The sequence below is a fragment of the Hemitrygon akajei genome, chromosome 13 (genome assembly GCF_048418815.1).
Source record: "Hemitrygon akajei chromosome 13, sHemAka1.3, whole genome shotgun sequence".
Lineage (NCBI taxonomy): Eukaryota > Metazoa > Chordata > Chondrichthyes > Myliobatiformes > Dasyatidae > Hemitrygon > Hemitrygon akajei.
In genome coordinates this window covers 97059254-97347611 of record NC_133136.1, presented here as the reverse complement: position 1 = coordinate 97347611, position 288358 = coordinate 97059254, and the positions used below count along the sequence as shown (strand labels likewise).

Genomic DNA, 288358 nt, shown 5'->3' with positions numbered 1-288358 from the left:
GATAAAAACAAATCACAGATTTCACATTGCTGAATGTGAAATGAGCTCTCAATGAAAAACAATGCAAGTGTGTTTCTCTTAATGGAATAAGTGCAAAAATGAGATAGCTGATTTCTTCTGGTATCTATTGAGCTTGGATATATTCCTTTACTGTGCTGATACAATGTATTTATATAAAATACTATAACCCAATTGAAAAAATGCTATTAATTTCAAAAGTTATGCTATAGTCAGAAATGGTCTCAGTATTTATTCCAAAGCAGCAATCTTAGCACCCCATACAAATATTCTCTTTAAATTGCTTTTTTTTTCATATTACTCCTCGCTGATATTTTCCTGCAATCGGTCCCCTCACTCATGAACATTTATAAAGAGATTATTTCAAAAGATTAGAATTCTAAAAGGCCAGTGTTCATTGCAATATATTGTGCTAAATCATTTAAGTTAGCCGTTACAAAATAACACCAGATTTATTTTGAGAATAACATGGACCATTATCAAAAGTAAGACTAGGAAGCTACATATTCTTCATGCATGTAGAATCAAGTAAGTTGTAATATCAATCCAAAAGAGAAAATAGAATCCTTACAACAACACACACAAAATGCTGGAGGAACTCAGCAGGCCCAGCAGCATCTATGGAAAAGAGTAAACATTCGATGTTTCAGGCCAAGACCCTTCATCAGGAGTGTCTGCCCTGCTGAGACCCTCCAGCATTGTGTGTGTGTGTGTGTGTGTGTGTGTGTGTGTGTGTGTGTGTGTGTGTGTGTGTGTGTGTGTGTGTGTGTGTGTGTGTGTGTGTGTGTGTGTGTGTGTGTGTGTGTGTGTGTGTGTGTGTGTGTGTGTGTGTGTGTGTTGCTTGGATTTACAGATCTACAGATTTTCTCATGTTTATGGAATATAAATTACTAAATAGACTGTCTTCCTAATATGATTCTATTCACATGCTATTTTCATTTGTTGTGTTTAGCTAATACTTATCACAAATCTAACAAATTGAGGTTTGGCAATAAGATGGAAGTGCTTTTTGTCTCTGTGCTCTGCAATGCTATTATCTGAGAGTAAGCTCCTGAGAAAAGGCACAACTTTACTTGTTCACAAGTGTGCATCATAATTGTCACACATGACCCTAGTTTGTGTTGGGGTCCAGAATTGACCCTATGAACTGTGCTGCAATTAAGAGAGAGAGGGAGGCATCCAACACAGTGAGAGAGAGAGAGAGAGAGAGAGAGAGAGACAGACAGACAGAGAGAGACAGAGAGAGAGAGTGAGAGAGAGAGAGGATCGATTTGGGGAAATCGATAAATCAGTGGCTCCAGCAGTGTGAAAAGGTGTGACCGGTGGCCACCCTCGCCTGGGTGATAATTCCATCACTGAAGAACGGTCACATGTTATTATAGTCACAGTGGGTGACTTCTACAGGACTTTGAAGAACAACGGGGATTTCAGAAGACAACGGGAAGATCGACGGCATCACCTCTCTCTCTCTCCAATGATACTCAAATAACTACCTCGAACTGAACTGAACTCGCTTTGCCATCGTAAGACCCTATCCATTTACCCCTAGGTCTGAAAGAGCCTAGTTTTGTTCCTATTTCCACACTTATGTATACATATATATGTCAATGCTAACCTGTTTGATATTCAGGTAATCCCCGAGTTACAAACGTCCAACTTATGGACAACTCGTACTTATGAACCGAGGAAGGAGAATGCCATCAACCATTTTAAGTCAGATTGCGACACCGTCCGTCATTTTAAGTCGTTGCCGTTGACAACTTGACGACTTGTGTTGCGTGTTTAACTTTGTATTTGGCTTAAATTTTTCTTAGTAAGATTCACCCTGACCCCCCACCGCCCCCCACCGTTCCGGTCAGCTGGTGGCGCAGTGAGATCAGCGCTGGGCTGGAGAATGGAGTATCCCGAGTTCGATCCAGTGACAGATCGCTCCCGTGCTGGGTTGATGTCGAGCTCGCAACTCGACCTCGTAAAAAAAAAACACTGCCACCTCCAGTTTAAATTCCCATGCGGAATATTGTGGAGATCAAATACCCAAACCCAGCACAGCCCACCATCTCAGTGCGGTGGTCCTTAGGACCCAGTGGACCTCGGGAGCCGGCAAAGCTCAGGACCCGCCACCCGCAGTGTTTCTGTTCCATTGACAGGAGGTGATCTCAATTGAAAATAAAGTGGAAATAATAAAGCGTTTGGAAAGAGGTGAAATGCCATCGGCCATTGGAAAAGCGTTAGGCTACAGTCAGTCAACGATCGGAACAATTTTAAAGGATAACGGATAAAGTGAGAATAATGGAGCACGTGAAAGGTGCTGCTCCGATGAAATCTACAATTATTACTAAGCAACGCAGTGGCTTAATTATTGGAATACATACATTTCTTAAGTGTTTTATATGCATAGAAAAGTAAAATATATTCTATATACTAAAACAAACGTTTGACTAACTGGCGCTAAATAATACCGGATGTACTTGTTCTGACTTATGTACAAATCCAACTTAAAGACAGACTCAGGAATGGAACTCGTATGTAAGCTGGGGACTGTCTGTATCTGCATTTATAGTATTGTATTGCATAGTTACTAATAAACACTATTAGTTTATAGCAATACCAGACTCCAATGTGTTCTCCATTTCTGCTGGTTCTTTAACCCGGTCACAGGCTACGTGACACAATGAACACATGACTATGGTAGCAAGCATTCTAAAGACAGAGAAACATCACACATACCCAAAAATTAGAAGGCATTAATTTGAGGATTAATGTAAAGAGTAAGAAAATAAATGAGGTTGACATCACCAACAAAACATTTCAAGTTTCTCGAGGATAGTAAGGAAGGCAAAGTGCCTGGGAGTTTGCAAAGCTCCAAGGAAAGAACATTGCTCTAACTTCCATAACAAGATATTCTGGTTATTTTTAAGAGGAGTGTCAAATGAGTAAAAAAAAACCAGCACATTATAGCATTTTAAAGAAGATATTAAAGGCAGCGCTTAAATTTCCTCTGAGTTGGAAGGAAGGGGAAGAGGCAGAATAAGAAGGTGGGGTGTGGAGGGGAAGACTGTTGGTGTCCAGAATGAAGTGAATCTTAATCCAGATCACCCTTAACCTCTTGTGAAGGAGCTCTTCTTCACCCTCTTGCTCAACCCTTTGGAGTTAATGAATTGTTTAGCACAGAAATGGGCCTTCAGTCAGCCAAAGATGGACCTGGCTGAATTTGCATCCTCTTCAGCCTCTTGTGGTGATGGGCGTTGCAGACATCCCACCTCTCCCGGAAGTTCCAGAAGTTTCCACATATTGATAGCAGCTCCCTGATGCCTGCAAATTATATACAATACCCTGGAAATCGATTATTTTGAGAGCAAGCAAGCGAGACGGGGAGAGAGAGACAGAGAGAGCGAGTGACAGACACAGCAAGTGAATGACATAGAGAGCATCCTGATTGGTCTCTCTTTGTGCTAAGCAGACCTATCAGTTTTCTCTGTGGGCGGGCTTTACAGTCAACACCCCCCCCCCTCCTCTTTCATTGTCCATCAGTTCGGTTTAGTGTCCAGACTACACTAAAGTGTACCCCTGCCTAATAGGGGTCAAAAATAATGACAGTGTTGCTCGCTGCACTGTTTGCAACAGCGACTTTTCTATTGCCCAGGGTGGTTTAAATGACTGTAAAAGACATGTTGAGGTGAGTTTAACAGGTGTCATTCGTTATTTAAACTAGCTGGCTAGCTGCTAAGGAGCTACTCCATTGGTGTCCTACATGATGAGACCAAACTCCCTGTAGACTTGCTTAAAGTTGTAATAGAATAAAAAAACGACTCCATGATAATATAAGTACATATTTTAATGTCACCTTTTCTGCATAAGACAATATGATAGGGATACACCTCATGCTTTTATTTCTTTTAGGGACCACAACATATTAGGGAGGCTAAGCACAGGAAAGGCTGCTCAAGTATTTCACAGTTCTTTTCAGCAGAAAACCAAAGTCTGACAGAAAAGGTCACTAGAGCTGAGGTGTACTTTACATCTTTCATTGTTGAGCATAACCTGCAATTCCAGGTGTGTAAGCACGGCAAGCTATTCAGGAAAATGTTTCCTGATTCAGAAATAGCAAAGAACTATGCCTGCTCATCAACCAAGACAGCTGTCTCACAAAACACTTGTGAATCTGATGTCTTGCAGAATTAACAAACTCATTGACACAGACTGCTATGAGGTTGAGATTTCCAGCAAAATGTTCAAATCTGCCAAGCAAGCCACATCACAGTACAAGGAAAGTTTGAAAAAGAAATAGGAAAGCTATTTGCATTAGCATTTAGCTATTAGCATTGACACTGCCAACAAAATACTCAACAAGGAATATATATATACTGTATATGTGTGTGTGAATGGTTTCAATATGTGATCAAATAAATTGTTGTGTTCTTTCATAATCAAATGTACTGTATACATTCACCCTGGAGTTCGACCGGGGGTGGGGGTTGCTGGGTGGTCATGCTACCTCCCTGAAATGAGTTTTTGCAGGGTGGGATGTCTGACTTTGCAGGCTCCATGCCAGGCGATGATCCAACAGCCACCATACATCGACAGAAATCTGCAAGAGTTACTGGGGGTTTGCCAAATCTCTCCAAACACTTAATGAAGTAGAGTCCTGAAGAAAAGATCCAATGTCTATTCCTTTATTAATGAATGCAATGGGGTAATATCCATACATTTAACATGGTAATTGCTGCAGACAGATTGCCATATTCCCTGGGAAACACACATGAAATGCTGAAGGAATTTGCAGATCTGGCAGCATCTACGGAGAGAAATAAAGTCGATGTTTCAGGCCTAGGCCCTTTATCAGAGAGAGGAAGACTGAAGGTGGGGGGAGGGAAGGAGGGTGATAGGTGAAGCCAAGTGAGCAGGGAGATTGGTGGGGGGTAGATAGGAAGATGGGAACACATTCTGCTCCCCATTTCACAGCAAGTTATGGTTTACAAACAGCATCTAATTAGATCAATCATCCTGAAGTCTCAAAATATTTCAGAGATAGAGATAGATTTGATACAGCACGGAAACATATTCTTCAGCCCGTTACATCAACCCCTGCCAACACCCAGCAACATTCACTGATCCTAAATTCTTAAATTCCGTCATCAGCTCTGCATTCACAACTCTCTATCAGTTTCTGGGTGAAAATAGTCCCCGTCTGATCCCCTCTACATCTCTTATCACCTACCCTCAATATATGTCCTTTAGTTTAATCTACTTCCGACATGAGGGAAAGTTTCCTGTATTCTAAACTATCTATCCCCCACAAAATTTTACATTTCCCAGTCATGTCCTTCTTGACTTCCTCCATTTCAGGAGAAGCAGCCCTAGCTTCTAGAATCTTTCATCATAACTAAACTGCCCCTCATTAGGCAATATCCCAGTGAATCTCCTTTGTAATTGGCAGGGGTTAAATCAGTAGAGTATAATCCGGAAAATTATGAAAGATATTCTTGAATTTTAACTATTTCCAGCAGGACTGCATTTTACAGTATATATCAGAAATATAAAGATTGTTATTTTTCCGGTGACTAGTGGTGTTCTACAGGGGTCGGTGTTGGGACCACGCTATATACTAGTGATTTAGATGATGAAGTAGATGGCTTTGTTGCCAAGTTTGCAGATACTGTTCATACATTTACCTTCAGTTTGAATTTTTTTGCAGAAGTTTTGAATGATTGGTACAGCATTTAAGGATCCTACGTACTCTGTGTTGCTGGGACATGTCCACCACAGTCTTCGACAGTTTCCACTAACTCCTCCAGTCTCTCCACGTAGCTTCTGCCACCATGTTCGGATTACTGTTCCCATCTCCCACTTCATGACACATTTATCACATGATCCACCTTGACCACAACATTAATAATAACTTTATTTATAGAGCATTTTTCATACAGACGATGTAGTTCAAAGTGCTTTACAATGGGATAAGTGCAAGCATGAAAATAAAAAGCCAAACAGATGGTAGTTAAGAGCAAGGTTAAGTAAATAGGTTTGGTGCTGGCAATTAAGTGCCTGCATCCCTTATAGCTTTAGGTATTGAATTCCACAGTTCAGGATGGTATCTTAAAAAGATTGATCTGCCCATTATCTTTCAAGGGAGATGTTTTAAATTTAAGAGACTGGCAGAAGGATATCTGAGAGCTCAAGCAGGATTATAAAGCGAAAGTGATTCTGTGATCTACTCTGATCCCAGAGTACTGAAAGCTTTAAAAACACGTAAGAGAATTTTAAAATCAATTATAAAAGATACAGGAAACCAATGCAGATTTGCTGGTATGGGAGCATATTGCTGGCACGTTGCCGCATCCTGCTTTCTTTATATAGGAAGATGAGAGCACATGGATTATAAGGAAGTTGGAGGGACGTGGACATGGTGTAGGTAGGAGGGATTAGTGTTTGAGTGTATTTTAGCTGGTCTGACACAACATTGCGGGCTGAGTGGCCTTTTCCTGAGCTGTACTCTTCTACGCTCTGTGTTCTATAAAGGTCCGGCAACAGTTGAAAGATGCCAGCAAAGTCCACATCTACAGGAGGAAAGGCAACCGCCAGTCTTGTGACAATCACCGAGGCATCTCCCTCCTGTCCATAGCTGGGAAGATCTTGACTTGTGTCCTGCTTAATCGCCTTCTCCAACACCTTGAGCAAGGTCTCCTCCCAGAAAGCCAGTGTGGCTTCCCTGCAGAGCGTGGAACTGTCGACATGATATTTGCTGCACGCCAACTCCAGGAAAAATGTCAAGAGCAGCACAGCGACCTCGTTATGACCTTCGTCGATCTGACCAAGGCATTTGATACGGTCAGCAGAGATGGCTTATGGAAGATAATGGAGAAGTTTGGCTGCCCTAGCAGGTTCATCACGATTGTTCGGCAGTTCCACGATGGCATGATGGTGAAAGTTTTGGATGATGGTGACGAGTCAGAAGCCTTCCCAGTGATGAACGGTGTGAAGCAAGGATGCGTTCTCGCCCCTACACTCTTTAGCATGGTCTTCTCTGCTATGTTGAATGATGCCTTCCACGATTGTCAGGATGGTATACACGTCAGATACAGGACCGGCGGTGGGCTATTCAGCCTCCGGCGTCTACAGGCTGTTACAAAGGTAAAGGAGACCATTGTCAGAGACCTCTTATTCACTGATGATTGTGCCCTCAACGCCAGCACAGAGCAGAAGATGCAGCGAGAAATGGACTGCCTCTCACGAGCCTGTGACAACTTCGGACTTACAATCAGCACCAAAAAGACAGAAGTTATGAACCAGCCCGCACCCGGAAAGCCCTACCAGGAACCACACATCACAGTAAAGGGGCAGAAATTACTGACAGTCGACAGCTTTACTTATCTGGGCTGTACTCTATCACGAGCAGTGAACATAGATGTAGAGATCAGCAACAGAATTGCCAAAGCCAGTGCCACCTTTGGGAGACTCCGTGAGAATGTATGGGAGCGGAGAGGACTCAGTCTTACCACCAAGCTGAAGGTCTACCGAGCAGTGGTTCTCACCACCCTCCTCTATGCCAGCGAGACCTGGACTGTCTACAGCAGACACGCTAAACAGCTCAACCACTTCCACTTGAGCTGCCTCCGCAGACTTCTCCACGTACGATGGCAGGACAAAGTCCCAGACACGGAGGTCCTGGAGTGGGCTAGCACCCACAGCGTCTACACCCTCCTACAGAAAGCCCAAGCCAGATGGGCTGGCCATGTCGTCAGGGTGTCTGACAGTCGACTACCAAAACAGCTGCTGTATGGAGAGCTGAGCCAGGGCAAGCGCTCAGTTGGAGGGCAGAAGAAACGTTTCAAAGACTGCCTCAAAGTGTCCCTCAAAGACCTCAACATCAATCCCAGTAGCTGGGAATCGCTTGCTCTGGACCGCCCAACCTGGTGGAGCAGGACCACTAAAGGAGCGTATGCAGCAGAAATCAGACGCACCGCAGAGGCTCAGAGGAAACACGCCGCGCGCAAGGCTCGAGGTACCTCCACTTCCACTGCAGCACCTACCCTCATGTGTCCCACATGTGGGTGAGCTTTCAGGGCCCGGATTGGCCTCACCAGTCACCTCCGGATCCACAGTCACAAACCGTCCACCTGACAGAAGTCGTGGTCATCTTCGACTCCGAAGGATGAACAACAACAACAACAATATAGAACACAATTGTATATAGAATGAGCTGCTAGAGGAAATGGTTGAAGGCAAGTACAAGAAAATATTCTAGCAGACAGTTGGTTGGGTACATCAATAGGGAAGATTAGGTAATGGGCAAATCGGACGTGAATAAGATCGATGATCTCAGAGCCAGGGTGCTGAATCAGAGAGACATTAGGACCTTACTAATTAGGACCTAAGTGTGTCCTTAGTTTCACGGAATCCTTTCCATACTGGATGCAACGTTCTCTGGGGTCATTTTGGTAGCTATATACATTCCACCTCAGGCCAATGTCAATCAAGCTTTAACTGATCTGAGCAATGGGATCAACATGCATGAAACCATCGTTTTGAGAGATTTTAACCAGGCCAGTCTGAGAAAATCACCAAGAAATTAACATCAACAGATCACTTGCAATACTTGAGGAAACAACACACTGGACAATTGCTACACCACCACCAAGAATGCCTACCCTGCTATTCCACGCCTTCACTTCGGGAAGTCTGATCAGCTGGCTGTACTTCGAAATCCTGAGTATAGGCAGAGACTGAAGACGGCAGCACCAGTAGTGAGGACCAAGAAGGTTTGGACAAGGGAAGCACAGAAGACCCAACAGGACTGCTTTGAATTGGTGGACTGGACTGTATTCAGGGATTCATCTTCAAACCTAGATGAGTATGCTTCAGTTGTTACAGTCTTCAATAAAACCTGTGTGGATGAGTGTGTGCCCACAAAGACTTACTGTACATTCCCAAACCAAAAACCATGGATGAACCAGGAGGTACATCGTCTGCTGAAGGCTAGACCTGTGGCATTCAAGTTTGGCGACTCAGGCCTGTACCAGAAAACCAGGTATGATTTGTGAAGGGCTATTTCAAGGGTAAAGAGACAATTTCAAACAAGGTTGGAGGTGACATCAGATGTACGACAACTCTGGCAGGGTTTGCAAGACATTTGTACCTTCCTCTACAATTGGTTCCTCGACTCCGTCAGTTCCTCGGAAGACCACAGTCTGTGTGGATTAGTGATAACATCTCCTCCTCCCTGACTATCAACACTGGTGCACCTCAGGGGTATGTGATAGCCCACTGCTCTACTCTCTATATACACATGACTGTGTGGCTAGGCATAGCTCAAATACCATCTATAAATTTATTGACGATACAGCCATTGTTGGTAGAATCTCAGGTGGTGATGAGAGGGCGTACAGGAGTGAGATATGCCAATTAGTGGAGTGGTGCACAGCAACAACCTGGCACTCAACGTCAGTAAGACGAAAGAGCTGATTTTGGACTTCAGGAAGGGTAAGATGAAGGGACACATACCAATCCTCATAGAGGGATCAGAAGTGGGGAGAGTGAACAGTGTCACATTCCTGGGTGTCAAGATCTCTGAGGATCTAACCTGGTCCTAACAGGTTGATGTATTTATAAAAAAAGGCAAGACAGCAGCTATACTTCATTAGGAGTTTGAAGAGATTTGGCATGTCAGCAAATACACTTAAAAACTTCTATAGTTGTACTGTGGAGAGCATTCTGACAGGCTGCATCACTGTTTGGTATGGGGTGGGGTAGCTACTGCACAGGACTGAAAGAAGCTGCAGAGGGTTGTAAATCTAGTCAGCTCCATCTTGGCTACTAGCCTACAAAGTACCCAGAACATCTTCAGGGAGCAGTTTCTCAGAAAGGCAGCGTCCATTATTAAGGACCTCCAGCACCCAGGGCACGCCCTTCTCTTGCTGTTGCCATCAGGTAGGAGGTACAGAAGCCTGAAGGCACACACTCAGCGATTCAGGAGCAGCTTCTTCCCCTCTGCCATCCGATTCCTAAATGGACATTGAAACATTGGACAATACCTCACTTTTTTAATATACAGTATTTCTGTTTCTTTCACTTTTTTAAATCTATTCAATATATGTATACTGTAATTGATTTATTTATTTATTTATTATTATCTTATTTCATTTTTTTCTACATTATGTATTGCATTGAGCTGCTGCTGCTAAGTTAACAAATTTAGTGTCACATGCCTGATTCTGATTCTGAGTTAGATGAGAGCCTTTGTTGCATTGACCAGTTGGGCTGATGGACCTGTTTGCAAAGCTGTCAATCCATGACGATGACTGATTGATACTCTCAAAGTTCCTGTGAGTACAGGTAAATGAAGTAATCACTGCAGCAGACTCAGCTTCTTTATCCGTGGGGAGCTGTGACACCGATGATGACTAGATCTGTTTGCTTTGAGATGCAGCTGGCCAGCGCTTCAAAAGCTGAATGTGGGTTACTTGAGCAAGTAGTGCATTTGATGGAACGGGAGATCCTGATCCTTTATTAAGTTCAACTTCAAGTTCGAGTTTAATTGTCATTAAGCCATACGTGAATTGCATATCCTTGAATTCTTACTTCAGATGTGAACTTGTGTGGGTATCTCTCCCCTTGTAGATACAGACATATTCCAGACACAGTAAGGCAGAAAACACCTCACTAGCCTTCCAACTTGTCCACCTGGGACTCAGGTTTCCCTTAGTATAACAGTCCTTTATTCCCTGTGGATCATACTTCACCTTCTACAATGTTGTCTAAGGCAACACCACAAAGAGCTTTAATATACAGTCTGTTTCAGAGGAAAGGACTGACTGGTCATTCCCAGAATTTGTTAGCTCCCTTTGGACTGAGGGGCATCTCTCATGGAATCTCAGCAATAATGTGACTGGTGTCAACTGGCTGTTTCAGTAATGAGGATTAGCACTAATTCCCTGTAAGTATCAATTCAAATGATACAGAATTAACTCATTTCTCCTTACAAAGGATTGCACAGTACTATAACATGCCCAAGGGTTTTAAATCCTAAAACAGAACACCATCTGAATAGCAACACACGCAAAATATTGGAGTAACTCAGCAGGCCAGGCAACATCTATGGAAAAAAGTAAACAGTCGCCATTTCAGGTTGAGACCCTTCGTCAGGACTGGGGAAAAAAGATGTTGTCAGGGTAGGAAGATGAGGTGAGGGAAGGAAGATGTACACGGTAGTAGGTGATAGGTGAAATTGGGAGGGGTTTGAATTAAAGAGCGGGGAAGTTGATTTGGTGAAAGAGATAAAGGAAAGAAGGGGAAATCTGATGGGAGAGGGTAGAAAACCATGGAAGAAAGGAAAAGGGGGGAGCACCAGAGGGAGGTGATGGAAAGGTAAGAAGATCAGGTGAAAGAGGGAAATGGGAATGAAAAATGGTGAAGGAGCAGAGAGGTGGCAATTACTGGAAGTTCGAGAAATCAATGTTCATGCATCAGGCTGGAGGCTACCCAGGCAGAATATAAGGTGTTGTTCTTCCAACCTGAGTGTGGCCTCATGATGGCAGCAGAAGAGGCCATGGACTGAGATGCCGGAAGGGGAATGGGACGTGGAATTGAAATGGGTGGCTGCCGAGAGATCCCACTTCTTCTGGTGGACAGAGTGTAGGTGCTCGGTGAAGCAGTCTCCCAATCTACGTTGGGTCTCATCGATATACAGGAGATCTCACCAGGAGAACTGATACAGTATATTACCCCAACAGAATCACAAGTGATGTGTTGCCTCACCTGGAAGGAGTGCTTGGGGCCCTGAATGGTAGTGAGGAAGGAGGTGTAGCACTTGTTCTGCTTGCAAGGATAAGTGCCGGGAGGGAGATCAGTGGGGAGGAGAAGAGAGATCCCTGTGGAAAGCAGAAAGTGGGGGATTGATGTGCTTGGTGGTGGGATCCTGTTGGAGATAGCGGTAGCCATCCATTTCAATTCCACGTCCCATTCCCATTCCGACATGTCAGTCCATGGCCTCCTCTACTGCCACAATGAGGCCACACTCAAGTTGGAGGAACACCACCTTATATTGGTGGTGGAGAATAATGTGCTGAACACAGGGGCTGGTGGGGGTGATAGGTGAGGACAGGAGGAAGCTTATCCCTGGTGGGGTGACAGAAAGATAGGTGAAGGCAGATGTGCACAAAAAGGAAGAGATACGGGTGATGGTGGAGGAGAGAAAGCCACTTTTTTGAAGAAGGAGGATATCTCATTAGTTCTGGAATTAAAAGCCTATCCTGAGAGCGGATGCAGCAAAGACGGAGGAACTAAGAGAAGGGTGGCATTTCTGCAAGTGACAGGGTGGGAAGAGACATTCAATTCCACTTTTCATTTCCATTCCCATTCTAACATCTCAGTCCATAGTCCTCTACTGTCACAATGTGACCACACTCGGGTTAGAGGAGCAATACCTTGTGTTCTGTCTGGGTGGCCTCCAACCCGATGGCATGAACATCGATCTCTCAGACTTCCGGTAATTGTCCTTCCCCCCACCCACCTCTCCATCACCATTCCCCATTCTCATTTCCCCCTTTCACCTCATCTCCTTACCTGCCCATCACCTTCCTCTGGTGCTCCTCGCCCTTCCCTGTCTTCCATGGTCTTCTACCCTGTCTTATCAGATTCCCCCTTGCCCAGCCCTTTATCTTTTTCACCAATCAACTTCCCAGCTCTTTACTTCACTCCTCCCCTTCTCCTGGCTTCACCCATCACCTACCACCTTCCTCCATTCCCCTCATCTACTTGCTCTGACTTATCATCTTTTTTTTTCCAAACCTGATGAAGAGTCTCAGCCCAAAATGTTGACTATTTATTCTTGTCCATGGATGCGGTCTGGTCTGCTGAGTTTCTCCAGCATTTTGAGTGTGCTGGTTTGGATTTCCAGCATCTGTAGATTTTCTCGTGGTTTTGACCATCTGAATAGGAAAGATATGCATTTGGGGCTTATCCAAAATGCTTTAATTTAATATCATTTCACTTTGCAACCTTTTATTATCAATTTCTAGCAGGAGAAGTGGGGCCTGTTACCCTTCCAGCTTATGGTTTGTGGTTTATTGTTATGGTGTATGGTTTAAGCTTTGTCGGTGTGCAGTTTTTCATTGGTTTTATTGAAGTTCTTTGCTCTCCTGTAAATGCCTACAAGAAAATGATTTCAGGGTAGTATACGGTGGCATATACATACTTTGATAATAAATTTACTTCGAACTTTCAACTTTAAACTTATGGTAGAATGATTTGTGTCTTCTTTTACATATGCTGACCCCAAGAAAAGACCATCAGAAATTGTCTGCCTAAAACCCAAAGTCCCCATCTCCCACAACTTACACATGAGCCAGTTATTTCACTTTTTTAAAAATTGTTAAACTAATAGCTTGAATTTTAACCACAGTTTAATCTATTTAATTCCTTCTGTACTTTTTCTGCTGAAAAATTATTTACAATGGAGACCACTCCCAGTTTTTGCCAACTGCAGTATACGTGTGAACATATCGGATGTGTGACTTTGAACAAGGCTCGCTGCTGTCCAGTACACAGCCACTCACCAACATCATGAGGGTGTTGCTCCGAATGCATCCTGAGGGGCTGACAGGTTAAGTCCTCCCACTCAAGTGTACCCACTGATCAGGAAAATCCTGCTTGACAATACTGGCAGGCCTTTAACATCTATCTTATTATGAACTTACTTGGATTCCTTCTGTTGTATGAAATATGTAACTTTTCCCTGTTGCATGGTCCTTGATGCCATGGTAGTGTAGTGGATAGCATGATGCTTTTATAGCTTGGCGTTCCGGAGCTCGGAATTCAGTTCCAGCAATGTTTTGGAAGAAGTCTCTGTACGTTCTCCCTGTGACCACGTGGGTTTTGCCTGGGTGCTCCATATTCCTCCCACAGTCCAAAGGTGTACCATCTTGGAGAAATTAAATGGGGTTGTGGGCTTGCTGGGGCGGTGTGGATTGAAGGGCTGGAAGGATCTACTCTGTTCTATATTGCTAAATTAAAAAAAAAATGCTCCCTAAGGAAGATAACTTGTATTTAGCACTGCTTGTGGCCATTGCATTATTTCAGGCACACTAATATTTTACAGTAGCATGTACTAGCTTTCTAATTATTCACTTGCTCCATTGTACACAGATTGTATGATGCATTGATCATTAATGGTATAATAGAATAGTCACTAAGCACAGAGATATTAATTCAAGGCATTCGGGCACAGCCCTCAAAAGATCACTGAAATGTAAGTCAGTTATTACATGCTGTCTGCCTCTTGAAAACTTACTGGTAAATGCTGTCAGTATTTAGAATGGAATAGATGGACTTGGTAATAAGATCAATACTGTGTGACTTAATTACCTGAAGCAGTCATGATCTGAAGTCAAGATGAGCAATGTTATGCATGAGATTATTGTTTGTCATAACTATAGCACTGACACATATCACTATAGCTCAGCCAGATCAGTAATGAAGTTGTGTTTTATGGGGAAGTAACAATTGTTAAATCTTAACAGAATCACACTAAAGGGCAATGTACTGATATAAGAACTAGACGTTGTGAAATTGAAACACCAGAATGAACATCAAATGATATTTTAATTTTCTTTGTATTTGTACTTCAAAAACTTACAAGAAAAAAAGTAGAGTAGAAAAAAGTAAGAGTATAAATTTTCATTTATTATAATATTTATTGCTGTCATCATCCAAATGTTTATATGCTTCTTTTCCATGAAAATGGAACCCAACATTATCCAGAGCAACATACACAAAATGGTGGAGGATCTCAGCTGGTCAGGCAGCATCTATAGACATGAATGAACAGTCGAAGTTTTGGACTGAGACTCTTCTTCAGGACTAGAAAGGAAGGAGGAAGAAACCAGAATAAGAAGGTAGGGAGAGGGGAAGGAGCACAAGCTAGAAGGTGATAGGTGTAGCCAGGTGGGTAGGGAGGGGGGATGAAGTAAGAAGCTGAGAGGTTATAGGTAGAAAAGGTAAAGGGCTGAAGATAAAGGGATCTGATTGGAGAGTGGACCATGGAACAAAGGGAAGGAGAAATGGCAACAAGGGAGTTGATTGGCAGGTGCAAAGAAGAGGAGAGGTCAGAGAGTAGCCAGCATGGACAATGGAAGGCAAGGGAGAGGGAGAAAAATTACCAGAAGTTAGACAAATTGATGCTTTTTGCTGATGGATCGAAGGTGCTTGACAAAGCAGTTCCTCAATCAGGTCTTGTCAATGCAGAGGAAGTACTGGATGGAGTAGAAGACCCCAATAGCTTCACAGGTGAAGTGTTGCCTCACCTAGAAGGGCTGTTTGGGACCCTAAATAGAAGTGAGGGAAGAGGTGAATGGGCAAGTGTAGCACTTTTTCCATTTGCAGGGTTAAGTGCCAGGAGGGAGATTGTTGAGGAGGGACAAATGGACAAGAGAATCATGGAATGATCTGTCCCTGTGGAAAGTGGAGGGTGGGTGAGAGAGGAGAGGAAAGTTATATTTGGTGATAGGATCCCATTGAAGATGTGGAGGTTGCAGGGAATGATGTGCTGGATATGGAGACTCATGTGGAAGTAGGTGAGGAGAAGGCAGTTGGAAGATGGGGTGAAGGCGAACATCCAAGAAGAGGAGGTGATGCAGGTATGGGCAGTATCAATGGTGATAGAAGGGAAACCCTGTTGTTTGAAAAAAGAGGACATCTCTGAAGTTCTGGAAAAGAAAAGGTTATCCTGGAAACCCTTGTGGTGGTGACAACAGAAATGAAAAAAGAAAATAGCAGCTTTTACAGGGAACAGGGTAAAAAGAGGTACCTGACATCAACAGTGGGGAAGTTATTGGAAGGCATTCTAAGGGACCAGATATATAAATATTTGGATAGACTGAGTAAGCATAGTCAGCACGGCTTTGTACATGGCAGGTCATATCTAACCAATCTTATAGAGTTTTTCGAGGCAATTACCAGGGAAGTGGATGAAGGCCGGGCAATAGATGTTGTCTACGAGGATCCTAGCAGGGCATTTGATAAGGTCCAGCACGGGTGTTGGTCAGGAAAGTTCAGTCACTTAGAATTATGGATGAATAGTAAATTGGATTGGACATTGGAAGAAGCTGGGGAGTAGCAGTTGATGGTTGCCTCTCTGACTGGAGGACTGTGAATAGTGGGGTGCCACAGGGATCAGTGCTATGTCCATTGTGGTTTGTCAACTATATCAACGATCTGGATAATAATGCAGTTAACTGGGTGAGAAAATTTGTGATGACACCAAGACTGGGGCTGTAATGGACAGTGAAGAAGACTATCAGAACTTGCATTAGGATTTGGACCAGCTGGAAATATGGTCTGAAAAATGGCAGATGGAATTTAACGCGAGGTGTTGCATTTCAGTAGATGACAGGTAGGACACAGAGGAGTGCAGTAGAACAAAGTGATCAGGAAATACAGGTTCATAATTCATTGAAAGTGGCTTCACAGGTAGACAGAGCCATAAAGAAAGATTTTGGCACCTTAGCCTCCATAAATCAAAGTTTTGATTACAGGAGATGGAATGTTATGTTGAAGTTAATATGCTTGTTTTTAATAAAGACAAACTTAGTATTGGTTTACACCAGAACCATATATAACCATAAAACCATATAACAATTACAGCACGGAAACAGGCCATCTCAGCCCTTTTAGTCCGTGCCGAACGCTTACTCTCACCTAGTCCCACCTACCCACACTCAACCCATAACCCTCCATTCCTTTCCTGTCCAAATACCTATCCAATTTTTTTTTTTTTAATGACAAAATCGAACCTGTCTCTACCACTTCTACTGGAAGCTCGTTCCACACAGCTACCACTCTCTGAGTAAAGAAGTTCCCCCTCGTGTTACCCCTAAACTTTTGCCCCTAACTCTCAACTCATGTCCTCTTGTTTGAATCTCCCCTACTCTCAATGGAAAAAGCCTATCCACGTCCACTCTATCTAAGCCCTTAATAATTTTAAATACCTCTATCAAGTTCCCCCTCAACCTTCTACACTCCAAAGAATAAAGACCTATCTTGTTCAACCTTTCTCTGTAACTCAGGTGCTGAAACCCAGGTAACATTCTAGTAAATCTCCTCTGTACTCTCTCTATTTTGTTAACATCTTTCCTATAATTCGGTGACCAGAACTGTACACAATACTCCAAATTTGGCCTTACCAATGCTTTGTACAATTTTAACATTACATCCCAACTCCTATACTCAATGCTCTGATTTATAAAGGCTAGCATACCAAAAGCTTTCTTCACCACCCTATCCACATAAGATTCCACCTTCAGGGAACTATGCACCATTATTCCTAGATCACTCTGTTCTACTGCATTCCTCAATGCCCTACCATTTACCATGTATGTCCTATTTTGATTAGTCCTACCAAAATGTAGTACCTCACACTTATCAGCATTAAACTCCATCTGCCATCTTTCAGCCCACTTTTCTAACTGGCCTAAATCTCTCTGCAAGCTTTGAAAACCTACTTCGTTATCCACAACGCCACCTATCTTTGTATCATCTGCATACTTAATAATCCAATTTACCACCCCATCATCCAAATCATTAATGTATATGACAAACTACATTGGACCCAGTACAGATCCCTGAGGCACACCACTAGTCACCGGCCTCCAACCTGACAAGCAATTATCCAGCACTACTCTCTGGCATCTCCCATCCAGCCACTGTTAAATCCATTTTACTACTTCAATATTAATATCTAACGATTGAACCTTCCTAACTAACCTTCCGTGTGGAACCTTGTCAAAGGCCTTACTGAAGTCCACATAGACAACATTCACTGCTTTACCTTCGTCAATTTTCCTAGTAACCTCTTCAAAAAATTCAATAAGATTTGTCAAACATTTGTCACAAATATTCAGTAACTTTTTGTTACTGAACTACTTTCAGCACTGAATGCATGCGACTTGCTAACCACTGTAGCTTCTGGTTCTGGGTGAACTGTACACATTGCCCACTGGGAATTGCAGTTCTTTATTATGCACAGACATAATAACACATCTTCCCCTGGAAAGAAAAACAAATACAATACTCTGTTCTCATAGACCCACAAGGAACAATAAATCCTTTCCTACAAAGATATCTACGTACTGTTGGGGTTAATTAGTATTGGGGTTAATTCGGGACCGCCATTACAGGTCAGGAGTGGCTCACGTAACGCACATCATGTTAGGAAGCTGGAATGCGAGCGAGGGGGAGCGAAACTGGGGACCCCGCTACACCGATACTATTAGTGTCACGCGATTCAGTAAACAAAAGAAACAGGTAACTCGTGAGCATATGGCTGCGGGCCAATAAGATGGACACAAGTGCCCGATATTACCTAATATGTAGCGGGGGGTGTGCTGGGGGGAAAAGGGGTATAAATAAGAGCAGATTGTAAGGGGAAAACAGAACGCCTTCTCCAGCGACTCCGTGGATTCGCTGTGCCAGTTACGAATTCTGCAATAAAGCCACGTTTTGTAATATTCCGGTGTTGGTTGTCTCTCTTCCTAAACGAACACAGGGCAGAATTTCAAGCCCAACATTTGGTGACCCCGACGTGGGGAGGGAGAGACAACACAGGCTGGCGGGTCCGACAGCAGACAACTTGCGGCCGCAACCTCGACTAAGGTCAGGAAGTGCCTGTTATATCTAAGACTTCCACTAGATAGTAAAATTACTGAGTTAGATCTTGTCTGCTGACGGATCCTCACCAACCCCAAATTACCCTGGGAGAGATCATTCCCGGTGCAGAATCGTGACTGGTAAGTACTAACTCTTATCTGTTTTAAGGAAAATTCTCCGCCCGTGGAAAAGTCTTCTGAGTGAGGGTACCCGCCGCCCACGATGGGCATAAAAGTCTCAGGAGTGAGGAGAAAAGTGTTGCGGACACCGTAGTACACAGGGATAATGACGGCGCCTACCTTAGACTGGTTGTTAAGAGGAGAAATCTCCCACGCGAAGGTCAGGTTTTGAAAGGCGACCGTCCCACATTTGATCCTCTCTGTGTACTAGGGAGCCATGGAGCACTTCAATTTCGAGTTACCGAAAACTCAGACATTTGTGTGTTGAGTAACAGAGTATATGAGAGTTTTTAGAAATATGGTAAAATTGATAACTCTGCGAGTTCAATAATCTAACAGTGAGCAGCCGCAGGGGTCGGACACCATCAAGGTAGGAGTGGAAGTGTTCCTCCGAGGCCCGGGGAAGCTCACCTGGAACGGAAAACGGTGGCATGGTCCATACCCTGTCGCCGAGGTCTCCAACAGGGCATTAAAGGTAAGAAGGGAGGGGGACAATAACTGGCATCATTTTCTACTGGCTAAATAAGACCTCTGGCAAGTGGGGAGCGTTTCTGGGACAGTCGGCTCTAGGACTGTCTATTTCAATTGCTATCTTTATCACGTGTGGTTGTTGTTGCATACCCTGTATTAGGACCCTAGTCATCCGGACTATAGATCGAGCCTTGACTGGAAAGAATGGACCTCCACCGGCGTACCAGGCACCCTTGTTCCCGGTGGAAGGGGAGGACACGGCCCTCCCGGAAAGCGGACGCGCTATGTGAGGACACGGACTGAAATGGACCATGGCAAGGGGGGGATTGTGAATTTGTTATTGATTAAGTTTTCTGAAATGTTGCATGCTACTTGTAAAAATTGCGAATGTTTAGGGAACCCCTACCCATATTTTGTGACCCTAGGTCGGACAAATCAGGATGTGCAAATAGGGAGGACACGCCAAAGAGTGCTGGGGGACGCTCACCTCCCTGCCTGATCCCGGCAGCCGCAGAAAAGATTGTAAGGGATGTGGGGATGTGGCCTCTGGGAGGCCAAGGGAGGGAGTGTTGGGGTTAATTAGTATTGGGGTTAATTCGGGACCGCCATTACAGGTCAGGAGTGGCTCACGTAACGCACATCATGTTAGGAAGCTGGAATGCGAGCGAGGGGGAGCGAAACTGGGGACCCCGCTACACCGATACTATTAGTGTCACGCGATTCAGTAAACAAAAGAAACAGGTAACTCGTGAGCATATGGCTGCGGGCCAATAAGATGGACACAAGTGCCCGATATTACCTAATATGTAGCGGGGGGTGTGCTGGGGGGAAAAGGGGTATAAATAAGAGCAGATTGTAAGGGGAAAACAGAACGCCTTCTCCAGCGACTCCGTGGATTCGCTGTGCCAGTTACGAATTCTGCAATAATAATTTTGTAATATTCCGGTGTTGGTTGTCTCTCTTCCTAAACGAACACAGGGCAGAATTTCAAGCCCAACAGTACTGTAGCTGGTCTCTTCTTTATTCAAATTTTCAACAGTTCAATGTTTTATTTTCAATTGTAATGAGCAGCTGCAGTTGACGTGTGACAGCTGTGGGTTGGGGTTTGTGGTGATGGATCCATACGGTTCCTCCGTCCCTTGCTGTGTCTGGATCTGACAGGAATGTGGAGCTACTTCCTCTTGCACACATCATTGAATGGACTATGTGCCAGAATAGCGATCCTGGAGTAGCACTTGATCTCTAGGCTTCAGGACTGGTAGGTTTTTCGTAGTGTTGGTGTGATACTTTTTCTGTTTTCCTTTCCCTTTCACTTTAGCTAATTTGTCCTTGTGTGCTACTTTAGGTGTCAATGGGTTTTGTGCACTGGAAAGTTAATGTGTATGCTTCGACTCATTAGCAATTGGCCATCCTGCAGTGGCACACTCCTGTATATCATAAGACTTTTGTGGAAATCCTTTCATCCATCTTGTGCTTTCTTCAGGAGGTCCTTCACTGCCTTGATCAAAGTCTCTGCTAGGACATCAGATTTTGGATGATGCAGGTTTGAAGTTATATGTCACAACCCCCCAATCGTTGGCACAGGACTCAAATTCACAGCTTGAAAATTGTGGACCCTTGACTGATACCACTTCACATGGAACTGCACGGCTCGCAAACACAGCTTTCAGGAAGGTGATGACCACCTTGCTGGATATTGATTGCGGTGTTGCACCCTCTGGGTAATTGGAAAAGTAGTCTCTTGCAGCAATATGACTCTTCCCATTACAATCAAACAAATCCACTCCAGCTTTGAAGTAGGGCCTGTCTGGTACAGGATGTGGTGTGAACGGTTCTGCTTGCTGATTTGGTCTTCGGGTAAGGCACATTTCACGTGAAGCAGTGGCGTGGCTGATGTTTTGGTTCTTTCCTGGCCAGTTAATCGCTTCACAAGCTGAACGTCTACATGTTTCCTCACCAACATGCCTTTTGTGTGTCTTCTGGAGCATCTCCTTGTGTAGCAACATTGGAATCACGAACTTGTTCCATTTGAATATCCTTGACTACTGACAGCTCAGTTCTGCATGCCCAGTTATCCAGAATATATGTTGGACAGTCATTCTTGCTGCTGACCATCCTTTCCATAGTGCATCTTTGAGTTCTTCCATTGTTTCATCTGTCCATGCTGCTTTCTTATTCTTCTTTGCTCTATCAGGAGATACTGAAATGGAGGTGACAATCATCTGCATCAATTTCTAGAAGACAGAGCATCGGCAGCAAACATGTATTTTCCCAGTGTGTAGATTATCTTCACATCACCTTTCTGCAGCTTTATCAACATGCGCTAAGTCCTCTTGGGACAGTCATTCAGTGGTTTGGGCACAGTTCAGACCAGTGGTTTAAGGTTTGTCTCCGCTTCAAAAGCTCGACCATAGATGTACAGATGGAACCTTTCACACTCATACGTGCTGGCAAGAAGCTCTTTCTCTATCTGTGCATAGTTGGTTTCCATATTTGTTAAAAGCCTTGAGGCATAGATCAGAGGTCATCATGCTGCTGCAGTAGTACTGCTCCAATGCCGAACCGGGATGCATCAGCCAACATCATAGTACATCGATATGGATCGTACAACTTCAGCATGAGCTCTTTCCAGCAAGTGAAAATACTGTTCTTGCTCATGAGACCAAATCTACTCGTTTTGCTGCTCGAGGAGTGACCTAAGTGGTGCTGACACAGTTAACAGTTGAGGAATGAACTTTGCCAGGTAAGTCGTTATCCCCAGGAAACATCTCACCTCTTCATTGTTTTGGTGTCTCTCCATGTTTTCAATGGCTGACATCTTTCTTGGGTCAGGCTGTACTCCCTCTTCAGATATGACATCTCCTATGAAGGTCAATGTCTTAACAACAAACACGAGGAAATCTGCAAATGCTGGAAATTCAAGCAACACACACAAAATGCTGGTGGAACACAGCAGGCCAGGCAGCATCTATAGGGAGAAGCACTGTCGATGTTTCGGGCTGAGACCCTTCATTAGGACTAACTGAAAGTAAAGATAGTAAGAGATTTGAAAGTAGGAGGGGGAGGGGAAAATGCAAAATGATAGGAGAAGACCGGAGGGAGTGGGGTGAAGCTGAGAGCCAGAAAGATGATTGGCAAAAGGGATACAGAGTTGGAGAAGGGAAAGGATCATGGGACGGGAGGCCTAGGGAGAAAGAAAGGGGGAAGGGAGCACCAGAGGGAGATGGAGAACAGGCAGAGTGATGGGTAAAGAGAGAAAGTAGAAAAAGGGAGGGGGGAAAAAACAAAAAAAAACTAAATAAAATCCCTTTTCTAGCTCTGTATTCCTTTTGCCAATCACCTTTCTGGCTCTCAGCTTCATCCCACCCCCTCCGGTCTTCTCCTATCATTTCACATTTTCCCCTCCCGCCTCCTACTTTCAAATCTCCTACTATCTTTCCTTTCAGTTAGTCCTGACAGAGGGTCTCGGCCCGAAACGTTGACTGTGCTTCTCCCTATAGATGCTGCCTGGCCTGCTGCGTTCCACCAGCACTTTTTGTGTGTCTAACAACAAGCTCACATTTCTCTTTATTTAATTTCAAATTGACATTCCATGTCACGTCAAGCACCTGTCTCAGTCATGCATCATGTTCATCCTTGGTGGACCCCCAGATGATTATATCATTCATCATGGTCTTGACACCAAGTATGCCCTCAAAGATCATGTGGATTGTTTTACAGTAGACTTCCAGTGCGGTCAGGATCCAATACAATAGCGAAGAAAGCAATATCTTCCCTGTGGTGGGCTAAAAGTACGCGGTCTTGAACTTGCCTTATCAAGCTTCATCTGCTAAAACCCAGGCCATGTGTCGAGCTTGCTAAACCACTTGGCACCTGCATACTGGGACATGATCTCCTCTCATGTTGGCAAGTTAAAATGCAATTTCTTGGTGGCTTTATGGAGATCTCATATTCGCAATGCTCCATTTTTTTGCATAATGACCAGCGAGCTCACCCACCCAATCTGTTGGCTCTTAAATTTTCTGTATGATGTTTGTGCTTTCCATGGTTGCCAATTCTTGTTTAAGTTTGTCTCTACGTACAAATGTACGCACATACAACGCGAACCAGTGTCTCATCTACGTGTACATTTGTTCTACACCAGGTAAGCATCTGAGCCCCTCAAAGACATCTGTGTACTTTTCCATGAATGAAGTGTGCTCATCTTTGGTCTGTGAAGCCACTACAAGAGCTCTTTTCTCCAGTATAAGTCTTCACATGCACTCATACCTAATATTGGCTGTACTCTGTTTTCTACATTCAGTAGTTGTGCTTTCAAGTGCTGCCCCTTGTGCTTGAAGTCCCTATACAGCCTCATTTTACTAGAATGTTCTGCCCTGAATAGCCTGTCACTTTTAACTTCACTAGGTAAATCTTGCCCTTTACTTTGAAAGTCTTGTAATCCTCCCTGTATAATGGATTCATCTGGGCAAGTTTGAATGGAATACTGTCTCATTCACAGTCATTAGAACAATCCATAGACACAAAAGGTACTGCAGGGACTGGAAATCTAGAACAATGCACACAACGTTTTGGAGGAGTTCAGCAGGTATAGATGGGAATAAGCAGTTGGTTTTGGATTGAGCCCTTTCAATCCATCCTGTTTTACCAGCATCAGCGTCCGCAGAGAATCCACAAAAACTTCCTCCAATCCCTCATCAACCATGTGCACCTTTCCCTTGGAAGTTCCAGCTTTGCATAACTTTACAACTTCTTCCCACAATTACTGCAGGACGTTACATAAGCAGGACACATCTTTGCAATGTGCCTGCCTCCACATTTGCTGCATTTGCTGTTTGCACCTTCCTTTTTGCTTTGCTGTGGCTTTGCAAAACACCTTGTGTGATGCTCCTGTGGTTTCACAGCATGCACTGTTGTATCTGCCCTAGGCAGCTCCTTAGCTTGTGCTGGTGTGGCTTCTGCTGGCCGACACTTAACCACAGCCTTTTCCAGCATCAAATCTTTTTCACGCAGCAGTGTTTCTCTAAGTCTATCATCTGAAATTCCGCAAACTATTCTGTTTCTAACTAGTGAGTTTCTCAAATCTCCAAATTCACAGGACTTACCGGTACTCAGAATGTGAAGCTTGGCCAAGTATGTGTTGAAGCTAACAGCTTGCTTCTGGTCGCAGGAAAAAAGCTTATATCACTCAAACATTATCTTTTTACTTGGGACAAAATACTCCTCAAATTTTTTCATCCGAATGTCCAATGTAAAAGCCATCTCATCAATCTGAATACTGGTTTAGATGCCCAAAATATCTTCACCAATTATATGCAGAAAAACAGACGCTTTTAATTTTCATTGGACCCTCCCACTTCACTAGCAACTGAATATATATTGAATCACTGTTTGAAGAGTTTCCAATTAATCAGTTAGATTGGCAGTAAAGTACACAGAGAGGACTTAGCTTATCCATAATGGAAACTCTCGATCTCTCCCGGTGATTCTGAGGCTGTCTCACCTCACTGGCCAGCTTCTCTCCATCGTAACTAGCATCTCTTTCTCAGCTACGCACAGTATTCATTTACTCTCCATGTTTAGACCTCACGCTGACTTCTGACAGCATGTTGTGTTTGTTCTTAATAAAGACGAACTTGGTGTAGGTTTATGCTGAAACCTTTTATTACTGAACTGCTCTTCAACACTGAGCATGTGCGACCTGCTAACTATCTTAGCTTCTGATTCCAGGTGAACCATAATCATTGCCCCCTGGGAAATTAAGTTCTTTATTATGCACACATAATAATGCAGAAGTTGTATAAGACATTGGTGAGGCCTAATTTGGAGTATTGTGTGCAGTTTTAGTCACCTGCCTATTGGAAAGATGTAAATAAGATTAAAAGAGTACAGAGAAAATTTGCAAGGATGTTGCTGTGTCAGGAGGACCTGAATTATAAGGAAGGATTGAATAGGTCAGGACTTTGTTCCTTGGAACATAAAAGATTGATGGAAGTTTTGATAGAGGCATGCAATATTATGAGGGGTATAGATAGGGTAAATGCAAGCAGGTTTTTTCCACTGAGACTGGGTGTGACTACAACTTGAGAGCATAGGTTAAGGATGAAAGGTGAAATGTTTATGGGGAATATGAGGGGAAACATCTTCTCTCATAGGGTCGTGAGAGATTGGAATGTGCTGCTAGTGCAAGGGGTGCACTAGCTCAATTTCAAAGCTTAAGAGAAATTTGGATATGTACACGGATGGTAGGGGCATAGAGGTCTATGGTCCAATTGCAGGTCAATGGGAGTAGGCAATTTCAATGGGTTGGCACAGAGAAAATGGGCCAAAGGGCCTGTTTTTGTGCTATATTTTTCTATGACTGTATGATTCCATGATTCTTTTGACATCATTTGTTGATATTATATCTACTTTCTTTGTCATTACACCTTTAACTCTGTTCCCATGTTGATGGCATGATTTTGAGAGGGATGACTTATAAATAACCGAGAAGACTAAAAGAAAATAAAGTTAATCATTTTTAGCTTTGATTTTTAAACACCCACTCATTGATGAGGCACCTTCTTAGGAACAGGGGTTAACATTACTGCGTGACATTCAGGTAAATCCAGTGCTTAATGACAGTCATTCATCAAGCTCTCAAAATTAGAAATTGAGTTAATTATGGAGTTATTAATCAGTTAAATATTTCCTCTGAGAACACAACAATAAATCATCGCTTCTTTTCCTTCCCCCAAACAGTTATACCTGAGCCTGGAGATTGTAAAGTAAGGATTACAAAATCCACTTTGTGCTATTCCCAATTTATCTTTGTCAGGTCCTTGTATTCCCAGCATGTTAATGTTTTATCTAATGTAAACGTTATCAATAATTTTGCTATTGCCACTTTGTTGTCAGTTTTCTTCCTTCTTCCTGAATTCTTGACTTCTTCTCATAAATGGTCATTTACACTGTTGTTGGTTATCTCCTGCATAACTTGTCCTAACAGGTGTGCCTCTTAAATTTTATATGGCGTAAGGAGCATTATCTTTAATATTGCAGCGTGAAAAATGCAACTTACATCAATTTATCTAAGATTAATAGGTTTAGTTCTTGGAGTACAATAAATAAGTTGTATGGTTTTTCTTAAACATAAAATGCCTCAGCCATTTCTATTTGTGAAAGCCTACATTGGTGACTACAATGCCAGTGATAATAAAACTGATTCTGATTCTGCTCATGGACTGTGTGTCCTACTCCCATCAGGGAGGAGGCTACATAGCATCCTCACCAGGACCACCAGACTCAAAAACAGTTACTTTCCCAAGCAATAAGGCTGATCAACACCTCCACCCACTAACACACCCCAACCACCACTTCTTGATTATTTTCTGTCAATCACTTTGTGTACAGACACTCCTATGCCTAGTGCAACTTTGTGGACATGCAATCAATCAATGTATGCAAGATATCTTATGTATGTACTTTTATTGTGTTTTTATTATTATCATTTTAGTGTTCTTTAAAATATTGTGTTTTTTGTTGTGCTGCATCGGATCCAGAGTAACAACGATTTCATTCTCCTTTACACTTTGGAGAGGGTGCAGAAGATATTTATAGGATGTTACCTGGATTGGAGTGCATATGCTATTATGAGAGGTTGGACAAACTTGGGTTGTTCTCTCTGGAGTGGTGGAGGCTGAGGGGAGATCTGATAAAGGTTTATAAGATTATGTAAGGCAGAGATAGAGTGGAGAGATAATACCTTTCTTCCAGGATTGATATGTCTAGTATCAGAGGGCATGGATTAAAAGCGATAAGGGGTAATTTCAAAGGAGATGTAAAGGGTTTTCTTTTGTTGTTACACAGAGCGTGGTGGATACCTGGGAAGTGCTGCCTGGCTGGTGGTAGAGGCAAAAACACAAGAGATGTTTAGATGGGCAGATGAATATGCGGAAAGTGGAATGATATGGACATTGTGCAGGCAGAAGAGATTAGTATAGATGCCATTTGATGACTAATGTAATTGTTTTGTCACAACATTGTAGACCGAAGTGCCTGATCCTGTGCCTGGTCCTGTTCTATGTTCTATGTTCTTAAGTTACTTAGATCACATTTCCTCCCATTCTGCTGTTTGTTCTGAATAATAATTGAACCCCTTGACCAGGTTTTTATACATTGAGTTGCTGCCACATGATTGGCTGGTTAGATATTTGTATTACTGAGCAGGTGCACAGAACCAAAACACAGAAAGGGAAGAAATGTGATCTAAGTGACTACCTAATGAAGCAATGCAATTATTTAGGAGCTACTGAATATTAAATCCTAGGCTACATTAAAAACACATTTTAAGCCAATCACACAGAGAATTAAACCAATTAACTGTCAATATTAGCTATCGTTACATCTGAATGTTTAGACACACAAGCCTACTGTCACAAGGTTATTACACAGCAGCAGCCAATGTGGTCTTTCCCTTAAAGAATGTCCAGATGTGAATTTGCACTCTGCCAATTTTGCTAAGCGTCTGTTGTTCCTTGATAACTAACAAAGAAAAGAGATAATGAGCAGCTACTCATTTTGGCAGGAAATAGCCAGTGGTGTCCCACAAGGATCTAAGTTGTGTGTCCCAGAACTGTTCATCACATTTACAAATGGAAATGATGATTGACCAGAAAACTGCAAATCTAATTGGGTTAATATTACAAAGACAGGCAGCTCTTTTAGCAGCTAATGACACTCTTATTAAAGTATATTATACATGGTGAGGTAGTAAATTGGGTTAGACATTGGCTCAATGGGAGAAGCCAGAGAGTGGTAGTGGAGGATTGCTTCTCTGAGTGGAGGCCTGTGACTAGTGGTGTGCCACAGGGATCAGTGCTGAGTCTATTGTTATTTGTCATCTATATCAATGATCTGTGGTAAATTGATCATGATAATGTGGTAAATTGGATCAGCAAATTTGCTGATGATACAAAGATTGGAGATGTAGTGGACAGTGAGGAAGGTTTTCAAAGCTTGCAGAGGGATCTGGACCAGCTGGAAAAATAGGCTGAAAAATGGCAGATGGAGTTTAATACAGACCCAGTGTGAGGTATTGCACTTTGGAAGGACAAACCAAGGTAGAACATACAAGGTAAATGGTAGGGCACTGAGAAGTGCAGTAGAACAGAGGGATTTGGGAATACAGATACAAAATTCCCTAGATGGGGTCAGTTGTGCTGTGAGGATTACATTCCTTGACTTCTCTAGTGCCTTTAACACCATCCAGCCCAAGACCTTAAGGCACAAACTAACGGAGATGGGAGTAGACTCTCACATGGTGGATTGGATAGTGGACTACTTGACAGATAGACCTCAGTATGTGCGGTTGGGAGACTGTAGGTCTGACACGGTGGTCAGCAGCACAGGGGCGCCGCAGGGAACCGTACTCTCTCCGGTCTTGTTCACCCTGTACACATCAGACTTCCAATATAACTCGGAGTCCTGCCATGTGCAGAAGTTCGCTGATGACACGGCCATAGTGGGGTGTGTCAGGAATGGACAGGAGGAGGAGTATAGGAAACTGATACAGGACTTTGTGATATGGTGCAACTCAAACTACCTGCGTCTCAATATCACCAAGACCAAGGAGATGGTGGTGGACTTTAGGAGATCTAGGCCTCATATGGAGCCAGTGATCATTAATGGAGAATGTGTGGAGCAGGTTAAGACCTACAAGTATCTGGGAGTACAGTTAGACGAGAAGCTAGACTGGACTGCCAACACAGATGCCTTGTGCAGGAAGGCACAGAGTCGACTGTACTTCCTTAGAAGGTTGGCGTCATTCAATGTCTGTAGTGAGATGCTGAAGATGTTCTATAGGTCAGTTGTGGAGAGCGCCCTCTTCTTTGTGGTGGCGTGTTGGGGAGGAAGCATTAAGAAGAGGGACGCCTCACATCTTAATAAGCTGGTAAGGAAGGCGGGCTCTGTCGTGGGCAAAGTACTGGAGAGTTTAACATCGGTAGCTGAGCGAAGGGCGCTGAGTAGGCTATGGTCAATTATGGATAACTCTGAACATCCTCTACATAGCACCATCCAGAGACAGAGAAGCAGTTTCAGCGACAGGTTACTATCGATGCAATGCTCCTCAGACAGGATGAAGAGGTCAATACTCCCCAATGCCATTAGGCTTTACAATTCTACCGCCAGGACTTAAGAACTTTTTAAAAGCTATTATTAATGCTTTTTGAGATAGTGATTTAGATGCATATCATATTTTTTACTGAGTTAAGTATTGTATGTAATTAGTTTTGCTACAACAAGTGTATGGGACATTGGAAAAAAGTTGAATTTCCCCATGGGGATGAATAAAGTATCTATCTATCTATCTATCTATCTATCTGTCTATCTAAAAGTAGTGTCACAAGTAGATAGGGTCATAAAGAGAGCTTTTGGTACATTGGCCTTTATAAATCAAAGTATTGAATATAAGAGTTAGAATGTTATGGTGAGGTTGTATAAGGCATTGGTGAGGCCGAATTTGGAGTATTGTGTGCAGTTTTGGTCACCTAATTATAGGAAGGATATTAATAAGGTTGAAAGATTGCAGAGAAGGTTTACAAGGATGTTGCTGGGACTTGAGAAACTGAGTTAAAGAGAAAGGTCGAATAGGTTAGGGTTTTATTCCCTGGAGTGTAGAAGAATGAGGGGAAATTTGATAGAGGTGTATAAAATTATGATGGGTATAGACAGAGTGAATGCAAGCAGGCTTTTTCCACTGAGGCAGGGGAGAAAAAAACCAGAGTACATGTGTTAAGGGTGAAGGGGGAAAAGTTTAAAGGGAACATTAGGGGGGGCTTCTTCACACAGAGAGTGGTGGGAGTTGTAGAATGAGCTGCCAGATGAAGTGGTCAATGCAGGCTCATGTTTAACATTTAAGAAAAACTTGGACGGGTACATGGATGAGAGGTGTATGGAGGGATATGGGCCAGAGGGAATAGGCAGAAAAAATGGTTCGGCACAGCCAAGAAGGGACAAAAGACCTGTTTCTGTGTTGTAATGTTCTATGGTTCTATGTTGGGGAAATGGATTTCAGTGAGCAGCACTTCATAATAAAAGGGGAACACAATTAGTGTTAGGTATCATTCCAGAATTATGGCATTAAGGGCAGCCTAATTATGGATTAACTAAAATATAATTTATCTTTAAGCTGGTTAAGGGAAACATGAAGGGAAACTTCTTCACTCAGAGGGCTGTGAGAGTGTGCAGTGAGCAGCCAGCATAAGTGGTGCACACCAGCTTGATTCCAACATTTAAGAGAGTTTGGATAGGTACATGGATAGTACGGATATGGAGGGCTATGGTCCCAGTGCCAGTCGATGGGAGTAGGCAGTTTAAATAGTTTCAGCATGGACTAGATAGGTCAAAAGACCTGTTTCTGTGCTGTACAACTCTAAATAAAACTTGTAGAGAATTTAATGGGACGTTTTGATTCTGTACCATTAAAACTATATAGGGGAAGGCAATAGATGAATGTAGCTGCTATTAGCCTACTGTTAAACGTGAATCCTTGCCTCTTGATGCACAGTGCACGACAGGTATGATTTGTCTCTTAGCCTTACGGTTGGTTGTATATTCATGAAGCCATCCCTCAACACTGTAGCAAAGCGGGTCTATTTTAGGTGTCCGACTTTTGTAACAGACACTAGTATTGAATATTCAAAGGAGCTCTGCTAGTTGGGATGTGCTTTCATTGGAAATATGAAATTATGTAAGTTTACCTAACTATATACAAAATGTTAAAGTGGGTGATTATAGCAACTGAAACTGTAGGTTTCTTTTGATGGAGGGACCAAGCCCAAAATGTCGACTGTTTACTCTTTTCCATTGATGCTGCCTGGCCTGCTGAGTTCCTCCAGCATTTTGTATGTATAGATTTCCAGCATATGCAGATTTTCTCTTGCTTTTAATAATTTACTGTAACCTTTGTGTTGAAGAAGAAAAGAATCATTGTTTCAGGAGAGCAAGATTCGCTTGGAAGGTTTGCTGTGTGAATAAAGACATTCATATTCCTCAGTAGCAGCTTCCATGTTATCTCAGCAACAACAGTTTGTACCTTAATGAAAAGCAAGCAATAAGTGCTAAGCAAGAAAACTTAAATGTCTTTGTAATTAAATTGTTGCTGGTAAAGAAAGTGATGAATTAAAATTAACGGAACGTCGGTTTTTATATCAAGAAGTCTGTTATACAAGGGAGTAAGAATTCCAAGTCCTGGTTAGATCATTCCTTCAGAACTGGACACAGTTCTCAGCATCAACTGTTCAGTGAATTTACCAAAATAGCAAATCTGCTTCATAATTTTAATTAGAAATGGTACAAAGTAAGATTATGCTTCCTGGAATTTGGAAGGTTAAGAGATTATCTGAACAAGATAGTGAAGGGAAGCTTATTAAATAGATTGGAGTAATGATCCAACTAGTTGGAGAATATATGTTTGTGGAGAGAGGCAATAGTAGTGGTTATTAACCTAAGCATCTTCATCCCCGTCCAGGCGGCACAACTCATTCCCACTGCCTGCTGCATGTAGTAATTTACAGGTTAATTGAGGTTTTGAATAATTGATCAGCTCAGCAAAGAACTCAATTTTTTAAGTGGCTACTTTTTTTAATTGAAACCTGCACTGATAAAGTCAACCTACACTTCTTATGGGTCCTCTGGCTGCAACAATCAATGGGATTCGTTGTGAAGGTGATTCAAGACAGCAAAACCCAGATTCAGATTTATTGTCACTAAACACTCAGCATGTCATAAAAGTTGGTGTTTTGTGACATCACTAAAGTGTAAAGATGGAAAAATCTATCAATTACAGAAATAATTCAATAGTGCAATCAAAGGAATACCAAGATAGCATCTATGGGTTCGTGGACCATTCAGAAATCAGATGGTGAAGGGAAAGAAGTGGTTTCTAAATCACCGAGTGTGGGCCTTGAAGCTCCTGTATCTCCCCCCCCCCCAATGAAGTTAACAAGAAGAAAGCATGTCCTGGATGATGAGGGTCCTTAACAATTGATGTCACTACTCATAAGTCTCAAATAATTTGCAGTCTATATCAGTGTGCATGGTGTAGGTAGTCAAGTAGAGGTAGACTCTTACCACAAAGGGCAAAGATACCTTTTAGACACACCTACAAAAAGCAGTGAGAGGAGATATTTATGAAGAACAAAGTCCAGATTCCAGTTAAAAGAAGTTGCAAATACGGAAAAATGAATCAGTGGAATGATTGGTTGAAAGAAGTAGAGTGACCTTATTAAGTAGTCAAGGTCTAAACGGTCAATGCATCTTAAAATGGCATAACCCACTGACTGCACCTAGAGCCACATATGTTCATTAATGAGCAACAGCCTCATCATATCATGTCAACCAGTCTCTGCACAAGTGACATTTGCAGACACTTGGTGCAGTCCCAATCTGAACGTTCCAGGTCCAGAGCATTTCGGGGAGCTCCTTCACATTGAAAGCTGCGGTGCACCATCACCACCATGAAGAAGTCACTGGACAGCATTGTGCAATATAAGAAATCAGTGACTAAGGGAATGTGCAGGGATCTTTTCTTGATATTGGTGTGCTGACAAATAAACTTGGCTTTGGTGCTTTGACCATGTGAATGTTAACAACAGAGGGACCTGTGTTCTGACATCATCATTAAACAGCCGCCCTGTTGTTTATGGTTACCTCAGATATAAGCAACTCAGGGTACTGCTCTGCTGTACGATGAAGTCTGTATGACTGCTGAAACGGTGCTCATCACTGATTTAAATGAGGAAACCCCATGTGGTGGAGGCTGTGGAAACTGTGAATCCATGTGTCCAGCTTTAATTTACTGCCACCAATGTCACAAACTCAGAAGGCCCTTTGACAAGCATTACAAACAGGGTAATTTATGGCATAATATCTAGTAGATCAGAAAGCTCAAACGAATTCTCCCTGAAGGCAAAAATTCAACTATTTGCAGCAAAGAGAAAAAGGCTGCCAGCAAAGATGAAATTTCTGCAAATTCCACAACCAAATTATTGCAGCCAGGAGTAGTTTCTGAGCCAATATTCAGGAGCAATGGCTTACAGCTGAATTCCTTAATTCAACCAGAAGGAATGCTCATTACTCTTCTGAATTTTCAGGACCCATTCTTGATCTAAGACTACAATTGAAGGAACCAATCACATTCCACTGATTGATCTTTTCATATTTTCCATCTCTTTTAACTCATCTTGCCCTTGCTAGACTATCTATAAGTAAAACAATCCCTGTGGATAGATCCTTCTTGCCGCTAATTGAACATCCATCAGTTATGCATACATTACATGGTTGTCTCTGAATCTTGCTTTTCTTAAAAGATGTTCTTGTAAGAGACTCTAAAAATTCTGTAACATATAGAAGCAGAATTAGGCCATTTGGTCCATAAATCTGTTCTGCCATTTCATCATGGCAGAACCATTTTTCCTCTCAGCTCCAATCTCTCATCTTCTCCCCGTATCCCTTCATGCCCTGACTAATCAAGAACGTATCAGCCTCTGCCTTAAATATATCCAATGACATGGGCTCCACAGCCACCTGTGGCAACAAATTCCACAGATTCACCACCCTCTGGCAAAAGAAATTCCTCCTCATCTCCATTCTAAATGAACACCCCTCTATACTAAAGCTGTGCCTCCTGGTCCTAGACACCCCCAACATAGGAAGCATTCTTTCCACATCCACTCTATCAAGGCCATTCAACATTTGATAGGTTTCATTGAGATCCCCCCTCATTCTTCAGAATTCCAGTGAGTACAGGCCCAGCGCCATCAATCTGTCCTCATATGATAACCATTTCATTCCCAGAATCATTCTTCTGAACATCCTCTGAATCTTCTGCAATGCCAGCTCAAACTTTCTTAGATAATAGGCCCAAAATTGCTCACATTTTTCCAAATGAGGCATTTCCAGTACCTTATAGGTTTCACCTTAGTTTTTGTATTCTAGTCTTCTCAAAATGAATGCTAACATTGCATTTGCCTATCTCAGCACCAACTCAACCTGCAAACTAACCTTCAGGGAATCCTGCACAAGGATTCTTAAGTCTCCTTGCACCTTAAATTTTTGAATTTTCTCTCCATTTAGAAAATAGTCTATTGTTTTATATCTTCTACTAAAATGCATGCCTATACACTCCCTGACACTGTAATCCATCTGCCACTTCTTTGCTCATTCTTCTAATCTGTTTTAGTCCTTCTGCAGCCTCTCTGCTTGCTCAACACTACCTGCCCTTCTCCCTATCTTCACATCATCTGCAATCTTGGCCAGAAAGCCATTAATTGTAACATCCAAATCATTGAAATATAACATAAAAAGAAGCAGTCCCAACACAAACACCTGTGAAGCACCTCTAGTCACCAGCAGCCAACCAGAGAAGGCTCCAATCTTTGCTCCTGCCAATCAGCCAATGCTCTATCTGTGTTAGTATCCTTTCTGAAATAACATGAGCTCTTGTCTTGTTAAGCACCTTCATGTGCAACACTTTGTTAGAGGCCTTCTGAAAATCCAAATATACGACGTCCACTGAATCTCCTTTGTCTATCCTGTTTGCTATTTCTTCAAAGACTTCAAAAACAGATTTGTCAAATAAGACTTTTCCTTAAGGAAATCATGCTGTCTTTGGCCTATTTTATCATGTGCCTCCAAGTACTCTGAAGCCTCATCCTCAGCAATCAGCTCCAACATCTTCCCACCACTGAGGTCAGACTAAATGGCCGATAGTTTCCTTTCTTCTGTCTTTCTCCCTTCTTGAAGAGAGGAGTAACATTTGCAATTTTCCAGCCCTTCGAAACCATGCCAGTATCAATTGATTCTTGAAAGATTATTACTTATGTTTCCGCAAGCTCTTCAGCTGCCTCTTACAGTACCCTGAAGTGTACCCTATCTGGTCCAGATGTTTTTTCTACCTATTGTAATGGCAACTTCACTCACTTCTTCCCCTGACACTCTTGATCTTCTGGCCTACTGCTAGAGTCTTCTACAACGAAGACTGATGCAAAATACTTATTCAGTACATCTGCCATTTCCTTGTCTCTCAATACTACCTCTTCAGCATCATTTTCCTGTGTTCCAATATCTACTCTTGCCTTTCCTTCACTCTTTATATAGTCATAAGAAAAGTACAACACAGCAACAGGCTCTTTGGTCCATTAGGTTCACACTGAACCATTTAATCTGCCTATTCCCATCAACCTGAACATAGACCATAGCCCTCCCATCCAAGTACTTATCCAAACTTCTCTTAAACATTGAAAGTGAGCCCATATATACCACTCATGCTGACAGTTCATTCCACACACTCATGACCCTTTGAGTGAAGAAGCTTCCCCTCATAGATGGGACAGGGAGGGGAAAGGGAGGCATTTACATCAAATACAAAAAAGTGTTGCAGGTACTAGGGTAGGTAGTGGATACAGAAGAAAGAAAACTGTGTGGACTAGGTTAAGGCTGGGGCACTGTGCACTAAACAAAACATTAAAAATGATAGGGAAACACAAGACAGAATTGTGTGAGGAATGTCAGGAAGGGGAGTCAGTAGAACATTTAGTTCTGAGTTGCAGGAAGTATGGGATACAGAGAGAGATGATCTAAGGGAATTGGGGGTGCAGGAATTCACATTAAAAGGGTTACTGGGCATGGGTGAGAGAGCACAGATTAGGGCATTTTTAGCTTTCTTAAAGGGTACAGGGGTTTCTTATAGGATATGATGGATAAAGAGGAATAGGGTACTAGGATGGTCAAAGATGGGAGGATAAAGTGTAGGTTAGGGTATGTGTGTGTGTGTGTGTGTGTGTGTGTGTGCAACTGGGTGAAGGAATTTTGAATGTGAGTCTATCGCACACTCCGGAGCAGAAGGTGGCGGAAATGTACCATTAAGCTGGGTGCCAACCGTCGTAAAACAAGACAGAGAGAGAGAGAGACAGAAGCTTTATCATGAAAGTAAACATTTCACCTTTCACCCTTAACTCATGACCTCTGATTGTAGTTCCACCCAACCTCAGAGAATAAAGTCTGCTGCATTTACCCTATCTATATCGCTCAGAGTTTTGTATACCTCTATCAAATCTCCTCTCAATTTTCTACATTCTAAAGAATCTATTCAATCTTTCTCTATATCTTGTTCTGGCAACACTCTTGTAAATTTTCTCTGTACTCTTTCAACCATATTTGCATCTTTAATGTCGGCAGGTGACCAAAACTGCACACAATACTCCAAATTAGGCCTCACCAATGTCTTAATGTAACTTCAATATAACATCCTATCTCCTGTACTCAATACTTTGATTTTTGAAAGCCCAAGTGCCAAAATCATTCATTATGACCCGATCTACCTGTGCCACCTCTTACAATGGATTGTGGACCTGTATTCCCAGATCCCTTTGTTCTACCACACTCCTTAGTGCCCTACTGTTCTCTGTGTAAGACCTATCCTGGTTGGTCCTACCGAAGTATAACACCATGCAATTCTCTGCATTAAGTTCCATCTGCCCTTTTTCTGCCCATCTAACTAGCTGTTCCAGATCCTGTTGCAAGATTTGATAGTCTTCCTTGCTGTCCACTACACCCTCAATCTTGGTGTTATCCACAGATTTGCTGCTCCAGTTAACCATATCATCATCCAGATGACAAACAATAAAGGACCCAGCACCAATCCCTGCACTCCTCTAGTCACAGGCCTCCAGTCAGAGAGGCAACCATCTGCTACCACTCTCTGGCTCCTCCTGTGAAGCCAATGTCTAATCCAATTTACTACCTCATCTTGAATGCCAACCGATTGAAACTTCCTGACTAACCTCCCATGCGGGACTTTGTCAATGCCTTTTTAAAGTGCATGTAGGCAGCATTAACTGCATTGTACTGCCTTCATCAACATTTTTTTCTGGTATCTTCCTCAAAAGATCAATCCCTGTCCATCCAAGTAATCATATATTCATAAATAATAATCATACATAATCAATAATCATATAATCCAGTCCCTTTGAATACCTTGCATTAATTTTCCTCCACTGATGTCAGTATCACCAGCCAATAATTTCCTAATTTATTTTTAGAGCCTTTCATAAACAGCAGAAGAACATTGTCTGTCCTCTAATCCCAGTACCTCACATGTTACTAGGGATGATTTAAATATCTCTGCCAGGGCCCCTACAATTTCTGCGCTTGACTCCTGCAGGGATCAGGGAACACCTTGTCAAGCCCTATGGATTTATCCATGCTAATTTGGCTCAAGACAGTAACACCTCCTCCTGTATAATCTGTACAGGTCCATGAACTCACTACTGTTTGCTTCACTTCTATAGACTCTGTGTTGTCTCCCAAGTAAATAGAGATACAAAAACTCTCCTTAGGATCCCATCCATTACTTTTAGTCCACAGATAGATAACTATTCTGATCTTCCACAGGACTAATTTTGTCCCTTGCAATCCTTTTGCTCTTAACATATCTGTAAATTATCTTAGGATTCTCCTTCATCTTGTCTGCTACGGCAACCTCATGCCTTCCTGATTTCTTTGTTAATTAACCATAGAACAATTACAGGACAGAAATAGGCCATCTTGGCCCTTCTAGTCCATGCCGAACGCTTACACTCACCTCGTCCCACCAACCTGCACTCATCCCATAACCCTCCATTCCTTTCCTGTCCATATACCTATCCAATTTTACTTTAAATGACAATACCGAACCTATCTCTACCACTTCTACCGGAAGCTCATTCCACACAGCTACCACTCTCTGGGTAAAGAAATTCCCCCTCATGTTACCCCTAAATTTTTGCTCCCTAACTTTCAACTCATGTTTGAATCTCCCCTACTCTCAATGGAAAAAGCCTATCCACGTCAACTCTATCTATCCCCCTCATAATTTTAAACACCTCTATCAAGTCCCCCCTCAACCTTCTACGCTACAAAGAATAAAGACCTAACTTGTTCAACCTTTCTCTGTAACTTAAGTGCTGAAACCCAGGTAACATTCTAGTAAATCTTCTCTGTACTCTCTCTATTTTGTTGACATCTTTCCTGTAATTCAGTGACCCAGAAATGTACACAATACTCCAAATTCAGCCTTACCACTGCCTTGTACAATTTTAACATTACATCCCAACTCCTATACTCAATGAGAAAACAGGAGGAAATCTGCAGATGCTGGAAATTCAAACAACACACACAAAATGCTGCTGGAACACAGCAGGCCAGGCAGTATTTATAAGGAGAAGCGCTGTCGACGTTTCGGGCTGAGACCCTTCGTTAGGACTCTGATTTATAAAGGACAACATATCAAAAGCTTTCTTCACCACCCTATCCACATGAGATTCCACCTTCAGGGAACTATGCACCATTATTCCTAGATCACTTGGTTCTACTGCATTCTTCAGTGCCCTACCATTTACCATGTATGTCCTATTTTGAGTATTCCTACCAAAATGTAGCACCTCACACTTATCAGCATTAAACTCCATCTGCCATCTTTCAGCCCACTCTTCTAACTGGCCTAAATCTCTCTGCAAGCTTTGAAAACCTACTTCATTATCCACAACGCCACCTATCTTAGTATCATCTGCATACTTACTAATACAATTTACAATAATGATCATCCAGATCATTAACGTATATGACAAACAACATTGGACCTAGTACACATCCCTGAGACACACCACTAGTCACCGGCCTCCAACCTAACAGTTATCCACTACTACTCTCTGGCATCTCCCATCCAGCCACTGTTGAATCCATTTTACTACTTCAATATTAACACCTAACGATTGAACCTTCCATGTGGAACTTTGTCAAAGGCCTTACTGAAGTCCATATAGACAACATCCACTGCTTTACCCTTGTCAACTTTCCTAGTAACCTCTTCAAAAAATTCAATATGATTTGTCAAACATGACCTTCCACGTACAAATCCATTTTGACTGTTCCTAATCAGACCCTGTCAATCTAGATAATTATATATACCATCTCTAAGAATACTTTCCATTAATTTACCCACCACTGACGTCAAACTTACAGGCCTATAATTGCTAGGTTTACTCTTAGAACCTTTTTTAAATAATGGAACAACATGAGCAATATGCCAATCCTCCAGCACCATCCCCGTTTCTAATGACATTTGAAATATTTCTGTCAGAGCCCCTACTATTACTACACTAACTTCCCTCAAGGTCCTAGGGATATCCTGTCAGGACCTGGAGATTTATCCACTTTTATGTTCCTTAAAAGTGCCAGTACTTCCTCCTCTTTAATCGTCATAGTTTCCATAATTTCCCTACTTGTTTCCCTTACCTTACACAATTCAATATCCTTCTACTTAGTGAATACCGAAGAAAAGAAGTTGTTCAAAATTTCCCCCATCTCTTCTGGCTCTACACATAGCTGTCCACTCTGATTCTCTAAGGGACCAATTTTATCCCTCACTATCCTTTTGCTATTAATATAACTGTAGAAACCCTTCAGATTTATTTTCACCTTACTTGCCAAAGCAACCTCACATCTTCTTTTAGCTTTTCTAATTTTTTTCTTAAGATTCTTTTTACATTCTTTATATTCCTCGAGCACCTCATTTACTCCATGATGCCTATATTTATTGTAGATATCTCTCTTTTTCCTAACCAAGTTTCCAATATCCCTTGAAAACCATGGCTCTCTCAAACTTTTAACCTTTCCTTTCAACCTAACAGGAACATAAAGATTCTGTACCCTCAAAATTTCATCTTTAAATGACCACCATTTCTCTATTACATCCTTCCCATAAAACAAATTGTCCCAATCCACTCCTTCTAAATCCTTTCACATCTCCTCAAAGTTAGCCTTTCTCCAATCAAAAATCTCAACCCTGGGTCCAGTCCTATCCTTCTCCATAATTATATTGAAACTAATGGCATTGTGATCACTGGACCCGAAGTTCTCCCCAACACATACCTCCACCACCTGACCTATCTCATTCCCTAACAGGAGATCCAACACTGCCCCTTCTCTAGTTGGTACCTCAATGTATTGCTGCAAAAAACTATCCTGCACACACTTTACAAACTCCAAACCATCCATCCCTTTTACAGTATGGGCTTCCCTGTCTATGTGTGGAAAATTAAAACCTCCCACAATCACAACCCTGTGCTTACTACAAATATCTGCTATCTCCTTACAAATTTGCTCCTCCAATTCTCGCTCCTCATTAGGTGGACTATAATACACCCTTATAAGTGTTACTACACCTTTCCCATTCCTCAATTCCACCCAAATAGTCTCCCTAGGCAAGCCCTCTAATCTATCCTGCCAAAGCACCACTGTAATAATTTCTCTGACAAGCAATGCAACACCTCTCCCTCTTGTCCCTCTGATTCTATCACACCTGAAGCAACAAAATCCAGGAATATTTAGTTGCCAATCGCACCCCTCCTGTAACCATGTTTCACTAATAGCTAAAACATCATATTTCCAGGTATCAATCCATGCTCTAAGGTCATCCACCTTTCTTACAATGCTCCTAGCATTAAAATAAATGCATTTAAGAAATTCTCCACCTCTTCCTCTCAGTTTATCTCTAACAGTGCAAACAACTTTACTATCTTCTTTTTCTTCCTTCTCCCAAACATCTGTTCCTACACTCTGGCTCCCTCTTATGCATTTCTTATACTCCTCAATTGTTGATACCTAGTATGCATTTCCTTTTTATTCTTAACTAGTGTCTCTTGAAAACCAAGGTTCTCTGACTTCTCATCCTTTTTTTCCCATCCTGAGGAAGGGTCTTGGCCTGAAACTTCGACTGTTTATTCATTTCCATAGATGCTGCCTGACTTGCTGAGTTCTTCCAGCATTTTGTGTGTGTTCCCTAAGCCTGTTATTTATTCTGACAGACGTATACAAGCTTTGTACTCACAACATTTCACTTTTCAAGGCCTTCCACTTACCTTTGCCAGAAGACAGCCTGCCCTATTCCACACTTGCCAAATCATTTCTGATACCATCAAAACTGGCCTTTCTTCAACTTATAATCTCAACCCGTGGACCAGACCTATCCTTTTCAATATTTACTTTGAAATCAATGGCATCATGATCATCAGATGCAAAGTTTTCCCCCACATAAACTTCTATCACCTGTCCTGTCTCATTCCTGAAAGCAGATCAAGTATTGCACACTCTCTTGTTGCCACTTCTAAGTATTGAATAACAGAACTTTCCTGAGCACATTTGACAAATTCTATCCCATCTAGTATAGATGGAAGTCCTAGTCAATATGTGAAAGCTAAAGCACCTCCTATGCAACACCCTGGGAAAGGTTTCACTTCTAATGTAATGGTTTCTCTATAGCAGCAGTGTGTTTGGGTTCAGTCTAGAGATAACGGGAGCTTTGGAATATGCTTTGTCCAATGAGGAGAGTGGTTTTCTTGCTTGTGTGCCCAACAGCGAGGGACTCGTGGGCTTTTGTTCAACGGAAGATGGAGAGAGAAGAGGCCAGGACAGAGAGATCATAGACTGCAGGACTGAGTGGACGTGGAATGAGGTCAGGAGTGGACGGCGCCCAGGGGAAGTCGAAGGAGAATGAACAGACGGGAAAGTCGTGAACTCCAACGTGCACATTAGACTGTTTCATTAAAATAGGCCCTTTTCCTTTTGTTTTCTTTATAGTCAAATTAAGAATTATAAAGCTAGATCGTCTAACTGCATATGATGTACTGTTTGTCATTTTGTGCTACTGATTTGTAACGGGGAAATCATCACGCAGCATCCACCCAAATGAGATTTCACAAGTTTAGCAGGCCATGGAGTGTCTTTCCCTAGACTAACGCTGTCCACCAAACCTCGGGGTTAGACCTATAATAATCTTACATTTCTTGCAACAGTCTGCGATCTCTCTACAAATTTATTCCTCTAATTCCTGCTGACTGTTCAGTGGCCTGTAATATAATCCCATTAACATGGTCATACCTTTATTTCTCAGTTCCACACATCATGCCTCACTAGATGAGTCCTCTCTATCCTGACTGAGAATAGCCATAAGATTTTCCATGACTATTAAAATCACCACTATTGACTATGACTATTGCATTCCTCCCACTCTGTTGTGTCTAAAACAACGTAGTCCCGGAACATTGAGCTCCCAGCCCTGCCCCTCCTGCAACCAAGTCTCAGTAATGGCTATAATATCATAATTCCATGTCTTGATCCATGCCCTGAGCTCACCTGCCTTTCCTATAATACTTCTTGTATTAGTCTCCCAGATACTGTCACCTTGTCGTGGTGCAGAGGCTTGTGTGACCCTGAGAACCTGAGAGAATTCTGAGAGAGTGGAGTTAAGAAACTGCAAAGGTAAAAAATACAAAAAAGTTAAAAAAATCATATCCAGGCCTCCAAATAGTAGCTAAGCTGTGGGGTTGAGATTGAAAAAGGAGATGGAAAAGACATGTAATAAGGGTAATGACACAATTGTAATGGGGGACTTCAATATGCAAAGGGATTGGGAAAATCAGGTTGGTGTCAGATCGCAAGAGAGGGAATTTGTTGAACATCTACAAGATGGCTTATTAGAGCAGCTTGTGCTTGAACCTACTCTGGGAAAGGCTATCTTAGATTAGGTGTTGTGTAATAACCCAGATCTGATTAGGGAGCTTAATGTAAAGGAACCCTTAGGATGCAGTGATCATAATATACATTTTGAGAAGAAAAACCATAACTCGCATATATCAGTATCACAATAAAATAAAGGGTATTGCAGAGACATAAGAGAGGAGCTTGCCCAGGTGGATTGGAGGAGGGTACTGGTGGGGATGACGGCAGAGTAGAGGTAGCCACAGGGCCTGTACTGTGCTGTAGTGCTCCATGTTCTATGTTCTAAATGTAAGGAAGCCATTGATAACCATCAGTCCTGGACAAGAGCAGACTAAAATCAACTCACACTACAGGAACAGGGTTAATGAGCAGTTTTCATAGACTGGAGCCCAGCTTAGGAATTAGATAAGGAAAAACAAAGCCAAAATGCAATCTAGTGTGAGGCAAGATACAAGAAAATGGAGAGTGGTCAGAGGAAACCGAAGTAGAGATAGCTATCAATTAGCTCCTAATATTTTGTTCAGCCAAATCCATATAATTTTATTTGTTGAATTTATTGATGGGAGTTTTTGGACATTTGTGGGAAGGTGATAAACTGATAACTGTCCAAATTATGAAGAAAAGCCACTAGTCAGAGAGACAGCCATCTACTACCATCCTTTGGCTTCTCCTGCTAAGCAAATGTTGGATCCACTTGAATGTTTCATCCGCTGAGTGCAAAGCAACTTCATCGGTACAGCCTTGTTAAAGGCCTTGCTGAAATCCATGGAGACTACTCATTGCCTCAGTTAGTGGTTGGTCATGAAGCATATCAACTCCTGTCTAACACAGAGCATACAACAATACAGCACAGTACAGGCCCTTTGGCCCACAATGTTGTGCCGACCCTTAAACCCTGCCTCCCATATAACCCCCCACTAAGGAATGGACTGGATCCTGTCACACAGATCGAAAGCAGATGCCATTTCATCAGCTTTTCCCTCAGATCTGGAACATCTAGACAATGAAGATATATACATCTGGATGCTTTTCATTGACTAGATCTTAGCATTCAACACTATCATCCCCTCAAAACTCATCACTGAGATCTAAGACGTGGGCCTTGATACCACCCTGAGCAAATGGATCCTCAAAATCCTTACAGACTGCAGTCTGCACAGATTGGCACAACACCTCCTTCACAATCACTCTCAGCACACTTAGTACCCTACAACCATCAGGTTCCTGAACCTTGTGGATAACTTAATTCACCTCGACTCGGAACTGATTCCACAACCTACAGACTCTACAACTCATGTTCTCAGTTTTCTTTTACACAATCTATCAACTCTTGCACACTGGAAGTATATGGTAAAATATACATACTTTGATAATACATTTGCTTTGACTTTGAACTATGCCACTATATCTCCCAAATTTATTTTGAAATTCAGTTTTAATTAACTGGATTAGAACATTTAACTAAGTGTCCAAAGGTGAATCTTGAATCAAATTGCCTAGCCAAAGATCAAGATAACATTATCAAATGGTATACCAAGAGTGAGACTTTATTACTAAAATGGATTTACTCTACATTATCTTCATATTACTTAGCCATTTGTGAACACTTAGTATAGTTTTTGTTGTCTAGTTCATTTTTACATAAACTAGGAATGAATGTCTAACTGAAACTGTGCCTGAAATTTCATGTGACATTTTACAAAATCCACACAATATGTTGCGTGCTCAGGGACAGAAACTAGAACTGCTCATCAACATAAATCTGACTACTGGCTAAATCAGACTGAATCACATAACCTTAAGAATATATTATAATAAACATTTTACTTTTCCATGGCTAAAGGCAAAATTCTTCTGGGTTTAATAAATAAGAATAATGTCTCAGTGGCTTAGTACAAATTGTTAAAATTAATGCCTTTTCCATCCTTCAAGGAAATTATTTCAGGAGCAAAATCATCTGTAGTTCTAACCACAAAAAGAACCCAAACTAGCATAGAAATTATTAAATATTGTCTTTTATAAGCAACACAAACAAAATGCCTGGGGAACTCAGTAGGCCAGGCAGCATCTATGGATAAGAGTAAACAGTCAACGTTTTGGGCCGAGACCCCTCAGCAGGACTGATGAAGGATTTCACCCAAAGCATCAACTGCTTACTGTTTTCCACAGATACTGCCTGAACTGATGAATTTCTTCAGCATTCTGTGTGTGCTGCTTTGGATTTCCAGCATCTGTAGATTTTCCTGTGATTGTCTTTTATAATATTTAGTTTTCTTTCCCTGACCTTCTACAAGATAACTCTGCCTATCCTGATTTCTAGCAGACTTTCAAATTTGATCAAGGCCAGCTGGAAAAAGCTTTCAACGTGGATAACTCAGGAAAATATAAATATGTCCACAAATCTCCAGAGGTTTCAGCCCAACATTTGTACAGGTAAAGCTTACAAACTGACTCTATTTGCAACAGAAAATTGCTGGTGATGGAAACAAAAACAAAATGCTGATGAAAATAATTCTGATGAAGGTTCGTGACCTGAAACAAGGATTTTATTTCTCTCCCTCCTGATGCTGTAAAGCTGATGAATGTTTCCAGCATTCTGAGTATGAAGCTCTTTGTACTAACAGGTCAACTTTTCCCTTAATAGGGCCACTTATACTTACCCACAAGGAGTGCTGGAGTTAATTTCAGGAGAAATGGGGTGTATGACATATATACATAGTTCACACCATTTTATTACATCACAACTGATGCCTACTGCTGAATCCCCAGAATAAGCATTCGAGAGGATATTCAGCATATTTCAAATGCCTTCAAAACATGCTTCATTCAGCAGCAGACAATCTGCTCATAATTAGGATTGTACTTTTTCAATATTTCTTCTCACAGATCAAGATACACACTTAATTGCTTGATTTGTTATTGTTGCTCAGAAGTAACAGCTCACAGGATGTTTGAAACCATTAAGTCCTATCACAATTATATTTGTTGGCTGCTCAGAACTGTGACTGTGGCTTGAGGGCAGTCCCCATAGATAACTTGTGGAAGATGTTGACAAAATGCTGATGACTTACAGTATTCAGGATGGTTCTCTGCCTAACTTGGAGTAAAAGAATATGAAAGATTGCTAACAAAAATCCTTTCTATTTATTATTTCACCAGGACTTTGGATAAAATATAAAGTAGATGTTGTCACTTTCTGTAAGAAATGAATGTGGAAAACTGAAATGGAAAGATCCGTTTTCCAAATTCAGATACCCTCATAATCCGTCAGATCTCTGCCTAGATGTACAATCATGAACTTAAAACACAGTTAGTGCATACGTATCTAATAGTTGCATAAAAAGTTAACTTAAAGGTACTGTTTTCATTGATAATAAAGAATAAAGCTGTGACCTGCTCTTATCACAGGGACAATAGACAATAGACAATAGGTGCAGAAGTAGACCATTTGGCCCTTCGAGCCTGCACCACCATTCTGAGATCATGGCTGATCATCTACTATCAATACCCGGTTCCTGCCTTGTCCCCATATCCCTTGATTCCCCTATCCATAAGATACCTATCTAGCTCCTTCTTGAAAGCATCCAGAGAATTGGCCTTCACTGCCTTCCGAGGCAGTGCATTCCAGACCCCCACAACTCTCTGGGAGAAGAAGTTTTTCCTTAACTCTGTCCTAAATGACCTACCCCTTATTCTCAAACCATGCCCTCTGGTACTGGACTCTCCCAGCATCTGGAACATATTTCCTGCCTCTATCTTGTCCAATCCCTTAATAATCTTATATGCTGCAATCAGATCCCCTCTCAATCTCCTTAATTTTGTGTGTGTCATTACCTTGCTTTCACTAATCCACTTCTGACAAATTGGCACCAAACTTTAAATTTGCCAGAAGTTTTTTTTAAATAAAGCCTATGCACCTCGGAGATGAGATGAGAAAGACATTTGCAGTTGCAAAACAAAAGCAAAACATGAAACACTGCAATTTCTCAAAAGAAAAAAGTGCTGTGAATGGTCAATGTCTGCGGAGAGAGCAAAATCAGGTCAATATCTCAGGTCAGAATCATAGAAAACAGCACAGAACCAGTCACTTCAGCCCATCCAGATCATGCTGGACCATTTAAGCTGCCTTGTCCCACCGACCTGCACCCAAACCTCAGCCTTCATACCATTCCCATTCATGTACCTATACAACCTTCTCTTAATAGGTCAATCAGATATTGGCAGAATCTCAAGTAGTATCAACTTTGGAAGGAAACTATGGATCTGATATTTCGGTCCATGGCCTCTTGTGTCAAGATGAGGTCACCTGCAGGGTGAAGGAGCAACACTTTATATTCCATCTGGGTAGCCTCCAACCTAATGGCATGAAAATTGATTTGTCTTTCTGGTTAAAAAACATTTACCTCCCCTTGCCCTCTTACTTTTCTCATTCTAGCTTTTTATCTCTTCCTACCCTTTTTATCACTTCTTCTTCTCCAATGGTCCACTATCCTCTCCTATCAGACTCCTTCCTTTCCAGCCCTTTACCTTTCCCACCCATCTGGCTTCACCTATCACCTTCTAGCTTGTCCTCCTTCACTTCCTCCCCACCTTTTTATTCTGACATCTTCCTGCTTCCTTGATTTGAAGAGTCCAAAAGGCCAACTGTTTATTCATTTCCACAGATGATGCTTCACCAGCTGAGTTCCATCAAGTCAAGTCAAGTCAACTTTTATTGTCATTTCGAGCATAACTGCTGGTACAGTGCATAGTAAAAATGAGACAATGTTTTTCAGGACCATGGTTCACATGACACAGTACAAAAACTAGACTGAACTACGTAATAAAAAAACACAGAGAAAGCTATACTAGACTACAGACCTACACTGGACTGCATAAAGTGCACAAAAACAGTACCAGCATTACAATAAATAATAAACAGGACAGTAGGGCAAGGTGTCAGTCCAGGCTTCGGGTATTGAGGAGTCTGATACCTTGGGGGAAGAAACTGTTATATAGTCTGGTCGTAAGAGCCCGAATGCTTCGGAGCCTTTTCCCAGATGGCAGGAGGGAGAAGAGATTGTATGACGGGTGCATGGGGTCCTTCATAATGCTTTTTCCTTTGCGGATGCAGCGTGTAGTGTAAATGTCCATGATGGCGGAAAGAGAGACCCCGATGATCTTCTCAGCTGACCTCACTATCCGCTGCAGGGTCTTGCGATCCGAGATGGTACAATTTCCGAACCAGGCAGTGATGCAGCTGCTCAGGATGCTCTCAATACAACCCCTGTAGAATGTGATGAGGATGGGGGGTGGGAGATGGACTTTCCTCAGCCTTCGCAAAAAGTAGAGACGCTGCTGGGCTTTCTTTGCTATGGAGCTGGTGTTGAGGAACCAGGTGAGATTCTCCGTCAGGTGAACACCAAGAAATTTGGTGCTCTTTACGATCTCTACCGAGGAGCTGTCGATGTTCAGCAGGGAGTGGTTGCTCCGTGCCCTCCTGAAGTCAACAACCATCTCTTTTGTTTTGTTCACATTAAGAGACAGGTTGTTGGCTCTGCACCAGTCCGTTAGCCGCTGCACCTCCTCTCTGTAAGCTGACTCGTCGTTCTTTCTGATGAGACCCACCACAGTGGTGTCATCAGCGAACTTGATGATATGGTTCGAGCTGTGTGTTGCAGCACAGTCGTGGGTCAGCAGAGTGAACAGCAGTGGACTGAGCACACAGCCCCGTGCTCAGTGTGATAGTTTTGGAGATGCTGCTCCGGTTCCGGACTGACTGAGATCTCCTAGTCAGGAAGTCTAGGATCCAGTTGCAGAGGGAGTTGTTCAGGCCCAATAGGCTCAGCTTTCCAATCAATTTCTGAGGGATGATTGTGTTGAATGCTGAACTAAAGTCTATAAACAGCATCCGAACGTATGTGTCTTTTTTGTCCAGGTGGAGGGTGGTGGCAATGGCGTCATCTGTTGAGCGGTTGGGACGGTACGCAAACTGCAGGGGGTCCAGTGAGGGGGGCAGTAGGGTCTTGATATGCCTCATGACGAGCCTCTCGAAACACTTCATGATGATGGATGTAAGTGCAACAGGACGGTAGTCATTTAGGCAGGACACTGAAGACTTCTTCGGCACAGGGACGATGGTGGCGGCCTTGAAGCACGTTGGAATGGTGGCGCTGCTCAGGGAGATGTTGAAGATGTCAGTGAGAACATCTGCTAGCTGGTCTGCACATTCTCTGAACACTTTGTGTGAGTAGCTTTGGATTTCCAGCATCTGCAGACTTTCTCATGTTTATGATTTGATGAAAGGTTATTGTTCTGAATTGTTCACTTTTATCGTTTTTCTCCACTGATATCATTAGATCCAAGTGCTCCAAGCATTTTCTAATTTTATTACTAAAAGAAATCAATTTCCTGTGCATTTTCAAGCATTGCAGGTACTATTGTTGGATGTACTTTAATGTCATTATCAATTCCCCACTGAGAGGAAAAGTGCAATTTTGGTGGCATTACTACCCAGCAAGGCTTTTCGATGATGGTAATAGATTAGGAGTAACAAATCAAAGACACTAATTAGACAAATTATTAGAATTCACACCTTATTGAGATAAATAAAGCTTTAGTTTCTTGATCTGAAGTTCAGGTTCAGAATCAAGTTTAATATCACTGGCATTAGTCGTGAAATTTATGTTTTGTAGCAGCAGTTCAGTTGAATACATAATAGTAAAACTATCAATCACAATAAGTGTATATATAAATAGATTAAGTAAGTAGTACAAAAGAGAGCAAGAAAATAGTGAAGAAATGAGGCAAAGCAGCAGTAAGGTTGTAGACCCTATGCAGTCTTGAGGCAAATTAGGGTGGATAAATCTAATACCTGACAGGGTGTTCCCTCAGAACCTGTGGGAGGCTAGTGCTGAAACTGCAGGGGCTCCAGCAGTGATATTTAAAGCTTCCTTGGCCATAGGTAAGGTGCCAGAAGACTGTAGGATAGTTGAACTTGTTCCGTTGTTCAAGAAAGGCTCTAGGAATAAGCCAGGAAATTATAGGCTGGAGAGCCTGATGTCAGGAATGGAGAAGTTATTGAGAGGTATTTTAAGGGACTGTTTATGTAAGTATTTGGATAGATACGGACTGATTAGGGATAGTCATGATGGATTTGTGAATGTTAGGTCATGATTTTTGAGGAAGGTACCAGGGAAATTGATTAAGACAAAGCAGTGAATGTTATCTGCATGAACGTTAGCAAAGCTTTTGAGAAGGACCCACATGGGAGGTTGGTCACTTGGCATTCAAAATGATGTGGTAAACTAGATTAGACATTGGCTTCGCAGGAAAAGACAGAGTAGCAGTAGATGGTTGCTTCTCTAACTGGAAGCCTGTGATTAATGGTGTGCTGCAGGGGTCAGAGTTTATCATCGGGCTGATAATGTGGTTAACTGGATCAGCAGATTTGCAGATAACAACCAGATTGAGGATGTAGTGGACAGTGAGGAAGACTATCATGGGATGCAGCGGGATCTGGACCATCTAGAAAAATGGGGTAAAAAATGGTGGAAGGAATTTAATGCAGTCAGCTGTGAGGTGCTACGCTTCATAGAAACAGAGAAACAAAGAAAACCTACGGCACAATACAGGCCCTTTGGCCCACAATGCTGCGCCAAACATGTACTTCAGAAATTACCTAGGGTTACCCATAACCCTCTATTTTTCTAAGCTCCATGTACCTATCCAGGAGTCTCTTAAAAGACCCTATTGTATCAGCCTCCTATACAGTCACTGGCAGCCCATTCCACACACTCACCACTCTGCATAAAAAAGTTATCCCTGACATCTCCTCTGTACCTACTTCCATGCACCTTAAAACTATGCCCTCTCGTGCTAGCCATTTCAGTCCTGGGAAAAAGCCTCTGACTATCCAATGAACAATGCCTCTCATCACCTTATACACCTCTGTCAGGTCACCTCTCATTCTCTGTCACTTTGAGGAGAAAAGGCCAAGTTCACTCAACCTATTCGCACAAGGTATGCTCCCAATCCAGGCAACATCCTTGTAAATCTCCTCTGCAGCCTTTCTATAGTTTCCACATCCTTTCTGTAGTGAGGTGACCAACGTTGATAGGACCAACCAGTGTAAGTCTTACACAGTGAACAGTAGGGCACGGAGGAGTGTGGTAGAACAGAGGGATCTAGGAATACAGATCCATAATTCCTTGAAAGTGATGTCACAGGTAGATTCGATCGCAAAGAAAGCTTTTGGCAAATTGGCCTTCATAAATCAAAGTTTCGGGTACAGGAGTTGGGATGTTATGTTGAAATTCATGAGGCCTAATTTGGAGTATTCTGTGCTGTTTTGGTCATCTACCTACAGGAAAGATGTAAAGAAGGTCGAAAGAGTGCAGAGAAAGTTTGCAAGGATGTTGCCAGGACTTGAGGACCTGAGTTATTGGGAAAGGTTGAATAGGTTAGGACATTGCTCCCTAGAACACAGAAGATTTGACAAAGTCATGAGGGTTATAGATAGGGTAAATGCAAGCAGGCTTTTTTCTGCTGAGGTTGGGTGAGAATACAACTAGAGGTCATGGGGTAATGGTGAAAGGTGAAATATTTAATGGAAACATCTTCACAGAGGTGGTGTGAGTGTGGAACGAGCAGCCAGCACAAGTGATGGATGTGGGTTCAATTTCAGCATTTAAGAGTAATTTGGATAGGTACACTGATAGGAGCAGTATGCAGGGCTATAGTCCTGGTTCAGATCAATGGGAGTAGGCAGATTAGTGGTTCAGCATAGATTAGATGGCTTGTTTTGTTCTGTAGTGTTCTATGACCCTGTGACTCTAGTGTTTGTGGGATCATTGTCCAATCAGAAATATGATGGTGGGTGAAAGAAGCTGCTCCTGAACCCCTTCTGTCTCCAGTACCTCCTCAATGGTAGCTATTAGAAGAGAGCATATCCTGCATGACAAGTGCCTCCTTTTTGAGGCATCACCTTTTGTAGGGGCCCTCGGTGCTGGGGAAGCCAGAGCGCATAATGGAGATGGCTGAGTTTACAACTTCTGTTGCTTTTTCCAGTCCTGTGCAGTGGCCCCTTCATACCAAACAGCAATGCGACCAGTTAGAATGCACTCCATGTAGACATCTGCTAGTCTTTGGTGGCATACCAAATCTTCTCAAACTCTGAATGAAATACATCCACTGTCCCGCGTCAATATATTGGGCCTAAGATGTTGACACCCAGGAACTTGAAACTGCTCACCCTTTCTACTGCTGATCCCTCAATGAGAACTGGTGTATGTTTCTTCGATTTGTCATTTGTGAAGTCTACAATCAATTTCTTGGTCTTACGGACATTGGAGTGCAATGTTGTTGTTGCAAAACCAATCAACCAGTTGATCTATCTCAATCCTGTATGCCTCACCGTCACCATTTGAAATTATGCCAACAATAGCAGTGTCCTTGGCAAATTTATAATTGGTGTTTGACCGGGGCCTCCCATACAGTTGTGGATGTAGAGAGAATAGAGCATGCATCACTGTTGTTTGTCAGTGAGGAGGTCTCCAGGTGAGGTAGACAAGTATCCAGTTGCACAGGGTGGTATAGAGGCCCAACTTTTGGAGCTTGTTCATTAGAACGGAGAGTACAATTGTGTAAACGCCTAGTTGTTATCAATAAACAGGAGCCTGATGTAGGTGAGTTGAATTGGGTCCAGTACATCACTTAGGCAGGAGTTAATTCTGGCTATTACCAAGCTCTCAAAGCACTTCTAATCAGTTAATCCATTGACCCATAGGAGTTAATTGAACCTCAACAGACTTTGTCCACACATACTAATTTATAAACAACTTTTAACATTGCAAACCACTATCATCTTAGAAGCTCTTCTGAATCTATGAAATATAAATCTTGTAAAAATACTTCAGTGTGCTGTGCAACCAACTTTTTGATATTATTTTATTTTTCAGCATAGTTCTCTGTAGATAATTTATGTAAAACTTTTCTTTAGAGCAGAACTCATATATTATAGTTTGAAAATACAAATGACTTTTATATGAAAATGGACCGGAATTCCTAATGGCACTACTCAGCCACCCATCCACGTAGGGCAAAATCCACTCTGGTCTCTTTTATTTGAAAGACACTACAGTACTGACAGTGTGGCAGTGTTAATTGATTTATAATTCGTCCATTTGTTTTTTCATCTTGGCAGGAAATTGATAAGATGGAGTTATTCCATATGCCCATTAACGTTATCTTCCTGAAATTCTCTGCTTTCTGTTAGATGATTGATTCATTTTTATTCATCCTTGGCTTCTTCATTTCCAATGGCCACTTCACTCCCACACCAGACATGCCATACATGTGCTGTTCATTATTATTGGTCTTTACAGGCCTCCCGTTCAGATACATCAACTAGTTTTCATAAAAGAAAGAAAAAATAAAACTACAATACTTTCTTGATATTAAACAAAATAACAGCAGGTCACTTAAAACCTTCTCTGGAAGACTTTATAACATGAGTTTACATTATAACATGAGTCTCGACATTGTCTCCAAATATGTTTTGATATTTACTCCCCATATTACAATCCCTCATCCTATATTCTGTGCAGTTTTTTCAAACATAACATCTCACTTGCCACCAAGAGGAAACTTATGTGTCTGAAGCTGGCTGACTAAGTGTTACTGACTGACAATTTAATTACAAAGCAGCAGCTTCATGCTCAGTCACAGTAAATGACCAGCACAGACGGGCATATCTAGCTTTCTCCTTGTGATCAAAAGGAACATAAATCTGACCCATTTCTGACCAGAATCAGCCTTAATATTACAGTGTAATGTAATATGGGGAAATGTACATAATTCACAACCACCAACTTTGAGTGGGTTCACTTCCAGAGGCTGGTCTGATGTGATGATATCATTCTGTAAAGATTTTTAGTGCACTTTTATGTCTTTCCTTGAACCTGAAACACATCATTATGTTTTTTTGGTTATGGACTTTATTAATACTATAGAGCTTTTGGAAATATGTCAGACAAACAAAATACGTTTGATTCATTTGGAAGCGTTTGTCTTTGAGGGGACATTCTTCATTACCAAATGTCACATGGTTGTATTTGGCAGGCGTGGGCTCGTTGGGCCGGAAGGCCCTGTTACCACACTGTATTTTGAAACAAATAACTACTTCGTTAAAGCTCATCCCTTAAGGGTGATGTCATTGCTTTACAGCATGCTGGATAAAACAACTTATTATAAAATGAACATGGTTAGTGGTGGCACAGTAGTGTAGTGCTATTATAACACCAGCAATCATACTCAATTCCCACTGCTATCTCTCAGAAATTCGTATGTTCTCCCTGTAGCCACGTTGCTTTCCTCTGGGTGTTCCGGTTTTCTCACACGCTCCACAGACATCTGAGTTAGCAGGTTAGGTGGGCACGTGGTGTAATTAGGTGGCGTGGGCTCACTGGGCCAGAAGTGCCTGTTAACCCACAGTATCTCTAATTAAAAATAAAATACAAACAGCCTGTAGAATTCTGAAGCTGTGAAAGAAATCAAATCTTACTTCTGGTAGAAGGCTGGCAGGTTTTGTCAATATTCCTCCTACATACACAACATTGGGTAATGTAGGTCGCGGAAACTCGAGTGCCACATCAGTGCACAGCATCCATAAACTGGAACCCTGTATTAAGTCGTACATGGAGCTCTCAGGCTCAATTTTGTACTTCAGCATTATTCTCTCATATTTTGGCAAGAACAGAAAATTCACACCAAAGCACGATACTAAGTACACTGCAATATTTGCAATCCGTTGAAACAAATTCATGTTGTCTGTAAGGAGGGAGTTGAATTCTGGTACATAGGCTAGTGGTGTTGGAGCGCCAACCTCTGCTGGATACCAAAGGCCGGTGGAAAAGACAGCATACTTCACTCCCAGAAGGTGTGCAATCACAAAAGCAAGTCAAACTTTTCCTCTTTCAGCTGAGCAATAAAACTCTGGCTGCCGACCATGATGTCACAGTTCTTGGAGTAATGTTCCAGAATGTCAAAGAGCTCTAATGCAGTTAGTCTTTCAGAAAAAATATTCCTCATCTTGGACTGCAAGAAATCATCTGCTGTTGTGCTATTGAAGAACACTGGATACCGTAGCAATCAGAAGTAATCCGATGAAGAGATCTCTCTGCCTTCTGACACTGCAAACACCATCTAGTTTTATTTGTGAAAACCTACATTGGTGACCCTGAAGTTCCAGGACAATTCCAGGGTTACTGAACATGTCAGACAATGCAGTCATTTTGAAACTGCCAGATGGGGGCAAAGTCCCGTCACTTGGTTCGTACAGGCTGAGGCCCAATTCGCTCTGTGAGAAATCACTGTCAATGACACCAAATTCTAATATGTGATAATGTTACTCTTCAATCCCACAGCTGCGAAAGTGCTGAGTCTATTGGAAATCCTGCCTGAATGTGATAATACCAATTGCTGAAAACCCCCTTTTGGACTAACAGAGTCTGTGCACACCAAACAGTTACTCTTCATACCCAGCCTCAGTGATGCTTGGCTGTCGGAGCTGATGGACCACAAGCTGTCTCACCTGGGAAATTACCATCCTTGTTTCATTTTTAAAGAACTACTTATGCACCAAATACCTGATCCAGTTCACTAATGCACCCTTGAAGATCTATAGGGAGCCTGCCAAAGTAGCTGATAGTCTACACTCAGTCAGGCAATCTTACCTCATCCTTCCTCCTTTCTCTACCTCAATACACCTGGTCAGCAAGGTCTCCAACATAAGGATGCCCACAGCTATGAAAAAGACAACACTGGGCCTGTATTTTTAACATGCTCACTTTGGTATGAACACTAGGAAGTGCCGACCACCTTCCAGCTTTGACTGCGCAAGAGTATCAGGACATCGGAAGTCTTCGAACACACTCTTTCAGGGCAACGCTTCCTGTGTGACACGGGTGCTCAAGTGAGTGTGCTGCCAGCACTGCCTATTGATGAATTACAAAACCTTGCTGGAGGTTGGCATTCATGAAGGCTGAGTTTGCCAGCATGGAAAGACTCAGAATTATACATCAGTCGAATGGCCCCTGGGCTTTTCCCCTCCATATGGTCCTCAGTCCCAATGGACAGAAAAATGCAGCACAGACTTTCCAACAGCAGATGGCCTCTGTATTAAAAGACTTAGGTTTTATTTTTGTTTACCTGGATGAGGTACATAAATCACCCGGACCAGATGAACTGCACCCTTGGGTTCTGAAAGAGATAGCATTAGAGATTTTGGTGGCATTAGGAATTATCTTCTAAAAATCTTTGGCATGGTGCTAGAGGACTGGAAAATTCCAAATGTCACTCCACTCTTTAAGAAAGGAGGCAACAGAAAGGAAATTATAGACCAGTTAGTCTGACATCAGTGGTCAGGAAGATTTTAGAGTCAATTGTTAAGGATAATGTGATGGAGTACTTGGTGACACAGGACAAGATAGTACAAAGTCAGCATGGTTTCCTTCAAGGGGAATCCTGCCTGACAAACCTGTTGGAATTCTTTGAGGAGATTAAAAGTAGGATAGGTAAATGGGATGCAGTGGATGTGCTATATTTGGACATTTAGAAGGCCTCTGACAAGGTGCCACACACAAGGCTGCTTACCATGTTAAGAGCTCATGGTATTACAGGAAAGTTATTAACATGGTTAGAGCATTGGCTGATTGGGAGGAGACAAGTGGGAATAAAAGGTTCCTTTTCTGATTGGCTGCCAGTGACTTGTGGTGTTCTGCAGGGGTCGGTGTTGGGACCGCTTCTTTTTATGCTGTATATCAATGATTTAGATGATGGAATAGATGGCTTTGTTGCCAAGTTTGCAGATGATACGAAGATTGGTGGAGGGGCAGGTAGTGTTGAGGAAACAGGTAGGATGCAGAAGGACTAGTAGAAATAAATGTGCGGACTATTTTCTAAACGGGGAGAAAATCCAGGAATCTGAGGTGTACAGGGGATTGGGAGTCCTTGTGCAGAACACCCTAAAGATTAACTTGCAGGTTGAGTCAGTGGTGAGGAAGGCAAATGCCATGTTAATATTCATTTCAAGAGGTCTAGAATACAAGAGCAAGGAAGTGAGGCTGAGGCTTTAGAAGGCACTGGTGAGGCCTCACCTTGAGTATTGCAAACAGTTTTGGGCCCCTCATCTTAGAAAAGGTATGCTGGAATTGGAGAGGGTCCAGAGGAGGTTCACAAGGATAATTCCAGGAATGAAAGGGTTATTATACAAGGAACATTTGAAGGCTCTGGGTCTACACTCTCTGGAATTCAGAAGGATGAGATGAGATCTGATTGAAACATTTCGAATGTTAAGAGGCCTAGTCAGAGTAGATATGGAAAGGATGTTTCCCATAGTGTGAGAGTCTAGGACACGATAGTAGAGCCTCAGGATAGAGGGGCACCCTTTCAAAACAGAGGTGCGGAGAAATTTCTTTAGTGGTGGTGCATTTGTGGTAGCTGTGGAGGCCAGGTTGTTCGGTGTACTTAAGGTCCAGATTGATAGGTTCTTGATTGGACATGGCAATCAAGGTTATGGGGAGAAGATTGGGAACTGGGGTTGAGGAGGAGATTTTTTTAAAAAAGTATCAGCCATGATTGAATGGTGGAGCAGACTTGATGGGCCAGATAGCCTGATTCTGCTATTATGTCTGCACAGTTCTTGATCGTTTAAGCCAATACGGGTTGATTATTATCGTAGCTAAATGCCAGCTTTGGCTGTCAACCAATGACTTCCTCGGCCATCATATCACCGCAGAAGGTGAAAAACTCCTCCCATCAAAAGTAGCCGCTATTATGGATTTCCCACTGCCCCACACTACTAAAGACTACTGGAGTTTTTAGTCATGGTGAACTTCTATCACCGCTTCATTCCAGGAGCTGCTGAACTTATGCTCCCCCTGTATTGTGTTATTAAAGGCAATACCCCTGATCAAGTACTTGACCACTCAGCGGACATGACCAGGGCTTTTGATAATACCAAATGAGATCGTACTTGTGCACCCGCTCCCCAAAGCACCCATAGACATTACTTCAGACACCTCAGACTCTGCTGTGGGTGCTGGGCACAAGTTGGTTGGTGGCAGGTGGCAGCCACTTGCCTCTGCAGTGGGCAGGTTTGTCTTCCTGAAAGGAAGTACAGCATGTTTGACCATGAGCCTCTCAATCTCTATCTGCTGTCCACCATTTTCATTTTCTTCTAGAGGGTCAACATTTCACTGTGTTTGTAGACACCAAACCCCTCGTGCATGCAATTATCAGACCCTTTTTCTGCATGACTGCAACACCACCTGGCCTACATATCAGAGTTCACAACAGATATATCACGGGGAAGGATAACACCATGGCTGAATGCTCTCACAACCAGCTATTGACACCATACACAAAGAGGTTGACTATGTCGGCGTGGCAGCCGGCCAAGTTACTGACCCAGAAGTCTGGGCTTACCGAACAGTACTCATGGGCCTGCTATTGGCTGACATCAAGTTGGAGAAACTATGGTTCCTCTCCTGTGCGACGTCTCAACCAGTCACCCTCCCTCCCCATTGTACTCGCAAACTGGACATGAACTGTTTTAGATTCCATAATGACCTCTCATAACCAGGCTAGAAGGCTTCACAGAAACTGGTGCACTGAAGTTTGTGTGGCACGGTCTCAGAATGGATGTGCGTGATTGGATTGCAGCCAGTGTGGAGTGCCTGCAAGTAAAAATTAACCATCATGTTCAGGCACCACTGGCACCTTTTGAGGTCCATGAGCAATGATTTGACCATGTCAGTGTAGGCTTTGTTGGTCCTCTTCCTCCCTCTCATGGTTCATGCACCTCCTTATCATGGTGACCAGGTGGCCAGAGGTCGTCCCTGCAACATGGATGCCAGCCACAGACTTGGTTCGGAGGTTCCTCAGCACCTGGGTTGCTCGGTTTGTCACTCCATCTGATATTTCCTCCAACCACGGTCTCCAATGGCTCAGAACTTCAACGTTAGGATACATCACACCACGGTGTATTACTCACAGTGCAATGGCCTGCACGGGAAGTTTCACTGCTCCTTGAAGGCAGCTCTGGGGGATTCCCTGCCCAATGAATGATGGCATGATCATCTCCTATCAGGACCATCAGTTGCCCGTGGCTGAGTTGGTTTACGGACGGCCTTTATGTGAGCCAGGTGATTTCACTCCCGACGCCACGACTACCTAATCAGCCTCTTAAAAATGTTCCACCTTCCTCAGTAAACTCAATTCCCTTTCACCTATCTCTACCTCCCATCATGGCATACAGCACTTTTAGGTTCCTGTTGACTGACATTCTACCTCATTCATTTTCATCCACCATGTAGCACACCAACACCCCCTTAGGGCCCTTATGATGGCCCGTTCCACATTTTCGACTTTTATCATAGATAAGAGAGGTAGGCCTGAACATATTTCAGTAGATCACCTTAAAGAGGCCCTCCATGATTTGGAGTATTCTGCTGCCATGGTGTCACACGTGACCATGAGATTGTCAACGCACTTCTGTACGAGCTGGAGGCTTCTGCTGTTCCTCCACCCATGGAAGACAGGACCCGAGCTGGGAAGCTGGTCTGAGCTCCAAACAGGCTCACGATGCTGGTTTTAGTGAATTCTGGGGTGTTGGGTAACGTAATTGGGAGAGAGGTACATAATTCATAACCACCGACATTGAGTTGAGGCTTCAATTTAAGAGTCTGGTCTGACATGATGACATTATTACGTAAAGATTTTTAGTGCACTTTTGTGCGTAGCTTTTGGAGTTCAATAAAATGTATTTTGGGTTTTATTAAACAGAAAGTGCCTCACTGTGTTTTGTTTGCAAAAACCTACAGTTTTTTTCGCGTATGTGGTGAAATGGGTTGACTTTGTGGCAACAGTACAATGCAACACATAATAATAAAGAAAAAACTGATTTACAGTAAGTTTATATGTTAAATATGTTGAATTAAATAAGCAGGGTAAAAATAATTAAATAAAAATGTATTGAAGTAGTGTCCATGGGTTCCATGCCCATTCTGAAATCAGATGGTAGAGTGAAGAATCTGTTTCTGAATTGTTCAATGCGTGCCTTCAAGCTTCTGTACCTCTTTCCTAATGGTAGCAATGCCTTGAAAATTATACTGTACATTGTTCTCCTCTTCTAGCTCTTTCTGCCTCTGAAATGAAACCCTACATCTATGGCTTTGTAAATCAGGATGTTTGATATGCATGGTCCTGTCAGAACACCCAACACCTTATAAAGAAAAAGTCTAGTTATGCAAAGAAATCATCCTAATGATTCTCAAAAAATTAAATACTTCTAATCATTGCTGCAATTTAGAACATAAATTGTGCAATGTATTTACAAACAATAAGATAGTGACAAGATAATTAGATGCTACATTTGAATGCAGGCAGTATACAGATTAAGGTAAATGATCTTGTAGCACCAACAGGTGAAAATCTGCGGATGCAGGAAATCCAAACGACATACTCAAAATGCTGGATGAACTCAGCAGGCCAGGCAGCATCTATGGAAAATAGTATTGTTGATGTTTCGGACCAAAGTGTCAACAATTTTTTTTTCCATAGATGCAGCCGGGCCTGTTGAGTTCCTCCAGCATTTTGTGTGTGATCTTGTAGCACAGAGATTGGCAGATATGATACTGTGGACATCACTGAGTTGTGGCTGAAGGAAAATCATAGTTGAGTGCTTAACATCCAAGGATGCACGTTGTATTGAAAGGGCAGACAGACTGGCAGAGGGTGTGAGGTGGCTCTGTTGGTAAAAAAATGAAATCAAATCGTTCAAAAGAGGTGACATAGGAACAGAAGATGAAGAGTCCTTGTGGGTTGAAACATAGAAACATACAAAACCTACAGCACAACACAGGCCCTTCGGCCCACAAAGTTGTGCCAAGCATGTCCCTACCTTAGAAATTACTAGGCTTACCCATAGCCCTCTGTTTTACTAAGCTCCATGTATCTATCTAAAAGCCTCTTAAAAGACCCTATCGTATCCACCTCCACCACTGTTGTTGGCAGCTCATTCCACGCACTCACCACTCTCTGAGTAAAAACTTACCCCTGACATCTCCTCTGTACCTACTCCCCAGTACCTTAAACCTGCGTCCTCTTGTGACAAGCATTTCAGCCCTGGGAAAAATCCTCTGACTATCCACACGATCAATGCCTCTCATCATCTTGTACACCTCTATCAGTTCACCTCTCATCCTCCTTCACTCCAAAGAGAAAAGGCCAAGTTCACTCAACCTATTCTCATAAGGCATGCTTTCCAATCCAGGCAACATCCTTGTAAATCTCCTCTGCACCCTTTCTATGGCTTCCACATCCTTCCTGTACTGAGGCGACCAGAACTGAGCACAGTACTCCAAGTGAGGTCTGACCAGGGTCCTATATAGCTGCAACATTACCTCTCGGCTCCTAAATTCAATTCCATGATTGATGTAGGCTAACACACCGTACGCCTTCTTAACCACAAAGTCAACCTGCACAGCAACTTTGAGTGTCCTATGACTCGGACTCCAAGATCCCTCTGAACCTCCACACTGCCAAGAGTTTTCCATTAATACTATATTCTGTCATTATACTTGACCTACCAAAATGAACCACCTCACACTTATCTGGGTTGAACTCCATCTGCCACTTCTCAGCCCTGTTTTGCATCAATCAATGTCCCGCTGTAACCTCTGACAGCCTTCCACACTATCCACAACACCCTCAACTTTTGTGTCATTTGAGTTAAGAAATTTCAAGGGTAAAATGATCCTGTTGAGAGTTACATACAGGTCATCAAACAGCAGGCAGAAAGCTGGATATAAATTACAACAAGGGATAGAAAAGGTTTCTTTCTGGTCACCAGACCCAACCAGTTCCCCTCCATAATCACACTCATCCATCTGGTGAAACTGGTCCACACTCTCTATAATTTATTCCATTTCTTGCAAACAAAGAGTGTAGCAGTGAGCACTCACATGGGTCGCAGCTATGCCTGCCTTTTTGTCAGCTATATGGAACAGTCCATGTTTCACACCTACACCAGAATCACTCACCAACAGTTCCTTTTCTACGTTGACGACTGCTTTGGCGCTGCTTCCTGGACCTATGCTGAGCTCATTGACTTCATTAGCTTTGGCTCTAATTTCCACCCTGACCTCAAATTTACCTGGTCCATTTCTGACACCTCCCTCCCCTTTCTTGACCTTTCTGTCTCAATCTCTGGAGAGAGTTTACCAATTGACTCTCACAGCTACCTGGACTATACCTTTTCTCACCCTGTCACTTGTAAAACTGCCTTCGCTTTTTCTCAGTTCCATCGTCTCCACTGCATCTCCTCACAGGATGAGGCTTTTCATTCTAGAACTAATGAGGCGTCCTCCTTGTTCAATGAAAGGGTCTTTCCTTTCTCCACCATCAATGCAACCCTCACCTACATCTCTTCCATTTCACACCCATCTGTCCTCACCCCATCCACTCACTACCCCACCAGGGATAAGGTTCCTCTTTTCCTTTCCTACCACCCTACCAGCACATAATTCTTGGTAACTTCCGCCAACTCCAATGAGATCCCACCATCAAGCACATCTTTCCCTCCCCCACACTTTCAGCTTTCCACAGGGATTGCTCCCTATGCGACTCCCTTGCCCATTTGTCCCTGCCCACTGATCTCTGACTTGGCACTCATCCTTGTAAGTGGAACAAGTGCTATATCGGCTCCTACACCTCCTCTGTCACTACCATTCAGGGCCCTAAACAGTCCTTCCAGGTGAGGCAACACTTCACCTGTGAATCTGTTGGGGTGATATACTACGTTCGGTACTCCTGGTGTGGTCTCCTGTATAATGGTGAGACCCAATGTAGATTGGAAGATGACTTCGCCGAGCATCTAGACTCCATCCACCAGAAAAAGTGGGATCTCCCAGTGGTCACCCATTTTAGTCCAGCTTCCCATTCCCGTTCCAAAATGTCAGTCATGGCCTCCTGTACTGCCATGATGAGGTCACACTCAGGTTGGAGGAACAACACCTTATATTCCATCTGGATAGACTCCAACCTGATGGCATGAACATCAGTTTCTCGGACTTATGGTAATTGCCCCCTCCCCACATCCCCACTCTCCATTCCCATTTTCCTCTCTCACCTTATCTCCTTAACTGCCAATCACCTCCCTCTATTGCTCACTCTTTGCCCTTTCATTTCATCTATGGGTTTCTGTCCTCTCCTGTCAGATTCCCCCTTCTCCAGCCCTGTATCTCTTTCACCAATTGACCTCCCATCTCTTTACTTCACCACTCCCGCTTTCCCAGCTTCACCTATCACCTACTACCTTGTACTTCTGCCTCCCACTCCCCACTTCTTACTTAGACTTCTCATTTTTTTTCTCATGTCTTGAAGAAGGTTTTCAGCCCAAATTATTGATGTTTATTCTTTTCCATAGATGCTACCTGGCCTGTTGAATTCCATCAGCATTCTGTGTGTGCTGCTTGCTATTCCAGCATCTGAAGAATTTCTCTTGTTTGTAGTAGAAAAGGCATGTAGCAAGGGCAATTTTACAACAGTCATTAGGGATTCCAATAGGTTTCAATAGGTTTCAGATCGGAGGGGCGGAGCTTAGGATGATAGCCTCTCATGGTGAATCCTTTGCTTGCTTTATTTCTATCTTTAATATATTTCTTTTCTGTTTCAGGGTTCTTTTGAAGACCCTAACTTGGAGTTACATGCTGACTTCAGTTCTTGGTGGAAATAGGACCCGCTCTCAGGGCCTCATGAGTGGCTGCTTTTCAATATGCCAAGGACACGGTCTTGGGGACACAATTAACAAGTATTTTGCATCAGTCTTTACTGTGGAAAACACGAGCAGTGTGCCAGAAATTTGAGAGTGTCTGGGGCAGTACTGAGTGCAGATGTTACTACTAAGGAGAAGGTGCTTGAGAAGTTGATAGGTCTGAAGGTAAATAAGTCACTTAGATCAAATAGACTACATCAGAGTTCTGAAAGAGATAACTGTAACCTTTAAGATTTGTAACTATCTTTCAAGAATAGCTAGATTCTGGAATGGTCACAGTTCCAGAGAACTGGAAAATTACAATTGCCACTCCATTGTTTACAAGGGACAAGGGGCAGAAGAAACAAAATTATAGGCTGGTTAGTCTGATTTCAGTGTTTGGGAAGATGTTGGAGTCCATTATTAAGGATGAGGTTTTGGAGTACTTGAAGTTACCAGGTAAAGTAGGCCAAGTAGGTTTCCTTAAGGAGAAAATGTGCCTAACAAATGTGTTGGTATTCTCTGTGAAAATAATAAGCAGGATAGGCAAAGGTGAATTGATGTATGTTGTGTACTTGGATTTTCAGAAGCCTTTGACAAGATGTCACTTACGAGGCTGCTTAACAAGATAAGAGCCCCTGGTATTACAGGAATGGCATGAGGCAAAGAGTGGGAATATAGGGGGGCTTTTCTGTTTGGCTGCCAGTGTCAAGTGGTGTTCCACAAAGGTCTTTGTTGGGACAGCTTCTTTTCATGTTATATGTCAATGAAGAAATTGACAACTTTGTGGGTATTTGGTTATGTGGACAGTATGAAGATAGGTAAAGGGCCAGGTTGTGTTGAGGAACCAGGACTTGGACAGATTGGGGGATGAGCAAAGAAGTTTCAGACATAATATAGTGTCGGGAAGTATACTGTCATGCACCTTGGCAGAAGGAATAAAGGCGTAGACTATTTCCTTAATTAGAAAATCAGAGGTGCAAAGCGACTTTAGAATCCTTGTGCAGGATTCCATAAAGATTGACTTGCAGGTTGAGCCTGTAGTAAGGAAGGCAAATGCAATGTTAGCATTCATTTTCGAGTCCTAGAATACAAGAGCAAGGATGTGTTGCTGAAGCTTTATAAGGCATTGGTCAGTGTATAAGGTAGGAATAAACTGTTGAAAGAGGATAAGTATGAGCAGAAGCAGAACAAAAAAATTAGAAAATAATTACCTAGTAATTGTTATAAGAGAGTTAGATGCACACTCAAAAAAGACTCAGGTTCCAACATTGACTCTTTCAAACTGAACCTCTCTAAATACATTGTGATACGGGAACAATTGAGAGCAGAGAAAACAAGCATTTATAGTTGACCTGCTCAATGGTCCCTCTGCCATGCTGATGGAGAGTACAGTGTCAAGGGATATGCAGGACAAAGCATCACTCCTTTTTGACTGAAAGAACATAGCACAAAGTTAGCCTTCCAAAAATCGCACTAACTTATTTAGATAACTATATAAAAACAAGAACACTTAGAAGAGCTAAATCATTAATATAATTTGGAAAGTAATTTTCTTTTTTCTGTAATTTTTTTAATTGAAGTTCATCAACAAACAAACATTTCCATAAGATATATTTCAGACATTGTACATATATATCATATAATCATATATGTCACATATCTCCACATAGGATTTATCTGAGGTATACACTTGTAGAAAAGAGTGGAAGGAAAAAACAAGCAAAAGGAAAAAACTATGTACAAATAGGGAGTGATCTTCTTTTCTACAACATGGAAAGCAATTTTCAATGCCATTGTTTAATGTAACATGAAAATGATTTAACTTGTTCTGATCTCAAGAATTATTCTGTTAAGAATTACTGATTAAAAATCCAATTTTGCATGTTGTAGAGTTTTAACAAATATGTATCATATTTACAATAGAGGCAGATATTATAATACACACACCAAACTATCCAGGCAAACCTTTGGTCCTAATTAAACAACAAAATAGTTTTCTAGACATGTTTCAATGTCAGTCGCCTGCCTCGGACCAGTGCAGGATGCCAACATGCCTTGCTGCTGCTTTTTGCGAATGTTAGAAAAGATTTTTATAAATTAATTTGTTAGTAGTACAACAGCCACACATGTATTGAAAGAAGATTAAAACTGCTCAACAATCCCAAATGTTCTGGTGGTCACATTAAAAACATTATTTATGTTATCTATAAAGAAAGACATGAAATTTGTTTTCCATGTGTTGGCTGTAGTCTGACTTGATGCCATGTTGTGGATCCAAGTTCCATTCTACAGACTTGAAAAAACATCTTGACTATGAGATGCTCAGTTGGTAGTTTTGTTTTCCAGTGGGACATTACACAGACATCAAATTCATTCACTCAGGTGGATATAAAGGATACCACAAACATACTGTGAAAAGACTTGATGAGGTTAACCTCAGTTCTTTTTATTAATATCTATCCCAGGATCAACTTTACTGAAGCATATAATTGGTTAGTCTCATTTTCTATCCTGTGGAAGGTTACTATGCATGAACTGCCTAGCCTATTTCCTACATCACAACAATTACAATATTTCAAGCAGTGTGGATTTTCCTAAATGAGACATGAAATGCAATGCTGGAATACAGCTGCTTTATCTTCCACCTTGTCGTCACAACTAGGTTCATCTTCTAAAGATGAGAAATTTCTGATTACCTGTATGAACCCATACTTCCACAGCAAAGATCAATTAAAATAAATATGTCAGAAATTTGAAATAAAAATAGGAAATGCTGGAAACACTCAGCAATTCAGGCACTAACTCTGGGAAGGGATATGAAGATAGCAGGTATAACTCAATAGGTATTTGTTAATTCTGTTGCTCTCTCCTCCATACAGACTGAACTGCTGAGTGTTTCCAACATTTTCAACACCAATTTGACAACTAGGAAGCTGCCTTCACACAGACCAGACTAGCAGATACCTGAGGTTATATCTACACTTTTGCTTTACTATGCATACAAGAGCTCACAAACTAATTAACAAAAAACTTACTGGAAGCATCAATTACTTTCAGATAGATAGCAAGTAAAGCGTAAGTGGATGATACTCCCATAGTTTCAAGTGATTCTCCTCTCTAGACAAAGCTCATGAAGTACCATTTCATACCTTGGCCATCCTGCATTTTCCAGCATTAGACCCTCATACAGCACAGCACTCCAATCAAACAGCCACTATTCATTTCCTAGGCAGATGTCATTTCCCTTTGACTTTCCTTTGCCACAGCCTATTGAGATTGGCAAAAGATGCTAGGGGTTTGGAATGTATTTTCCAAGGCAATCACATTGCTCTACTTCCAACTCCAGTGATGACCTAAATACATGCACAGAGACATTCCCATTGAAGTTCTATTCTTGGTCTAACAGGACAAGTATGAATTAACTAGAACTGTATTATTGAAAGGAACAGACGTTGTTCTCAGAAGCTTGGAATTTTTGGGAAGAGGCAGCAAGGGCAGTAATGCTGCCCAGTAAGACTGAAATGCAGCAATAAAAGTTCAGGTTGTCCCATCAGTTCATGTTGGCCGAAAGAAGCTATCCTGAGTCGTGGCCAATGAAACGGCACTTTGTGCAAACATTTAATTTCAAAGGCCCAGGGCTCAGATCTTCTATTACACAATCAGGTGAGAAACAATATCACCCTAGGCCACTGCTCATCAATTGCAGAGAAAGATTGTTGCTGCTTCCAGCAGGCTAATGTACAAACAGAAAGAACGGGAGCATGAGTGGGTCACATGGACCCTGAAATTCAGTGTCCTGCTTGACTAAATTTACCTTAACACTGAACTCATCTATAGAACACAAGCCTTTGGATGTATTCCATGGATCAGTCCCCACACTCTCTTAAATCGTGAATACTCCTCCCTATACAGGAAGAAAATCCTCCTCATCTCTATTTTTAATGGACAATGTGTATTCTGAAACTACCTGCCCCTTCTCACCCCCCCCCCAAATGCTGAAATATTGTCTCAGCATATGCCCACTCAATGAAAATTTTTGAAACAAAAAAAAATGCTGTTAAAGTTCATCAGGTCAGACAACAACTGCAGAAAGAAAAACAGTCAACATTTTGAGTCTGTAAATCTTCATCAGAACTGGGAAGCGAGAGATGCAAGTTAGCTTTCAGTGGAGAGAAATGGGGGTGGGATGTGTAAAACAAAGGGAATGCCCATGATAGGATGATTTGAAATGGCCTAATAGTTATGTTTACGAGCACATTAAGCCCTTCTCAGTCTGTGTAAATGAAAAATGATGGCAACACATTATGAAGCCTCCTGAGAATTTGGTTTCAAAGAGACCACCCCTGTTACATAATTTTAACCCCTATACTAGAGTTAATTCGTAAGTTTGCAGACAACACCGAAATAGACAATATACTTGACAGTGAAGAATGTTGTCCAAAGTTACGAGAAAATCTAGTTCAGTTTTCAAAATGAGCAAGAGAATGGCAGGTGGCAGATTTAACTTTCCCAGAAATTAACCTTATGATTTGGCCAGAAAACAATTATATTCATTAATTGGTTATTAAAAAGCCATTAATTGGCTTAAAGGAAGAAAGCAGAGGGTAGTTGTGGAATGAAAGTATTCTGCCTGGAGATCAGTGACTAGTGGAGTGCCGCAGGGATCTGTCCTGGGTCCCCTGCTATTTGTGATTTTTATAAATGACCTGGATGTAGAGGTGGAAGGATGGGTGAGTAAGTTTGTGGTTGACACAAAGATTTGAGGAGTTGTGGGTGGAGCTGTAGGTTGTCGAAGGCTACAAGAGGATATAAACAGGCTGCAGAGTTGGGCAGATAAATGGCAGATGGAGTTCAATCCAGACAAGTGTGAGGAGATGCATTTTGGAAGGACAAACCAGAAGATTAATGGTCAGTTGCTTAAGAGTGCAGGTGGACAAAGGGACCTTGGGGTTCAAATCCATACATCCCTCAAGGTCGCTGCACAGGTTGATAGGGTGTTTAAGAAGGCCTATGGGATGCTAAGCTTCATTAACGGGGGATTGAGTTCAAGAGTAGAGAGGTCATGTTGCAACTCTACAAATCTCTGGTGAGACTGCACTTAGGGTATTGTGTTTAATTCTAGTCACCTCATTATAGGAAGGATGTGGAAGCTATGGGGAGGGTGCAGAGGAGATTTACCAGGATGTTGCCTGGATTGGAGAACAAGTCTTAAGAGGCAAGGTTAGCAGAGCTGGGACTTTTTTGTTTGGAGTGTAGAAGAATGAGAGGGGACTTGATAGAGATCTACAAGATTATAAGAGGCATAAATAGGGTGGATCGTCAGTACCTGTTTCCCAGGGCACCAATAGCAAACACCAGAGGGCACATGTACAAAATTAAGGGAGGGAAGTTTAGAGGAGACATCAGGGGTAAGTTTTTTACACAGAGGGTTGTGAGTGCCTGGAATGACTTGCCAGGGATGGTGGTGAAGGCTAAAACATTAGGGGTATTTAAGAGCCTCTTGGACAAGCACATGGATGAAAGAAAAATGGAGGGTTATGGGGTAGTGTGGGTTTAGTACTTTTTTTAAGGATTATATGGGTCAGCACAACATGGAGAGCTGAAGGGTCTGTACTGTGCTGTAGTGTTCTATGGTTCTATATTCCACTTTAAGCAAAAAAAACAACAGCATAAAGTACTTCATGCATGTTCTTACCAATGCCTTTAAAAGCTGTAGCAAACCTTTCATATTCTGGTGCTCCTCCCTTTTGCAATGAAACCAAACATTTCATTTGCCTTGTGAGTTACTGAGTGTTTTCTGTGTTTCCACTGCAAGGACAACCAGATATTGGTTTTCAGGATTCTGCAAGCTCTCTCTATTAATGAAAGATATAAAGTGAAGCATTAAGTGAAGCAGCCATGAAGTAAATTTCTATTTTATGCTCTCATCCAGCAATTATAAATTCAAAGATTTCCTTACACACTGAAAGATAGTGTATGCTAAATGAGCCTTCTGTTATGTTTGAGTTATCAGGTTTAAATGGACAACTCTGGAAACGATGCTTAGTAAGCAAGCATTGAGAGTCTGGTGCAGTTTCATTTTCAGCCAGTACTCTTTGTGAAATAGAGGAGCTTTTCAGTGAATTCCATTATAAGACAAATATCCACTTTTCATTTGCAACCATGAAGATCTTTCTTCTAAAAGATAACACATTCAGCTTTAAATGGAGTGACTTTGGCAGCTACTTTTTTGAAGCATTTAAATTTTCCTTACTTTACTGTTGAACTATTATTCCAATACCTCATTCACAGTTTGCCATGCGATCATCACACTTTTTTAAATTTTCAGTAATACTTTATATATCTTTTGTTAGTCTGTTCTAGTTTACTATTTCAGTAATACTTCCTAGAGTTCTGACAGTCACAAACCTGAAGTATTAATCTGAAATGTTTCTCTCTCCATAGGTGCTGCCTGACTTGCTGAGTTTTTCCAATACTTTCTGGCATTTATCCCTGGAGTAAATAATGATGATGCATTTCTGGGATTAATCAATTCTTTTGCTTGTCCCTTCTTCCTTTCTCTATTGTTCCATTGTCCTTTCCTGTGTTATTCTGCAGCACCCAATGAGCAAGTAGGTGGAGAATGACACTGACCTCAACTGCTGGATAACCATTGACTATGAGCAACACTTGACTTCAACCTTCTTGTAGCTTATTAGCTGCTGTGGAAGTTGCAGTAAAGAACTACGATGTTGTGGCCATTACTGAAACTTGGCTGGAGGAAGGGCAGGATTGGCTGATGCAGGAACCGGGGTTTAGGTGTTTTCAAAGGAATAGGATGGGAGGTTAAAAAAGTGGGGGGGAGGTAGCATTACTGGTCAGGGATAGTATCACGGCTATAGAAAGGGAGGACGCTGCAGAAGGAGTGTCCATGGAGTCAGTCTGGGTGGAAGTCAGAAGTAGGAAGGGATCAATCACTGTGCTGGGGATAGTCTATAGGCCCCCAAATAGCCCTCAGGACACCGAGGAGCAGGTAAGCAGGCAGATTTTACAATGGTGCAGGAAATACAGAGTAGTAGTTATGGGTGATTTCAACTTCCCTCATATTGACTGGCACCTCCTGACTGCAAGGGGGATAAATGGGGTTGAATTTGTGTTCAAGAAGGATTCCTGACACAGTTAGTGGACCGGCCGACGAGAGGAGAGGCTATACTGCATCTAGTTCTGGGTAATGAACCTAATCAGGTGACAGACCTCTTGGTGGGGGAGCATTTTGGTGAGAGTGACCACAACTCACTTAGCTTCAGCATAGCTATGAAAGAGGATAAAAACAGACAAAATGGGAAGGTGCTTAACTGGGGAAGGGCTGACTATGAAGGGATGAGGCAGGAAATAGCAAGAGTAAATTGGAAACAGATGTTCAAGGGTGAAAGCACAGAAGTAATGTGGGAGAAGTTTAGGGATCACTTGTGCTGGGTTCAGGATAGGTTTGTCCCACTGAGACAAGGGAAAAATGGTAGGAAAAGGGAACACTGGCTGACGAAACATGGGAGGCAACTCGTCAAGAGGAAAAAGGAAGCATATTTTAGATATAAGAAGCAGGAAGTAGGAAGGGCTTATGAGAAATATAGGGTAGCCAGGAAGGAGCTAAAGAAAGGACTAAGGAGAGCTCGAAGGGGGCATGAGAAGGCCTTGGCATGTAGGATTAAGGAGAACCCCAATGCGATCTATGCATATGTGAAGAACAGAAGGATGACAAGAATAAAGGATAAAGAAGGCAACATGTGCCTGGAGGCGTAGGAGGTTCGGGAGGTCCTAAATTAATATTTTGCTTCAGTATTCACAAGTGAAAAGGACCTTGATCAGGGTGAATTCGAAATAGAACAGGCCTGTGTGCTGGACAATGTGGAGATAAGGAAGAAGGAGTGCTGGATCTTCTTAAAAACATCAAGACTGATGTCCCCAGGGCCGGATGTGATATACCCCAGGTTGCTGTGGGAAGTGAGAGAAGAGATTGCTGGAGTAGTAGCTATGATCTTTGAAGCCCCTTTGGCTGCAGGGGAGGTGCCAGAGGATTGGAGAATGGCAAATATAGTTCCTTTGTTTAAAAAAGGTAATAGGGAGAATCCTGGGAACTATAGACCAGTGAGTCTTATGTCGGTGGTCTGGAAACTATTGGAAAGGATTCTTAACAATAGGATCCACGAGCATTTGGAGAAGTACAGTCTACTCAAGGATAGTCAACATGGCTTTGTGAAGGAAAGGTTGTGCCTCACAAACACAGTTGAGTTTTTTGAAGAGGTAACAAAAGAAATTGATGAAGGTAGGGCAGTGGATGTGGTCTACATGGACTTCAGCAAGGCATTTGACAAGGTCCCCCACGAGAGACTCATCCAGAAAGTCATGAGGCATGGGATCAGTGGAACCTTGGCTGTTTGGATAAAATATAGGCTTACAGGAAGAAAGCAGAGCATAGTAGTAGAAGGAAAGTATTCTGCCTGGAGGTCGGTGATTAGTGGATTGCCGCAGGGATCTGTCCTGGGACCCCTGCTATTTGTGATTTTTATAAATGACCTGGCTGAAGAGGTGGAATGATGGGTGAGTAAGTTTGCGGATGACACGAAGATTGGAGGAGTTGTGGGTGGAGCTATAGGTTGTCGAAGGTTACAAGAGGATATAGACAAGGTGCAGAGTTGTGCAGAAAAGTGGCAGATGGAGTTCAATCCGGACAAGTGTGAGGTGATGCATTTTGGAAGGACAAACCAGAAGACTGAGTGCAGGGTTAAAGGTCAGTTACTTAAGGGTGTGGATGAACAGAGGGACCTGGGGTTCAAATCCATACATCCCTCAAGGTCCCTGCACAGGTTGACAGGGTAGTTAAGAAGGCCTATGGGATGCTAGGCTTCATTAATGGGGGATTGAGTTCAAGAGTAGAGAGGTCATGTTGCAACTCTACGAATCTCTGGTGAGACCACACTTAGAGTATTGTGTTCAGTTCTGGTCACCTCATTATAGGAAGGATGTGGAAGCTATGGAGAAGGTGCAGAGGAGATTTACCAGGATGTTGCTTGGATTGGAAAACAAGTCTTAAGAGGCAAGGTTAGCAGAGCTGGGACTTTTTTGTTTGGAGAGTAGAAGGATGAGAGGGGACTTGATAGAGATCTACAAGATTATAAGAGGCATAAATAGGGTGGATCGTCAGTACCTGTTTCCCAGGGCACCAATAGCAAACACCAGAGGGCACATGTACAAAATTAAGGGAGGGAAGTTTAGAGGAGACATCAGGGGTAAGTTTTTTTACACAGAGGGTTGTGAGTGCCTGGAATGACTTGCCAGGGATGGTGGTGGAGGCTAAAACATTAGGGGTATTTAAGAGCCTCTTGGACAGGCACATGAATGAAAGAAAAATGGAGGGTTATGGGTAGTGTGGGTTTAGTACTTTTTTTAAGGATTATATGGGTCGGCACAACATTGAGGGCTGAAAGGCCTGTACTGTGCTGTAATGTTCTAGTGTCTAACGAAAGGGTTAAAATGGTATGCACAGATATTTTGTACAACCTTTCTGTTCAAGCCAGGGAACCAAGGTCACCAAGCACACTATGACAAAATAAAGATATAAACAAAGGAATTTTGAGCAACACTGTCTATTATTCTACTAATTCTCCAGTATTATTGACCTTCAACACATAAATCTAATTGGTTATTAATATTTGAAACCTGCATTATGATTGGTACTTAAATATGCAAATGGACAATTTCATTATAAACATGGCATTCCTTTGTTTCAACCACAGAGCAGGTTGGTGACAGAGGTCAGGCTGCACAAGTAAATAAAGTGTGATTGAAGAACAAGCGCAAGTTAATTAGTGGCTCAGAACTGGAATTGCCACAAAATTTTACCGATGAAGAAGCTAAAACTCACAGGTTAATTTGGAATTCTCTGTACATTATGAGGTGGCGTACAGCCGACTTAAGCAAACTACAACCCAGCACCCAACATCTACACCTTCATCCCCACCCACTCCTGGGCTTGCCACTGAACACAGAACCAACTGACTCTCTTCACCTAGAAAGGCTCCTGCTAGATGCAGCAAGGGTCAGCAACAAGTCCCTTTAGTTTACCTTTGAAATGCTTTTGACAGGCTCTTTTCAGGAGGCAAGCATCCAGACAAAACATTATTTAAATTTAATTTATTTAGATATACAGGAGGGAACAGGCCTTTAGTGCTCAACGAGCTGCATCACCCAGCAACCCACCTACTTAACCCTAGCCTATCACAGGACAATTTATGATGATCGATTAACCATCTAACTGGACTATGGCAGCAAACTAAAGCACCCAGATAGGAGGAAACTGGAGCACCTGGAGGGAACCCAAGGTTCACGGTAAGACAATGTCCTTACAGAGGATGCTGGAATTGAACTCCAAAGTGAAGCCCTGCACTACCTGCTACGCTACAATGGCACCCCAAATATTTCTGATATTCACATAAAAACTATCAACATTTCACAAATTATTCTTTAAATCATAATTTTTTTTACAAAATAAACACAATAAGATGAATTAGACACAAATAAAATATTTAGAATCTCTTTTTTATCACTGGCATACATGGAGAAATTTGTTGTTCTGTCTTAGCTGTATGGTGCAAGACATTAAAAAACTATCAATTATACTAAAGATAAAATAAATAAATAGTGCAAAAGGGAAATGGTGAGGAAGTGTTTGTGGGTTCATGGACTGTTCAAATATACGGTGGCAAAGGGAAAGATGCTGTTCCTATAACATAGAGTGTACCTCATCCCAGATGGGAGTAATGAGTAATGTTATCTGCTTAGCAATAGTTGTAAGAAAGATAATGAAATGTCAACAAAAGGAAAGTATGCCTTCATGACCTGACCAGTCAAGAATCTATCAACCTCTGCCTTAAATATACGTAAAGACTTGGCCTCCACAGCTGCCTGTGGCAAAGAATTCCACAGATTCACCACTCTCTGGCTAAAGAAATTCCTCTTCATCTCTGTTCTAAAAGGATAGCTCTCTATTCTGAAGCTGTGAGCCTGGTCTTAGATTCTCCCAGTATAGGAAACATCCTCTCCACATGCACTCTATTAAGGCTTTTCACCATTTGATATGTTCCAATGAGGTCATCCCTCATTCTTCTGAATTCTAGTGAACACAGGCCCAGAGCCATTAAACGCTCTTCATATGATAAGCCATTCAATCCCGGAACCATTCTCGTGAACCTCCTTTGAACCCTCTCCACTTTCAGTACATCCTTTGTAAGATAAGGGGCCCAAAACTGCTCACAATACTCTAGGTAAGCCCTCAGAAGTGCTTTATAAAGTTACAGTCTTGCCTGATGAACCTGTTGGAATTCTTTGAGGAGATTACACATAGGATAGATAAAGGGGATTCAATAGATGTATATTTAGACTTTCAGAAGGCCTTTGAAAAAGTGCCACACTGCTTACCAAGAGCCCATAGTATTACAGAAAAGTTACTAACATGGTTAGAGCATTGGTTGATTGGTAGCAGACAGTGAGTGGGAATAAAAGGATCCTTTTATTCTGGTTGGCTGCCAGTGACTAGTGGTGTTCTGCAGGGGTAGGTGCTGGGACAGATTTTTTTTAATGCTGTATATCAATGATTTAGAAGATGCAACAGATGGCTTTTTTGTCAAGTTTGCAGATGATACAAATATTGGTAGAGGTGCAGGTAGTGTTGAGGCAGCAGGTAGGCTGCAGAAGGACTTAGGCAGATTATGAGATTGAGCAAATGAAATACAATGTTGGAAGATGCATGGTCATTTTTGTAATTGTAACTCTAATTGTAATTGCACTTATGTGTTTGGCCCAGGAAAGATCCTCTGAACTTATCTGTCCTTTCATTTTAATTCAAATTCAATGTTTTTCTCCAGCTTTGCTTTTGTTTATCATGCAGTATGATGAGACAAGGAAGATGTCAGACTACAGCAGCAATTGCTCAAAAGACAAGTAGTGAGGGCATCTTTGAAATATTTGTCATGTTTAGTTTATGCAAAGTGCTAGATGCAAACCTATCCCAAGAATTCAAACTAGCAGCCTACATCACCCCATGACTTAGAGTTTGTGGCTTAGTTCATCATCTTGAGAGAAATGGCCTCTTTTTATGTTCCTACTGCAAAGATTGGTTTTCCAAACCATATTAAGGAGCATGCTCTGTGTAAAGTAGGTAAATCTTGTAAAGTAGGTAAGTGCTGCATTTCTATCTGGGGAAAAACATCTCACATTGTCTTAAAAATATAATCCAGATTTTAAAAAGATTTATTTTAATTTTAAAGGCATTTTAGTAAACTATCAACTATGAAATAATTGCGTAATATATTTAAGTGCTGCCACTGGGGTTTTATTTCTACAGAGTTGATTACAACTTTCCCAGACCAAGAACTTTCGACATTAACTATAGATATTTCTAAGCTCTCTCTTTATTTTGGATTTTAGAGGCGCCTGCTTCTCAACCTCACCCTTCCATTCTCTCAGAAGGTCTGATTAATAACACAGGACAGGAATCAACAATCACAGAGCAGTTCATTCCAATCCACAAAGCCCCAATTTCTACTCCATCATTTCTTGGATATAGAATCAGGGCCTAGAAATCTCCCCATGAGGCCTTTCCTACTACAGTTTGAGCACTTTATTAATTACAATTTCATTTACAGGTTTTCTTCATTAAATTCTTCATAATCCATATCTGTTTCTCAGAATCGGAATCAGGTTTAATATCAATGGCATATATTGTGAGATCTATTGTTTTGCAGTAGCAGTACACTGTATAAAAACTATACATTAAAATAAGAAATATATCTAAAAATATAAATTAAGTAAGTAATGCAAAAACAAAAGTTAAAACAATAGTATAGTGTTGTTTATGGGTAGGTTCAATGTCCGTTCAGAAATCTGATGGGCAAGGGGAAGAAGCAGTTCCTAAAACAATGAGTGTGTGTCTTCAGACTCCTGTACCTTCTCCTTTATGGTAGCAATGAGAAAAGGGCATGTCCTGAGTGATGGGATCCTTATCGATGGATGGCAATTTTTTGAGACATCTTCTTTTGAAAATATTCTTGATGGAGGGAAGGCAAGTGCCCATGATGGAGCTGGCTGAATTGGCAACCTTCTATTTTTTGCAATCCTGTGCAGTGGCCCCTTCATACCAGATGGTGATGCAACCAGTTAGAATGATCTCAAAGGTACATTTGCAGAAATTTGCTAGTCTTTGGTGACACACTATAAAACTCCTCATGCAGTATGGCAACTGCCATGCATCTGTTGCAATTGCATCAATATATTGAGCCCAGGATAGATTTTTAGAGATATTGCCACCCAGGAACTTGAAACTGCTTACCATTTCCTTGATGATCCCTCGATGAGGACGTGTTTATTCCCTTATCTTCCCTTTCCTGAAGCTCACAATCAATTCCTTAGTCTTACTGACATTGATGTTGTGACACTATTCAACCAGCTGATGTACTTCACTCCTTTTCACCTTCTCATCACCATCTGAGATTGTACAAGCTCAGAGAAGTTGCATCGTCACAAAATTTATAGATGGCACTTGAGCTGTACCATGGATGTAGAGAGAGTAGAGCAGTGGGCTAAGCACAGTTTTCCTCAGGTGTACCAGTGTTAACTGTCAACAAGAAGGAGATATTATTTCCAATCCACACTAACTGTTGTTTCCCAATGAGGAAATAAAGGATCCACTTGGAGAGGGAGGTATAGAGGCCCAGTTTTTGAAGCTTGTTAATTCATACTGGGGGTATGATGGTGTGAATGCTGAGCTGTAATCAATAAACTGCTAGGTATTGCTGCTGTCCACATGGAGCAAGGCCAAGTGGAGAGTCAGCATCCACTGTAGATCCTTTGTAGTGGTAGGTATGTTATTATGGGTGTACATAATAAAGAACTTCAATTCCCAGTGTGCAATGCAGGCCGTTCACCTGGAACTGGAAGTGATGTTGGGGAGCTGCTTACACACACTGGGGTTGAGCAGAAGCCACTTCACTGTAAATAAAAAAATGTGTTAGTTTAACCCACTCTAAGTTTGGCCTTATTAAGAACAAACATTATATTGGGTCAGAAGTCAGCATGGGGACTAAACCCGGTGAGAAAATGTACCCCCAAGTGATTAAGAAAGCGACGCCAGGTTTTGACAGAGAGCAGCTGTTGACCAGAGAGCACGTTGTGTCCTGAAGCTGCCATCAAATTCACCAAGAGAAATTCAGGTGAGGAGGCAAGAATTCTGTCATGGCCTAAGTCCTATGCCATTTACCGGCAATAAAGCTGATAACTGGAAACATTTTAAACAGTTTTTCAATATATATTTAGCAGTGTGTACAGCCAGAGGGACAGATGAAAAATTGAAGGTGTCTTTTGATGAGATAGCCTTTACATTGGAGGACCCAGTGACAAAATTTGAGTAGCTTGTCTCACGTTTGAGAGATCTAATTTCTTCTCCTCTGACCAGAAACAAAGTGTGAGCTTCACACACTGAGAAAGTCTTGTGAGCTTAGAAATTTGAGAGACTCATTAGTTAGAGACAAAATAGTTTGTGGAATCCCAGAAAATATTCCCAGAGAAAGATTGCTCCGTAAGAAAGATTTAATGCTGGAAAAGACTCTGGAAAGGTGTAGGGTAGCAGAAGCAATGGTGTTGCACAGGACAGAAACAACAGTGAATGCTGTGAAACTAAAGGGGCAGAGCACAAGGTGTAACAGTGAAGCAGAGAGGTAGGCTCAGCAAATACAGCATATTTGGTGGCAGGCACTTTCCAAAGATGTGTCCTGCTTATGGAAAGCCCTGAATAATTGTAGGAAGAAGAATCACTTTGCAGAGTGCTGCAAAGAAACGGCTACCAAGAGAAAGGTTCACACGGTTGTTAAGGAAGTCTTAGTAAATTTTCTACAGTCTGTGGGTGCTGGTTAAACAGAAGGAATTGTTCCAGTGACTGCCAATGAGACAGTAATTCCATCCAAGCTTGATACCAGAGCTCAGGTGAAACTATTGTCCATGGATGATTACATGACTCTCACAAGTATAGAGCAAGATTTACCCAGTGAATTTAATAGTGTTAGGTTGTACAGGACAGAAAATTCCAGTAAAAGAGGGCTGTATAGAGACTTCAAGCACAAGGGGCAGCACCTAAAGACTCAGCTACTGATTGTAGAAAAGAGCGTACAGACAATATTAGGTCTGAGAGTACGTGAAAAGCTCAATGTAGTGAAAAGAGTTTTCATATTGGCTTCACAGTCCAAAGAGGATCACACTTCACTCATGGAAGAGCCTGCAGATGTCTTTAAGGGACTGGAATGTTTACCTGAGTTAACTCAAGAAACTCGTAACAGCATCCATGAGGTTATGCAAGAGAAGCACAAGAACTCCAGCTTCCATAGACATCCAATACGGCTACACCAGCACGACAGTCAGGATGCCAGTGCTGAACCGAGTGATCATAATGAAGGAGTAGTCTTGCTTCCACATCATGCAGCTTTGGTTCAAAATTTGCCTCTCATCAACTTCCAGTTAAAGACTGGAAATCAAAAATATCTGATGCCACACATGAGTCTGCTTACCAAGTTAAGAGCCCATGGTATTACAGGAAAGTTACTAACATGGTTAGAGCATTGGCTGATTGGTAGGAGATAGCAAGTGGGAATTAAAGGTTCCTTTTCTGGTTGGCTGCCAGTGACTTGTGGTGTTCTGCAGGGGTCAGTGTTGGGACCGCTTCTTTTTATGCTGTATATCAATGATTTAGATGATGGAATAGATGGCTCTGTTGCCAAGTTTGCAGATGATACGAAGATTGGTGGAGTGGCAGGTAGTGTTGACGAAACAGGTAGGATGCAGAAGGACTGAGACAGATTAGGAGAATGGGCAATAAAATGGCAAATGAAATATAATGTTGGAAAATGCATGGTCATGCACTTTGGTAGTAGAAATAAATGTGAGGACTATTTTCTAAATGGGGTGAAAATACAGAATTCTGAGAACACCCTAAAGGTTAACTTGCAAGTTGATTCAGTGGTGAGGAAGGCAATTGCCATTCATTTCAAGAGGTCTAGAATGCAAGAGAAGAGATGTGATACTGAGGCTTTATTAAGCAGTGGCGAGACCTCACCTTGATTATTGTAAATAGTTTTGGGCCCGTCATCTTAGAAAAGATGTGTTGGCATTGGAGAGGGCCCAGGCGAGGTTTACAAAGATGATTCCAGGAATGAAAGAGTTATCATACGATGAACATTTGATGGCTCTAGGTCTTTATTTGCTGGAATTCAGAAGGATGAAGAGAGGTCGCATTGAAACATTCTGAATGTTGAAAGGCCTAGACAGAGTAGATGTGGAAAGGATGTTTCCCATGGTGGGAGAGTCTAGGACAAGAGAGCACAGCCTCAGGACAGAGGGGTGGCCTTTCAAAACAGAGATGCGGAGAAATTTCTTTAGTCAAATGGTGGTGAATTTCTGAAATTTGTTACCATATGCAGGTGTGGAGGCCGGGTCATTGGGTGTATTTAAGGCAAAGATTGATAGGTTCTTGATCGGACATGGCATCAAAGGTTACGGGGAGAAGACCAGGAACTGGGGTTGAGGAGAAGATAGAAAAAAGGATCAGCCATGATTGAATGGCGAAGCAGATTCGATGGGCCAGATAGCTTAATTCTGCTCCTATGTATTATGGTCTTATTGCTACAAACCTCTCCAAAGTAGAAGAGGAAAAATAAAAACGAAGATGGGGAGACCACTCAGACCAACAGCACCAGTTCAGCACAAACCAAGAGGAGGAGTTACTATCTATGATAAACATTCAACAAAGGGAACTCTGGGAATTCAGACAGAATCAGTTGGAGCTTCTACAAAGACTCACTGATCATGTGGATGCAGTCCAGGGCATGTGGAGCATATTATGGTCTCGCAGCAAGAACAAGAACAGAGATGAATAGATAGGATCATGGCAGAAGGATGTGAAAGAAATGAACACAGAGTTCAGAGTTCACAGAAAGACACTAATATTAACACAGCAAGTGGAGGCCAAAAGGAGTCACCAAGCCACCACAGAGATGGACTGAGAGTTGTTGAGTGAATAACAGACTGTATTTGCTCATTACAATTGAAGTTAATGTAAATATCCTTGCTGGAAAGTATTATTGTGTTTTGCAGGTTTATGAGGATATATTATTGTTTTTGTTTTCTTTAAAGGGGGAAGATGTGTTATTATGTGTGTACATAATAAAGAAATTTGAGGCCTTATGTGTGGAGCTGAGAAACAAGAAAGGTATGACCACATTAAAGGGGTTGTATTATAGACCACCCAATAGTCAGTGAGAATTGGAGGAGCAAATCTGCAGAGAGATAGCAGACAACTGCAGGAAATATAAAGTTGTAATAGTAGGGGATTTTAATTTTCTACATATTGATTGGGACTCCCATACTGTTAAAAGTCTAGACAGGTTAGAGTTTGTAAAATGTGTTCAGGAAAATTTTCTAAATCAATATACAGAGGTACCGACTAGAGAGGATGCAATATTAGATCTCCTATTAGGAAACGCATTATGACAGGTGATGGAAGTGTGTGTAGGCGGGCACTTTGGTTCCAGTGATCATAACACCATTAGTTTCAACTTGATCATGGATAAAGATAGATCTGGTCCTCGGGTTGAGGTTCTAAACTGGAAAAAGGCCAAATTTGAAGAAATGAGAAAGGATCTAAATAGTGTGGATAGGGACAAGTTGTTCTCTGGCAAGGATGGTAAGTGGAAGGCCTTCAAAGGAGAAATTTTGAGAGTGCAAAGTTTGTATGTTCCTGTCAGGATTAAAGGCAAAGTGAATAAGAATAAGGAACCTTGGTTCTCTAGGGATATTGGAACTCTGATAAAGAAGAAGAGAGAGATGTATGACATGTATAGGAAACAGGGAGCAAATAAGGTACTTGAGGAGTATAAAAACTGCAAAAAATACTTAAGAAATAAATCAGGAGGGCTAAAAGAAGACATGAGATAGTTTTGGCAGTCAAGGTGAAGGATAATCCAAAGAGCTTCTATGGGTATATGAAGAGAAAAAGGGATAAAATTGGTCCTCTTGAAGATCAGAGTGGTCAGCTATGTATGGAACCAAAAGAAATGGGGGAGATCTTAAATGGTTTTTTTTGCATCTGTATTTACTAAGGAAACTGGCATGGAGTCAATGGAAATAAAGCAAACAAGTAGGGAGGTTATGGAACCTATACAGATTGAAGTAGGAGGAGGTGCTTTTATCTTGAGGCAAATCAGAGTAGATAAATCCCCAGGACCTGACAAGGGTATTCCCTCAGACCTCGAAGGAGACTAGTATTGAAATTGCAGGGGCCCTGGCAGATATATTTAAAATGTCGGTATCTGCGGGTGAGGTACTGGAGGATTGGAGGATAGCTCATGTTGTTCCATTGTTTAAAAAGGCTCCAAAAGTAATCCAGGAAATTATAGGCTGGTGCGTGGTAGGTCATGTTTAACAAATCTATTAGAGTTTTTTGAGGAGGTTACAAGGAAAGTGGATGAAGGAAAGGCAGAGGATGTTGTCTACATGGACTTCAGTAAGGACTTTGAAGATTCAGTCGCTAGGTATACATGGTGAAGTAGTAAATTGGATTAGACATTGGCTCAATGGGAGAAGTCAGAGCGGTAGTGGAGGATTGCATCTCTGAGTGGAGGCCTGTGATTAGTGGTGTGCCACAGGGATCAGTGCTGGGTCCATTGTTACTTGTCATCTATATCAATGATCTGGATGATAATGTGGTAAATTGGATCAGCAAATTTGCTGATGATTCAAAGATTGGAGTTGCAGTGGACAGTGAGGAAGGTTTTCAAAGCTTGCAGAGGGATTTGGACCAGCTGGAAAAATGGGCTGCCAAACGGCAGATGGAGTTTAATACAGACAAGTGTGAGGTATTGCACTTCGGAAGGAAAAACCAAGATAGAACATACAAAGTAAATGGTAGGGCACTGAGGAGTGCAGTAGAACAGAGGGATCTGGGAATACGGATACATAATTCCCTAAAAGTGGCGTCTCATGTAGATAGGTAGTAAAGAGAGCTTTTGGTACATTGGCCTTTATAAATCACAGTATTGAGTATAAGAGTTAGAATGATATGGTGAGGTTGTATAAGGCATTGATGAGGCCGAATTTGGAGTATTGTGAGCAGTTTTGGTCACCGAATTACAGGAAAGATATTACTAAGGCTGAAAGAGTGCAGAGAAGGTTTACGAGGATGTTGCCGGGACTTGAGAAACTGAGTTACAGAGAAAGGTTGAATAAGTTAGGACTTTATTACCTGAAGCATAAAAGAATGAGGGGAGCTATGATAGAGGTATATAAAATTATGATGGGTATAGATTAGGGGTTCCCAACCTGGGGTGTGAGATGGAATTTCAGGGGGTGCGACAAAGAGTGGCTTGTGTCCTTGAGTGACGAGTCACGAGTCATCACTCAGCCAGCTGCCAGTGTGCCTTGAGAAGTGGTAATAACGTTTGTCCCAAGCACACTCCAGTCTCCCGCTGCCCAAGTTGAGAGAGACGTAAACTCACTCCAGTCTCCCGCTGCCCGAGTCAGTGTCAAGGATTTTCATCAGTGTTACCTGGGAGTTACACCTCAGAGTTGAGGAGTCTCATCAATGTTAGCTAGAAGGTTACATCTCAGAGTTAAAAATCATCTCATAATGCCAAAATGTTTATACATCCCGAATCAACCATCGAGTAACAACTTCGCATTAAAACCAAACCTGCAGACAGTAGGTAAATTATTCAATTATAAAATTTTAAATAAATTTTGATAAAAAGCAGCTGAAGTCATTCATTCGTATGTGTCTCAATGCATTAAAGAAGTTTTTGAATTTCAAAGCTTTTTTTATCTTAAAAGGTTTTTTTCTTGAATCGTTGATAATTTTGAATTGTGTTAGCTGAGGAGGTATCATGGTTAGCACCGAGGACTTTGAATCGTGTGATGGGAGTTTATATCTCCGGTAATCATCGGAAATAGGTATGTAAATTCAGTAGAGAGTAGCCTAATAAGTCGCGTCGCATCCCCATAGCATTTCCACCTGACAATTTATCGAGGCGTAACCGCAGATAATATCGTAATATTCGAAAGGCTATTTCTCATGATACTTTGTTATAGGTGTGTCTGGTTCAGTAAAGTGGTCATCCCTGACTTAGTCAGATAGCTAATACGAGAAAAACTCATATTTTTCTCTTTACCCTTGACCCTTCATTAAGTCTAAAAGAAGGAAATGGAATGATGACTATGTGTGCTTTGGTTTCAAATGATGGCTTGCAAAAACCCCAGTGCATTCTTTGTAGCGTTGTGTTTTCCAACTCAACTCTGAAGAACAAGCATGGTGGAGCTGATGTTGAAGGACATGACGTTGGGTCATTGAAAATCAAAAGAGCTTGTTTTGATTCACAAGGAACTCTTCCAAAATTAGGTTTCATTTCTGTTGAAAAACCACTAGTTTTTGCTTCATACCAAGTGGCATATAAAGTGGCCAAATCCAAGAAGACCCATACAATTGCAGAAGGTCTCATCAAGCCACGTGCACTGGAAATGGCAACAATTATCCTGGACAAAGAAACAAGGGAAAATTTTGAACAGGTGCCCCTATCAAATAATGTCATTCACAACTGAATCAGTGATTTGAGTGAAGATATTTTGGACAAAGTCATCTCAGATGACAGAGCTAGTCCTCTTAAAATCTCTGTTCAGTTGTAGTCAACTCATCACATTAGTGAGGTATGTCAATGATGGTGCTGTGAAGGAGGATTTCCTGTTTTGTAAAGATCTGAAAACAAACACAACTGCAAAGGATGTGATGCAGCTGGTGAAAGACTCCTTTGTCAAACATGATTAAGATTTCAAAGTCATTGGTTCTGTGTGTACTGACAGGGCACCTGCAATGCTTGGAAATAAATCTGGCTTTTCTGCATTGATGAAAAAGGAGATTCCAGACTTGTAAGTTACCCATTGTTTTCTTCATCGGCATGCTTTGGCATCAAAGACATTGCCTCCAAATTTGAAGGAAGTCCTTGATACTTGTGTGAAGATCATCAACTGGATCAGAGGGCATGCTTTGGACCATCGGATCTTCAAATCATTTTGTGAGGATCTGGGAAGTGAGCATTCAGTTTTGCTTTTCCACACAGAAGTCCGTTGGTTGTCATGAGGACAAGCTTTAACCCGCTTCTTTGAGCTGCAGGAAGAAATCAAAATTTTTCTGGAGGAGCGTGAATGTGATCTGTTTGGGGCAATGGAATCACAGGAATTCGCCCAAATGCTGGCTTACTTAGCTGACATTTTCACTTGTATGAATGATCTGAGTGATTCTCTTCAAGGAAAAGGGATAAGCATATTGAAGGCTTGTGAAAAGTTGAATGCCTTCAAAGAAAAGTTACATCTTTGGCGTCGAAGGATGGAAAGAGGTAATCTCTCAAATTTTCTTTCACTAGAAGAGATGGTTGATGATGCTGGATCCATAACTCCTACAGCGTGTGAAGAAATTGTGGCTCATTTGGAAATGCTGTCAGAATCGTTTGATGGATATTTTGCTGCTGGAGAGCTGAAGGTTTAAGAAGAATGGATCATGAATCCATATTCCTACAATTTGGAGAAAATGTCAGATGATGAAGAGCTGAAGGAAGATCTTAATGATTTGCGGACATATCGAGCTCTTGAAATGCAATTTGAAAGCAAGACTTTGGAGGAGTTTTGGTGTGCAGCACTGGATATGTTCCCAAGACTGGGTGGAAAAGCACTCTGTATCCTCATTCCATTTGCAACAACATACTTGTGTGAATTTGGATTCAGCTCTCTTTTGTCAATCAAGACAAAATCTAGGAATCACCTGAATCCACAAGCAGACCTGTGGATCGCAGTCAGCAAGAAAGTTCCACGTTTTGACAAAATCATGAATGAAAAGCAGGAGCAAAGAAGTCATTGAATTTTATGTTCACAATTGGGATTGATTTTACTGTTTACAATTTTTTCTGAATAAATTGGAATCTAATTGCTCAATTTATATTTGCATTTTATGCACTGAGTTAAAAGCTTATTTTTTTTTAAATTCAATTTGTTCACCCGCAGCATTGTATGGGGTTCAATTTGTGGTTAAAAAATTAGAAATTAGACTTCTTCATCTTCAAATGTGATACTACTTTTGTAGGGGGTGCGAACATTAATCAAATATTTTCTAGCGGTGTAGGGCATAGAAAAGGTTGGGAACCACTGGTATAGATAGAGTGAATGCAAGCAGGCTTTTTCCACTGAGGTTAGGGGAGAAAAAAATCAGAGGACATGGGCTAAGGGTGAAGGGGGAACAGTTTAAAGGGAACATTGGGGGGGGGCTTCTTCACACAGAGAATGGTGGGAGTGTGGAATGAGCTACCAGATGAAGTGATAAATGCGGGCTCATGTTTAACATTTAAGAAAAACTTGGACAGGTACATGGATGAGAGGTGTATGGAGGGATATGGTCCAGGTGCAGGTCAGTGGGACTAGGCAGAAAAATGGTTCGGCACAGCCAAGAAGGGCCAAAAGGCCTGTTTCTGTGCTGGAATGTTCTATGGTTCTAAATTCGGTTCCCAGCTAGAACCAGAAGTGACGTTGGGGAGCTGGTTATGGCTGCTGGGGTTGAGCTGAAGTCATAAGCAGGGCAAATGTGCTCCTGGGGACCTAGAGTCATTATCTGTTAATAAATATGTGTTAGTGTTTTTACCCACACTGTTAGTCTTTATTAAGAAATTGCAGTGGGTCCTGGCCATTGCCTAGGCAGCAGCTCATTCTAGCCAAGGTCAACCTCTCAAAGCACTTCGTCTCAGTAGATGTGAGTGTAACTGGGTGATTGAGGCATCTTACCCTCACTAGTTCTTGGTTATAGTCTCTCATTTTGTTCTTAACTTCTTTTGTTTTAAATGTGATTTATTTTTAGAAGCTTTCTGATATTTTTGTGTACAGAATATTCTTTTAGTTAAACATATACAGACTATTCTCCAAACACGTGTTTACTCATAGTGTCAACAAAGTATATCAAGAAATCTCAGAGTAAAGCCAAGGATTTATTTCTTGATACTGGGTCATTCACACATGATGTCCAATCTCAGATGTCTATTGAAGCTTCTGAGTTTTGTGCAGTGAATTACCACAAGACCATATGACACAGGAGCAGAATTAGGCTATTTGGCCTATTGAGTCTATTGATCCAATTTTCCTCTCAGCCCCAAACTCCTGCCTTCTCCTTGTATCTCTTCATGGCCTGACCAATCAAGAATCTATCAACCTCTACCTTAAATACACATCAAGACTTGGCCTCCACAGCTGTCTGTAGGAAAGAATTCCACAGATTCACCACTTTCTGGAGGTACTTACAAAATACTGTTCTCCCTACAGCTTACTTTCCTTTCAGGAAAATTTTTAGACTCCATTTTGTTATTAATCTCCACCATAGAGAGTACCAATCCTGGCTGTGAAAGTGAGGAGGGTTGAGCATTCCTATGTGATCCCTTGCACTCGAGCTTGGATCTCCTCAAACTCAATCTCAGAAGGACTGTGCAGGACAAACAGTGATTCAAACTGAGGGCAGCTTGAACAAGGAGGTTCAGCCTTCCACTCCTGGACAGGCAGTCAAGGGACTACAGACATGATCAAAAGTGGGTACTCGGAAAGGTTAAGGATAGAACTGGACCACTGTCCTACACAGTGGAGATTGTGTCTTCTGGAGACAACGTATTGGTCGGTTGAGGAGAAAGGAGTCAATTTTTAGAGAAGAAAGGTGGCTATTGCTGTCAGATCCACTTCCTGCAGTCTCAGAGTCAGCTCCTACAACCACCTTGGAGAAGTCCCAATAACATGAAATTGTTTCACAGCCTCAAGCCTCACCTGCTAAGCAGAGCGATGCATCCCCCTTCTCGGGAAAGACATTATCCCACAAGAGTAAGAAAGTCACCACAGTGGTTAAATCTTTAGGCCTTAATGTGGCAATTTAAAATTTATTATGCTGTGGATGATGTGTAGTAGATGTATATTGTATTGTATAGTATACTGTGTATAAAGTTGAGATGCATTCTCTATTGAATTGGAGTTTATAGCCAAGCAGGAGTGTTGTGTATTTCACAAAGTACACTGCAGATGCTGTGGTCAAATCAAGACGTACAAAAATGCTGGATGAACTCAACAGGTCGGGCAGCATCCGTTGAAAGAAGCAGTCAACGTTTCGGGTCGAGACCCTTCATCAGGATGCCCAACCTGCTGAGTTCATCCAGCTTTTTTGTACGTCTTGTGTATTTAATAGTTCAGTGATACTTGAGTAATATTGTAAATATATTGTATGATTAAGTATTCTTTATTGTTTATCTAAATGATTACAGTTATACGTAATGTCATGTCATTCCCGTGTGAAACGTATGCACCTCGCCTTAAGCAAACAAAGGCTCACATTACAGACTTTGGTGTCTTCCTTTGAATTAGCTTTAATGTTTCAAAGTTACAAAACATAACACAGACCATGTTACTGGGTATATTTAAGGCAGAGTTTGATAGGTTCTTGATTAATCAGGGCATCAAAGGTAACAGGGAGAAGTTAGGAGAATGTGTAAGAGAGGGACAATAAATCAGCCATGATGGAATAGTGAAGCAGACTCGATAGGCTGAGTGGTCTAATTCTGCACCTCTGTCCCATGGTCTTATGGTCTTTCAGCATCAGAAAGAGTCTTTTACTGGTGCACTCTCCTTTGGCAGAACTCAGGAAGGAATCAGAAAGATAAGGAGAGAGGGTTTTATAAGGTAAATAATTATAATTTCAAAGAAGTACATACTGCTTTCGCACTTTAATAAAAATACCACAAGTTACTGGCTAATTTTCATATGTTAGGATAATGGCACGTTGGATGACAGTTCATGTGCTTTTCAAAATACAAACTGAGGCTAAATGGTTTGGCAGAATACAGTTAATGTCTTCATGTTGGAAAAGGTTATTTTAACTGGAAAATGTCATAGCCAGTGACAAAGCACATGGTTTATGCATCTGTAGTTATCTGTTTGAAAGCTACCATTAACCCGCTCAGAATTAGAAATATTGTAAGTATTCTCTAATTATAGCATACACTCTGTGGGCACTTTATAAGGTAGACGTGTATACCTGCTTGTTAATGAAAATATCCAATCAGCCAATCATGTGGCAGCAACTCAGTGCATAAAAGCATGCAGACGCGGTCAAGAGGTTCAGCTGTTGTTCAGACCAAACATCAGAATGGGGAAGAAATGTGATCAAACTGACTTTGACAGTGAAATGACCCACAGCCCTGATGAAGGGTCTCAGCTGAAAACATTGACTTACTCTTTTCCACAGATGCTGCCTGACCTACTATGTACCTCCAACATTTTGTATGTGTTGCTTTACAGTGAAATGATTGTTGGTGCCAGATAGGGTGGTTTGAGTATCTCAGAAACTACTCATCTCCTGGGACTTCCATGCACAACAGTTTTAGAGTTTGTAGAGAACGGTGGGAAAAACATTAAAACATCCAGTGAGCAGTCTCGTTCTGTGGGTGAAACTGCCTTGTTACATAGAACAGTACAACACAGGAACAGGCCCTTTGTCTCACGATACTGTGCCAAACCAATTAAATTCATAATCAAATATCTCACTAAACCAATCTCTTCCACCTATACAACATCCATATCCTTCCAAATTCCTCACGTTCATGTGTCTATCTAATGTTTCTGCCCCTAACATCACCCCAGGCAGCAGATCCCAGGCACCCACCATCCTCTTCCTCCTCACATCCCCTTTAAACCTAACCCTCTCTCACATCTTCAATGCGTGAGACATTTCTACTGCTGGAAAAAGAATCTGTCTGTCCACTCTACCTGTGCCTCTCATAATCTCACAAACCTCTCTCAGATCTCCCCTCAGCCTCCGTTACTCTAGAGAAACAACTCAGGTTTGTCCAACCTCTCATTATAACACATGCCCTCTAAACCTCTTCTGCACCCTCTCCAAAGCCTCGATATCCTCCCTCTAATGGGAGACTAGAACTATGTTCAATACTCCAGATTCAGCCTAACTAGACTTTTAATTTCCTGACTTTACAACTCAATGCCTTGACTAAAGAAGACAAGCATACCATATGCCTTCTTAAACACCCTATCAACCTGTGTAGCCACTTTCAACAAGCTGTGAGCTTAGACCCCAAGTTCCCTCTACTATCAACACTGTTAAGGCCCTTGCCCATAACAATGTACTGTCTCTTTCCGTATGACCTACTAAGTTGCAGCTCTTTGCATTTGGCTGGTTTAAACTCCATCTCCCATTTCTCTGCCCAAGATGAGTGATGAGCTGTAAATGAGTGTCGGGTGATCTAGGAAATTGGATTTGTGAGGACCAGAGGTGGATAGGAAGGAGGGTGTTGGGGGGGAGGAAAACTTACTGGGTTATCAAGGAATACCTCTAATTGTAATTAATCCTGTCCATGAGACATCCCACTCTCCATTCTCTGCACATTAACATACCTATATTAAAGTTTCTTAAATGTCTCCATTGTATTTGCCTCCACCACCCCTGCCAGTACATTCAAGGACCCCAGCACTCTGTAACAATTTAGTACCAAACATCGCCTTTGACCTTACCCTCTCTCATCTTAAATGCATGCTTTCTAATATTAGAGATTTCAACCCTAGGAACAATATGCCAGCAGTCTGCTATCTCTATGCCTTTCATAATCTTATAAACTTTTGTCAGATCACCCTTCAGCCTCAGCTGCTCCATTGTTCAACCTCTCCTTATAACACATGTCCTCTAATCTAGGCAGCATCCTGCTGATTCTCTTTTGCACCCTCTCCAAAGCCTTCCTATAATAGGACACTGGAAATGAATGTAATACCCCAGATGCAGCCTAACTAGAGATACTCCTGTACCTAGCATCACTTTATGCACATACAATCCATCTATGTATGATAATTCTATATATTTATATTTATTGTGCTTTTATTGTGTTCTTTTTCTTACTGTGTATGTTTTATGCTACATTAGATCCAGAGTAACAATCCTTTTGTTCTCCTTTGCACTTGTGTACTGACAAATGACGAGAACAATGTTGAATCATGAATAAAGCTGCAAAATACCTTCCCGACCCTTGAACTCAATGCTTTGACTAATAAAGGCAAGCTTGGCATATGACTTTGTTACCACCCTATTAATGTGTACAGCCACATTCAAAGAGCTATGGACACCAAGGTACCTCTGTACATCAGCACTGTTAAGGGTCTTGCCATTAACAGCTGTACTGATGCTTTATATAAGATCTCTCAAAGAGCAATACTTAGATTAAACTGCATCTGCCATTCCTCCATACATATCTGCAACTGACCAATATCCTCTGGCAGTCTTCTACACTAAGGTCATGGAGCTACAGAGTCACAGAACAGTACAGCACAGAAACAGCCCATCTAGTCCATGTCGAACCATGTAAACTCTCCACTCCCATGTTCTTCCTTTACCCTCTCCGTAGTTATCCTTTTGTTATTGATGTCTGCATAGAATGTCCTGGGATTCTTTTTAATCCTATTGCCAAGGACTTTTCATGCTTTCCTAATTTCCCCTTGAGTTCTTTTCTACCTTTATTACCCTCAAGGACTCTGTTTGATTTTGCTTTCCTAAATGGCAAAAAGAATACAGCACAATATAGATCATTTGCAGATATGGGCTAAGAAGTGGAAGATAGATTTTAACCAGATAAATGTGAAGTGTTGCACCTCAGCAGGGCAAATACAAGGAGACAGTACTGTAGCGATGTGCTACACACAGCGCTGAAGTAACGACACGCTGTTATTTCATTTCGAGTTAAGTCGTTTCGAGACTAGTTTATTCAAATTTTGCGGCGCTGGCATTTAATCCCTAGCGCCCACCCTCTCCGGGCGGAAATGACGTCAGAAGTGCATTACCAAAGTCTCCCCCCGCGCGCTGGCTATTTGTGAGCCGGTTCGCCTGTGCAGAAAGTGGGTCGCCACAGTACACTGTTAAGGGCAAGATCCTTATAGTGTTGCTGAGCAGAGAGATCTTGTGATCCAAGTTCATAGCTCCTTGAAAGTGGCCACACAAGTCGATAAGGTGGTTAAGAAGGCTTACGGAATGCTTGCTTTTATTAGTTGAAAAGTCAAGAGGTAATGTTGCAACTTTATAAAACTCTGGTTAGGCCGCATCTGCAGCATTGTATACAATTCTGGTCGCCCCACTATAGGAAGGATGTTGAGGCTTGGGAGAGGGTGCAGAAGATGCTGCCTGGCTTAGAGAGTATGTGCTAGCAGGAGAGGCTAGACAAACCTGGGTTGTTTTCTCTGAAGTGTTGGAGGTTGAGGGGAGATCTGATAGAGATTAAGGGGGGCATAGAGTGGACAGAGAGTATTTGTTTCCCAGGGTTGAAATGTCTAAATCCAGAGAGCATGCATTGAAAATCAGAGGGGGTAGATTCAAGAGGGGTGTGAGGGGTAAGGCTCTTACTCAGAGAGTGGTGCATGCCTGGAATGCACACCTGATATGGTGATAGGGGTTTTTAAGAGATGTTTATATAGGCACATGGGTGTGAGGAAGATGGAGGAATATGGACATAGTGTAGGTAGGAGAGATTAGTGTTTGGATGTTTCTATTTCCTTCTTGACTAAATTCACCACCTCTCTTGACATCCAAGCTTGCCATCCTTGTCCTTTCTTCTTATTGGAACATGCCTTTCCTGTGTTCTGTATAGTTTATCTTTAAACAACTTCCACATGATCCATTAGTGACAACCTCACTAATCTTCCATTTCTGGACACCCCACAATCAGACACATTTTCTCTCTATTTACCTCAAGTCACATTGCATTTGCAGATACCTCTGTGTGATCCTCTTTCAGCCTCCCCTTCCTATTTCAGCTCTCTGACCCACAGTATCATTCTGTTGTGTTCTGCTTCGGATCTTTTTTACACATTCTTTACTACCTCCACTTTATTTGAATGACAAAAAGACAAGAACCGAGCAAAATAGCGCAGGTCCATTTAACAAATGGTTGTTTGGTATGATGGGCTTGTCTCGGACACATAGTGGCAGTACAAACAGACAAACAGAACCATTGTCGCAGAGAGAAAATCCTTCGCAAAAAACAAGTCTTTCTGTCCAGCACCTCAACAAGAATTCAAGAAGTCTGCACAGAAATATGTTTTTTAAGCCATCAATTTAATATCCTTTACAACTTCTCTCTACAGCAATCCTGTCACAGATTTTCCCTTGCCCTGTCTGTCCCTCCTTACCAGCTGGAAGGTGATGGGTGAAGTCAGGTGGGTGGGAAAGGGAAAGAGCTGGAGAAGAAGGAATCTGATCAGAGAGGAGAGTGGGCCATACGAGAAAGGGAAGGAGGAAGGGACCCAGGAGGAAGTGATGGGCACGTGAGAAGGGGTACGAGGCCAGCATGAGAAATCGACAAAGAGGGGAAGGGGAGGGATTTTTTTATACTGGAAGGAGAAATCGACATTCGTGCCATCAGGTTGGAGGCTACCCGGATGGAATATAAGGTGTTGCTTCCCCACCCTAGCGTGACCTCATCTTGGCAAAAGAGAAGATCATGGACCGACATTTTGGAATGGGAATGGGAATGGAAATTGAAATGTTTAGCCACTGGGAAGTTATGCTTTTCGTGGATGTTGCAGAAGTGCTTCATAGAGTGGTCCCCCTTCTTACGACAGGTTTCACCAATGTAAAGGAGGCAATGTCAGGAGTACCAGACACAATAGATGACCCCAGCACGTTCACAGGTGAAGTGTGCCTCACCTGGAAGGACTGCCTGGGCCCTGAATGGAGGTGAATAAGCAGGTGTAACACTTGGGCTGCTTGCAGGGTTAAGTGTCGAGAGGGAGAAGAGTGGGGATGGATGAATGGGCACAGGAATTATGGAGGGAGCAATCTCTGCCGAAGTGGTGAGTTGGGGTGGAGTTAAAGATATGTTTGGTGGTAGGATCCCTTTGGAGATGGCATAAGTTGCAGAGGATAATACGTTGACATTATGGATGATGACATTAATTCAGTTTCTCTTTCCAAGATGCTGGCTGAATGATTCCTACATTTTCTTTTCCAGCATTCTCAGCTTTCTTGACTTGCAGAAACGTAGACAGTTACCTGTGAACTGCATGGAAACAGTGTTCTCACCTGAACTTGGAAGTTCTAAACTCCCACATGGCTAATCCTAATGGATGTGCTGATTGTGATCCAGGTTTGGATTCCATGTGAGATTCAGCAGGGGAGCTTGAACTTCTTCAAATTTCCCATTATGTGCACTGGGAAATGTGCCCACTAATCCAATAATGGAAAAGCAAGAGCATTTAGTGAAATAGAAAATGCTGCTGCATTAGTTAATTAACTACTTAATGTAATTATTTTAATGTAATTGAATGCATTTTAATGTATATAATTAGCTTTAATGTTTTCTAATTACTTTAAGTGTTTTCTTAAGAAGTTCTGAAGACGTTTTAACACATTTAATAGTATTTTTAATATTTTTAAATATTTGCAAATGTCAGAGGCATTAGTAAAGGTTCATTTTTTTTGACAGTTTTGGTTAATGGTAAACCTGAGAATGTGGCCTGCCTGGCTGCTAGAGCAATTGTTAACAGAGCATGTTCAAGCCCTGTTGCAATGGAAGCAGTTACACAAAATGATTCGATATTGTTCCAGAGTTTGCTGAGTAGCTCTCAGACTGTTTAACCCAGGAGACCTGCTATGGGTAAGAGCAGGTTTAAGGGGGGGGGGGCAATGGGAGAGCTTTGGTTCTCATTGGTCAGTAGGTGACCTGAGTCATTAAATGTGTTGCCATGACAACAGATAGCATTTGAAGTGTTTTGATAATAAATTTACTTCAAAACTTTGGAGTAATTTTCTCATACATATTGGGATTTTTGGTGCTTTTCATGGTTACTAAGCAAACCAAGTAGAATTTCTGATATCTATTAATGTGAAGAAATGTTGATCTCATTGATACTTTGCACCCCACTCCTCACCTCCATGAAAGGAATTTGTCAGTAATCATTGCAATCGTGTGGCCTTCTGAAATCTACCTACAAAGTTGGATATATAGATTAGGGATTTTGTAATCAGTGGTAATTACCCTTGAAGCTGAAACTCATTGTGAGGGTGGGAAAATCTGCAATTCTCCTTCTAACTGTCAATAGGATTGACATACCAAAGCACAACTTGCTGGACACATGCTGTGGCATTCATCAGTACATAGTGTGGATTTGTGTACCATACCTACGATTTTCATCTGCATGCGTGGCTGATGCATGAGGTGGGTCACTCACATAGAAACAGAACTCCACAGTTAACTCTGTCCTCAACCCCCAACACTATCCCCAATCCGACCACTGGGCCAATTTTCTTCTGCTGTCCTAACCTACTTGTATGGGCATGTATTTGTCTGTACTGTGACTCCTTGCACCCCATCTTGATGGCATTTCTGAGTAACATTACCATCCCACCTCCCTAGGCTTTTGTCTCATGGAAACATACCTCCCAAACCCCTCAAAGTTCCCTTTAAAACCCCTCAATGCTTTTAAACAAGAAATTACAATTTAATTTCTGTTTTTTTCTGTTTATGTACATTTAATTCCTTTGCAGTCTGTGATTTTGGCAGCAAAATTCAGACCTTACTTTGATTTTCTTGTATCTTCATTTGTTGTTTGAAAATATTACAAACAGATATCAATAATTATCTTTACTACACATGGTGAGTTGGCTGCTTCGGCTCTAAATCAGAACTCACAATCCATTTCATAAGGAAAATCTATACCCACACATGACTTGTAACAAAGTAAGATTTTTTTTGTAAGATGAAGATTTTGCAAGTAAAAATAAGACTTGAACAGCCAAACTGAGTTATCAGTAAGTGGGTTAATTCAGATATTAGCAAAACATTGTTCCCGTTTTCTGTGAATGTATTAGCTTTTGGCTATTATGATATCTCAAGCTTCAAGTAACAAAACACTTACCTCCAGTTCCAATTTCTTTAAAAGTAAAGGTAGTCCTTGAAAATATAAGAAACTTCATTCCCATTGTCACTTGCTCAGACTCACTTTGCCACATCATGGGCTAAAATAATATCATTGTCCCAGCCTTCATCCTTCATCCCTCCCTCCACTTCTTATCCCCCCTCGACCATCCCATGTTACTTCACTCCTGATGAAGGGTTTCAGCCCGAAACGTCGTCACTACCTCCTCCCACAGATGCTGTCTGGCCTGCTGAGTTCTGCCAGCATTTTGTGTTTATTTATCATTTTGAAAATTATAGATCACTATGCAATTTATCTCCTTTGCCATTAAATTTCCTCTTTGATTTTTTAAAATATTGACAAGTTCTGTTTATTCTCAGTGACAGTGTCTCTTGTTATCATATCAATTACTTAGCTCAGCGTTGAAAGTACTTCCATCCACAGGTCATTTCTTATATTACAGGAAAGCAACATCAATTTTCCAACTAAAAATGTGCTCTCACCTATTGCCTGAATAAATTGTCCATTGGCAAATAGGGGAAACTAGACTTTGAGAAATTATCAATTGAAATCAGTTGTATTCAGTTGCATATTTGTACTTGAAAACCAAAAAAAAATCTACAGATGCAAGAAAATCTGAAATGAGAACAGAAAATAATGGAAACATGCAGCACATAGTGTAGTATTTAGTGAAAAAGAATAGTTAACATTAAGTGAAGAGGATTAATATCGTAACCCTGATATCAGCTGGTGCTGTGGTGCTGTAAACTGAAATCTAGTTTGCAAAAGCAAAGGTCAGATCCTGTCCACATTCTCATTCCTGGCTCTGAACCATGAATCCACAGTGGACATCTGACCATTGTCACCCAGACAACCATGGAAGTCAAAAAGTTCAGTTTATTGTTGTGTACACAAGTCCATGTATGCACAGATGCAATAACATTCTTACTTGCAGCAACATCACAAGCATATCATATGAGATTGGCAGTATTCACAAGAAAACAAGCATAAATTATATAGAATTTCTACAAGAAAGAACACAATTAGAACAAAAAATATGCCTATTTCAGTTCAAGATGCTCAGAGCATCGCTAGACAGTGGTGAATAGGATTTTTCAGGTTGGCTCAAGAACCCAATGGTGGCTGTTCTTGAACACTGTGGTTTGGGACTTCAGCCTTTTTGTACCTTCTGCTCGATGGTAGCTGAAAAAAAATGGCATGGATCAGATGGTGGGGATCTTTGATGATAGATTTTGCCTTCTTGGGGCATCACTTCCTATAGATACTCCCAATGGCAGCAGGATATAGGCTCATGATAAATTGGCAAAGTCCACTTCCCTCGGCAGCTCCTGCACAGTCGAATTGCTGTAACAGACCAATATGAAACCAGTCAGTAGACTTTCAACAGTACATGTGTAGAAATGTGTTAAGAGTGATGAGCCAAAACCTCTTAACCTGGTGTGCTTTCCTTACGATTGCATTGATGTGCTTGTTCAGGAAAAGTCATCTGATATGTTAACTGCTGACTGCCTTATGGTGATTCCTCAAGGTCGACTGGTATACATTTGCCTTCCTGAGGTCAGCAATCAGGTCTTACGTTTTGCTAACATTGAGCAAAAGATTTCTGTTGCAGTACCACTCAACCAGATGTTTTATCTCACTGCAGTAAGCTGACTCAGTGCCATCTGTAACTTGTTCAACAACAGTAGTGTCATCAGTGACATGGATCTAATTTTCTAGGGAGTTCTTCCATCCACAACTGCCCCACATATCTTACTTATTTCTTCTGACCAAGATCCACATGTGGGACTATCCAAATAGATCCATTGTTTCAGTCTGCTCTTGCAACCTTCTGTCTTCCTACCTTGACTACATCCTTTTTCAACTAGTTCTGTCTTTTCCACTGTGATGCCTCTGGTGCACTCTGCCACTGACCGCCCCCATTCTTTGGTCACAAATGGCTTACCTTTACCATGGACACATGTTTCCATCTGACTTCAGGATGGACTGGGGGCCCCTTTCTTCTTCTCCAAATACAGTTCCAGTCAGCTCCTCAGCACACTCAATTGCCTGTCTGAATTTGTTCCAAAATTCAACAAAATTCCAAGTTTCTTATTCAATTCCAAAGTAAAGATATTGTCATTGTATGTTGATTACTGCAATGGTCTTATTTCCTTCCCTTACACAAAACTCCAAAACATTCAATCATTTTTGCTGCCTGCACTCACCTTCACAGGATCCACCTCTGAATTCTCCATCCCCTTTCTGGACCCCTCGATTTCCATTTCTGAAGATGAGAGGACCACAGACATCCACAAACAAGACCACAGATTCTGACAGTTATCGTAGCATCTCATAGCTTCTTTCCACCCTGTCTCCTGTAAGGAGTCCAGTCCATTCTTCCAGTTCCTGTCTCTGTTGTACTTGCTCTGGGAATGAAATTTTCTACACTCCTGCCTTTGACCACATTTGCCTATAATCCTCCAACCCAATCCTCTCCATATGCCTAAGCAAATGCCTCTTAAATGTTGCAATTATACCCGCCTTCCTGTGGCAGCTCATTCCAGGTACTCCCTATCCTCTGTGTAAATAAGTTACCTCTCAGATCTCTTTTAATAGGTTGAGTGAACTTGGTCTTTTCTCCTTGGAGCAACAGAGGATGAGAGGTGACCTGATAGAGGTGTATAAAGTGATGAGAGGCATTGACCATGTGGATAGTTAGAGGCTTTTTCCCAGGTCTGAAATGGCTAGCATGAGAGGGCACAGCTTTAAGGTGCTGGGGAGTAGGTACAGAGGAGATGTCAGGGGTAAGTTTTTTACTCAGAGAGTGGTGAGTGCGTGGAATGGGCTGCCGGTGACGGTGGTGGAGGCGGATACGATAGGGACTTTTAAGAAGCTCCAAGATAGGTACATGGACCTCAGAAAGATAGAGGGCTACGGGTAACCCTAGGTAATTTCTAAGGTAAGAACATGTTCAGCACAGCTTTGTGGGCTGAAGGGCCTGTATTGTGCTGTAGGTTTTCTATGTTTCTATGTTAATCTTTCCCTTTTCATCCTGTATCTGTAGAATACTGGGGAAAAGACCCTGACCATCTGCATTAATCATACCTCTCATGATTTTATCGATATTTTTGAGGTCACCCCTCATTCTCTTGTGCTCCAGGGAATAAAGCTCTAGTGTGGCTAACTTCTCTCTATAACTCAGGCCTTCTAGTCGAGGCAGCACCCTCATCTGCAACTGCTCCAGCTTGATAATACCTTTCCTTCTCAAGTTAGCCTCCACTGGATTGGAGAAACACTGCGAATTGGGTACCCACTTGGCATAATATCTGCATCAGCGACTTCCCCTGTTGGCTGCCCCTTAATTCTCTATTTCTCCCCCACCCCAGCCCATCCGTCTGTGCCTTCCCCCAAAAGTTATTAAAAGGGTCAGTGCAAGCTAAAGGAATAGCACTCTATCTTCTGTCAGGGAATGCTACTGCAAAGGTGGATTCACTAGCAAAGGTGACTCACTTTCTCTGTCACCGAACTGGCCATTCATCTGTGATACCAGTTCATTGTCTGCCTCTCCGTTCCTGCTTACCACGTCCCACCACCCTGCATTTTGCATCTTTTACATCCTCACTCGCCAGTCGCCTTTGTTTTATTGTGTTTGGTTATTTTCTTTGTAAATGCTCCATTAACCGACTGATGAAAGAGATTTACATCTTATTCCACCAATAACGCTGGCTCCACTCCATCAGAGATATTCCTTCTCTGTTCCACAGCCCAGCTGGAAATCATTTTGCTTTTCCTCTTCTCCAGCAGTAACACAGTGTCTTTGACCTGAAACATGAAGTCTGTATTGCTTTGACAGATGCTGCCAGAACTGTTGAGTGTTCCCAGCATTTTCTGTATATATTGCCTGTTACTGCTTGATTTGTATCCATAGTCTTAATCTGGCACATATTGCTCAGTTTTGCAACCAAACCTAATTGGTATCCTATCATTCACTTCATGATTGATCGTGTTGATGAATGATTGTGGTAACAACAATGACTCACATTATTTCCATGGAATATATTAGCAATATGAATATTACTGCGCGAACACCATTACTCCACAAATTAACTTTATGCAGCAACTGGTTGTCACACTTAATCAGGGAAAGAAAACCATGAGTCAATGCACATAAAATAAATGACAATGACAGAAAACTGCAAAATATTTATTTGACAAACATGAGCATAATTTTAAATGCCAATATGGCTTTGATTATTGTAATTTTTATGTCATGCTGCCCTCTGCTGTTCAGTGTGTATAACCAGATTTTTAAACAATGAGGAACACCCCACGGACAGTACAAAATGCACTTCAAACTCTTGTTGCATTGCTGTGGAGATGACTGAGCTGCTGAAAAAATAATATTGATTCCTTATTAATAAGAGTGTTTTGCATAAGTCAGTGAATATACAGTATTTGTTTCTGTACCAACAACATAAACTGCAGAAGCTAATTTTGTAGCTTTTAACAAAAAAAATCTGCCAGAAGACTGTTGCTTCATTGCTCCCAATGAGAACCATCATCGAGATTTGTCAGCGAGAAGGGTCAATGCTCAGCAGTGAAAGATTGAGAAGGGATTGGGTTGGTGATGGATGGTGTGTGGAGCTGCTTTACACCAAGGCAAGGGGAGGCATTACCAAGTAACTAGCTCAATCCATCCTCAAAAGCCATTCCCATTAACTCACTAACTAGCACAAACCAGCAAGGCAGACTGACTCCTGAAAAATTCTACCATTCTGTAGATGCTGAGCCAGGCCTGCACACACCACTCCACCTGCATACACAGACCTTGCACAATCACTGCTGATTCTCTGTCCTCTGCTTTGAAGGGAAAGGACTGAATGGCAAGTAGGAGTGTGACATCCAGGTTTCAGTTTCAGGAGCATCATGTTCCTTTAGAGGTGAGGGGCAAACCTGTCACGTTTAAGGAACCTTACTGATGAAAGATAGCCTGTTTACTTCGGATGTCATAATTTATAATCCACATTAATTCTCTTTTGCACAGGATTCCTTTTTGAATCTGTTTTTTTAAGAAACAAAAGCATTATCAGTGTGCAAGCCCCACTGGAAAATAAGCATTAATTGTCTAAGTATATGGGTACTCAGAAACTACTGATAAAATAAGTCAAAGTCAGCATGGTTTCTGTACAGGGAAATCTAGCCTGATAAATCTGTTAGAGTTCTTCGAGGAAGTAACAATCAGGGTGGACAAAGGAGAGGCAGTGGATGTCATTACTCCTATTTTCAGAAGGCATTTGATAAGGTGCCACACATGAGGCTGGTTAACAAGATAAAATCCCATGGCATTACAGGAAAGATACTGGTAGAGACAGAGGAATGGCTGACAGGCAGGAGCCAGTGGACAGGAATAACAGGGGCCTTTTCTGGTTGTCAGCCAGAGACTAGTGGAGTTCCTCAGGGGTCAGTATTGGGACTGCTGCTTTCATATTGTTTGCCAGTGAAATTAATGGCTTTGAGGCAAAGTTTGTGGATGACACAAAGATAGGTGGAGGGGTAGTTAGTGCTGAGCAAGCAATACTACTGTAGCAGACAAATTGGAAGAATAGGCAAAAAAGTGACAGATGGAATATAGTGTTGGGAAATACATAATAATGCATTTTGGTAAAAGGAACAACAGTGCGGACTATTACATAAATGTGGAGAAGGTTCAAACATCAGAGGTGCAGAGGGACTTAGGAGTCCTTGTGCAAGACTCCCAGAAGGTTAATTTATAGGTTGAGTTTGTGGTAAAGAAGGCAAATGCAATGTTGGCATTTATTTCAAGGGGAATAAAATATGAAAGCAAGGGGATAATGCTAAGTCTTCATAAGACACTAGTCAGGCCATACTTGGAGTATTGTCAACAATTTTGGGCCCCATATCTCAGGAAGGATGTGTTGTCATTGGAGAGAGTCCAGAGCAGGTTCACAAGGATGATTCTGGGAATGAAGGGGCTAACATATGAGGAATGTTTAACAACTTTGGGCCTGTACTCACAGAAATTTAGAAGAATATATGGGGATCTCATTGTTGAAAGGACCAGATAGGGTGGATGTGGAGTGGATATTTCCTATGGTGGAGGTATGCAGAACTAGAGAGCACAGCCTCAAAATTGAGGAGGGGGGGGGGGGTGCGACCTTTTAGAACAGAGGTAAGGAGGAATTTTTTTTAAGCCAGAGTGTAAGTAGTAAGTCTGTGGAATGCTCTGCCACAGACTGCAGAGGAGGCCAAGTTCGTGCGTATATTTAAGGCGGAAGTTGAAAGTTTCCTGATCGGTCAGACCTGCAAGGGATATGGCAAGAAGGCAGGTGTATGGAGTTGAGTGGGATCCGGAATCAGCCATGATGGAATGTCAGAGCAGCCTTGATTGGCTCAATGGCCTAATTCTGCTCCTATGTTTGATGGTCTTATGGTCTTAAGCCTAGTTGCTCTGTTTTAGTGTAATTTTACAGCCTTCTAGGTCATCACTTACAGAATGCTGGACAGACTTAGTAGATCAGGCAGAATCTACAGAGGAAACAACCAGTCAATGTAAGAGGACAGAAGCCAGAATGAGAAGGCGAGGAGCACAGACTGGCAGTTTAATAGGAGGGCACAGGTGAGATGGGGAAGCATGGTTAGTGATAGGAAGGAGAATGAAAGGAACCAGGGAGGTTATGTAGGTGGAAGAGCAAAGGGCTGAGGAAGAAGGGATCCAATTGGAGAGTATAATTGTCCATGGAATAAAGGAAAGTAATGGATGGGTTGTGAGGGCTGGACAGAGAAGAAAGGGGTGAAATGGTCAAGGGATTGAGTGAAAACAGACATACTTTATTGATCCCGTGGGAAATTGGGTTTCTTTACAGTCACACCAACTAAGAATAGTGTAGAAATATAGCACTATAAAACCATAAATAATTAAATAATAATAAGTAAATTATTCCAAGTGGAAATAAGTCCAGGACCAGCCTATTGGCTCAGGGTGTCTGACACTCCGAGGGAGGAGTTGTAAAGTTTGATGGCCACAGGCAGGAATGACTTCCTATGACGCTGTGTTGCATCTCGGTGGGATGAGTCTCTGGCTGAACGTACTCCTGTGCCTAACCAGTACATTATGGAGTGGATGGGAGACATTGTCCAAGATGGCATGCAACTTGGACAGCATCCTCTTTTCAGACACCACCGTCAGAGAGTCCAGTTCCACCCCCACAACGTCACTGGCCTTACAAATGAGTTTGTTGATTCTGTTGATGTCTGCTACCCTCAGCCTGTTGCCCCAGCACACAACAGCAAACATGATAGCACTGGCCACCACAGATTCGTAGAACATCCTCAGCATCATCCGGCAGATGTTAAAGGACCTCAGTCTCCTCAGAAAATAGAGACGGCTCTGACCCTTCTTGTAGACAGCCTCAGTGTTCTTTGACCAGTCCAGTTTATTGACAATTTGTGTCCCCAGGTATTTGTAATCCTCCACCATGTCCACACTGACCCCTTGGATGGAAACAGGGGTCACCGGTGCCTTAGCCCTCCTCAGGTCCACCACCAGCTCCTTAGCCTTTTTCACACTAAGCTGCAGATGATTCTGCTCGCACCATGTGACAATGTTTCCCGCCATAGCCCTGTACTCAGCCTCATCTCACTTGCTGATGCATCCTAATATTGCAAATATTGGAGATCTAATATTGCATCCTCCCTAGTAATAATGTAATAGAGCTAGAAGTACCAGTCAGCCAAACCAACTAAAAATTAGCACTATTCTACCTTATGAGAAATTACAGTCCCACAAATATTCTTAAAGGTTTATTTGTGTATTTCAGGGAGCTAATTTGAATTCAAAGAACTTGTGTTTTCTTGCATAATTTAGTTTAGAAAACGTAGAAAACCTACACACAATACAGGCCCTTCGGCCCACAAAGTTGTGCCGAACATGTCCCTACCTTAGAAATTACTAGGCTTACCCATAGCCCTCTATTTTTCTAAGCTCCATGTACCTATCCAAAAGTCTCTTAAAAGACCCTATCGTATCCACCTGCACCACCATTGCCGGCAGCCCATTCCATGCACTCACCACTCTCTGAGTAAAAACTTACCCCTGACATCTCCTCTGCACCTACTCCCCAGCACCTTAAACTTATGTCCTCTTGTGGCAAACATTTCAGCCCTTGGAAAAAGCCTCTGACTACCCACATGATCAATGCCTCTCATCATCTTATACACATTTATCAGGTCACCTCTCATCCTCCATCGCTCCAAGGAGATAAGGCTGAGTTCACTCAACCTATTCTCATAAGGCATGCTCCCCAATCCAGGCAACATCCTTGTAAATCTCCTCTGCATCCTTTCTATGGTTTCCACATCCTTCCTGTAGTGAGGTGACCAGAACTGAGCACAATATTCCAAGTGGGGTCTGACCAGGGTCCTATATAGCTGCAACATTACCTCTCAGCTCCTAAACTCAATCCCACGATTGATGAAAGCTAATATTCTGTACGCTTTCTTAACCACAGAGTCAACCTGTGCAGCTGCTTTGAGCGAACTATAGACTTGGACCCCAACACCTCTCTGATCCTCCACACTGCCAAGAGACTTACCATTAATACTATATTCTGCCATCATATTTGACCTACCAAAATGAACCACCTCATACTTATCTGTGTTGAACTTCATCTGCCACTTCTCAGCCCAGTTTTGCATCCTATCAATGTCCTCCTGTAACCTCTGACAGCCTTCCACACTATCCATAACACCTCCAACCTTTGTGTCATCAGCAAACTTACTAACCCATCCCTCCACTTCCTCATCCAGGTCATTTACAAAAATCACGAAGAGTAAGGGTCCCAGCACAGATCCCTGAGGCACACCGCTTGTCACCGACCTCCATGCAGAATATGACCCGTCTACAACCATTCTTTGCCTTCTGTGGGCAAGCCAGTTCTGGATCCACAAAGCAATGTCCCCTTGGATCCCATGCCTCCTTACTTTCTCAATAAGCCTTGCATGGGGTACCTTCTCAAATGCCTTGCTGAAATCCATATACACTACATCTACTGCTCTTCCTTTATCAATGTGTTTAGTCACATCCTCAAAAAATTCAAGCAGGCTTGTAAGGCATGACCTGCCCTTGACAAAGCCATGCTCACTACCCCTAATCATATTATACCTCTCCAAATGTTCATAAATCCTGCCTCTCAGGATCTTCTCCATCAACTTACCAACCACTGAGGTAAGACTCACTGGTCTATAATTTCCTGGGCTATCTCCACTCCCTTTCTTGAATAAAGGAACAACATTCGCAACCCTCCAATCTTCCAGAACCTCTCCCATACCAATTAATGATGCAAAGATCATCGCCAGAGGTTCAGCAATCTCCTCCCTCATCTCCCACAGTAGCCTGGGGTACATCTCATCCGGTCCCGGCAACTTATCCAACTTGATGCTTTCCAAAAGGTTTAATTTATGTTTTCCTTATGACTGTTGTGTATTTAATGCCATGTGTATGTGACTTTGCTGCATGTAAGTTTTTCATTTCACCTGTGCATTCATGTACCTGTGACAATAAAATCAACTTTGATTTTGATCTATTGCATCACTGTTGTTGCAGAATTACTTTAAACTTATTGTAAGGTAGAGATGAATGCATTCTCTATAAATATGGCAGCCTCCCACTGCGCTCAAGAAAATATATTTTCTGTCACTCTACAATAAACATAATGCACAGATTCAGTTGAATATTTCTCATCCATTCCTCCAATTAAAACTGCATCCTGAGAATTCAGCTCATGCAGCGAAGACCATGAAATATTACAACAGTTGTACACAGCTTTTCTTTCTTTCATGGGGCTACTGATTTTGCTGACATTGGTACTGATGAAAAAACTAATAACTCTGCAGTTCTTCATCAGCCAAATTTTTCTTTAAAATATTTAATGTGTCATATGATCATAATAATTGGGACATTCTCTATGTAAGGCCTTTGACAAAGTCCCACGTGGCAGGTTAGATCACATGGGATCCATGGAGAGCTAGCTAATTGGATTCATAATTGGCTCAGTGGTGGGAAGCAGAGAGCGATGATTGAAGGTTGTTTCTCAGCCTGGATGCCTGAAATGAGTGGTGTGCCACGGGGGTTGGTGCTGAGATCTTTGTTTGTGATTTATGTAAATGATTTGGATGCAAATGTACAAGGCGTAATACTAAAATAGGTAGCATCCTAACAGTGAAAAGAATATAATAAAAAAATACAGGGGGATTTATCAGCGGGATAAGTGCCCGATGATTGGCAACTATCTTTGAATTCTGATAAGTGCAAAGTGTTGCATCTTGGGAAGTCATTTCAGAGTAAGATTATTTGTCCATGTTTGGCCCATATGTCTCTATACTTACCCAAACATATTTTAAATGTTGTAATTGTATCTGCCTCAACCATTTCTCTGGCATTGCATTTCATACATACATCATGAAAATCCCCCCTTTTAAATCTTTTATTTTCACTTCTTACCATAAATCTATAATCCATAGATTTTAGTTCCCCTTCACTGGGAAAAAGATGATGTGCATTCACCCTATCTATACCCTGTGTGATCATGTACTGTACATCTTTAAAAGGCCATCCCTCAATCTCTTATGTTCGTAAGAATGAAGTCCTAACCTGTCAAACCTATCCCTATAACACATGCCGTCAAGCCCTGGAGCATGTTTCAGTTTAATGGTGAATTTCCTATGACAGAGTGAACAAAACTCTACCCAATACTCTAAATGTAGTCTCTCTAATGTCTTATACAACTGCAAAATAATGTCTCAATTCCTATAGGACACTGTTAAATGCCGTCATCACCACCCTATTTGCCTAAGACAGAAGGTACTTATGGCACACCCTATTTACTTTGAACAAAATATATACTTGTTCTCCTAAATCCACAGCAATGTGCAGGATCTGATATTCATCCAAGAAAAGTCCTACCCTAGTGTGACTTTCAAAAATGCAATACTTTGCACTTAGTATAACATTTGACAATCATTGGCCCACAATGACTAAGATGACGCTCTAAGTTTTGCTGTCTTTTCACTGTCCCTGATGCCAATTAAACAGAAAAAGTTGTAAAATAGTACATTACCAAATTTAGGCCTCCAAAGAAGAAACAAATAAGGTGATATCCATGTATTCTTGTAGACCTTATGATGTAAAACAGAAGTCCCAATTGGTAATTATGAAAATGTGAATCTGTGCTGTCTTTCAGTGTAGAGGAAGGGAACGCAAGCAGGATGTTCAGCTTGTGACGCGTGTGAACATCAGTGCATGTAGAAATATCCAAATAACTATTGAAATATCTACAAAATTAAGGCTTAGTTCCTCTACCTGATAAGAAACTGATGTAATTAGGTCAGCTGCTTCTAATGCATGACGACAAATTTTCTATTGACTGCAGGCAAGCTGTAAAATTGATTGCCAATCTATTTTGAGTCACATTCCCAATAGTGGCTTGGGTTAAATTACCTCCAAATTCCTGTTTGTCTGAAAGTGAATGCCTGGACTCTTTCAATAGGAATGCATCCTTCAGTAAACTCAGATAACCTACAGACAGGTAGATAAAAGTCAAAGTTTAAAGACCTATAAAGCAGGGGTCGGCAACCTTTTTGCCTCTGTGGGCCGGGTCGCATATTAATTTGTGGATGGTGGGCCAGATAAATGCCACAAAAAACTTGAAATATGGGAATTATCCATTTAAATACATCTAGTTATGTATTGCCTCAAATTAATGAATACATGCTAGAAAATCATTTGTGCTTAAGGTTGCCTACTCCTGCTATAAAGCATACTATATCAGCAGGCGTGTTCAGTTGCTCATACAGTTAGGACTACAGTATACTTACTTAATCTTTGCATGAAAGAACCTGAAGAATATTTTGTTTACATTAGGATTGGTAAATGTGAAAATAAATACAGACAGATTAAATGCAAATCAAAAATATCTGTGAACCACTACTGTCCAAGAATGTTCTTGTTACTAAAGACTTCTGCTGTAAGGTATGTGATGTAATAAACAATTGTGCATGAGGAAATTCCTTCAATGTCTTCACCTTCATTGAAAAACTAATCCAAGAGTGAAATGTGAAGTGTTTGCAGGTATCCATAGCCAAAAATGCCGAGTGAATAATTGTATTCAGTTGTCTCACAAGGTCTCCACTATCAAAGATGGCAGAGGCCAATCAACTTCATTCACTCTAAGAAATAATAAATGGCAATTGAATGCAATGGACACAGCCCCAGTGAATAGCTCCTAACAACAGCTTATCAGTACAAACTTAGTGTTAATATTATAGACCATTGGACCATAGAAAAAGGAGCAGAAGTAGGCCATTCAGCCTGCTCCACCATTCTGCTCCACCATTCAATTATGGGCTGATCCAATTCTTCCAGTCATCCCCACTCCCCTGCCTCCTCCCCATACCTCTGATGCCCTGGCTAATCAAGAACCTCTCTCTGCATTAAATGCACCCAATGACTTGGCTTCCACAGCCACTCATGGCAACAAATTCCATAGATTTACCACCCTCTGATTAAAGTAATTTCTCTGCATCTCTGTTCTAAATGGACATCCTTCAATTTTAAAGTTGTTCCCGTTTGTCCTAGACTCCCCTACCATGGGAAATAACTTTGCCATATCAAATCTATTCAGGCCTTTTAATATTCAGTATGTTTCTCTGAGATACCCTCTCATTCTCCTAAACTTCAGGGAATGCAGCCCAAGAGCTGCCAGATGTTCCTCAATCGGTAATCCTTTCATTCCTGGAATCATTCTTGTGAATCTTCTCTGGACCCTCTCCAACGTCAGTATATACTTTCTAAAGTAAGGAGGCCAAAACTGCACACAATACTGCAAGTGTGGTCTCACGAGTGCCTTATAGAGCCTCAACATCATATCCCTGCTCCTATATTCTATACCTCTAGAAAGGAATGCCAACATTGCATTCTTCATCACTGACTCAACCTGGAGGTTAACTTTTAGGGTATCCTGCACAAGGACTCCCAAGTCCCTTTGCATCTCTGCATTTTGAATTCCCTCCCCATTTAATAATAATCTGCCCGTTTATTTCTTCCACCAAAGTGCATGACCATACACTGTCCAAAATTGTATTTCATTTGGCACTTCTTAACCTATTCCCCTAAACTATCAAAGTCTCTCTGCAGGCTCTCTGTTTCCTCAACACTACCCGTTCCTCCACCTATCTTTGTATCATTGGTAACTTTAGCTACAAATCTCAGAATCAGATTTATTATGATATCTGTTGTGGCTGCTTAAGGCTGTAACAGCCAGGGGAGAGGTGATAGCTCCCACTACCTTTTAAATGCTCCCAATGGCATGCATCTCTGACAACCAAGTCCAGCTCCTGGCCTTCACGTGTGGCTGATGCACCATCAATAACTCTCTCTGAGACGTGAAGTCGAGATATCGGCTTTTATTGACTGGAAGAAAGAACAAGCAGTAGTTGACCACCATACTACATCCTGGAGAATGAGGGCTGGGCTCAGGCCTCAATCGCCTTTATACCAGGGTCTGTGGGAGGAGCCACAGGAGCAGTCAGCAGGGGGCATGTCCAGACAGGTATATGTAGTTCACCACAGTGGCTTAGCTACTAAGCCCAGCGGAACTATTCCTACTGTCAGAAGAGTCAAAAGCAGCTTGCTGGCACTTTAAAACCAGTCACTTTAGGCAGATGGGGCTTGTCAAGCCGTGATTGGCAGCTCATCTAAGAGAAGCAAAGCGTTGATCTCAAACCTTTGTTATCTAGCAGCTCTACCCACTCACAGAAGAGGCTTCAGGAGTAAACCCTGAGGAAAAATCTGGAGCTGGAGTCCCTAAGGCAGTCCTATGTTGAGTTCAATGCTGACTGGCAACTCCTGCGATGCTGCTGGTACCATACTGTGTCATATTGTATATTGTATCAGTCTGTGGAGAGGGGGAGCCTACTGCATGGGAACAGCCTGCTCTCCATATCGTACTGCGCTGGCTTGTGTATCACGTAGACAGCTGCGACACAACCTTCATGGTTGACCTCAACCAACTGAGGGCTTCCTCTACATACGTTGAGGATGCTTTGCTTTGCAGGAGCAATATACTGCAAGACATAAAGAAAATTTTGTAAGTTACAAAGTTACAGAAGATGAATAACAAGGTAATATTCATGAGTTTATGGCCCATTCAGAAATCTAATGGCAGACCGGAAGACGCTGTCCTTAAAACATTGAGTGTGGGTCTTCAAGCTTCTGTACCTCCTCCCTAATGTTAGTAACACAAAATGGGCATATCCCAAATGGTGAGGGTCTTTAATGCTGCCTTCTTGAGTCACTTTTGCTTGAAAATGCCCTCAATGGCAGGGCAAGTTGTGCCTGTGAAAGGGCTTGATGAATGAATGAATTAAAAATATATGTTCATTTTATTTACAATCAATCAGCAAAATCAGGTTTATTTCTTATTTCAAATCTCCCAGTTTAGGTTATGTTTTTTAGGGTTCTGGCAGATAGACATACAGGGTTTTGACCCAAAATATGAACCACTCCTCCGTCTCCACAAATACTGCTCGACCTACTGAGTTTCTCCAGGAGAGTTTTGTTCTAGATTACAACATCTGTAGTTTCCTGAGTGCTTAAGAAACAATTTTTATCTATACATGTATTTAATGATATAGTTTCTAACACCCAACTAGACTTAAAAAGAAATAGAACACAGTAATGAGCCAAACTGAAACATTAGTTTATTCTCCTCTACAAGATTATGTGAAATTTTGCTTTAGAATGAATTTAACAGTGAATCATTGTTGAATGATAAATCAACTTGTCATAGAAATAGCAAAACAAAGACCATTATAATTCAAGAGATGAAAGCAGATGAAGATATGCACCTAGTATTATCAGGGGCGAGAAAGATGGTTCCATTTGGAAGTATTCCATCAGAGACCCAGGACAGCTATATATTCTGAGGCAGATGCCCTCCTTCTGAAACTCAGGTTTTGTATTTTTTACAATGATATAGATGGAGGAAGGAGAAAATAATGAAAACTAGAATTTTCATACCTCTGTAACTTTGGCACTTATATATTTATATATATTATATATTTATCTGATCTTATACAGATAGTAAGATAACTTCTGGCTATTCCTATGGTTGACTCTGTGATCATTTAGGAATTCTCCAGGCATTTAGGTCCTAAACTGGGCAAAGCTAATTTTGATGGCATTCAACAAAAATATGCAAAGGTTAATGGGGAGCAATGGAAGAGGTAGGCAAGGTGATGAGAAGAAAACATATTGAATCTAGGCACAAAAATTTTCTCACAGATGCTGCCTGACCTGCTGAGTTCTTCCAGCGTTGTGTACATATTCTTGAATCTAGGCTTCATTGGACAGAGGTTTAAGTGCAAGAGTTAAGAAGCATTGTTATAGCTGTACAAGTTGTTGATTAGACTGCACCCAGAATATTTCATGCAGTTCAAATCGCTCAGCTATAGGAAGAATGTTATTAAACAAGAGAAGGTGCAGAAAGGATGGAACTGGGATGTGAGGGCTTGGGTATAAGGGGAGACCGCGCAGGGTCGTTCTGTATTCCCTCAGTGACATGATAGAGGTTTACGAATTCATGGGGGGGTGTAGATAAATAAATGGTTGAAGCACGTATAGCGCGACACAGAGCCTACAGCACCAGCAATCAGCAGGAGCTCAAGAAAACAGCGACGATTTGTGCAAAGCTATCAAGGCTGTGAAACAACAATACAGCGACAAGACTGAGTCAAGTTTCACAATGAATAGCACACGTGAATTGTGGCGAGGGTTCCATACCACCGCAGACTTCAAAGCCAAACGTTGTGATGCCGTCAACATCGTGCCCTCTCTCCCAGATGAGCTCAATCACTTTTACACTCAGTTCGATGTCGCTGACTCTGAGCCTCCGAGGGAAGTCACCGCTACAACCTGCAACCTGGTCATCTCTGAGGCTGAGGTATGCAGATGTTTCCAAATGAGTGGACAGTCGCAAGGCTGCGGGACCGGACGGCATCCCAGGGCAGTGCAACTGGCAGGTGTGTTTACTGACATTTTTGATCTCTCTCTCTCGCGTAGAGTGCCCTCCTGCTTCACAATTGTCCCTGTATCTAAAAAGACCAAGATAACATGCCTGAATGACTGGTGTCCTGTTGCACTCACCTCAATAATAAGCAATTGCTTTGAGAGGCCGGTCAAGGATTACATCTGCAGCTTGCTACCACCCAAACTGGACCCCTACAATTCGCTTACCAACACAGCTGATTGACAGATGACACAATAGCCACTGCTCTACATACTGTCCTTACACATCTGGAGAAGAAGGAAGCTTATGTGAGAATGCTGTTCTTGGACTACAGTTCAGTTTTCAACACCATAATTCCATCCAGGCTCAACAAGAAGCTCAAAGACCTTGGCCTTCACTCTGCCTTGTGCAGCTGGATCCTGGACCCTGTCAGATCGCTGGCAGGTGGTAAGAATGGACTCCCTATTCTCCACTTCTCTGACTCTCAACACAGGAGCTCCTCAGGGCTGTGTAATGCCCCCTCCTTTACTCCCTATATATCCATGACTGTGTTCACCACCCACAGCTCTAATCTGCTAATTAAATTTGTCGACGACACTACGTTGATTGGCCTTATCTCAAACAATAATGAGGTGGTCTACAGGGAAGAAGTCATCTCTCTGATACAGTGGTGTCAAGAAAACAATCTGTCCCTCAATGTTGCAAAAACAAAGGAGCTGATTGTCAATTACAGGAGGAATGGAGATGGGCTAACTGATATTGACATCAATGGATCTGGGGTTGAAAGGGTAAACAACTTCAAGTTGCTTGGCATCCCCATCACTGAGGACCTCACGTGGTCTGTACACACCAGCTGTGTGGTGAAAAAGGCACAACAGCGCCTCTATCACCTCAGACGGTTGAGGAAGTTTGGTGTAGGCCCCCAAATCCTAAGAACTTTCTACAGGGGCACAATTGAGAGCATCCTGACCAGCTGCATCACCGCCTGTTATGGAAACTGTACCTCCCTTAATCACAAGACACTGCAGAGAGTGGTGCGGACAGCCCAGCACATCTGTAGCTTTGAACTTCTCATAACTCAGGACATTTACAAAGATGTGTATGAGAAAAGAGCCCTAAGGATCATTGGAGACCCGAGTCACCCCAACCACAATCTATTGCAGCAGCTAATATCCTGGAATTGGTACCACAGCATAAAAGCCAGGACCAACAGGCTCCGGGACAGCTTCTTCCACCAGGCCATCAGACTGATTAACTCATGCTGATATGAGTGTATTTCTATGTTACATTAACTGTTCTATTTATTATAAATTACTACTATTGCACATTGCACATTTAGATGGAGACATAATGTAAAGATATTTGCTCCTCATATCAGAAATAAAGTCAATTCAATTCAATTCTATTCTTTTCCCCAGGACAAGTGAGTCTAAAGCTAGAGGGTTATAGATTTAAGATGAAAAAGGAAAGATTTAAAGGGGTTCTGGAGCAATTTTTTCACACAGAGTGTGGTGGGTATATAGTAGTAGCCAGAAGAAGTGGTAGACTTGAATCCAATAATAATGTTTAAAAAATATTTTGACAGGTATATGAGCAACACAGACAAAATGCTAGAGGATCTCAGCAAGCTAGGCAGCATCTATAGAGGAGAGTAAGCTGTAAAGGTTTGGGGCCGAGGCCCTTTAACAGGAATGAACAATTATATATCCTTTTTTCTTAATTCTCTTCTCCTTTGCAGCCATGGTGAAGGAGCTGAGCTTGAAATTCTGGCTGTCCGTTCCCCTACATCGATGCAGCATGGCTTGCTGAGTTCCTCCAGCATTTTGTGCAGATTTCCAGCATCTACAGTGGATAGGTAGACAACAGGTAAGGTTTAGAGTGATACAGTCAAACACAGGGGAATGAGTCTCATTCAGGTAGATGTCTTACTCCCCGTGAAGGGCCTGTTTCTGCACCATGTAACACCAAGACTGTATGGTCTCTTTAAACATTACTCCTCGCATACCAGAAGCTTTGGTACATTATATGACAACTAGTGTGGTCCACACTAGTAGAATCTGTGTGGAATTGATGGAAATGTTGGTGGAGAAAGTTAGTGCTTAAGTGTTTGTTGATTGGTGCATAACCAATCGGCTGATGGGCCTGCATCCATACTCTATGTCTTCATCACAATGCATTTATTCCACTGCTTCCATACTCTGTGTCTCCATTTCGGAGCAAGAAGGCTGTGAGTGAACAGCTGATTTTTCAGATGAAAGGGATTATTTTACTACTCGGGTTAAAGAGAGGCGAGACTACACAGGCGCGTGACGTCAGCCAGTAGAGCGTGAAAGGTTTAAAAAGAAGACTGCTGTATCCAGCGGGCAGCGTCAGAGTGGGCAGCAGAGTGAGAGGCGGCAGAGTGACAGGGCTTTGGCTCAACGGGCTTAGGCAGTAACAGAACGAAGAGAGGTAGGAAGTACGTGTGTGAGGCCTGTTTTTTGTACTCAGTGTCAGATGTGGGGGGGGGGTGGTCCTGGAGTCTCCCAGCCTCCCGGACAGCCATACTTGCACCAGGTGTGTCGAGCTGCAGCTCCCGAGGGACCGAGTTAGGGAACTGGAGATGCAGCTCGATGACCTTCACCTGGTCAGGGAGAGTGAGGAGCTGATAGAGAGGAATTATAGGCAGGTGGTCACTCCAGGGCCACAGGAGACAGACAGGTGGGTCACATTCAGGAGAGGGAAGGGGAAGAGTCATGTACTAGAGAGTACCACTGTGGATGTCCCCCTGAACAATAAGTACTCCTGTTTGAGTACTGTTGGGGGGGTACAGCCTACCTGGGGAAGTGACAGTGGCCGTGCCTCTGGCACAGAGTCTGGCCCTGTGGCTCAGAAGGGTAGGGAAAGGAAGAGGAATGAGGTAGTGATAGGGAACTCTATAGTTAGGGGATCAGGCAGGCGATTCTGTGGATGCAGGAAAGAAACTCGGATGGTAGGTTGCCTCCCAGGTGCCAGGGTCCAGGATGTTTCAGATCCCGTCCAAGATATCCTGCAGTGGGAGGGAGAACAGCCAGAGGTCATGATACATATTGGTACCAATGACATAGGTAGGAAAAGGGAAGGGGTCCTGAAAACAGACTACAGGGAGTTAGGAAGGAAGTTGAGAAGTAGGACCGCAAAAGTAGTAATCTCGGAATTACTGCCTGTGCCATGCGACAGTGGAGGATAAATGAGTGGCTGAGGGATTGGAGCAAGGGGCAGGGATTCAGATTTCTGGATCATTGGGACCTCTTTTGGGGCAGGTGTGACCTGTACAAAAAGGACGGATTGCACTTGAATCCCAAGGGAACCAATATCCTGGTGGGGAGGTTTGCTAAGGCTACTGGGGAGAGTTTAAACTAGAATTGTTGGGGGTATGGGAACTGAACTGAAGAGACTGGGGAAGTTAGCTCAGAAATAGAGAAAGCTTGTAAACGGTGCGAAAGGGAGGATAGGCAGGTGATAGAGAAGGGACATGCTCAGGCTTGAGATGTGTCTATTTTAACGCAATGAGTGTTGTGAACAAAGAGGATGAGCTTAGAGCGTGGATCAGTACTTGGAGATATGATGTGGTGGCCATTACAGAGACTTGGATGGTTCAGGGACAGGAGTGGTTACTTCAAGTGCAGGGTTTTAGATGTTTCAGAAAGGACAGGGTGGGAGGCAAAAGAGGTGGGTGTGTGGCACTGTTGATCAGAGATAGTGTCACGGCTGTAGAAAAGGTGGACGTCATGGAGGGATTGTCTACGGAGTCTCTGTGGGTGGAGGTTAAGAACAGGAAGGGGTCAATAACTTTACTGGGTGTTTTTTATAGGCTACTTAACAGTAACAGGGATATCGAGGAACAGATAGGGAAACAGATCCTGGAAAGGTGTAATAATAATAGAGTTGTCGTGATGGGAGATTTTAATTTCCCAAATATCGATTGGCATCTCCCTAGAGCAAGGGGTTTAGATGGGGTCGAGTTTGTTAGGTGTGTTCAGGAAGGTTTCTTGACACAGTATTTAGATAAGCCTACAAGAGGAGAGGCTGTACTTGATTTGGTATTGAGAAATGAACATGGTCAAGTGTCAGATTTCTCAGTAGGAGAGCATTTTGGAGATAGTGATCATAGTTCTATCTCCTTTACAATAGCATTGGAGAGAGAGAGGAACAGACAAGTTAGAAAAGTGTTTAATTGGAGTGAGGGGAATTATGAGGCTATCAGGCAGGAAATTTGAGGCTTAAATTGGAAACAGAAGTTCTCAGGGAAAAGTACAGAAGAAATGTGGCAAATATTCAGGGGATATTTGTGTTGTTATGTACCCCTAGGGTTCATTTTTTCTGTGGACTGTAACTTTAAAATGCCGGGAGAATGAGACTGACTTTTGGACACTGTTTGAGCTGCTCCAGAGAGAGAGAGAGAGAGAGAGAGAGAGAGAGAGTGAGAGAGAGAGAGGTGGAGTTATTTGATGTACAATCAATGTTATGGTTTCTCTGCAGCTTGTTTTGAATATACAAGGACACAGAAAGACACAGTTAAGAGTCAAGATGGATTTGGTCAATGGAAGACACCAGTGAGTCAAGACTGGTGTGGGTTTTAAATCACTGTCATGGGTTTAAACTTTCAGTAGCCCAAAAGGGGTGAGTTGAGATCGATCCAGATTATTGATAAATGACTCTCACAAGTTTTGCAACTGGAAGAAGTTTTGCAGAGAAGAGAGGAGAGGAGAGGAAGGTTTGAAACAGAAGAAACCTAGTGACAAAGAGGTCACTGTTTGCACTCTCTCTCCAAGTAGCCCGTGAGGTTGAGTTTGTTTCCATTTGGCTACGAAAGTGCGATTGTCACATAGTTAATCCACAGGAGTGGGTTCTCTGGTGAGGGGAAAACCTTTGTGAATACCACGTGTGCGTTTGCCCTACCGGTGTGTCGACCCTTGCCTGGGTGGTGGTTACATTGAAGATGGTCCCCTATGTGATTAGCAACTGTTGGTGATAATCCATACGAGGATTCTGTTTGAGTATCCTGTGGCCACCACTTTGGGATGACCCATAACTGAATTCGGGTGTGGTACCACCTGTGTTGAAAGGATATTCGTTGAAGATCACTGTCGGTGATACTTCGTGTGTGGAGTGGAACAACTTCGGAGATAAAACCTACTGCTGTTGTTATTTTGGTATTGCTGTCGTGGAATCTGTGGAATATTGACGTAATTGCCTTCTCACAACACTCGCCTTTGGATTACAAATATCTTGCATTAATTAACCTGTGCATCTGAACTGAACTTTTCTTACATACCTTCATAAGACTGTAACTCTTGCCACCTGAGCTTGAAGAAGTTTGGGAACTCTATTTACACCTATATATGCATAACACTGTTAACTCTTGATTTACCTGGTTTAGGTTACTATATTACATAGTTATTAATAAAGTAGTGTTTTGTTAACAGCAAAACCAAACTCCAGGTGTGTTCTATTGCTGCTGATACTTTTACAGGGTTGTGTTTAAGTGACAGTGTAGAGTTCTGTCTAGGTACGTTCCAATGAGACAGGGAAGTTATGGTAGGGTACAAGAACCGTGGTGTACAAAGGCTGTAATAAATCTGGTCAAGAAGAAAAGAAAAGCTTACAAAAGGTTCAGAGAGCTAGGTAATGTTAGAGATCTAGAAGATTATAAGGCTACTAGGAAGGAGCTTAAGAAGGAAATTAGGAGAGTCAGAAGGGGCCATGAGAAGGCCTTGGCGGGCAGAATTAAGGAAAACCCGATAGCATTCTACAAGTATGTGAAGAACAAGAGAATAAGACATGAAAGAATAGGACCTATCAAGTGTGATAGTGGGAAAGTGTGTATGGAACTGGAGGAAATATCAGAGGTACTTAATGAATACTTTACTTCAGTATTCACTATGGAAAAGGATCTTAGTGATTGTAGTGATGACTTGCAGCAGACTGAAAAACTTGAGCATGTAGATAACAAGAAAGAGGATATGCTGGCGATTTTGGAAAGCATCAAGTTGGATAATTCACTGGGACCGGACGAAATGTACCGCAGGCTACTGTGGGAGGCAAGCGAGGAGATTGCAGAGCCTCTGCTGATGATCTTTGCATCATCAATGGGGATGGGAGAGGTTCCAGAGGATTGGAGGGTTGTGGATGTTGTTCCTTTATTCAAGAAAGGAAGTAGAGATAGCCCAGGAAATTATAGACCAGTGAGTCTTACTTCAGTGGTTGGTAATTTGATGGAGAAGATCCTGAGAGGCAGGATTTATGAACATTTGGAGAAGTATAATATGATTAGGAATAGTCAGCATGGCTTTGTCAAGGGCAGGTCATGTCTTATGAGCCTGATTGAATTTTTTGAGGATGTGACACTAAACACATTGATGAAGGAAGAGCAGTAGATGTAGTGTATATGGATTTCAGCAAGGCATTTGATAAGGTACCCCATGCAAGGCTTATTGAGAAAGTAAGGAGGCATGGGACATTGCTTTGTGGATCCAGAACTGGCTTGCCCACAGAAGGCAAAGAGTGGTTTTAGACGGGTCAGGGATCAGTTCTGGGACCCTTACTCATCATGATTTTTATAAATGACCTGGAATGACGAAATGGAGGGATGGGTTAGTAAGTTTACTGATGACACAATGCTTGGAGATGTTGTGGATAGTGTAGAGGGCTGTCAGAGGTTTCAGCGGGACATTGATAGGATGCAAAACTGGGCTGTGAAGTGGCAGATGGAGTTCAACCCAGCTAAGTGTGAAGTGGTTCATTTTGTTAGGTCAACTATGATGGCAGAATTAATGGTAAGACTCTTGGCAGTGTGGAGGATCAGAGGGATCTTAGGGTCCGAGTCCATAGGATGCTCAAAGCAGCTGCACAGGTTGACTCTGTGGTTAAGAAGGCATATGGTGTACTGGCCTTCATCAATTGTGGAATTGATTTTAGGAGCCGAGAGGTAATGTTGCAGCTATATAGGACCCTGGTCAGACCCCACTTGGAAAACTGTGCTCAGTTCTGGTCACCTCACTACAGGAAGGATGTGGAAGCCATAGAAAGGGTGCAGAGGAGATTTACAAGGATGTTGCCTCAATTGGGGAGCATGCCTTATGAGAATAGGTTGAGTGAACTCAGCCTCTTCTCCTTGGAGTGAAGGAGGATGAGAGGTGACCTGATAGAGGTGTATAAGATGATGAGAGGCATTGATCATGTGGATAGTCAGAGGCTTTTTCCCAGGGCTGAAATGGTTGCCACAAGAGGACACAGGTTTAAGGTGCTGGGGAGTAGGTACAGAGGAGACGTCAGGGTTTTTTTTTTACTCAGAGAGTGGTGAGTGCGTGGAATGGGCTGCCGGCAACGGTGGTGGAGGTGGATGAAATAGGTTCTTTTAAGAGGCTTTTAGATAGGTACATGGAGCTTAGTAAAATAGAGGGCTATAGGTAAGCCTAGTAATTTCTATGGTAGTGACATGTTCAGCACAACTTTGTGGGCCGAAGGGCCTGTATTGTGCTGTAGGTTTTCTATGTTTCTATGTTTCTAATGCATTTGTTCCACAGCCTTCATGTAGAAGACATCCCAATGTGCTTCACAGAAACATATGAAAATAGTAGATGCTGAGACATAAACATTTAGAAACTTGTTCAAAATAGTGGGTTTGAGGAAGGATCAACAGAAAGATAAAAAGAGCCTTAGGTATGAGCTTCAGAAAGGGAGTCAAAGGGGACGGAAAGCACAGTTGCCATTGGCTGAATAAGAAAGGTTGAAAGTAACGTCAGAATTTAGAGAGGGATATAGCCATGGGGAGGAGAGTGAGGACAAATGGATTCAGTTGAAAAGGTAAAAGTTGAGGCACTAGAAAAAAAGCACAGCAGTCAAAGGTAGCGAGGCAGATATGGTGGCCATTGGGGATCTGTGTAATATTGGGCAGCAGATGTTGAATGAGATGCTGTCCAATGCTGGGAGCAAAAGAACAAAGAAGGAATAAAGTCTGGAGATAATAAAGGCGGGTACAGTTTCAATGGCAGATGTGAGCACAGAAGTGAGTGACATATGAGGAAGTGATCTTTGTAATACAGAAGAGTCTTATTCAAGATCAAAAAAGTCACTGGGCTTATAAATAGTCTTCTTAATCTTGAGAAAGTGCAAACTGCAGGAAGTTACTGTTGACCCCTTACTGTTAGACATGGAACCTAGTAGTACTTCTGTACTGAAAACATTGAGAAAAAGTTATTAGTCTATCAGGTGTCATCAAAAAGAAGCATGTAGAGGAAGGGAGGATCTAGAGTTGGGGAACTCTAGAGCTAATGTTATATAAGAGAAGGATAGATTGGAAGAAAGAAACCAATGTTACAAATGGACAACTAAGGACTGAGCCAAGCAAGAGAGCTGAACTTTGTGGTCTCATAACTTAAAGGTATAAGTTCAAAAGGCAACATTTTTGCCTTGGCTTTTTACACCGAGTGGTTATTATTAAAGTCTGAAATATTTAGACCTAGTCTATAGTTTGCAGAATTTCATATTATTGAATCAGTTAAAAACATAAGATATCAGGGATACATTTTCTCTCTCATTAGTGGTAGAGAAACCAATATAATGTCACTTATTTGTTCACAGTCTCAAGTACGTTTTTGTTTATTTTACAGAAAAGGTGGAACTATAACCTTATGTTTGGTTCAGATTTTGACTAATAGGATGTACTATTGTGCTAGATTGGAAGATTATGGAGAAGAACAATTTTTTGCTTTAATATGAGGCACTTAAATATATATTATTTGTTGCTATCTTTGCTTAAACTTAAATATTGATAGAATCACCAATTATTAAAGTTTTTAACATCATGAAATATTTGAGACTAATTTTTCCTCAATTAAATCAAAACATTCCACAAGCAGCAATTGATCCACTTCAGCGATTAACCAACCAAGCAATAAATATAAATAGCAAACTCCATAAATTACTGACCTAATAACTTAATGTGGTATTTGATTAATACAATTTATACAGCAGTTTTGAAATACAGTAAATAAGCAGTGAATTATAAGAAATGTTCACCTGATTAATATATACAGTATAGGTGCTTCCCGAGGGTAGATGAGACAATTATCACTTTCCATACACATTTATTATCTGCTTATTCTTCTATATTTGTTATCAATTTTAATATGACAGTGTATATATTGTAGATTATACCCATACAGAAAAGAAATTTATTGTATTTCTTAGGACAGTTTCTATATCTAGGCTGTTTTATGTTTTCAAAGGATAAGATAAAAAGCCAATTTCACAATTAAGTATGTGACCAGCTTGTATATTACAGTAAGGGACTACAAATGGATATTTTAAGAGAGTGAAGACTAGACAGCATTATCCCATGCATTCCCCATAGTCAACCTCACAGTGACTTTATCAGTAACCTACAAAATCCAGGTAGAAAATTCTACAAGCCAACAATAATTAAGAAAAATAAAAAGGTCATATTTATATATAGTGAAAATTTCATGTTCAACAGTTACCTCTAAAATAGATATGCTCATGACAATTTCTGGATTTAATCGCGCCACTCTTGGAAACTTAACCAGAATATTGCAATTCACAGTACAAAATACTAGTTTCCTTCAGGAGATGGGTCAGGAAATTAGCTCATGTTTTTCTGGCACTTAACATTGTCAGAATAGCTATGGTTTCATCGTGCTACTCACTAACTTGGTTCCAGTTCAGTGTTGGCATCTTAATGAGGTAAAGTTGTTTATGACCTCCTTAATTTCAAGGCCCTTCCTCCTTCATCCATCTCTGACCCAATCTTCAACAAAGATACCTCCCATCTGTACTGTAAACCAGAATCAACCACATACCTTTACCATTGGTCCTCTCATCACTAAAACCCCTGGTCCAAAACCCAACCTGGCCCTAGAATTACATATTTCTTGTAGTACAGTACAAGAGAAATCACACCAGATTGAGTGCTTTACTACTAGCTCAGTATACATATTATTAGCTTGCTTATTATGTTCTTCTCCAGTAAAAAATTTCACACAATTTTCTGGTTCTGTTATGGACTGTGAGCTTACTGCAGATTCTGTTGAAAGTTTAACTAAATCAAAACCAGAAGACCATTCTAGGCAAAAGAAAATGCTAACCTCATATTCATTATGTGTATTAGTGGTCTATTAATGACATTCTCTGCAGTAAAAACCACAACTGATTGCTCCAGCCCTCCAGATCCTGTAAAGCTGGCTATGCAGTCATCAAGTACACTGAAGTGATTTGAATCTGTGTTAGGGTACACAGCCTGCCTCATCAAATCTCTTCACTTTCAATGTTCTATCATCAAATTTATGGTTATAAAATCCAATTATCCCCAATGCACCATCTTTGCCTCCTTTTTTTCAGTGTATCCAAAATTAACCAGTGCCAACTGAGTAACATTGGTGTAAGCAATGATGGTCAGACATTTATCATGAACAGGACATTTCATCAGCAGAATGCGTTCATGGCCATTTGGGCAGATCACATATTGGGTGCGACAATTTGGAGAGCAATAGTCTCCACATAATTCTTTGCACCTATTTAAGGTTGACACCATCCCAGTTTAAATGTGATAGCGACTCTACTACACTCTGACTGAGATTGGTCAGATCAATTAATGAACCTGGGACCCATGGAGATTTTTTGGAGTCTCGTTAAGAATTTTATCATTGTTTCTTCCAATCCATTATTACATTATTACAGACTCTCCTGTATAGTATGTATGAAGTGATTCTGTATTCCTTCTGCCAGACTCAATCAGTTCTTACAGAGAATTCCTAAAGAGTTGTTCCGGATAAATTCGTACAGAGAATTCACAATGAGTTGTTCTGGATAAATTTGTGCAGAAAATTCCCAATAAGTTGTTCTGGATAAATTCATACAGAGAATTCCCAATAAGTTGTTCTGGATAAATTCATACAGAAAATTCCCAATGAGTTATTTGGATAAATTCGTACAGAGAATTCACAATGAGTTGTTCTGGATAAATTTGTGCAGAGAATTCTCAATGAGTTGTTCCAGATAAATTTGTGCAGAGAATTCACAATGAGTTAATTGGATAAATTTGTGCAGAAAATTCCCAATAAGTTGTTCCAGATAAATTCATACAGAGAATTCCCAATGAGTTGTTCTGGATAAATTTGTGCAGAGAATTCCCAATGAGCTGTTCCAGATTTGTTTCTGATGTAATAGTTTGGTGAAAAGATACACACGTCATCATTCTCAAATCTCCTGAGTTATTAGGAGTTCCATAAAGGCTGCTCCATTTTTGTCTTTATACTTAATTGAGTTTATCTTGTGCAGCCATAGCAGAGTTGATATGATGCTGAATGAGCTAATGAGCTAAAGTTCAAGGTCAGGGCTTGTGTTGATTCATTTACAGCACAGAACAGGCCCTTCTGGTCCAACGAGCTGCACCACCCAGCAACCCACCTATTGAACCTTAGCCAAATCACAGGACAATTTTCAAAGATCAATTAACCTACTAACCCATATGTCTTTGGACCACAAGAGGAATTGAAGGACCAAGGAGAAACCAGGCAGTCATGGGGAGGAAGTGCGAACTCCTTAAAGACGGTGCTGGAATTGACCTCTGAACTCCAACGCCCTGAGCTGTAATAGTGTCACGCTAACTCTATGCTACACTTCTCAGCACTTAAACTCAGTCCCACGATTGATGAAGGCCAATGCACGGTAACCGCACAGTCAACCTGCAAAGCAACTTTGAGTGTCCTATGGACTCGGACCCCAAGATCCCTCTGATCCTCCACATTGCCAAGAGTCTTGCCATTAATACTGTATTCTGCCATCATATTTGACCTACCAAAATGAACCACTTCACACTTATCTGGGTTGAATTCCATCTGCCACTTCTCAGCCCAGTTCTGCATCCTATCAATGTCCCACTGTAACCTCTGACAGCCCTCCACACTATCCACAACACCTCCAACCTTTATGTCATCAGCAAACTTACTAACCCATCCATCCACCTCCTCATCCAGGTAATTTATAAAAATCACGAAGAGTAAGGGTCCCAGAACAGATCAATGAGGCACTCCACTGGTGACAGACCTCCATGCAGAATATGACTCGTCTACAACCACTCTTTGCCTTCTGTGGGCAAGCCAGGTCTTGATCCACAAAGCAATGTCCCCTTGGATCTCATGCCTCCTTACTTTCTCAATAAGTCTTGTATGGAGTACCTTATCAAATGCCTTGCTGAAATCCATATACACTACATCTACTGCTCTTCCTTCATCAATGTGTTTAGTCACATCTTCAAAAGATTCAGTCAGGCTCATAAGGCACAACCTGCCTTTGACAAAGCCATGCTGATTATTCCTAATCACATTATACCTCTCCAAATGTTCATAAATCCTGCCCTGCAGGATCTTCTCCATCAACTTATCAATCACTGAGTTAAGACTCACTGGTCTATAATTTCCTGGGCTCTCTCTACTTCCTTTCTTGAATAAAGGAACAACATCTGCAGCCCTTCAATCCTCGGGAACCTCTCCCATCATCATTGATGATGCAAAGATCATCACCAGAGGCTCAGCAATCTCCTCCCTCGCCTTCCACAGTAGCCTGTGGCACATCTCATCCGGTCCCGACAACTTATCTAACTTAACACACACAAAATGCTGGTAGAACACAGCAGGCTAGGCAGCATCTATAGGGAGAAGTGATGTCGACGTTTCGTACCGTGACCCTTCGTCAGGACTTATCTAACTTGATGCTTTCCAAAAGCTCCAGCACATCCTCTTTCTTAATATCTACATGCTCAAGCTTTTCAATCTACTGCAAGTCATCACTACTATCACCAAGACCCTTTTCCATAGAGAATACTGAACTAAAGTATTCATTAAGTACCTCTGCTATTTCCTTTGGTTCCATACACACTTATTGACTGTCACACTTGATAGGTCCTATTCTTTCACGTCTTATCCTCTTGCTCTTCACACACTTGTAGAATGTCTCGGGGTCTTCCTTAATCCTGCCCGCAAAGGCCTTCTCATGGCCCCTTCTGGCTCTCCTAATTTCCTTCTTAAGCTCCTTCCTGTTAGCCTTATGATCTTCTCGATTTCTAACATTACCTAGCTCTCTCAACCTTTTGTAAGCTTTTCTTTTCTTCTTCACTAGATTCATTACAGCCTTTGTAAACCACAGTTCCTGTACCCTACCATCCTTTCCCTTTCTCATTGGAACATACCAATGCAGAACTCCACACAAATATCCTCTGAACATTTGCCACATTTCTTCCGTACTTTTCCCTGTGAACATCTGTTTCCAATTTAAGCCTTCAGTTTCCTGCCTGATAGCTTCATAATTCCCCTTATTCCAATTAAACTATTTTCTAACTAGTCTGTTCCTATCTCTTTCCAATGCTATTTTAAAGGAGATAGAATTATGATCACTGTCTCCAAAATGCTCTCCCACTGAGAGACCTGACACCTGACCAGGTTCATTTCCCAATACCAAATCAAGTACAGCCTCTCCTCTTGTAGGCTTATCTACGTATTGTGTCAAGAAACCTTCCTGAACACGCCTAACAAACTCCACCTCATCTAAACCCCTTGCTCTAGGGAGATGCCAATCGATATTTGGGAAATTAAAATTTCCCATTATGACAACTCTGTTATTATTACATCTTTCCAGGATCTGTTTCCCTATCTGCTCTTCGATATCCCTGTTATTATCATGGAAATGTACACAGATTATTATGGAAATGTAGACATAATTATGGAAATGTACACAAATTATTATATGGAAATGTATACAGATTATTATAGAAACATACACAGATTACAACTCAGAATTTAAAAACCGCTTAATGAACATAGCTCCAGGACAAAAGTCAACATGAAGCTAAACTAACCATTATGACAGAGCAACAAGCACAGCTACTCCAGGCAATCAGGCTCATTCCTGATTTCTGGGTGAAGTTTTCATCTTCTCCCTGTGATCACTTGGGTTTCAAAGTTTCAGAGTATATTTATTATCAAAGAATGTATAAATTATACAACTTTGAGATTTGTTTGCTTACAGGCAGCCACAAAGCAAGAAACCCAAAAAGAACCCAACTTAAAAAATAAAAACCAACACCCGATGCGCAGAGAAAGTAAAGCAAACATAAATCATGCAATAGAAGCAAGCCAAATTGATTCCTTAGATCAGAACCCCAGAGTAGGCCCAAAGCCTTAGTTCATCATATTAGCAGGTACAAAGCACAACAGCTGCAGCAATCTTCATAGTCTCAGTGCAGGAGAGTGAGTGAAATTGGCTCTCACCTCCAAATCCAACATTCTGTCTTTTCAGTCTATTTGGGTCAGCGTTTTAAATTGTCCAAACTGCATATTGTACCTCTCACTAGAACCCGGGCTCCACTGCAGCAAAAGGCTGCAGGCTGGACCACACTACCCAGCAACTCGCTCCAGGCCCAGATTTCTCCACCTAGCCCAGAGCCACTCTCAATTTCTTCAAATGGGCTTGGTGCCCAAAGCAATCCAACTTCACACCCAAACCAGTTGTACAGGCATGGAAACTTCTCCTCTCCAAATAGCTCTCTCCATCTGCACCAAATCTGCAATGTGCCAGCACAGTTCATCCCTTGAATTCACTCACCTCTTCATTGTCTGTGGTGATAATTCGGCAGAATTGGGAATGAGTTGGAAGACATGTGGGAAGAAAAAGGTAAAATCATAAACAAAATACTTGACTTTATTGTCACTAAACAATTGATACTAGAGTGTACAATCATCACAGTGATATTTATTTCTGCGCTTCATGCTCCCTGAAGTACAAATCGAAGTAAATATAATAAAAATTTAAATTATAAATCATAATTAGAAAATAGAAAAGGGAAAGTAAGGTAGTGCAAGTCAGGTCCGGATATTTGGAAGGTACGGCCCAGATCTGGGTCAGGATCTGTTCAGCAGTCTTATCACAGTTGGAAAGAAGCTGTTCCCAAATCTGGCCATATGAATCTTCATGCTCCTGAACCTTCTCCCGGAGGGAAGAGGGACAAAAAGTGTGTTGGCTGGGTGGGTCGTGTCCTTGATTATCCTGTCAGCACTGCTCCAATAGCGTGCGGTGTAAAGTGAGTCCAAGGATGGAAGATTGATTTGTGTGATGTGCTGGGCTATGTTCACTATCTTCTGCAGCTTCTTCCAGTCTTGGACAGGACAACTTCCATACCAGGTTGTGATGCACCCTAGAAGAATGCTTCCTACAGTGCACCTATAAAAATTAGTGAGGGTTTTAGGGGACAGGCCAAATTTCTTCAGCTTTCTCAGGAAGTAAAGGCACTGGTGGGCCTTCTTGGCAGTGGACTCTGCTTGGTTAGACCAAGTCAGGTCATTTGTAATATTCACCCTGAGAAACTTAAAGCTTTAGACCTGTTCCACACGCACACCACCGATGTAGGTTGTGCGGTTGGCTACTCCTTCTGAAGTCAACAACCAATTCTTTCATCTTGCTGATGTTGAGGGATAGGTTATTGTCTTTGCACCATGCCACCAGGTTCTTAATTTCCTCTCTGTACTCAGACTCATCATTACCCAAGATACGGCCTACAATTGTAGTGTCATCACCAACCTTATAAATTGAGTTTGATGGAAACTTGGCTACACAATCATGGGTGTACAGTGAGTACAGCAGGGGGCTGAGTACACAGCCTTGTGGGGCACCAGTGCTCAGAGTGATTGTAGAGGAGAGCTTGTCCCTTATCTTTACAGCCTGGGTCCTGTCTGTGAGGAAGTTGAAGATCCAGCTGCGGATCTGAGTGCTAAGACCCAGGTTCCGGAGCTTAGGAATCAGTTTAATTGGAATGATGGTATTAAAGGCAGAGCTGTAGTCAATGAAAATGAGCCGTACATATGCGCCTTTATTCTCCAGGTGTTCTAAGGAGGAATGTAGTGCCAGAGAGATGGCATCTGCCGTTGACCTGCTGCTCTGGTAGGCGAATTGCAAAGCATCGAGGTTGACCGGTAGGTTATGGTTGATGTGTGCCATAACCAATTGCTCGAAGCACTTCATAGCAATTGATGTCAGAGCCACAGGTTGATAGTCATTCAGGCATGCCACCTTGCTTTTCTTCGGCACTGGGATTATCGTTGCCTTCCTAAAACATGAGGGGATCTTAGACTGAAGCAGGGAGCAGTTGAAGATGTCAGCAAACTCTCCAGCTAGCTCGCTTGCACAGGCCCACAGAACCCGTCCCGGGACACCATCTGGGCCCGTCACCTTCCTTCCTTGGATTTATCTTCAGGAAGGCTCTCCTAACGTCTTCCTCGGTGACGATGAATCTTGATGCCACCAGGTCCGGTTCATCCGGAGGGGGTGGGATGCTCCTCTTCTGTTCGAATCTTGCATAGAATATGTTAAGTTCGTCAGGAAGAGAAGCACTACAGTTATTGATATTCCCAGCCTTTTCTTTGTGCCCAGTGATCTCATTTAGACCCTGCCATAGTCTACTGGCATCCCTCTGGTTAGCCTGGGCTTCCAGCTTGGCTCGATATTGCCTCTTGGCGCCCTTGATGGCTTTCCAGAGTTCACGCCTGGATTCCATGTAGCGACTGGTATCCCCAGACCTAAAAGCCGCAGCTCTAGCCTTCAAAAGGGACTGGAATATTTAAAATAGGTTATTAATAAATGAAATTAGAGTACATGGGTGCTTAAAGGTCAGCACAGATTTGATCAGCCAAATGGCCTTTTACACATTGTTACACGTTGTGTCATAGTGCAGCACAGTTCAGATTCACTTGTTTGACCTTGGCTTAAAGGTTAATATATAAATCAGGAGTTTAATAGGAATTGGTAATTTAGATAAGCACAATCTTTTTCCAGAAGTGGATAGTTACAGGGTAAAATTCAGACACATGCTGTTCAGCACAGTTCTTCCTGCAGGACTGAGAAAAATGTGGAACTTTTTCCGAATTATTGATCTATTCCAGTCTATTGATGTTCTATTAATTCAATCAATGAAATAAATACATTTTCTGAGTCCTTATAGAAAAATGTGTGGGCAATAAATGGACATTAATCATGACCTCATTAGAAGAGTTCTCAGGCTTCAGGTGCTGAAAGTCCAATTTCAATGCTAGTCCTAATTTCCCATGCAGCAATGGTACAAGTAAACAGAGCATAAAACATCCTGCTTTGTAATACTTACATGTGTGATTTATGAGAAGGAAACTACAGTTTATTTGGATAAACTACTTAATAAATCAAGATCTGAAAAAAACCTCATGGTTTGGTGCACATCAGCCTGGTGTTATTATGGTTTATGTCCTATGAAACCGTTCTTCTCCCATGTACACACTTCACCCTGGCAGTAGAGCTGTTATAAAAAGCAATTCATTTGATCACTGAATAAAACATCTCCTGTGGAGTCAGAGGACTAGATTACAGCTTTCTTGCCAATAAAAATCAATATTTTATGAGAAATGAGGCATTTCTGTTAATACACATAAATCCCTTTGCTAGAACAGAAAGACTATTTTTGGAAGCTCTAGAGAACTTTAAAGAAATTAAGGTGATTTTTGTTTTAAATTGATTCCCTGCCTTAGTCTGTGTTTTGTTTTGTATATCATAGGAAGCACCAACAGCTCATGAACCCTGTGTCAATTAATTTTCCTTCAGAGGGTGGATCAGGGTGCCTATTCAAAGACATGAATTAAGAATTAGAATAGGGAACCTTCTCTCCCTCCTAGAGATCAGGGGAAAGTCATAGTTGCCCTCACAGGTTTCTCTGGCATATAATAGGATTCAGTTGTTGCTGGAAAATATCTCTCAGACTTTTGTGAGAAATATGCATTATATCAAGAAAGTCATTTACTGTATCAGTCTTAGTAGATCATAAGAAATAAGAGCAGTTGTAAGTCATATGCCTGCTTTGTTAATCTATGAAATGATTCTTGATTCTGTACCTTATTAAATTTCCCCATGTTTTCCCAATTCCATTCATTGCCCAACAGATCTATTGTTCTCTGCCTTTGACAGAATTTCCACAGGTACTCGAGTAAAATGTCTTAAAGGTTTATGATCTCTACGATAAAGAAAATTTTCCATCCCATTGCTAAATGGCAACCACCTAATCTGAGCCTACCACTCTCTAGTTTATTTGCTCTCCACCCATTTGTTTAGCATACTTTATCAATCCCACTCAGAAGTTTGTTCATCTTTCCAAGTACCAATATCAACAAGCAACTGCCCCATTCTGGGAGTCAGTCTGTTTGCACTACGTGTCTCTCCCTCCAAGGTAAATCGATCATGGAGAGCAAAAAGGCACACTGCATCTGCAGTGAGGTGTCCTCAAGTACTTGTGAAACGGACAACTTACACTCTTGTGCCTGTCTTCTTCCAAATCAATGCATTCACCAAAGCACTTCCTCATTTCTGTGCACATGAAATGAAGGTCAATATAATGCTTATGATACCTGGAGATGTGTCACATAAACCAACATACAAGATCCTTGGTCAGTTTTTCCTATCATGCTCTTTGTTCTTTCTACTGAAGTGTATAACCTCAAACTTTCCAACATTATACTCTTTGTTGCTGTCTTCCTGGATGCATCTACATTTTTGTAGGGTTTGTTTCCTCATTTTCCTCCTTCTGTTAAATCTTCTAACTTTGATATGGGACAATCTATCATGTAATATAGAATAATTTAGATTCTAAATATCCACAAAAACTATAAACGGCTAAATTTCCACTATGTCCTCTACAGAGCCTAGTAGTATCATTCGTGCCGCTGTTTGTAAGGAATTAGTACGTATTCCCTGTGACCACGTGGGTTTCCTCCTACAGTACAAAGATGTATTGGTTGGTGGGTTAATTGGTCATTGTAAATTGTCCTGTGATTAGTCTAGGATTAGATTGCTGGGCAGTGAGGCTCAAAGGCCAGAAGGGCCTGTTGTATCTCAATGAGTAAATAAAACCAAAAACAACACATGTATTCCTGTCCAACATTTGTCAGCTGCATTAACTGCTTCCAGTGTGGCTTCCTCTACATCACACCAACCAGACAATGAGTAACCATTTTGCTAACCACCTCTTCTGAGCTCCCAATTGCATGCAATTTCAATTCCCTTTCCCATTTGCACACTGACCTGCCCATCTCTGGTTTCTGCACCATCAGAGTGAAGCTCGATGCAAACTGATACTGGTGTATCATTGTCACATGTACCAAAATACCATGAAAGGTTTGCTTTGCATACTGTTTACGCAGATCAAATCAAGGTCAAACAATAATAATGCAAATGGAAGTCTAAAATCTGTCAAAAAAGTGCAGTGCAGATAAGGGTGGGTGAATTTATGGCATTTGTTGCCACAGGTAGCTGTGGAGGCCAGGTCGTTGGGTGTATTTAAGGCAGAGCTTGATAGGTTCTTGATTGGACAGGGATCAATGGTAATGGGGAGAAGGCCAGGAAGTAGGGGTGAGAAGGGGGAAAAAAGGATCAGCCATGATTGAATGGCAGAGCAAAGTCGATGTGGCAAATAGGCTAATTCTGCTCTTATGTCTTATGGTCTAAGGGATAAAGTGCAAGATCATGACAAGGTAAACTGTGAAGCCAAGAGTCCATCTTATTGTACAAGAGGTCTGTTCAAGAGTCTGATAACAGTGCAATAGAATCTGACCTTGAGGACTTGCTATACCAAGCTATTATGCACACAGACAGAAAACTTTCTATGGTGCATCAACAAAAATGGGTAAGAGTTGACAGGAACATGCTGAATTTCTTCAAATTAGAGGAACAATCACTCACATTCTGTCTGGGTAGTTACCAATACAATGCCATGAACACTAAGTTTTCCATGTTTAGTTAACCCTCTCCCCTCCTTTCAATTCTCCTCTGTTCCTCCCAGTTCCCCATTCCTCCTCCTCCTGGTTCCACCATCCCATTACACATGTGGTTCACCCAAAGGCCACCTCCTCCTCTCTCCTACCTGGTTCAGGTTACATCTGCCATTCATCTCTCCCCTATCGGTCCCACTATCATTAACCATATAACAATTACCGAACTGCACTCAGCCCATAATCCTCCATTCCTTTCCTGTCCATATACCTATCCAATTTTACTTTAAATGACAATATCGAACCTGCCTCTACCACTTCTACTGGAAGCTTGTTCCACACAGCTACCACTCTCTGAGTAAAGATGTTCCCCTTCGTGTTACCCCTAAATTTTTGCCCCCTAACTCTCAACTCATGTCCTCTTGTTTGAATCTCCCCTACTCTCAATGGAAAAAGCCTATCCATGTCAACTCTATCTATCCCCCTCATAATTTTAAATACCTCTATCAAGTTCCCACTCAACTTTCTATGCTCCAAAGAATAAAGACTTAACTTGTTCAACCTTTCTCTGTAACTTAAGTGCTGAAACCCAGGTAACATTCTACTAAATCTTCTCTGTACTAGCTCTATTTTTTCGGTGACCACTATAATTTGGTGACCAGAGCTGTACACAATACTCCAAATTTGGCCTTACCAATGCCTTGTTCAATTTTAACATTACAACTACTTCATTATCCACAACGTCACCTATCTTCATATCATTACTAATCCAATTTACCACCCCATCATCCAGATCATTAATGTATATGACAAACAACATTGGACCCAGTACAGATCTCTGAGGCACACAACTAGTCACCGGCCTCCAACCTGACAAACAGTTATCCACCACTACTCTCTGGCATCTCCCATCCAGCCACTGTGGAATCCATTTCACTACTTCAATATTAATACCTAATGATTGAACCTTCCTAACTAACCTTCCATGCGGAACCTTATCAAAGGCCTTACTGAAGTCCATATAGACAACATCCACTGCTTTACCCTCATCAACTTTCCTAGTAACCTCTTCAAAAAATTCAATAAGATTTGTCAAACATGACCTTCCACGCACAAATCCATGTTAACTGTTCCTAATCAGACCCTGTCTATCCAGATAATTATATATACCATCTCTAAGAATACTTTCCATTAATTTACCCACCACTGACGTCAAACTTACAGGCCTATAATTGCTAAGTTTACTCTTAGAACCCTTTTTAAATAATGGAACAACATGAGCAATACACCAATCCTCTGGCACCATCCCCATTTCTAATGACATTTGAAATATTTCTGTCAGAGCCCCTGATATTTCTACACTTACTTCCCTCAAGGTCCTAGGGAATATCCTGTCAGGATCTGGAGATTTATCCACTTTTATATTCCTTAAAAGCACTAGTACTTCCTCCTCTTTAATCATCATAGTTTCCATAACTTCCCTACTTGTTTCCCTTACCTTACACAATTCAATATCCTTCTCCTTAGTGAATACCGAAGAAAAGAAATTGTTCAAAATCTCCCCCATCTCTTTTGGCTCCACACATAGCTGCCCACTCTGATTCTCTAAGGGACTAATTTTATCCCTCACTATCTTTTTGTTATTAATATAACTGTAGAAACCCTTTGGATTTATTTTCACCTTACTTGCCAAAGCAACCACATATCTCTTTTAGCTTTTCTAATTTTTTTCTTAAGATTCTTTTTAAATTCTTTATATTCCTTGAGCACCTCATTTACTCCATGCTGCCTATATTTATTGTAGATCTCTCTCTTTTTCCGAACCAAGTTTCCAATATCCCTTGAAAACCATGGCTCTCTCAAACTTTTAACCTTTCCTTTCAACCTAACAGGAACATAAAGATTCTGTACCCTCAAAATTTCATCTTTAAATGACCTCCATTTCTCTATTACATCCTTCCCATAAAACAAATTGTCCCAATCCACTCCTTTTAAATCCTTTTGCATCTCCTCAAAGTTAGCCTTCCTCCAATCAAAAATCTCAACCCTGGGTCCAGTCCTATCCTTCTCCATAATTACAAATGTTTGTATATTGAAACTAGTGGCATTGTGATCACCAGACCTGAAATGCTCCCAAACACATACCTCCGTCACCTGATCTATCTCATTCCCTAACAGGAGATTGAACACTGCCCCTTCTCTAGTTGGTACCTCTATGTATTGCTGCAAAAAACTTTCCTGCACACATTTTACAAACTCCAAACCATCCAGCCCTTTTACAGTATGGGCTTCCCAGTCTATGTGTGGAAAATTAAAATCTACCACAACCACAACCCTGTGCTTACTACAAATATCTACTATCTCCTTACAAATTTGCTCCTCCAATTCTCGCTCCCCATTAGGTGGTCTATAATACACCCCTATAAGTGTTACTACACCTTTCCCATTCCTCAATTCCACCCAAATAGCCTCCCTAGATGAGCCCTCTAATCTATCCTGCCAGAGCACCACTATAATATTTTCTCTGACAAGCAATGCAACACCTCCCCCTCTTGCCCCTCCGATTCTATCACACCTGAAGCAACAAAATCCAGGAATATTTAGTTGACAATCATACCCCTCCTGCAACCATGTTTCACTAATAGCTACAACATCATATTTCCAGGTATCAATCCATGCTCTAAGCTCATCCACCTTTCTTACAATGCTCCTTGCATTAAAATAAATGCATTTAAGAAATTCTCCACATCTTACTCTCTGTTTATCTCGAATGGTGCAAACAACTTTACTGTCTTCTTTTTCTTCCTTCTCCCATACATCTGTTCCTACACTCTGGTTCCCCTCCCCCCTCATGTCTAGTTTAAATCCACTGGAGCCTCTCTAGCAAACCTACCTGCAAGAATATTTGTCCCCCTCCAGTTCAGATGTAAACCATCCCGCCGGAACAGGTCCCACCTTCTCTGGAAAACTGCCCAATTATCTATAAATCTGAAGCCCTCCCACCTGCACCATGTCTTCAGCTACATGTTGATCTGCACTATCTTACTATTTCTAAACCCACCTGCATGTGGCACTGGTAGCAATCCTGAGATTGCTATCCTGGAGGTCCTGTCCTTTAACTTGGCATCTAACTCCCTAAACTCACCTTTCAGGACCTCCTCACTCTTCCTACCCACGTCATTGGTCCCTACATGGACCATGACATCCGGCTGCTCACCCTCCCTCTTGAGAATACTGAGAACTCGATCCGAGATATCGCGGACCCTGGCACCAGAGAGGCAACAGACCATTCGGGATTCTCGATCTCTTCCACAGAACCTCTTATCTGTCTCCCTAACTATCGAATCCCCTATCGCTACTGAGTGATTAGTCTTATTTTAATTGAATTATGTTTTAATGGAAATGAAATGTGCAACTGTTTTTAAGGACGTGATTATGATATAGGTGTGCAGCCATTAGTATAATGCTATTACAGCACCAGAGACCTGGATTCAATTTGGCCACTGTCTGTAAGGAGATTGTACTGTATGCTCTCAATGTCACCATACGGTTTTCCTCGGGGTGCTCCAGCTTCCTCCCACATCACAAAGATGTACAGGCTTGTAGGTTTATTTGGTCACCAAGTGCAAATGGGCTGGAAGGGCCTGCTACTGTGATGTATCTCTAAAACAAATGCCATAACTATATAGGTAAACCAGTAATGATCTGCTTGAATCACTTCCAAACAATTATTAAAGAAAAATTGTTAGTTTTATTTAGTGCCTTTCACAACTTTGACCCAAAGTACATTACAGTCAGTTTGTGAAGGGCTAATGGTGTAATGAAAGGATTGTATTGAGAATGTGAGCCTCTGGTAAAGTGCAAAAGAAATTCACAGGGAAATGCCAGGATAAAACAAAATCAAAACTGCAGACTCCAGAATTCTACAACAGAAACAGAAAATGCTAACTGCAGGTCTCCAACCTAAAAGAGGAAAACTACAGTTCATGAACTTTGATCTGCTGAATGCTGTCAAAGATTTCAAAGTACATTTATTATCAAAGAATGTGTAAATCATGCAACCTTGAGTTTTGTTTGCTTATAGTTAGCCACAAAGCAAGAAACTGGAAATAACCCAGTTAAAAATAAAATAAAGACCAACACCTGATATGCGGAAGAAAGGGAAAAAGCACAGATCATGTAAACAATAGAAGCAAGCAACAGCATTCCGAACCAGAATTAGTCCGTAGATCCGAACCCCGGACTTACAGCATTTTCTGCTTTTACTTTCACAAAATGTAACTTTATTTTAGCCTGGATGAAGGAATAGTAGTAATTATATGTAGTTCTCAAGCTTCACTTAAATTGAGAAGCTTGAGAAATGTAATAAATGTTCAAAATGAATTTACCTTTTGCAAGTTAAATAGCTAATAATTATTTTACTGGCCTGTGAACCAGTGAAAATGACAAATTTATTATCAGAACTAGAAAACTGAAGGGAAAGAATACGTCCATGCAAACTAATGTGTGAGATGGTGGCTGCAAGGATAGGTGCACCAGCTGGTTTTGTGAACTTGGGCAATTTTCACACTCCTGCCTACGCACTCCAAACCATTGCATTCCTGTAGAAAGCAAGAGCCCCTGCCTCGGAAAAACTTACAGACAACACATCTACAAGCTTCACTGCCTCCCTTAAAGCCAAACAAATTTAGAGTCAAGATTAACATCACCAGTATATGTGGTGAAATTTGTTAACTTTGCAGCACCATGAAATACATGGTAATACAGGTAAAAGAAGATATATATAAAAGAATATATATATATATATTTGATAATGATGCACCATCAATAACTCTCTCTGAGACGTGAAGGCGAGATATCAGCTTTTATTGACTGGAAGAAAGAACAAGCAGTAGTTGACCACCACACTACATCCTGGAGACTGAGGGCCGGGCTCAGGCCTCAATCGCCTTTATACAGGGGTCTGTGGGAGGGGCCACAGGAGCAGTCAGCAGGGGGCGTGTCCAGACAGGTATATGTAGTTCACCACATTCACCCCCCCTTTGTTTTAAAAGAGAGTCCCCATGGGGTGAAGTTTCTTACAAGTATATTTACAGGTTAAGTCTATCAGGTGGTCGAATCTGTCGCTGCGATCTACGTAGCACCGACTGTGATTGCACAGGTGCCGGTGGTGATTGCACCGGAGACAGTGGTTGTGCTGGTTCCGGCCTGACTGGAGGTGTCAGCCCACTAGGTGTCAGTGATCCCTCATGCGTGTGCGAGGCGCCTGGTATATGCGCGTACGAGACGCCCGGTATAGGAGTGTCGTGAGGAGTCTGTGTAGGGCTCGGTGTGCACGGTGTCACCTCGGGTACAGGGTTCATAGTTACCATGGAGTGTTCGGGGTAGTGGTCTGCTGCTCCTGCGGGCGCCAGGTCACGGACGGAGACCGTGTCCTCCCGCCCATCAGGTAAGACCACGTAGGCATACTGGGGGTTCGCATGTAGAAGGTGAACCTTCTCGACCAGCGGGGAGTATTTATTGCTCCTCACATGTTTCCGGAGCAGCACTGGCCCTGGGGATGTCAGCCAAGCTGGTAGGGTGGTCCCAGTGGCAGACTTCCTGGGAAAAGAGAATAGGCGCTCGTGAGGGGTGGCATTGGTGGACGTACATAACAGAGAACGGATAGAGTGGAGTGCCTCAGGGAGGACCTCCTGCCATCGAGAGACCGGCAACCCTTTTGACTTAAGGGCTAAAAGTGTGGCCTTCCACACTGTGGCATTCTCCCTCTCCACCTGTCCATTTCCCCGGGGATTATAACTTGTGGTCCGACTAGTAGCAATGCCCCTAGCCAGCAGGTACTGGGGCAGCTCGTCACTCATAGAGGAGGACCCCCTATCACTGTGGATATAGCAGGAATATCCGAACAGAGTGAAGAGCTGGCGCAGGGCTTCTATGATGGACGTGGTAGTGGTGTCGGGGCAGGGGATGGCAAAGGGGAACCGCGAGTACTCGTCGATAATGTTGAGAAAGTAGACATTGCGGTCGGTGGAGTGAAGTTCGTGGAATTGCGACTGGCAGCGGCGTTGGAGAATTCGCTCGCAGGAACTGGCAGCGGTGGGGTCTGAGGTGTCCACGGAACTGGCAGGGGATCACGCGGCTGGACAGCATCAGCGTTGTGCAGAGCAGTCTCCAGCGTGTCGGCCGTCTCGATCGCCAAGCGTAAGGTAAGATCGGCATTTTCCAGCAGCCGCTGGCGCATGTACACTGACCTGATCCCTGTAACAAAGGCGTCTCGTATGAGGAGCTCCGCATGCTGTTCCACTGTGAGAGTTTTGCAGTCGCAAGTTCGCATGAGTGTCTGTAGGGCTCGGAGAAACTCTGCACTCAATTCTCCAGGCCGCTGTCGTCGCGTTGCTAAGCGATGTCTTGCGTAGACGGTGTTCACCGGCCGCAGGTACTGTCTTTTGAGGGCGTCCAGTGCCCCTTGGTAGGTCGACAGGCCTCTGATAAGTGAGTAAACTTTCGGGGTGACCCTCGAGAGGAGAATTCGGTGCATAACAGCAGGTTCAGTTGCACTAACCTCCTCCAAGTATGATTGGAAGCATGCAAGCCAGAGTTCAAAGGCAAGAGCTGCTTCAGGGGCTTGGGGGTCCAAATCTAATCTTTCCGGATATAAAATGTTTTCCATGTTTTAAAACTTCCAGTCAATAAAATTGATGCACCATCAATAACTCTCTCTGAGACATGAAGACGAGATATCGGCTTTTATTGACTGGAAGAAAGAACAAGCAGTAGTTGACCACGATACTACATCCTGGAGACTGAGGGCCGGGCTCAGGCCTCAATCACCTTTATACTGGGGTCTGTGGGAGGAGCACGGTCAGTGGGAAGGGCCACAGGAGCAGTCAGCAGGGGGCGTGTCCAGACAGGTATATGTAGTTCACCACAGATAAATTAAATAAGTTGTGTAAAAACAAAAAAAATGTAGTGAGGTAGTGTTCATGAGGTTCATGTCCATTCAGAAATCTGATGGCGGAGGGGAAAAAGGGAAGAAGCTGTTCCTGAATCGCGAAGTGTATGTCTTTAGGCTTCCGGGCCTCTTTCCTGATGGTAACAATGAGCAGAGGGCATGTCCTGGGTTATGGTGGGGGGAGGGGTCATTAATAATGGATACCACTCTCCTGAGACACCGCTCCCTGAAGATGTTTTGGATACTACAGAAGCTCATCCCCATGAGGGAGGTGGCTAATTTTACAACTCTGTATCTTTGAGGAAGAAGTTCAATAATAAAAAAAAGTATTATGATGCAAAGGCAGAGCAGGAAGTCAAACAAAAACTTGCAAAGCTGTCACCATGATTTGGACAAAGCTCTAATTCAAATAAAGCCCCTTTTATTGGGTATCTATAGACACACAGCTCGTTAGCCCCTCGTTAACAGCCACTGGAACGCTTTTTCAAACTCTGTGTGTCTAGGATGGGTATGACTTCGGTCCTGCCAAAACAAGGAAGTTGGGATGTTTCAACCCCCCCCCCCCCACCCCGCCAAGCGCCGATACTGCCCACTTGCAATTATCCGTCGGCAAGAAATAACAGATCGTACACTGCATACAATTATAAAGAATCAGTATTTATGAATGCCAACTGAATCAGTAACTAAAGAAAAAAATAAAATTATAATTATACAAAAATATAATTAAATCAAATGTGCACAGGGTTGGAGCTCAGATCTTCCTAAAGCTGCCAGTGTCCTTTCACTCATGACACGGCACCACCTCCTATCACCAGCAGCATTTCCCATCTTGGACTTCATCGTGCTGTGCATTCTGGCTGGATCGAAAGCCTGCAGCCAGTTCTCTCAATCTTGTTCTCTCTCCATCTCCCGACAAAAAGACCTCGACCCACCCCAGTGTCCATCACAAAGCCTCTCTGCCCAGCTTTCTCTAGAACCTGCTCCCAATTTCACCACTTTAGTTGACTGACTGGACATCGCAACCCCTTGTCTTTAGGGGTAACCCAAACACTACTAGCAGAACACAATGCTTCTGCAGAAAGCTATTAAATTAACTACCTTAGTGTAAATAATGTAACAAGAAATGAATGTGAAAGGGGTGTTTCTGTATTTATGGGAGTACATATAGACTTGGTAAATCAAATGTACATAATGCATTCCCGGAATGTGCATGCAATGAATTTCTAGAAAAGTACCATGAAAAAGTGACTAGAGTTACTGAATTATGCATTTATGAAGAGTGAATTTATCATCTTGGTGTAACTAGGCCCTTCAGAAAGGAAAAGCAAATGTGATAGAATTTTACTTTGTTCAGAAGTAATATCTGAAAGCTGGGGTTTCAATATAATCCAGTGAGTCAATGCAGAAATGAAGGACAGATTGGCTGTAGCGGCTTATAAAACTACACGAAAAGGTGTATTAGTGGACAGGCAATAACTAGCATTTAGGGAAATAATTTCCAGATTAGATATTTATAGGTGGATTAAGAAAAGAGAAGAGAAATTACACAGAAACGTTTGCTTACGTGAAAAAAGATTGAATAAAGCATCCAGAAATACTGAAGGAACAAAGATGTGACTGAGGAATAAAAGGAATGCTAAAGATAAACTACTACTAGATAAAGTAGAGAGCCTAAAATAACAAATCACGGGAGACTGAGGAGATGGTAGTGGTGATAATGTAGCGGATGAATTCCTTGAATGTACTGTATGAGATTAATTTCTACAACAGTATTTTGTAGAAGAGACTACAATTTTGAGTTACACACGAAAAAGAGATCATTCATAATCTTGATGTAAAGGGACCTTAAGGAAAGCATAAGGACAGATTTCAGAGTGTAATAGTTTCTAGAGTGGGTCCTTCAGTCTGGATGTGAGTAAATGTGACCCCACTCTTTAAGCAAGAAGTAAGGGACCACTTCAAATCACCTGTTAGCTTACATTGACGGTTTGGTAAATCACAAGAATCTCTAATAAAAGATGGAATTCCTATATAATAGAAGATAACATGGTAGAGCAGCATCAACATGGATTTATGAAAGGATGATCATATTTTAATAATCTATTAAAATTTTTGAGCTTGTATCTAGTGGAGTAGATGAGGAGGGGTCAGGGAATGTAGCATAATCTCTTTTTTGCTTTTCAGGGTTCTTTTGAAGACCCTGATCTAGAGTTACACGCTGACTTCGGTTCTTTGCAGGAATGGGACCCACTCTGCCGCTTTTCAACATCCCAAGGTTGCGGCCTGGAAGATTAGCACACCTTCAGGGTGCAGTGTTTTCATGGTTCTTGATATGGATTGATTGAAGGCCGGTGCCCATGACTGAGGCGTCGCAGGAGAACACAGAACATCAGGTTAGCTGCCGACTGTGTGTCTGGAGACCTGAACCTTTCTAGAGCTGATTCTCTGGGCGTAGAGCTCAGAAAAACTGATGCAACAGACTATAAACATCGTAATCAGTGAGTTGTTTGCTATGTCTTGCCTCTCGCTGTGAAACTGGGACACCTCTTTTCCCTTATTAGGGAGAGAGAGAACCTGTGGTATGTCGAATTACCGGGTGAATGAGTAGTCTTGAGGTACTGCAAGTTTCTGTCTTTATTGATACTTTGCTGCATGCTTGAGTGCTCGGTGGGGAGGGGCACTGATGCTTTTTTACTGGTGGGTGTGTGGGGGAATCGTTGCCTTGCTGATGCTTGTGCGTGGGGGGGAGCTGGGGGGGGCTTTGGGGTTCCAATGTTTAACTGTCATTCATTCTTAGGGGCACTCCTCTGTTTTCATGGATGTTTGCGAAGAGAAAGAATTTCAGGATGTATATTGTATATGTTTCTTTGACACTAAATGAACCTATTGATAATCACAAACAAGCAAAAATCTTGCCAGTAATATAAAGCAGAATACCAAAAGTATTTTCATTTACATAAATAGTTAATGGGAAATGAGTGTGGATATTGGACACTAGAAAATGATGCTGGTGAGGTAGTAATGGTGGACAAAGAAATGGCAGATGAAGTTAATGGGTACTTTACATCTTCACTATGAAAGACACCAACAGTGTGCCAGTGGTCTGTGAGTGACAGGGAGCAGGAGTGAGTGGCATTGCTATTATAAAGGAAAAAATGCTATGCAAACTCAAAGGCCTTAAAGTGAATAAGTTACCTGGACCAGATGAACTATACACCAGAGTCCTGAGAGAGGTTGCTGAAGAGATAATGGATGCATTGGTCATGATCTTTCAAGAATCAGTTGATTATAGCATGGTCCTGGAGGACTGGAAAATTGCAAATGTCACTCCACTCTTTAAGAAGGGAGGAAGGCATAAGAAAGGAAATTATAGGCCAATTAGTCTAACCTCAGTGCTTGGGAAAGTGTTGGAGTCTATTATTAAGGATGAGGTTTTGATGTATTTGGAGACTAATGATAAAATAATTCAAAGCCAGAATGGTTTCTGTCATTGGAAAACTTGACTGACAAATCTGATAGAGTTCTTCAAGGAAATAACAAGCAGGGTGGACAAAGGAGAGGCAGTGGATGTCATTTACTTGGATTTTTAAAAGGCTTTTGATAAGGTGCCACACATGAGGCTGCTTAACAAGATAAAACCAATGGTGTTATAGGAAAGATACTGGCATTGATAGTGGAATGGCTGACAGGCAGGAGGCAGTGAGTGGGAATATAGGGAACCTTTTCTGGTTGGCTGCCGGTGACTAGTGGTGTTTCTCAGGGGTCAGTATTGGGACTGCTGCTTTTCACATTGTTTGTCAATGATTTAGATAATGGAATTGATGGCTTTGTGGCAAAGTTTGTGAATGATACAAAGATAGGTGGAGGGGTAGGTAGTGCTGAGGAAGCAATTCAATTGCTGCAGGACTTAGACAAATAGGAAGAAAGGGCAAAAAAGTGGTAGATGGAATACAGTGTTGGGAAATGTATGATAATGCATTTTGGTAAAGGAACAATAGTGTGGACTATTATCTAAATACGGAGAAGTTTCAAACATCAGAGGTGCAGAGGGATTTAGGAGTCCTCATGCAAGACTCCCAGAAGTATAATTTAGTGGTTGAGTCTGTAGTAAAGAAGGCAAATGCAATGTTGCCATTTATTTCAAGGGGAATAGAACATAAAAGCAAGGAGATATTGCTGAATCTTTATAAGACACTAGTCAGGCCGCACTAAGGTATTGTCAACGATTTTGGGCCCCATATCTCAGAAAGGATGTGTTGTCATTGGAGAGAGTCCAGAGGAAGTTCATGAGGATGATTCTGGAAATGAAGTGGGTTAACATACAGTATAAGGAGCATTTGGTAGCTTTGGGCTTATACTCACCAGAATTTAGAAGAATGCAGAGGGATCTTATTGAAACCTACCAAATGTTGAATGGACTAGATAGGGTGGATGTGGAGAAGATATTTCCTATGGTGGGGTTATCCAGAACTAGAGGTAACAGCCTCAAAATTGAGAAGTGATCCTTTAGAACAGAGGTAAAAATGAGTTTTTTTAGCCAAAGAGTAGTAAATCTGTGGAATGCTCTGCCACAGACTGCAGTGGAGGCCAAGTCCGTGGGTATATTTAAAGTGGAAGTTGATCATTTCCTGATTGGTCAGGGCATCAAAAGATATGGCAAGAAGGCAGGTGTATGGAGTTGAATGGGATTTAGGATCAACCATGATGGAATGGCGGAGGAAACTCAATGGACTGAATGGCCTAATTCCCCTCCTATGTCTTATGGTCTTTTAATAAAGCAAAATCACTGATTTGGAAAACAAAGCCCACCCGTCAGGTTGGCAAGGTGTGACTAATGAAGTACTGCAGTAAGCAGAGCTTGTGCCACAGCTAGTCACAGTCCAAATCAACAACTTGCTTGCAACAATTGTACTTGCTGATGATAAATGGGAAGATGAGTGATGATAATGATGCAGAAGCAGGCTTGGTGACCGCACAGTAGAGTGGCAGGCTCAGTTGCTGGCTCACAGTTCCATTGACCTAAATTCAGTCCTGTCTGATAGTACTGTCTGCTTGGAGTTTATTGGAACTCACTGGGAATGGGTAGGTTTTCCCGGTGCTCCAGTTTACTTCCACATCCCAAAGGCCTGTGAGCTGTTGAGTTTGCCACTGCAAGTTGTCAGCTTGTAAGTGGGTGGCAGGAGAATCAGAATGGGGTGTAAAGAGAATAGGTTAATGAGAAACAGGGTGTGAATAGAGTTGGTGTGTTGCTCTTATATTTAGCATAGACTTCATGAGCCAAATTGTTTCCTTCTATGTCAAAATAAAATATGGAAATATGGGAAATAATTGGTACACAATATGGTCGATCTGTATATGAGGTGGCATTGCACAGACAGACCTCTAAGTTTTAAAGCAATGAGAAACACCATCACTGAAATGTACATATTTTTAGAGGAAACAACAGAATAGATGTTTTGGAAGTTAGGATGTTTCCATGGCAAACGTATATAGAACAAGGAGGTTTTATATTTTTAATCCCCGGTAACATCCGAGAAAAGAAATTCACCCCTTCCTCAGCAGTTACACAATTGGGCAGGAAGAGAACAGGTTGGTTGTACCTTCGATCCTATTTCAGAATCAGACTTACTATCACTTATATATGGCGTGAAATTTGTTAACTTTGTGGCTGCTGTACAATGAAATACATGATAAGTAATTACAGAAATAAAACTGAGTTACATATATATGTCTATTACATGGTTAAATTAAGTATTGCAAAAAAATAGAAATAAAAAAGTACTGAGGTCATGTCCAAGGGTTCAATGTCCATTTAGGAGTCAGATGGCAGAGGGGAAGAATCTGTTCCTGAATTGCTGAGTGTGTGCCTTCAGGCTTCTGATGTATGAAGTATGATGTATGAAGAGGGCATGTCCTGGGTGGTGGGTGTCCTTGATGAGGGATGCTGCCTTCCTAAGGCACCGCTCCTTGAAGATATCTTGGATACTATGGAGGCTGGTTCCATGATGGAACTGACTAATTTTACAAGTTTCTGCAACTTATTTTGATCTTGTGCAGTAACCCCCCCCCCCCTCACCATTACAAGATGGAGATGCAGCCAGACAGAAGGCTATCCATGGTACATTCCTTCAGACCTTTTAATTTCCCAAGCACTTTCTCCCTAGTAATGGCAACTTCACACACTTCTGCCCCCTGACATTCTTGAACTTCTATCATACTGCCATTGTTTTCCACAGTGAAGACTGAAGCAAAATACTTATTCTGTTCATCGGCCATTCACTTGTCCTCCATTGCTACCTCTCCAGCATCATTTTCCAGTGGTCTGATATCTACTCCGGCATCTCTTTTACACTCTATGGTAATCAGCAGCATATCATGAGATTTGTTCTGAGACTAATAAACAAGAACTCAGCAGGTCTGCTGCATCTATGAGATTGAGATTTCAGGTTGAGACTCTTCATCTGAATTGGTACCCTAGCTGTTTATTGTAGATATTAAGTCTGCAGACGACATGAGAAACCATTTGTTGGTGATATCTTAAGACTACAGAATGTCAATCAGCTCTTGGGTTGATCTGGGAGATGACAGATGGAATTTAAATCGGTGATGATGCATTTTGAGGGGTCTAATTTTGAAGTTTAGAGGGTGGGACATGAATGGTAGAATTCTAGGGAGTATTGATGAGCTAAAGGTCTATGGTATACATGTACAAACATTCATAAAGGTAGCAACACAGGTAGACAAAATGGTGAAAAGACATATTAGATGCTTGCCTTCAATAATTGGGGTTATAGAGTCTTAACAGCAGAGAGATCTCAGATCTCTTAAGAAAGATCTTTTTATAAATCGTGGATGATACCCCATGTTACCCAGTTTAATTAAACCCAAAGATGTAATGTTAAAAAAGTTCCACCTGTGGAGGGATGAAAACGAGGTTTACCGAATTCAAAAAAGAACTTGTGGGAGAAAAAGCTATGCAAGAACGAGACGTGGTGGATACAGCTCGGGAAAGCGAGATAAATGCAACAATCTATTAGAAACTGAAGATATAAACTGTTAAAAGTGGAATTAGTAGCCAGTATCTCTACCTTACTTCAAAAACCTCAGGGTGAACCCCCTGGAGGACAGACAATAGCGATAAAAGATCTATTGAAGCTACAGACATAACAAGCAGGAGCTGTAACAAGACAACATCGGCAGAGACCAGTGTCCAGGATCTTTACCATGTAACCGGCAATTAGTTCTGTTAAATCACACCAAGGGATTTGGTGAAATAAAACTTTTATTGTTCCGAGTGTATCAGTCTGTATGAACTATGTTCAGCAGTAGTATAACTGAAAAACGTTTAGAAATGACAATGTGATTTTGAGTAATTTTGAAATAGAAAATAGAATGTGCATAAAAACCTACAGATTGTAATCCTGTTGTATACAGGTCAGGTTTTTTTAGTGTAAGTATTGTGAATCGGCTTTCCATGAATGATCAGTAATTTCATCCACCAAGCCAAGAAACGAGACGGCGAGCTACCCGAGATGAAAAGCCAGCGCGGGAACGAAATGTTTCACGATGTAGAGGATTTAATACAGTTGGATTTATAAGTTTATTTTCATTCAAAGGGTCTGAATTTGATTTTCTGCACACACTGATTATTTTTGCAAAGTCTTTGTTAAGTTATTGAATGAAATTTACTTTGTTTAAAAGTGGTAATGTTGGAGAATTGTTGTGAAAGGATTTAAGCTGTACAGATATAATTTTTGAATTTGAATTTGTAGACATACTGACTGGAACTGAAACTGAGGTTAACCATAATACTTAAGAATAGGAATTCAATTAGTTTTCCAATGAACTAGAAATGAATAAAAAAGTAAGCATTAGTGTGTAACCTCTAAATAGGGAATAACACTAGAGAATTTGGGGTAACAAAGGTTATTCTAATGAATATCACTGATTCTAACTAAACAGGAATTTGGTTTTTGTTGATATCTGAGGGAACTTAAACAGAATGTTGGAATTTTGAATGGTTCCCACTCATGTAAATATTTTGTGTATCTTGTTTTTATACAAACAAAACTTAGCAGCAGAGATGTACATCTCTATTCACTGCCTCCTTCTGACACCTGGAGCTCCTGATGGCCTGCTAGCACCTAGTGTAGTACTATGTAATTTTACTATGTCACTACACAGGTGTTACACCAAGGTAGATTATTGTGTGGAATTTTGATCTGTATTTAATTTAAAAGGGTGTGACTCCACTGGAGTGGATGCAGCTGAGGGAAGTTCACCAGTATGGAATGTTTTGGGTATAAAAGCTTGTTTGCCTTGGAGCAGATGAGGCTGAGGGAATTGACAGAGGAGTACAGAATTATGTCAAGCACAGAGAGGACAAATAATAAACAAGAGTAAGAAGTTTAGTGGGATTCTGTGGAAGAATCTTATCCCCCAGGGTGTCATCAATCTAGAACACATTGTCTGAAAAGGTGATTGAGACACAGACTCCTGTGACATTTGAGAAGCACCTGGACTTCAATGATTAAGATATAGAAGGCCTTGGACCAAGGACTTGGTAAATGAAATTAGTATGGAAAAGTAATTGGTGGCCAGCTTGGGTGTAGTGGACTGAGAAGTGAAATGAGGTTGATATTAGTCTAATAGTCATCATTTTATGTACTGTGTCATATTGACATGGGTGACCACAGTCTTATCCATGATTGAGATAGTTCTTGTCAGTGATTTGCCATTGCTTTCTTCTGGGCAGTGTCTTTACAAAACGGGTGACCTCAGCCATTATCAATACTCTTCAGAGTTGCCTGGCAACAGCGGTCACATAAACAGGACTTGGGATATGCACCGGCTGCTCTCACAGCCATTCGCCACCTGCTCCCATGGTTTAAGTGATCTTGACAGGGGACTAAGCAGTTGATACACCTTGCCCAAAGGTGATCTTCAGGCTAGGAGCACCTTACACCTCCTTGGGTAGAGACATACCTCAACCCTGACACCCAATGGTTCAAGATAAAAATACATTTGCTTTCTGTTGAGTGTAAATACATTAAAATGCATGAAAGGCTTCACCCACAAACAGATACTGTGAACCATACAGAATTGGACATTGCCAGTTGATTTTACATCAAGTATTTATACAATACCTGACTTTAAATCAGATATTCTAAAGATATTGCTGACTTAAAATACACAATGTTTTGAATGATAGCAGAACAAGCCAAACTTACAATAAAGTTTCTGTTCTCGATTGGAAGGGGACACTAGCAGGGATGATGGCAGAACAGCAATGGCTAGAGTTTCTGGGAGCAATTTGGAAGGCACAGTACAGCTACATCCCAAAGATGAAAAAGTATTCTAAAGGATGATGGAACTGTGGCAGACAAAGGAAGTCAAAGCCAACATAAAAGCCAAAAAGAGAGCATATAATACAGCAAAAAGTACTGGAAAGCTAGAGGATAGGGATTTCTTTTTTAAACCAACAGAAGGCAACTGAAAAAACCAAAATGTGGGGAAAAGATAAAATATGAAGGTAAACTACAAAGAGGGTACTGAAGTTTTTTCAGATATAAAAAGTAAAAGAGAGATGACAGTTGATGTTAGACGACTGGAAATGATGCTGGAGAGACAGTAAAAGGGGACAGGGAAATAGTGATGAACTGAATAACTTTACATTAGTCTTCAATGTGGAAGGCACTGGTAACATGCTGGCAGTTCAAGAGTGTCTGCGACTGAAGTGATTGCAGTTGCTATTACTATCAGACCACTGGAAAATGATGCAGGATAGGAAGCAATGGGGAACAAAGAAATAGTGAAGGACTGAACCAGTATTTTGTGGAAGACACCAATGGTATGCCAGAAGTTTGAGAGTGTCAGGGGGCAGAAGTGAGTGTAGTTGCTATTACTAAGGAGAAGGTGCTTGGAAAGCTGAAAGGTCTGAAGGTAGATAAGTCACCTGAACCTTAGGGTTCTGAAAGAGGAAGAGATTGTGGAGGCATTAGCAATGATCTTTCAAGAGTCACTAGGTTTTGGAATGGCCCCAGAGGACTAGAAAATTGGAAATGTCACCTTACAATTTAAGTGAGGAAAGAGATAAAGGAAATTAGAGGCCAGTTGGCCTGATTTCAGTGGCTGGGAAAATATAACCATATAACAATTACAACACGGAAACAGGCCATCTCAGCCCTTCTAGTCCGTGCCAAACGCTTTTTCTCTTCTAGACCCACTGACCTGCACTCAGCCCATAACCTGCCATTCCTTTCCTGTCCATATACCTATCTAATTTTACTTTAAATGACAATACCGAACCTGCCTCTACCACTTCTGGAAGCTTGTTCCACACAGCTACCACTCTCTGAGTAAAGAAGTTCCCCCTCGTGTTACCCCTAAACTTTTGCCCCTTAACTCTCAACTCATGTCCTTTTGTTTGAATCTCCCCTACTCTCAATGGAAAAAGCCTATCCAAGTCAACTCTATCTATCCCCCTCATAATTTTAAATACTTCTATCAAGTCCCCCCTCAACCTTCTACACTCCAAAGAATAAAGACCTAACTTGTTCAACCTTTCCCTGTAACTTAGGTGCTGAAACCCAGGTAACATTCTAGTAAATCTTCTCTGTACTCTCTCTATTTTGTTGACATCTTTCCTATAATTCAGTGACCAGAACTGTACACAATACTCCAAATTTGGCCTCACTAATGCCTTGTACAATTTTAACATTACATCCTAACTCCTATACTCAATGCTCTGATTTATAAAGGCTAGCATACCAAAAGCTTTTTTCACTACCCTATCCACATGAGATTCCAAATGATGGAGTCCATTATTAAGAATGAGGCTTTGGGGTACTTGCAGACACATGATAACATAGACCAAAGTCAGCATGGTTTCCTTAAGGCAGGGGTTCCCAACTTGGGGTCCACAGACCCCTCAATTAATACTAGGGGTCCATGGTATAAAATAGGTTAGGAACGCCTGCCTTAACAAGTTATCTTGCCTGACAAATATGTTGGGATTCTCTGATGAAATTCCAAACAGGATAGATGAAGGAGACTTGGTGGATGTTGTGTACTAGGATTTTCAAAAGCCTTTTGACAAGATGCTGCTCATGAGGCTGCTTTACAAGTTAAGAGTACATTGTATCACAGGAAAGATACCATGATCAAGAAAAGATTACCTGGCTGACAGGAAGCAAAGAGTGTGAATAAATGGGGCCTTTTCTGGTGGCTGCATGTGACTAGCGGTGTCCCACTGGGGTCAGTGTTGGGATCACTTCTTTTCATGTTATATGTCAATGAGCTTGATGATGGAATTGATGGCTTTATGACCAGGTTTGCAGATGATTTGAAGGCAGGTATGTTAAAGAAACAGGAAGCCTGCAGAAGGACTTAAACAGATTGGAAGAATGGGCAAAGAAGTGGCTGACAGTATATAGGGTAGGGATGTGTTTGGACATGGACTTTGGTGAATAGAATAAAGGTGTAGACTAATTTCTAAATGGAGAACATTCAAAATTCTGAGATGCAAAGGGGCTTGCAAGTCCTCATATAGGATTTATTAAAGGTTAACTTGCAGGTTGAGTTAGTGGTAAGGAAGGCAAATGCAATGTTAGCAGTCATTTCAAGAGGACTAGAAAAGGATGTAATGCTGAGACTGTATAAGGCATTGATGAGACCACACTTGAAGTATTGTGAGCAATTTTGGCCCCTTATCTAAGAAAAGATGTGCTGGCATTGAAGACAATCCAGAGGAAGTTTATGACAATGATTCCGGAAATGAAAGGATTAACAAATAAGGTGCCCAGATCAGAGGCAGCATCTCCAATACCATCACACTGAGCACAGGGGCGCCCCAGGGCTGTTCACTCTGCTGACCCATGACTGTGCTGCAACACACAGCTCGAACCACATCATCAAGTTTGCTGATGACACAACCGTGGTGGGTCTCATCAACAAGAAAGACGAGTCAGCTTACAGAGAGGAGGTGTGGTGGCAAACGGACAGGTGCAGAGCCAACAACCTGTCTCTGAATGTGAACTAAACAAAAGAGATGGTTGTTGACTTCAGGAGGGCACGGAGTGACCACTCCCCGCTGAACATTGATGGCTCCTTGGTAGAGATCGTTAAGAGCACCAAACTTCTTGGTGTTCATCTGGCGGAGAATCTCACCTGGTTCCTCAACACCAGCTCCATAGCAAAGAAAGCCCAGCAGCGTCTCTACTTTCTACGAAGGCTGAGGAAAGTCCATCTCCCACTCCCCATCCTCACCAAATTCTACAGAGGTTGTATTGAGAGCATCCTGAGCAGCTGCATCACTGTCTGGTTCGGAAATTGCACCATCTCAGATCACAAGACCCTGCAGCAGATAGTGAGGTCAGCTGAGAAAATCATCGGGGTCTCTCTTCCCACCATTACAGACATTTACACTACACACTACATCCGCAAAGCAAACAGCATTATGAAGGACCCCATGAACCCCTCATACAACTCTTCTCCCTCCTGCCATCTGGGAAAAAGCACCGAAGCATTCGGGCTCTCACAACCAGACTATGTAACAGTTTCTTCCCCCAAGCCATCAGACTCCTCAATACCCGGAGACTGGACTGACACCGACTTACTGCCCTCTACTGTACCTATTGTCTTGTTTATTATTTATTGTAATGCCTGCACTGTTTTGTGCACTTTATGCAGTCCTAGGTAGGTCTGTAGTCTAGTGTAATCTTTTTCTGTGTTGTTTTTACATAGTTCAGTGTAGTTTTTGTACTGTTTCATGTAGCACCATGGTCCTGAAAAAAGTTGTCTCATTTTTACTGTGTACTGTACTGGCAGTTATGGTTGAAATGACAATAAAAACTGACTTGACTTGATAGCTTTAGGCGGTATTTGCTGGGGATTAGAAAAATGACTGGGGATTTCGCTGAAACCTATTGAATATTGAAAGACCTGGACATAGTGAATGTGGAGAGGATGTTTCCTACAGTTGGAGAGTCTAGGACCAGAGGGCACAGCCTCAGAATAAAAGGACATTCATTTAGGACAGAGATGAGAAGGAAATTCTTTAGTCAAAGAGTGGTGAATCTGTGGAATTCATTGCCACAGGGGCCATGAAGGCCAAGTCATTATATTCAGAGTAGAGGCTGATAATTTGTCGGTTAGTCAGGGCGTCAAAGGTTACAGGGAAAGGCAGGAGAATGGATTTATAGGGATAGTAAGTCAACCATGATGGAATGGCAGATCAGACTCAATGGGCTGAATGACCTAATTTTACTCCTTTCTCTTACGGACTGATGGAAATGACTAGCACTTTGATGAGTCACTCAGAAGGCCAGGCAGCATCTATGGAAATGAGTAAACAGCTTACTTTTCAGGCCAAGACCCTTCATCAGGACTGCTTGAAGGGTCTCAGCCTGAAATGTTGGCTAATTGATGAGCTCCAGGATAAATTTCCAAGGCAATACATCCATGAAATTTAGATAGATATCATTGTATCATATTTCCTGCTACAGTAATAACCCTATTATCATATAAATACTGTGACATCACAATTACTGTATAGTGCCTTGATCACATATAGGATAAGTTAGAGTCGGGAATTAGTGGCTGACAATAAGTAATGCAGCAGTATTGGAATTTGGGACTCAGGATATCTGGTCAGGGATTCTTTGTCATATCAGAGAGTGAAGAAGAAGGCCACACAAAGGAGCCAAGGATTCAGAAAATCGAGGTTCAACTGGTGAAGTTAAAGGAATCATAATTTTATCTGGAGCTAAAATCTGCAGCAAGGCACGACTGTGAGAATCAGGAGCAATCTCTAAAATGCAAGAAATAACAGAGCATTAAGATTCCTAAACTGCAGGACTTCTTAATACATTGTTACTAATGTGATCCAAAACAATTATGTATAAATATGTATCATCCTTCCTTATGCATGCCATTGACCCAGTTCACCATCTCCACCACTACCTTTAGTCCCATGACCACCTATTTTGTTCAACATTCTTTCAAACACTTCTAAATCTCTTATTTTAAAATTCCTTTATTCCTTTAACTTGCTTGGCTATAAAACTACATTTGTAGGACTTAGTAATTAAGGAAATTACTCTTAATAGGTGTGCTAGAGAAAGATACATAAGAAGAAAACAAAATGAATAACCTAATGAATCTCCTTGGACTGCCTTCAATGGCAGTATATTTACACAGCTGTTAAGGTGTGGCCTCTGTACCATTGTACAATATTTTCATGTTTCTAAACTCCACATCTTCTGAGGTAAAGAACAATATGTTTGCCTTACTGCACCCACCTGCGAGCTTCTTGTGATTCGTGACCAAGGGCAGCAGGATCCCTCTGCAGTTCCCTCTTCATCAATCATGGAGTCATAACAGACTTCTTATGCATGCAGTTAGCCCATAGTACTTACCTATTCATGCGCCTGTCTTTTAAACATCGTTATTGTATCTACTTCTACTAGTTTCTTTAGCAGCTCATTTCCTTTACCCACCATTCTCTTTGTAAATAACTTGCCTCTCAATCCCCTTTAAATTTTTCTTCTTTCTTTAACCCTATGCATTCCAGTTTTACACTCTCCTTCTACCGTGGGTAAAGACTATGATGTTTACTTTATGAATTTATAAACCTCTGTAAGGCCACACATTAAGCCAACTTTGCTCCAAGAAAACCAGCCCCAACCTATCCAATCTCTCCGTATAACTCAAGCTCTCTAGTCCAGGCGATATCCTGTGAGACTTTTAGACCCTCCATTGCTGAATCACATCCTTACTATAGGGGCCAAAACAGGACGCAGTACTATAAGTGCAACTTAATCAATAATTTGTGGAGCCCAATTCCTCAGCTGATAAGCAGACTCCTCCTTCACCACACATTCTTTGTTGTTTAATTAAGTTATTATGGTTATCTGTAAAAAGTACGTGAAGGGCATTCATTACCTGATGATACTTGTGCACTTCGCTTAAAGTCAAACTGAGTTAGACATACATTTCCGATTCCTATCTTTCCCTTTTTAATTTGTTTTGGAGTTACAAAACATAACAGTGGGGATGAGGAAGTTTTAAATGAACCCGAGTCAACTACCTACCTGTTGATGTGCAGCAAAACGTTTGATTTTTTAAAAGCGCAGCAAGAAGATGCTTGAGTTTTAAAATAAGCACAGCACATATCTTTTCTTTGGAGCAGCATCTTTTCTTTGCAAAAGACAACAATTTTTTTTAAATGGCAGAAAACTGAGAATTCACAAGTTCATAAAGAATGAGTACCAGGTGATAATAATCATAATTTGTTTGAAGTGCAGAAATGAGAGGGTACATCAGAAAGATGAATATGTTCCATTGCACAACGGATATCTGGCTCATGTATACTGAACTAATCACGCAGTATTTTAGAGAAATTTGAACAGCCAGAGAGAAACAAGTGCCAATTTTGCTGAATTCATTGGATTTAAAGGCAAACTGTTTGCTTACAAGTATAACAGCTCCAAACAAATAAGCCAAAATGAACTTCTCTGATACTGTGAAAGTAATGCAGCAACATTCAGAACCAAAACCATCATTGATTGCAGAACACTTTAGGTTCAAAAGTGGAATCAAAAGGAAGGCTTCAGCTTATGCGGCTGAGTATTGTCAATTTGGTAATGAGCTTAAATGTACACTGAAAAATGGTTTAGTTTGTGAAATCTTATAAGAAAGGATTCAAAAACAGCTAACTGAAGCACAACTTACATTTAAAAGAGCCTTACATTTTAATCACTCCATCAATGGAAATAGCAGAAGATTGAGTTGCAGTCAGGAATGAAAGTGAGCATGAACAAAATTGCAACATCTAAACATAAACCAGCCTGGCCAAACAAATTGTATTACTATTGTGGCAGGGGCTTCACATACAGCAGACCATCGCAGATTTAAAGGTGAAACTTGCAGAAAATGTCACAAGGTAGAGCACATAAAAAGAAAATATTGGGCAGGCAAAAATAAATCAACTGCGCAGGAAAGTGGTAAATGTAAAAAGTCAAGTTGCAGTTTCAAAAAGATCACTAATCTGCATGCTGTTGATGAAAAGTCTGATAATGACTGAGTAGCCTTAAGATATATAATGTGAAAAATAACAATAGACAAGCTGTATGGCTTACACCAGAAGTGAATGGTAAACTAATTGAAATGGATTTGGGCACTGGCTTAACTGTTTCAATCAATCCACAAATAAGTTTGTATGGCATTTCAAAGATACTAAACTGAAGCCTGCAGATATCCAGCTGAGAACATATACTGGAGAAAAGATAATTCTTGTGTGAAATACATTAGTAACAGTGAGATACAACAACCAACAAGCCACATTGGATTTGTACGTGTTACAAATAGGAGGGCCAGGATTGTGGGGGGTGTGATTGGCTGAGGCAGCTACAACTTGACTATAGCTCCATCCTCCATTTGTATACCACATCGCCTGTAATACAGTCGATGGAAAGCGAATTAAGAAAAGGTACTGGATGATGCCACAACTGTTTCCATTCTGTTCATCATGAACCGTTGCCTAGCAGAGAACAAACAGGTGTTCGTGCCAACCTCTAAGCCTCTAGTTAGAAAGCATATTCGACCAAGAAAGGACCATGCTGCTCAGAGGAATTGTGAAATTGACGAAAGCTGTGATCCAACAACAACAGCTTTAGTAGGTAACGTATCTGAGAAAGCCTCTGGTATGTTAATCAGGCAGTTACTTGTGAAATCTGGCTTTGTTTTAAGCAGGAGGAGAGTTCAAGGAACTTCAGGAAAGTGCAAACATCTGGCTTTTGATAGCATAAAGAACCAGAATCTACTCTGTGCATACTAAGGTATTACCAGAACTTCAGGTGGAAGACAAAAAGCTGCCTGTGAAAGTAGGTGCCAAGACCAAAGCCCAGCTGAATTAATGGAAGGCCAGAAAGAAAGCAGTCAATGGAAATATAAAAACAGAGGATATCAGATGATGCTGTGGATGAGGAAATCAAGAGCAGAGATCAGATTGTAGAGGGAGCAATAGAATGATTAATAATACCCCAGTGAATTAAATGCACTTTCCCAAGATCAAGATGCACAAATCAGGAAGAAAAAAAGGAAGGCAACAAAAAGAAAGACACAAAGTTGAAAAGGAGAGAAAGACGGTGAGCGAGACCATGATTAGGGATCGAGAGAGGAGTAGAGGGTGAAAAAGATGCTGGGACTGGGAGAGAAACAAGGATCAAAGAAGATCCAGAGAGAAAAGCCAAGGAAATTGGAAGGAGATGCTGGTAGGGGTGACAACAGAGCTATAATGGTGTGAGTTTCTGGGAAAAAAAGGAAAGTGCAGGATAGATGCATTCCAAGAAACAAGAAATACTCAAATGCTAAAATGCTACAACTGTGGCTAACAAGAGAAGTCAAAGTCAATGTAAAAGCAGAAGAGGACATACAAGAAAGCAACAAATAGTGGCAAGACAAAGGATTGGGAAGCTTTTAAAACCCTACAGAGAGCAACTAAATTATTAGGAGGGAAAAGCTGAAATATGAAATCAAGCAAGCAAACAATATCCAAAGTGTATAGTAAAAGCTTTTTCAAGTATATAAAAATAAATGAGAGATAGAGTGGATATAGGACTACAAGAAAGTGAGGCTGGAGATGTTGTAGAGTGTGAAAGAAGAGAAGTGAGTGCAGTTGCTATTACATGGGAGAAGGTATACAAAAAGCTGAAAGACCTAAGACTACAGAATTCACCCGAACCAGATGAACTTTGTACAAATGTTTGTACTTCAGGGAGCACGAAGTGCAGAAACAAATATCACTGTGATGATTGTACACTCTAGGATCAATTGTCTGGTGACAATAAAGTATAATGATGATAATGATAATGAACCACACCCCAGGGTTCTGAAAGAGGTAGAGCTAGAGAATGTGGAGGCATTAGCAAGTATCAAAAATCATTGGACTCTGGCATGGTGCCAAAGGACTGGAAAATTACAAATGTCACACTACTCTTTAAGAAAGGAGGAATGTATAGACCAGTTAGCCAGACCTCAGTGGTTAGGAAGATGTGCAGTCAATTGTTAAGGATGATGTGATGGAGTACTTGGTGACACAGGACAAGATAGGATGAAGTCAGCATTGTTTGATTAAGGGGAAACTGTGCCTGATGAACCTGTTGGTATTGTTTGAGGATATTACAAGTAGGATAGATAAAGGGGATGCATTGGATGTTGTATATTTGAACTTTCAGAAGATTTTTAATAAGGTGCCATGCATGAGGCTGTTTTCCAAGTTAAGAGGATAGTGATTGGCACAGTTAGAGCATTAGCTGATTGGGAGGAGGCAGCAAGTGGTTTTCCGGTTGGCTGCCAATAATTATTGGTGTTCTGCAGGGGTCAGTGTAGGGACCGCTTCTTTTTATGCTATATATCAATGATTTACATAATGAAATAGATGGCTTTGTTGCCAGCTTTGCAGACGACATGAAGATTGCTGTAGGGGCAGGTAGTGTTGAGGAAACAAGTAGGCAAGAGTGTGGCAAATAAAATTCAATGTTGGAAAATGCATGGTCATGCACTGTAGCACTAGAAATAAATGTGCAGATGATTTTGTAAACTGGGAGAAAATCCAAAAATCTGAGATGCAAAATGACTTGGGAGTCCTTGTGTAGAAGACCCTGAAGGTTAATTTGCAGGCAGAGTCAGTGGTGAGGAAGGTAAATACAATGTTGCCATTCATTTCAAGTGGTCTAGAATACAAGAGCAGAATTGTGATGCCGAGGCTTTATAAGGCACTGGTGAGGCCTCATCTTGAGTATTGTGAACCTTTTTGGGCTCCTCATCTAAGAAAAGATGTGCTGGCTTTGTAGTGGGTTCAGAGCAGTTTCACAAGGATGATTCCAGGAATGAAAGGGTTATCAATACAAGGAACATTTGATAGCTCTGGGTCTGTACTCGCTGGAATTTAGGATGCGGGGGATCTCACTGAAACCTTTCAAATGTTGAAAGCCCTAGAGAGAGTAGATGTGGAAAAGATGCTTGCCATGGTGGGGGAGTCTAAGACAAGAGGATAGAGGGGTGCCCATTTGAAACAGAGATGCTGAGACATTTCTTTAGCCAAAGAGTGTGAATTTGTGGAATTTATTGCCACAGGCAGCTGTGGAGGTCAGGTTATAACCATATAACCATATAACAATCACAGCACGGAAACAGGCCATTCCGGCCCTCCTAGTCCGTGCCGAACTCTTAATCTCACCTAGTCCCACCTACCCGCACTCAGCCCATAACCCTCCACTCCTTTCCTATCCATATACCTATCCAATTTTACCTTAAATGACACAACTGATCTGGCCTCTACTACTTCTACAGGAAGCTCATTCCACACAGCTATCACTCTCTGAGTAAAGAAATACCCCCTCGTGTTTCCCTTAAACTTTTGCCCCCTAACTCTCAAATCATGTCCTCTCGTTTGAATCTCCCCTACTCTCAATGGAAACAGCCTATTCACGTCAACTCTATCTATCCCTCTCAACATTTTAAATACCTCGATCAAATCCCCCCTCAACCTTCTACGCTCCAATGAATAGAGACCTAACTTGTTCAACCTTTCTCTGTAACTTAAGTGCTGAAACCCTGGTAACATCCTAGTAAATCGTCTCTGCACTCTCTCTAATTTATTGATATCTTTCCTATAATTCGGTGACCAGTAAGGCAAAGCTTGATAGGTTCTTGATTGGACATGACAACAAAGGGTATGGGACAAAGGCCGGGGAATGGGGCTGAGGAGGAGGAGGAAGAAAGGATCAGCCGTGATTGAATGATGGAGCAGACTCGATGGGCCAAGTGGCCTCATTCTGCTCCTCTGTCTTATGGAAAGCAGCGACAAAGTAACCAGAACTGTCAGAACCACTTCCAGAAGTCACAGAGTCAACCCCAGAATCCGAGACTGTTTCACAGCCATAAGTCTCATCTACCAAGTAGTGATTCCCCTTGGCAGGAAAGATGTTATCTCACAAGAATAAGAAATTCTCCAGTTATTAAATCTTTTAGGCCTGAATGGGATAATTTAAATCTTACTATGCCTTGGATGCCTGTATAGTAGTTGTATTGTATAGCATATAGTTGGGATACATTCTATATTGAGTTGGAGTTCATATCTAAACAGGGATGAGTGTAGTGTATTCATTATTTTAAAATTATTATTTAATTAAACTTTTTATTGTTTAAATTATCCAATGTGGTTACATGTACAATAAAGTACATGGATGGCATACATCATTATGCCACCATGTAAAACGTGCGCACCTCACTTAAAATAAAACTAATTTAGACTCGTATTTATGACCCCCAACTTTTTCTTTTTAATTAGTTTAATGTTTTGGAACTCCCTACTTTCTCAATTGATCTAAATCCTGTTGTAATCCTTGCTAACTTCCTTCTTTGTCCATTGAGCAACATCTTGTGCAACTGACAACTAAAATTACTGATCATGCCACCTACTTTCTCATCCAACTCATTAATATAAATGACAAACAGGAAATGTCCCAAGACTGACCTATACGGCACAGCATTGGCAATAGATCTCCAATCTGAGAAATGCAGATTGTGGCACTGTAATTGAGCTCTAACCAGTGTTTCAGATTGATTAGTAAAAGCAAATTAAAGGAAGGCAGGGGTAAGCGCAGTAGCCATCGTTGGAGTGGATAGAGAGTAATGATCTTAAGGCCTTAGCTCTTCAAGGCTTCAGCAAAGAGAGGCTTCAGTCAGAGAAAGCAAAAAAGAAAAGCTCTTTAGGTAAACATTTTTTTAAACTTTTCCTTCTTTGTATTTCCTCAGTTAGGACAGTGGAGATGCCAGCCTGGATAGCTGAATGCTTCTCTTATGGGATGTGGGAAAGCAGAGAGATCTCCAGTGTCCTTGTTGACTAGCTCTGTGAAAAGTGTATTCAGCTACAGCGTCTAAAAATCCACGTAAAGGAGTTGAAGTTGGAACTGAACTCTGGATCATTCGGGAGGATGAAAGGAGTGATAAATAGGACATATAGAGAGGTAGTTACATCCAAGGAGCAGGGCACAGGAAACTGGGTGACAGTCAGGAAGGAGAAAGGGGTTAAACAATGTAGAGTGCTCCTGTGGCCATCTCCTTCAACAGATAGGCCACTTTAGATACTGTTGGGGGATGATTTAACAGAGGAAAGTCACTGGCACTGAATCTGCCTCTATGACTCAGAAGGGAAAGAGGAAGAAGAAGCACTGTGGTGATAGGGGATTCATTAATTAGAGGAATGGAGAGGTGGTTCTGTGGTTTCCAGATAGTATGTTGCCTCCCAGGTGCCAGCATCCAGGATATCTCGGTCCTCAATATTTTTAAGTGGGAGGGTGAACATCTAGAGGTCAATATCCATGTAGGCACCAATAATATGGGTAGGATGGGTAGGAGGGAGTTCGGGGTGTTAGGTGCTAAGTTAAAGGGCAGGACATCCAGGGTTGTATTCTCAGGATTGCTTTGTGCCACGTGCTAGTGAGACCAGAACTAAGAAGATTTATTGATGGAACTGAGAAATAGGAAAGGAATGACCATGTTAATGGGGCTATATTACAGACCACCCAACAGTTCTTGGGATTTAGAGGAACAAATTTGTAAGGAGATCGCAGACTGTTGCTAGAAACATAAGGTTGCTACAGTAGGTGATTTTAACTTTCCACATTGACTGGGAATCCCATACTGTAAATGAACTAGATGGGATAGAGCTTATCAAATGTGTTCAGGAAAGTTTCCTTCAACAGTATGTAGAAGTCCCATTGAGAGAAAGCGAGAAACCTTAAATAACATGATTTTGAGAGCACGCTTGTATGCATTTGTCAGAATAAAAGGTGGAGAGATATTGAGGCTCTGGTTAGGAGAAAAAAGCAAGTGCATAGCAGGTATAGGCAAGTAGAAAAAAATGAGGTGCTTATGGAATACAAGAAATTATTGAGAACATTTAAGAGATCAGAAAGGCTAACAGAAGGCATGAAATTGCTCAAGCAGACAGGGTGAAGGATTCTACAGGTAGGTTAAGAGCAAAAGAATTGCAAGGGACAAAATTGGTTCCTGGATTGGAGCACCAGAATGATAATCCATGTATGGAGCCAAAACAGATGGGAGAGATTTTAAATGAGTTACTTGCATTTATATTAACCCGGAAGATGGATAGAATCTATGAAATGAGGCAAGCAACATCAACTTCATGGATCCTGTACAGATTACAGAAGAGGTGTTTGCTACTCTGAGGCAAATCTTGGTGGATAAATCCACAGGACCTAATAAAGTGTTCACTCACACCTTACAGGATGCAAGTGCAGAAATTGCCAGTGTCCTAGCAGATATTTAAAACATCTTCAGTGACAGAACAGGTACCTGATGATTGTAGGATAGCCAATGTTGTTCCACTGCTTAAAAACGGCTCTGAACATGAACCAGGAAATTATAGGTCAATGAGTCTGACATCAGTTGTGGGAAAGTTATTTGGAAGGTATTCTAAGGGACCAGATATACAAGTATTTGGGTAGACATGGACTGAGTAAGAAAAGTCAGTATGGCTACGTGCAGTTTTTCGAGGAAGTTACCAGGTAAAAGTGGATGAAGGCAAGGCAGTGAATGTTGTCTACATGGACTTTAGTAAGGCATTTGACAAGGTCCCACATGAAAGGCAGGTCAAGAAAGTTCAGTCGTTCAGCATTCAGGATGACGTATTAAATTGTATTAGACATTGGCTTTGTGAGAGAATCCAGAGAGTGGTAGTAGAGGATTGTCTCTGACTGGAGTGGTATGCTGCAGGGATCAGTGCTGAGTCCTTTGTTGTTTGTCATCTATATCAATGACCTGGAGGTCTGGTTAACTGGATCAGCAAATTTGAGGATGATACCAAGATCAAGGGTATAATGGACACGAGGAAGGCTATCATGGCTTGCAGCGGGATCTGCAAAATGGCAGATGGAATTTAATGCTGACAAGTGTGAGCTTTTCCACTTCAGTAGGACCAATCTGTGTAGGGCAGTGAGCAGTGTGGTAGAACAAAGGGATCTAGAAGTACAGGTCCATAATTCATTGAAGAAGGCGTCATAGGTAGATAGGGTGATAAAGAAAGCTTTTGGCACATTGGCCTCCGTAACTCAATGTTACAGGATGTTATGTTGAAGTTGTATAAGACAGTGGTGAGGCCTAACTGGAGTATTGTGTGCAGCTTTGGTCACCTACCTACAGGAATGATGTTAATAAGATTGAAAGAGTGCAGAGAAAATTTACAAGGACATTGCCACATCTGGAGAATCTGAGTTATAAAGAAAGCTTGAATAGGTTACGACTGTATTCTTCAGAACATATAAGATTGAAAGGAGATTTGATAGAAGCATACAAAATATTGAGGGGTATGAATAGGATAAATGCAAGCAGGCTTTTTCCACTGAGGTTGAGTGGGACTACAACTGGAGGTCACAAGGCAAGGGCAAAAGGTGAAAAGTTTAAAGGGGATTGTGAAACTATGGAATGAGTTGCCAGCTCAAGTGGTGCATGCAAGCTCAATTTCTAGTTTAAGAGAAGTTTGGATAGGTACATGGATGGAGGGCTATGGAACAGGTACAAGCCGATGGGAGCAGGCAGTTTAAAGGTTTTCTGCATGGACTAGATGGGCTGAAGAACCTGTTTCTGTGTGTACTTTTCTATGACTGTTACTTTAGACATCTACCAGGAAATTAGATGGATTCCAATTGATTTCATAGGGACTCCAGAAACAAAGTTTAAAAAGTTATTTCTTTAGTGCAAAGGAATTCTTAAAAAGTAGTCCAAGTTTCCGATAGCTCTAGTCATAAACCATGTCAGGACTGAACACAAAAATTATTTCTTCTCAAACTAATATCAAAATCAACTAATGCCCAAAGCACCAAAATTGTTTGCACACACACAAAATACAGGAGGAGCTCAGCAGATCAGGTACCATCTATGGAGGGAAATAAACAGTCAATGTTTCAGCTGAGATAGCCTCATCAGGACTAGAAAGGAAGGGGGCAGAAACTAGAATAATGTGGGGGTGGAGGTGGGAAAGGAGGAGGAGATGACAAGTGATTAAAGTGAGGCGTTCACCCTTTAGTGTTTTTTCAGTATATAGAAATGTAATTCAGAAAAAAATCAAAACAGTATAATTGCAATGGACATCAGCAAATGCTTATTATCTATAACTATGTACAATGTAACAATTTTTGTAAAGCAAACACAGCATTGATGTTTTGCATTTAACTTTATTGCAATAACAGACGCCAGTGTGTATACTTAAAACTGTAGCTGAAATTACAGACATTTACATTTTTATATATGCATATAAAAAGGGTTCCAGGCCAGCATGTAATCAGTGCTTATTGCTTGCTTTTTCAGCTTTAGCCCAGCTATGCTTGAGCCTGAAAACGTTGCATCTGTTATTCCATTCCATGGATATGCTAAAACCACCTTGTTATCATCCCACCAATCATAGCCTCAAAGTCATTCATCTGTTTTCTGTATGGCCACTTCATCGCAGCACTGCACAGGGCTTTGAACAGAAGTGAAAGTAATGTGCACTTGCACATCAACTTTTGTTTGTTAAATTATTTAAAGCTATCAGCTGTTCATAGCCTGTCAATTTCCCTACAGTCAATGGCCATCTGTGGCTCTGAGTAGGATAGAAAAATACAGTCCATATTTTGGTCAGAGTCAAGGAGGCAATAATAACATTAGATACAAGGCACTCTTAGTTCCTTTGACAGACACATGAACTTCAATTAGAATAACTTTTAAAAAATGCACTCACAGAAGGTCTAGTTTGTCAGTAAACACATCACACAGTAGACAAACTAGGACAAACATACAGGAGAGCAGCACAAGGCTAGTAGTTACAAAACAGTGAATTGTGTGCCCCAGAGATATTCAAAAGAACAGAAAGAAACTGCCAACATGAAACTGCAGAAAATAACAATCAGATAAATACTTACCTACAGTATGTTCTGATGAGAAAATGTAAAGACCATGTAAAAAATACTTTGGCAAGTGATGGGCAACAAGCATTTTTTGCTTCTACAGTTAAATGCATCAGCTTCACATTTCTGGGCCACGGGAGAGGACACAGAATAAAGACAAATAGTAAAATAGTATTGAAAAAAATATAAACCTTCAACTTTGCCAATCCAAGATATTCCTGGTGGAACCTAGACCTTGTGACTTTTGATTATATATTTATATGGCAAATTAATTCCCAACACACATTTATTCAGTCTGAGAGATCAATTTGGAAGGTGATAACTTGGTTTTGCATTGAGTTAATACATGGCCCTAGAGAAAAAGGTGATGCACTCAAAATTCTGTGAAATATTATGCGGAAATTATGACCACCCATCATGGATGCGGCATTTTTAAATTTGATTTCCCAAGTTACATTAAAAACATGGTGCACCTGTAAGTATACTGTTTAGTGTGTGTTATAACTGCATGTTATTTCCTATATCCATGAATTATAAAATATAAACCAGGTAAAATTAAGATAGTGTACTTTCCTCTTCTACTCATCAACCACACAATTAGTAATTTTGCTTGAAAATCTGAAATGAATCATCAAATTAGATCAGTTAATCAATACTTGACAATCATTGAACTATATACCACTTTTGATTTAGTGATGGCTATGTGTTTGTAAATAAAAATCATAGTGATGGCGAAGAAAACTGTAATTCTTTATGGTCAGGAGATCGTTTTATCTACTATGGAACTCATCATAGCAAATAAAGCATTTAAATAGGTCAAATAATTGAGTATACCAAATTACCATTGAATTAGTGTGTTATTCAATATACTCCTAACTTACATAATCTGAGAACACAAACAAGTTAAAAAAAAAAGAAATGATTTTTCAGAAATATCAAAGCACTTTTTTTAATTCGTTTTAAAAATTGGGGCACACAAGTCACTAATAAATCACAAAATGGTTTATAAAAATTCAAAATAAAAGGCTCCAAGAATTAAGGCCCTTATTTTCAGTGCCAAAAGTAATTTGTGCAGAAATACCAAGATTCAAATATACAGTATTGCATTTTAAGTTGTGCTTATCGGCCCTTTAGTCAGCACATGGAATTTTAGGCAAAATGAGGTTAAATAGTGAAGAATATTAACAGTTATTTTCTTAAATGCTGCCAGTAATGTGTTACACATTTGGAATATTAACAGTTAACTGCTATATATTTCCCAGCATCATGGAATAGATACTCATTTCACTTTTTTTTCATGTTTGATGTGACCGTTCTTCCGATGTTTACCATTTGATATTCCATTGCAGCAGCATCCATTAGCTTTACTCTGCAGTAATTTAGATGAAAACCTTCTGGTGACCCAATTTACTATCCAAAATCCTAACTTGAATGCAACAATAACACTTATTGCAATTAGCAGAAATGCATCCAGCAAATAGTACTGGTAGAACTGGATATTGTACACAGCAGCACGTAGATGTGCTGCCCCTCTGTAACGGAGGATGTAGTTAATCCAATAAACTGTTCGGCTCACGGGATGTTCTGGTTGGTCTTTATGGATCTGCGATAACTGTTCTGCACGTTGCTTGTAGCTTAAAAAGATAACAATGTATTAATCAATAAACTACAATTTGCCAACAATAAAAACAGACCGTGCCTGACCAATTTTCAATCAGTTCCAAGAAAATACAAGTACATAGTGGAAAGGAAAAGTGCTTGGCAGAGTACTGCAATATAGCAATTATTCCATTCCATTTTTATTGTAACTGATAAAATTCTAAAACACATTAACTTCAAATTGTGAGCCATAACCTTGAATTGTAACACAAATATACATTGCTCCAGAGTTTGCAGATATAAAGCTCCCAGCTGTTTATCAGTTCACTGTGAAACTGCCAGCACCTTCTGAACTCTACTCATGAAAGACAAAAGGGGAAACCCACAATGTGATGTCACTAATACCTGGCCCCTCTGACGGAATTTTTTCCAAATATTGAACCAGCAGGAACTTCAACACATTCCAAAGTACATGCAGAAAAGGAAAACTAGAAAAAGGTGACTTTCACCAAATAGCATGAAACTGAAAGCTAAGTAGAAGCTGAAATACTATACGAAAATAAACTGAAGAACATGACATTGTTTTATTAAAAAAACATTGATTAGACTATACTTCATGGATTGTAGACAAAGGAGATTAGCATAGATAAGCTGGTAACACATGCAAAATGTTGGAGGAACTCAGCAGGCCAGGCAACATCTATGGAAAAAAGTAAACTGTCGACATTTCGGGCTGAGATCCTTGATCAGGACTTGAGAAAAAAAGATGAAAAGTCAGAGAAAGGAGTTGGGGGGAGGTGAGAAAGAAATACAAGGTAGTACGTGATAGGTGAAACTGGGAAGGGGGGAGGGGTGAAGTAAAGAGCTGGGAAATCAATTGGTGAAAGAGATAAAGAGCTGGAGAAGGAGGAATTTGACAGGAGAGGGCAGAGGCCATGGAAGAAACGGAAAGGGAAGGAGCACAAGAGGGAGGCGATGGACAGGTAAGGAGATAAGGTGAGAGAAGAAAATGGTAATGGGAATGGTGTGGGGGGGGGGGCAATTATCAGAAGTTCAAGAAATCATTGTTCATGCCATCAGTTTGGAGGCTACCCAGACTGATACAAGCTGTTGCTCCTTCAACCGGAGTGTCCTTAGGACATTTAAACCTTTATTTTCACCCTAAAATATTTTGAGATATTAGTTAAAACTTAGGGTGCATTTATGACTTATTTAGCCACTTGTGACAGTACTTCAATGTGATCCATCTACAATAGATGCCAGAATGAATTTAACACTGAGAAATGAAAAACTATTTAGATGATCTTTAGGACACTGCTGCACTTTCACAATGCAATCAGGTCCTGCAGTTTCTACAAAATTAGATACAAGACTGATCATTTTTATTTTTACTATTTGTACAGGTGGCCCCCATTTTTTGAATGTACGCTTTACAACATCTCACTGTTACGAAAGACCTACATTAGTTAACTGTTTTCGCTAACAGGTGTTTTCACTGTTACGAAAAAAGGCAGCGCGTGCCCCAAGCAGCCAAGCTCCTCCCCAGAACTGCATTCTAGCCACAATTGCTTAAGTACGTGCCTGTGAGCATCTGTGCTTTATGTCGATTTATTTTGTACATCCATTAGCAAGATGAGCTCTAAGGTATCGGAAGAGCCTAAAAGAGCTCGTAAGGGTGTTACACAGCGTAAAACTAAACATAGTTAAGTGTTTCGATGGTGGTGAATGAAATAAGGACATTGTCCACGTGTTGAACCATTTGCACTATTTATATGCAGATAGAAAGAATCTTGAAAGCTGCCAATGTCGGTCCTGCTCGTAGCAAAGTGGTCTCTCTTAGTCGGCATCCAATAATGGATAAAATGGAAAGTCTATTGCATGAGTGGATTGATGGGAGTACAAAGCGTGGTGTTCCATTATCTTATGCTTAAGGAGAAATCAATCAGTCTTTTTAATAAGCTGAAACAGAAAGCACTGGACAATGGTGATGAAAGTGTTGCAAAAGTGGAATTTAAAGGTAGTCATGGGTGGTTTGATCGGTTTTTGAGGTGAGGGCAGCTTCATATCTTAAAGTTTACTGGACAGTGTGCTTCGGCTGATACTGAAGCTGCCAAAAAGTTCCCAGCAGAACTGAAGAAAATAATTACCAAAGGTGGTTATTTGTATAAGCAAGTGTTTAACTGTGACGAAACTGCAATTTATTGGAAAAAATTGCCAAGCACCCAACCTCCGACAACTCAGCCTAACACACCATCATCAGTGTGCTCGCTCTCTTCCCGATTCCGGTAAGTGAAACTACGCTGTACATACATTATTTCTACTTTATATAGGCTGTGTATTTTTGAGTTATTCGATATGATTTGGCAGCTTCATAGCTTAAAGGTTCCTGGAACGAGTGCTTCTGCTGAGACTGCTTCCGCTTCTTAGTGAGATTTTCGCTACGCTAGACAGTGCTGCAATGATTGCAGAAAAGAATTTCTACTTTATATAGGCTGTGTATTTATCATATCACTCCTGCTTTTACTACAAAAGTTTGTATATGTTACTGTTATTTTAGGTTTTATGTGTTATTTGGCATTATTTTGTAGGTTATTTTTTGGGTCTGGGAACGCTCACAAATTTTCCCCATATTAATAAATGATAATTGCTTATTCACTTTACGACATCCCGGCTTACAAACCATTTCATAGGAACACTCTACCTTTGGATAGTGGGGGAAACCTGTATTACTACATTTGGAAATCTTGTTCACTGATGAAATTTGTGCTACTTACAGAGAATTAAGATTTATTAGGAAGACAAAAGGTATTCTTAAGATAAATACCACAACAGAATTTATGAACAATTACAGCTTGAAAGAAGGCCATCAGCTCAAATTTAGTTTATCAAAAGAGCAATGTTGATAGCACAGTCATTTGTTTATCTTTTATTCATGTGCAGATATTTAACTTGTCTTTAGTTCTGGTTTATGATGACAACCACTTCCTTTGAAGAATTGCTATGTATTGAGGAACTTCCAAACATAGGTGTTTACTTGAATACTTCATCACAACCTCAAAATAGCTGAAAAAGTACAGTGATTCAAAGAATTAAAGTATAGTCAAGTGTCAGAGCCATCAGTATGATAGAAATTGTTATTGTTGGTTCAAATGAGAATACTGGGCCTTATAAATACTGGCAGCATTTGGTTCTGTAACACAAGACCAATCTATGGTTTTATAGCCTGACTCAATTTCAGTACATCCACTTACTTAGCAAAGCAATTTTGAAAATAGCTAGAACAAAATTTTAAAAATTCTAACTGATTACCCACTCAGGAAGCTCATCAACAGCAAATGTTGAAACATGTATAATATCATTCAGAATGTTTGGTTATTATTAAGCAATAAAACAAATCTGGGAATAGATATTTGTCCTGAATAATGCAGTCTGTTAGCCCAAACATCCTGTTCTCACTTTGGACTTGTTCTAAGCTTCATTTCATAGGAATAACTGCAAACTAGCTAACACATTAATCATCGTTTCCCATTCATTTATATCAAGTCAGATCTGCACTTTTAGCTACATTACAATTCCTTTATCTCAGTTGTCCGTGGAATATCACTTTTCTGAATGTGTCTGGTACTTCTCTTCCATAACCTCACTTAGAGCATTTCACAGCCTTTTAAATTCATGCAACACTGCATACCACATAGTAATGCTTCATTATACTGAATACATTTTAAACCACATTCAATACAATTCCAATTTTAAACTTCCATTTCTTTTCAAAAACCTTTTTTAACTGTTTGTTTCTACAATCTTCTACACCTTAATTTCTTAGCTAGATATTGGTTCCCATTTATTTTGACTTATTTTTAAGGATGTCTATTGCTGATGTTGTTAGTCCATCTTTTAAAACATTCAACAATATGCTTTCCATATTTCTGCAATATATTGCAAGTTATTCTCTCTTACCGTGGATCAGTGATTATCGTCACCATTGCATTATACAGATCATCTTCTGTCATTGTTTTCCAGTTTAATGAAATGCCCATCCCTTTGGCATGCACACGGGTCATTGTATCATAATGATCACCAAAAAGGGGAATTCCAACTACAGGTACACCATGGTACATCGCTTCAAAGATACCATTCAGACCCCCATGGCTCAGAAATCCTCTTATGTTTGGGTGGCCTGCGGTTATACAAATAAAAGTATTAGCTTCATTCCAGAACAGCAGATACACATGCAATTCAAAACATATTGCCAAAAAAGTCTTGCTTAACCCTATTGTATATTTTCATTGCACATTCCAGGAGAAATTTATTTCAAAGCAAAATAATTTAAGATTTGCATAAACCAAGATAACCTTGGAACAGATATTCTGATGCCAGAAAGATTTTCCTTTAAAATGCCAATAACAGTCTTTGTTAACAAATATTACCAAACAAAAAAATCAATTAAAGACATACACTGACCAGGTACATCCATAATGGCATGACAAATCCAAACCCCGTTAGTATATGATGATAAAACTGCTGTCAAGAACACTATAAAGCTGCATTAACTGAAAACCTGTTTACTAACTCAGTTTGGGTTTTGCCAGTGTCACTTGGTGGACTGAGAGTGACTGCCCTCAAAATCAAGGCCAAACTTCTAACAGAGCATCAAGGAGACTCTGATACCACTGGCAAGAAAGATGACTTCAGCAAGCCCATTTAAATAGTGTTGTAGCTCTTTCTCAGAAGGATTCAAGACCCAGCAACCTTAGACTGCTTTTATTCTGAAGTCAGAAATGGTACAAACTCCATGATGTAATGTACATTTTCCCTTACATTTGAAAATCTGCATACAATGCAGCAGCCAGGATTCATATACATCAGAAAATGTCAACATACAGGCTTAGGCTGATTGTTGCATGAAAGATAAGCAAAACAGATATGGTACATAATCAAAATCATTTTGAATATGTACCAAAGAAAAGTGAAAGAAAATTTAAAGGGGATCTGAGGGACAAGGATTTTTTTTTTTTAAACACAGTGTTGGTCATTTCTGAAACAGATTGACAGAGGTGGAGATGGAATCAGATACAATTATTATGTTAAGAAAGGCATTTAGATAGACACAGAAGCAGAGAAGCCATAGATAAATATAGACCTAATGAAGCCAAATGGAATTAGTATAGATGAGCATAGTTTACCAAAGTTCCCATTTGTGTGCCGTATGACTCAATGACTCAAATCCCATGTCTCCCTGACTCTCAAATCCCATATTTTCCCCTTCAAGTTCCAACATTCTCCCTCAAAACAGGGAATCCAGATTTTGCACATCAAGTAATGTTAAACTGTGCTTGGTGTATTTAAATTCAACTTGAAATGATATGCAGTTTGGAGAGATGAGGAGGCAGGGTCAGTAAAATGCAAGCACAATTTCATGGCATTGTTAACTGTGATAAAGACTTGTGACCATAATTGATGTTCACAACATAGAAACAGTAATGCCTTTTACGTGCAATTGTGTAATGAACAGATAGAAAACAAAATATTGATGACTAGTTGTTTTTCAACACTGAAGGAAATAATGTAGTGATAAGGTTGAGTCAGTACTTGGCCAATCCTTTAAAATAAACACTTTTCAGTATGCAAGGCATAGTTTTGAAATTCGCAAACTAAAAAATACAAATGTAGTAAACAGGGATGGAAGGCAGAAGTGTTCAGAAGTAAAGGTAATTTAACGCAAAATGCATGGTGATGCACTTTTAAAGGGGTGCATGTTTACATCCAAACTTAGAAGTCATAAGACCAAGCTACAATGTAATCTTTGATTTGAAAAGTAAAATTTATAAGAAACTTATTTTAACACTCTGTAAATCACTCCCTATATGCAAATTGGAATGTTGGGTCCAGTACTGCTGCCAATCTTTAGAGATGCTGGTAAGACCTTAAAGAGATTTTATAGAAAATGGTATCAAAATGCAGAACTTAGGTACTGTGGAGAGTCTTATAAACTGAGATCATTCTAGAGAAAAGGTTAAAGGAAAGTTCACAGAACTGTTCAAATCACAAGGTCCTTTGGCAGGGTAAATAAACTGTTTTCATGTAACTACTGAAAAGGTTTAAGGTAATTGACAAAAAAAACCAAAGGGGTCACAAATAGAAAGGTAAATCTTGGCCTACATATAGCTGCCTAAAATTCTATGAAAGCATATTGAATAAAGTTCTGAGAAGTAAATTAAGTTTCAGTTTATCGTATGAATATCAGAAGCATATTATTCAACTGAATTCATTCAGTCTCTCATGGAGTTTAACTCACCAAGTAAATCATTCTGCGGCACCCATTCTACAAGTCTTGTATTGTTGCTCAAATTGCTGGGTTTTTTCCCAGAATACCTACAGAACATAAGAACATATTCACATCTCACAGCACTGATTCAATGAAAATACTTCCATTTTAAAATTGCTGCCATACGTAAATTTCAATTATTTCTATAGATTTATTACCAAATATACAAAAAACACTTTCCATTTCTATTCCTTTAATATACTGACTTCAAAAGTTTCCGTTCAGAAGTGAGCATTATGACTTCTAAATGTCACCACAAACTATTCTCCATGGATGTGACACTTCTGTGCCCTGCACAGTGATTTTTTTTGTAAAAACAAATAAACTAAAATCATAACTTGGGGAAAATGTGTAATGGCTCCATCATTATGACTTACTGTTGTAAAATCCATTTCTCACAAGCTATATAGCCCCATGATTACAAGCTGATAAAATTGGCACAAACAAGAGATTCTGCAGATGCCGGAAATCTTAAAAAACAATATGCTGGAGAACTCAGTAGGTCAGGCAGCACTGATGGAGAGGAATAAACAGTTGGAATTTCAGAACTAGACTCTTCATTATGACTGAAAAGGAAGGTGGAGGAGCCAGAATAATGTAGGGGGAGGGAAAGGAGTACAAGTTGGTAGGTGATAGGTGAAAACAGGTGGGATGGTGGGGGGAGGTGAATGATACAAGAAGCTGGGAGGTGAGAGGTGGAAAAAATGCTAATATTGTTCCTGAATATCTGGCATTAAACGCTGCACACTATTCACAGAAAGGAAATGCCAGTCAGTGATTAATAATGAATCAGATATTTAATAATCTATCATTGAAACTTTTACCCACTCGCAACTTATATCAGCTTTGAAAAGAAAAATAGAATATGATTATTAAAATTCTTGACCTTTGCAACTTTCAATGGCATGATGGAATTGCTGAAAGCAAACTGGTTAGGATGTAGTTAAGTAAAATCACAAATAACCAATGGGAAGTGTTAAGAATTTCAGTACCAACATAAATCCCCGTGACAAAAATAATTCTACTTACCAAAATAAACCACAGATTAAAGGAACCACATTTTAAAATTGAAAGACATTTAAATATAAATTCAAAGGGAAAGAGATACAGAAATAAAAAGATGAAAACAGACATGAAACAATAGCCAGGCCAAGAAAAAATGCAGTAAATGAAAGATATTTACATTGTTTATATTATAAGAGGAACATCAAAATAATGAGTAAATCTTTGCAAAAAAATTGTTCCCATACTTACTTTGCTAATAATTTCAACATAAGAAAATAAAAACTGAAACTCCCGAGAGTTGGTGATTGAAACAACATGACTTTGAATTCCCCCATTCCCCATGATACTCAAAGCAAACTTTCAAGCCTATGGAAGTTAAATATATTAATTTAAAGCTGAATTTACCTATCAAAGGGAACTGAGAGAGTTGTGTGAACCATGTCTCTATAAGACAGAGCACATCTGCTTCATCTGACTGTGGTACACAACCTGAGGGCTTTGCAATTCACCAGATGGACTTTGCAATGTTGTCATGTAAAGTAATACGTGGAGGGACTCCCTCACAATCAATTCCTCATGGTGCTCAGAGGTGGAATTTCCAATAAGTTCCTGCTTACTAGTCTTGAAATATATCATGGTGAATTGCCACCCACACTACCAGTTGTAGGAGGTGCTCGACGAAGCAGTCCCCCAATTTACAATGGGCCTCACCAATGTAGAGAAGGCCGCATAGGGAGCACCCAACACAATAGATGACCCCAGCAGATTTGCAGGTGAAGTGTTGCCTTACCTGGAAGGGCTGTTTTGGGCCCTGAATGGAAGCAAGGTAGAAGGAGTATGAGACCACGCTCAGGGTGGAGGAGCAACACCTCATATTCCATCTGGTTTTCCACTGTATTACAGTACATGCGACAATAATAAACCAATTCCTGGCCATAATTTCCAAATTCAGTGGATTCTGGTCAATTGGGCCATTGCTTATTCAGAACAGCCATTTATTTGGGACAACTAAATTGGAAAAAAAAGCAGCCTGCTTTCCTTCAGCTTATTTGGAATATTTCATCACCTAATTGGGGCAGGAGATAGTTTCTGAACAGAAAAGCAGTGATTTTTGTCACTGACAATTGGTGAAAAGTAAGCAGAATGACAATTCAGAACTGTTTTGCTCATTGCTGTTTCAAGCTCTCAGGCTTGGAGATGTCAGAAACAGCTCGGACTGGAAATGAAACAATTTCTAGACATCCCACCTCTCCTGGAATTTCCAGGAGTCTCCTGCATATTGATAGTGGCTCCATGATGCCCACAAATTATATACAATATTCCAGAAATTGATTTTTTTGAGAGCAAGAGCAGGAGGAGAGGGGGAAGGAAGCAGGGAGGGGGAGAGGGGGGGGAAGGGGGAAGGAAGGGGAAGAGGGGGTGATGAGGAGTAAGAGGGGGGAGAGAAGAAGAGAGAGAGACATAGCGAGAGAGTGACAGAGAGAGCATCCTAATTGGTCTCTCTTTGTACTAGGTAGACCTATCAGCTTTCTCTGTGGGCGGGCTTTACTGTCGACCCCCCCTCCCCTTCATTGTCCATCAATTCAGTTTAGTGTCCTGCAACACCATGGCAATGTTCCAAAAAAAGAAAATATAAAACGTACTTCACCCCAGACTACACTAAAGTGTACCCCTGCCTAATAGGGGTCAAAAATAATGACAGTGTTGCTCGCTGCACTGTTTGCAACAGTGACTTTTCTATTGCCCATGTTGGTTTAAATGACTGTAAAAGACATGTTGAGGTGAGTTTAACAGGTGTCATTCATTAATTAGCATAGCTAATATTATTTAAACTAGCTGGCTAGCTGCTAAGGAGCTACTCTATTGGTGTCCTACATGATGAGACCAAACTCCCTGTAGACTTGCTTAAAGTTGTAATAGAATATAAAAACAACTCCATGATAATATAAGTACATATTTTAATGTCACCTTTTCTGCATAAGACAATATGATAGGGATACACCTCATGCTTTTATTTCTTTTAGGGACCACAACATATTAGGGAGGCTAAGCACAGGAAAGGCTGCTCAAGTATTTCACAGTTCTTTTCAGCAGAAAACCAAAGTCTGACAGAGAAGGTCACTAGAGCTGAGGTGTACTTTACATCTTTCATTGTTGAGCATAACCTGCAATTCCAGGTGTGTAAGCACGGCAAGCTATTCAGGAAAATGTTTCCTGATTCAGAAATAGCAAACAACTATTGCTGCTCATCAACCAAGACAGCAGCTATTGTGAACATGGCACTGGAACCTGAATGTTCAGAGGATCTGTACACGTTCAGCTGGACAGAAAAAAGGCCATACAGTATTTTGGTTGACGAAAGCAATGATATCATGTGGAGAAGGAATGTGCTATTTTAGCCAGGTACTATAATGAAACACAGGATAAGGTAACAGTTGGATTTGTAGACATGCCAGTGTGCAATGATGCCAAAGCTGAAAGCATACTCAACTGCATTGCATCATCCATGCATGACAAAGGCTTGAATGGTCTAATTGTGTAGGATTTAGCAGTGACAACGGCAATGTGATGATTGGCAAAAACAACTCTGTCTTATCAAGAGTGAAAGCACAGGCCCCCGATATTTACAGCAAACACAAAGTGCCCTGCAGATGCTGTGGTCAAATCAAGACGTACAAAAAAGCTGGATGAACTCCAGGCAAGTCCTGACGAAGGTTCTTGACGAAGAACTTGCCAAGGCAAGTCCTGACGAAGGATCTCGACCCGAAACGTTGACTGCTCCTTTCAACGGATGCTGCCCAACCTGCTGAGTTCATCCAGCTTTTTTGTACGTCTTGATATTTACAGCGTTGGCTGTCCAAGTCACCTGGTCAACATTTGTGCCAAAACTACTGCTAAGGAGCTCTCAATGTTGAAGAACTGCTCATTGATATCTACTACTACTTTGAGAAAAGTTATAAATGAAGACCTAAAACATTTATACAAATACAAATACTTCATTGTCACCAAACAATTGATACTAGAGTGTACAATCATCCCAGTGATATTTGTATCTGTGCTTCGCGCTCCCTGAAGTACAAATCAAAGTAAATATAATAAAAATTTAAATTATAAATCATAAGTAGAAAATAGAAAAGGGAAAGTACGGTAGTGCAAGTCAGGTCCAGATATTTGGAAGGTACGGCCCAGATCCGGGTCAGGATTTGTTCAGCAGTCTTATCACAGTTGGAAAGAAGCCATTCCCAAATCTGGCCGTACGTATCTTCATGCTCCTGAACCTTCTCCCAGAGGGAAGTGGGACAAAAAGTGTGTTGGTTGGGTGGGACTTATCCTCGATTATCCTGGCAGCACTGCTCCAATAGCGTGTGGTGTAAAGTGAGTACAAGGATGGACGATTGGTTTGTGTGAGGTGCTGAGCTAGGTTCACGATCCTCTGCAGCTTCTTCTGGTCTTGGACAGGACAACTTCCATACCAGGTTGTGATGCACCCTAGAAGAATGCTTTCTACGATGCACTTATAAAAATTAGTGAGGGTTTTAGGGGACAAGCCAAATTTCTTCAGCTTTCTCAGGAAGTAAAGGCGCTGGTGGGCCTTCTTGGCAGTGGTTGGTGGTTATACCAAGTCAGGTCATTTGTGATATTCACCCTGAGGAACTTAAAGCTTTTGACCTGTTCCACCTGCGTACCACTGATGTAGATGGGGTCGTGCGGTCCGCTACTCCTTCTGAAGTCAACAAACAATTCCTTCGTCTTGCTGACGTTGAGGGATAGGTTATTGTCTTCGCACCATGCCACCAGGTTCTTAATTTCCTCTCTGTACTCAGACTCATCATTACCCAAGATGCCGCCTACAATTGTGGTGTCATCAGCAAACTTATATATTGAATTTGATGGAAACTTGGCTACACAATCATGGGTGTACAGTGAGTACAGCAGGGGGCTGAGTGCACACAGCCTTGTGGGGCACCAGTGCTCAGTTTCAAGAGTTCTGCTGTGTTGCCCAGCAGAGAGTACAAAAGCATTGTCCTACACACTGGCTTTCTTTAGGAAAAGGTTTGGACTATCTGCTCCACCCATGGCCAGCCCTTATTTCATAGTTTGAGTCAAAGAGTGAGAATCAGAAGACATCTCATATTCAGAAGAGGCTGAAAGACCCCCAAATGAAAATATACACATGCTTTCTCCATAATGTCACACAATGTTTTGACAAATTCAATTTGATATTTCAAAACAAGGCACCTATCCTCTTCAAGTTGGATCAGAGTGTAGCAGAGCTCCTGCATGACATAGTAAACAGATTTATTGAGCCAAAGGTATTGAGAGAACAGAACGTTCAGGAGATTGATGTGAGCAACCCTGAAATTCACCGCCCAGATGAAGAGCTTTTTACTGGGTACCTGGTAAGGAGGCAGTTGCTAAGAGAGGAAGCACAAGAGATCCCCCCTTACAAGGCAAAGCAGTTCTTCAAAGATGCCAGAACATTCTATGTCAGGAGCTTTCAAAAAATCTTGGAGAAGTTCCCAATGAGACACCAAATCTTGAAAAACCTGTCAATGGTCAATACAGAGAGCCAAGATGAGGTGAATCCAGAGCAGATTTTGACTTTAGCAGAGAGATTTCCAAATGTGATCAAGGCAGATGCAAGAGAACGGCTCCACTTGGAAGTCCTGGATTACGTCTCAACTGACCTTGAAGGACTGGTGCCAAACTACAAAAGTTTGCCAGTTGATGAGCTCTGGGGGAAGCTGTCCAAAGTAAAATCTGTGAGCACAGGGCAGTTGAGATTCAAAGAGGTCTGCCAGTTGATGAAGCTGCTTTTGGTGCTGCTAAATTCTAACTGTGATGTAGAAAGGGCATTCAGCACGGTGCGTCACATTTAAGACAGAATTCAGAAGTCAGCTGCCTCACAAAACACTTGTGAATCTGATGTCTTGCAAAATTAACAAATTCATTGACACAGACTGCTATGAGGTTGAGACTTCCGGCAAAATGCTCAAATCTGCCAAGCAAGCCACATCACAGTACAAGGAAAGTTTGCAAAAGAAATAGAAAAGCTATTTGTATTAGCATTCAGCTATTAGGATTGACACTGCCAACAAAATACTCAACAAGGAATATATATATACTGTATGTAAAGGGAAGCGGAAGCTTGAAGGGAACCTGAAAATGACCATCGACAGTTCAAATGACGTGCAAAGCCTGAAAGTTGATCTGGAAGAAGTCATGAGGAAGAAAAAGCTGGAGATAAGTGCAGTGAATATTGAACTGGAGGCTGACCAATCTTATAACTGCTGCTTTTCAGGTCGGGGTGGAAGAAGCTGTTGGAGTAACTGTGTCCCAGAGTGTGAGTCAGAACTGCTGAGCCTGTGGTGAGAGCTGCAGGGGCCAGAGAAGAAGCTGATATCTCGATTGCAGGAAGCTGAAGAGACTGCAGGAGCAGTGCAGGCCACGTGTTTCCGTTTGGAGAAGATCAAACAGCAGCTACTGATCGCAGAAATGAGGAAGAATACGGATTTGAAGGATGATGTGCTGGATGTGTGGTACATGCTGCCTTTTGCTGACTTTCCCTCGATTGAGGAAGAGACCTTTGGCCCTTCTCCCACTGAGTCAGGTGTAGGGGAGGGTTAGCTGTGGGCAGCAGGGGGCTCAGAGTTGCAGTGGGGGCATGAGTGAGAGGTTGAGAGGAGTTGGTAGCGGGCCCGAGGTATCCCCAGTTGTGTCCGAGCCTGAAGGGTTTAGATAAGGGGGTACGGAGGTCTCAGAGGGTTAGGGAACTCCCACATAAGTTGGCCTATGTAGCGCCTGAGGAACAGGGCGTGAGGTTTACTGTGTGGGGAGGAAATGTCACTGTTTGTGCTTGGGTTAGGGTGTGTTGGCAGGAAAGGTGGCGAGTTATTTAATAGTCATGAGGACATGACTTTTATTTGGTGGGGGGAGAGTGTGTCTTCGTTTTCTTTGTTACTGCATATGTTAATCAAAATGGCTTCTTTTGTTAGAAGTAGGAATGCTTCTTTGTTGCGAGAGAGTGCTGGAAGCTTGTTTGGGTTAAAATTTACTGATAACGAGAATTGTATTCCTTTGTTAACCAACTGGGATTTATGTTGTTCTTTCTTCTGAGTCTGTAAGCTATTGTTGGTGGGCTTTTGGGGAGATCGGCGCGAGGGGGTGAGAGAGAGGGGACGTGATGCTGTAAACTGGGCGAGGATCGGACCCCAAGTGGGGGTCTGAGACCAGGAGGTACCCTGAGGAGAGGAGACAAAGATTGATGTGCTTGGTTGACCACTTTGGGTGGTCCTGAGCTGCGAGTCGAGGAGTTCGGAGGGAATCGAATGGTGGCCAGAAGACTTCAGTAATTGAGCTCCAACGGTTGTGCACGAAGTAGTTTGGACTTTGATAAGTTTGGCGCCTTTTCTTTATTTTCTTTTCCTTCATGTATACTGTACCGTTATTAATTACTTAGTTATAGTAGTCTTTATAAACTGTAATCGTTTAATCGCATATGGTGTCCTGTCTGTTCTTTGGCGAGGCAGGGACATCACACAGCATCCACACAAGCTGGTTACCCAGTTTGGCGGGGCTGAAGGCTGCTCCCCCTAGACGAGAACGAGCTGAGTGAGCCTGAGGCGACCCAGGGGGAAACATGTATATGTGTGTGTGAATAGTTTCAATATGTGATCAAATAAATTGTTGTGATCTTTCATAATCAAATGTCCTGTATATATATATATATATATATACCCTTGGAGGTCGACCGGGGGGGGGGGGGGCGGGAGGGGGGAGGATGGAATATGGGGTTGCGGGGGTCGGAGTGGTGGTGCTACCTCCCTGAAATGAGTTTTTGCAGGATAGGATGTCTGAATTTCACTACTTCAGCATGTTAGGAATTATGAAGAATTTGAAGGTATCGACAATCATCTTGAAAATTACAATGAAAATGAAGATTTGGAGGATGCAATCATCTAAAGCCTTGTATGAATGTCAGTCCATTATCTGCACTAGGTGTCTGCGCTCATTATGTTACTTACAGTAAATCAAAATAACAGGGCAGGGTTTTCAAGATGGCGGCACAGTGAAAGGTCTGCTTTGCTGAGCTCAGCACCACAACACTGATAATTTTGCATATAAACCGATCCTTTTCAACTTTTTTTTAAATGCTCATGTTGGATTTAATGACATGAACATTGATGAGTATCTTTTTTTAAAGCTGCTTCAACACTGTGCCGTCGAAAGGTACTGAAAAGGCGGCCAAGATGAACTGCACAGAGTGCTGGCCCGGGGCTGGGAAGCTCACTGCTGCTGCTAGCTGTGCTAACACATTGGACCCTGCTCTTCATCAAGTAATTCAGGAAGTTACGGAGACCATATCCAAAATGATGGACGAGAAGCTGGGTCCACTCTCTCTAACACTCCAGAACCACACATTGGAGCTTAAAAATCTTGATACAAGAACAACTGAGGCCATGGGCTGAGTCTCCACGGTAGAGACTGTAGCTCATCAGGCCCAAAGTCGCATCCAGGCGTTAGAAAAGCAAATTCAAAGCCTGTCAGACCATATCGATGATCTTGAGAACATACCGATCATTGGTCTACCTGAAGGTACGGAAGGCAGCCAGTCAGCGAAGTTTTTTGAGGGCTGGCTGCCTAATTTCATGGATTTGGAAACCAAGGCTGGATGCATTGAAGTGGAAAGAGCTCATTGTACGCTGGCTCCAAAACTGGGCCCAAGCCAACGCTCTCGACCTGTTCTCGTGAGGTTCCATAATTTCGGTGATAAGCAAAGAGTAATGGAGGCTTCGAAGCACTGCGAGACTGATGCCCAGGCTTTAATATATGAGGGATCCAGGCTTATGCTTTTTCAAGATTTTTCGGCAGCCATTATTTGAAACTGCAAGGAATTTGACCAGGTAAAGAAGTGGCTGAGAAAATCCGGAATCCAGTACTTTATGCTATACCCAGTGGCGCTGAAAATCACCTACAACAGGACCAGGAAGATTCTCCTGGCAAAGCTAAAACTTTTGTGGACATGTTGGCCTACAGAACGTATACAGTATTCTGTGTAGCCCTGGTTATGGATGATAACATGCTCGATGGTCACTTTATTTTACTTTTTCATTACTCAACAGCAAGATATCTTATAGGATGGGTAACGTGTTTGTTTGAATTAATAGAGTTTCATTATTTGTTTAAATTAGCGGTGCTGCTTAAGCCTAAAGGAGTTTAAACATGACGGTAACAAATCGGTGGATTGATAAATTATGCCATTTTCATTTTTGACTATGTTAAATGCCATATTGACAGTGGGGCAGAATATTGGGTGCTAGAAGGTTCAGATATCCCCTTTAAGTGTGGGGTAGATCCTCTTGTTAAGCACTGTTGGCGCTTTGTTTTTGTGTGTGTTTTTTTATTCACTTACTGCTGCTCAGCTGAGCTGATCTTAAGTCGGGTTTCTTCTCCTCCAGAGTCACATGATTGTTATAAAGGGTTATAACCATATAACAATTACAGCACAGAAACAGACCATCTTGGCCCTTCTAGTCTGTGCCAAACGCTTACTCTCACCTAGTCCCACCTACCTGCACTCAGCCCATAACCCTCCATTCCTTTCTTGTCCATGTACCTAACCAATTTTACTTTAAATGACAAAATCGAACCTGCCTCTACCACTTCTACTGGAAGCTCGTTCCACACAGCTACCACTCTCTGAGTAAAGAAGTTCCCCTTCATATTACCCCTAAACTTTTGCCCCTTAACTCTCAACTCATGTCCTCTTGTTTGAATCTCCCCTACTCTCAATGGAAAAAGCCTATCCATGTCAACTCTATCTATACCCCTCATAATTTTAAATACCTCTATCAAGTACCCCCTCAACCTTCTATGCTCCAAAGAATAAAAACCTAAACTTGTTCAACCTTCCTCTGTAACTTAGGTGCTGAAACCCAGGTAACATTCTAGTAAATCTCCTCTGTACTCTTTCTAGTTTGTTGACATCTTTCCTATAATTTGGTGACCAGAACTGTACACAATACTCCAAATTTGGCCTTACCAATGCCTTGTACATTTTTTTCTTTTTTTTTCTTACAAACAAACAACAACAAAAAAGCACATCCACAAAAACCACAACCATAACAAAATCAAATTAAATATTGAGCAGCAAAAGGGAGAATAATATAAAGACAAAAGTAAACATAAACAGCAGAGGTGCACCACACCAAAAAAACCTCAGTCCTCACCCCATAAGAAAGTCCAATACAGGGCCCCATATCCTTTCAAAGATGCCCCCTCTGTCCTCATTACATAGTCTCAGTCTCTCCAAATGTAAAGTATTTGCCAGTTCTCTCAGCCACAGATCGTACGTAGGCACAGAGTCCATTTTCCTCATTTGCAAGATTAACTTCTTAGCAATCACCATTCCAAACAATACAGCCATTTTTTCATACTTATTGGCTGAAGATAGGGAGCTTGTTGCTCCAAGGATGGCTATGAGCGGGTCCGGTTCCCACCATTTCCCAAAAGCCTCAGAGAAACAGTGAAAAATACTTTCCCAGTATGCATAAAGCTTACAACATGACCAAAACGAATGTGACAAGTTACTGTTCTCAGATTTACATCTATTACAAACTGGCGAAACATCAGGGTAGAAGCTGTGCAACTTTTCTTTGGAATAACGGAGTCTATGTATTATTTTAAACTGTATAATTTGTGTCTGACGTTGACCGAACAATCATGTATACTCTTTAAGCACTCATCTCAGACCTGAGTTCTATACCCAATTCATCCACCCATGCCTGTTGAAGACCTGCAGTATTCACCCAAGCTCCATTATGTAGGATCTGATAAAAATAGGATACGACACTACGAGTAACCGGATCAAATTTATTTATTGCCTCCAGGGACTCATGTTTGCCAACCACAAAGCTGTTACTAAAATGTGACTTATTAACTGCAATGGGGCTAAGGAGAGCCGGTAAGGAAGTCTTCTTACAAAGCACTCGCTCTATGAGTAACCATGCTGGGCATGAGTCTGAGGTAGAGGGTGGGCCTTTTTGCCAGCATGCAAGAATGGATAGGTGGGCAGCCCAGTAATACATTTTAACATCCAGTAGGGCAAAACCTCCTGCTTCTTTGGGCTTTGACAAGTGCTTTTTTATTAAGTCTAACGGCTTTATAATTCCAAATAAAGGGTATAATAATTGAATCCAATTGCTTAAAATATGACAAAGGAATAAAACATGGAATTGACTGGAAAAGATGAAGAAATCGTGGCAGTACAATCATCTTGACTGCGTTAACCCTCCCCACCAAAGAAACTGAAAGGGTTTTCCAAAAGTCAATATTGTGTTTAACCTGTCAACTTTGTTTTGCCAATTCACTAGCAAAAGGTCATCTGGGTTTTTTGTAATAGACACACCAAGATAGTAAAAATTATCATGTTATTTTAAAGGGAATAGACTGTAAATACTCTGTATTAACCACTGCTGTGACTGGCATTAGTTCATTCTTATCTCAATTAATAGAGAAACCTGAGAAACTACCAAAATTATTAATTAGAGTCAGAAAGGCGGGTATTGATGTTTGTGGGCTGGAGATATATAAAGGGACATCATCAGCGTATAATGAAAGGTGATGTTTATGTCCATGCATATCAATGGGAGATATCAAAGGGTCCTGTCTGATGCTAACAGCCACTGGCTCAATGATAACGTAAAAACAAAAACGGAGAAAGGGGGCAGCCTTGACAAGTCCCACGATGAATTGCAAAAGGGGAGGAAATATTCTGGTTAGTGATAATAGAGGCAGATGGGTGTGAATAAATTATCTCAATCCATTTGATGAAAAATGGTCCAAATCCAAATTTCTTAAGTGCAAACATCATATATGACCATTCCACTTGGTTAAACGCACGTTGTGCATCTAATGAAATGACTACAGCTTCTTCTGGATGTTTTGTATATAAAATATTAAAAAGACGACACAAATTAAAATGCATATGTCTACCTGGCATAAAGCCAGTTTGATCTGGATGAATAATAGAACAAATGCATTCTTTTAACCTATTGGCCAGGACTTTCCCAAGAATTTTGGTTTCAATGGGCAGCAGCGAAATGGGGTAATATGATGAAACCACCTCGGGATCATGGCCTGATTTTGGAATCAGAGAAACATTGGCTTTACATAAAGTAGGTGGCAATCTGGAAGCTGTCCGGGACTGATTCAACATACATAAGAGCAGAGGTGACAATTTTGGACCAAATACTTTGAAGAATTCCATGCTAAAACCATCCGAACCCGCTGCCTTATTATTGGGGAGGGAAGAGATGACCTTCTTAATCTCATCTAGGCTTATATCAGCATCAAGTGTATTTACTGAATCTGTTGACAGCGTGGGCAGATTCAAATGATCAAAAAATGCTTCCATAGCTTCAACGTCCTGACCTCCTTGTGATTGGTAAACATTAGCATAGAACTCTGTAAAACATTTATTAATTTTTTCTGGGTCAGTCAATAAAAAGCCATCTTTTGCCTTTATACAATGTATGGCCCTGGAGGCCTGCATCTGTCTTAACTGATGGGCTAATACCGTAGATGTCGGATTATAAGCCGCTACTTTGTTCCCATGCTTTGAACAGCTTTGAACACTGCGGCTTTTACTACGGTGCGGCTAATGCATGGTTTTTTTTCATGCCGCCAAAAACATTTTGCCTCGTAACAGTAGACCAATAAAATTGATGAGTAGTTCACAGAGGTCCAATGAAATTGTACGATAAATCAAAAGCACTTTCACAAATTATTGTAAATCAGCCATTTGTACTCACCCTCATCAACATGGAAAACACTCGAAGAAAAGCATATGATGCAGCTTTTAAGTTAAAGGCAATCAATCTGGTGGTTGAAGAAGGAAATCGAGCTGCTGCACGTAATCTTGGCATAAATGAATCGATGGTGAGAAGGTGGAGACGCCAGCGCGAAGAACTGAATCAATGCAAAAAGACGACAAAAGCTTTCAGAGGTAATCATAGCAGATGGCCCGAACTTGAAAACTTTCTTGAAGACTGGGTTAACACACAGAGAGCAGGCGGCCGCGGTGTTTCCACCGTGCAGATCAGACTGAAGGCTAAAGCAATCGCCACCAAAATGAAAATCGAAGATTTTAGAGGTGGGCCATCGTGGTGTTTTAGATTTATGAGACGAAAAGGCCTGTCCATCAGGGTACGCACGACTCTCTGTCAGCAGCTCCCTCCCGACCATGAGGAAAAACTTGCTAACTTCCGCACATTCACTCAAACAAAGATAGCGGAGAATTCCATCGGGCCAGATGAAATCATAAATATGGATGAAGTACCTTTGACGTTTGACCTGCCTCTCACTCGGACTGTTAATAAAAAAGGTGACTCGTCCATCATACTGAAAACAAGTGGCCATGAGAGAACGCATTTTACTTGTGTTCTGAGCTGCACAGCATCCGGACTAAAGCTTCCACCGATGGTGATTTTTAAGCGGCTGACAATGCCAAAGGAAAAATTCCCAAAAGAAATCATGGTGAAAGTCAATAAGAAGGTTGGATGATGGAGAGTCTAATGAAGGATTGGCTCAGAGAGTGCTACGCCAAGCGACCGGGGGGATTTTTTCACATAAAAAAAGCGTTGCTCGTTATGGACAGCATGAGGGCTCATATAACAGATTCAGTGAAAGCTGCCATCAAGAGTACAAACTCAATTCCAGCTGTGATTCCTGGGGGCACCACGAAGTATTTGCAGCCACTGGACATCAGCGTGAACCGGGCATTTAAAGTGGCACTGCGCGTTGAGTGGGAGACTTGGATGACGAGCGGCGAGAAATCCTTTACCAAAACAGGCCACATGCGAAGAGCATCTTTAACTCAAGTCTGCCAGTGGATCCTAAATGCTTGGAGCCATGTCACAACATCCACCATCACCAACGGGTTTCGAAAGGCTGGACTGCTGCGTGATGAAGAGGATCGCGTGCGCTCAAGTGAGAGCGACAACGAAGAGACTGAAGTGAGTGATGAGATCCTGAGGTTGTTCAATTCGGACACTGAAGAAGAGGACTTTGATGGTTTTAGTGCGCAGGAGGAAGATGAAGAAGGCGATCAATAACTTTTCCTGGTAGGCTGCAGTTACAGGCACGGTTCGAAATAAAGCATTTGCAATATGTATTTGTTTATGTTACCTTACGGATTTAATTAAAAGTTAAAAAATCCTCACGTGTGTTAGGGTTAATTTGGGACTGCCGCTTCAGGTCAGGAGTGGCTCGCGTGATATTAGGAGACAGCAGTACAAGGGAGGGAGGGAGCGAAACTGAGGATTCCGCTGCACCGAAACTGCTAGCGATTCAGTAAACAAAAAAACAGGAAAACTCGTGAGTGAATGGCATCGGGCCAATAAGGACACAAGTGTCCGATGTTACCAAATAGGTATAACAAAGTTTAGCCTTACCAAATATGTGTAGCGAGGGTTTGGTTTGGGGGAAAAAGGGGTATAAATAAGAGCAGAATGTAAGGGGAAGGCAGAACGCGTTCTGCAATAAAGCCACGCTTCACTATAATCCGGTGTTGGTTGTCTCTCTTCCAAAACGAACACAGGGCAGAATTTGAAGCCCAACACGTGTAATATCTTTCTGTGTAAATATCTCATATTACAACGTGGGACACCTGCGGCCAAAAATCCGGTGCGGCTTGTACAAGTACAAAATTGATTTTCTTTCTAAAATTAGAGCCAGCGGCTTTTAATCAGGTGCGCTCTGTAGTGCGAAATCTACGGTAACTTATGGGACTTTTCACCAAGCTCAAAATACCTCTGTCTGACTTGCGTCAGTAGTTTTGCAACACTCCTGGACATTATAGAATTATACTCATACCGTAAGGTAGTAATCTTATTAAGTAATTCCGCTTCCTGGTTTATTTTATAAGAGGCTTCCAGATTTGACAACTGATCATCTATTTCAGTTAACCTTTTCTTGAATCTTCTTTTTTCTGCTGTCTCATATGCTATTATGTAACCTCTAAAAACCGCCTTCATGGCCTCCCAAAGAGTGGAATCATCAACATCGCCCACATCATTGGTGCTGAAGTATAGATCTATCTTATCTGCAAAATAAGAGCAAAAATCCTTATCCTTTAGCAAAGCATTATTTAACTGCCAACTATATTCACCTCTTTTGTGGCTCAGTTTGAGTATAAGGGAGACAGGAGTATGATCTGATATAAGTATATTATGGTAAGTGCAACCGACTACTGACGAGACCAGTTTCGAATCTAACAGAAAATAATCAATCCCTGAATAGGATTTATGTACTGCAGAGAAATATGAAAAATCCAACACATGGCCCGGAATAGCAAGATAACTACCCATTACTCACTAAACACGGGAGAAACACCTCTTCACAAATACACCATGAAATATAAAATTAAACAATAACAATCAGTCCTCACCCACATCTTAGTGTGAGCTTATTTTCCAGTTCCTCATGTGCAGAACATAACAAACATTCTCCTGATGAAGCTACTATCGATCAACGATGAATCCAGTTACCCAGCGTTAATCCGTTTTTAGGTTTAAACGGTGTCCGAATGCCAATCTTTAACTTCTTGGCTCAGGAACTCCTCCGCTACGGCTGCAGTGCTGAATGTACTGGTGCTATTGTTAACAGTAACCACGAATGAAGCCGGATACTGGAATCCACACCTAATTTTCCTGGCTTTGTATTTCTCCTTAATGTGGTGAAAATCTTGACATTTCCTCATGGTAGCTGAGGTTAAATCCGGGTAAATGAACACCGGACGCCCGTCATATAGCAGCGGAGCTCTCTCCCTGGACAACCGTAGCACCAGCTCTTTCACCTGGTAATGGTGTAGCTTTGCAATGATAGCTCTTGGCTTACCATTTTTAGCAGGTGCTAGGCTCCGGTGGGTACAGTCCACTTTAATCGACTGATGGAAATGTCCTTCCCCCAGCAAACTTCGGAAGCAACGTGGCTACAAAATCCGTCGGCTTATTGTTTTCGGCTTTCTCCTGAATCCTGATAATGCGAATGTTTTGACGGCGAGACCAGGCTTCAAGGTCATCCACCTTAGCCTGTAGCTGCGTGTTTTGGGATATTAGACTTTCAAGTCGCCTCTCCACCTCTTCAATTCGTCTCTCATACGATTCAGCGGCCTCCTCCATTAAAGAAACACGCTTATTGACCTCGGTTAGAGCCGCTGTTAAGTTCATGATTGACTCATTGTGCTCTGCATGTCTCGCGTTTGCTTACCGCCCCAAGGACTTCTTCGATGGTAGCTGGGACCGGGGCCCTAGCAGCATTGGCTTTAGCTTCTTCTAGGCCCGCTAGCTTTGTGAAGCCCTCGCCAGAATCTTCTTCTCCTGCGCCCTTTTCTTGTTCCTTCCCTTTACCTGGCTTCGTCATTTTGTTCAGCCCATTACAGCTCACTTCAGTCACTTAGAAAACAGAATTAACTGCTATTTGGGTGAGGTAAAAGGTGAAGGTAGGCACAGCTCAGGACACACGTCTACTCCATACCAAGACCCCACGTGACCCCCCCCCCCCCCGCCTTGTACAATTTTAACATTACATCCCAACTCCTATACTCAATGCTCTGATTTATAAAGGCCAACATACCAAAAGCTTTCTTCACCACCCTATCCACATGAGATTCCATATTCAGGGAACTATGCACCATTATTCCTAGATCACTCTGTTCTACTGCATTCTTCAATGCCCTACCATTTACCATGTATGTCCTGTTTGGATTATTCCTACCAAAATGTAGCACCTCACACTTATCAGCATTAAACTCTATCTGCCATTGCTCAGCCCACTCTTCTAACTGGCCTAAATCCCTCTGCAAGCTTTGAAAACCTACTTCATTATCCACAACGCCACCTATCTTCGTATCATCTACATACTTACTAATCCAATTTACCACCCCATCATCTAGATCATTAATGTATATGACAAACAACATTGGACCCAGTACAGATCTCTGAGGCACACAACTAGTTATCGGCCTCCAACCTGACAAACAGTTATCCACCACTACTCTCTGGCATGCATCTCCAATCCAGCCACTGTTGAATCCATTTTACTACTTCAATATTAACACCTAAAGATTGAACCTTCCTAACTAACCTTCCATGCAGAACCTTGTCAAAGGCCTTACTGAAGTCCATATAGACAACATCCACTGCTTTACCCTCATTAACTTTCCTGGTAACCTCTTCAAAACATTCAGTAAGATTTGTCAAACATGACCTTCCACGCACAAATCCATGTTGACTGTTCCTAATCAGACCCTGTCTATCCAGATAATTATATATACCATCTCTAAGAATACTTTACATTAATTTACCCACCACTGACATCAAACTTACAGGCCTATAATTGCTAAATTTACTCTTAGAACCCTTTTTAAATAATGGAACAACATGAGCAATACGCCAATCCTCCGGCACCATTCCTGGTTCTAATGACATTTAAAATATTTCTGTCAGAGCCCCTGCTATTTCTACACTAACTTCCCTCAAGGTCCTAGGGAATATCCTGTATATTATATATTATATATATTGAAATACTTCAATATTAATACCTAATGATTGAACCTTCCTAACTAACCTTCCGTGTGGAACCTTGTCAAAGGCCTTACTGAAGTCCATATAGACAAAATACACTGCTTTAACACTGCTTATGACCAGTAATATATTAACATTGTGCACTTGGAACATTAAGGGGAGTCATTTACCAATCAAGAGAAAGAAACTCCTACCAAACCTGGAAAAGGAAAGGGTGGAATATAGCCTTATTGCAGGAGACACATTTAAATGATAAAGAACATCTAAAACTGCAACAGAGTGGATTTGATCAAGTCTATTTTTCATCTTTTAATACCAGGAGTAGGGGGGTGGCCATTTTAATTAGGAAGAACTTACCTTTTAAGTTATTAGACTGCATTAAGGATAAGTATGGGAGATTTGTGATTGTTAAGGCTTCAATATATGGAGAAGAATATGGTATCTCAATGTTTACTGCCCTCCAGCTCATCCTCTCAAATTCCTAACACATACTTTTTCCTAACTTACAAGCTTTTCAATACAAAATATTATTGTAGGTGGGGATTTTAATTCTCATGGACCCATTGATGGACAGAGTGCCTAGTGGGCCCCCATTGCTCTCCTCAGTCCAAACAAATCATGGGTTTATGCGGAGAACTAGGACTTGGGGATGTCTGGAGGTTGTTACATCCCTCAGACAAAGGCTTCACATTTTTTTCTAATCCACACAAGTGTTACACCAGAACAGACTTTTTTCTAACCCTCAAAACACTCCTAGATTTAATTGTGTCCTGCACAATTGGAAATATCGTTATTTCTGACCATGCAGCAGTATATTTAAATATTAAGTCCAAAGATAATTCAGCACGATCTAGACACTGGAGGCTGAATCCTTTTATTCTACAAGATAATAAATTTATAGACTACTTCACTTCCAAATTCAAAACTTTCTGATCTATTAATTCCAAATCAGCTAGTAGTCCATCGATGCTCTGGGAAACTGCTAAGGCCTATGCAAGGGGATTAATTAGTAAGAAGCGACAAGCTGTGGAACAGCAGCACCTAGTGGAACCAAGGCTTGTGGCAGCTAAAAAGGATTATATTAGTAAGCCTTCTGCATCCAAGTTATAGAATATCACAGCCCTATGCTGTGCACTAAACTCTTTACTTACACAAGCAGCCAAAAGAAAATTGACATTTGCTAAACAACGATTGTTTGAACATGGTGAAAAACCAGGTAGGTATTTGGCTTATTTAGTTAGAAAGAAAAATGGCTCTCAGACTATTGCTTCAATTAGGGATGGGTCAGGAACCCTCACTAGTAATTCTAAAATGATTAATGTTGTGTTTAAGAATTTTTATTCTAAATTGTATCAATCTGAGCAATGTAATGATGGACAATCCAGGATGGAGTCCTTTTTCAGGAATTTAGATCCCCTAGGCGTTTCTTCTGAACAAGAGCCCCTCCTTAATGCTCCGTTATCTGTACATGAGATACACGAAGCTGTGAGACAGCTCCAAAGTGGGAAGGCCCCTGGTCCTGATGGACTCACTAGTTAATTCTATAAAGAGTTCAGAGTTATTATCAGAGCCTATGCAAAACATGTTCAATCATGCATTTAACTGTGGTCTCCTCCCACCATCCTTGAAATAAGCTAATATCTCCCTAATTCTTAAGAAAGGAAAGAGCCCTGAAGATTGTGCCTCCTATAGGCCTATTTCATTGTTAAATGTTGACTTTAAAATCTTATCTAAAACCTTAGCGTTGCAATTCGAAACGGTGTTACCTTTTATCGTAAAAGAGGATCAAACAGGTTTTGTAAAAGGCCGTAGATCATCTAACAATATCAGAAGATTACTTAATGTGATTCAGGCACGTCAGCAACAGGCAGTGGACAGCTTGGTGGTTTCCTTAGATGCAGAAAAGGCCTTTGATCATGTCGAATGGCCGTATCTTTTTTTCACTTTAGAACGATTTGGTTTGGGCAATAATTTTATTAAGTGGGTGAAGTTCTTTATAATGACCCTTTGGCTACAATGCTCACTAATGGTATTAGGTCAGATAATTTTAGTATTCTGAGGGGCAACTGGCAGGGCTGCCCTTTATCACCACTACTTTTCACACTAGTGATCGAGCCATTGGCTGAGGCTATTTGGCAAGACCCCAAAATATCTGCTCCAGACATAGGACAAAAGTCACATAAAATTACATTGTATGCGGATGATGTTCTAATTTTCTTAACAAACCCTGCTATATCACCTTATACAATGCATCAATTCATTTTGCACCTTTTCAAATTATAAAATCAACTTTACTAAATCAGAGGCTGTGCCTCTGAGGAATCTGCAGCAGGTACCTGACACCCAGGGTGTTTTCCCCTTTAAATGGTCACAGACAGGTTTTGTTTACTTAGGCATATTTATCACACCTACTTTTGATCAATTGTTCAAAGCTAACTTTACACAGTTATTTGACAAAATCAAACAGGATCTTGAGTGATGGAGCACTCTTCCCATTTCTTGGCTTGGCTGAATATCCTTGCTCAAAATGAACATTCTTCCTTGTCTGCTCTACCCAATACAAATGATTCCAGTCATTTTTACCCAACAAATACTTTTTTTAAAAAATGGCTGGTTTGTTTCTTACAACTGGAACAAAAAAAAGACTAAATGTCTAAGTTACAGCTTCCCAGTAGACTAGGGGGTCTGGATTTTCCAGACATCAAAAAATATCAATTAAGTTCCTTTTTTATCTTATGTGGTTGACTGGGTTTGCAGGGACCCCTCCTCAATTTGACTAGACATTGAAGCTCACAAGCAACATGCCCTCTTATTAATTTGCTTTTCCTCAATAAGATGAAACTAGTTAAGGAATATTGTCGCAATACAATCACAATTAATACAGTCAGAGCTTGGAGGGCGGTGCGACAAATCGAGGGCAATGCAGTGAAAATATCACCTGTCACTCCAATAACCGGCAGTCCAGATTTTCAACCTGGCATAATGGATTCTGGATTTAAACTTTGGATTTCTGAGGGTATTTTCCATCTAGGAGATTTGTTTGATGAAGGAACGATGATGTCTTTTATTAAAATAGTACAGAAATTTACCATACTCAACAAGGATCTTTTCCATTTCTTTCAGATAAGAGAATATATACAGATAAAGAAACATCATTGTTAACTGATTTCTATAGTTCTGACATAGAAAAGAGGGTGTTTTGTTCTAAGTGTGAAGTCTTCATTAGTACTTTTTACAGCATCCTGAAGGAATGTTCTTGTGGAGAGGTTGAGCAGCTGGGAAGGGTCTGGGAGGAAGAGCTGGGAGTAGAAATTACAGATGAAACATGGGAAGAGATCTGTGACAATGCAAAGAAGATTTCAGTTTGTAATAGAACTAAAGCATTGCAACTCAAAATTCTGCATAGAGCCCATCTGACTCCAGATCGTCTCTCGAAATTTAAGACAGGGGTTTCTCCAATGTGTTCTAGAACTTTCGCCCACTGTTTTTGGACTTGGCCCAAACTTCAGGCATACTGAAGTGACATTTTGGGTGAAATGGAAAAGATTCTGAAGATGGAGCTTGAACTGGACCCAGTGTCTTTTCTCTTAGGCTTATCCAGCAGTCGTATTACTACCGCATATCAGAAAATACTTTTTAACATCCTGACTTTTTGTGCAAGGAAGAACATTTTACTTTGTTGGATATCCGATAAGGCCCCTGGACTTTTTGGTTGGCGTAAATTAATCATGGAATACATTCCTTTGGACTTTTTGACGTATGGTACACTCAAAAACAAAGAGTTTTCATAAAACATGGCAACCTTTTCGGCAGTATATAGATGTAAACCTGTCTGCTATACTAATAAGGGCTTTTGTATAGGATGTTGTAGAGATGTTTATACAGGTGTCCCCTGCTTTATGAATGCTCGCTTTACGCCACTTCGCTTTTACAAAAGACCTACATTAGTAACCTGTTTTCGCATTACAAAGAGGATTTTTGCTTTTAAGAAAATTTTTCCCATTTAAGTTAATGGTTCTTCGCTTTACGCCATTTCAGCTTAAGAAAGGTTTCATAGGGACACTAACTTTGTAAAGGGGGGCAACTGTATTTTGATGGAAGTGTTCTGATACCTGATACCTGTGAGGGGAAGAAACGTAAATGTAAGTGTATCCAGAAATTGAAAGTTTTGTTATGCTGAGTAAAAAAAATCTCAGTCTGAAATGTCAACTGTTTACGCTTTTCCATAGATGCTGCATGGCCTGATGAGTCCCTCCAGCATTTCATGCATGTTGTTTGGATTTTCAGCATCTACAGATGTACAGATTTTCACATGTTTGCAGTAGATGAATTCCTCCGTCGGTAACTATTAGGAGCTAAGACAATTTTATGGTACTCCAGAGGTATTGGTAGTGTTCTAGTTCTGTATTTCATTTAAATACATAAATTCTTACTCAGTTAAATTATAGTTTGTCTTTTTTTAATACCTTTCAACTGATACAAGGTTGGAGCAGACTCAATGCCTTGAATGGCCTAATTCTACTCCTATCTCATATGGTCTTGTTTGCATGAAACCTTGGCTAATTGGGGCAGCCACTTACTTGGGCCAAAATGGACTGGTTGCAATGTGTTTCAGTTAGCCAGAATCTACTGGCCAGTTGGCTATGCGGAGGCAAATGGAAACTGTAACTACAGGTGGAATGTCTGTACATCTGGAGAAATCTGAGCTGTTTCAAGAAGATTACAACAAGGAAAATGTTAGACAACTATTCAAAACCTGATTAAAAGTGAATGCAGACTGCAATGTTTTTTCCCTGATTTTGCTCCTGAATGCCACACAAATTCACCATAAATTTAATATGGTTCCAAGAGTCATAAAAAGAAGCAAAATTTGAGTTTTCTATTACATCAATTGTTACAATGATTTGATGAGGTTTTTAAGAATTAAAAAGCATTTAACGAATAAAAGGAGTGAAGCCGAGAGAGAGAGCAAATAATGGAAGATTGGATGAAGATGAGACTGCAGATGCTGGAATGTGGAACAACAAACAAGATGGTTTCAAAGGTACATTTAATGTCAGAGAAATGTATACAATATACATCCTGAAATTCTGTCTCTCGATTCAGCATCTCTTTTACCAACTCCCCTTGTGCCCCACATAATCACCTCTTCTTTTGCTAACCCACCATTCTTTTAGACCAGTGTGCCTATGAAGGTTCTCAGTCAGCCAGGTCATTGTATATGAAGCAGTAGTAAATCAAGGCAACTGGACTTGCTGGGCTGTCTGTAAGATGCTTCACTACTCAGCCGAGGCTTCTTCAGTTCTGATCCATGTTCATTAACAACCCACCATGGATCAGAACTGAAAAAGTTTCTCGGATGAGTGGAGAAACGTCTCCTAGAAAACACAGCCAAGTTCAGTTGCCTTGATTTACTACTGTTTGATATACTTAGACCAGTGGTTCCCTTTCTGGCCCTTACATAAAAACTATAAGCAACACACACAAAATGCTGGAGAAACTCAGCAGGCTAGGCAGCATCTATGGAAAAGAGTACAGTCAACGCTTTGGGCTGAGACCATTCAGCAGGACTGGAGAAAAAAGGACGAGGAGTAGATTTTAAAGGTGGGAGAGGGGAGGGAAAACATAACGTGATAGGTGAAATTGGGAGGGGAAGAGTGAAGTGCTGGGAAGTTGATAAGTGAAAGAGATACAGGGCTGGAGAAGGGGGAATCTAATAGGACAGGACTGAAAGCCATGGGAGAAAGGAAAGGAGGGAGGAACACTAGAGGGAGGCGATGGGCATGTAAGGAGATAAGGTGAGAGAGGGAAATGGGGATGGGAACTGGTGAAAACCAAAAGAATTTTGATTTACGATGCACAATGAAATAACATACGAACGGTAATTCAAAGAGTGGCAAATAATTGCAAAACTTATTTAAATCTATGTAAAGCTACAAATAAAATTTAACCTTTCTTGGCAGTTCAGGATAGTATTTAGAGATTTCTTCTGGCAACCATAAGTCTTGATTTGATTTTTTTCAACCTCGGCTTCACCTGAAAGTCATTTTGTAGTGAGACCAGTTCTTCCACCATCCTTCCTGTTAATTCCTCATTGCAAGTGTTCAGGAATGGATTTATTACCCAATCTGTAATTTGGATTGAGAGAAGATCCTGAAACCTCTTTGACATGTTTTTATATAGATCACCCAGGAGGACACAGAATACTTGAAGATCACCATCTGGCATTCTCTCTTTCTCTTCCAACTCAGAGGCTCAAAAATTGGAAAAGGTCAATATGGCCAATGTTCCACTTAAATAGGCTTAACTTGGACAGAAATGTAGAGACAACTGATTTGACTTTGATAAGATTCACATTTCCTTGCAGTTGAACATTAATTTCATTAAACTTTTATGAATAATTTTGACAAGTAAGCAACCGTTTGGTTAACATTCTTGAGTTGATTACTGGACAAAACATTCGAGTCTTTAAAGAATTTTTAAAAAACATAAAATTATCTCAGGCGATTTCCATTTGTGAGACATCAAGCTTCTGTGTGCAACAAGAAGCATTCAAACTGTTCCGTCACACTCAATAGAAAGCCCTCAAAATAGTTTAGAATTAAGAGCATGGGACTTGATATTACTTACTGCTGTGATTAACAGTATTTAATGACTTGGACAGCCAATCACTTGCTTTTCTTAGGACAAGATGTTGTTTATGAATTATACAGTGAGGAGTAAATACGCATGTTAGGCACAGCTTTTTTCAAGAAAGTAATAACCCCATTGTGGTGTCCTGTCATTGATGTACAAGCAAACAAGAATACTGGTGAGTGGAATGTTTTCCTGTTTGAAAAAAATTGCTGAACAACCCAAAATATTGACTCTCCATGTATCTGTTTCTAGTCTCCTTGCATACAACTCTTGAACCATGCTCTTATCTTTTATGAAGTGAACATAACCAAGACATTTTTATATATACTTATTGTAATTTACAGCATTTTAAAATTACTGTGCATTGCAATGTATTGCTGCTGCAAAGCAACAAATTCTGAGAAGCAAAGTTTCATTGCCTGGCAAAGTTGACTTATCCAACTGCAGAGCAAATTCTTTTGTCCCAAGTATGTTGTCCAATGCATCTTTCTCAGACATTTCATCTACTCCTCTTTGAACAGAGTTGTCGCTGTGTAAAATTGCTTTAATTATTTTTCCTGGTAACATACAAAACTATACTCAGAAGCTTCCTTACTGCTGGCAGAATCAATTTATCCAATTGTATGGGGCTTTCCAGATTTAGCAATGAACAATGAAATGTTGTATGAAGAACACAAATCATTACTATTTTGTTGTGAAGTAGTGGCAGACATGTTTTGAAGTGCTTTCTGTTTCTGAAAGTGTTCACAAAGTGAAAATAAGCCAAGTTCTTATTTGTTTTATCAGAGTGTTTCTTTTCAAATGTTCAAAGATCCTGGACAGTTCCATTAACTTATTTGGGGGAAAAAAAACTTCTTCACACAACAGATGCATTCGCTCCTGTTGGTTGTTTAGTGTTGGTATAAATCCATATTTCTGATACTCCACATTATACTGTCTATACTTCTTTTTCATTTGGTCTTCTTCTGACATTTTTATTACAGATTAACGATCATGGTCAATCACCTATTGTTCCAACATCAATGCTGATATCAATAAAGGGGAAAGTTATGACATCATAATAGCTCTGGAAAATTCAACTCTACCTGAAGGTACAAGAAGTGGGGCATTGGTTGGGCCAATGGCTACAGAAATATGGTCAAGACCATTCAAAAGGGCAGATTCAGTGTAGACAGTTCTTGATAGTTTTATGTAATGAGTAGAAGGGGAGAAGTTGCATGCTAGCAATGTGGTCTGGGAGCCAAGGTGACTGGGAACAACTGGGCTAAACTTACATCCTTCAAAACCCCCTATTTTTCTATCATCTATGTACCTGAGAGTTTCATAAGTGCCCCTAATGTATTTTCCTCTACCACTGGCAGGGCATTTCTATGCTCTCAGCAATCTCTGTGGAAAATACTCAGCTCTGACATCCTCCAATCACCTTAAAATTATGTCCCCTGTCAATGTAGCCTCACAAGAGATGCTCTCTAATCCTGGTAAGTATCTGCACCCTCTCTGAAGCCTCTACATCCTTCCTATAATGAGGCGACCAGAACTAAACACAACATTCCAAGTCTGGTCAAACGAGGGTTTTATAGAGTTGTTACAATACCTCACGGCTTTTGAACTCAATCCTCCTGAATGATGAAGACTAACATACTATAAGCATTCTTAACTGCCCAATCAACTTGTGTGGCAATTTTGAGGGATCATGGGCCCCAAAATCCCTCTGTTCCTCCACTCTGCGAAGAAACATGCCATGAACCCTACATTCTGCCTATAAGTTCAACCCTACAAAGTGAATAATATTACACTTCTCCAGACTGAACTCCATCTTCTTAGCTCAACTCTACATCCTGTCAATGTCCCATTGTAACATACGGCAACCTTCAGCACTATCCACAACCCATCGACCTTCGTCTGATCTGCAAACTTACTGACCCATTCACATGCAAGTCATTTGTAAAAATCATGAAGAGCAAGGATCCCAGAACAGATCCCTGTGGAACACCACTGGTCACTGACTTTGAGGCAGAATATGCTTCATCCACTACAACACTCATCAGGAGGATTAAAAGATGGCATGAGGTTGCTCTAGCAGACAAGGTGAAGGAGAATCCCAAGGGCTTCTACAAAATATTAAGAGCAAAAGGATAGTAAGCGTCAAAGTTGGTCCTCTGGATAGTAAGAGTGGTCATCTAAGCACTGAGCCGAAACAGATGAGGGAGAACTTAAGTGGATTTTTTCACATCTGTATTTACTCAGGAGCCAAATATAAGAGTCCATAGAAGTGAGGCAAAGCGGCAATGAAGTCATAGACCATATACAGATTACAGCGGAGGAGTTATTTGCTGCCCTGAGGCAAATTAGGGTGGAAAATCCCCAGGGCCTGACAAGGTGCTTTCTCGGACCCTGTGAGAGGCTACTGTAGAAATTGCAGAGGCCCTAGCAGAAATACTAACAACATCCTTACCAATGGGTAAGCTGCCCAAGGATTGGAGAACAGCAAATGTTGTTCCATTGTTTAAGAAAGGTTCTAAGAATAAGCTAGGAACTTATAGGCTCATGAGCATCAGTAAAGGTTCAGTTATTGTTAGGTATTCCAAAGGTCTGGATAGGAGTTAGATAGACAGGGACAGATTAGGGATAGTCAACATGGCTTTGCGCGGGGTAGGTAGTGTATAACCAATCCCAGAGCTTTCTGAGAATGTTACTAAGAAAGTTGATGAAGGCAATCCAGTGGATGTTGTCTACATGGACTTCAGCAAGGCATCTGGCAAAATCCGACATGGGAGTTTGGTCAAGAGGTTCAGTTGCTCGGCATTCAAGATGAGGTAGTAAATTGGATTCAACATTGGCTTTGCAGGAGAAGGCAGAGAATAGTAGTAGATGGCCAGCTCTCTGAGTGGAGGCCTGTAACTAATGTAGTACCACAGGGATCAGTGCTGAATTCTTTGTTTGTCATCTGTATCAGCAATCTGGATGATAATGTGGTTAATTGAATCAGCAGACTTGCGGATGACACTAAGATTGGGGGTATGATAGACAACAAAGACGATCAAAGCTTGCAATCGGATCTGGACCCACTCGAAAAATGGGCTGAAAAGTAACAGATGGAATTTAATACAGTCAAGTGTGAGGCTTTGCACTATAGGAGGACAAACAAGGGTAGGACTTCTACAGTGGGAACTGAAGAGTGCAGTAGAACAGAGGGATCTGGGAATACAGATCCACAATTCCTTGAAAGTGATGTCACAGATAAATGGGGTTGTAAAGAAAGTTCTTGGTATATTTGTCTTCATTAATCAAGGTACTGAGTACAGGAGTTAGGAGGTTCTGTTTAGTTTTCCCATGACGTCATCGTCGAGAATGGCAGCTTAAGTCACTAGCTCCTCTGGAAAAACACGTATTAAGCCCCGTTAACCCATCAAATATACTATTTTTTGAAAAATATTTGAACTGAAAAGAGGGGCAAGAATGAGGAAAAAGAATGGAAATAAAAAAAGTGACACTGTGGAGCCTGCGATCGAAAGGAGTGCAGCGAGCGGCTCTCCTACCCGAGCGTGTGCTAGCGAGGCGGACGCTGGGCCTCGTTCAGTCGAAGCGGCGAATATGATCGAAATTCTGTAAGAGATAAGGGAGTTCCAGAAAGATATAAAGCAGCAGCTACATGATATTAAGTCAGAGCTCGCTAATGTCAATCAAAAAATAGCGGTGGCAGAGACTCGAATTGAGAAGGTGGAAGATCGCGTTCAAAACATGGAGCGGATACTGAGTTACTGGGTAAGACAATAAAAATATTAAATCACCAAGAAGGTAAACTGATTGACCTGGAGGGAAGATCATGGCATAAAAATATCAGAATATACAACATTCCTGAAGGAGCGGAGGGCTCGTCTATGACGGAGTTTGTCGGAAACTTGCTGCGGGACGTGCTGGAGCTTCCTTCGACTATGGAGCTGGAAATCGTGAGAACGCATGGTGCGCTAGTCCCAAAGTCTACCCAAGATAAGCCACGCTCAATAATAATAAAATTCCTTCGGTACAGTACCAAGGCGGAAATTCTACGAAGGGCCTGGGGTAAGAGGAGGGTGTTTTTAGAAGATAAATTAATATATTTCGACCAAGATTACACCCCCTGCGGTCCTGCAGAAATGTAAAGAATACTCTGAAGTAAAGTGAATACTAAAGCAGGAAAGGATTAGATTTCAAACTCCATACCCTGCTAAATTTCAAGTGTTTTATGGAGACGGGACACAGTTGTACCAGACAGTGGAAGAGGCGACTACAGACTTGAATGCTAGAAGGTTGCCCGTCAGTGTGACCAAACCGAGGGAAAGCCTGGCAGAGGAATTAACCTGCTCCGCTTGGGAAATAGTGCGAGAATCAAGAAGGCAGGAGACGGGAGGAGGCCAAGAGAAGTATATCAGGAAGAGACCGGGAGTTTCCCAAAGACAGTCCTCACCCCCTCCAGAAGAGCCATAAGGTTTGGCTAACTTTAAAAATGTTGAGAAGCTAAACGGAAGCAAAAGTAGACGGTGATATACCTATCTCAAGAAATACTTATTATAATGTGGATTTTATATTACTTAGTTATTCTTTATTCGCTCACTTATTCCTTTCTCCCCACCAAAATGAGAATATAAATGTGTGTATATATGTGTGTGTGTGTGTATATGAGTACACAGGGCAATCGTTTCTGTGTAAAGGATTTGTTCACTGACTTTTATGAATACTGCAAAGGGGGCCCTCAACTCACAAGTAGGACGGGTTATCCACCACAACTAGACATTTCCTTTAGCTCAATGCAGGGTCATCTACTAGAGACCTCAGCCTTGGAATCACACGTTTGTTGCCATTTTTGTTATTATTTGCGTTTCTTGGTTCTTATTTGTTCAGGAAGTAGATTGATTAAGTTTTATTCTGCTAATTCCAATGATACATTGACAGATAAATACAGTTGGCTAAGGACACAGTAAAATTCATTTCTTTTAATGTCAAAGGGCTATTAAATCCAATCAAATGTAATAGAATTTTATCCAAAATGAAAAAAGAACAAGCCCATGTAGTATATTTACAGGAAGCTCATTTAAGTGATAATGAGCATAGAAAACTAAAGAGAATGGGCCTCACTAATTTGTTTTTCTCCTCATATAAATTAGGACATAGGAGAGGAGTTGCTATTCTTATCTCAAGTAAGATAAATTTTGAAAAACTATTCGAAACGGGAGATAAAGAAGGCAGATATATTCTGGTAAGGGGGAATATAGATGGAAATTCAGTTACTCTATTGAATATATACGCACCCCCGGGAAGTGATATTGGTTTCTTTCAGAAAGTTACTGATATTATGGTAGCGGAAACAGGTCTCCTGGTAAGTGGGGGAGACTTAAATTTACAATTACAACCAAGCTTAGACTCTTCCAATAGAAAAACTTATTAAACAAAATCCTTACATCAGAAAGTCAATACACTTTTTGAAGATGTTGGTTTAATTGACATATGGAGGGACCTTTTCCCCAACAGAAGGGATTACGCTCATTATTCTGCTCCCCATTCTGTATGTACAAGAATAGACTATTTCATAACATTTGGAAAAGACAAAGACAAAATAAACACCTGTGGAATTGGGACAATAGATGTAAGTGACCATGCACCTATATATTTATCTGTTGATTTTGACCTACAACCAAAGAATACTATTTGGGAACTAAATTCAAGTCTACTCAATGATCCATACTTTAAGGAACAAATTAAAAAAGAAATTTGGTCTCTACTTAGAATTTAATGATAATGGAAAGGTTTCACCTCCCATTTTATGGGATACTCTGAAGGCTGTCTTAAGAGGGAAAATTATAGCGATATCTTCATATAAGAAAAAAATAAGGAATAAAATATTAGAGGAATTACAAAATAAGCTGAAGCAACTAGAGAAAAACAAATTTAATTTGGCACAGGATACATTAGGGGAAATTAAAAGAATTAGAAATGAAAATACTAGTTTGGTTATACAAGAAATCAGGAAAAATTTAATGTTTCTGAAACAGAGACATTATGAAAGTGGATCAAAATCTATGAGAATACTGGCGTGGAAACTGAAAAAAAAGATAGCAGAAAATACAATTCATAGAATTAGGGACCCGAGAACAAAAATGATAAAAAAAAATAAGCGAAGTGAAATTCAAGAAGCTTTCGAAGTGTTTTACAAAACTCTATATTCCAAAGTTCCAGGGGGAAGCATAACCCAAATTGACATCTTCTTGAATTCTCTAGAGTTACCCACTTTAAGTGAAGATCAAAATAGAACGATGACTGCTAACATAACTGAAGTTGAATTAAAAGCTGCAATTAGTAGGCTTAAATTAAGCAAGTCACCAGGATCAGATGGGTATATGGCAGAGTGATACAAAGAATTTAAAAATGAGTTAATTCCTGTTTTACTCCCCACACTGAACTGGGCTCTAAAAAAAGGCAGAAATGCCACCCAGTTGGAAGGAAGCGATAATCTCAGCTATACCAAAAGAAGGCAAGGGTAAAATGGAATGCAGGTCATCTACACCAATATCCGTTCTTAAAGTAGATTATAGATTATTTCCCTCCAACATGGCCAAACGATTAGAGGAGTTTCTACCCATACTGATACGTAACGATCAGACAGGTTTTATATGATAACGCCAGACACAAGACAATATACAAAGGACACTTCACATTATGGATCATATACAAAAAAATAAAATCGAAGCGATAGTGATAAGCGTGGATGCTGAAAAAGCATTTGATTCAGTTAATTGGAATTTTCTTTACAGAATTTTACATAGATTTGGTTTCCAAGACACAATTATTAAAACTATACAGACACTATATGACAATCCTACTGCTAGGATTAAAATCAATGGATATTTATCAAATAGTCTTACTCTAGAAAGGGGCACGAGACAGGGATGTGCATGGTCACCGCTACTCTTCACATTATATCTGGAACCATTAGCTCAACACATCAGACAAAATGAAGATATCAGGGGAAATACTATTAAAGGGACAGAGCATAAATTGGGTTGTTACGCGGATGATATTTTAATCTATCTAGGGCAACCAACATACTCTTTACCTAAATTGATGCAATCCTTTGAACAATATGGTCAATTATCAGGATACAAGATCAACATAGATAATACCCAATTACTTTCATATTCCTATGGCCCACCAAGAGAAATTGAAAGTCGTACCCTGGGCATGGCACACAGAGTCTTTCAAATATCTGGGCATCATTATGCCAAAAGATTTGGCAAACTTATCAGAATATAATTATCAGCCTTTATATACAAAAATTAAGGAAGTTGTGACAAGATGGAACCCGATTCGTTTTTTCAGTCTCAGCTCAAGGATTGAGTCTATTAAAATGAATATACTGCCCAGACTGTTATATCTCTTTCAGACCCTACCAATAGAGATTAATCAAAATCAATTCAATGAATGGAACAAGATGCTATCAAGGTATATTTGGCAGGGTAAAAGGCCTAGAGTACATCTCAAAACTTTGCAATTAGCAAAGGAAAAGGGGGGATGGGGCCTACCTTCTCTTAGAGATTATTATTTTGCAGCACAGTTGAGAGCTATATGTTGGTGCAACCCATCATATGACAATTTTGGCTGATAACAACCTGCACAGGTACATAAATACATAATAACCCATGGGTGAAATTGACTCTTAAAATATGGAAAACTACTATAAAAGAATATAATCTAGAGAGTGATATTGCAATTCTTAAATGGTGTACATATGACTTGGATTTTACACCAAATAAATTGGATGCTAGATTTAAGGACTGGACAGCTAAAGGAATAACTGTTCTTTGCAACATAATGAAAGAAGGAACACTGTTCAGTTTTGAAATGCTTAAAGAGAAACACTTATTAGAAAAACAAGATGCTTATCCATATTTACAGATGCGACAATATGTTAATAAGATGCTTAAAAATGTAACCAAGGCAAGTACATGCTTGATAGAGCTATTTAGAAAAGCATATAATTCAGATAACAGTAGTAGAATCATTTCAAGCATGTATAAGGGGTTGGCAAATCTTAAAACACATTCGACTTCATACATTAAAACAAAATGGGAGAAGAAAGAAGGGATAATTATATCTGAGGAAGAATGGACAATAATATGGAGGTGTCAATGGAAGTGTACCAGTTCACAGAAATGGAGGGAGCATGGATGGAAAAACTTGATAAGATATTTTATTACACTCAGAAATTCCATTATGATAGTAACCTCCCTGTTTGCTGGAGAAATTGTGGAAATCAAAATGCAAATCATTATTATATTTTTTGGAACTGCCGTGTTATCAAAAACTATTGGAGGGGTATACACAATGCCCTACAAGACATCTTTAAATGTGAAATACCCTTCAAGAGTAAGACCATATATTTTGGATATATACCTCAAGAATGGTTGAAAAGAGATAAATATTTAATGAATATACTGTTGGTGGCTGGTAAAAAGACTCTTACTAGGAAATGGTTATCACAGGAGAACCCAATTTTAAATGCATGGATGGAAATTATAATGGACATTTACAAAATGGAGAAGATAACAGCATCTGTTAATCATAACCTGGAACAATTTGATTCATACTGGGAAAAATGGTTTAACTACATAATGCCTCATAGGCCTGATTTTATTCTCACAAATCAATATGTTGTAAAAAAAAATCACTCCCTGCTTGTACATAGTTTTTTCCTTTTGCTTGTTTCTTCTTTCCGCTCTTTTCTATAAGTGTATACCTCAGATAAATACTTTGTGAAGATTTGTGATATATATGATTATATGATATATATGCACAATGTCTGAAATACATCTTATGAAAATGTTTGTTTGATGATGAACTTCAATAAAAAATAAATTACAAAAAAAAAAAGGATGTTCTGTTTAAGTTGTATAAGACGGTGAGGCCTAATTTGGAGTATTGAGTGCAGATTTGGCTACTTACCTACTGTCTATGGTCTGGTGCAGGTTGCTGGGACTAGGCAGATAAGCTGTTCAACATGGACTAAATGGGCCGAAAGGCCTATTTCTGTGCTTGTAGTGTTCTATGACTCTACCATCTATGGGTAAACCAACTCTGAACTCACGCAGCCAAGTTTCCCTGGATCCTATCCCTTCCGACTTTCTGAATGAGCTTACCATGGGAATCTTATAAAACATCTTATTAGAATCCATAACACCACATACTCTGCTCTGTCTTCATCAATATGCTTTGTCACATCCTCAAAGAATTCAATCAGGCTCACGAGGTATAACCTGCCCCTCACAAAGCCATGCTGGCTATCCTTCATCAGACTATGCTTCTCAAAATCTCTTCCAATAATTTGCTCACCACTGATATAAAACTCACAGGTCTATAATTCCCAGGGTTATCCTTACTCCATTTCTTGAAGGAAGGAATAACATATGTCACCTTCCAATCACCTGGTATTCCTTGTGGCCGGTGAAGACACAAAGATCATTGTCAAACAGGACAGCAATCTCTTCCTTTGCTTCCTGGGGTAACCAGAGGTATATCCTCTTCAGTCCATGGGACTACTAAATTTTCAAAAATTTTAGCACATCTTTTTTCTTGGCATTGACATGTTCTAGCATATCAGACTGTTACTGGTGAATACTGAAGCACAATATGGTAGGACCTCCCTAACTCCTCTGATTCCAGACACGTTTTCTCCTCTATCCCTGACTGGCCCTGCCCTCACATTAGCCATCCTCCTGTTTTATACATACGTGAAGACTGTCTGGATTTTTTCTGGCCTTCACATGCCTCTATCCAGTTCTAAGCTCATTCTTTAGCTTCTTCCTGGCTATCTTGTAGTTCTCCACAGACCTGTCTGCTCCTTGCTTCCTAAACTTTAGATAATTTTCTTTCTTGATCTTGACAAGATGCTTCACATCTCGTCAATCAAGGTTCTTTCACCCTACCCATCCTTTCCCTGCTTCAGTGAGACAAACCTATCCAGAACCCCATACAGCTGCTCCCTAAACAACCTTCACATGTCCATTGTGCATTTCCTTGAGTACACATGTTCCCTATTTATGCTCTAATGTTTCTGCCTAAAAGCATCATAATTCACTCCCTCCCCCCCCCCCCCACCAATTATATACTTTGTCATATCGTCTCTCCCTATCCCTCTTCAAGGCTATGTTATAGGTCAAGGAGTGTGAGAGATGTGACATCCGAGCTTATTTGCTGCCTAGCACCAGCTCCTCGAGTCAGCCTGTCTACATATTCTGTCTAGAATCCTTCCTGAACACACCAACCAAATTCGATCCCATCTAAAACCTTCTGCACAAATAAAGGTGCCAAGTCACCGATGACAAAAAACCTGTTATTTTTGCACCTTTTCAAGATCTGCCTCCCAATCTGTTCCTCAGCATCTGAGCTGCAATTGGGGGGGGGGGGGGGTAGAATAGCCCCAATAGAGTGATTTTTCCCTTTCTGTTTGACTTCCACCCACACTGACTCAGTAGGCAATCTCTCCATGAAGTTCTCCATTTCTGCAGCTGCGATACTATCCCTGATTAGCAATGCCACTCCCCCACCTCTTTTACTTTCCTCCTGTCCCTTTTGAAATTCATATTTGAAAAATTCATAAGACTACATATTTTAATACCAAACCAAGATCTTATACCAATATAGTTCCAGTAGAACATGACATCTCAAACAACTGTATCAGTATAATTACACAAACAGAAGAAAATCTGCAGATGCTGGAAATCCAAGGAACACACACAAAATGCTAGGCAGCATCTATGGAAAAGAGTAAACAGTCGATGTTTTGGGCTGAGACCCTTCAGCAGGACTGGAGAAGAAAAGCTGAGTAGAGGTGCGGGGTGGGGAAGAAGAAGAAACACAAGGTGATAGGTGAAACTGGGAGGGAAAGTGTGAAGTAAGCAGCTGGGAAGTTGATTGGAGAAAGAGATACAGGGCTGGAGAAGGGGAAATCTAATAGGAGAGAATAGAAGGTCATGGAAAAAAGAAAAGGGGGGAAGAAAGAGGAGCACCAGAGAGAGGTGATAGGCAGGCAAGGAGGTAAGATGAGAGAGGGAAAAGGGAATTGGGACTCCAACTAGCGGGAGTATTCAAGGACATTTTCAACCTCTCATTGCTACAGGTGGAAGTTACCACTTGCTTCAAAAAGGCAACAATTATACCGGTGCCTAAGAAGAATAATGTGGGCTGCCTTAAAGATTATCACCCGGTAGCACTCACATCGACAGTGATGAAATGCTTTGAGAAGTTGGTCATGACTAGAATGATCTCCTGCCTCAGCAAGGACTTACACCCATTGCAATTTGCCTATCACCACAATAGGTCAATGGCAGATGCAATCTCAATGGCTCTCCACACACACACCTACATCAGGATGCTGTTCATTAACTATAGCTCAGCATTTAATACCATCATTCCCACAATCCTGATTGAGAAGTTGCAGAACCTAGGACTCTGTACCTCCCTCTGTGATTGGATCCTCAACTTCCTAACTGGAAGACCACAATCTGTGCAGGTTGGTGATAACGCATCCTCCTTGCTGACGATCAACACTGGCGCACTTCAGGGGTGTGTGCTTAGCCCACTGCTGTACTCTCTATATACACATGACTGTGTGGCTCGGCATAGCTCAAATACCATCTATAAGTTTACTGATGACACAACCATTGCTGGTAGAATCTCAGTTGGTGATGAGAGGGCATATAGGAGTGAGATATGCTAACTAGTGGAGTGCAGCAACAACCTGGCACTCAATGTCAGTAAGACGAAAGAGCTGAATGTGAACTTCAGGAAGGGTAAGAAGAATGAACACATACCAGTCCTCAGAGGGATCAGAAGTGGGGAGAGTGAGCAGCTTCAAGTTCCTGGGTGTCAAGATCTCTGAGGATCTAACCTGGTCCCAACATATCGATGTAGTTATAAAGAAGGAAAGAGTGGCTATACTTTATTAGGAGTTCAAAGAGATTTAGCATGTCAACAATTACACTCAAAAACTTCTATAGATGTACCGTGGAGAGCATTCTGACAGGCTGCATCACAGTCTGGTATGGGGGGGGAGGGGCTACTGCACAGGACTGAAAGAAGCTGCAGAAGGTTGTAAATCTAGTCAGCTCCATTTTGGGCACTCGCCTACAAAGTACCCAGGACATCTTTAGGGAGCAATGTCTCAGAAAGGTACAAGGTACAGAAGTCTGAAGGCACACACTCAGTGATTCAGGAACAGCTTCTTCCCCTCTGCCATCCGATTCCTAAATGGACATTGAATCTTTGGACACTACCTCACTTTTTAAAAAATATACAGTATTTCTGTTTTAGTATTGTTTTTAATCTATTCAATATATGTACAGTAATTGATTCACTTGTTTATTATTATCATTTTTATTTATTTTTTCTCTCTGCTAGATTATGCATTGCATTGAACTGCTGCTGCTAAGTTAACAAATTTCACATCACATGCCTGTGACAATAAACCTGATTCTGATTCTGAAGGACGGGGGGAGGGGGGGGGGGGTTGTATTACTGGAAGCTCGAGAAATCGATGTTCACGCAATCAGGTTGCAGGCTACCCAGACGAAATACAAAGTGTTATTCCTCCAACCTGAGTGTGGCCTGAGAGTAGATGCAGTGAAGACAGAGGAATTGAGAGAAGGAGATCAAGTCATGTCGCTTTTTATTATCATTTCGACCATAAACTGCTGGTACACTACACAGTAAAAATGAAACAACGTTCCTTCAGGACCCTGGTGCTACATGAAACAACACAAAACTACACTAGACTATGTGAGACAACTCAAGGCTACACTAGACTACGTAAAACAACACAAAAACTACACTAGACTACAGACCTATACAGGACTACATAAAGTGCACAAAACAGTGTAGGGCAGTACAATAATAAATAAATAATAAACAAGACAATAGACACAGTAGAGGACAAATTTCAATATAATAATAAGTGATGTAGATGTCAGTCTAGACTCTGGGTATTGAGAAGTCTGATGGCTTGGGGGAAGAAACTGTTGCACAGTCTGGTCGTGAGAGCCCAAATGCTTCAGTATCTTTTGCCAGATGGCAGGAGGGAGAACAGTTTGTATGAGGGCTTCACAATGCTGTTTGCTTTGCAGGTGCAGCATGTGGTGTAAATGTCTGTAATGGTGGGAAGAGAGACCCCGATGATCTTCTCAGCTGACCTCACTAACTGCTGCACAGTCTTGCGATCCGAGATGGTGCAACTCCCGAACCAGGCAATGATGCAGCTGTTCAGGTTGCTCTCAATAGATCCTCTGTAGAATGTGATGATGATGGGGGGTGGGAGAAGGACTTTTCTCAGCCTTCGCAGAAAGTAGACACACTGCTGGGCTTTCTTTGCTATGGAGCTGGTGTTGAGGGACCAGGTGAGATTCTCCGCCAGGTGAACACCAAGAAATTTGGTGCTTTTAACGATCTCAACAGAGGAGCCGTCAATGTTCAGCAGAGAGTGGTCACTCCATGGCCTCTGAAGTCAACAACCATCTCTTTTGTTTTGTTCACATTCAGAGACAGGTTAGACTGAGCCCGTTAGACAGAGTTAGACAGAGTCCGTTAGATAGCGCTTTTACAAGTAAGAGGGTAGGAAGAGGTATAGTCCAGGTAGCTGTGAGAGTCCGTGGGTTTATAACAGACATCAATAGGTAAGCTTTGTCCAGAGAAAGAGTCAGAGAGATCAAGAAAAGGCAGGGAGGTGTCAGAAATGGAACAGGTAAATTTGAGGGCAGGATGGAAGTTGGAGGCAAAGTGGATGAAGCCGATGAGTTCAGCACAGGTGCAGGAAGCAGTACCAACACAGTTGTTGATGTAGCATAGTTAAAGTGAGGACGGTCACCAGTGTCGGCTTGGAACATTGACTGTTCCACGTAGCCAATAAAAAGGCAGGCATAGCTGAGACCCATGCGAGTGCCCATGGCTACACCTTTTCTTTGAAGGAAGTGGGAGGAGCCAAAGGAGAAATTATTAAGAATGAGGACAAGTTCCACTTGACGGAGGAGAGTGGTGGTAGAGAAGAACTGGTTGGATCTGGTGTCATGAAAGAAACAGAGCTTTGAGGTCTTCCTGGTCGGGGATGGAGGTGTATAGGGACTGGACATCCATAGTGAAAACAAGATGATGGGCACCAAGGAACTTGAAACTATTGAAAAGATCCAAAGTGTGTGAAGTGTCTCGGATGTAGGGACTGAACTAGGGATAAAACAGAGTTGAGGTATGCAGATATGAGCTTAATGGGGCAATTACAATGCAATACACACATACCATTCACATGTTGTAAACACCTGCCAGTCAAATAATGAACTGTATAAGGGAAAGTTTTGTGTCACATTAAATCAATAATTTTCTCCCTATAGTTGTCAATATCCTTCATAGTAATGAATATATTACAGATTTCATTTAAATGTACTTTAGTCAGAAACAGAAAAGTGCAGTGGATTCTGGTTAACTGGGCCATCAGTTAATCAGGGCAGCTGCTTCTTTGGGGCAACTTTTAATGAACAAAAACTAATCAAGAAAATAGCCAAGATTCCCTTAGATTATTTTGGACACCATGTGCTTAATTAGGCCAGGCAAATTGTTGCTGAACAGCTTCTGTCAGTAGCTGATACTCGTGTGGCCTGAGAACAACATGCTTAGAGCAAACAATTTTTAAATAGCATCAGTTGAGTGTGTTTGTGTTCAAAAAGCAGTGATTTTGGGTCACTGATAGCTGGTGAGAAATGAATAGTAAGACAATTCAGAACTGTTTGGCTCACCATGGTTTCAACTATTCAAGCTTGCAGCCAGGAGTGAAAACAAAATAATTTCACTATTTTAACAAGTTAAGAACTATGAAGAATTTGAAGCTATCAATAATCATCTTGTATGTAACAATGAAAATGAAGATTTGGAAACTGCAATCGGTCAAAACATTGTACGACGGCAATCCATTATTTGTACTAGCTGTCTGTGCTGATTTCATTCATTTACATACAGTTAGATTATCACAGCATGGGACTGCTGATAACTATTAGAAACTAATACAGTTTTATAGTACTGTCGTAGTACTTGTAGAGTTTTAATTTGTTTTGTATTTCACTTTGTAATTTGTTACTCAGTTAAATGGTAGTTGGTCTTTTTTTTATACCGTTTAAACTATTTTCATGAAACTTCAGCTAATTAGGGTACCTGTTTAATTGAACCAAAATGTACTCATCTTGATGTGTCCAAATGAACTGGAATTAGATTACATCAATACTGAATGGCAATTATTGCCCAACCAGACAATGTTTACACTGCACCTGAAAGAACAACTAGGAAAATACATGGTTCAATAGTAATTGGCAACAAATTGCATCATGGTAAACTGCAAAATTCATAACATCACAGAGACAGAGTATAGGTACTTTGTCAGAAAATGTTGTATCAAGCAAATAGATTATAATAGAATTCTACTGTTAGTGAAATTTGAAGAATATAGAATTAATTTTAGCAGCTGTAGTTTAACATACTACATAAGATTGCCTGGCTACCCGAGCCTGACAAGTGTTGCATTGGGTCCGGGCCAGGTTAGATCCAGCCAGCTCGGTTCTTTATCCTATTAGATTGACTCATTGTCAGCAGGTGGCAGCTGTGATAAACAGACATTTGGCTAGAAAACAAACAAGGGACTTGACTAGGGCAGAGAAGTGATCCACATGGATTGATTTCAAGTTGTTCCGAGTATTAGTAGAGGGATCTGATAACTGGTGAGTTAGTGGACAGGAAATGTTCAGTCATACCCAAAGTGAATCAAAGGTTGACCAATTGTGAACAATAGTGATTTGCTCAATTTTAGTACTTGTATTTTTGGGGATTATTAGCTGAAATCTACACTTCAAGTGATCCAGTTACAGAAAGAAAACACTAAGGCAATTGAACAAAATGTTCAATATCTACCAAAAGATAGCAATATTATATTACCAACACCACTAGAAAGTGTTGTCCAAAAAATATCTGTCACTGCAATGTTTTATTGATAAAGTGGACTTTAGGCTTACAATTAATTTCCTTCTGAAAAGTATGCTAGATTAGCTAAAAAATGGAAAGATAATCACATTCAATTTAACTAATCTTGTCACATGACTGCACAATTACTTCAGTGTCCTTAATCTGGTAGAAAACTGTTTCACAGCAATCTTTCCTTGTTAACTTATACCAACTCTCAGTGAGTGGAAATCAACAGAATAGACTGCTGATCAGGAGGTAATAAGAAAGACGGAATATGGTGGCAAGGTCTTTTCAATTCTTTTATCCCTCCCCACTTATGTTTCTTTTGCACTACTTCATTTATCAGTGTTATTTCCCTAAATTTCACTAACTTTAAAAAATAGACAGACTGCTGTAACTAGACTTTCTTGAGGAGGAGGGAGCAGGTCACTGACATGATTTGAAGATTGAGAATAGACCAGAAATGATGGAAGAATGAATGCACAAGAAAACATTAAGGACCTAAATAGTGTAAATTTTACTTTTGTTCCAGTGCCTCCCATTATTATCATAATGCAATTTGTAGCAAAATGTACCACACTTTAAAAGGCTTAGATTAAATTCTAGAGTTACCATGATCCTGATAATCAAGTTATTAAAATTATGTAAACGGTATCTGTCCAATCTATTTGCAGCAGATGCTATAACACCCATGATAAGCAGTAGAGGGAGGGCACACTTCAGATTTTAAAAGAGATGTGCAGGCACCAAAGTACCCACACTTTAACATGGTAATTAAACCAAAATAAAATATTGAACAAATAATGGATCAAAAATGTACACTTTTTTTTTTTAAAAAGGGAAGAGAAAAATAAGCACAATCTAAGTTCCTGCATGACTCATTCCGATATAAATGGAACTGTTAGGGAATCAATTAACTTTATGGAGGTTTAAATTCCATTCTTGAAACTGAAGTAACTGGAATATCCATTACACACCAAATAAAATATAAATAAGGAAAGTGAATATAAATGACAGCTACAGTATGCTGATTACTTGGTGTTGACTGCACATCAAAAGCAAAAGATACACTTTTCACTTACGATGCACTCCCAAAGGAAAAATGTGCAATGAAAATCTATAGAAGGCCATTTCATTGTCAATATTAGAGATTTTCAAAATTAATTACCTGAAAATTCAATTCAGTCTTACCAAATATTAGGTCTCAAAACAGGGTTTCAACAAAAATAGGATAAGCATGTGAATGAAGTTCCTTGAAAAATGTTAGTAACATTCCATCAGCAAAAAACTGCAACTATAAACATTTAATAGTCCAAAAGGCAGTTGTCCCTCTCCCCCACATTAAATTCCATTCAATTATGCTATCACCCTGAATGACATGTAGTAAATATCCGTTTTTGCATCCTGTTAGAGTCATAGAACCTACAGCACAAAAACCTGACCTTCAGCCCATCTAGACCTGTTTTCTCTGTCTAGTCTCATCTACCCAAACTTGGACCATCTCTCTCCCATCTCTTAAATGTTGCAACAGAACCTGCAAAATTCTACACTTGCACCAGCATCAGAGTGAAGTTCAGCCTCAGGTTCCCCTTAGATATTTCACCTTTACCTCTAAACCTATGACCCTTTAGACCTAGTCTCATCAACCTCGGGGGGAAAAGCTGCATGTATTTACTTCAACTATACCCCTCAATCTTGAGCACCTCTATAAAATCTCCCCTCATTCTCCTATGCTCAAGGGAATAAAGTCCTAACATATTCATTCATTCCCTACAATGCAGGGTTTCAAGTCCCAGAAACAACCTTCGTTCAAAATCCTTGTTCTGTTTTTAAATAAGCCTTTGTCCATTTAGAACATAGATTAAACAGCAAAGTATAGGGCCTCTGGTCCACAATGTTCTGCTGACCTTTTAAATTACTCTTAAATCAATCTAACCCTTGCTTGCTACACAACTTTCCATTGATCTATCATCAATCTACTTATATAAGAGTTTCTGAAATGCTGCTAATGTATCTTCCTTGAACACCATCCCTGGCAAGGTGTTCCATACACCCACCACTGTTTTTGTAAAGTACATACCTCTAACATACCCCCTACACTTTCCCCCAATCACCTTAAAATGATGGCCCCTTGGATTAGCCATTTTGAATCTGGGAAAAAGTCTCTGGCCATCTCTGACACTTGTCATCTTGAACACCTCTATCAAGTCATCTCTCATTCTCTTTCATCCCAAAGAGAAATCCCCTAGCTCATTTAATCTACCTTCATAAGACATATCCTCTAGTCGAGTTAGCATCCTGCACCCTCACTAAAGCTTCCCGCTCCTTCCTATAATGATGTGACCAGAACTCAACACAACATTCCAAGTGTGGTGTGACCAGGGTTTTATGGAGCTGTAACATTAAATTGAGTTATCTCCCCACTAATGAATGCCAGCACACCATACGCCTTCTTAACCATCCTATCAACTTGCTCGGCAACTTCGAGGGATCTATGAACATGGATCCCAAGATCTTTCTGTTCCTCGACTCAGGAACTCGCTAAAGTTCCTGCCATTAGCCCTGTATTCTGCCTTTAAATTTGACCTTTCAAAATGAATTGCTTCACACTTCTCTGAATTGAACCCCATATGCCATTTCTCAGCGCAGCTCTGAATCCTATCGATGTCCCATTACATCATACAGCAACCTACCACACTATCCACATCTCAACCAAACTTGGAGTTAACTGTAAACTTAACCTTCTCATGTAAGTTATTTATAAAAATCACAAAGAGTAGGAGTCCCAGAACAGATCCCTGCGGATCAGACACTCGTCACCGACTTCCAAGCAGAATACACTCCATCTACTACCCCACTCTGCCTTCTATGGGCAAGCCAATTCTGAATACACACAGCCAGTTTTCCCTGGATCCAATGCTTCCTGACTTTTTGAATAAGCTTACTATGGGGAACTTTATCAAACACTTTATTAAAATCTATTTACACCATAACACTGTTCTACCTTCGATGTGTTTTGTCACATTCTCAAAGAACTCAGTAAGTCTTGTGAGGCATAACCAATATTTAAGAAAGCCTATCTCCAATCAGACTATGCTTCTCCAAATATTCATACTGAGAATCCTGCCTCTAACAATTCTCTCCAATAATTTGCCCACTACTGAAGCAAGACTCATAAGACTCACTGGTCTATAATTCCCAGGGTATCCATACACCTATTCTTATACAAATTATTAAAAAATGCTACCCTCCAATCATCACTGATCTCCAATCATCCAAGAACCTATCAAACTCCGCTTTAAATATACCCAATAAATTGGCCTCTACAGAGATTTGAGGCAATGAATTTCACAGATTCACTACCATCTGGCTAAAGAAAATCCACCTTATCTCTGTTCTAAATAGACGTACCTCTATTCTGAGGCTCTGCCCTTTGAAGGTTGGCTGACTGGCAGGAGGCACAGAGTGAGAATAAAGGTGGCCTTTTTTGGTTGGCTCCCAGTGACTAGTTATGTACTGCAGGACTTGGTGTTTCATTTATCACCATGGATGTCCAATACTTATACACTTCAATTCCCTATCAAGAAGGACTCAAAGTCCTCCGCTACTTTCTGGACAATAGACCTAACCAGTTCCCCAACACCACCACACTCCTCAGGTTGGCGGAACTGGTACTCACACTTAATAACTTCCCTTTCAGCTCTTCCCACTTTCTTCAGACCAAGGGTGTAGCTATGGGCACTCGCATGGGCCCTAGCTATGCCTGCCTCTTTGTGGGTTATGTGGAACAGTCTATGCTCCAAATCTATACTGGTACTGCTCCCCAACTTTTCCTTCGATACATTCGACCACATTGGTGCTGCTTCCTGCACCCATGCTGAGCTCGTCAATTTCATCGACTTTGCCTCTAACTTTCACCCAGCCCTCAAATTCACTTAGTCCATCTCTCTTAGTCACTTCTCTCCCCTTTCTCGATCTCTCGGTCTCCATCTCTGGAGATAGACTGTCCACTGACATCTTCTATAAACCCACTGACTCCCATAACTACGTTGATTATACCTCTTCCCACCCTGCTAAATGCAAAAATTCTATTCCCTATTCCCAGTTCCTCTGTCTCCGCCGCATCTGCTCCAAGGATGAGGCTTTCCATTCAAGGGGAATCCCAAATGTCCTCTTTCTTTACGAATCGTGATTTCCCTTCTGCTGTCATCAATGATGCCCTCACCCACATCTCCTCCATTTCCCACACTTCGGTCCTCACCCCATCCTCCCGTCACCACAACAGGGACGGCGTTCCCCTTGTCCTCACCCCACCAGCCTCCGGATCCAGCATATTATCCTCCGCAACTTCTGCCACCTTCAACAGGACCCCACCACTAAGGACATCTTCCCCTCTCTACCCCTCTCTGCTTTTCGCAGGGATCATTCCCTCCACGACTGCCTGGTCCACACGTCCCTCCCCACAGATCTACCACCTGGCACTTATCCCTGCAAGCGTAAGTGCTACACCTGTCCCTACACCTCCTCTCTTACCACCATTCAGGGCTCCAAACAGTCCTTCCAGGTGAGGCAACACTTCACTTGTGAGTCTGTTGGGGTCATCTATTGCATCCTGTGTTCCTGGTACGACCTCCTCTACATCGGCGAGACCCGACGCAGATTGGGGGACCGCTTCATCGAGCACCTACACTCCGTCCGCCACAACAGACAGGATCTCCCGGTTGCCACTCACTTCAACTCTCCTTCACACTCCCATTAGGATATGTCCATACACGGTCTCCTCTACTGCCATGATGAGGCCAAACTTCGGAAGGAGGTACAACATCTCATATACCATCTGGGTAGTCTCCAGCCCCTTGGTATGAACATCGAATTCTCCAACTTCCGGTAATTCCCTCCCTCTTCCTTCCCCCATCCCACCTTCACTCTGTCTCCTCTTCTAGCTGCCTATCACCTCACTCATGACTCTGCCTTCTTCTACTACCCATAGTGCTTTCCCCTTACATTCCTTCTTCACCTCTCCTGCCTATCCCCCCCCCCCCCCCCCCGCTTCCCCTTCCCCATCCCTTGGTCTTTCCTCTGATTGGTTTTTCACCTGGCACATTCCACCCCCCCCCACCTTCTTTATAGGGCCCCGCCCCCTCCTTTAGTCCTGACGAAGGGTCTCGGCCTGAAATGTTGACCGCTCCTTTCAACGGATGCTGCCCGACCTGCTGAGTTCATCCAGCATTTTTATACGTCTTGGTGTTTGATCACTTCCCATCATAGGAAACATCCTTTCCACATCCTCTCTATCTCTAGGCCTTTCAGTATTCTATAGGTTTCATTGAGATCCCTCCTTATTCTTCTAAACTCCAGCATGTACAGGCCCATAGCCATCAAATGTTCTTCATACATTAATCTTTCCATTCTCAGAATCATTCTCATGAGTCTCCTCTGGACCGTCTCCAATGCTAGCATATCTTTTCTTGGATAAGGGGCCCAAAACTACCTTACCATTTGCCAAGTGTGGTCTGACCAATAAAGCATCACTATAGCATCCTTGTTCTTGTATTCTAGTCCTCTTACAAAATGAATGCAAACATTGCATTTGCCTTCCTTATCTCCAATTCAATCTGCAAATTAATGTTTAGAGAGTCCTGCATGAGGACTCAAGTCCAAAGTACATTCATTATCGAAGTATGTATGCAGTAAAAAACCCTGCAATTCATCTTCCCCACAAACAGTCATGAAAACAAAGAACAACCGTGGAATCAACCTGTGCATATGGGAAGAAATAAGCGTGAATACAGGACATAAAAAGGCACATTTCTGTACAGTTCAGCTCAGTGTTCATTATTTGCTGGCTGCCCTTATTCAAAATTTGCCCAAAAGCAGGAACATAAAATCAGAACTAGAACTCATCATAAACCAAGGAGTCAAAATCCAGAATTTGTGTCAATTAAACCTTGCTATGGTCCCAACTATCTTTCTTTTCTTTTTAAATCTTTTTATTAATTTTTAAGCAAACATAAATGAAACACGAATACAGAGAGTTTGAGAGTACATAGTTAATAGTTTAAATAGACATTCAAATAGATGATAATCAATATATAATAACCTCCCAAACTCATGGTAATTGCGAACAAAAGTAAAAAAAAACAAAAAAAGAGAGAAAAAACTAACCAACATGGGCCATTGCATTATGTCAAATATATACAGTAGTGCCAATAACTCCGAACCTCCATCCAAATAATTAAGGATAATAAAAGTGAGGTTTAGGAAAAGACAATTTAACTCATATGAAAATGTTGAATAAATGGTCTCCAAGTTTCTTCAAATTTAACTGAAGGATCAAAGACAACACTTCTAATTTTTTCTAAGCTCAAACAAGAGATAGTTTGAGAAAACCACTGAAATATAGTTGGAGGATTAATTTATTTCCAATTCAATAAAATAGATCTTCTAGCCATTAATGTAACAAATGTAATCATCCATCGAGATGAGGGGGATAAGCGACTATTATCCACCATTGGTAAACCGAAAATTGCAGTAATAGGATGCGGTTGGAAATTGATATTCAGAACTGTTGAAATAATACTGAAAATATCTTTCCAGTAATTTTGCAAACAAGGGCAAGACCAAAACATATGGGTCAATGAAGCAACATCAGAATGACATCTGTCACAGGTTGGATTAACATAAGAATAAAATCGAGCAAGTTTATCCTTAGACATATGAGCTCTATGTACAACCTTAAATTGTATTAGGGCATGTTTAGCACAAATAGAAGAAGAATTGACTAATTGTAAAATTTTCTCCCACTACTCAGTGGGTATAAAACAATGAAGTTCTTTTTCCCATTCCTTCTTAATTTTTTCTGATACTTCTGGCTGTATTTTCATGATCATATTATAAATGACAGCTACTAAACCCTTCTGACAAGGATTCAGAGCTAAAAAAATTTCCGTAATGTCCGATGGACATAGTTTCGGAAAATACTGTAACTCATTATTCAAAAAATTTCTAACTTACAAATATCTAAAAAAATGAGTTTTAGGTAAATTATATTTATTAGATAGCTGTTCAAAGGACATAAAGCTATCATCTAAAAATAGATCACGAAAACATGTTATACCTTTTGTTTTCCATAAAACAAAAGGCTTGATCCATAAAAGAGGGCTGAAAAAGAAAGTTAGATATTATAGGGCTTGATAAGATGAACTTATTCAAGCCAAAAAATTTACGAAATTGAAACCAAATTCAGAATGTATGTTTAACTATAGGATTAGTTATTTGTTTATTCAATTTAGATAAAGAAAAAGGAAGTGAAAATCCTAAAATTAAAAACAATGAAAAGTCTTGTATAGATTTACATTCCAAATTTACCCATTGTGGGCAAGCTGCTATAGTCGATTCTTGTGTCCAAAATATTAAATATCGTATATTAACTGCCCAATAGTAAAATCTCAAGTTTGGCAAAGCCAAACCACCCTCCTTCTTAGGCTTCTGTAAATATTTTTTGCTTAGTCTAGGATTTTTATTCTGCCACAGATAGGAAGATATTTTGGAGTCAATAATATCAAAAAAAGATTTAGGAATAAAAATTGGTAATGCTTGAAATAAATATAAGAATTTGGGTAATACCATCATCTTAATAGCATTAATTCGACCAACCAATGACAAAGATAATGGAGACCACCTGGTAACAAGTTGTTTAATTTGTTCAATTAAAGGTAAGAAATTAACTTTAAATAAATCTTTGTTTTTTGGTCATTTTAATACCCAAATAAGTAAAATAATCTGTGACAACTTTAAATAGTAAATGTTTATAAATTGGAACTTGCATATTTAATGGAAATAATTCGCTCTTATTAAAATTCAATTTGTAACCAGAAAAGTTACAAATAAACAGCAAGCAAAGACGAAATAGCAGGAATAGATCTCTCAGGGTCGGATATGTATAGTAACAAATTATCAACATATAATGATAACTTATACGTTCCTTCCCCACGAGTAATACCCAAAATATTAGGTGATTCACGAATGGCTATAGCTAAAGGTTCCAAAACAATGTCAAATAGTAAAGGACTTAAAAGGACAGCCTTGCCTTGTACCACGGAATGAATGAAAAAAAAGATCTTTGATTATTGGTAAAGACCAAAGCCAAGGGTTTATAGTATATTAATTTAATCCATGATATAAATTTCGAACTAAAATTAAAATGCTGCAACATATTAAATAAATATGGCCATTCAACTCTATCAAATGCTTTTTCAGCATCTAAGGAAATGACACATTCTGGTATTTTGGGTGAAGGAGTATAAATAATATTAATTAATTTTCTAATGTTAGAAGATGAGTAGCGGTTTTTAATAAATCCAGTCTGATCTTCAGAAATAATTCAAGGTAATATATTTTCTAATCTAGTGGCCAAAATTTTACTAAAAATCTTAAAATTCATATTCAGTAAGGATATAGGCTGATAGGATGCACATTCTATCTTTTTTAAGAATTAAAGAAATAGAGGCTTCATAAAAAGATTGTGGCAATTTACCTATAGTTAACGCATCTTTAAAAATTTTACAAAGCCAAGGAGAAAGTATAGAGGAAAAGGATTTTAAAAAATTCTACAGTATAACCATCCGGACCAGGAGCTTTACTGGAATTCATTGAAAAAGTAGCCTTTTTTATTTCAGTTTCCATAATAGGTGCATCTAGGAATACACTATCCTCTGTTGTTAATTTTGGGATATTCAATTTTCTTAAAAATTCATCTATTATAGAAGAATCCTTAACAAATTCTGATTGACGATCGACCATAAAGAGATAAATAAAGCCTTTCAAGATTTTTATAATTCTTTATATCAGAGTGCCATCTCGTTTACGAATCCTAGTAATTTGTCATTTAACCAAAGCAGTTTTCAATTGATTAGCCAATAATTTGCCGGCTTATCTCCATGTACATAAAACTGGGTTCTAGATTTAATTAACTGATTTTCAATCGAAGAGGATAATAACAAACTATGCTCCATTTGAAGTTCCACTCTTTCTTTATAAAGTTCTTTGCTGGGGGTCACTGAATAAATCTTATCAATTGCTTTGATTTTATCAACCAATGTTAATATTTTAGAATTAGTTCATTTCCTAACTCCAGCAGAGTATGAAATAATCTGTCCACGAATAAATGCTTTAAAAGTGTCCCATAAAATTCCACTAGAAATCTCTGCTGTAGAATTTGTTGAGAAAAACAAATCAATTTGCTGTTTAATAAAATTAAAAAAGTCTAAGTCCTGCAATAAAATAGAGTTGAACCTCCAAGATTTAGCATTAGTAGATGAGTCCATTGTCTTAATAGATAGCTTCAAAGGTGCATGGTCAGAAATGGTAATGGAGTCATATTTACAATTGATAACATCTGTAAGTAAATGGTGATCAATAAAAAAGTAATCAATTCTTGAATAATTATGATAAACATGAGAAAAGTATGAAAACTCTTTGTCATTGGGGTGTAAAAAGCGCCAAATTTCAGAAATTCCAGAATCAATCATAAAGGAATCAATAAGAGAGGCTGATTTATTCGGAAGAGCTTGGGTGGGCTCAGATCTATTCATTGAAGGGTTTAAACAACAGTTAAAATCTCCACCCATTATCAGCATGTACTGATTCAAATTAGGAAAGGATGTAAATAGACACTTAAAAAATTCAGGACAATCAGTGTTTGGAGCATAAACATTAACTAAAACAACTTTTTGATTAAAAAGTATACCAGTAATGAGCAAAAATCTACCTTGTGGGTCTGAAATTGTTTCATAGTGTATAAAGGAGGTTGAAGAATCTATAAAAATGGAAACGCCTCTTACTTGCTTGGGAATTCGAGTGATACTGTTGGTCTTTCCAAAACCTAAAAAAGCGTTGACTATTCACCTTCCTCACATGAGTCTCTTGTACAAAGATAATATTAGCATTCATTCTGTGGAATACTTTGAATATTTTTTCCATTTGATCGGATGATTTAAACCATTAGCATTCCAAGAAGTTCAAGGAGGAACCGGAAGTCATGACACTGCAACCATTTTTGTAGTTTCGAATCAGCCCATGAAGTAAAACTAAGCGTGAAGGTCCCAACTATCTGTCTGACTTTTGAATATTCTCCCCGATTAGAAAATAGTCTATACCTTTATTCCTTCTACAAAAGTGCATGACCATACACTTTCCTACACTGTATTCCATCTGCTACTTCTTTGCCCATTCTCCCAATCTGTCTTATTCCTTCTGCAGATATCCTGCTTCCTCAACACTACTCGCCCCTCCACCCATATTCATACCATCCACAAACTAAGCCATAAAGCTATCGATTCTGTCATCCAAGTCTTTGACGTATAATGCTAAGAGAAGTGGTCAAACACCCAGCCCTGCAGTACATAACTAGTCACTGGGAGCCAATCAAAAAAAGGCCACCTTTATTCTGACTCTGTGCCTCCTGCCAGTCAGCCAACCCTCTATCCATGCTGATATCTTTCCTGTGTAATATCCTGGTTAAGATTTCTACTGCTATTCTGTAAGTATTTCATTCTAGCTATTTTTCTGCAAAATCAGTGTGTCACGCTGGTAGAATGTTTAGGTTTTGTCTAAAGATAAGAAGTTATGTTGTTCAACTTAGGAGTGTCTTGTCTGCCAATCAGGATGGTGGGATCGAGAGAAGGTTCTAGAGAGAAAGAGGCGGAGAAAGATTTGTGACGGACAGTAGTCTGGTTTAAGGGCTTTTGCGAGGTGCTGCGGAGCAGGACACAAGGGAAGATGCCACAGAATAGTGTTCGAAGGAGAGACCCTGTTGCCAGAACTTCATTCTGCAAATGAATGGCTCCAAGGAGGAAGGGCCAATACTCCTCAGACAGAGAGCCAGTTTGTTCGAGGTGGGGGTCCAGCATGTGAGCACAAGATACACCCCTGAATACTCCAGTATGACCTCCAATGGTCATGTGCACACTGAACTGGTTTAACTGTGATGGGCCCTTTTCTTTTCTTTTTCCTATTAACTATTTGATAGAGCTGAAATTGGTAAATTACTTTCTTTATAATTTTATGTGGTGTATGACTTGTTATTTCTTGCCAACCGGTAATTGTGTGTGGGCAGTATTTATATAGCATTCGGTTAAATTTAGGTTTCTTTACTCGTAACATCATGATGTTTCTGTCTGGTTGATGCCAAAATTATACTGACCTTAGACATATATTTGTTTATGAAAGGTGGTCTTCTCACCACTGAGTCATGTGGCTGTTCGCAGTTAGCTAATGAGCTGAGTTTGTATACAAGACCTGATACGGGGGTGGGGGGGGGGGCGGGGTTACATCTGTAATACCATGATCTTGTCAAAGGCCTCTGAAAGTCCAAGGAAACAACATCCATTGACCCTCCTTTGTCTATCCTACTTGTTATTTCCTCAAATAAATCCAAAAATTTGGCAAGCAAGATTCCACCTTAAGGAAACCATGCTGATTTTGGCCTATTATCCCAAAAGTACCCTGAAACCTCATCCTTAATAATGGACTCTAACATCTTTCCAACCACTGAGGTCAGACTAACTGGCCTATAATTTCTTTTCTTCGACATTCCTCCCTTCTTAAATAGTGGAATAACATTTGCAATTGTCCATTCCTTCTAAACCATTCCAGAAACTAGTGATTCTTGAAAGATCATTACTAATGCCCCACAGTATCTTCTGTTTCTTTCAGAACACTGTGGTGCAGTCCATCTGGTTCAGGTGACCTTCAGAACTTCCAACTTCCCAAGGACTTTTTTCTTAGTAATAGCAACTACAGTCAATTCTACTCCCTGTCACTCTTGAATTCCTGGTATAGTATCTACCAAGTGAAGACTGAAGCTAAATGCTTACAAGTTCATCCACTATTTCTTTGTCCCCATTAACACCTGTCTAATATCATTTTCTAACAGTCCATTTGGACTCCTTGTATGCCATACTAGTAGAGTCATCAGCTCTACATTCTAAGATTTCTTTTGCAAAAACAAATACTTAACAAAATACTCCCAGCCAATGCTTTCCTAAATGAATTCAACATCTATTAATTATTCCTTTCTATATATTCAAAAGGTCCTAAAATTCTTACATATAAACTATTGCTGCCATATTTACTGTGCAACAGGCACTTTCTTTATCAATCAAATTCCTTTGTTACTCATGTATGAACATTTGAATTTACAAGAAGAAACTGCAGGACTGCTGCTTTGAGTTCATCACATAATACTTCATGGGTTGAGCACTGTCCAGCTAAATATTGCTATGTTTTAATGACATGGCATTTAAGTTATAAATTTCATGCATACGATTACATTGCTAAATTATACTGCTTCATGTCAACCTTCGTCAGTGCCTTAGAGATCCCAACAACCACAGTCTAGAACATCAAGTACTCCATCCAGCTTGGCTTCATTTTGCCTTTATCAAGAGATTATAAAAGTTCAGATTTACAGATGTGCAAGGGAATTAGGAATTGTATTGCCACAGTATTTCAATAGTGTACGTTTTTGGGCAAGTTTGATGGGTCATTTTTTAAAAACTTCATCTGTCAGTCTAGCTCCTGTCATATACTATGAAATAATAGCTTGTGATGTCATACAGGACAAATAATTTCAGATTACAATGCATATACTGTACATTTGTCAAGATTTAGAGATTTCTGTTAATGTCCAAGAGGCAGAAAACAAACGTATTCTCTCAATCCATACCAGTTAGATCACCAAAAAGCCATAGAGCTAACCTTAGACTTAAATCCAGGGCTTTAAACTCCACTGAAGTTTTTTTAAGAATAAGCAAGCTATGTCTGGTAGGTCAGCTATGTATGCCTTGTGCAATTTCACAATACATTACATCTATCGAATATTTTATTATTTATGTTCAAGAGGCAATCCTTAGCAATAAACACATATACATGGAAATCTGTAATGTCACATCAGTAAGTAAACAAAAGTAATTGATTAGCTCCAGAATGCTCAGCTCACAAAGAAACAGAACTCTAACCAGCAGCACAAAGATGAGAAATTCTGCAGGTGCTGAAGATCCAAGCAACACACACAAAATGCTGGAGGAACTCAGCATAGCATCCATGGAAAAGAGAGAACAGTCAAAGTTTCGGGCCAAGACCCCTCACCAGGGCTCTAGTCAGTGATAACTAATGAGCTATCCAGCAATACATAGGAAGTAAAACTAACCAAAAAAGGCTCATATACTGGATTGGTTTAGCTTAGTCCCCCTGCTTAGGCTCACTGTCATAATCTTCTCTGCCACTTACCTGGGCTAGATGTTTTTCTCACTCTCCCTCACACTTACCTGCAGAAATTCTCCAATGACTCAGCAATAGTTAGGCATCAACAAGGGTGATGCCAACAGGCTCAATAAACTGATTAGAAAGGCTGGCTCTGATATAGGAGTCAAACTGGATACACTGGAGGTTTTGGTAGAACAAAGGACCCTACGGAAAATCCTGGCAATTCTGGACAGTGTTTCTCACTCTCTGCATACCTCCTTGACTGAACAGAGGAGCACTTCAGTAATAGACTAAGACAATTGCACTGCTCTAAACAATGCTATGAGGTCATTCTTACACTCAGCCATGAGGCTCTATAATGAGTCAACCTATAGCCGAGGAAGTGATGACCCCCTCCTGCTAGACTGTTTGTGGTAACTTATTTTTTATTCTTTCTACTCCTCTTCTAATATTTATATCTGTGCACTTGTAATACTACTGGAACACTGTAATTTCCTCTGGAATCAGTAAAGTATCTATCTGTCTCCTAAGCTTCAGGAGTTGCAGTGTGGTGTCCCCATCCCACCTTCGGCAGCTACTGACAAGAACAATGACGGGTCTTTGCCAGTAACAAAAGCAGCCACTAATAGTTTTTAATATGTCTTTGTATAACTAAAAATGTTTTCTGTTCTTCAGAAGTTGCTTGCATTTTGAAAGGTTAAATGGATCGATTTCTTACAGCAAAAACCACAACAAATGATCTGTGATGATATTCCAGAGGGAACAGAAGAAATTGAATTCTGCTAAAAGTGATAATTGCTAACAAAATACAAATGATTTTTTTTATTATTATAATGATTAAAAACTATTTTATGTACAAGAAAAAACAATATGAATCTATATAATTCAAAAACCCTGATTCCCCATGAATAATAATATGGAAGTTTAGCTGTTGTTAACTTGTTTTTTTTAAGTGAAAACATATCTGATAGCAAATCATACTCAGGTTTTGTGATTTAAAGACAGAACAATTTAATACTTACTTGAATCAGTACAAGTTTCCATGCTTTTCACATTTATTTATGAAAATTAATAATGTGACCTTAATGACAAGATTAAAATACTTGGAGAAAACATAATGGATTTAAAATACAAGATGAGAACAATGCCCAAGTTATAAACCAACTCTGCTGATCTACAATTTTGCTGTTTTCTTCCACCCAACTTCAAACACCATTCTATTACCATCCACACACCCATAATTACTCCACCCAGCCGATTACTGACTTTTTATCCATATACATACCTCCACATCACTCTTTGAGGGAGTCTCGCCAAAGCTCCTGCCAATGTATGTGCAACTTCATCTGACAAATACTTCACACCAGCTCCAAACGATACGAGAACAAAGCCTTCATCTTTAGCACCATCTGCCCAGATCATGAAGTCCTGATTTATATAAAAAACATCAAATTCTTGTTTAATTTACATGACATTTCATGATAAAGAAAACATCAATGGATTTATATTGATCAAATGTCAGCTCTCAGCTTTACTTTCCCTCAAGATGAGACATATTCTAGGGCCAAGACCTATACATTTTATCATTTCAAGCTAGTAACACCTCATTGTTTACTTGAGATTTAGAAGGCTTTTGTGACTGGCAATCCATATTTGGCTTGGGTGAATGCAGGGAACTCAAGCATAGTTCAGCTGACTATCATTATCGAGAATCTTTTTGTTACACTGCAAAGTTCAAATGAAGAAATATCCAAAGTCAAGAACATAGCTAAGAACTTTCGACCATCTATTAGGACCATCATTTTATAGTTGCACAGAACACTGCATAGATGATACTTGGAATGTCATGTATAGTTCTGGCTGCAATGGTAAAGGAAGGGTAAGGAAGCAGTAGAGAAAGAGTTCAGAAGAGATTCATTATGATGTCGCCTGATATTGAGGACTGTAGTTATAAGGACAGAATAGGTTTATTATAGGCTTACTAGAATGTAGGATGCTGAGATATCAAGAGGTTTATAAAATATGATAGGGTAAATCACCAGACTCATTTTCCTAGGGCAGAGTAATCTAGTACTAAAGGAAACGGATTGTAACAGGGCAGAAATTTGAAGGAGATGTGAGAGATATGTTTTCCTGCATAGAAGCAGTGAATATATAGAATAAGCTTCCAGAGCGAGTCATGAAAGCAGACGCAATTACAAAGTTTAAAAAGTCATTTGAACAGGTACTTGAGAAGGAAAGGCAGAGGGATATGGTCCTAACCTAAGCAAGTGGGATAAGTATGAACAGGTGTCAAGGTCATCAAGGGAGGTCAGCTGAAAGGACTTGCTTTTGTGGGTTAAGATGCTACAAGCTCAGTAATTTTAGAAAACTGTATGCTAACCTTTAATACCACATTGGAAATTTGCTGGATTGGTACTTCAATTACATTAAGAAACAAAAAGTCAAACAAGCAACTACAAGCCAGTGAACCTGACATAAGTAGTGGGGAAGTTACTAGAAGTGATTCTGAGGGATAGACAATGACTGATAGTCATTGTGATAGTCATTGTGGCTTTGTGCATGGGAAATTATATCTCACAAAGTTGTTCAAGTTAAGGCAGGATAGTGGACGTTGTCTATGTTGTACTTTAGTAAGGCCTTTGACAATGCCCTCCATAGAATGCTAGATCTCATGGGATAGCAAAGGGGGGCTTGTGGATACATAATTGACTTGATGGCAGGGAGCAGAGTGTAATGTAAAAGGATACTTTTTTAACTGGAAGACTAATTAGTGATGCAAGAGATCAGAGCTGGACCCATCGCTGTTTCTCATTTACATAAACCATTTGGATGCAAAACTACAAAACACAGCAGGTCAGTTCACAGACGTCAAAAATAGGCGGTGTCATAGACAATGAAGGCTATCAAATTTGTATTCTTTAGATATTCTTTGAATGTAAAATTATATTCAAAGAAATCAAAAGACATAATCCTCAAAGACATGATCCTCAAAAAAAAATCCTCAAAAGTACATGGAGCTGAGTAAAATAGAGGGCTATAACTAGAGGACTTAGAGAGGCCTAGTAATTTCTAAGGTAGGGACGTGTTTGGCACAACTTTGTGGGCCGAAGGGCCTGTATTGTGCTGTAGGTTTTCTATGTTTCTATGTTTCAAAGGAAACAAAAACACTATGTCTAAACTGAGCAACACCTATTTTGAGTGTGACCCTTGCCTCCACATCCACCCTACCAAGACGCTTCAAGATTTTAGATGTTTCTATAAGACCATAAGATACAGAAGCAGAATTAGGCCATTTCGCTCATCGTCTACTCCACCATTTCATCATGGCTGATTCATTTTTCCACTTAGCTCCAATGTCCTGCCTTTTCCCCTGTATTCTTTCGTTCCCTGACCAATCAAGAATCGATCAACCTCTGCCTTAAATATACATAAAAACTTGGCCTCTGCAGCTGCCCATAGCAACTAATTCCACAGATGCACCACTCTCTGGCTAAAGGAATTCCTCATCTCCATTCTAAAAGGACACCTCTCTTTTCTGAGGCTGTGTCCTCTAGTCTTAGACACTCCCACCATAGGCAACATCCTCTCCACATCCACTCTATCAAGGCCTCTCACCATTCAACAGGTTTCAATTAAAGTATCCATCATTCTTCTGAATTGCAGTGAATACAGGCCCAGAGCCATCAATCACTCCTCATCTGACAAGCCGTTCAAACTTGGTATCATTTTCATGAACCTCCTTTGAATCCTTTCCAGTTTCAGCATATCCTTTCTAAGGGGCCCAAAACTGCTCACAATACTTGCATTTACAACCTTGCTTTTATATTCTAGTCCTCATAAAATGAATGCTAATATGGCATTTGCCTTCCTCTCCACAGACTCAACCTGCAAATTAACCTCTTGGGAATCCTGCACAAGGACTCTCAAGTCCCTTTGTGCTTCAGTTTTTATTTGTGCTTTCACTCCATTTAGAAAATGGTCAACCCTTTCATTTGATCTACCAAAGTTCATGACCATACACTTTCCAACACTGTATTCAATCTGGTACTTTTTTACTCATTCTCCTAATCTGTCCAAGTCCTTTTGCAGCCTCCCTGCGCTTCCACTTACCTTTGTATCATCAACAAATCTGGCCAAAAAGCCATCAATTCCATTATCTAAACCATTACATATAACGTAAAAATAAGTGGTCCCAACACAGATGCCTATGGAACACTGCTAGTCACCACCCTACCAGAAAAGGTTCCCTTTATTTCCACACTTTGCCAATCAGCCAATGCTCTATCCATGCTAGTACCTTTCCTATAATACCATTTGCTTTTAACTCTTTTAAGCAGCCTCATGTGTGGCATCTTGTCAAAGGCCTTCTGAAAATCCAAGTACATCACATCCATTGATCCTCCTTTGTTCATCATGAGTGTTACTTCTTCAAAGAATTACAACAGTTGTCAGGCAAGATTTTCCCATAATGAAACCATGCTGACTACGGTCTTTTATTATCATGTGCCTCCAAGGACCCTGAAACCACATCCTTAACAATTCACTCCAACATCTGCCCAATCATTAAGATCAGAATAACTGGCTTATAATTTCCTTTCTTCTGCCTCTCTCCCTTTTGAAGAGTGGAGTGACATTTGGCATTTTCCAATCTGCCAGAACCATTCCAGAATCTAGTGATTCTTTAATGATCATTACCAATGCTTCTACAATCTCTTCAGCCTCCTCTTGGGGTGTTCACCATCTGATCCAGGTGTCTTATCTAACTTCAGATCTTTCAGCCTTGCAAGAATCTTCTCTCTAGTAATGACCCCTGAAACTTCTACCATACTGCTGGTGTCTTCCACAGTGAAGACTTCCACATAGAAGCAGGGTCAAAATACTTATTCAGTTCATCCACCTTTTCCTATTTCCTTGTCCCTCGTTGCTACCTCTCCACCACCGTTTTCCAGTGGTCAGATAGCAACTCTCACCCTCTTTTACATTGTTTCAAATGCTTTCTGAACTCCATTTTGAACTTCACCTGTTCAACCTTTACTCAAACTTATTATAATTAATCTAGCATCTATCTTCAATACAAGCATCAACCTACTTTGCAACTAAGTGGCCCTTATGCTAATGCTAAGGCTGTATAAAACATTGGTCAAACCATACATGGAGTATTGTGAACAGTTTTCAGACCTTTATCTAAGAAAGGATGTGCTGGCATTGAGGGGGTCCAAAGGAAGTTCATGAGGATGATCCCAGAAATGAAATGCTTACATTATGAGATGCATTTGATGGCTCTGGGCCTGTACTCACTGGAGTTTTGAAGAACATGGGGGTGATCTCAGTGAAACTTGTAAATATCATGGGGTAGCACAGTAGTGCTATTCTTTACAGTACCAGTGACCCAGGTTCAATTCCCACTGCTGTGTGAAAGGAGTTCTCACTTTCCCCCCACGTGGATATTCCTCCAGGAGGTCTAATTTCCTCCCATAGTTCAAAGACATACCTGTTGGTAGGTTAATTAGTCATTGTAAATTGTCCTATCATTTGGGCTAGATTTAAATCAGGGGTTGATGGGCAGAGCAGCTTGAAGGACCTAAAGGATCTACTCCACACTGTATCTCAATTAATCAATAAATATATGTATATTTTGGAAGGCCTAGATAGACTGTACATGGAGATTATGTTTCCTATAGTGGGGAGTCTAGTACCAGAGCGTACTAACTCAGAATACAGGAACATCCCTTCAAAATGCAGATGAGGAGGAATTTTTTTAGTCAGACTGCAGTGAGTCTATGGAACTCATCGCCACAGACAACTGTGGAGGACTGGTAAATGGGTATATTTAAGGTGGAGGTTGATAAGTTATTGATGAGACCATAAGACATAGAAGCAGAATTAGGACCATTCAGGGTTGAGACTGCTCCACCATTCTATCATGGCTGATCCCAGATCCCACTCAACCTCATACACCTGCCTTCTTGTCATATCCTTTGATGCTGTAACCAATCAGGAAACTAACAACTTCCATCTTAAATATACCCACAAACTTGGCCTCCACTGTAGTCTGTGGCAGAGCATTCCACAGATTTACTACTCCCTGGCTAAAACAAACTCCTCCTTACTTCTGTTTAAAAGGCTCTAAATCTTGAGGCTGTGCCCTCTAGTTCTAGATACCTCCACCACAGGAAACATCCTCTCCACAGCCACCTTATCTAGTCCCTTCAACATTAGGCAGGATTTGTGAGGGCATCAAAGCTTAAAGGGAGAAACCTAATTCTGTTCCTATGTCTGATAGTCTTATTTGTTGCACAAAACCCATCCTCTGATCCTACCTATAGCCAATAATTGCCTGGCTGATCTCCAGTCCAGTTAATGGTAATTCACCTGGGTAATGGGGGACTCAACAAAAGTAATGTCATTGATACAGACTGTCTTCTTGGTGATGGCCATTGGTTTTCACTTTTACATAATTATTTATCACTTATTGATTCATGCACGAATGTAATCTAGATCATAAACACAAGAGATTTTGCAGATGCTGGAAATTCAGAGTAACACACACAAAACGCTAGAGAAATTTGGCGTATCAGGCAGTATTAATAGAGAGGAATGAACATACGATGTTTCAGGCTTATGCCCTACATCAGTCCTGCACATCCCTTTATTGTGGATTGTGGGCCGAAGGGCTTGTAATGTGCTATAGAATTTCTATGTTCGATCCTTGAGCAGGTTATTAGTGAGTAGATGTTCCTTGAAGCACTTGTCCACATTACCCATCACCTGATTTGGAGGTAGCCAGATTAGATTTGTCTCTTTTTGTTTAAATTTGTGAACAGGTCATACTTTATAATGTCAGGCACCAGTACTACAAATAACCAGGAACAACTGAGCTTCAGCACTTTAGTCAACAATAAATATTGAATGGCAACTGAGCCAATTCACTTACTCTGTCTACACCAGCAACTGAGCTAATTCACAGACATTCTGATTGGACAGTGGCGCACATGCAGTAGAAGTGTTCTGCGCAGGTCCACAGGGTTGTAAAACTCAATCTCTAAAGATGAGAGGTACCGTCTAGCAGAGCGGTCATTGTTGGAGTGGTTTGAGTCAGAGTGTGAAGGCTTTGGCTTCACAGGCTTCGGTGAAAACAGGCAGAGGCAAGGTAGGTAGGTAAGTTTATTTCTTACTTCTTTTTCTTATTTAACTCTTGAAAGAACAAGGGGAATGACTACAGGGCTCGTGTTCTGTTCTGGGTGTCAGATGTGGGATTTCCAGGAGACTTCCGGTCTCCCTGATGGCTACATCTGCACCATGTGCATTAATATGCAGCTCCTTGGAGACCATGTTAAGAAACTGGAGCTGCAGCTTGATGACCTTCAGCTTGTTAGGGAAAGTGAGGAGCTGATGGACAGGAGTTACAGGGAGATACTCACCCCCAAGGCTGCAGGAGACAGATAAATGGGTGACAATCAAGAGAGGGAAGGGAAAACATCAGATAGTGGAGAGAACCCCTGTGGCTATCCCTCTTGACAATAAGTACTTCATTTTGAGTACAGATGGTTGGGGGGGGGGCTACCAGGGGGGAAGCAACAGCGCCCATGCATCTGGCTCTGAGACTGGCCCTGTGGCTCAGAAGAGTAGGGAATTGAAGAGGATGGCAGGAGTAATAGGGGACTCAATAGTTAGGGGAACAAACAGGTGATTCTGTGGATGCGAGAAAGAAACACAGATGGTCATTTGCCTCTCAGGTGCCAAGATCCGTAATGTTTCCGAATGCATCCACAATATCACAAAAAGGGAGTGGTGAGCACCCAGAAGTCGTGGTACATATTGGTACCATCAACATAGGTACAAAAAGGGATGAGGTCCTTTAAACAGAATACAGGAAGTTAGGAAGAAAGTTGAGAAGCAAGACCTCAAGAGTAGTAATCTTGAGATTGCTGCCTGTGCCACATGACAGCAAGGATAGGAATAGAATGAGGTGGCAGAATAATTGGAGCAGGTGGCAGGGATTCAGATTCCTGGACAAGTACAAAAGAGACAGGTTGCACTCAAATCCAAGGGGGATCAATATCCTTGTGGGCAGGTTTACTACAGCAGTTGGGACTAGTTTAAACTAATATGGCAGGGGGGTGAAAATCAGTATGATAGAGCTGATGATGAGCCAGCAGGTTTACAAGTTGATGATGCAATATGAATGTGAGGAAGGACAAGCCAATAATTGGGTACAAATGCAGACAGAGCAAAGAGTTAAATTGCACCACAGAGGCAAAATTCAAAAGGGTGAAGAATGCGGAACTAAAGGTGCTATATCTAAATGCACCTTGTATTCGGAATAAGCTGGATGAACCCATAGCGCAATTAGAGATTGATCAGTATGACACTGTGGGCATCACTGAGTCATGGCTGAGAGAAGGTCATTGCTTGGAGATTAATATCAAATGATATTCTTGAATTGAAAGGGCAGGAAGGCATACATGGTGGTGTGGCTCTGTTGGTAAGAGAGAATTACATCTTTAGAAAGAGGAGCACAGGGTCAGAGAATGTTGGATTTTTGTGGGTGGAGTTAACAAACTGCAAGAATTGTTAATAAGGGTAATGGCAGAATTGTAATATGCAAGGGGATTGGGAAAATCAGGTTGGTATTGAATTGCAAGAGAGGGAATTTGTTGAATGCCTATGATATGTCATTTAGAGCAGCTTGAGCTTGGGCCTATTGGGGAAATAGATTGGGTGTTGTGTAATAACCCAGATCTTATTAGGAAGCTTAAGGTAAAAGAATCTTAAGGAGACAGTGATCATAATATGATTGAATTCATACTGCTATTTGAAAGAGAATCATGTATCAGTATCACAATGGAATAAAGGGAATTACAGAGGCGTAAGAGAGGAGCTTGCACAGGTGGACTGGAGGTGGGAATGATGGCAGATCAGAGTTGGCTTAAGTTTCTGATAATAGTTCACAAGGCACAGGATAGATATGTCCCACAGAAGTTCTTTTCAAATGGCAGGATTAGGCTACTGTGGCTGACAAGGGAAGTTAAGGACTACATAAAAGCCAAGGAAAGGGCATATAAAGTAGCAAAAGTGAGTGGGAAGTTGGGTAATTGGGAAGTTTTTAAAATCCAACAAAAGGCAACTAAAAGAGTTATAAGAAGGGAAAAAATGAAATATGATGGCATAGTAGCCAATACTATAGAGCAGGATACCAAAACTTCTTTCAGTTATATAAAGAGTAAGAGAGAGATAAGGGTTAATATTGGACCACTGGAAAATGATGCTGGTGAGGTAGTAATGGGGGACAAACAAATGGCAGATGAACTTAATGGGTATTTTGCATCAGTCTTCACTGTGGAAGACACTATTTGTGTGCTAGAAGTCCGTGAGTGTCGGAGCAGAAGTGAGTGCTATTGCTATTACAAAGGAAAAAGGGCTAGGCAAACTCAAAGGTCTTAAGGTGGATAAGTTACGTGAACCAGATGGACTACATCCCAGAGTCCTGAGAGAAGTTGCTAAAGAGATAGCAGATGAATTTGTTGTGATCTCTCAAGAATCACTTGATTCTGACATAGTCCCAGAGGAATGGAAAAATAGAAATGTTACACCACTGTTTTAGAAGGGAGGAATGCAAAAGAAAGGGAATTACAGGCCAGTTAGCATAACCTCAGTGGTTGAGAAAGTGTTAGAGTCCATTTTTAAGGATGTGGTTTCGGGGTACCTGAGACTAATGATAAGTCAAAATCAGCATGGTTTCTGTAAAGAGAAATCTTGCCTGACGATTCTGTTACGAGTTCAAGGAAGTAACAAACACGGTAGACAAAGGAGAGGCAGCACGTCATTTACTTTGATTCAGAAGGCATTTGATAAGTGCCACACATGAGGCTGCTTAACAAGATAAAATTCCATAGTATTACAGAAAAGGTACTGACATGGATAGAGAAATGGCTGACAGGCAGGAGGCAGCAAGTGGCAATAAAGGTGGCCTTTGCTGGTTGGCTGCCAGCGACATGTGTTGTTCCTTGGGGGTCAGTATTGGAACTGCTAATTTTCACATTGTTTGTCATTGACTTAGATAATGGAATTCATAGCTTTGTGGCAAAGTTTGCAGACGATACAAAGATAGGTGGGGGGTGTAGGTTGTGCTGAGGAAGCAATGTGATTGCAAAAAGACTTAGATAAATTGCAACAATATGCAAAAAAAAGTGGCAGATGGAAAGGTGGAATACAGTGTTGGTAAATTTATGATAGTGCATTTTGGTGAAAAGGAACAAAAGTGCAGACTATTATCCATTTGGGAAGTAGGTTCAAACATCAGAGATGCAAAGGGACTTAGGAGTCATCGTGAAAGAATCCCAGAAGGTTGAGTCTGTGATAAAGAATGCAAATGTAATGTTGGCATTTATTCCAAGTGAATAGAATATATAAAGAAAGACATAATGCTGAGGCTTCATAAGACACTAGTCAGGTCACACTTAGAGTACTAGTACTGTCAACAGTTTTGGGCCCCATATATCAGAAAGGATGTGTTGTTATCAGAAAGAGTCCAGAGGAGGTTCATAAGAATGATTCCCAGAATGAAGGGGTTAATATATGACGAACGTTTAGCAGTTTTGGGCCTGTGTTGACTGGAATTAAGAAGAATGTGGGGGGGTGGTGGGGGAATCTCATTGAAATCTACTAAAGGTTGGAAGGACTAGATAAAGTGGTGTGGAGAGGATTTTTCCTATTGTGGGGGTGTCCAGAATTAGAGAGGACAGCCTCAAAATTGAAGTGCAATCCTTTAGAAAAGAGGTAAGAAGTAGAATGTTCTTCCACAGACAGCTGTGAAGGCCAAGACCATGGGTATATTTAAAGCGAAAATTGATAGTTTCCTGATTGGTCAAGGCATCAAAGGTTATGACAAGAAGGCAGATTTATGGGGTTGAGGGGGATCCAGGATCAGCCATGATGGAATGGTGGAGCAGACTCGATAGGCTGAATGGCCTAATTCTACTCCTATATCTTATGGTCTCTGTCTAAACCAACAACTGAGCCAATGCACTGACCATCTAAACCAGCTATCAGATTTGTTGATCTTTAAGTTCTTACTGAACAGTCGTGTAATTTTAAAGCTCATGAAGAATACACTTCATGTAGTAACAGGAAACTCCAGTTAATTTTATAGCTAGCAACTACACACTTACATTGTAATTTCAACTATTCAAATTCCAATTGTTTGTGTTACCATTTAATATTTCATTTAAATGTTAATATTTCAGATTATTAATAAAACGCACTGAGGAATTCCATGCAGGCAACAACATCCAAATACCTTTCATTATTTCTTACCTCAGGTTTGGTAATTAATATCACTGTTAGAGCAATCTGCTGCAGTAAACATCCAACTAGCACAATATAGATTACTTAGGTGACTATCAGAAAATTAGGGATAATGGTGTAGACTCTGGAGGTATCCTTTTTCCCCATTAACACATTGTTAATAAATGATTTGAAATGTTTCTCATATTACAAAGGCTTACGATTAGATTAACAATACTGTGATTGCTTCAAATGGACAATAGTATGGTCGAGAAGATGGAATTAAAACAGGCAGGTAGACGCAACTACAAACGTTTGTAGATTGTATAATTTTCAGCTACAAATGCTGGAGTTCACAACTTTTGAGGAATTGTACAGCAGTTTGAAGGAGAATATTAATTACCATTAAACTGGACAAGTAAAGAACAAGTAAATAAATATCACTGATTATTTAATACTTGTTACGATGATCCAGAACTATACAAGAGAGCTCAGTGCAACCTATGGAAGGCTATTTTAAGAGCAAAAAATCAATTTCAATTGAAGTTAAAGACTGAATTGAGTGTATGTCAACTCTGGCAGGGTTTGCAGGCCATTATATCCTACAAGGCGACACTGTGATGCTTCATTCCCAAATGAATTCATCACCTTTTATTCCTACTTTGAATAAAGAATAAAACTACACCTGTGAGATCCCTGCAGCATCGCTGACCCTGTGACCTCTGTTTCAAGGCCAACGTCAGAACATCTTTCATGAGGAGAAACCCACAGAAGGTGGCAGGTCCTGATGGTGTTTCTGGTAGGGCAATGAAAGCCTGTGCCAACCAACTGACAGGAGTGTTCAAGATCTTCAATCTCTCACTGCTGCAATCAGAGATTCCTACCTGCTTTAAAAAGGGTGACAATCAGATCAATGCCCAAGAACAGGGTGGGCTGCCTCAATGACCATCAACCAGTTGTACTCATATCTACTGTGATGAAGTGCTTAGAGAGGTTGGCCATGGCAAGGACTAACTCCTGCCTAATGAGGGACCCAAAACCCGCTGCACGGTAGCATTGTGATTTGCGTGACGCTGTTATAACTTCAGGCGGAGTTCAGAGTTCTACTCCGGATTCTCTGTAAGTAGTCTTTGTACATCCTTCTCATGGAATGAGTGAGTTTTCCCCAAGGTGCTCCAGAGAAAAAGTACCAAAGACGTACTGTTATATTAATTGGCCATTTTAAATTGTCCCATGATTAGGTAGAGTTAATTGGGGTTGCTGCTGTAGCATGGAAGGGCCTACTTCACGCTGCATCGCTAACTAAATAAAATAAATATACCACAACACACACAAAATGCTGGTGGAACACAGCAGGCCAGGCAGCATCTATAGGGAGAAGCGCTGTTGACGTTTCGGGCCAAGACCCTTCGTCCTGACACCATCAGGACCTGCCACCTTCTGTGAGTTTCTCCTCATGAAAGATGTACACTATCTCACTATTTTTTTCTCTTCATTTGCTGTTTGTACTTTTTGTGTTACTTTTTGAATTTTTAAAATATTTTTCATTTAATGCATAGTTTATAATGTATTACAATGCACTGTTGCCACAAAACACAAAATTTTGCAACATATGCCAGTGATGTTATATTTAATTTATGCTACCAACTTTAAAAAGTGAACAATTAATTTTAGTTACTGGTACGTGATGTGGCATTAAGACCAAATTCATTATTATAAAATAATACATCAGCTGCCAGCCAAACCGAAGAAAATGTACATTTTTGCTCAAAAATCTGTGCAGCACTATTTGTTATTTCCTGCTTTGTCAATTAAAATAAACTGAAAGCAGCACAAAGGGAAACAAAACAAAACTTTGCACTGATGCTGCACTGTTGTACGCTTTTGATTTTCATTAAAGTGGGGTAAGTAAAAATGTGTTAAAGATTAAAAATGTTAATTAAGTACAAATTGGATTTTAAATTTGGCAGTCAACCTTCTGTAGCACATATCATATTTTAGATCAAATGCTTGTTTCATTTCATTGCTCTCCTTTGATTTTCCACATTCATCTAATTTGTAAGCTTCACTGAAGAGCAGTTCATTGGTAACTAAAACACCCTTTATACCCCAAAATCACCAGAGGGAAAATACGATGCAAATATTATAATTATTTTGTGCTTGGGATACTCTAGATGCGAACTCTGTTACTCTTTTGTTCTACACTGTGTTTTACATACTAAATTGCCCTGCTTTTTAAGAGGTGTATGGAAGTTAGATGCTGCAGTGTGAATTTAAGGCAATAGAGGGCAATAAGTTGAACCACATATTTCAATTCCACCCAACAGTCTGCAAGACTTAGGGGAACAAATTTGTAGAGAGATCACAGACTGCTGCAAGAAGCAAGGTTGTAATAGTAGGTGATTTTACACTTTCCACATATTGACTGTGACAATACAAATTTATTCCTCTAGATTTGTGGACTGTTGGATGGTCTTGAAATACACTGTTCCATTTGTTCCCCTTGATTGTCTTAAATAAATAAAACACATTGCAGCATCTAGCTTCCACACTATAAAAGCATGAGATGGGATAGAGCTTGTCAGCTGTGTTCAGGAAAGTCTTTTTAATATGTCTCAACAACAGAGTGCAAGGCTTGATGTCTTATCAGGGAATGTAACAAGGGAAGTGACAGAAGTTTGTGTAGGGGAACACTTTGCAGCTAGTGATCATAATGCCATTAGTTTCAATGTAATTATGTAAAAGGATAGGTTCGATCCTTGGGTTGAGATTCTAAATCGGAAAATAGCCAATTTTGATGGTATCAGAAAGGATCTTGCAAGTGTGAATTGGCCAGTCTGTTTTCTGGCAAATGTGTACCTGATAAGTGGGAGGCCTTCAAAAGTGAAATTTTGAGAGTACAAAGCTTGCATCTGCCCATCAAAATAAAAGGCAAGGATAACTGGTTTAGTGAACTTTGGTTTTTGAGAATATTGAGGCCCTGGTATAGGCAGGTAGGAACAAATGAAGTTCTTGTTGAATATAAGAAATGCAGAGAACACTTAAGAAAGAAATCAGGGGAGCAAAAAGAAGGCAAGAGGTTGCACTAGCAGACAAAATGAAGGAGAATCCTAAGGGCTTCTACAGATCTGTCAAGAGCAAAAGAATTGCAAGGGACAAAACTGGCATTCTGGAAAAGCAGAATGGTAATCATGTGCAGAGCTAAAAGAGATGGGGAGATCTTAAATTGATTTCTTGCATTTATATTTACTTGGGAGATGGGCACAGAGTCTATAGATGTGAGGCAAAGCAGCAATGAGGTCATGGATCCTATACAGATTATAGAGGAGGAAGTGTTTGTTGTCTTTTGGCAAATTAAGGTGTACAAATCCCCAGGGGCTAACAATGTGTTCCTTTGGACCTTTGGAAGGCAAGTGCAGAATTGCAGGAGCCCTAGCACAGATATTGAAATTATCCTTAGCGACAGGTGAGGTGCCAGAGAGCTGGAGGACAGCTAATGTTATTCTGTTGTTCAAGAAAGGCTATAAGAATAAACCAGGAAATTATAGGCCAGTGAGCCTAACAGGAGTAGTGGGCGAATTACTGGAAGGTATTCTAAAGGACCAGATATGAGTACTTAGATAGACAGGGATTGATTGGAGATAGTCAGCATAGCTTTGTGCATTGTAGGTCATGTCTAACTAACCTTATACAGTTTTTCAAGGAGGAAAGTTGATGTAAGCAAAGCAATGGATGGTGTCTATATGGACATCAGCAAGGTTCAGTTGCTTGGCATTCAAGATGAGGCTGTAAATTGGATTAGACACTGGGTCCACTGGAGAAACCAGAATGTGGTAGTAGATAGTTACCTGTCTGACTTGGAGGCCTATGACTAATGGAGTGCTGTAGGGATTGCTGCTGGATCCATTGTTGTTCGTCATCTATATCATTGATCCAGATGATTACAGAGTTAACTGGATCAACAAATTTGTGGATGACACCATGTTTTGGAGGGTACAGTGGAGACAGGAAGATTATCAAAGCTTGCTGTGGGATCTGGACCAGGTGGAAAAATGGGTTGAAAAATGGCAAATGGTGTTACACCTTGGGAGGACCAACTAGGGTCTTACACATTGAGTGGTAGGGCACTGAGGAGTGTGGTAGAACTAAGGGATCTGGGAATACAGATCTGTAATGCATTGAAAGTGGTGCCATAGGTAACTTGGCCTTCATAGATTAAAGTACTAAGTACAGGAGTTGGGATGTTATATTGAAGTTGTACAAGAAGCTGGTGAGGCCTAATTTGAAATATTATGTGCAGTTTTGGTCACCACCTACAGGAAAAATGTAAAGAAGATTTAAAGAGTGCAGAACAAAATTACCTGGATGTTGCCGTGACTGGAGAACTTGAGTTATAAGGAAAGATTGAATCGGATATAACTTTATTCCATAGAACGTAGAAGTTTGAGGGGAGATTTAATGGAGGTATACTAACTTATGAGCTCTATATGTAGGGCATTTTCCACTGAGGTTGGGTGAGACTACAACTAGATGTCGTGGGTTAAGGGTGAAAAGTGAAATAAGGGGAACATGAGGGGAACCTTCTTCACTCAAGAGTGTGGTGCCAGTGCAAGTGGTGGATGCAGTTTCAATGTTAATGTTTAAGAAGAGTTTGGATAGGTACATGGATGGTATGGTCCGGATGCAGGTCCATGGTCTGGCACGGACTGCATGGGCTGAAGTGCCTGTTTCTGTGCTGTAACTTTAAGGGTCTAAAAGTGATACTATGAAATCTAAAACAGCCTTGCCTGCAGTTAGACAGCTGGATTATAATGTTCACATTTTCCCAACTCTCTCTTATACATTGAGATTAACTGATAGACTGCCTTGGTTCTATTGCCTGCAACAGGCCTGCAGCACTACAAGTTTTTCTCATCAAATTGATACGACCTCATAAAGGTCTTCATTGAAAAACAGACATTGTTTATCATCTTAAGATCTCATTCAGTGCAAGGCACTGTACAACAGCAAAGACTCAAAATTCAAAATATTTCTCTCAAAAAGTTAAACACCCTCTGCAATTTATCAGATAACAGTACTTAAAACATGCATCAATTTTGTTATATTAGCACATGAATTAAAAATAAACCAAAATCCTTTCTCTGAGAGCATGCTTAAACTTTAATCTTGGGTCACATGCCCAGAAGGCACAGTTTATGTTAACATTCCAAACAAATAAATAAAAAGAGGACATGTCAATGCAGTGAAGGATTCGAGTGGCCATTGCAGTTCATTTTCAAAACTAAAATACATTTTGGTTGCTGGTGTCAATACTTTCATCTTGTCTTTTCCCTCAGCCCTTTAAGAGCAAGAACATAAAGCAACACACAGACCCTACACAAAGATTTTGGTGACTTTCTTGCTCATTATCTCACTGTGCTTTAGTGCATAACACTAAATTTAAATCAATTTTAAAACTTGCCAAGATATGATTAAATACTGAAATTTAATTGCACAACTCCCAAACTCTGATATCTAGCATTCTTCAAGCTAAAGTAATTCAGAACCACCAAGAACAAAATACTGAATAATACATAATAGGAACAATAAGTGCTTTTCATTTTTCATCTTGCATTGTTGTTCCACTGGTAAAAATGTGCTGACATTCTCAACATGCATTCAGCTTCATTTTTAGTAAGCAACTCAAATGAAGGTACAAGTGGTGAAAGAACAGCCAGTAATCTGGGTGGGGGTGGTGAGGGAAGGGGAATGTCTGCTACACACTAGGGGCATCAACTATGCTGATACACAAAAGTTTGTAATTTGGAATAAGAACCCTGATCTCAGTCATAAAGACTGAACAACTTTGAGAGGTGGACTATTTATTTTATAAATTTCAGTCCTTCAAATCATTTGCTTAAATAGAATGTTTAAACAAAGTCAGAAAGGAAATAAAGGTTTTGGAAAAAAATCAGAACATCACAATTCAAAATCCAAATCACCAGGCTGTACAACAGTTATTCCAGTCTAACTATAAAGATGAGTGTCGCTACAACAACAAACGATTATTGAATGCACAGCTGTAAGTACAGAGCTAGTCACAGGCTGACACTAACTGGCAGCTCCACACAGGCCATATCTGTGTTACACAATGCAAATAACTGAAACAAAACATTTTCTACACTCCAGCTAAGAGCTCCTTTATCCTATTCGTTTGGAAAAATCCGCAGGACTAAATAACACTCTTCCATTGCCACCATACACACAAATCATACTATTTTCCTTAGAAGTCAATGAATACAGATATCTAATAATGAAAAGTCATTTTTTGGTAAGTCACTGTACTTCGAGATATCACCAGCGAGTAAATGGTTAAAAATAAAACACCTACAATGGTTGAGATTTTGAAATAAGAGGTAAATCATATAGCAATCAGAATTATAGCTTATAAAATTAGACAGCAAGATCAGATAACCATGAATTTTCACTTAACTATCAAAGCATCAAGTTTCTATCAGAAATGCTGTTCCTCCCAAGGATCCACCTTAATACCAAGTCGACAGCTTAATTTTCACCCAAATACCACATTTCTCTGGATATTGTCCAAATTTATCAAATATTATGTCAGTCATTCTGAAATTGACACCACTGGCAGATCCTGGACATAGGTAGAGTATAAGCAGGTTACTCTGTGCCTGACAACTTTCTTTGGGCTGAGTGTCCAAAAGGAAATCAATGAAATCTTTAGACATAAAGCAAGTGGCTTTTGTGCCACAAAATCTGATCACATTTTAACTAGATATGAAATAACATTTGTATTATGAAGTATTGTATTTTAAAAGGAACTGATTAAATAGTTGTATAAAATACACAAGCAGAATTATAGCATATTATTTTCTTGACTAAAATTTAGAAGGTTTTAAAAGGCCATGGGAAGCAATGCACATTGTGTCAACAAAAGTTTTGCAATATTTCTATTAATGTCATATAATGTCATCCACAAAAAAATCTAAAATTTTGGAACTAATTGCTCATACCCAAGGAAGAACTTCAATGTGCATTTTCAACTGAATATTAATTGATACAAAAATCTTTCTGAGAGATCTTAGGAATCAGTTTAACTGTAGATAAAAGCAATTTTCCATTTTCTTCTGTTTCAACCTTATTTTACAAGCTGCTTTCATTATAGAAACAACTAAAGTCATTCTTTGGAATGGAATTATAGTAAGAATGTCAGGAAAGTTGGTTTGCGGCTGGTTGCTTTAAGAATTAAATCTATTTGCTGGTGCTGAGAGAAGATGACAGTAATGCACTATTAATATAAATAAAGCTATTTACAGCAACACCTCAACTTGGCAATGGACAGACGTATCTGCGTAGGAATGGGAATTGAATTAAAATGGCTGGCCACTAAGAGATTCTAGCTGGTATGAGACAGAGGTGCACAACAAAATGATCCACTAGTCTGCACTGGGTCTCATCAATAACACCAATGAATTCACATGTGAAGGGCTGCCTCAGCTGCAAGACTGCTTCGTACCCTGGATCGTGGTTACGATAGGCACAATTGCAGGGATAAATATCTGGAGGAAGAAAGGGTTCAGGACAGATGAGTGGACAATGGAATCACAAAGTGATCCTTGCAGGAAGCAGAGAGGAGATGGGAGGAAGGAAGACATACATGGATATGAGATCCTGTTTTGAGATGGAGAAAGCTGCCAAGAATATTTAGATGGCAGGGTGGAAGGGGAGGACCAGGAGAACTCTATACCTGTTTTACTGGAGGGGTGGAAATGGGAGGAGGGTAGATGTATTGGAAATAGAAGATGTGGGTGAGGGCTCCATCGATAGCATTGGTGGAGGAGTGGGGGGGGGGTGGAATCCACAGCTCTTTTAAACAAAAAGGTAATCTCGTTTCCACAAAGCAGTTTACCATAATTATAAAAGTTGATGTATTCATGGTCGAGACTGAAATGAAAACAAGAAATTGCAAGGTTGATGGTGGCTTTACATTTTAAGAACTTGATTCTGGACAAAGTTTATTTCTATTTTCCTTTCACTATATCAATGAAGGAAGGAGGTGATGGGGGCAATATGTGAATGTGATTGAAAATGAATTAAAAAGGGGATGCAACCACCTGACAAAGCAGGTGTGTTAATTTATCTATTCTCTGTAAGCAATGATGATCTTTAAAGGGAAAAAAATAACATGATTATATCAAAACTTGAAACTGCAAGTATCTTCTTGCTACTGTATATTTAATTTTCAATATACAGTGGCATGCAAAAGTTTGGGCACCCCGGTCAAAATTGCTGTTATTGCGAATAGTTAAGTGAGTAGAAGATGAATTGATCTCCAAAAGTCATAAAGTTGAAGATGAAACATTCTTTTCAACATAATAAGATCAGTGTATTATTTTTGTTTTGTACAACTTTAGAGTGGAAAAAAAGGAAAGGAGCACCATCGAGTTTGGGCACCCCAAGAGATTAGAGCTCTCAGATAACTTTTACCAAGGTCTCAGACCTTAATTAGCTTGTTAGGGCTGTGGCTTGTTCACAGCCATTGTTAGGAAAGGCCAGGTGATGCAAATTTCAAAGCTTTATAAATACCCTGACACCTCAAACCTTGTCCCAACAATCTGCAGCCATGGGCTCCTCTAAGCAGCTGCCCAAAACTCTGAAAATTAAAATAAATGATGCCCACAAAGCAGAAGGCGGCTTTAAGAAGATAGCGAAGCGTTTTCAGGTAGCCGCTTCCTCAGTTCGTAATGCAATTAAGAAATGGCAGTTAACAGGAACAGTGGAGGTCAAGTTGAGGTCTGGAAGACCAAGAAAACTTTCCGAGAGAAGTGCTTGTAGGATTGCTAGAAAGGCAAATCAAAACCCCCGCCTGACTGCAAAAGACCTTCAGGAAGATTTAGCAGACTCTGGAGTGGTGGTGCACAGTTCTACTGTACAGCGACACCTGCACAAATATGACCTTCATGGAAGAGTCATCAGAAGAAAACCTTTCCTGCGTCCTCACCACAAAATTCAGCATCAGAAGTTTGCAAAGCAACATCTAAGCAAGCCTGATGCATTTTGGAAACAAGTCCTGTGGACTGATGAAGATAAAATAGAATTTTTTGGCTGCAATGAGCAAAAGTATGTTTAGAGAAAAAAAGGTGCAGAATTTCATGAAAAGAACACCTCTCCAACTGTTAAGCACTGGGGTGGATCGATCATGCTTTGGGCTTGTGTTGCAGCCAGTGGGACAGGGAACATTTCACTGGTAGAGGGAAGAATGAATTTAATTAAATACCAGCAAATTGTGGAAGCAAACATCACACGGTCTGTAAAAAAGCTTAAGATGAAAAGAGGATGGCTTCTACAACAGGATAATGATCCTAAACACACCTCAAAATCCACAATGGTCTACCTCAAGAGGCACAAGCTGTAGGTTTTGCCACGGCCCTCACAGTCCCCTGACCTAAACATCATCAAAAATCTGTGGATAGACTTCAAAAGAGCAGTGCATGCAAGACGGCCGAAGAATCTCACAGAACTAGAAGCCTTTTGCAAAGGAAGAATGGGAGAAAATCCCCCAAAACCAGAATTGAAAGACTTAGCTGGCTACAGAAAGCATTTACAAACTGTGATACTTGCCAAAGGGGGTGTTACTAAGTACTGACCATGCAGGGTGCACAAACTTTGCTTTGGGCACTTTTCCTTTTTTGTTATTTTGAGACTGTAGAAGTTAGAAATAAAAAAGCAATCTTGCTTAAAATATTAAAGAAATGTGTCATCTTTAACTTTATGCCTTCTGGAAATCAAGTAATCTTTTACTCGCTTAGCTATTCACAGTATCAGAAATTTTGACCAGGCATGCCACTGTACAGATGTCAGAAGTACAAATGAAAGTCCATTAATTCTGTAAATTTAAGAAATTACAATCTGAATTTTAAATTTCATCCCCATCAATGACAATAAACTTGAAATTTGTTAACTAATTTTAAAGCTTGTGATATTGTCGCACAGTACAATTTAGCTACTTCTATTCATGCAATATATAAAAATAGAGGTTTAAATATCTAATGTCGGGAACCATAGCATCCATTATCATGATAACATCATTTGGGGTGAGACGGTAACATAGTGGTTAATGAAATGCCATTACCGCACTAGCAACTGGGGCTCAATTCCCACCACTTGTCTGTAGGAGTTTGCACATTCTACCCGTGACTGCGTGGGTTTCCTCCTGGTGCTCTGGTTTCCACCCGCATTCCAAAGATGTACGTTATAGGTTCATTGGTTACATGGTTGTGGAGTGGGGCTGAGGAGGGGAACAAAAGGATCAGCCATGATTGAATGGCAGATCAGACTCAGTGGGCCAAATGGCCTAATTCTGCTCCTATGTCTTATGGTCGTATTGGGCCGGAAGGCCCTGTTACCACACTGTATTTTGAAACAAATAACTACTTCGTTAAAGCTCATCCCTTAAGGGTGATGTCATTGCTTTACAGCATGCTGGATAAAACAACTTATTATAAAATGAACATGGTTAGTGGTGGCACAGTAGTGTAGTGCTATTATAACACCAGCAATCATACTCAATTCCCACTGCTATCTCTCAGAAGTTCATATGTTCTCCCTGTAGCCACGTTACTTTCCTCTGGGTGTTCCGGTTTTCTCACACGCTCCACAGACATCTGAGTTAGCAGGTTAGGTGGGCACGTGGTGTAATTAGGTGGCGTGGGCTCACTGGGCCAGAAGTGCCTGTTAACCCACTGTATCTCTAATTAAAAATAAAATACAAACAGCCTGTAGAATTCTGAAGCTGTGAAAGAAATCAAATCTTACTTCTGGTAGAAGGCTGGCAGGTTTTGTCAATATCCCTCCTACATACACAACATTGGGTAATGTAGGTCGCGGAAACTCGAGTGCCACATCAGTGCACAGCATCCATAAACTGGAACCCTGTATTAAGTCGTACATGGAGCTCTCAGGCTCAATTTTGTACTTCAGCATTATTCTCTCATATTTTGGCAAGAACAGAAAATTCACACCAAAGCGCGATACTAAGTACACTGCAATATTTGCAATCCGTTGAAACAAATTCATGTTGTCTGTAAGGAGGGAGTTGAATTCTGGTACATAGGCTAGTGGTGTTGGAGCGCCAACCTCTGCTGGATACCAAAGGCCGGTGGAAAAGACAGCATACTTCACTCCCAGAAGGTGTGCAATCACAAAGCCGCACATTTCATTAGGGTCCACTAAAAGCAAGTCAAACTTTTCCTCTTTCAGCTGAGCAATAAAACTCTGGCTGCCGACCATGATGTCACAGTTCTTGGAGTAATGTTCCAGAATGTCAAAGAGCTCTAATGCAGTTAGTCTTCCAGAAAAAATATTCCTCATCTTGGACTGCAAGAAATCATCTGCTGTTGTGCTATTGAAGAACCCTGGGTACCGTAGCAATCTGAAGTAATCCGATGAAGGGATCTCTCTGCCTTCTGACACTGCAAACACCATCTCATGTCCATCCTCATGTAAAGCCTTAGCTAGGGTCTTAAAAATATAAAGATGGCTTTCAAACATAATAGGCGGCACAACCACAATTTTGGCAGCCTTTGATATTTTCACAAAGCAGCAAACTAGAGTCAGGATTTGGAAGTACCACTTCATGGCTGAAAAACAGAACAAATGCAAAGTTAAGACCAGTATGATTTTCTTTCAAATATTCAATAATCAATCATTTTAATAATGCTATAAAACAGGAACAGAGTTGAAATTATATCCAGAAAGCATATATTCAGTCAATATATATATATAACTTGCAGACACAAGAAAGACTGCAGATACTAGGACTCTGGTGCGACACAAGATGCTGGAGGAATTCAGTAGGACAAACTAACACCTGTGGAGGGAAATGAACAGTCAATATTTTGGGTCAAAACTCTTCATTAGGACTGGGACCGGAAAGGACAGCCAGTCCAGATAAAGGTACTCGACCTAAAATGTTGACTGCTCATTTCCACCCTTGGACACTGCCCAGCCCACTGATTTCTATCAACATCTTGTGTGTTGTATAGATAACTTGCACATTTTCCTCCAAAATTCTTTAATTTCATGTTCAAACCATTTGCATAGGGAAATAATCTTCCCAATTATTCATCTCAATAATGTCGATTATGATACCCCACTGTTAATTAATTCAAATGCTTCTGTGATTAAGTCACAGGAAGAATGATGACAAGAACACTAGAAGGGCTGCTAGGTCAGATGTCATTGAAAAACATGAATGCCCAGATACAGCAGATTAGCTTAACTTATATTACATTCTGTAATCAACCACATTCCCTCAAAGACAAATCCTTCCAAATAAATCAAACATATTTTGTTTGTCTAATACTTTTCCAATAGATTTAGAGTATTAGCAAAGTCCTTCCTAGGGACACAACCTAAAAACTTAATCTAAAAATTCTTTAGCCACACACTTACGCTTGGAACTTCAATTGTTTCAACGTAAAGAACCTTCGACAAATTGCCACTACTCCTTGGAAGACCTCTTCTTAGCTCGACGGACAATGTCATGTATACACATAACAATCAAACGAAAGCAATAAACAGTGTTCCACTGTAAATTACTTCTGGAAGCTTAGTTTGACTAAATCTCTGGCTTAGTTTTAAGTCTCCCTTAAATATGATTTGATGAACAGCCACATGAAACTTAATCTAGATGTGCTTTAATAATAATAACCTTCGCATCCTATTTCTGCAGAGGCACAGAGGCTACAAAATTACAATATGACCAACAATTACTTTACAACTAACTGAAATACTGTACACAAGTTGCTCAATGTAAATGGAATGAGATTTAAGGGTGGCTTTTAAGGTCCAAATTAAAATTTCAGCAGATCAATGAAGCCTTTCTACTATCATGTAAAACTGATTTGCAGATCAGAACAGTTGAAAGCAAAATCAAAATTAGAATGACGCACTTTCCAAACCACGGAACTTTCAGTGCTTTGTCAAATCTTCAGTGCTTCCATTCTGCCATTCAAACTTCAAAGCTAGAAGTAAATATATTATTAAAGTACATATATGTCACCATATACAATACTGAGATTCATTTTCTTGCAGGCATTCACAGTAAATCCAAAGAAACACAATAGAATCAATGAAAAAACACACCAACAAGATGAACAATCAATGTGCAAAATGAAGCAAAATGTGAGAATACAAAAAGAAAAAACTATTCCTATGGCTGTTAGCTTTTGGAATAGTTGCTTGGGGAATCTGAGGTGGAGGAGTATTTGGGGCCTATTTAATAAATTTGAAAGAAAAAAAAGAAAAAAAAACAATCATAATAAATAAGGAATAAATATTGAAACTGAGATAGTCATTGAAAGTGAATCCATAGGTTGTGGGAATAGTTCAGTGTTGGAGAAAGTAAAATTGAGTGAAGTTATCTCCTCTGGTTCAAGAGTCCGATGGTTGAGGAGTAATAACTGTTCCTAAACTGGGTGGTGTGGGTCCTGAAGCTCCTGTACCTTCTTCCTGGTGGCAGCAATGAGAAAAGAACATGACCTGAGTGGTGGTGGGGTGGGGGAAGGGGGGGGGTGGGAAAGAATAATTGATGATGGATGCTGCTTTCCTGTGACGGTGCTCTTTACAGATATGCTCTTACCAGTGATGGACTGGGCCGTATCCACTACTTTTTGTATGCTTTTCCATTCAAGGGTATTGGTATTTCCATACTAGGTTCTGATACTTATCAGTATACTCTCCACCACACATCTATAGAAGTTTGTCAAAATATTAGATAACAACCGAATTTTGCAAACTTCTAAGGGTGTAGAAGCGCTGTGGTGCTTTCTTCATAATGGCACTTATGTGCTAGACCCTGGACAGATCCTCTGAAATGATAATGCTGAGGAATTTAAAGTTGCTACTGCTCTTCACCTCTGATCCTGATAAGGACTGGGTCATGGAGCGCAGGATTTCTCCTCCTGTAGTCAATAATCATCATCTCCTTGGTCTTACTGACATTGAGTTAGAGGCTGTTCTTCTGGCACCCCTCAGCCAGCTTTTCAATCTCACTCCGATATGCTGATTAATCACCACACTTGAATCGGCCTACAACAGTGGTGCTGTCTGCAAACTTAAATATAGCATTGGGGCTGTGCTTAGTCTCACAGACATAAATAAAAGTCTGTGTTGATGGTGAATGTGGAAAAGATGCTGCTGTCAATCTGAACTGACTGGGGGGTTTGCAAGTCAGGAAACTGAGGATCCAGCTGCACAAGGAACGATTGAGGCGCAAGTCTTGGAGTTATTTATTAGTTTTGTGGGGATAGTATTGAATGCTGTAGTTGATAAAGAGCATCCTGATGTATGCTTCCTCATTGTCCAGATGCCTCAGGGTTGAACGAAGAACCAATGAGATGTCATCTTCTGTTGACCTGTTGTGAATGTAGGTAAAATAGAGTTGTTTTGTGTCACTCCTCAGGCAGGAGTTCGAGATTCAAGATAGTTTAACATAATTTCCTGTACACAAGTGTAAGGACAACAAAATAATTGTTCCTCCAGATTCAATGAAGCACAAAAAACACAAGAGATAAAGGAAATAATTATAATAATTTTTAAAAATCACCCAATGAATATAATTACATACGACAGCTTATACATATAGATTGATTGTTATGTCCATAAAATCACGGTAGGCTGTACATAAGGTGACTGAAGGGAGTTAGTGGGCAGAGGCATTGATCAGTCTTACTGCTTAGGGAAAGTAACTTGATTTTGAGCCTGGTGGTCCTAGTGTGGATACTACATAGCCTCCTCCCTGACTGGAGTGAGTGATCAACTAACTTTCAAAACACTTTATCACAATTGATGCACATGGTACCCAATGATAGTCATTGAGGCAGGTAACCACATTCTTCCTGGTCACTGGTATAATTGACAGAGCAATTTGGTAGTGTAGCCATTAGTATGATGCTATTACAGCTCAGGGTATTCAAGTTTAGAGCTCAATTCTGGCATCTTCTGTACGAAGCATGCTGGTCGATTGGGAAAGTCGGGTTGGTAATGGATCTCTAGAGAGTGAGTTTGTTGAATGCCTACAAGGTGGCTTTTTAGAGCAGTTTGTTGTTGTGCCTACTAGGGAATCAGCTATACTGGATTGGATGTTATGTAATGAACCGGAGGCGATTAGGGAGCTTCAAGTAAAAGAACCCTTAGGAGCCAGTGATCACAATATGATTGAGTTCAACTTGAAATTTGATAGGGAGAAAGTAAAGTCTGATGTAGCAGTATTTCAGTGGAGTAAGGGAAATTACAGTGGTATGAGAGAGCAGTTGTCCAAAGTAAACTAGAAGGGTCTGCTGGCAGCAATGGCATGAGTTTCCAAGGGAAATGAGGAAGGTGCAGGACATATGTATTTCAAAAATGAAGAAATACTCAAATGGTAAAATTGTCCAACCATGGCTGACAAGGGAAGTCAAAGCTATTATAAAAGCAAAAGGGCATACAACAAAGTAAAAATTAGTGGGAAGATAGACAATTAGGAAGTTTTTAAAAACCCACAAAGAGTAACTAAAAAAAAAATCATTATAAGGGAAGAGATGAAATATGAAAGCAAACTAGCAAATAATATCAAAGTGGAGAGTAAAAGTTTTTTCAAGTATGTTAAAAATAAAACAGAAATGAGAATGAATATAGGACCGCTAGAAAATGAGGCTGGAGAAATAATAACGGGGACAAGGAGATGGCTGATGGACTAAATGAGTATTTTGCGTCAGTCTTCACTGTGGGTGACACTAGCAGTTTGCCTGATGTTGTAGTGTGTGAAGGGTGAGAAGTGGGTGCAGTTACTATTACAATAGAGAAGGTACTCAAAAAGCTGAAAGACCTAAAGGTACATAAGTCACCCAGACCAGGGGAACTGCACCCTAGGGTTCTGAAAGAGGTAGCATTAGAGATTGGAGTGGTATTAGAAATGATCTTTCAAAAATCATTAGCTTCTGACATTGTGCCAGAGGAATAGAAAATTGCAAATGTCATTCCACTCTTTAAGAAAGGAGGAAGGCAGTAGAAAGGAAATTATAGACCAGCTAGCCTGACCTCAGTGGTTGGGAAGATGTTAGAGTCAATTGTTAAGGATGAGGTGATGGAGTACTTGGTGACACAGGACAAGATAGTGCAAAGTCAACATGGTTTCCTTCAGGAAAAATCCTGCCTGATGAACCTGTTGGAATTCTTTGAGGAGATTACAAGTGGGATAGATAAAGGAGATGCAGTGGATGTTGTATATTTGGACTTTCAGAGGCCTTTGACAAGGTGCCACACATAGAAACATAGAAACTCTATAGCACAATACAGGCCCTTCGGCCCACAAAGTTGTGCCAAACATGTCCCTACCTTAGAAATTACTAGGCTTACCTATAGCCCTCTATTTTACTAAGCTCCATGTACCTATCTAAAGCCGCTTAAAAGACCCGATCGTATCCGCCTCCACCACTGTTGTTGGCAGCCCATTTCACGCACTCACCACTCTCTGAGTAAAAAACTTATCCCTGACATCTCCTCTGTACCTACTCCCCAGCACCTTAAACCTGTGTCCTCTTGTGGCACCCATTTCAGCCCTGGGAAAAAGCCTCTGACTATCCACACGATCAATGCCTCTCATCATCTTGTACACCTCTATCAGGTCACCTCTCATCCTCCTTCACTCCAAGGAGAAAAGGCCAAGTTTACTCAACCTATTCTCATAATACATGCTCCCCAATCCAGGAAACATCCTTGTAAATCTCCTCTTTCTATGGCTCGACATCCTTCCTGTAGTGAGGCGACCAGAACTGAGCACAGTACTCCAAGTGGGGTCTGACCAGGGTCCTATACAGCTGCAACATTACCTCTTGGCCCCTAAATTCAATTCCACGATTGATGAAGGCCAATACACCGTAAGCCTTCTTAACCACAGAGTCAACCTGAGCAGCTGCTTTAAGCGTCCTATAGACTCAGACCCCAAGATCCCTCTGATCCTCCACACTGCTTACCACTAATACTATATTCTGCCATCATATTTGACCTACCAAAATGAACCACTTCACACTTATCTGGGTTGAACTCCATCTGCCACTTCTCAGCCCAGTTTCACATCCTATCGATGTCCCACTGTAACCTCTGACAGCCTTCCACACTATCCATAACACCTCCAACCTTTGTGTCATCAGCAAACTTACTAACCCATCCCTCCACTTCCTCATCCTGGTCATTTATAAAAATCACAATGAGTAAGGGTCCCAGGACAGATCCCTGAGGCACTCCACTGGTGACCGACCTCCATGCAGAATATGACTCATTGCCTTCTGCAACACTCATTGCCTAATGTGGGCAAGCCAGTTCAGGATCCACAAAGCAATGTCCCCTTGGATCCTATGCAATGGGCTCTTACCAAGTTTGGAGCCCATGGTATTACAGAAAAGTTACTAACGTGGTTAGAGCATTGGCTGATTGGGAGGAGGCAGCAAATGGGAATTAAAGGGTCCTTTTCTGGTTGGCTGCCAGTGGCGAGTGGTGTTCTGTAGGGGTCAGTGTTAGGACCACTTCTTTTATGCTGTATATAAGTGGTTTAGATGATGGAATAAATAGCTTTGTTGCCAAGTTTGCAGATGATATGAAGATTGGTGAAGGGGCAGGTAGTGTTGAGGAAACAGGTAGGATGCAGAAGGACTTATACCGATTAGCAGAATGGGCAAGAAAATGGCAAATGAAATACAATGTCGGAAAATGTATGGTCATGCACTTCCATAGTAGAAACAAATGTGCAGACCATTTTCTAAACCGGGAGAAAATCAAAAAATCTGAGATGCAAAGGACTTTGGGAGTCGTTGTGCAGAACTTCCTAAAGGTTAACTTGCAGGTTGAGTCGGTGGTGAGGAAGGCAAATGCCATGTTAGCATTCATTTCAAGAGGTCTAAAATACAAGAGAAGAGATGTGATGCTGAGGCTTTATAAGGCATTGGTGAGGCCTCACCTTGAGTATTGTGAACAGTTTTGAGACCCTCATCTTAGAAAAGTTGTGCTGGCATTGAAGGGGATCCATAGGAGGTTCACAAGGATGATTCCAGGAATGAAAAGGTTATCATACTCTGGGCTCTGAGTCTGTACTTGCTGGAATTCAGAAGGATAAGAGGAGATCTCATTGAAACCTTTCAAATGTTAAAAGACCTAGACTTCATGATGATGTGGAAAGGATGTTTCCCATGGTGGGAGAGTCTAGGACAAGAGGGTACATAGAACCATAGAACATTACAGCACAGAAACAGATCTTCTGGTCCTTCTTGGCTGTGCTGAACCATTTTTCTGCCTAGTCCCACTGATCTGCACCTGGACCATATCCCTCCATCCAACTCTCATCCATATACCTGTCCAAGTTTTTCTTAAATGTTAAAAGTGAGCCCGCATTTACAACTTCATCTGGCAGCTCATTCCACACTCCCACCACTCTCTGTGTGAAGAAGCCCTCCCCTAATGTTCCTTTTAAACTTTTCCCCCCTTCACCCTTAGCCCATGTCCTCTGGTTTTTTCTCCCCTAACCTCAGTGGAAAAAGCCTGCTTGCATTCACTCTATCTATACCCATCATAATTTTATATACCTCTATTAAATCTCCCCTCATTCTTCTACGCTCCAGGGAATAAAGTCCTAACCTATTCAACCTTTCTCTGTAACTCAGTTTCTCAAGTCCCAGCAACATCCTTGTAAACCTTCTCTGCACTCTTTCACCTTATTAATATCCTCACCATAACATTCCAACTCTTATACTCAATACTTTGATTTATAAAGGCCAATATCCTCAGGATAGAGGGGCATCCTCTCAAAACAGAGATGCAAAAAAATTTCTTTAGCTATATTTGTGATATTAGTTACCACTGGCAGCTGTGAAGGTCAGGTTGTTGTGTGTATTTAAGCCGGAAATTGATAGGTCTTGATTGGACATAGCATCAACGAGTGCAGGGAGAAGGCCAGGAACTGGGACTGAGGAGGAGGAGGAGAGGAAAAAAGGACCAGCCATGATTGAATGGAGGAGCAGACTTAATGGGCCAGAGGGCCTAATTCTGCTCTTATGTCTTATGATCTAATGTGTGTACATTCTTCACATGTGCAAGTAGGTTTCCTCTGGATAATCTGGCTTCCTCCCACAGTCTGAAGATGTACTGGTTGGTAGGTTCACTGGTCATTGTGAATTATCCTGTGATTAGTCCAGGATTAAATCAGGGTTGCAGGACAGCACAGGGTCACAGTCCCACCCTGGATCTCTAAATAAAATAAATAAACAATTGAAGCCTGCTTGAAGCAGCTAGGTACATAGCAGTCTGCCGAAGTGAGCAGTTAAAGATATCTGTGAACATTCAAACGAGTTGATCAACACAGGCTGTTTTTCTGTGTCCATCACCACAAGACAGTCATGGACAACAAGTCCAGGAACAGACCAGAGAGGCAAACTGCTCTGCTAGGACACGTGCTTCGGAAGTACAATGTCAATATTGCGGCACTCAGTGAGCCACATCTGCCGGAGACTGGTGAAATCACAGAATTAGGGGCTGGCTACATGTTGTTCTGGAATGGCAAGGGTGAGGATGAGGCTAGAGAAGCCAGAGTTAGCTTTGCCATCTGGACCACAATCATAAGGAACCTGGAGTCCCTCCCCAGAGGCATCAACGATTGCCTTATGGTAATGTGACTGCCTCTGAAAGCCAACACTCATCTGATGCTGATCAATGCCTACACACCCACCATGACCTACACCTCTGAACAGAAGAAACTGTTCTACCAGGAACTCTGCCAGCTGCTATGCTCTATCCCCATCTTTACGGATGCAAACATCATCCACCTGCACAAGAACAAGGGGGACAGGGGCATCCTGTGACAACCACAGAGGCATCTCTCTCCTGAGCATAGCAGGGAAGGTCATGGCCTGTATTATATTGATCAGAATTACCTCTCACCTTCTTGATGACATTGTCTCAAAGTGTCAATGTGGTTTCAGATCTAACAGAGGGACAGTGGACATGATCTTTGCTGTCAGACAGACCTAGGAGAAGTGCCAGGAACAGAACCAGAATCTTTGCATACTCTTTGTGGATCTAACGATGGCATTTGACACCGTCAATTACACAGGTCTTTGGCACAACTTTACCAAGTTAAGCTGTTCCCCAAGACTGGTCAGCATTGTAAGGTCATTCCACGATGGCATGATGTCATCGAAAACGGCTGCACCTCTGACTCCTTCTTAGTAACTAATGGTGTCAAGCTGGGCTGTGCCCTCGCACCTACTCTGTTCAGTCACGGTGCTGTTCTCTAGTCTCTCAAAGACTGATGCGGGAATAACAAATTGCTACAGGACTGATGAATGCTTCTTTGATCTGCGACGCCTCAAGACCAAAGTCCAAAGTGCTGGAAGCAATTGTACGAGAACTCCTCTTTGCAGATGACTGCACTCTTGCAGCACACAGTGAAAGGGGCCTGCAGGACCTCACTGACTGCCTCACTGTGGCAGCAAGGGTTTCAGGTTCTTAGATCATCAGAACCTCTTCTGGGGCAGGTGTGTCCTGTATAAGAGAGACAGGTTGCTCCTAAACTGCAGGGGAACCAATATTCTAGCCAAGAGGTTCACCACTGCTACTCAGAAAGGTTTGAACTAATTTGGCAGGGGGATAGGAACCAGAACACGAGATTAAAAATTGAAGAGATGAAAAGGAAGGTAGATGTCAGGGGCAGTAAGAACAGGTAGGAGCAAAGTAATAGATACAAAGGGGCATATAGTTTGAAACGGGTATGTTTTAATGCTATAGTAAAGGTGATGAACACAGCATGGATCAGTACATGGCATGATGTCATTTGTTTGAGAAAGGACAGGAATAGGTGCCTCAGGGTCTTGATGTTTTAGAAAAAGAGAGGGAAGTAAAACAGGCAATATCTCAGCTGCACATAGAGGGTAGAGCGACATAACTAAGGGCTCATTCACTAAGTCTACATGAGTAGAACTCAAAAATAGGAAGGGTGCGATCACTCTGATGGGATTGTAGAACAGACTCACCCCAATAGTCATCAGAAAATTGAGGAAGACATATCCAGGTAGATTAAGGAAAAGTGTAAACACAATAGGGTTGTTGTCATGCGGAACTTTAACTTCTTTAATATAAACAGGGCCTTTCTGAGTATAAGAGGGTCACATGGGGCAGAGCTCATTAGCTGCATCTAGGAGGGATCCCTAAATCAAAATGGAGATAGTCCAACAAGAGAGTGGGGCTATACTGGACCTGGTGTTAGGTAATGAGTCTGGCCAGGTGACCTCTCAGAAGGTGAGCAGTTAGGGAACAGTGACCACAACTTCTTAAGTTTTAAGATAACTATAGATAAGGATACAGTGCCTATAAAAAAAGTATTGACCCCCTCCCCAGAAGTTTTCATGTTTTCTTGTTTTGCAACATTGAATCACAGTGTGTGGAAAAAGGATAAACCCTCAGCCCACTGGAAATCATGAAAATCGTTAGCCACAAATCAAAGGCTTCAGCCACAGTGAAGCAAAAATCCTGGCAAACTTAAAACCGGACATCTTGTGCATACAAGAAACTCATAGGCTGAACAACCAACCCTATGTGCCAAGAATGCACTCGACCCCCCTAGCCAAACTTATGGAAGTGCAATCTTTGTTAAAGATAAATCTATAGTAATGAGCACAGCAAACATCCAAGCTGGCTCAATGGAACTTCTGAAAGTTGAAACAAAACATAAATATCATCTCAGTCTACAAGCCTAATGAACCATTCATGAACCTAGATCTCCAGGACAAAATGTACCTCATCATTGGTGACTTTTAATAGCCATAGCATCAACTGCAGATACAAAGATGATGTTGCAGATGGCGAAGAAGTTGTATCATGAGCTCTAAACAACAGCTTTGAGCTACTATACGAGTCAAAGGACACCGCTACCTTCACAAGTGCCAGAAGAAGAAAAGGATACAACCCAGACCTTGCCTTTGTTACCTCAAGAAGCTCCAACCTCTTCACACGAACAGACCTCCAACATATATCCAAATCCCAACATCGTCCAGTTCAGGTAGAACGCCTTCCAGTTCTGAGACCTGTACCATCAAAGTACCTACCAAGATTTAACCTGAGAAAAGCAAATTGGACACCTTTCGCAGAGTCCCTTGATCAATTTATCGATATCATACTGCCAGAACCTGATCATTATGATGAATTTGTCCAACTAATCTGGAAATTAGCGCAGCAGAACATATTTAGAGGCTGCAGAACCAAATATATTCAGGGATTGACTAGTGATATCAAGCAAAGTTATGATAAGTATGCCAACTTATACGACCAAGACCCGTTTAGTCAAGACACATTTGAAATGGGAGAGTCAGTTCTGTCCCTACTGAGCCAAGATAGACAACAGCATTGGCAGGAACTGATAGAAAATACAGACATGACCAAGAACAGTAAGAAGGCATGGGCAACTGCTCGGAAACTCAACTCAGACAACAGACCACCACAGAGAATTGCTGCCGTAACACCCAATCAGGTTGCTCACCAACTAATACTAAATGGTCAACCAAATAACAAGGAACGGAGGCAAAAGAAAAGCAACATCAGGAGATGGAGTCAGCTCTCTCAAACGGGAATAACAACTTCCCACTTCTCACCCTAGAAGAATTAAAGGATGAAGTATCACAGCTAAAATCCAACAAAGCTGCTGGCATAGATGGGATTCTTAATGAATTCCTTAAACATCTTGGACCTAAAGCACTCCACTAGCTTCTGTCCCTTTTTAAACTGTTGCCTAAGATCATTAAAAGTATCTAAAAAGTGGAGAAGAACCAAAGTTGTTGCTCTCCTAAAACCCAATAAAAACCCCAACATTTCTAAAAATTTCAGACCGATTTCCTTGCTCTACACCTTCTATAAACTCTACGAGAGACACATACTGAAAAGAATATCTCCCTTAGTCGAAGATCTTCTAACACCAGATCAAGCCGGGTTCAGGCCAGGCCGCTCTTGCTGCAGTCAAGTCCTGAACTTAACCCAATATTGAGGATGGCTTTGAAATGTAATAAATTACAGGGGCAGTATTCTTTGACTTAACAGCAGCATACAACACTGTGAATCACAGAGGCCTTCTAATGAAGTTATCTGAAATGATAAAAGAAAGAAACCACAGTCAAAGTAATAAGAAGCCTCCTAGAAAATCGCAGATTTTATGTAGAAATTAATGGAATTAAGAGTAGGTGGCATCCACAAAAGAACAGACTACCAGAGGGATCAGTCCTGGCACCTCTACTATTTAATGTTTATACAAATGACCAACTAACCTTTTCTAACACATGCCAGTTTATCTATGCAGATGACATAGCAACACAAGCTAACTTATTCCAAGAAGTTGAAGTATGACTTACAGCAGTCCTCTAAGTAATGAAGCAGTATTATGAAAAATGGTCTCTGAATCCAAATCCATCAAAAACTCAAGTATGTGCACTCCACCTGAGGAATCGAGAAGCAGCTTGGAAACTCAAGATTTTTTGGTGTGGGAAGGAGCTCAAACACCATCCGACTCCAATTTACCTGGGCGTGACACTGGATAGGACGCTCTCATTTGCCACCCACATCCAAAAAAACTCCCCGGGAAAGCTGGGTCTCGCAAATCTCTCTTGAAATAATTAGGAGGCACAAAATGGGGAGCTAATGCTCACACACTTAGATGAACTGCCCTCGCACTCTGCTATACACCTGCAGAATACTGTACCTGTGTGGGGCAGATCAGCCCATACGAAGAAAACAGACCCGTTGCTTAACAAAACCTGCTGAATGATCACGGGCACACTGCACCCCTCACCCACTAATATCATTTACAGATTTGCAGGCATTGCTCCCCTAAAGATCCGAAGACACACTACAACAAAAATTGAAAAAGGTAAACAGAACTCGGATCCATTCCCCACTACACCATCATGTGCCAGTTTCCAACTGCCTAAAATCAAGGAAAAGCTTTGCTACAGTGGAGGAACTACCACACAGAGCATCCCCCCCAAACATACAGGATTGACCTCTGTCAACAACAGAAGCCAGAACCCCACCAAACAGTCCCTGCTTTATAGACGGAAGTGGTGTACTCTCAACAGAGTGAGAGCGGGAGTTTGTAGGATGGGAGACAATATGGTGCAGTGGGGTTTAAAGACCAATGAATCCTGTGAGTGTGGTGAAAGGGTGCAGAACACTGAACACGTCCTGCGCAACTGCCCACTCTTACCTGATTTCACTGACACTGACCTGCTCGACATCAACCAAACAACACTAGAGTGGCTGGCTGTCTGGTGTGACAAGCTATGGGTGAATGAGTGTTCATGTTGGATGACATTTACACTTGAATTAAATTGAAGGGGTTTACCAGGATGCTGCCTGGAATAAAGGGCACATGTGGAAACAAGAGGTTGGACATACTTGGGTTGCTTTCTCTGAAGTGACGGAGGCTGAGGGGATATCTGAAAGAAGTTTATAAGATTATGAGAGTAGACAGAAAATATTTTTTCTCAGGGTTAAAAAGTCTCAAACCAGAAGGCATGCATTTAAGATGAGAAGAGGTCATTTCAAAGGAGATATGAGGGGTAATTTGAAAGGAGACGTGAGGGGCAAATTTTCTTTTACAGAGAGTGATGGACGTCTGGGGTTGTGGTAGAGGCAGATACATTAGGTACTTTTCAGCACAACATTGTGGGTCAAAGGGCCTGTTCCTATGCTGTCCTGGTCTATGCTTTACATTTGTTTACTAGGATGCTGCCTCGATCAGAAGGTATAAACAGGTTAGATAAACTTGTGCTGTTCTCCTTAGAACATCAGAAGCTGAGAGATGAGCCATGTCAAATTTCTATAAATGCTTTAGAAACGATAACTTACTGTGCTTGGCCCACTATTTCTCCTTTAAAAAAACAATATTTTCTAGCTCTTGCATGCAAAAATTTACACTGGTAACATACCATGGTCACATAGAAACATAGAAATCTACAGCATATTACAGGCCTTTCGGCCCACAATGTTGTGCTGACCATGCAACCTACTCTGGAAACTGCCTAGAATTTCCCTACCGTATAGCTCTCTATAGAAATCTCTACAATTTTCTGTTTTAGAATGACTGCTTCTAAATTAGATGAATTGATTTGCTGTCAATTCTGAATTTGGAATTCAGAAGCTGTAAAAGGAAATTTCAGTGTTGTTTTTAAAGTTGAGGATTAATACTGTAGATTTACAATATTAATCTTCAACCACATACTTTTGGTGTACATATGGAAATAATTTCAATCAAATGTTTTCTCTATTCTCTTGAACAATGGTCTAATTTGAGTTGCTAATTATGTTATTCAAGATTGGCCGTGACTTCTAACATTAATAAAGGCTTTCAATTACATTTCAATTAAAGCACAGATCAGAACTGTAAAGTCTGTGAAAGTATTTGAAGTAGGTGTCCACAGCTATTTTAAAAACTTTGCCGAGGTGGATAAGATCTAACGTGGGAATGGGAAACAAAGCAAGTCTGAATTTCAGATAAAAGGCCACTGTATAAGAAGCATCCAACTCCAACTCCTAAATGTTCAATTTATTAGTGATCTTCTGTAGAGACAAGCCAGAAGTCAGAACTGAAAACGCATGGTGACCTTTTCAGATGGTACAACCCTGCAGGCATAAAATGCAAAAGCATACATTACAAAAAAATCCAAACATTCCACTTTTTAAAAATATCAACTGAAAATACATTATTCTGCGCTGGATTGAAAAAGCTTTCACTCCACTTCCACTCCAACAAAAAAAGGACATAAGACTATTAACATGAGAATTGGCTGACTAGCTGAAAAATCTGTAATTATTTAAATGATATTCCTGAGCAACTGACCAGGAAGTAAGTGACAAGGCCAGAACACAAAAGATTACTCCAAATGAGAAATAATATATAGATTGGCATAAATTCAACATTTTCCAAACCAAGAAAACAAAAGGTACCAGATAGCTAAGAAGATCCCCTCAAATTAGGAACGGAATATTAAAGCCCCAAATCTCTTGGAAGACAAAACTAAAACAAAAGTGTTGAAGATTTCTAAGTTTTCTGAAAGTAATTCAAAAATTCTGGATAAAGCAGATGAAAACATTACCCAGAGATAAAACATGGCATTGCTTTTCAATTACCACTGATGGCCAAGCAGGAAAAGTGGGTGTTTTGTTTCTAAAAAAAGTTAAATTATTTGATAATTGTGTGCCATAACCACTGCAGGTTTAAAAAAAGATCATGATTAAGCAATAATAGCTTGCTGATCAATTCCAGCAGTTCCTAATGTTGTTAGTAACATCCTGAGTTGTTGTTACTTGGACTGTGACTTTTCGTGTAGTACAGTGCAGTTCAATAACCAAAACATGATGCACAGAATCCTAAAGAAAAAGCCAAAAAACTGTGTAGTATTTTTGGCAACCCTGAAAATGAGCACGCTACACTGATTTACCTGATCAATACCAGACAGACCTGTCCTGCTAACAATAAGCAGCTGTATTCCGAGCACTCAGGATCAAAAAACACCAAAACTGCACCAGTTCTCTACAATCTGATAATGAACTTTTGACCGCTCAGACCACCCTGTCACTGTTTGACTCCCTCCCTCTGCAACTATAACACTACATTCTGTATTCTGGCATTTTTGTACCAGCTTGATGAACTTATAATCTGTTGTATGACAGGTAAATAAAAGCTTTCACCATATCTCAGTAGACATGACAGTAAAAAAACAACTATTAGCATACTAGCATTGTTTACCACAGATACAAAAAGAAATTTAAACAAATGATCAAATTTAACAGTGAATTAATACGATCTTTCAGTAATAAGCAGAAAGGGAAGAAATAGCCACTAAGGTTCTAATTTTAGGCAAAAGTGTTAACAATCTCATTAAAAATGGGCTGAACTATGGTTCAACGCTTTGCTTAAGAGATGGCCTTTCAGAAAAGCTTGTGGTGGAGCCCAGCAGGGGAACAGCAATTGTGGATTGGATGTTATGTATCCACCGAGATTTGATTAGGCAGCTTTAGGTATAGGAACTCTTAAGAGTCAGCAATAAAATGATAGCAGAGTAAGCTAAAATCAGATGTAGAAGTCATACAGTAGAGTAATGGAGATTACCAAAAATATGAGAGAGATGCTAATTGGAAGGGAACACTATAATGCTATAAGAGAGAGAAGCATAATTAAGGAATTTGGCCCATTGAGTCAGCCACGACATTTCATCATGGCTGTCCCAAATTTCCTCTCAGTCCCAATCTCCTGCCTTAGAAGCATAGAAAACATACAGCACAATACAGGCCCTTCAGCCCACAGTGCTGTGCCAAACATATCCCTACCTTAGAACTACCTAGGCTTTACCCATAGCCCTCTATTTTTCTAAGCTCCATGTACTCATCCAGGAGTACGACCCTCTCGTTTCCGCCTCCGCCACCGCTGCCAGCAGCCCATTCCATGCGCTCACCACTTTCTGCATAAAAAACTTACCCCGACATCCCCTCTGTACCTACTTCCAAGCACCTTAAAATTATGCCATCTCCTGCTAGCCATTTCAGCCCTGGGGAAAGCCTCTGACTATCCACATGATCAATGGCTCTCATATCTTGTACGCCTCTATCAGGTCACCCCTCATCCTAAGTCACTCCAAGGAGAAAAGGCCGAGTTCACTCAACCTATTCTCAGAAGGCATGCTCCCCAATCCAGGCAACATCCTTGTAAATCTCCTCTGCACCACGTCCTTCCTCTAGTGAGGCGACCAGAACTGAGCACAGTACTCAAAGTGGGGTCTGACCAGGGTCCTATATAGCTGCAACATTACTTCTCAGCACTTAAACTCAGTCCCACGATTGATGAAGGCCAATGCACGGTAACCGCACAGTCAACCTGCAAAGCAACTTCGAGTGTCCTATGGACTCGGACCCCAAGATCCATCCCTCTGATCCTCCACATTGCCAAGAGTCTTGCCATTAATTCTATATTCTGCCATCATATTTGACCTTGCAAAATGAACCACCTCACAATTATCTGGGTTGAACTCCATCTGCCACTTCTCAGCCCATATTTGCATCCCATCAATGTCCCGTTGTAACCTCTGACAGCCCTTCACACTATCCACAACACCACCAACCTTTGTGTCATCAGCAAATTTACTAACCCATCCCTCCACTTCCTCATCCAGGTCATTTATAAAATTCATAAAGAGCAGGGGTCCCAGAACAGATCCCTGAGGCACACCACTGTTCACTGACCTCCATGCAGAATATGACCCATCTACAACCACTCTTTGCCTTCTGTGGGCAAGCCAATTCTGGATCCACAAAGCAACATCCCCTTGGATCCCATGCCTTCTTACTTTCTCAATAAGCCTTGCATGGGGTATCATATCAAATGCCTTGCTAAAATCCATATACACTACATCTACGGCTCTACCTTCATCCATGTGCTTAGTCACATCCTCAAAAAATTCAATCCCAGGCTCGTAAGGCACGAACTGCCTTTGACAAAGCCATGCTGACGGTTCCTAATCATATTATGCCTCTCCAAATGTTCATAAATCCTGCCTCTCAGGATCTTCTCCATCAACTTACCAACCACTGAAGTAAGACTCACTGGCCTTCTCCCCATATCCTTTTTTGCCCTGACCAATCAAGAATCTATTAATCTCTGCCTTAAATATGCATAAAGACAGCTGCCTGTAGCAATGAATTCCACATATTCACCACTCTCTGGCTAAAGAAATCCATCCTCATCTTTGTTCTAAAAGGACACCACTCTATTCTGAGGCTGTGTCCTCTGGTCTTAGACTCTACCGCCATAGAAAACATCCTCTCCACATCCACTCTATCAAGGCCTTTCAATATTCGATAGGTTTCAGTGAGGTCACCCCTCATTCTTCTGAATTCCAGTCAATATAGGCCCAGAGCCATCAAACACTTTATATGACAAGCCATTCAATCCTGGAATCATTTTCATGAACCTCCTATGAACCCTCTTCAGTTTCAGCACATCCTTTCTAAGATAAGGGGCCCTAAACTTATCATCATACTCCCAAGTGAGGTCTCACCAGCGCTTTATAAAGTCTCAACATTACATTCTTGCTTTTATATTCCAGTCCTCTTAAAGTGAATGCTAACATTGCATTTGCCTTCCTCACCAGACTCAACATGAAAATTAACCTTTAGGCAATCCTGCTCAAGGATTCCCAAGTCCCTTTTGCACCAGTTTTTTGTCTTTTCTCTCCTCTCCCCATTTTGGAAATTGTTGACCCTTTCATTTCTTCTACAAAATACATGACCATACACTTCCTGACACTGTATTCCATCTGCCATTTCTTTGCCCATTCTCTTAATCTGTCTTCTGCTTCCTCAAAACTACCTGCCCCTCCACCCATCTTCATATCATCAGCAAACTTTGCAAGAAAGACATCAATTCGATCATCCAAATTATTGACATATAGTGTAAAAAGAATTGGTCCCAACACAGACCCCTGTGGAACACCACTAGTCACCAGCAGCCAATTAGAAAAGGCTCCCTTTGATTCCCACTCTTTGACTCCTACCAAACAGCCACTGCTTTATCCATGCCAGAATCTTTCCTGTAATATCATGGACTCATAGCTTGTTCAGCAGCCTCATTGTGCTACCTTGTCAAAGGCCTTCTGAAAATCCAAGTACACAACATCAACTAATTCTCCTTTGTCCATCCTGCTTGTTATTTTGTCAAAGAATTCCAGCAGATTTGTCAGGCAAGATTTTCCTTTGAGGAAACCATGCCGACTCCAGCCTATTTCTCCACAAAGTACACTGTAGATGCTGTGGTCAAATCAAGACGCACAAAAAAGCTAGATGAACTCAGCAGGTTGGGCAGCATCCGTTTCAAGAAGCAGTCAACGTTTCGGGTCGAGACGTTGACTGCTTCTTTCAACTGATGCTGCCCGACCTGCTGAGTTCATCCAGCTTTTTTGTAAGCCTATTTCTCCAAGTACCTTGAAACCTTATCCTTAATCTAAGAAGCCATCTCATAGGCACTCTAGATATTCCCTCTCTTGGAACCCACCACCAATCTAATTTTCCCAACCTAACAGTATATTTAACTCCCCCATGATTATTGTAACTTTTTCCCTTTGGCATGCATTTTCTATCTCCCATTGTAATTTGTAGACCATATTCTATCTACTGTTTGGGAGTTTGTATACAGATCCCATCAGGGTCTTTTTACACATGCAGCTCCTTAGCTCTATCCACAATGATTCAACGCCTCCTGAACCGACATCACCTCTTTCCAATTAGTTTGTTTTTTTTAAACCAACAGAGCAACACCACAACCTCTGCCATCCTGCCTGTCCTTTCAGTACAATGTGTATCCTTGCACATTAAGCTCCCAGATACAATCTTCTTTCAGCCATGATTCAGTGATAACACTAGCAGGAAATGATAGATGTGTGGTAGAAGAACCAGAACAGGTGGCAGGGATTCAGAATTCTGGATATCTGGGACTTCTTCAGGGGCAGGTGTGACCTGTACAAAAGGAATCCAAGGGGGACCAATATTCTTGCAGGCAGGTTTACTAGAGTTGTTGGGAGTGTGTTTGGGTTATATAGCAAAGGGATGGGAACCAGCTGAGGATAAGCCAGCAGTTTTTACAAGTAGATGATGGATGTAACATGAATGTAAGAAAGAACAAGCCACTGACTGGGTACAAATGTATGGGCTGCTGGACATTGACGCTGGAGAGGTGGTCATAGGAGCAAAGAAATGGTGGACGAAGTTAAGTATTTTGGACATAGAACAGAATAGTACAGCACATTTTTTGCAAGTCCTTATTGTGGAAAACACTAGCAGAATGCTAGAAATGCAAGTGTTGGGGCAGAAATGAGTGTCATTGCTATTAATAAGGAGAAGGTACCTCAGAAGCTGAAAAGTCTGAAGGTAGATAAGTCATCTGGACTACACCACAGGATTATGAGAGGTTGCTAAAGAAATTCTGAAGGCATTAGTAAAGATCTTTCAAGAGTCACTAGATTGAGGAATAGTTCTGGAGGACTAGAAAATTGCAAATGTTACTCCACTCTTTAAGAAGGAAGGGAGTCACAAGGAAGTAAATTATAAGCCAGTTAGCCTGACCTCAGTGGTTGGGAAGATGTTAGAGTCCATTAATAAGGATGAGTTTTGGTTACTTGAAGGTGCATGATAAAATAGGCCAAATCTGCTGGAATTCTTTGAGGAAATACAAGTATGATAGACAAAAGAGTTAGTGGAACATAGAAAACATACAGCACAATACAAGCCCTTCGGCCCACAAAGCTGTGCCGAACATGTCCCTACCTTAGAACTACCTAGGCTTTACCCATAGTCCTCTTTTTCTAAGCTCCATCTACTTATCCATGAGTCCCTTAAAAGACCCTATCATTTCCGCCTCCACCATCAGCAGGCCATTCCACATACTCACCACTTCCTGCGTAAAAAACTTACCCCTGACATTGCCTCTGTACCTACTTCCAAGCACCTTAAAATTATGCCCTCTCGTGCTAGCCTTTTCAGCCCTGGGGAAAAGCCTCTGACTATCCACACGATAAATGCCTCTTATTATCTTGTATACCTCTATCAGGTCACCTCAAATCCTCCGTCGCTCCAAGGAGAAAAGGCCGAGTTCACTCAACCTATTCTCATAAGGCATGCTTCCCAATTCAGGCAACATCCTTGTAAATCTTGGATATTGTTTATTTAGATTTTCAGAAGGTGTTTGAAGTGCCGCACATGAGGCTACTTTGTAAATTAAGAGCCCAAGTGAATACAAGAAAGATAGTAACATGGATAGAAGATTGGCTGACTGGCAGGAGGCAAAGAGCAGGAATAAAAGGGAACTTTTCTGGTTGGCTGCCGGTGACAAGTAATGTCCTGCAGAGGTCTTTGTTGGGACTTCCTCTTTTCATGTTATATATTAATGGTTTGGATGTGGCCAAGTATGTGGATGATATGAAGATATGCGAGGGGGCAACTAGTACTGAGAAAGCTGAGAGTCTGTAGAAGGGCTAAAACGAATTGAGAGAAAGGCCAAAGAAATGGCAGATGGAACATAGTGTTCAGAGGCTGTTAGAAAGAATAAAAGTGTGAACTATTTTCTAAATGAAGAGAAAATTCTAAAATCAGAGGTGCTAAGGGACTTTGGAGTCCTTGTGCAGGATTCCCTCAACATCAACTTGCAGGTTGAGTCAGTGGTAAGAAAGGCAAATGCAATGTTACCACTCATTTCGAGAGGACTAGAAGACAAAAGCTAAGATTAATGCTGAGGTTTTTTAAGGCATTGGTCAGACATTTGAATTGTGAGCAGGATTGGGCCCTTCATCTAAAAGATGTGGTGGAATTACAGAGAGTCGAGATATACACAAGAATGATCCCAAGAATGAAAAGGGCCTGTACACACTGAAATTTCAAAGAATGAGGGAGGATCTCATTGAAATCTATCGAATATTAAAAGGACTAGATAGAGTGGATGAGGAAAGGATGTTTCCTATAGTACGGGGTATAGGGCCAGAGGGCACAGCCTCAGAACAGAGGGACATTCATTTGGAACAGAGATGAAGAAAATTTTCCTTAGCAAGAGGGTGGTGAATTTGTGGAATTCATTGCCACAGATGACTGTGCAGGCCATGTCATTGGGTATATTTAAGGCAGAGGATAATGGTTCTTGATTCATTGGGACATCAAAAGGTATGGGGAAAAGGCAGGAGGATGGGGTTGAAAGGGATAATAATTCAGCTATGATGGAATGCAGACCTTCACCAACCAGTCCACGTTCTCTTCCTGCTGCTGCCATCAAGAAGGTAGAACGGTCTCAAAATCCACACCACCATGTTCATGAACTGTTATTATCCCTCAGCCATCAGGCCCTTCAACCAGTGGCTTTACTCAACTTCACTTAGTCCAACACTGAAATGATTCCATAACCTATGGACTCACTTTCAAGGACTCATCATCTCATGTTCTCCATATTTATTGCTGATTTATTTATTTGTTATTACTTCTGGTTGATACATCCCCAGGACCTGATGGGTATTCCATTAATATAATGAAAATATAGTGCATGCAAGATAACAAAAGCAACACAGCAGCATCGGGAAAATACCTGAATCAGCTGTTGACCAGGTTTTCAATCTCCACCTACGATGCCATGTTTTGATTAAAAAATTACAGTACACTATATTATATTTTACCTTTTTTAGGTTTATGAAAGATATACACAACCAGCATTGTAGTAGACTTGTTCTGCTGTTAGATTTTCAATAGTGATGTTCACAAACTTATGAATTTCTCTGTTTTAACTTTAAAAATGTAATGCCGTGCCTTTTCTTATATTTCTGCAACCAGCCTGCTGAATATTCACAATTATCTTCGATTTTCTGTTCTGCGTGATAGAGCTTTACTAAGTGGTACATATTCATTACAATACTAATGAATCTCACTGTTTCAATACATGATCAAGATCTTCATTTTTCACCTTATGCAGTGATTTTCTGTTTTTATTAGCTTCTGTTCGCTTCATATGCGAGGTCACTGCTCAGAACTGTCTATGATGCACAGATCTGTGCATTGCCTACAAACCTTCCCAGCACCTTGTGGAACTCACCAATTTGCGATATTATGTCAGCACTCAAAATTTTTTTTCCAATTTTGGAGTTTTTTGAATTTTGGTTAAGACGTACTCAAACTGCGTCATGATTATTGTGAGGCAGATGGTGGTGCTGAAGACGAGGCAGCTGGTTTATAAACAGAAGCAATGTTTAGTGAGAAAAGGCTGTTGATAGGGCAAAATTGCAGTTAACAGGAAGGGTTACAATGTGAAAGTGGACAAAATTGAAATGGGATGAATACAGCATTGAAAGTGTTGTATTTGAACACATGTAATACACGGAATAAAGTAGAAACTTAAAGCATAGTTGCAGACTGACATGCATGATGTCGCAGGCACCACTGAATGGCTGAAAGAAGATTACAGCTGGGAGCTTAATGTCCATTGTATATGTTGTATTGAACGGATAGGCAGGAAGGCAGAGGGGACAGTATTGCTCTGTTAGTAAACAACGAAATCAAATCATTAGAAAGAGGTGACATATAGTCAGGTGTTGAATCATTGTGGATAGAACTAAGGAACTGCAAGGGTAAAAAGACCCCGATGGGAGTTGTACACAGACCCCCAAACAGCAGTAAGGATGCGGTCTACAAATTACAACAAGGAGATAGAAAATGCCAAAAGGACAATAGAAACATAGAAAATAGGTGCAGGAGTAGGCCATTCAGCCCTTCGAGGCTGCACCGCCATTCAGTATGATCATGGCTGATCATCCAACTCAGAACCCTGTATCTGCTTTTTCTCCATAACCCCTGATCCTTTTAGCCACAAGGGCCATATCTAACTTCCTCTTAAATATAGCCAATGAACCGGCCTCAACTGTTTCCTGTGGCAGAGAATTCCACAGATTCACCACTCTCTGTGTGAAGAAGTTTTTCCTCATCTCGGTCCTAAAAGGCTTCCCCTTTATCCTTAAACTATGACCCCTCGTTCTGGACTTCCCCTACATCGGAAACAATCTTCCTGCATCTAGCCTGTCCAATCCCTTTAGAATTTTATACGTTTCAATAAGATCCCCCCTCAATGTTAGAATAGTCATGAGAAATTTCAAAATGCAGGTTGGTTAGGAAAATCAGGTTGGTGCCGACAAGATGGCATTTTAGAGCAGCTCATGGTTGAGCCCATGGGGGGTGGGGGGGGGCAGCGGAGGGAAATCAGCTATTCCGGATCGGGTATTATGCAATGAACCAAAGTTGATTAGAAAGCTCAAGGTAAAAGAACCATAAGGGCAAGTGATCATATGAGTGAATTAACCCTGAAATTTGAAAAGAAACAGTTAAAGACAGATGTATCAGAATTATAGTAGAGTAAAGGGAATTACAGAGGCACGAGAGAAGAGTTGCCTGGAATTGATTGGAAAAGAACACTGGCAGGGGTGACAGCAGAGCAGCAATGGCTGGAATTTCTGGAAACAATTCAGAAGTCAAAGGACATATACATCCCAAAGAGGAAGTAGTATTCTAAAGTTGAGACAACTGTGGCTAACAAGAGAAGTCAAAGTCATAACAAAAACAAAGAGAGTGCATATAATAGAACAAAAATTAATGGGATGTTAGATGATTGGGAAGCTCTGAAGAACCAACAGAACCAATGAAAAAAGTCATTACGAAGGCAAAGATAGAATACGAAAGTAAGCTAGCCAATAATATTTAAGCTGATATCAAAAGTTTCTTTTGATACATAAAGAGTAAAAGAGAGGTGAAAGTGGATATCGAACTGTTGGAAAATGATGCTGCAGAAGTAGTAATGGTGGACAAGCAGATGGCTGAATAAGTATTTTGCATCAGTTTTCATATGGAAGACACTAATAGTCTGGTGGAAGTTCCAGGTGTCAGGGGCCATGAAATGTGTGAAGTTATCATAACTAGAGAGAAGGTTCTGGGGAAACTGAAAGGTCTGAAGGTAGATAAGTCACCTGGACCAAATGGTGCACATCCCAGGGATCTGAATGAGGTGGCTGAAGAGATTGTGGAGGCATTAGTAATGATTTTTCAAGAATCACTAGATTCTGGAATGGTTCTGGAAGACTGAAAAATTGCAAATGTCACTCCATTCTTCAAGAAGGAAGAGAGGTAGAAGGAAGAGGCTACAGGCCAGTTAGTCTGATCTCATGATTGGGAATATATTAGAGTCAATTATCAAGGATGAGATATCAGGGTATTTGTAGGCACAGGATAAAATACACCATAGTCAGCATTATATCCTCAAGGGATAATCTTACCTGACAAATCTGTTAGAATTCTTTGAAGAAAAAACAAGCAGGATAAACAAAGGAAAACCTGTTGATATTGCGTACTTGGATTTTCAGAAGGCCTTTGACAAGATGCCATACACAAGGCTGCTTAATAAGCTACGAGCCTATGGTATTACAGGATCGTTTCTAGCAAGAATAAAGCAATGGCTGATTGGAAGGAGGCAAAGAGTGGGAATAAAGGGAGCCTTTTCTGATTAGCTGTCGGTGACTAGTGGTGTTCCACACAGGTCTGTATTGGGACATCTTTTTAAGTTATACGTCAATGATTTGGATGATGGAATTGATGGCTTTGTTGCAAAGTTTGCAGATGATACAAAGATAGGTGGAGGGGCAGGTAGTTTTAGAAGTAGAAAGGCTACAGAAAGACTTAAGATTAGGAGAATAGCAAAGAAATGGCAGATGGAATCCAGCGATGGTAAGTGTATGGTCATGCACTTTGGTAGAAATGAAAGGGTTGACTATTTTCTAAATGGAGAGAAAATACAGAAAACTGAGATGAAAAGGGGCTCAGGAGTCTTTATACAGTATTCCCCAAGGGTTAATTTGCAGATGGAGTCTGTGGTGAGGAAGGCAAATGCAATGTTATTTTAAGAGGACTAGAATATAAAATCAAGGATGTGCAAGTTAAGTATTGTAAGCAGTTTTGTGTCCCTTAACATACAAACTGGATAGGGTTCGTACCTGGACAGCGTTCAAAGGAGGTTCACTAAAATGATTCCAGGACTGAATGGCTTGACATATGAAAACCATAGGATGGCTCTAGGCCTGTATTCATGAGAATCCAGAAGAGTCAGGGGGACCTCATTGAAACCTATCAATTGCTGAAAGGCCTTGATAGAGTGGATGTGGAAAGGATGTTCCCTATGGTGGGAGAGTCCAAGACCAGAAGACACAACTTCAGAATAAAGGGGTGTCCTTTTAGAATAGGGCCAGCTGGTGGCGTAGTGGCATCCAAGCCAGGCTTCGGAGTGAAGGCTCCCAAGTTCGAATCCAGCCGGCTCCCTTGTACGCTTTCCATTCGTGCTGGGTTGAGTGTCGAGCTAGCAACTTGGCCTCATAAAAACAAGAATGACTCCACTTGGAGTTAAGGGCTTTCTTTCTTCTCTTCTTTTAGAACAGAGATGAGGAGGAATTTCTTTAGCCAGAGTGGTGAATCTGTGGAATTCATTGCCACAGACAAATGTGAAGGCCAAGTCTTTATGTATATTTAAGGCAAAGGTTGATGGATTCTTGTTTGGTCGGGGCATGAAGGGATGCGGGGAGAAGACAGGAAATTGGGGCAGAGAGGAAAATTGGATCAGCCATGATGAAATGGCGGAGCAGACTCGATGGCCAAATGCCTAATTCTGCTTCTATATTTTATGGTCTAAATTTAACAAGTTAAAGTTTACAGCAATTTAACATTTCAGTATAGCGCAAGAGAAACCAAAAATAGACTTAAGCTACCAACTGCTCAAATGAAATTAATGACTAAGTATAAGACTCACCTTAATGTCATAAAATTTGGAAATTCACCATTTGAAACTATATTGTGTGAACAAGCCCTTTTGATTGGGAGAGAAAATGCAATTTCTAAAATCAGTAATAATTAAGGGGGTTCCAAACAAAAACAAACAAGTATTTGCTAAGGAGCTTGTAAGAGAACAACTCAATTAAACACGGTCTCAAAACTGAAACTATGGTGACTCATACCTCCAGTAAGATGTAAACCTGGTTAAAAGAAAACTTCCGATAAGATGGCAGTGCATTTGGAAGCTACTCAGGGACCTACCAAAGGTGTTTTTGTCTTTTTTTAAAGATCTTTTTCATGATCACAAGACAATACTGGACTTTGAGAACATAGGTAACTGTAGGTCTACCCCATCAGTGAGCGGCTCATTGGCAGAAGCACTGGACTTTGTGTGGACCATGTTGCTGCCTGTTACAGGAAGGCATCGAAAGCAGAGGTGGTGAGAAAAGGCAGCATACAATGTAACAGCAGGTGTTTGTCTTGGACGTTTCTCTTGCAATCACAAGACCCTGTTGGATATGGATAACCTGAGATGCCACAGGCCCATTTCCCTTGTTTGTGGCCAGACAGACAGCGGGGGAGCTGCATTGCCTTGGTTGTTGCGAGGAGTACGCCTCAAGCTGTGGGAGAGGAGACGCCAAAAGCTGTGTAGCTGGCATCCATGCTCAGCTGGGGGGGCTAGCCTCTCCCATCACTGCTGCCCCCCAGTGTTCAAGGGACGGAATTACGAGCTGGTTTGCTTGCATTCATCTACGGACTGCTCGGAACCACACCATCAATATGCGGGACATGTCACTCAGGGACTTAGCCTACATATATTTTTTTGTGTGACTGCATGTCTGCTTGCCATCTTGAATGTGCTGTGTGTGCCTTGTGCTGTATATGTTTTGCAGCTTGACCCAGAGGAATGCTGTTTTGTTCAGCTATATTCATGTTTGGTTAAACGATCATTACTCTTGAGCTTGAAAACTACTTTCAGTTCATTTAAATTTAATAAAGTGCAGTTCTCATTTTCTTTGTGAATGAGTATCTCTATATTTGTATGTGGTTTACTCTCTGCATCCTAAAATCTCAAAAAATATATATTCCTACATTTAAAGACCTTGCAACTGGTTTAAATGTTTAAGCCAGTTCAACAAATCACAGCGAATTATTAAAAACGGAGCAATTTTCCAAGCATTAATCGCCTCAGTTCAAAGGGTAGTAATGAGGCATAAAATAAGAGCCAAATGGCATGCTTCTACAAATTTACTCCTGCATTTAACATATTTATAACCAATTTTTATTTTCTTGGATCTCTTGACAACCTTGTTCACTATTAATAACTCCCACATTATCTGCAAACTTACTGATCAGCCCAGGTAAATTTGATCTTTGTCCAAATTTATATACCTGGGATCTTTAATTCCATAACATACCTTGGAAGACATCTTTGTCCTCCTTTGTAAAGACAAAAGTACGTGCTTAATTGTTCTGCTAGTCCTCTGTACCCCATGATAACATCTTCACATATAGAAGAGCTAAGGCACTGAGCATTCAGTTAAACACTACAAGTTTGTTCCAATTTTATCTGCTGTATAATTCTAAACTGGTCCTAATCCTCAAGCCAATGGGCTTATCTGACAGTTTTACAGGCTTTGTCTGAACAATAGACTGGTCGATGGGACTAGCTAGTTTAAATGGTTCAGCACAGGCTATATGGGCTGAAGAGCCTGTTTCTGTGCTGTACTTTTCTGTGACTGACTCCAATGAACAATTATTGTAACTCATGTTAATGAGAATTTCATTAAAATTTTCCAGTAACAGCAACATTGCAGCCTTACACACATACACAAGGAAATCTGCAGATGCTGAAAACAAACACAAAAATGCTGGAGGAACTCAGCAAGCTAGGCAGCATCTATGGGGAAAAAGTAAACAGTCAACATTTCAGTCTAAGACCCTTCATCAGGACTGGAAAGAAGGTGAGGAGAAGGAAGAAAGACGTACAAGGTGTAAGTGATAGGTGAAACTGGGAGAAGGGGGAAGGATGAAGTAAAGAGCTGGGAAGTTGATAGATGAAAGAGAAAGGGCTGGAGGAGAGGACATTTGATATGAGAGAATTTGATAGGAGAGGATAGAAAACCATGGAAGGGAAAGGAAGGGGTAGGAGCTCCAGAGGGGAGGTGATGGGCAGGTAGGAGATAAGGTAAGAGAGGGAAACAGAATGAGGAATGGTGTAGTGGGGGGGGGGGGGGGCAATTACCAGAAGTTTGAGAAATCAATGCTCATGCCATCTTGTTGGAGGATACCCAGACAGAATATGTGTTGTTCGTTCAACCTGAGTGTGGCCTCATCACAGCAGTAGAGAAGGATCTTTCTTCTGACATGTTGAACGATGTAGACTGGGAGACAGCTTCACTGAGCACCTACACTCCATCTACCAGAAAAAGAGGGATCTCCCAAGTAGCCACACATTTCTATTCTACTTCCTATTCCAACATGTCAGTCCATGGCCTCCTCTACTCCCCTTTCTCTCCATTCCTGATGAAGGTTCTCAGCCTAAAACTGTTTACTCTTTTCTCTAGATGCTGCCTGGCCTGTGAGTTCATCCTGCATTTTCTGTGTTGTCTCACACACATGCTTGTTTCCCTTAGAACTTCTAACAATGATTTAGCCCTTTTTTGTAGACTGTACAATTAATTCTCCACCTATTCTATACAACCATGAGAATTTCTGAAATAATAAGAAAATGCAGTTTCAAACTACAATTTCTTGAAAATATTACATTTTAAACAATGCGTTTTTAATTATATACTAAACCATAATAAGCCTTTGGCAAACTCTGTGGTCCTGAAATTAATTTTCTATGACTAATTATTTCAAATATTTCAAAATATTCACGATTTTAATGCTTCCCCCATAATTTAACATCTGCTTTCACCTTTTGGATCCATTCCCATATGTAGTAGAACACAGAATGCTCTGTTATTTCTCACTGTCTGAAATTCCTTCTGTGTTATCAAGATTGCTCAGTAGCTAGAGATGTTTCTAGGTACTAGGACCTTGAAGTGCTACATTGACGCCACAGATGTCATAAAAGGAGAAGACCATGTTGGAGAGATATTTGTAGATAATTTTATGAACTATATAAAAGAGCATCAATTTACCATTGATCACAAACTCCAGGCTAGAGGCATAGATTTTTGAAAAATGCTAGCAGTTCATATATGATGTTGGCATTTCTCTTTTCTATCTTAGGAAGCTAAGGGCCATAAGCAAGCATGAATGCTGAAGTCCTAAACTTCAAAACTCACAATTTCAATTGCTGAACTTCCAAAGGAGAACCACAGCAGAGACGCAATTTCCTTGGACATGACGCTAGTTCAACAACAGTTCATTCTAGATAAGGTTCCCAACCTTTTATGCCAATAGCCAATACCATTAAGCAAGGGATCCATGGACCACCGGTTAAAAACCCCTGCCCTAGAGATAACTCTGCAAATTTTATTTTATTGAAAGAGTTTTTGCACAAGTATTTTCAGGTGTTATAATTCTTAGAAGCAAAATTGAATAAATTTAGCTTTGAAAGATTCCTTACTGAATGACTACATAATATATCAGCAGGGCTCAGTCAAACCCCACGAGTTGCAGTTACAAGGCCCTGTGCCCTACAAGATTTAGTGAAAGAGCATTGATGAAAACAACAGCAACACACACAAGATGCTGGAGGAAATCAGCAGGCCAGGCAGCATCTACTGAAATTAATAAACAATCAATTTTCGGGTGAGACCGTTTTTCAGGACTGGAATGGAAGAGGAAAGTTACCGGAATAAAAAGTGGGGGAAGGGAAGGAGAATAAGCTAAAAGGTGATAGGCGAAGCCCGGTAGGTGAGAAAGGTAAAGGGCTGGAGAAGGAGGACTCTGATAGGAAAGGAGTGCATACCATAGGAGAAAGGGAAGTGGGAGGGGCACCAGAGGGAGGTGATAGGCAGGTAAGAAATGGTAAAAGGTTAGAGTGTGGAATAGAAGGAGAGGGAAATGGAAGCGGGGAAAAAGAACTGAAAGGAGAAATTAATGTTTATGCCATCATGTTGGAGGCTATCTGGACAGGATAAGAGGTGTTGCTCCTACAACCTGAGAGCGGCCTCATCACGGCGGACGTAGATGCCATGGACCAATATGTCAGAACAGTAATGGGAATAAGAATTAAAATGGTTGGCCACTGGGAAATTCCACTTTTGGTTGATGGAACAGAGGTACACGACAGAGCAGTCCCCTAAGTTACATTGGGTCTCACCAGTGTAGAGGAGGGAACAATGGTGGGGGTATCCAGAACTAGGGAGCACAGCCTTAAAATTGAGGGGCAACCCTTTAGAACAGAGGCAAGGAAGAACTTTTTTAGCTAGAGAATACTGGATCTGTGGAATGCTCTGCCACAGACAGTTGTACAGGTCAACACTGTGGGTATACTTAAAGTGAAACTTGATAGCTCCTAATTAGTCAGGGCATCAAAGGTTATGGCAAGAAGGCAGGTGTATGGGGTTGAGTTGGATCCAGGATCAGCCAAGATGGAAAGGCAAAGCAGTCTCGATGGGCTGAATGAGCTACTTCTGCTCCCTATGTCATGGGAGCACTAGATACAATAATAACCCATTCCAACACTTTAGTAACCCAGTGGCCAATCATTTTAATGTAGGAAAAATACCAACATGGAAAGAAAATTGGGTGACAGGTAGGAGACAAAGAGTGGGAATAAAGTAAGCCTTTTCTGGCTGGCTGCCAGTGAATAGCGATGTTCTGCACAGCTTGGTGTTGGGACCACTTCTTTTGACATTATATACCGATGACTTAGATGACAGACTTGGTAGCTTTGGGGTCAAGTTTACAGATACAAAAGATATATGGAGGAGAAAATAATAATGAGGAAGCAGGGACTCTACATAAGGATTTAGACAAGATGGGAGAACAGGCAAAGAAATGGGAGATCTAATATTGAGTAGGGAACTGCATGGTCATTAACATTGGTAGAATGGAATTAAGTAATTAAGACTATTTTCTAAATAGGAAGAAGATTCTAAAATTAAGACATGCAAAGGAACTTGGGGGTTCTTGTGCCATATTCCCTGATGGTTAACTTGCAAGTTGAGTCAGTGATAAGAAAGTCAAATGTAATGTTGGTATTCTTTTACAGACTAGAATACAAGATCAAGGATGTAATGTTGAGGCTTTATAAGGCATTCATCAGACCACACTAGGAGTATTGTGAGCAGTACTGAGTCTAGTCCTGTGGCTCAGAAGGGTAAGTAACTGAAGAGGGTGGCAACATTAATAGTTGGGGGGGACAGACAGGCGATTCTATTGTCGCAAAAAAAAAACACAGATGGTAGTTGGCATCCCAGGTGCCAGGGTCCACGATATTTCTGAATATGTCCACAAAATTCTGAAAAGGGAGGGTGAGCAGCCAGAAGTTGTAGTACATATTGGTACCGACAACATAGGTAGAAAAGGGCAAGAGGTCCTGAAAACAAAAATGTAGGGAGTTATGAAGGAAGCTGAGAAGCAACATCTCAAGGGTATTAATCGTGGGATTGCTGTCTGTACCACACATCAGAGAGGATAGGAATCGAATGAGGAGGCAGTAAAATGCATGGCTGAAGAACTGGAGCAGGAGGCAGAGATTCAGATTTCTAGATAATTGGGACCTCTTCTGGGGCAGGTGTGACCTGTACAAAAGTGACAAGAAGCACTTGAATCTGAGGGGGACCAATATTCTTGCAGGCAGGTTGACTAGAGCTAATATAGTGGGGTATGGGAGCCAGTATGATAGAGCTGAGGATGAGCTAGCAGGTTTGTAATAGTAGGCCTCCGTTAGTCTCAAAAGACCATGGATTTGCGCCTTGGAAAGTTTCCAGGGCGCAAGCCTGGGTAGGGTTTTTTTTTTAAATGGAAGACTTGAGCTGCAAGTCTCCCCTCTCCACGCCACCAATGTTGTCCAAGGGAAGGGCATTAAAATCCATACAGCTTGGCACTGCTGTCATCGCAGGACACACACGCAGCCTCAGCCAAGGCTCGAACTAGTAACCTTCAGATCACTAGGCGAATGCCTTAATCACTTGCCAACAAGCAGATGAAAGGTGTAACGTGAATGTAAGGAATGACAAGCCAGTAACTGAGTACAAATGCAGACAATGCAAAGAGTTAAACTGTACTACAGGGTCAAAATTCAAAAGCGCAAAGAATGCAGGACCGAAGGTGCTGTATTTAAATGCGTGTAGTATTCCGAACAAGGAGAACAAACTCATGCGCGATTAGAGATTGGTCAGCGCGACATAGTGGGCCGTGGCTGAAAGAAGGTCAGTTGCGAGCTCAATATCAAATGATACACTTTGTATCAAAAGGACAGACAGGAAGGCATGGGCAGTGGTGTGCTTCTGTTGGAAAGAGATGGAATTATATATTTAGAAAGAGGTGATATAGGGTCAGAGAATGTTGAATCTTTGTGGATCGAGTTAAGAAATTGCAAGGGTGAGAATCATATATAGGCCTCCAGATTGTAGCCAAGATGTGGGGTTGAGATTGCAAAGGGAGTTGGGAAAGGCATGTAATAAGAGGGAATGTCACAATTGTAATAGGGGACTTCAATATGCAAGGGGATTGAGAAAATCAGGTTGGTGTTGGATCGCAAGACAGGGAATTTGTTGAATGCCTATGAGATGGCTTTTTAGAGCAGCTTGTGCTTGAGCCTACTCAGGAAAAGGCCATCTTAGATTGCGTGTTGTGTAATAACCCAGATCTAATTAGTGAGTGTAATGTAAAGGAACCCTTAGGAGACAATGATCATAATATGATTGAATTTATATTGCAAGTTGAGAAGGAGAAGCACAAGTCACAGGTATCAGTACTGCAATGGAATAAAAGGGAATTACAGAAGCATGAGACAGGAGCTTGCCCAGGTGATTGGAGGAGAAGACTGATGGGGATGACAGCATAGCAGAGATGGTAGAGTTTCTGGGAATAGTTCGCAAAATGCAGGATAGATATGTCCCACAGAGGAAGAAATTCTCAAATGGCAGGGGTAGGCAACCAGAGCTGACAAGGAATGTTGATGACTGCATAAAAGCCAAGGAAAGGGCATATAAGGTAGCAAAGTGGGTGGGAAATTGGATGATTGGGAAGCCTTTAAAATCTAACAAAAGGAAACTAAAAAAGCTACAAGAAGGGGAAAGATGAAATAAGAGGGCAAACTAGCCAATAATATAAAGCAGGATACCAAAGTTTTTTACATTTATATAAAGAGTAAAAGGGAGGTGAGAGTTGATATTGGACCACTGGAAAATGATGCGTGTGAAGTAATAATGGTGGACAAAGAGATTGATGCAGGGAGATCTCATTGAATGTTGAAAGGACTAGATAGGGTGGATGTGGAGAGAATGTTTCATATGGTAGGGTATCCAGAACTAGAGAGCACAGCCTCAAAATAGAGGGGTGACCTATTAGAATGGAAGTAAGGAGGAATTTTTTAGCCAGAAAGTGGTGAATCTGAGGAATACTCTGCCACAGACTGCAGTGGAGGCCAAGTCTGTTGGTATATTTAAGAAGAAGTTGATAATTTCCTGATAGTCAGGGATTCAAAAGATATGGTGAGATGGCAGGTGTATGGGGTTGAGTAGGATCCGGGATCAGCCAAGATGAAATGGTAGAGCAGACTTGATGAGCTGAACAGTCTAATTCTGCTCCTATGTCTTATGGTTTCTGGGTCAGTTTTGGGGCCCTTACCAGAATCAGAATTGATATCAATGACATATCACTTCCAAAAAGATCACAGTGTGTTTGGATGCAGCGGTCTCTTGGAGGCCAAAGGTGTTTTTTTTAATTTGTTAAATGTGGGGTTCCAAGAACTTTGGGTACTGCCGGTCTACTGCATCAGTGAGCCGCTTGTTGATCAGAGTAGTTGGACTAGCTATTCGCGGAGATGGCCGGGGTGTATAGAGTGTTGCTGCCTGCATTGAAGGCATCAAAGTTAATGTGTGAAGACAGCATGCAACGACTGTCTTGGACATTACTCTTGCGATTACAAGATGCTGTTGGACATCAATAATGCATGATGCTACAGGCCTGTTTCCCTTGTTTGGTGGGGCATCAGGCAGCAGGGTAGCTGCATAGTCTCTGTTGTAATGAGGATAAGGCCTCAAGCCATGGACTTGCCTGCTGCTGCAGTCCAGGTGAGGAGATACTGGTGCAGTGCAGCGTTCCACCTGTGCTCAGTTGGGGGCTGGTCTCTCCTGTGGGAGCTGGCGTTCAGTGTTCGATTGGCAGGATGAGAGACAGGATTGCAGTGGCTGTGCACTGACAAGAACTGTACAATCAGTTTGCAGGACATGTTGCTCAGGGTCTTAGGCTATATATGTGGGGGTTTTTTTGGCTCGCTATTTTGAATGTGGTGTGTCTGTTTTGCGAATAGAGGGTAAATTTGTTCACCAGATTGTGAAATCGATATTCATGCCATCAGGTTGGAGGCTACCCAGATGGAATGCAAGGTCATGAACACTAGAAATCTGCTGATGCTGGAAATCCAAAGCAACACTCACAAAATGTTGGAGGACCTCAGCAAGCCAGTTAGCATCTCCAGTCAATGTTTTGGGCCAAGACCCTTCATCAGGACAAGGTGCTGCTCCTCCATCCCGAGGATGGCCTCATCTTGGCACAAGATGAGACGGGCGCGTCAGAACAGGAATGAGAATTAAATTGTTTAGCCACCGGGAAGTCCTGCAGATGGAGAGGAGGTGCTGGACAAAGCAGTCCCCCAATTTACAACAGGTCTCACCAATGTAGAAGAGACCACATTCGAAGCACCAAATGCAACTGACAACTCCAGCAGATTCGCAGGTGAAGGACTGCCTGGGACCCTGAATGGATTTGGAGGAGGAGGTGCATGGGCAAGCAAAGTACTTAGGCCACTTGGTGGGATAAATGCCGAGAGGATGAATGGACAAGGAACTCATGGAGGGGGCAATCCCTGTAGAAAGCGGTGGGGCGGAGAGGATTCCTTTAGAGTTGGCAGAAGTTGCAGAGGATAATGTGTTGAATGCGGAGGCTGGTGGGGTGGTAGACATGTATGTGGGACTCCATCGCTATTAAGATGGCGGGAAAATGGTGTGAGTGTAAATGTATGGGAAATGTAGGAGATGGCAGCATCAATAGTAGAGGGAGGGAAAACCCATTCTTTAAAGGAGCTTTTCTGATGCCCTTATACCGAAAGCTGCATCCTGGGAACAGATAAAACAGAGAAGAAACTGAGAAAAGTGAATAGCAATTTTACAGAAGATAAGGTGGGAAAAGGTACAGGCAAGATAACTGTACGAATCAGTAGGTTTATAACAGATGTCGGTTGATTTGCTTCCAGAGATGGAGAAAGGGGAGGGAGATGTCAGAGGTGGACGAAGTGAAAGATCATCACATTACTAGTGAAGAAAATCAGTCGACATTTCTCTTTGGCCCATGTCTGAAGGAAGGGATATGGTTGATCGTTAACTGCTTCTGAAGAAGCTCATCATGGCTTTCAGTTACACCTTAAATATGCCAAAACGTGAATTTAAGTACTAGATTTATCGTCGTCAGTAGGTCACATCTGGAATTTCCAGTTGGCGGACGATTTCCCTCCACACCACTCTGACATATTGGGAAATCATATACGTGGCAAGTTACAGCTGTGGTTTGCCTTTGCCGTCTGCCAGGTGAGGTTTTTTTAAAAGAGATCACCAGCTCTTAACCCAGAACGGATGGGGTGCGTGCAAGGGTGCCGGCTGGATTCGAACTCGGGACCTCTCGCCCTGAAGTCCAGTGCTGATGCTACTACATCACCAGATTTCAGATATGGTAAAATCATTCTCTACCCAACTGACCTTGCAAAGTCCTCCTCACAAACACCAAAGGGAGCTGAACGCAAGAGTACTCAATGCTCATGGTATACATCATAAAATTCCATTCCATGCTATCAAATTAGAAACAAGTAAGGAAACCTAATGAACAGCTCCTAATGCTCCCCCTGCCCCCAACTGATGAATCAGAACTTTGCCATAGTAAATGAGATTCCAACACGCAAACGTAATAATGGCACATAATGCAATCTAGTTTGATGACTTTGATACATCAAGAATATTACTATAGCATCATCATGTCCTTAAGACTGATAAAGCAAACACAATGAGGGATACACCTACTTGATGTAGTCAACCCTTTCTTGTCTATAACAACATTTATCTATAACAACAATAGAAGTAACCACAATACAGACAAAGACATGTCCTCACAAAGACACCATTATGTTGCGTAGTGCTATTATGATGCTAAATTGGATGTACAGCCATCTCATTATTGGACATCCATGAGACCTTGTGAGCCATATGCAACAATTTGGTATTCTGTAATCTCATAATTCTTTATATTCTTCACTTAACCAAAATGTTTGAGCATGCAGAAGAGCACAACATGCATAGTGCAATGTGTACCTAAAATTGACATACTGACTTGCTAAAATTGCACAGTACATGTACTTGACTGAAGCTAAGCAACACAGGACTAAAGATCGGCTCTTCCACATTCTATCACGAATAGCTAGAACAATTGTGTTGACAGGAAGCAGTTCCAAGAACAACCCCATCCTCAAAGATTGTCTTCAACATCTGATACCATCAGCCAGAAGTGCTGATGACCCGTTCATTACAACAGGCAGTTTTTCTTCCGATTCAGTTCTCTTCGGATGCTACCAGACAACGTCCTAGTATAATGCAGGAGATCTGTAGTCTAGAATTAACTGCATTTTCAGAAGCAGAATTAATACCATCGGCATATGTCTTGAAATTGGTTAACTTTACAGCAGCAGTACAATGAAATACATGATAAATATAGAGAAAAAAACTCAATTACATTAAGTCAGTCAAATTGGCTAAAAAGTGGGTCGCCACAATACATTGATTACCACATAACTGTGCCTAGTGATATTTATTAAGAGGACAAATACATCCAACTAATTATGTTCTGTTGAGGGTCTTTGACCAACATTTTCATAGCTAAAGCAGTTTGTCTGGCTTTGGATACATATTAAGACTTGACTAGGTAAATAAAAGACAATTAAACGTGGATCAGGAATTTTACATCGACATACTGAAACTGCCGTTGTTCCTCAAAGGGCAAGGGCATGAAGAAATACAATATTTCTCCAAGAGAAACTAATCTACCCTTGAAATGACAATACTAAAGGACCAGTGACTAATGACAACTGAACTAGTCCATTAAGTAGTACAACCACAGGAGGTAAAACTGTGCGTATACTGCACGATTAGATCACCTATTGATTTCCTAAAACTTTTCTATCAAACAAAATATTCCATCAGCAGATTCAAACACTCTTCTTGCTAGAATGAATGAGTTACCATAACATTCAGGCTCTACCCCTTCAGGAAAAAGCAATCTGCTTGATCAACCCCTATTGATTACTCTAAACTTCTTTCATTACTAGTGCTATATGAGTTGCAGGGTGTCTTATCTACAAAATGCATTCACCTAAACAACTCTAACAGCACCTTCCAATCCTGTAGCCTCCACCACAAATACCAAGGGCAGTAGGCACTTATGAGGAAGTACGTCTTATTAGGAACTCCAAAGTAAAACCAATATAAACTATTCTTACTGCTTCACACAAACTGTCAACATACAAGATCAAACATGAAAGAAACGTGTACAAAATATTTTTGAGGCAGAAAAACACAGGTTTTGAATACAGAAGTCAGAAACCTAATTCAGTTTAGCTGGTCTATTACTGAATACACATGAAGGCTTGAATGAATAAATAAGATACATAATTGAAAAAGAATCAGGGATGATTGCATGAATGGATTGACGTTGGACAATCATTCTTAAGGTGAAGAGACTTAAATCACGAAGAATTGCAAAGAAGGTGTTATTGTGGACAGTTTCTACCTTGCAAAATGCCTTTCCTAGAAGCTCCCTTCTGGAAAGAATCATGATGAGGTTTATTATCACTGGCATGTGACAGGAAATTTGTTAACTTAGCAGCAGCAGTTGAATGCAATAGATAATCTAGCAGAGACAAAAAAAAAAACAAAATAAAAATAATAATAAACAAATAAATCAATTGTAGTATACATATATTGAATAAATTTTTTAAAACTTGCAGAAACAGAAATACTGTATATTAAAAAAGTGAACACAGGGCTACCAAAAACAAAAAAAATTGTGTCATCTTAAAACTTTTAGTCATTGATCAATCATTTTAGTTATCTCCCCAACCCCCTCTATTACCTCAGTCACTATAAATACTTTAAACCACTCTTTATAATGCTATTTACATTCTATATACATGCCTGATATTTATGTATGCTCATTTTATTCCAAGTCCTTACTTTAACTTCTAAAACATATTTATATAATTCTTGTTATATAATTATCGAATGCTGTTGGTTTTGTTGCAAGTTGCACCAACACACCACAGCTAATTCCTAATACATGTAAATGGCAAAGTTGATTCTTGATCCTTTAAATACAGAAACCACTAGCAGAAGGTTCAAGGCAATTGGCAAAATAACCAGACACTACAGAGATAAATAAAACTGGAAGCAAGGACTTTGAATACACAGCCTGTGGAGTGAGATTAACAACTAATGCTCAAACCTCTGTGTAGACTATATAGGACATTTGCTAACTGTGGACTAAAGCCACATCAAAAACTAACTTCCTATCTCTCTCTGTAATTGGGAAATTGGGAAAGAAAAACTGTCAGCCCTCCTGCAAATGCCAACAGAAAGTATTGAGGAAGAAAAACGTTTGAATTAAATTCCTCCAGAACTGAATAAATGGAAACTTAATTACAAACTAAATTCTACCACAAAAATCACTATCTTAAGTACACATCAAACCAGAAAAAATAGATGTACATTCACAAAGTCAACACAAACTTTTTCAAAAAAAAGCAAGAAATATGTACATAAGAAGCTATATTTCGTGACAATACTATATGCTGGGTAGAAAAGGCTTAAAAAAAACTTATAGCTGAGCATAAAAACGACTTCACTCAAGTCAGAGCAACAATTTCCACCCTACACCAGCATCAAAACAGCAACGCGATAAAGAACCGGACCAGCAGTCTAACTAACTTAATTGTAAAAGCGGTCTTGAAAAGAGGATACACAACTGAACTTCATCGGCTTCATTCTAATAAGTTCATTCAGCGTGGAGGACATAATTAAATCGATATTTAGTGCTCCAAAGTTGTTACCATTTGCTGATTCCAATCTTTGCAGTTGCTGGAAATCGGGTGTGCTGATCGCGAAAAAACATAATGATGCCAGCAGCGGGGATCTGCTAGTTACGCATCTAGCTCTGTCGAATAATTTGCACAGCTCAAAACATGCTACATCCATGTATTCGTTACAAACTCTTCTCGCAGTCAAGTTTTTGCATGAGCAATGAAGCGGATGCCTTTGAACTCTAAAGCTACTTTGGGAATAGGGTCACTCAGAGTAGCGCCCTCACCGAGGGGCTGGCTCTCACTCCCTATGCAGACCCCGAGCAGAATGAAGCGGATGCATTTAGACTCTAAAGCTACCTTGTACCTGGGAAATGAGTCACTCAGAGTAACGCCCTCACTGAGGGGTCTTTCCCTCCCCATCCAGACATCGAGCAGGTGCAGCAACATGGCGCCAGAGCAGCTCGCCACCTGTTACAAGCACGGAGCAACTCCTGTTTACCATCTACCACCCCACGGCTACCGAGGGGGGGGGGGGCGCAGACCTCTCACCGGAGCCGGGCCGGGCGGCAGTGGAGTTGCTACAGGTGTCAAGAGTGCCGGTTGCATTATAAACCCCTCTCGGACCGAGAAGGGTGCAGCCGGCGGCGGCTGGGCCCGGCCGGCCGGCTGGCCGGCCCCGGCAGCGCACTTACCGGCTGTCCACTCGCGCTCCCACCGTCTCCGCTGATTTTTCCGCCCCGCCGCCTCGTCCTGTCAGAGCTCGCGCTCGCTCACTCACTCCGCCCCTCCCTTTCTGACGTCGGCAGTCGCGTGCTGAGGGGTCGGCCGGTGCCGTGTGGGCAGGGGGACAGTGGGAGGGAGGGGGAGAGAGGAGTGTGAGAGGCAGGAGGGAAAGAAAGAACGGGGGAGGGGTGAGTGGTTATTAGACCGCGGAAAATGACTCTGGAAAGGTAGTACTGGGGGACAGGGAACTTGTTTTGCCGTCAGTCTTCACTTTAAGATACCAGCAGCGATGCCAGAAATTCGGAGACCGTCAGGGGGACAGAAGTGAGCATCTTTGCTATTACTGAGGAAACGGTGTGCTTAGGAAGATGAAAGATGTGAAGGTAGAAGACCTGGGCCAGATGGACTACACCGTAGGGCTCTGAAAAAGGTAGCTGAAGAGATTGTGGAAACTTTAGTAATGGTCTTTCAAAAAAAAATCACTAGGTTCTGGAATGGAGGACTGCAAAATTGTAAATGTCACTTGACTCTTTAAAAAGGGCAGGAGAGGAGAAACAGGAAATTATAGACCAGTTAGCCTGACTTCAGTGGTTGGGAAGATGTTGGAGTCCATTTTGGGATACTTGGAGGCACATGACAATTAAGCAAAAGTCAGTATA

The 288358-nt window shown here is 41.0% G+C and overlaps 1 protein-coding gene across 5 annotated transcripts; it reads right to left on the bottom strand.

Moving 5' to 3' along the window:
- Positions 1 to 162815: 162815 nt before the first annotated feature.
- Positions 162816 to 287808, bottom strand: ugt8 (UDP glycosyltransferase 8). Of its 5 annotated transcripts, none has more exons than XM_073065154.1 (7): positions 287669 to 287726; positions 249229 to 249300; positions 247091 to 247914; positions 226269 to 226411; positions 171441 to 171517; positions 169103 to 169322; positions 162816 to 165180 (listed from the first exon to the last, which is right to left on the bottom strand). In XM_073065154.1, the coding sequence occupies exons 3-7, from the start codon at positions 247910 to 247912 to the stop codon at positions 164826 to 164828; spliced, it is 1617 nt and encodes a 538-aa protein (XP_072921255.1). In that variant the 5' UTR covers positions 247913 to 247914; positions 249229 to 249300; positions 287669 to 287726; the 3' UTR covers positions 162816 to 164825. The 5 variants fall into 5 exon arrangements, with proteins under 5 accessions (XP_072921255.1, XP_072921257.1, XP_072921256.1 ...); XM_073065156.1 differs by lacking the exon at positions 287669 to 287726 and adding an exon at positions 287341 to 287577; XM_073065155.1 differs by lacking the exon at positions 249229 to 249300 and having other exon boundaries at positions 287669 to 287808.
- Positions 287809 to 288358: the final 550 nt, after the last annotated feature.

Excerpts from the sequence above, each read along its gene's own strand:
- ugt8 (XM_073065153.1), bottom strand. The coding sequence starts at position 287,148 with ATGGATGTAGCATGTTTTGAGCTGTGCAAATTATTCGACAGAGCTAGA. Across the intron at positions 247,915-287,003 it reads AAGATTGGAATCAGCAAATG|CCATGAAGTGGTACTTCCAA; the intron begins GTAACAACTTTG and ends TCTGTTTTTCAG. Across the intron at positions 171,518-226,268 it reads CCTCAAAGAGTGATGTGGAG|GTATTCTGGGAAAAAACCCA; the intron begins GTATGTATATGG and ends TATGTTCTGTAG.